Source organism: Cannabis sativa, chromosome 1 (assembly GCF_029168945.1).
Source record: "Cannabis sativa cultivar Pink pepper isolate KNU-18-1 chromosome 1, ASM2916894v1, whole genome shotgun sequence".
Classification (NCBI taxonomy): domain Eukaryota; kingdom Viridiplantae; phylum Streptophyta; class Magnoliopsida; order Rosales; family Cannabaceae; genus Cannabis; species Cannabis sativa.
In genome coordinates, this window is record NC_083601.1 from 41,398,522 (window position 1) to 41,656,511 (window position 257,990).

General features: G+C 33.2%; 29 protein-coding genes and 2 long non-coding RNA genes across 51 annotated transcripts in view; 15 read left to right on the forward strand and 16 right to left on the reverse strand.

Moving 5' to 3' along the window:
- The window catches only part of LOC115706924 (inactive protein kinase SELMODRAFT_444075), a 5,412-nt gene extending 3,241 nt beyond the window's left edge, over positions 1-2,171 (forward strand). For all 6 annotated transcript variants that reach the window (XM_030634696.2, XM_030634699.2, XM_061115616.1 and 3 more), the window contains 6 exons: positions 1-533; positions 694-854; positions 1,018-1,094; positions 1,174-1,321; positions 1,477-1,626; positions 1,745-2,171. The exon at positions 1-533 is cut by the window's left edge and continues 504 nt beyond it. In XM_030634696.2, coding sequence (XP_030490556.1) covers positions 1-533; positions 694-854; positions 1,018-1,094; positions 1,174-1,321; positions 1,477-1,626; positions 1,745-1,987 — 1,312 coding nt within the window. In that variant the 3' untranslated portion in view covers positions 1,988-2,171. The remainder of the gene's footprint in view (positions 534-693; positions 855-1,017; positions 1,095-1,173; positions 1,322-1,476; positions 1,627-1,744) is intronic.
- A 199-nt stretch (positions 2,172-2,370) lies between these two features.
- On the reverse strand, positions 2,371-4,960 carry LOC115706925 (protein WHI4). 2 transcript variants are annotated; one of them, XM_030634701.2, is made up of 10 exons: positions 4,608-4,960; positions 4,404-4,466; positions 3,994-4,075; positions 3,807-3,887; positions 3,464-3,542; positions 3,275-3,320; positions 3,058-3,158; positions 2,828-2,897; positions 2,660-2,742; positions 2,371-2,551 (listed from the first exon to the last, which is right to left on the reverse strand). In XM_030634701.2, the coding sequence occupies exons 1-10, from the start codon at positions 4,803-4,805 to the stop codon at positions 2,521-2,523; spliced, it is 834 nt and encodes a 277-aa protein (XP_030490561.2). In that variant the 5' UTR covers positions 4,806-4,960; the 3' UTR covers positions 2,371-2,520. The 2 variants fall into 2 exon arrangements, with proteins under 2 accessions (XP_030490561.2, XP_030490560.2); XM_030634700.2 differs by having other exon boundaries at positions 3,058-3,161; positions 4,608-4,929.
- Positions 4,961-8,726: 3,766 nt separating this feature from the next.
- LOC115706926 (PRA1 family protein F2-like) lies at positions 8,727-10,071 on the reverse strand. The gene has a single exon (XM_030634702.2). It carries the CDS (start codon positions 9,505-9,507, stop codon positions 8,941-8,943), a length of 567 nt encoding a protein of 188 aa, XP_030490562.2. The 5' UTR covers positions 9,508-10,071; the 3' UTR covers positions 8,727-8,940.
- A 5,172-nt stretch (positions 10,072-15,243) lies between these two features.
- LOC115704685 (phospholipase D alpha 4) lies at positions 15,244-19,881 on the forward strand. Its single transcript, XM_030631884.2, has 4 exons — positions 15,244-16,369; positions 16,460-17,032; positions 17,467-18,721; positions 19,303-19,881. The coding sequence occupies exons 1-4, from the start codon at positions 16,283-16,285 to the stop codon at positions 19,743-19,745; spliced, it is 2,358 nt and encodes a 785-aa protein (XP_030487744.2). The 5' UTR covers positions 15,244-16,282; the 3' UTR covers positions 19,746-19,881.
- Positions 19,882-22,893: 3,012 nt separating this feature from the next.
- LOC115707573 (calcineurin B-like protein 10) lies at positions 22,894-24,808 on the forward strand. Of its 3 annotated transcripts, XM_061115641.1 has the most exons (10): positions 22,894-23,038; positions 23,231-23,265; positions 23,299-23,411; positions 23,508-23,590; positions 23,678-23,737; positions 23,870-23,978; positions 24,073-24,125; positions 24,253-24,333; positions 24,433-24,545; positions 24,650-24,808. In XM_061115641.1, the coding sequence occupies exons 1-10, from the start codon at positions 22,970-22,972 to the stop codon at positions 24,705-24,707; spliced, it is 774 nt and encodes a 257-aa protein (XP_060971624.1). In that variant the 5' UTR covers positions 22,894-22,969; the 3' UTR covers positions 24,708-24,808. The 3 variants fall into 3 exon arrangements, with proteins under 3 accessions (XP_060971624.1, XP_030491447.2, XP_060971631.1); XM_030635587.2 differs by having other exon boundaries at positions 22,896-23,038; positions 23,231-23,411; XM_061115648.1 differs by having other exon boundaries at positions 22,924-23,038; positions 23,224-23,411.
- A 277-nt stretch (positions 24,809-25,085) lies between these two features.
- On the reverse strand, positions 25,086-30,617 carry LOC115707571 (3-epi-6-deoxocathasterone 23-monooxygenase CYP90D1). Its single transcript, XM_030635586.2, has 8 exons — positions 29,562-30,617; positions 28,981-29,305; positions 28,322-28,471; positions 27,966-28,226; positions 27,341-27,430; positions 27,037-27,222; positions 26,815-26,936; positions 25,086-25,579 (listed from the first exon to the last, which is right to left on the reverse strand). The coding sequence occupies exons 1-8, from the start codon at positions 29,798-29,800 to the stop codon at positions 25,483-25,485; spliced, it is 1,470 nt and encodes a 489-aa protein (XP_030491446.2). The 5' UTR covers positions 29,801-30,617; the 3' UTR covers positions 25,086-25,482.
- Positions 30,618-31,622: 1,005 nt separating this feature from the next.
- LOC115707017 (uncharacterized) lies at positions 31,623-34,359 on the reverse strand. The gene is made up of 3 exons (XM_030634811.2): positions 34,086-34,359; positions 33,764-33,934; positions 31,623-32,202 (listed from the first exon to the last, which is right to left on the reverse strand). Exons 1-3 carry the CDS (start codon positions 34,126-34,128, stop codon positions 31,892-31,894), a joined length of 525 nt encoding a protein of 174 aa, XP_030490671.2. The 5' UTR covers positions 34,129-34,359; the 3' UTR covers positions 31,623-31,891.
- A 2,529-nt stretch (positions 34,360-36,888) lies between these two features.
- Positions 36,889-40,884, reverse strand: LOC115706932 (DEAD-box ATP-dependent RNA helicase 20). The gene is made up of 10 exons (XM_030634711.2): positions 40,666-40,884; positions 40,244-40,491; positions 39,820-39,999; positions 39,537-39,698; positions 39,275-39,429; positions 38,489-38,581; positions 38,307-38,392; positions 37,992-38,218; positions 37,493-37,726; positions 36,889-37,214 (listed from the first exon to the last, which is right to left on the reverse strand). Exons 1-10 carry the CDS (start codon positions 40,719-40,721, stop codon positions 37,156-37,158), a joined length of 1,500 nt encoding a protein of 499 aa, XP_030490571.1. The 5' UTR covers positions 40,722-40,884; the 3' UTR covers positions 36,889-37,155.
- Positions 40,885-41,970: 1,086 nt separating this feature from the next.
- On the reverse strand, positions 41,971-44,599 carry LOC115707441 (BTB/POZ domain-containing protein At4g08455). 4 transcript variants are annotated; one of them, XM_030635406.2, is made up of 4 exons: positions 44,372-44,599; positions 43,840-44,174; positions 42,431-42,619; positions 41,971-42,340 (listed from the first exon to the last, which is right to left on the reverse strand). In XM_030635406.2, exons 1-4 carry the CDS (start codon positions 44,415-44,417, stop codon positions 42,152-42,154), a joined length of 759 nt encoding a protein of 252 aa, XP_030491266.1. In that variant the 5' UTR covers positions 44,418-44,599; the 3' UTR covers positions 41,971-42,151. The 4 variants fall into 4 exon arrangements, with proteins under 4 accessions (XP_030491266.1, XP_030491264.1, XP_030491263.1 ...); XM_030635404.2 differs by having other exon boundaries at positions 41,971-42,619; positions 43,840-44,171; positions 44,372-44,596; XM_030635403.2 differs by having other exon boundaries at positions 41,971-42,619; positions 44,372-44,595.
- Positions 44,600-47,466: 2,867 nt separating this feature from the next.
- Positions 47,467-50,290, forward strand: LOC115708328 (uncharacterized). The gene is made up of 7 exons (XM_030636568.2): positions 47,467-47,806; positions 48,134-48,261; positions 48,442-48,531; positions 48,636-48,688; positions 49,214-49,319; positions 49,742-49,847; positions 50,088-50,290. The coding sequence occupies exons 1-7, from the start codon at positions 47,563-47,565 to the stop codon at positions 50,123-50,125; spliced, it is 765 nt and encodes a 254-aa protein (XP_030492428.1). The 5' UTR covers positions 47,467-47,562; the 3' UTR covers positions 50,126-50,290.
- Positions 50,291-51,092: 802 nt separating this feature from the next.
- On the reverse strand, positions 51,093-53,118 carry LOC133033541 (uncharacterized). The gene is made up of 2 exons (XR_009685659.1): positions 52,131-53,118; positions 51,093-51,936 (listed from the first exon to the last, which is right to left on the reverse strand). It is a non-coding gene; the product is annotated as an uncharacterized LOC133033541 (long non-coding RNA).
- Positions 53,119-55,262: 2,144 nt separating this feature from the next.
- Positions 55,263-56,347, forward strand: LOC133033542 (uncharacterized). Its single transcript, XR_009685660.1, has 2 exons — positions 55,263-55,662; positions 55,892-56,347. It is a non-coding gene; the product is annotated as an uncharacterized LOC133033542 (long non-coding RNA).
- A 24,406-nt stretch (positions 56,348-80,753) lies between these two features.
- Positions 80,754-86,971, forward strand: LOC115706940 (beta-galactosidase 1). Its single transcript, XM_030634722.2, has 19 exons — positions 80,754-81,270; positions 81,495-81,590; positions 81,701-81,813; positions 81,909-81,975; positions 82,088-82,180; positions 82,291-82,434; positions 82,944-83,032; positions 83,117-83,222; positions 83,311-83,398; positions 83,935-84,053; positions 84,150-84,314; positions 84,454-84,632; positions 84,738-84,847; positions 84,988-85,097; positions 85,207-85,317; positions 85,389-85,499; positions 85,625-85,830; positions 85,915-86,251; positions 86,340-86,971. The coding sequence occupies exons 1-19, from the start codon at positions 81,100-81,102 to the stop codon at positions 86,448-86,450; spliced, it is 2,526 nt and encodes an 841-aa protein (XP_030490582.2). The 5' UTR covers positions 80,754-81,099; the 3' UTR covers positions 86,451-86,971.
- Positions 86,972-89,105: 2,134 nt separating this feature from the next.
- LOC115707617 (uncharacterized) lies at positions 89,106-92,411 on the forward strand. The gene is made up of 6 exons (XM_030635630.2): positions 89,106-89,929; positions 90,872-90,924; positions 91,230-91,317; positions 91,409-91,507; positions 91,608-91,735; positions 91,831-92,411. The coding sequence occupies exons 1-6, from the start codon at positions 89,237-89,239 to the stop codon at positions 91,865-91,867; spliced, it is 1,098 nt and encodes a 365-aa protein (XP_030491490.2). The 5' UTR covers positions 89,106-89,236; the 3' UTR covers positions 91,868-92,411.
- Positions 92,412-93,481: 1,070 nt separating this feature from the next.
- LOC115706943 (transmembrane 9 superfamily member 7) lies at positions 93,482-97,453 on the reverse strand. The gene is made up of 7 exons (XM_030634723.2): positions 97,180-97,453; positions 96,083-96,247; positions 95,872-95,981; positions 95,591-95,699; positions 95,404-95,516; positions 95,151-95,301; positions 93,482-95,020 (listed from the first exon to the last, which is right to left on the reverse strand). The coding sequence occupies exons 1-7, from the start codon at positions 97,309-97,311 to the stop codon at positions 93,863-93,865; spliced, it is 1,938 nt and encodes a 645-aa protein (XP_030490583.1). The 5' UTR covers positions 97,312-97,453; the 3' UTR covers positions 93,482-93,862.
- Positions 97,454-102,172: 4,719 nt separating this feature from the next.
- On the reverse strand, positions 102,173-108,365 carry LOC115706945 (WD-40 repeat-containing protein MSI4). Of its 2 annotated transcripts, XM_030634725.2 has the most exons (16): positions 107,957-108,355; positions 107,545-107,608; positions 107,065-107,151; positions 106,875-106,937; positions 106,348-106,413; positions 106,066-106,140; positions 105,810-105,885; positions 105,179-105,407; positions 104,850-104,931; positions 103,913-103,986; positions 103,613-103,724; positions 103,419-103,493; positions 103,044-103,123; positions 102,833-102,932; positions 102,570-102,685; positions 102,173-102,477 (listed from the first exon to the last, which is right to left on the reverse strand). In XM_030634725.2, exons 1-15 carry the CDS (start codon positions 108,082-108,084, stop codon positions 102,590-102,592), a joined length of 1,407 nt encoding a protein of 468 aa, XP_030490585.2. In that variant the 5' UTR covers positions 108,085-108,355; the 3' UTR covers positions 102,173-102,477; positions 102,570-102,589. The 2 variants fall into 2 exon arrangements, with proteins under 2 accessions (XP_030490585.2, XP_030490584.2); XM_030634724.2 differs by having other exon boundaries at positions 102,173-102,685; positions 107,957-108,365.
- A 3,766-nt stretch (positions 108,366-112,131) lies between these two features.
- Positions 112,132-113,100, forward strand: LOC133034656 (uncharacterized). Its single transcript, XM_061109914.1, has one exon. The coding sequence runs from the start codon at positions 112,132-112,134 to the stop codon at positions 113,098-113,100; it is 969 nt and encodes a 322-aa protein (XP_060965897.1).
- A 4,846-nt stretch (positions 113,101-117,946) lies between these two features.
- LOC115706947 (protein ROOT HAIR DEFECTIVE 3) lies at positions 117,947-127,710 on the forward strand. 2 transcript variants are annotated; one of them, XM_030634727.2, is made up of 23 exons: positions 117,947-118,214; positions 119,219-119,365; positions 119,607-119,673; positions 119,831-119,933; positions 120,152-120,222; positions 120,353-120,416; positions 120,515-120,580; positions 120,689-120,736; positions 120,841-120,903; positions 121,003-121,059; positions 121,516-121,674; positions 121,794-121,862; positions 121,961-122,052; positions 123,013-123,091; positions 123,607-123,772; positions 124,127-124,251; positions 124,471-124,733; positions 124,815-124,911; positions 124,992-125,156; positions 125,479-125,583; positions 126,069-126,163; positions 126,243-126,339; positions 127,007-127,710. In XM_030634727.2, exons 1-23 carry the CDS (start codon positions 118,211-118,213, stop codon positions 127,232-127,234), a joined length of 2,430 nt encoding a protein of 809 aa, XP_030490587.2. In that variant the 5' UTR covers positions 117,947-118,210; the 3' UTR covers positions 127,235-127,710. The 2 variants fall into 2 exon arrangements, with proteins under 2 accessions (XP_030490587.2, XP_030490590.2); XM_030634730.2 differs by having other exon boundaries at positions 119,222-119,365.
- A 5,306-nt stretch (positions 127,711-133,016) lies between these two features.
- On the forward strand, positions 133,017-137,998 carry LOC115706950 (protein HOTHEAD). The gene is made up of 6 exons (XM_030634733.2): positions 133,017-133,381; positions 133,843-134,224; positions 135,899-136,212; positions 136,310-136,695; positions 136,809-137,377; positions 137,467-137,998. The coding sequence occupies exons 1-6, from the start codon at positions 133,303-133,305 to the stop codon at positions 137,519-137,521; spliced, it is 1,785 nt and encodes a 594-aa protein (XP_030490593.2). The 5' UTR covers positions 133,017-133,302; the 3' UTR covers positions 137,522-137,998.
- Positions 137,999-138,878: 880 nt separating this feature from the next.
- LOC115706952 (receptor-like serine/threonine-protein kinase ALE2) lies at positions 138,879-143,816 on the reverse strand. 4 transcript variants are annotated; one of them, XM_030634735.2, is made up of 12 exons: positions 143,388-143,816; positions 143,170-143,310; positions 142,753-142,836; positions 142,399-142,509; positions 142,111-142,308; positions 141,892-141,987; positions 141,687-141,797; positions 141,215-141,586; positions 140,766-141,062; positions 140,256-140,651; positions 139,912-140,152; positions 138,879-139,826 (listed from the first exon to the last, which is right to left on the reverse strand). In XM_030634735.2, the coding sequence occupies exons 2-12, from the start codon at positions 143,243-143,245 to the stop codon at positions 139,115-139,117; spliced, it is 2,694 nt and encodes an 897-aa protein (XP_030490595.2). In that variant the 5' UTR covers positions 143,246-143,310; positions 143,388-143,816; the 3' UTR covers positions 138,879-139,114. The 4 variants fall into 4 exon arrangements, with proteins under 4 accessions (XP_030490595.2, XP_030490596.2, XP_060971682.1 ...); XM_030634736.2 differs by having other exon boundaries at positions 142,111-142,296; positions 143,388-143,701; XM_061115699.1 differs by lacking the exon at positions 142,753-142,836 and having other exon boundaries at positions 142,111-142,296; positions 143,388-143,704.
- An 11,021-nt stretch (positions 143,817-154,837) lies between these two features.
- LOC115706955 (NDR1/HIN1-like protein 10) lies at positions 154,838-156,426 on the forward strand. The gene has a single exon (XM_030634738.2). The coding sequence runs from the start codon at positions 155,167-155,169 to the stop codon at positions 156,178-156,180; it is 1,014 nt and encodes a 337-aa protein (XP_030490598.2). The 5' UTR covers positions 154,838-155,166; the 3' UTR covers positions 156,181-156,426.
- Positions 156,427-174,680: 18,254 nt separating this feature from the next.
- On the forward strand, positions 174,681-177,470 carry LOC115708283 (putative pentatricopeptide repeat-containing protein At1g17630). The gene has a single exon (XM_030636512.2). It carries the CDS (start codon positions 175,019-175,021, stop codon positions 177,161-177,163), a length of 2,145 nt encoding a protein of 714 aa, XP_030492372.2. The 5' UTR covers positions 174,681-175,018; the 3' UTR covers positions 177,164-177,470.
- A 1,068-nt stretch (positions 177,471-178,538) lies between these two features.
- LOC115706958 (chaperonin CPN60-like 2, mitochondrial) lies at positions 178,539-183,675 on the forward strand. The gene is made up of 17 exons (XM_030634743.2): positions 178,539-178,725; positions 179,027-179,158; positions 179,314-179,473; positions 179,757-179,932; positions 180,235-180,330; positions 180,419-180,523; positions 180,905-180,991; positions 181,086-181,175; positions 181,772-181,852; positions 181,923-181,991; positions 182,063-182,140; positions 182,239-182,334; positions 182,408-182,507; positions 182,595-182,698; positions 182,791-182,896; positions 183,010-183,088; positions 183,199-183,675. Exons 1-17 carry the CDS (start codon positions 178,666-178,668, stop codon positions 183,299-183,301), a joined length of 1,722 nt encoding a protein of 573 aa, XP_030490603.2. The 5' UTR covers positions 178,539-178,665; the 3' UTR covers positions 183,302-183,675.
- Positions 183,676-184,781: 1,106 nt separating this feature from the next.
- Positions 184,782-186,326, reverse strand: LOC115706959 (LOB domain-containing protein 22). Its single transcript, XM_030634744.2, has 2 exons — positions 185,299-186,326; positions 184,782-185,184 (listed from the first exon to the last, which is right to left on the reverse strand). The coding sequence occupies exons 1-2, from the start codon at positions 186,099-186,101 to the stop codon at positions 185,013-185,015; spliced, it is 975 nt and encodes a 324-aa protein (XP_030490604.1). The 5' UTR covers positions 186,102-186,326; the 3' UTR covers positions 184,782-185,012.
- Positions 186,327-190,020: 3,694 nt separating this feature from the next.
- Positions 190,021-194,957, forward strand: LOC115706960 (LRR receptor-like serine/threonine-protein kinase IOS1). Its single transcript, XM_061109918.1, has 10 exons — positions 190,021-190,636; positions 191,248-191,756; positions 192,339-192,477; positions 192,576-192,647; positions 192,751-192,822; positions 192,943-193,100; positions 193,393-193,640; positions 193,754-193,880; positions 193,999-194,070; positions 194,168-194,957. The coding sequence occupies exons 1-10, from the start codon at positions 190,083-190,085 to the stop codon at positions 194,359-194,361; spliced, it is 2,145 nt and encodes a 714-aa protein (XP_060965901.1). The 5' UTR covers positions 190,021-190,082; the 3' UTR covers positions 194,362-194,957.
- An 823-nt stretch (positions 194,958-195,780) lies between these two features.
- On the reverse strand, positions 195,781-197,107 carry LOC115706962 (small ribosomal subunit protein eS28). Its single transcript, XM_030634748.2, has 2 exons — positions 196,948-197,107; positions 195,781-196,261 (listed from the first exon to the last, which is right to left on the reverse strand). Exon 2 carries the CDS (start codon positions 196,258-196,260, stop codon positions 196,063-196,065), a length of 198 nt encoding a protein of 65 aa, XP_030490608.1. The 5' UTR covers position 196,261; positions 196,948-197,107; the 3' UTR covers positions 195,781-196,062.
- Positions 197,108-199,646: 2,539 nt separating this feature from the next.
- Positions 199,647-201,898, reverse strand: LOC115706961 (mediator of RNA polymerase II transcription subunit 9). 3 transcript variants are annotated; one of them, XR_009687915.1, is made up of 7 exons: positions 201,518-201,897; positions 201,373-201,435; positions 201,193-201,273; positions 200,784-200,842; positions 200,605-200,690; positions 200,390-200,481; positions 199,647-200,008 (listed from the first exon to the last, which is right to left on the reverse strand). XR_009687915.1 is itself a non-coding variant. In XM_030634747.2 (6 exons), exons 1-5 carry the CDS (start codon positions 201,854-201,856, stop codon positions 200,633-200,635), a joined length of 600 nt encoding a protein of 199 aa, XP_030490607.2. In that variant the 5' UTR covers positions 201,857-201,898; the 3' UTR covers positions 199,647-200,008; positions 200,605-200,632. The 3 variants fall into 3 exon arrangements, 1 of the variants encoding a protein (XP_030490607.2); XR_004009666.2 differs by having other exon boundaries at positions 200,390-200,473; positions 201,518-201,894; XM_030634747.2 differs by lacking the exon at positions 200,390-200,481 and having other exon boundaries at positions 201,518-201,898.
- Positions 201,899-220,518: 18,620 nt separating this feature from the next.
- Positions 220,519-224,717, reverse strand: LOC115706966 (uncharacterized). The gene is made up of 7 exons (XM_030634750.2): positions 223,022-224,717; positions 222,813-222,868; positions 222,190-222,459; positions 221,875-222,108; positions 221,578-221,697; positions 221,348-221,476; positions 220,519-220,883 (listed from the first exon to the last, which is right to left on the reverse strand). The coding sequence occupies exons 1-7, from the start codon at positions 224,658-224,660 to the stop codon at positions 220,863-220,865; spliced, it is 2,469 nt and encodes an 822-aa protein (XP_030490610.2). The 5' UTR covers positions 224,661-224,717; the 3' UTR covers positions 220,519-220,862.
- A 728-nt stretch (positions 224,718-225,445) lies between these two features.
- Positions 225,446-226,843, forward strand: LOC115706968 (uncharacterized). Its single transcript, XM_030634753.2, has 2 exons — positions 225,446-225,601; positions 226,403-226,843. Exon 2 carries the CDS (start codon positions 226,432-226,434, stop codon positions 226,627-226,629), a length of 198 nt encoding a protein of 65 aa, XP_030490613.2. The 5' UTR covers positions 225,446-225,601; positions 226,403-226,431; the 3' UTR covers positions 226,630-226,843.
- Positions 226,817-232,524, reverse strand: LOC115706967 (beta-galactosidase 17). The gene is made up of 19 exons (XM_030634752.2): positions 231,818-232,524; positions 231,275-231,379; positions 230,817-231,012; positions 230,555-230,643; positions 230,367-230,447; positions 230,119-230,213; positions 229,916-229,986; positions 229,580-229,670; positions 229,389-229,506; positions 229,188-229,283; positions 229,032-229,080; positions 228,691-228,869; positions 228,517-228,594; positions 228,140-228,289; positions 227,993-228,043; positions 227,731-227,899; positions 227,509-227,654; positions 227,359-227,424; positions 226,817-227,218 (listed from the first exon to the last, which is right to left on the reverse strand). The coding sequence occupies exons 1-19, from the start codon at positions 232,022-232,024 to the stop codon at positions 227,111-227,113; spliced, it is 2,145 nt and encodes a 714-aa protein (XP_030490612.2). The 5' UTR covers positions 232,025-232,524; the 3' UTR covers positions 226,817-227,110.
- Positions 232,525-241,252: 8,728 nt separating this feature from the next.
- LOC115706973 (protein indeterminate-domain 7) lies at positions 241,253-244,834 on the reverse strand. Of its 3 annotated transcripts, none has more exons than XM_030634760.2 (4): positions 244,510-244,834; positions 243,562-243,920; positions 243,071-243,467; positions 241,253-242,640 (listed from the first exon to the last, which is right to left on the reverse strand). In XM_030634760.2, exons 2-4 carry the CDS (start codon positions 243,788-243,790, stop codon positions 241,425-241,427), a joined length of 1,842 nt encoding a protein of 613 aa, XP_030490620.2. In that variant the 5' UTR covers positions 243,791-243,920; positions 244,510-244,834; the 3' UTR covers positions 241,253-241,424. The 3 variants fall into 3 exon arrangements, with proteins under 3 accessions (XP_030490620.2, XP_030490619.2, XP_060971734.1); XM_030634759.2 differs by having other exon boundaries at positions 244,175-244,528; XM_061115751.1 differs by having other exon boundaries at positions 243,562-244,518.
- Between the last annotated feature and the right edge of the window lie 13,156 nt (positions 244,835-257,990).

A 257,990-nucleotide genomic window follows, 5' to 3' on the forward strand; every position in this document is an offset into this window, starting at 1 on the left:
TTCTCACAAATCAAGCGATAGGCCTCAAGCATCATCAACCAAAGCTTTGCTAGGCAAGTTCAAGAAACCTGATAGAGACGCTGGAGTTGGAATGCCAAGCTACAGAGGAAGTGGAGACTTCAGTGGAAATGTAAGAGAAGCAGTTTCACTTTCCAGAAATGCACCACCTGGTCCTCCCCCCTTATGTTCCATATGTCAACATAAGGCACCTGTGTTTGGAAAACCACCAAGATTCTTTAGCTATGCTGAGCTGGAGCTTGCTACTGGTGGGTTTTCACAAGCCAATTTCTTGGCAGAAGGAGGTTATGGCTCTGTTCACCGAGGGGTGCTTCCTGATGGCCAGGCTGTTGCTGTCAAGCAGCACAAGTTAGCTAGTTCTCAGGGTGATCATGAATTTTGCTCAGAAGTCGAAGTCCTCAGTTGTGCCCAGCATCGCAATGTTGTCATGCTGATTGGCTTCTGTATCGAGGACAAAAGAAGATTGTTGGTTTATGAATATATATGCAACGGATCATTGGACTCCCATCTATACGGTAATGTTATTTCCTATGACAATAGAAGAGTTGGATTTTGTTCTTTCCTATCACTATTACTGTTTCAAAGATCATGTATTTGCTTGTATTTTTGTAGTGATCAACACATGAATTGTATGCTAAAATCTTTCTTGGATTCACAAATAACTTTGTGTTTCAGGACAACATCGGCAGCCATTACAATGGTCTGCGCGACAGAAAGTTGCTGTAGGAGCTGCTCGAGGGCTGCGATATCTCCATGAAGAATGCAGAGTAGGTTGCATTGTCCACCGCGACATGAGACCAAACAACATCCTGATCACCCATGATTTTGAACCACTGGTATACTGATGTCTTCGCCTTCTTTATATAATTGGAATCAGAAGTGTTGCACTCTTCAATTTATTTCCTCTTATAGATTGTGCGACGTGTTTTGAGTTTCACGATAAATGTTAGTTTGTTACCCACCCTACTCTCAGCATGTTTGTTTTGCTTCTCTTGTAAGGTTGGGGATTTTGGCCTGGCAAGGTGGCAGCCTGATGGAGATACTGGTGTGGAAACTAGAGTAATTGGGACATTTGGGTAATTTTCTTGAATAAGGCTTTACAGCTAAGTTTCTTAACCTTTGCAATTATTTTTAACATCTGTTCCTGTGATGTAGATATTTGGCTCCAGAATATGCTCAAAGTGGTCAAATCACAGAAAAAGCTGATGTTTATTCTTTTGGGGTGGTATTGGTGGAGCTTGTTACAGGCCGGAAAGCTGTGGACCTCAATCGACCCAAGGGTCAGCAATGTCTCACTGAATGGGTAAAGTGATGGAGGGAAATTTATTGATATCCTTCTCTCTATTATTCTTTGCATTCAAATTATGTGGATTGACATAATAACTGGCATGCCACTGTAAACAATAAATTTATAACAAGTACACAATAAATTTATAACAAGTACAATTTCTGTAACAGGCACGGCCATTATTAGAGGACTATGCCATTGATGAACTGATTGATCCAAGGCTTGGAAATCAGTTTTCTGAACAGGAAGTTTATTGCATGTTGCATGCTGCTTCTTTATGCATACGCCGGGATCCTCAATCAAGGCCTCGCATGTCACAGGTGAAAAGAACCTCTATACTTCGTTCATCAGGGCATTTAACATCATTTTACCTTTCAAATTTCTGAGTCTAAATTGGTTTGGAACTTTGTATATTTTTGTTTGAACTGTTTCTTGTAGGTATTACGTGTACTTGAGGGTGACATGGTCATGGATTCAAGCTCAAATTTAATATCAACTCAAGGGTACGACGTTGGAAACCAGAGTGGTCGCATGTGTTGGTCAGATCAGCAGCACCAACAATATAGCGGCCCCCTAGCAGCCGAGCCATTGGAAGAGTTTAGTGGGAAGCTATCTCTCGAGAATTTAAGGCCAGCGTTTTGGGAGAGGGTCAAGGCAAGGGCTTCCTGTGAAGATTTGTAAAGTTCCATCCTATTCATGATTCTCTGCTTAAATATGTATTTACCACATGTAGTTTTTCTTTTTCTCCCTTTTCATATTTTTGTCAACTGCTTGCTATCTAGATTTTTGCTTCTGTATAGTAGAAGTAGAAAATGTGAAGTTTTTGTAATTCTTTGAAAAATGAAGGAAAATTTACTTTTTTACAGTGGACATCTTGAATATATCTCGCTAAGAGAAGTGTTTTCCTGTGTATTGTGTAATGCAATGTCGTTTGAACTTGTTTCAATTAATCTTTACAATTACAGTAATCCAAAATGATCTGATCCTTTATAACCGAATAAACTCCAGTAATTTTTTACTTGCAGAAAGGCATTCTTCTCTTTTAATTCCCCGAACAGAAAAAGGAAAAAGAAATAAAAATATTTATGTGCATAAATAAATCTGAATGACCATTGTTAACTTAAGAGAGAGCTTTCCAGATAAACAAGTGTCTTTAGCAATTCGGCTCTAATTATAAGTAGATTTACAGAACAGGTTAATCAGTCGGCTTTCTTCTACTTCTTTCTCATTTTAGACCTTGCATATCTGGACAGCCAACGAGAAAAGGTGAATAGATAATTATTAAAATGACGGCCATTTCAAATAGACAAAACAAATAAAAATAAACAGCAGATGTGAGAAGAGGAAGTTTACTCTATGTGCATGCCGCCACGGTCTGATGACGGTAATGAGCTGCCATGAAGTTCCTCCATAGCCTTGTTAGCTTGTTCAATTCCCTGCCAGAAAAAGAGGTTAAAAATTGCATATAACAATATAGAAAACTACGATTCCCCTCTTTCTACAGTGTCGATCATCAAGTACCCCAAAATCAGCAAATGCTACTGGCATTCCACCTCTGGCACGCAATTTGAGCATATTGAACCCAGGATACCTGCGCAACAAGTAGAGCAAAAAAAAAAGTGAAAAAAAAAGACTTCCAATTAAAATATTCACAAGTGACAAAGACTAAGGAGAAGAAATTGTGGAAATAAGCTGTAGCATCAAGCCAGCCTTGAGAAAATAACAGAAGAAAAAAAGATATGAGAACCCACTTAGACAAAACACTCTTCAGTTCATCTTCAGTACAATTTGGACCAAGATTTGCAATGAACAGAGTGGAACATTGACCCCCTTCAACAGTATTTTCTGATTGCTGCTTTACAATCGATGTGGAACATAATCAGAATCATAATATAAGTCTCATGGAGATACCAAATATGAGAAGGAAAACTGGCAAGAGATCACAAGTTCAAGGAGTATGTAGCTTACATTTGAAGCAGCTACTGCATTATCAGAAGCATTTACTGTCTCACCACTGCACATATGATTAATATAAGACACGGCAACATATTTAGTGAACCACAAGATTTACTTACGGAATGTCCTATGTTCCTTTTTCTTTCTTTGAAATATTAGGAAGTCTAGTGAGTATTGGATATTTCAATATGATTTCTCAACCTTTTTGAGGTCACTGAATCACCCTTATTGCCTGAATCTTGATTTTCAGCATCAGATGGTTCCTCAGAATCACTGCCTCCTGAATGCAAAAACAAGGTTCCATTATGTAAAGTGAGTAGCACAGGTAAAAGTGGGCATGCTTCCCAAGTAGAGAACCATTTTAAAGAAAGCAAAACGTTTATGGAAGAAGAGAACAAATAACAAAGGAAATTAAAAGGCTTTTTACTGAAGGTAGAAGATTACATCCTTAGAATTTGCTAAGTTGGGAAAATGAAAAAGAAACAAAGCAGAATTGAGAAATTAGTCAATTTTTCATTGAAATATGACATAAGCAGCACATTACCATCATTACTAGATGTTTCTCTTTCTCGGTTATTATCTCCCTTTTTACTTCTATTGTCTATGACAACATACACTCCGCTACCTGTCCAAAATATCAAAACCACCTTTGATTTAGCATCCAGATTTGAATTTAGAAATAAATTTTTTTGTTACAATGTCAGACATTTACCACTGGCCACAGTCTATACCTGGTTTGCGTTTCCTCCTTGAGTTTGTTTTAGCCAATTCAATATGCAGAATATACCCAGTTTGAGGATCAAATTTGACACCCTGATTTCACATTAGAAGACAAGCCACAATACACATTTTATAACAAATACATACCCTGGTAAAACAGCTACACTGGATGAGTTTCTTAGAGTTCAAGTAATCAATTTCCTAACACCGAATCAAAACCTAAATTTTTGTCATCTTAACTATAAATTGTTTTTGCTCAAATTTCTGACCAACACCAACAGATGACACCTAAACATGAGTAATGTTACAATGTTGAACACAAATTATTAGGAAAACAAATAAGGTCATTTCCAAAGATGAAGGGATTTTTTCATTCAAAAAGATACAGACTTATATAAGCAAATAAAGCTTGTGTTCTCACATTCAACGAAATAAGTGCTTCCATTGCTGATTGATGATTGACAAAGGTAGCAAACGCGACGACCTGCCACAATATAAAACGTGAGTTATCATACTTTCTTCCTTTCTCACCTATCAAAAGGAGCACTTTCTTTTCCAGGAAACCAATAAGTAAAATCCCTTGAAAAGAAAAAAAAAAAACAATAAAAAGAAAAAAGGGGAGGACCTGGTTGCCTCTGCCGGTGTACTTGAGTTGGCAAGATTCGAAACCAGGTCTTCTACGGAAAAGATTGTGAATCTCGCGGGCCTTGACATCGTCGGGGAGGCCAGAAACGAAGAGCGTTTTGATGCCGCTGTTATCGTGTAGTTGTGGCTGTGGTGGTTGGTAGTGGATGTAATAGGGGTCGTACGGCGGATGAGCCATGAATTAGGGTTTAACTACACCGGCGGTGGATCTTTTTACTTTGACTGAGAGATTTGCCGGAGGGGTTTCTCAGTTTAGCGTCGGAAGAGACGGCAGCCTAATGGAGCATTTAACAACCCGTCCCAAAGCCAAAAGGTTATCGACAAAACGACAATAGTTTCATGTCGTTATAGATTAAAACGACATTTTAAAGCTCACATGTTTTTTTTTGATAGTATTTTTAAAAGTAAGAATAGAAAACGGTTTTTTGTCATTTTAAAAATTTAATAGTGTTAGACACAAATTTTTTAAAACTATTTTTAAATTTTTTCTTTCTAAAAAAAAAAATTAATATTTTACACCATACCATGACATGAACCCATCCTACCCTAGATCTAACTCGAACTTGGACCTCGACCCGAACCCAAAGTTGGCCCTAGACTCGGACCCAAATCTGGACCACAAACCCGAACTCAGACTCGGACTCCAAACACCGACTCGAACCCGGATCCCAAACCGGGGGCTAGGTCTAAGGTCCTTGGCTGGGTCAGGGTTCGGGGTCCGCGTCTGGGGTCCGGTTCCGGGGTCCAGGTCTAGGTAGGGTTTAGGTCTGCGGTCCGGGTCTGGGGTACGGGTTCGGTGTTCGGGTCTGGTGTCCGGGTCAGGGTCCGAGTCTGAGCCCTGTCTGGTTCGGGGTCCAAGAACTGGGTCCAAGTTCGGGGGTCGAGGTCAAGGTTTTTTACACTGTAAAACAATTTTTACGGAATTCTACATAGAAACTTCTATTGCAACTAACAAAGCAACCTAAATCGCAATCAAAATCCAATTAAAAACCCACATAGAAACTACCAGAGAAACCACCTTAGAAACTTAAATCGTAAATTTTAAAAAAAAAATAGTATATAGGATAATTTTTTATTTTTAAAACAACATAAGTATGATATTCACACTCACCTTTCCCATACGCCTATAGACAAGTAATTAGGCTATTCTTCTTTTATGTTACACTTAATTAGGGAAGGGTTTAGACTAAATTGTTTGTAATTTCTCCATTTTTTATGGCTGCTTATAAATAAGACCATACACTACTGTAATAAAAGAATATGATTTTATGCTTTTAAGCAGCAACATCGCAAAATTTCGAAAAATATCCAATTCTCCGTTATTTGGTCACTAACTTTCTTGATCTTCAAGCACTCACGGCCAAGCCTCAGCCCCTATACATGGTCTTTTAATTTTGCAGAGACTTGTAATTTTAGTAAGCAGTTAGTCGGGCTTAGTCACTAAGACCTGTTTGCAAATGAGGCACCCCTTTTTTCGAAGATACGAGACTATTTTGCCAAATTATTTTATTATATTGACGAGTTACCTAAAATTGTGTGTGTGTGTTTTTCTTTATTAAAAAAAGGTGTTACATTCTTTATTTCCTTCAATCTGTTTCATTTTTTTTTTGAGAGAATCTCTTTCGTTTTTTTTTAATATACTTGATTGACGAAAATCTTTATAGCCTCCTTATAAATAATTTATTTATTTATGTATTTATATATGGAAGAGGTTTCAATGGTTACATTTTTATTGTAACCATCATGGTTACATTTTTTTAAGTTACTATTAAATGGTTGTGATTAATTTGGAAATTAAATAAAAATAAATAATAAATAACTTGTAACCTGAAAGTAACCTAATCATTTATTTCCTTATAAAACTTTAATTAAGATTAATTATATTTTAAAATTAAATTAATTATAATTATTAATTAATTTTTTACAATTTATTACTATATAAGGATCTTTTAGCAATTTATTTTTTTAATACTTAAATTATTTAAAATTTTATAGCAAAACTTTTTATAATTTAAAATTATACACATATAATTTCATAATTTAAATTTTATTATACTTGTAATCTTAATTTTAAATTATTACACTTAATTATTTAATTTTTTATTTAAATATTTAAAAAGTAAAAAATGAAATAAGTTGAAGGATTTTTTAGAAAAATAATCGCTGCACTTGTTATCGATTGATTAGCTTGAGGCCTCATACTTAGTTCATATAATTGTAACAAAATAATTAAATATCATTTAAAAATAATTAATTATTTGAAAATTTATTATAAGAAGAGAATTTTAATTTGTGTCAAAAGAAGTTTAATTTTTTGTAAAAAAAATAAATTTTATTGTAAATATTATAATTAAATGGCTTAATTATTATAATTCAAGTAAGGATTTAAATATAAATATTAATTGCTAAAAGAGGTCTTGTTAAATATTTAATTAACTATTTTAAAAAAAATAATTAATTATAATTAAATAATTCTAAAAAAAGAATGTCTATTTAATTAATTATTTTAAGAAAATAGTTAATTATAATTAATTAAATCTAAAAAAGAAAAGTTTACCAGTTAGTAACCTGCTATTACAGTTTAAAAAAAAATGTAATTATGATTACAATAAAAATATAACTATTAAATAATCACCTTTTTATATATATATATATATTTGGGTATGCTCTTAATGGGTATTACCCATGTATGGGTATTTTATTCTTGACCATTGGATCAAATATCTAATGGTTGATATTTATAATCATTAATTAAATATTAAAAAATTAATATTTCCTATTTTGTTATTCTCAATATTCCTAAAATAGATAAAACTATTAATAGAAATAAAAAATTTATAAATAGAATTGTTATTTAAAAAATAAAACACAACTAAAAAAATTAACAAACTATTTTTTTAATAAAAATCATTTTAAAGATTAAAAAGAAAAAAAAGTGTATATTTATCTTTTTATAAAATTTCTTCATACTAGAATTCTAAATTGCATTACTAAAAATAAAAAAATAATAATTTTAAGCTTAAACTGTAATACTCATAAAATGTATAAGATTTTTTTTTAAACCTATTATATTTTTTATTTTATAATAATTAACAATTATTTATATATTTTTATTTTTTAAAAAAAATACTTGAGCTTACCAAATCTATAAGAACAAAACCAATGAAGAAAATTTTAACAAAAAAAAAATGAAGGAAGAAAAAAGTATCATAAACATTATTGAATAATGACAATTGCCAACACAAGAATTTCAGCACAAAAAATTATATTTGACTCCTAGACAAGATTATCATCTTCCAATCCTAAAAATATAAATAATAAACAACACCTCATTAGTTATTCTAGGAGAATGATTCAGGGTAATATCAAAAAAAAAAAAAAATCATTGGATGGTAATAATATTTTTCTAACAATGATAGCCTAAGTAAGAACTAAGAAGTATTGTAGCGTTTTATTTTTAAGAATATGAATAATATTAAGACAATTGGATTCCACAATCAAGCTCATATTCTTCTAATAAAAAAACACATTAATATACATGTAAATGATTTTTAGTTTTACAATAATAAATTATTAATAAACTCATAATTTCATAAAATAATAAAGTAGTAATTTTAATTAATTTTTAAAAATAATTTATAATTTTTTTTCAAATTATTAGTTGTAATTATTATTTCTAATTTTATAAAAAATAAATATAATTTTTTTTTTAAACAAAAATAATTTTTAGAAACTTTCCATAAAAAGGTTATTGAATTATTACCTTATTAGTTTTTTTTAGTTCCCATCAATGGGTATTACCCATTAAGAAGTGTTCCATATATATTTATATGATATATAATAATTATCAGATTTTGTTGTGATTTGTGAAGGTGTGCAAACAACTACCATCTTCTTACATATAATATAATGCATAAAAATGGTACATTAATTTACACTTTCTATATTATTTTTTGAAAATATATTATTTTTCTCTTTATATTATATCCTTATCTATAGTTTTTTTTTCTGAGAGAATATCCTTATCTAAGTTGAAAATGCCAAACTTAAACCAACTTTCAACTGACGTTACCCACAAGAGATTGAAGAAAGGGTTAAGTAGAGTCTAGAGACCTCAATCTTTTAAAAATTATTATTTAAAAAAAATAGAGAAGAAAACGGTAAAACATAATAACAGCCAATCAAATTCCTGGAAATCGTACGTAATTAAAGGTAAAAAAAAAAGAAAAGAAAGAAAGAAAAATCAATAATACATAATAATAATTACTAGGATAAAAATTACAGATTAAGAAAATAAGAAAAAAGAGAATGAATTAAGAGGAAGAAGATCCAGCACCCACACCAGTAGTAGTCATCAATCCAGTGTTTTCCTCATCCAAGAACAAGTCATCTGTCTTCCTAAACGCCGCGTGGACCACAACCACGGCGGCGCCGACGAGGACCGAAACCAGGATGTTCGTCGTGGCGTTGGTAAATAGCAAGCTTCCGATCGTCAGCACGGCGAGCACAACCAGCACGATGCGGTCGTCGATGGTGTGTCCCAAGACCACCAACGGCTCGTCGCGGAGAAAGTAGAAGAAGAGCCAGACGACGGCCATGACGATGTAAACGATGAGCGAGATCGGGTGCCAGAGAAGGCTGAGGAACAGAATTACCAGGATCACAATCGCGTAGTTCATCCGGAAATAAGCGGCGTTGGTTCGGACTCGGCCGATCGCATCCTTGAAGCTCGCGGGGAGTCCGAACGACCGGAAGTTGTACAACATTTTCCATGGGCGGCGCGTGCTGAGTCCGGCTTTGATTCGGTCCTTGGCGCGTGAAATGTACTCGAGGTTTGCCGACGGCGACGATGAGGTCGGAATCGTGCCGTAGTTGGTCATGGTGTTGTGTTATGAGTTTTGGGTTTGGGGGTTTGACCCTTTTGTGAGGGAATAGAATAAAAGTGGGATCGATGAATCAATTTCTTTTTTTTGTGACAATCAATGCGGGGTTTATTTATAATAGATTGTTTTTATCAATGTATTGATTACTTTGGTTTGCAAATTAAAGTAATATTTAATAATTATTGGGTCAATTTAGTTTTGGAATTTCTTTTGGAAAAAGAAGGCAAAAATGTTAAAATGGTATATAATTATTTTAGACTCGTGAGTATAAATTGGTTGTGTATACTTGTCTTCTTTTCATTGTTTATGTTTAGTGAAAGTGAGTAACTTCTAACATGTTAGTAGTGATGATTTGAAACAAAGTGAGAGCTTTTGTTTGGTGATTTGTTATTGGGAGTATTTGATCTAATCAATCATAACATTTGAACACCCATACTATGTCCCTTTTGTCATGTTTTCTCTCTATCTTTATTCTCTTTATCCTAATAAAATCAATACATATTATACATTCTGGAAAAGTCTTCTTTCTTTCTCTATTTATGTAATGACTATTTACATATCCTAAAATCTATTTTAATGAGCAGAAATGTGCTATAATTACAATTTGCAACTTTTCTTGCTCCAAAACTATGGGTTAGCTAGGTTCGTATAAGAGAAAATAATCAAAAATAAAAGGTCGTTGCTAACTGTTTAAGACCTGGACAAATACAAGTACCCTCAAACAAAAGGATAAGGTAGATTCGTGTGTGGATTAGACCACACTAAGAATTGTGGGGAGGCTTTGATAAAGCGACGGCAGGAAACCAACGCGTCTGGCCAGCTTGGCACGTGTAATGCCGGTAGATACTAGAAAAAAGTTGTCATTCCCTTTTTAACCATTATTCTTCTATTATTTCACGCATAAACTTTAAAAATGGCTCTATGGCTCTACGTTGACACTTCACACGTGAGAGGTATTATATAAGGAGAGTATTTGAAAACGTGTAAGTTACATCCAAGCCACTGGATGGATGCCACGTAAGGATAAGACATTCTTTATGGTGGAGTAGCGCACTTAATTAAATTGCTCCAATAGAGAGCTCCAAGCATATGAAGTTCCATTGCATGTGGATATGATATATTCATAATGCAATGCAATTAGCTTAAAGCAAATAATGGAGCCCTCTCCAAAATTTGAAAAATGAAAATGAAACGATCTTTTTCTTTTTTCCCCTTTCCCCACATTTTCTTTTTCCTTTTTACAAAAGGGTAGCCTTTTCAAAAATAAATAAAGATAAAAAAAAATAAAGATGAATAATTAACTCGTAAAAGATTATGGACAAGTCTACAATACAAATCTTTAAAGAGGTGTTTTGGTAGACTTTTTATTTATTTCAACATACAAAAGAATTTTTTAGTTTATTTAATTTTCATAATTATATATGTTATAATTATTTAAGATCACTTGCAACTTATTAAAAAATTCAGCGTAGTTTATAATGGTAAAAGTAAAATTTATATATATTGTTGTATGCACAACTTTTTTATATTTGTGGTAAGTAATTATTTCAACTTTATTTTCGGTACTATAAACTATACAAAACTTTTTAAAAATTTACAAATTATCTCAAATAAATAAAAATTCTCTGAAATGCCAAAATAATCTATCAAAACAGTCTACTACAAAAATTTCCAAAGATTATTATGTGTCACTTAAAATGTAAAATTAGAACCACTACCCTCAAGAAGCCAAAGTAGCTAGTTATCAAAAAAAAAAACAGCCAATGTAGCTTAGGTGAGAAATTAATGGTGATGGTTTTAAAACCCAATAAATGTAATTAAAAAAAGAAAAGGGTAAAATTGGTCTTCCAACATTTTATGTTGTTTCGTTCTAATTCTCCTTACATTTTTGTCTTTTTTTTTATTAAGAGTTAGTCTCACATTGCTAATGTGTGGAAATAAATTGTGATATATAAGATGAAAGGGCTACCCCTCCCATTGGCAATTGGTTTTGGGATGGAACCTCATTCATCTTATTCCTCAAATTCTAACATGGTATCAGAGCCACTTGTGATCCGTTGTGAGCCCAAATTGCCACCGGTCCAAAAAGCCGTTTGTGATCCGTTGTGAGCCAGTGCTGCCGCCGGTCCAAACAGATACTTCCGCTGTCTCCCCTTTAACCTCCATTTGGGACCTTTCGGCCAATGTGTGCCAATTTCCAGTGTTGGGATCTTTGACCTGTTTCAAAATCCACAAATTTCCCGACGTGTACACCCACAAATTTCCTGATATTTGGCCTTGTGGGATTCTTTCAAATGTCACGTTCGGTCCATTTCCTGATATTTGGCCTTGTGGGATTCTTTCAAATGTCACGTTCGGTCCTGTGGTCTCTTAAAGGTCGTTCGTTATACCCACACTTTCCAGGCCCAAACGTGAGGAGGGTGTATTAAGAGTTAGTCCCACATTGCTAATGTGTGGAAATAAATTGTGATATATAAGATGAAAGGGCTACCCCTCCCATTGCCAATTGGTTTTGGGATGGAACCTCATTCATCTTATTCCTCAAATTCTAACATTTTTCCTCCATTTATGCCTAAAATAATTGGTGGATATTATTTTTTTCTTGTCTTTCAAGTCTGACATCGAATTTTAAGGTGTCAAAAATTTTTGATAGCAAATTGAAGAGCTTTCTCCATAAGTTTAATTAATAAGCATATGTGATTGTAAAATAACACGATGTGAATATATAATCAGATAAATAAATGTTGTGAAAATTCAACACCCAAGTAAGATCAATATCAAAGAGATAATTTAGCTAAATACTAATTACTTGAATTCTTAGTTCTATTTGGTAAACGATAATACATTGGTACTTGTAATTAAATACTAAAACAAAAACAAATAAACACCAAGAGGAAATTGACTATGATTAGAAATTTAGGACATTTAACTTTCAATTGCATCCACTTCTGGCAAAATACAATTTGGTTTTCCGTAATTTATGTGATAGCGTATTAAATTAAATCAATTTATATTTTTATTAGGACATACAGAATCTAAATTATATAGAAAAATCTTATATATACTTATATAGTAAATCACACATATGATTCGCATTAAGCAAATAAATCTTATTAAAAGCTACACAAACTAAATATAAATATTTTCATGTAATATCAAAATCTATGCATGTCCATTTCAGAAATTGGGGGGAAAACTAAGATTGCATTAAAGCTTAGATAAGTATCAAACAATATCCATTAATATATAATATAATTTGTTCCATAAAAAAATAAAATAAAATAATGTAATACAAATTTAATTTTTTAGAGGTGGAGGACAATGGAATTGGGGCTTCCCTTACAAAATTATATATATATTTTAAAAAAATTATATACATTTATGGTTATATGATATGAAAATACTGTTATTTTTATTTCAACAGCAGGTACCTATTTCACAAAAATTATTATTATTATTGTTTAACAAACAATAATTTTTTTAATAACATTTATTTTATAATGTTAAAAAAAATAATAAATAACATGTATAATTAACCACTCACAGTAATAAATCACTTGATGAATATAAAAAATAATTAAAGAAATTCTTAGAGCTGTGATGCATGCTCTTTAATTACAATTTATATATATAATTGTGTATATTGTATTGTGTATATTGTATTAAAAAATTTAGTCATTTTCTTTTAAGGTTCTTTCATTTATATTTTAAAATGGTTTTTTTTTTTTTGTTGTGTTTTTACGGAATTCCAAAAATTCCTATTACAACTAATAGAATAACTTAAATCAAAATTAAAATCAGCAATCCACACATAGAAACACAAAAACTGTTTCAAAAATTAAAACAGTAAATTTTTTTTTTAAAAAAATATATGGAGTAACAAAAATTTGAACAAATTTAATATTTCGATGTTCAATTGTAGAATTAGAGAACGTAAAGTCTCGCATTTATTAGCAAAAATAAAAATAAAAAAGGATTGAAATAACTACAACTATATTAATTCATCAAAGAATTTTCGTCCATCTGATTTCAGAAATTTAAAAATGCTTGATATGTCATCAATAGTACTATACGTGGCGACGTGTCACATAATAAACGTATTTGCGGGAGAGACATATTTAATTGAAATAAATAGTATGTAAAGTAAAATCAGAATATTAGAATAATTAATAATATTTATACATCACTTTGAAGCATATATATATGCTACAAAATTTTAAGAGTTATTTACATCACAATACGTAATTTTTAAAATATTTATTTAAATGCCGTCCAATAATTAAATGTTGTCATTACCGAAACCATTTTAACAAAATTGGTACTGTGTGTGTACCTAAATAAAAAGTCAGCCTTTTTTTTTTTTTTTTTTACTGACGAGAGTCGAGTCTCTAGAGACTCTTTTTTTATTTTTTTATTATTTTATTTTTGAACTTTTTTCTTTCAAACATCAAACATATGACAACTTTATTTATTTTTTTTTTGAAGACATGACATTTAAATATCTCACTTATTTTATTTTATTTATATTTTTTAAAAACTTTATAAATAAATTTCTAACTTTATATACTCATTTCTCACTTTTTGTCTTTTATGTTTTAAAAAATTTATCCATCTCAAAAAAAAAAAAAAAAAAACAGTTTTAAAAAATTTATTTTTTCTTCACAAATAACTCTTTTGGTTTTTTTTAAGAGTTTTAAGAGTTATATTATTATAATTAATTTTTTAAGATGATCATTTTCAATATGTAGGAAGTATATATTTTTTGAACGTCACATAAAAAGATAACTGAAATCAAATTTAATATTTTTGTTTTTATTATATTTTGTTAAGTAATTAATCTTTTAACTTAAACAAAATTAATGTACCAAACAACTTGATAAGTTACTAAAAAGTATTTTTTTTTTATTTTATATTTAGATGTCACAAGATTTAATTATAAATAATTTTTTTTTTATAAAATTATTTTGATAGGCTTATAAAATAACTTATAAATAAACTAAATAATATCTTAAATATCATATGAGTTACAATTTTAAAAAAAGTCACACATTAAGTTTAAACAAAATTAAATGTACTTACTATTAACCAGTAAACTTTTCAGGTAATCACATGGACATCAATATTTTTATATTTAGACATTACAAGATTAAATAAAAATAAACTTATTTTTATAAAACTATTTTAATTGGTTTATAAAATAATTTGTAAATAAATTGAATAATATCTGAAACATCATATGAGTTACATTAAAAAAAAAAAGTAATCTCAAGATATCTTAAACAATAAAATAACATAATATAACTTAAAAATATAAAATGAAACAAAAAAGTTTCTTTTAATATTAGTCGTCTTTTTTTGAAGACAGAAAAATATATATTTCTTACATATTAAAATAGTTATTTTATTATTTATATATATATGTGTAAAATACTGAAATAATTTTTTTAATAGAAAAGTAACCAATTGATATCTTATTTACATTAAAAGCAACTAAATGGTTGCCTTTTTCAGCTCTCTTAAAAAGCGAAAATTTCTTGAAACGAGATTTTCTAGTTTTTTCTATTTTCGGTAATTATTTAAAATTTCGGTATGTATGCTGACGTGGCATAACGGTATTTGTGCCAATAATTTTCTTAAAGGTATTTTTATAAATAAAATCAATTTTAGGTATAATATTGAAAAAACCCCAAATTTTAATCATATGCACAAACACTTGCTTCTGTTAGACGAAACGATCGATGAAAGTGATATTTGAGTATATAGATATATATGATAATACATCATATATGACCTTTAGTCGGCCTAATTAACTTCAAAATATTGAATGGACAAAGCCAAAAACATGAACATGTTAATAACAACAACAACAACAAAACATGATGTTATTTAGCCAATTCAGAACTCCAAACGACCTACATGTTATTGTTAATTATGACCAAAAAAGTGAAACATGATCTCTTATTAATGAAATTTCTAAAATTATACATACTATGTTGTTTGAATGCGAAGTGATAATATTTAATTGTGGAACTAAATATAGGTGATCTAAGAACCTTAAAATAAATACGCATTTTTTTTCATTAAAAAGGGTTTTTCTTATATATAAATATATTAATAATTAATTCCGTGGCTATATTTATGTATGTATATCCATTCCTCTCTATATATTGTAAAGCCTTTGACGTTTCTTAAATATTTTGCTTATCAAACATGCCAAAGTCAGCTGCTAATAATGATGATCTGCCACGAACGAGTAAAAGGGTTGGCCTTGGCCATTACTTATTAGCAGATGACCTCTGTTTGTTATTAATTATTAATTTAGTTTTTTATTTCAACAATTTGATTGGTTATATGTTATATATTCTAGTAGAAATATCCACATTTATGGGGCAAGCTATAGAGAAGTTGTGATGATAATAATAACAATAAAGACACAAAAAAACTTCAAGTCTTCAACTTGACGTTTAATCTAACAAAATATTATTTGGATCACTAAGGTTGCCTTTAAGACTAGTTATACATACTCTCACAAGTTTTTCCTAACCGGCCAAACAACATTCATTCAATATTTGCGCTCCAAGTTTTTATGTTACTTCTTCAGTTGTATCATCAAAGTCAGCTCATTATATAATATATAATGTTGGACCACTTATTCCTCATAATCTCAAACGCATATACCAACCAAAACCAAAATACATTCTCTTTGAATCGAAAAAAAGTAAAACAAAAACAAAAAGTCTCTATTGATTAATTCTTCTATAGCTAGCAACCAATGGAAGGAAAACATAAGTTTTTTCATGGAACACTTGAAGCTACGATCTTTCATGCCACACCTTACACTCCAATTTTCCCCTTCAATGTAAGTATATTATATTATATTATAGTGTACAAATTTGATATGCATAGGGAAATAATTACAAAATTTTTAATCTGGGATTTTGTTCTTTAGTGTGTATTTACAAATGGAAAGCCTGCATATGTGACCATAAAGATAAACGACAAAATAGTAGCTAAAACGACATCAGAAAGCGAGCGCGTTTGGAACCAAAGCTTTCAAATCTTATGTGCCCATTCTTCCAGCTCAACTATTACCTTGATTTTGGAAACTTCATGCTCATTCTTGGGAAAGTTCCAAGTCCAAGCTCATCAAATATTAGAGGAATCTAGTTTGATTAATGGGTTCTTCCCTCTTTCATTGGAGAATGGGAAGCAGCCTAAGGATCAAGAACTCAAGCTCAGGTTCTTGTTGTGGTTCAAACCAGCAGAAAACGAACCAACATGGGAAAGAACAATACATAGTAATGATGAATTTCAAGGGCTAAAGAATGCTTCTTTTCCACAACGGTCAAATACCCATGTCACACTTTACCAAGATGCTCACCATTGCTCAACTTTTCAGCCTCCACTTGATATTTGTGGGACTACGCATAGAAAGCTATGGGAAGATGTGTACAAAGCCATTGAGGGAGCTAAGTACTTGGTTTACATTGCAGGCTGGTCTTTCAATCCTAAAATGGTTCTGGTAATTCAACTAACTTAAGACAATTAATCTTACATTTGAGCATGTTCTATAAAAAATTATATGTATTTGTTGTCGTGTGCCTATATTATTGAATATTGCTAACTATACTAGTCTGCCAATATGCCAACATTACATGACATGTTACGATGAAATTTAATATTAGTTAGTGGGTTTGATGTATTTTAATTTAAAATGTATGAAACTCAATATTATGGTGTTGTGGATGCATTACATAGCAATATATCGATGAAATTTCTTTAAAACAAAAATTCTATAAAATAATTTATTTAATTTTTTTTTTTTTGAAAAAGAGCTATATTTTTTTTTTATAAATTTGTACTTTAAAACCACAAGAAATGAAAATATCCTTATATTATTTGATGTGTTTTATGTCAATATCATATCTAAAGTTGACATAATATAATAATGAGCAGGTTAGAGATTATCAAGTTGATATTCCACACGCGAAAGGGGTACAACTAGGAGATTTACTAAAGAGAAAAGCAGAAGAAGGCGTAGCAGTAAGAGTAATGCTTTGGGACGATGAAACCTCCTTACCACTAATCAAGAACAAAGGGGTAATGAGAACACACGACGAAGATGCATTGGCTTACTTCAGAAACTCCAAAGTTGTATGCAGATTATGTCCAAGACTACACAACAAGTTCCCCACATTCTTTTCCCACCACCAAAAAACCATCACAGTAGACAACAGGTCCAATTCCACAAGTACAGATAGAGAAATTATGAGCTTCATAGGCGGATTAGACCTCTGCGACGGCCGCTATGACACCGAGCAACACTCACTGTTTCGCACACTCAATTCCGAGTCACATTGCTTTGATTTCTACCAAACAAACATTGCTGGTGCCAACCTTCACAAAGGTGGCCCAAGAGAGCCTTGGCATGACTCTCACGCTTGCCTAACAGGGGAAGCCGCTTGGGATATCTTAACCAATTTTGAGCAAAGATGGACAAAACAGTTGGACCCTTCACTATTGGTCCCTACAAGTACATTATCTAAGCTCATTAACAATACTTATGATAACAACCACAATAATTATATCTCATCGCCAAATAGTACTAGTACTACCCCAGATCATGATCATATTCATCGACCTAGGAACTGGAAAGTTCAAGTGTTTCGATCAATTGACCACGTGTCAGCAACCCAATTGTTCAAAAAGTTGACCGTTGAGCAAAGCATTCACGAGGCTTACGTGGAAGCTATTAGGAGAGCTGACAAGTTTATATACATTGAGAATCAATATTTCATTGGAGGGTGTCATTTGTGGGAGAAAAACAGAGACAGTGGATGTACTAATCTAATTCCAGTTGAGATTGCGCTTAAAGTGGTGAATAAGATTAGAGCAAAGGAGAGATTTGCGGTTTATATTTTGATTCCTATGTGGCCAGAAGGAGTGCCGGAGAGTGAGTCTGTTCAGGATATTTTGTATTGGACTAGAGAAACTATGACTATGATGTATAAACTGATTGGAGAAGCTATTGAAGAAAGTGGTTGTTCGAGTCACCCTAGAGATTACTTGAATTTCTTTTGCCTTGCTAATCGGGAATCCAAAATAGCTGGAGAATATGTTCCACCCTATTCTCCTCACCGAGGCTCTCATTATTGGAATGCCCAGAACCATAGGAGGTTCATGGTGTATGTTCACTCCAAGCTCATGATAGGTATATATAAATACATTAACTTGTATATCTTGTTATCATATTACATAAATGTCTAATGATTAAAATTATGTGAATACACATTTTTGCACATTTTCATTTTTCTGATTTTTTTTTTTGGCAAAGTTTACAGAAATATATGGCTTGTTTTTAAAAAATATTTTATGAAAAAATTTCTTTAAAAGTTTTAAATGTTGGAAAAGAGTTTAGGGTTACTAGTTACTCCTACCTTTATTGTAACCAAAGTTAGTAACCAGTTAATTACTTTATACTGTTTTTCCTCTATTTTTTTTTTCATTTTTTTGAAATCAGATTTTCCTAAAAGTATTACACATTGTACCAAAGATAAATGCTTGCAAATAACAGTGTTAAATAAATATTAGCCACAGATATTGAAAATAATTTAATTTAATTAAATTATTAATTTTAGCTATCATATGATACCTTATATTAATTAATTAATGTTCAATTAAAAGCATTCTGAATAGGTGTGTACAAAATTTGCACATATCCTATGTACAAGTTTAGAATTGAAGTGAAAAGAACTTATTATTTAATTCAATAAACTCTGTTTTGATTTTCAGTGGATGACGAGTACATCCTCATAGGCTCTGCAAACATAAACCAGCGATCGATGGATGGGGAAAGAGACACGGAAATCGCCATAGGTTGCTACCAACAAGAGCCTCGATCGACAGACATTCGTGCCTTCCGTGCATCGTTATGGTACGAGCACGTGGGCTCGGGGCGCTCAAACGAAGACATCCTTAAATTAGAGCCGCACAGCTTGGAATGCGTTTTGAAAATGCGTAGGATTGGGGAGGAAATGTGGAACATTTACAGTGGCGATGAAGTAGTGGACATGGATGGAGTCCACCTCGTTTCCTATCCCATTTATGTAACTGAAATGGGTCAAATTGAGGATGTTGATCATGATCAGGATAGTTGTAAAGGTCTTTTTCCTGATACAAACACTCCTGTTAAGGGGAAAAGATCTAAAATTCTACCCCCAGTTTTTACCACTTGAAAATGTAAATATGTAATGATATTAATATGTTTGTCACTTCTTCACCACATTTCTTTCTTTGTAACACTAATTAATTATCCACTAATTCAAACGTGACAATTCAATTTTTACATGTGATAAATATACAAGAAGATAATAATAAGAGAAGATTTGGTATGTCTATTTCTTTTTTTATTTACATTCTAATCCATGCCATATATATACAAGCATTATAATTAGACATTATACAGTATTCAATACCGTACTAATGTAGAGTACCATTAATTATTAATAGTTTCTTATATTATTTATTAAATCAAACTATATAAAACTGAATATTAATTTACACTAATAATAATATATTATATCTCACCCTAATATTTTTCAAATATATAGCTAATTAGGGTTTTTTTTAATAAATTGATCATTAACCACGTGTTATGTATTTCCATTTACTTAATTATTATTTTTATATTAATGGAGATAATCATAAAATAATCAGTACTACATCATTTGTGTTCAATCAATTAAATCGGTAACATTATTTTTAAAGGTAAATTGAATATTTAGTAGAATTAGTTGGACAAATGATCTGATCATTTAGTGTTGTATTCGTGTACAATGGTCATTAATACTAATGTGGGACCTTATCATAAATTAATATGAATAACATAATAAATAATGCCATTAGTGCGGAATTATGATCATTACATGACATATTGAAATAAAATAAAATAACATTATGGTTTTGATATTGTTTGATTTTTTTAATGTAATAATGATCATTTTTTCTGAACAACAATAAAGATTATATATTAATTGATAGACAATGAATTGAGGAATAATTAGAGCCACAAAAGATTGTGAATGGGGCCTTGTATTCATATAATACCTAATAATTTTTGATTGATATAACATATTTAATAATTTGTACGCCGAGGTTAGAACATGAAACACGAGACAGAACATATTATATGTTTATACATTACGTATAAGCAAGTTCATTCAAATATTTTAACCAAAATTAAAAATTAAGTCATAATCAAATTTATATGCTACAAAAAAATGGACTCTTAAAGAGAATTTGATTTTATCTTGGACAATATAGGGAAAAAAATCTGAAGTGAAGACTTTCCATATATATTAAGCATTCATTATTTGGTAGATAATAAGTATGCCTTTATTGTTAATTAATTAGGTATTTTACAAATTAATTAGTAGTGTTCTTTATACAGTAAATCTTCAATGAAATGTTTGCAAATTACAAATGAGAAAGATTGTTGTCTATTTTAGTAGGAGGATTGTTATACATAAGATACTAATAGTACTTGGAGGTGGTGCACTGTAATTGGTTAATAATATTTTATAAAAAGTTATTATATTAAATTATATGAGACTCGATATTTAATTATATAAATAGCGATATAACATGTTAAAAAGTGATAACTATTATACTTTTTAACATTTTTCTTTATATAAGTATAAGATTCACTTACATTTTTTCCAAAGACTATGTTGAGAAGATATCTTAAAAATTATGTTGTTTAAATATTGAAAAAATATTTATAACTCTGAGATACATTCTAAAATGGATACGGAGACTATTTATCAAGATCTCATCACACATACAACTCTGTGAGTTTAAAAATATTAGCTTCAATCATATGAAAAGTAATTCTTATAATAGAGAATGGATATGATAGGTAGACAACATCAAATTTAATCCAATAAAACCGAAATGATTAAATCCAATCTAATTATAAAAAAATAAAAAATGTTAATTACAATCTTATATTACAACCTCTTAGTCAATCTCTACGTCCGAAATCAAATGCCGAAATATTTTTTTAAAATTTTTTTTCATAGCGGTATTCGTTATAGTTATAGTATCATCCCTGTAAATTTTTGAAAAATTTCGAATAGTTTACTGTACCGAAAACAAAGTTCCTGATATTTCAGTTTACCACGCGCGTTCAAAAAACTTCAAACGTATTTTCGATATTGTAAACTATTCGAAATTTTTCAAAAAGTTACATGAATGATGTTGTAAGCATAACGAACACCCCGTGAAAAAAAATTGAAAAAAAATATTCCGACATGTGTTTTCGGACGTGGACGTGGACGTTGACTAAGAGGTTGTAACAAGAGGTTGACGGTAGCACTCCTCTAAAAAAACTCCAATTACAATTAGATTGGATTGAATGTTAAATGTTAGATTCTGATTGGATTGGATTAATTATTAGATGTCAATCTTAAAATCTAATTAAAAACTGATTCAATCCAATTACATTTATATGTATTAAAAAATTATTATATTTATTTAGGAGAATTACTCCATATATTATTTTTTTTAATTTTTTTTTTCAAATTTACGGTTTGGGTTTCTAAAGTGGTTGCAGCACTAGTTACAATAGGGGATTCTATACGATTTTTTGTTGTAATTTAAGTTGCAGCGCTAGTTGCAATAAGGGTTTCTATGTAGAATTTCGTAAAAAAGCAAAAAAAAAATTATTTTGAAGTGTAAAAATAAAAAAGACCTATTTATTTATATATATATATAATAAAAATATTAAAAAATATATATATTTTAATTATATTTTTAGTGGTTGTTTTTTTTTTTTTTTAATTTGTAAGACTTGTTTGTTTTGTTTATTTTTTCATGATATTTTGTTCTACTTGAGAATGTTGTTATTTCAGTTATTTTAAATTTTTAGTTGCATTAAAATTGTAAATATGATATTTTTATAGAGTATTAAACTTAAATAAATAGTGATATTTAGTTTTAAGTATTTTTCTTCATTTTTTTTTAAATAATAATAAAAAAAATATTTTATATATCAATTAAAAAATAGTTTGAAGTCTAATTAAATTGGATGGGATGATAATTTTTTAAATTTAATTGCTACTTTTTTTTTTCTAAAGCTTTTTAATATTTATTTTAATAAAAAACATTATTATTTTTTTCCTTATTTATTAAATTAACTTATTTTTATAAAATTTAAATTATAAAATATTATCAAAATAATTAAATACTAAAGTAGAATATAATTGGAGTAAGATTAATAAAAATAACTATCCCATTTAACTTTTTTTTTAGTTATTTGACTAAAAATAAAAAGTACCTTGGACATGCTCCACCTGTATTTGTATTTGCTTAATGTGTCCATATAGCTCCAATGCACATTACTATTTTATAACTACTCTAATTTATCTTTTTAGATTGAGCTAAAAAACTTGAAAACGCCATGAATGAAAGACAGGTACCAAGTTTTCTATTTACAAGAACTGACACGAACTCCTTTTTCAGCTCTATGGTACTCTCACGCTCTCTCTCTCTCTTTTCTTATATATACATACATATATAACTATATAACCGAGAACAAATTATAAAATCACAGTTTTTTTTTTAAAAAAATGGTTAATTATTTTCTGAGCTCCCAAACAAAAGATTATAATTATATAAATAAACGTTTCTAAAACTGCTTTAATTTGATGTGAGATAAAAGAGCTCGAGCTCGAGCTCGGTGGGGATGGGCAATACTCTTTGTTCGATGGTGACAACATTAATTAGTGATCTTATTGATTTGATATTCACAATCTCTGGCTGTTGCTTTGGTCTCCACCGTCCACGAAAGTCTTTCTCTTACAAATTCAACGACGTCGTTCGACTTGCAAACAACTCTCTCTGTTCGTCCATTTTCTTTTATTTAAATTCCCCTGTTTATAGCGAAACTTGTTGTTGATTTCAATAAATATATGTACTTTAAATTTTGGATCATGTAGTTAGTGTTAACGAAATTGAGGCCTTGCGTGAACTGTTCAACAAATTAAGTAACTCGATCATTAACGATGGCCTAATTCATAAGGTAACTTTGATTCTTATGTAAAAGTAATTTGAAAATATATTTGTACTTATACTTACTTTTTTGTTTCTGGGTTTTAATAATGTGAAGGAAGAGCTTAGATTAGCAATATTCAAAACTGCTGCTGGTGAAAACCTTTTTGTGGATAGAGTGAGTAAACTAGATCAGCTAGCTAGCTACCGCTTTTTTTCTTTCTTAATTTCTTTGTGGAATGATATCTTTTTTTTTTTTTTTTTTTTGAATTCTTGTGGAATGATATCTGAGTTATATAATATGAAATAGGTCTTTGATGTTTTTGATGAGAAGAAGAATGGTGTCATTGAATTTGAGGAATTTGTCTATGCACTTAGCATATTTCATCCTAGTGCCCCTCTCGTGGACAAGATTGATTGTAAGTACACTACTTATTATAGTCATACTTATTATTGTAGAATATTATGTTAATATGGTTTACTATTTTCTCTTATAATTGTAATGAGTTGCAGTCGCATTTAGGTTGTATGATTTGAGGCAAACTGGATTTATCGAACGGGAAGAAGTAAGTGTCTAATACTATATTTATATCAGGTCGAAAGAAAAATGGTAAAAATGTATGTGATGATCATACTCATAACCAAGGTGAATGAAATATATATCTAGTTTCAAAAGTAACCATATTGTTTCAGGTGAGGCAAATGGTAGTGGCAACATTGTTCGAATCTCATATACAAGTATCAGATGAAACTGTTGAAGCTATCCTTGATAAGGCAATTATTTATAATGACCAACATAGTTTTTCTTTATTCTTTTTTCTTTCTATGAATGGTGTGGATTTATTTAAATTAGCTGTATTCTGTGCTGCACAGACATTTGCAGATGTTGATATTGATAATGATGGTAAAATAAACAAGGATGAATGGCAAGCATTTGTTATTAGTCAACCAAAACTCCTCAATAACATGACACTATATCAATTAAAGTAAGTATATTCTTATATACAAATACATAGCTATAATGATTATGAATGTAGTTTCATCACTGTTTTAGCACGACTTATTTTGATTCCAACTTCATGTGTTACAGAGATATTACCACTGTGTTTCCAAGCTTCGTTTTCAACACTCAAGTTGATGATGACTGAAAAAGTATAGTTCATACTTTTAAATTAATTTCTATATGATTGTAATAGTTTACAAATAATTTCCACCAGCAAAACTAGGAAAATCACCAATTATTCTTTAATCTTTTTAGTCTATAAACATAAATTTTATTTAACAAGTTAATTTTTTAATATTAAATTTATAAAATCATTACAAAAGAGAAACTTATTAAAAGGGTAATGTATGAATATTTTTACTCTCAAAAAGAATATGGGATCACGCAATTTTTTTCTTCCAGCAAGTTAAATTGATAAATCGAATGGGACTTTTTTAGTTTCTCATTAAGAAAGAATTCTTGAAAAATGTCATCATTAGATGGGGCTCAAATGAATGCAAATCATTGTAAATGTCCACTAAACTAATCAAAAGTTGTTACTTAAGAATATAAATTTAATAATATATAACAATAATAATTCAAAAAGTAGCTCCTTTGGTGCCTTTTATTACATTTGTACAAGCAAAGTAAATTAAAGGAAGGACAAAAAAGAATTAACTAAGGCCAGAGTGAACATAGGGATTTTAATTGAAAGGTCCCATAAGAGTTGTACAAAGTTGTCTAATATGACTATATGATGCAGTAATCATTATAAAAGTCCAATTGGATGACACTTGTGTTTAGCTTCTGTGGGTGCCACCCACACGTGTGCACCATGGGAATATTTTTTTTCCTTGTCTTTTCATGTGGGCAGCTCTGTTTTTTTTAGTATCATTGTATGAAGTTACTTAGAAGCTTTTTCTTTAATGGCCACAAAAGGCTTATAAACGACCCTCTTTTCTTTTAACCCAAATGGGCAACCTTCTCTTCATTCTTACAGTGGGGAAGTTTACTATTGTATCCTCCTCAGCAACCCATCTGCAATTTTTTAACAATTAAAACTTTTTATATAAAATATATCTTATATGTATAATTGTAAAACACAGTCACCTTATTATAAACAAAGTGTGGTCAGGCAAGATCTCTAAGAAATCTTATAAAGGTATAATGCACTTGCAGGCCTTGTTAGATCCTTATTAATTACAATAGATTTTCTTTTTAAATTAGTTAGGATATATCCTATGCCTAGTTTGACCATGTAACATGGCATTCATTCTTTGAAATTATATATTTAATGAACTCAACAATAATTGGTGGATTGCAGCATGTAAAACAAGAGACCAGTTAGTTTATTCTTAAATAAATCATTGTTTATAAACAGACAAATTGTCTTTAGGGAAAGTTTGTCAAAAGGAGCCAATGGTAGATACACACTAATTTCAGATTTGGTATTATTTGGATGGTAAAATGCTACTTATAGCCACTACCTATAGCACCCAACCTAATTGAAATTGTAGAAAATATTCATAGCCATTAAGTTAAGGGCATTAAGTTATATTAGAGACAGATTAGAATCATTAAAACTCATACATAATATACAACAAGTAAGAGACTAAATTCCAAAAGTTAGGTAAGATGTCTTAAAAAGAGATTCCTTATAAGGCTTTCTTTCTCATTTTTGTGTCGTATGTGGTGGTGACCATGCTCTACTCACATGGATACCCCATAAAAGGATCCAATTGGATAAATGTTTGGAATGTATGACACAAGTTATTAAAAATGACTAATAACAAAAAATAGTTACAAGAATCTAATCTACCAATATCAATTATATGATATGGTTTTTGATCTAATAAAAAGCACATATAGTTGGTACAAAAAGGTTGTATATTTTAATAGAAACTGGTACTAGTTGCAAAATCTCTTTTGTCTTTCTCCTGAGGAAATTATTATTATAGAAACTGAAAGGACTTGGTTCAAATTTATCCAAATATTGTGCAAATTTTAATGGGAAATGACACTCACTTGATGTTGAAATGGGAGCTGTTGAAGGCTTATGTTATGATGGGCAAGTTTTGTTCTATTGTTTTTATAAATATTTTACATATATATCTAGATTATCTTTTATTATTATTATTATTCTAGTAATTAGATATGGTTTACTGAAAGCAAGTATCTAACTACGTGTGAAGCAATGAAAAATCAGATTCAATAATTAATCATACTGTCATAATTGTAATTGAAACTTATTACTAATAAAAATTCATTATTACCTGAATTGAGTGACCAAGTGGTGTAGAAAGATAGAAGCTTCCAATCTAGCCAAGTCAATCCCAGGGCATAGCCTCTGGCCACCTCCAAATGGGGTGAAGTTACAATTGCTAGTGTCTTTTTCCTGTGAATTTCAGTAAAGGTTCAATGAATTATTGGACTATATACTGTTGATAATTTTGAAAAGAGCAAAGTTAATATTGAAATATTTGGTCCCCACTTACCTGCCACCTCCATGGATTAAACTTGTACGGCCAGTCATAATTACTTTCATCAAGATGAACTGATCTAAAATATGCAAAAGCACACCATCCCTTTGGTATTAGATACCCTTTTATCTCAACATCTTTCATGGCTTTTCTCATCACCCCAATGATAATGTTCCCCAACCTTAGTGTTTCTGTAATGACCTGTAATTTTATTTTATTTATCAAAAGTCAAGCATTTTAGAAAAGTTATAGCTAGCTTTCTTAGCTGTTATTTTCTTCTTCTGTGTCATTTTCATGCAGTGGTAAAAAAAATTATTACCGTTTGAGTAAATGGTAAAGATAAGTAGTCACTCCAACACAGTGGCTCCCCAAGCTCATCTTTAAGTCTTTTTAACTTCATATTCTCCTCCTGAGATAAGATAAATAAGTAAGTGCGTATAGTAGTTATTGGAACTAAGTCTTATATTTTTAATTCATTTTCTATATAAAAATCTTGTACTATAGCTGTCTTTTTCAAGAGAATAACTGCATTAGTCTAATTGGTATATATATTTATTTTGTGGATAAAACCTATGGCTACCTTATATTATATAGGATTTGCATTGTCACCTATTTCCAATGACAAGGCACAAATGAGAAGGAAACCACTTCAGAAACGACAAAACTAGGCAGTAAAATTGGTCAAAAAATGGACTCGAAAGTCACAAATTTCCAAAAAAGAGAAAAAATATTGGCTGGCTAAACAGGATTTATTTATGCAGCTTAATCCAATTAAGTCATTTTTAAATTAAAGAGCACTAAAGAAAAGGGTGTTAATGATGATGAAATGAAGTTGGCATCTTTTCATTATTATGATTATTATTATTAATAAGTGATATGATTATAATAATTTGATTTGTATAACAATCCAATAAAGAAAAAACAAAAAACTAAGTGGTTCATACCATCAGTTGTTGTAGGGCAGTAGGAGAATCTGAGAGATATTTCACTGCAAGAGTCAAAAGAACAGGAACTGAATCCTCTCCTGGGATCATCATATCTATAATGTTATCAGCTATAAGATCATCTGTTAATTGACCACTTGTGTCATTTAAAAGAACATCTATTACATCTCTTGGAGCCTCTTTGGGGACCTTGTTCATCCCACTACTACTTTTCCTAGCTTCTAAAATTTTCTTTACTTGCTTTACCATTTTCTTTTTTGCCTGAAATGAAAAGAGGGAAATTATTTTTTGTATCAACATGGAAATAAGGTAAGATGTTATGTAAGTAGTGGTAATAATAATAATAACTAACTTACCTGTAATGATCTGTGAAGCCTAGTTCCAGGAAAGTTTATTGGTAATGACATGAGGCCTGCAATGAATTCTTGAAATTGTTTTCTTAAGGACTCCATTTCCTCACCAGGATCCAAATTAATCAATGCCTTAACTAATACTTGAAATGCAATCTGAGAGAGAGAGAGAGAGACCAAAAGGGGTGTTTAGTCATATTCTTGTGTTATTAACTTTTAAAAAGTACCATCAAAAACATAATAATTGTTAATCTGTTTTCACAGACAAAATGATTCAAACAAATTTATTCTCAACCACATAACAACTGGTTCACCTTTTCCTTTTGGAAAATCATCCTCAAATCTAAGTAGAAGCTAGAGATGGAATATTTCAAACAATCAATAATTATTACTCTTTCACTGTTTCACAGACAGATTCCTTTATTTTATCCCCCCTAACACATAAAAGAATAAATAAAATTACCCCCCACCTAAAAAAAATATCTTCACCACACAAAAAAGGCTGAATTTTTAAACTTAAAAGATAGAAGGCATCTTTTGTTTTTTGTTGTGTCTACTTGAAACTCTTCCCAAAAAATAAACTAGCTAGGTAACTTGAGAGGAACCAAAGTAATATCCTAACAACTCATTTCCCAAGATGAATATGTGTGAAAAAGAGAGCTTACATTTTTGGTTTCATCCTGAATGTAGATGGGTCGGTCATGGGTCCAATTTGTCATTGATTCTTGGACATATTTGTACATGTCTCTGGTGATTTGAGCCTTGAGTTGTGGTGATTTAAAGAAGCCACCCACTAGTCCATGGATTCTCCTTTGCAAGCTTCCATTGATAAGCAAAATAGAAGACTTTCCCATCAACTCAGTCAGAGATTTTGGGTAAGAAGGCACAAAAACCTTTGCATCACTTTGCAGAATAAATTTACTCACTTCTGCATCTGTTGAAACTATAGCTGGACTTCCAAATATGTGGGACTTAAACACCTTACCATACCTAACCAAAAATAAAAAACACAAAAATACTTGTTAATTTCCCATTGAAAAATCTAGAAAAATTAAAGCTCAAACAAAGTTATCAAAGTAAAATAAATAAATGCATAATTATAGGCAACTAAGTAGCTGGTGAAAAGACTTGGTAACTAGAATTATCAATAGTAAAGAAAACATGTAATGTTAGAGATTAGTTTGAGAACATTAAGTTAAGTTTGGTTTTTTTCCTAAGAAAATAGATTTTTGAGACCATAACTTACATGCGACGACGTTTATCCATGAAGGTCTCAGGTCGGTCAGAGTAAGCACAAGTCACAAACTCGATTGTTTCTCCAAGAAAAGGCCACCCCATAGAGCCTAATGGAAGTAAGCTTCTTCTGGGTTTTGATCCAGTAAGTCTTCTAATAAACTTGTTCTTGTAGAAGATTATGAAGTACAACAAAACAGCTACTGTGATTACAAAAATCCATGAATTGACCATTTTTAGATTTATTTTCATGCAAAAGCACACGCTCTCTTTTCTCTCTCTGTAATAAGCTGTACTATCTTTTGAACAGACTCAATCATAGTAGCAATGAGGACATTTTTTCTCTCTCTTTTTTTTTGGTTATAGAAGGAATGAATTAAAGTTGCATGTGTACAAGCACACGAGTGGTAAAGTGAGAAAGAGAGAGAAATGTTGGACCAAAGTTTTAATACAGAGTATATGTAATGAGGAACAACTGACTAGTTGAGTATATTAAAGAAGACTTGCTTTTTAGTTTCTTATATAAGAAACTTAACCATGTTTGGATTCGGGTCGAACCCGGGTTTATATACTTGACTGAGTTGAAATGAATATACTATAATTTCTTACTGACCCCACTTCTCAGACTTTGGTAAACTTATTAGTAGTATGGATCAAATAAATACTTGAAATGACCACATAAACTTTATTTACATATATGTACATTGGAGAGAAAAGTTATTTCAAAATGTGGATGATTGATCTTAGTTGTGGGACAGTAGATTTGGGGTAGGCCCTGTTTTGGGTAGAAGCAGCTGGAGGAGTCCCCTCGTGCATTCATGTGATGATACTTTAATAACTCCAGCCACACTTCTTCATCATCATCATCATCATCATCACCATCATCATCATCATCATCTCTATATAGCCGAATGAACCTCTCATGTCATACTCAAGCCCCATCCTTTGTGATTTTATATATATGGTTGGTAGAGGTAGAGGCTGCATGTGCAGCCTTACCCTCTCTTTTTGCCAAAACTTCTCTTTTGCTTGTTATATAATATAAACCTCTCATTTCCATCAGCCATGGACACACCGCACCAATATGTAATAACAATAACTATAATAAAGAGACTACCCTTTTGTTTTAGCTTTCTAACAAGTCTTAAAACACTATTGCCTTTTCAAATTGCTAAACAACATCAACAATATTCATGTATCAAAGTCATACACGCTATCACTCACAAAAAAAATAAAAAAGTTAAGAGACTTTGCTTTTAGTTTAGTTTAGTTTTAGTTCTATATTTTTTGCCGCACATTACTCCTTAAATATTGTTTATATCTCTTTCTTCTAACTACCTAACTTATAATTAGGTACCATTCAAAGATATGTCCTTTCTTTATCATCAAAATCTTTACACTTTATTAATGCCACTATATCTAGAGAATCTTATGGAATATATTTGGATAGAGTGTTTTTTTTGGTATTGCCTTTGAAGAGTGAAGCGTAGAGACTAGAGACGATAGGCAATACAAGTGTAATTTGGGAAAAGGAGGTAGAATATAAAGAGGGTGAGAAATTAACGTATGTATGATGGTAATGGTTGTTTTTTAGTGTCAAGATGGCTGCATGAGGTGGGGACTTCTCAGAATTACACACAGGTGGGGTGTCCACATCATTTTTGGAAATTGTTAATACTGCTTTCAATTGGCCCATGTGAATCACCACAAGTTTTTAAGTAATAAAGTTTTTAAGAGAATATGGTTAACTTCGAAATTTCTGTGATTGGTTACCAAATGAAAATTATGTTCTCTCTTGCATAGAAAACGACAATATGATTACTAGGGACAAAGAAAATATGACAAGGAAAGCAAATTACTAGTCACTGTTCCTAAAGTTCAAAGGCATTGAGAATATATTAACATCAGCCAATCTAAAGGGTATATAGAGGGCCCTCCCTTGCTCTGTTCTCCTGGAACATAAATTTGTACAAAAGCTTCAGATCATGCTTACTTCATCTGAGCTCAAAATGATATGCATATTTGAATCAATAAACACAAACCCAGCAGCAGTCTGGGATTAAAGGAGACATAGTAATAGAAAAGTGTGGTTTTATACTGCTACTGTCTCATTGTAATCTGTAACCAAGCAACTACAAAATCCACAAATTTCTGCAGCAGACCAAACACAACATTTTGATTTACACATGGCAATTTTTTTTTAAGTACTTCCATTGTAAACTGGCAAAAGTCTAATCATAATGTAGTGACAAATAAGGAAGTGAGAAACTTGGAATACTAAACAATTGTGTTTCCTCTTTTTTTCAGATATTCCTTAATCATTTGATAGCAGTTGTTCGCCAGTTATATGCTCGGAACAGACTTTGTTCGAATAAACTGCTTAAGCAAAGCTTTTTCCTCATCGATACGCTTCCTTTCTTTGGGATCATTTGTTTTAATCTTCCTTTTTTCTTCCAATATCCACTTGAAAAGTTCAAGCTGTTGATTCTCTGAGATTGGTTGTCGCAATTTAGGGGGAGGCTCTTTGACAATCGGCGTAGGTAGAGATTTATCAAGGGGGACAGTGACAGTAGCTGTTGTTTCAACTGGGGTTGCAACTTCATCCACTAGCTCTACGTCTGTGTCTTTCTTTTTCGTTCTCATGAAAATATAAGCTACAAAGTTGACACAAAATTCAAACGTCAGTCTAGTCATAAATTTTGTGGATTCTAGAACCAATGTGTCAACGTCTCAAAGTTCTATTATGGATTGTAATTCATAATGCCTGGTAAGAAATTCCCTCCCTTTCATATGGAAAAGTTAATGCCTGTTTAAACCAAACATGTTCGACAGACAGACAGTCTTTATTTCTTTCCAAATAGCCCATAAATTTTCCAAAACAAACTTGGCAGGCTCAAGTAGGAAACTGAAGGTTCCACCAAACCCTGCAATCTTTGTTCCCCATCCCCAGTTATTAATTAGGCAGCAGACCTAATAAATTGAACCCCAGACAGCCCAATACTGCACAGCTACTCAATATCCATGACATGAAGATTCTATATCAAACTCTTTTAACTTGACCTTAACCAAAAACTTTCCATAAACTTAAGGTAGAAAAGCTCGTCAAAAGCAAAGAAAGGTCTTTTTTTAACCAAACGAAAGGCTACTCGAACTCACTCACAAATAAAATAATTGTTCTACAGCACCAACAGCCTAAACAACTGATGATAAATCAACCTCTGTACCGTTCTTCTAAATTGATGGAAATGGCATTTTCAGTTGCCAAGGTTTCTTGCAAGGACATATTATATTAAATGAGAAGGAATCTTTTCTTATCACATGAGCTCCAAGCTTCTATGAAACCTAAGACACTATCAACATGTCATATTCTCATCATAGCTAACAGCTATTTCCAATCAACGTTGCTGAACCCACCACTTTCTTATCTTTTTTAAATTGGAACAAGAACACTATCAACATGTCATATTCACATTATAACTAACTACTATTTCCAATCAATGTTGTTGGACCCATCACTTTATAATCTTTCCTAATTCCCAGCACAGAAACCATGACTTGTTGATACTTAAATCGGAAGCTTTTATCCCTTTTACTAGACACAGACTTGAAGATTCAAAATTAGATACCTAATCATATTACTGCACAAAGAAAAGTACATGCCAGTTTGAGATGCACAATTTATTCTGCAATCACCTACAAATTACGGTATGGTCCATCCCATTAATGAATACCTTATCTACAAGACTCCAACTGGTTACACAAAGCTCCCAGACACTATTTTAAGGGCCTAATAAGACCAGCAATAAAGCACAGCATCTAGGTCTAACAATTAAGAGGATATTAGATTATTAATCAATCTCCAGAAAGAAGTAAATATTATAACCAGTTCGCCAAGCCTTGCAGATACCATAAACAAATATAAAGATGGTTCCCTTGATTAGAAGTGAGTATCAAAGATTTCAAATTTAATTGAGAATTAATTTTATTTTGAACACACAAATAACTCGAAACAAAAGCCATAAATTTTTATACAAAGTACCTACAAAACTAAACTTAAATCTCACTTCAAGTTCAAACAACAAAAATACCAATAAGTTTCGCAGAACCCATGCTAGAAACATTATTACTCAAAAATTGTGAGAATTCCATTTCACATTATCTGTAATTAAGCAGTAAATACATGAGTTAAATTAAGTTAAAGGAAAACAAAAATACCTCCAACAGCAAGATTAACAGTGAGAAGCAACGGCCAGAGGAACTTGTAACGGCGAGCAAATGATTCCTTAGGGGGCTGAGGTGGAGGTGGAGGTGGAGGGTGAGTCCCCATTGACGACGAAGATGAAGATGGTGAAGAAAAGTCCTTCCCTTGAAATTGTTTCAGCTGCGCTGTTTATATAAAATAAAAATAATCATTAGAAAACAAAACCCCAACTATTGAATCACAAAAAGATTCCTTCTTGCTGGCTTAATTATAGAAAATAAATTTCGAATCAAAGGAAAAAAAAAAGATAGATGTAGAGGGAAAATAAGTATTTACCCTTTTTGGGTTTATTGGTATAGAGCTTTGGAGCTTCAGCCATGGCTTATTGTTATAAATTAGAGTGCAGAAATCTTCGTCTTTCTCTTTCAACTTGTCAGTTTCCTACCAACCACTGTACTATATTAGTCTAACACTGTCACAAGAACAAATTAACATAATAAATAAAAATCAGAGCCTTGTATTGGAGCCGAGCCCTACTAATTTGTTTTTCAATTTTGTGCCTTCAATTTAAACGAAAATAACGGGAGATTAGATTTCGTTTACATCTTAGTTTCAAATTTTTAAAACTAGGGTGCTTTTGTGATATTTTAGTTTTAAATTTTTTTAATCATAAATTAATTTTTTAAAAATAAAAATATATTTTTTAATTATTATTATTTTTTAATTTTAAAAACAAAAAATAAAAAATTTCTTCTTTACATTTCATTTTTATTTTTCTTTGTTGATTTTATTTATGTCGGGTCTGGGGTTTAGATTCAGGTTAGGATTTGAGTTGGGGTCGTTGAGTTTGGTCCGGATTCCAAAGTCTAATTTGGGTAGAAGTCTAAAATACTGATAAAAAAATAGTTTTAAAAGAAATTGGAAGTAATTTTGTTTGTTTTTAAAATTTATTAAATTTTAATTCTCAATTAAAAAATTAAAAAAATATATAATTTTTGAAAATATTTTTATTTTCTAATTTTAAAAATAAAAAATTGATTAAAAGTATTTTTTTTTTTCTTTTTTTAAAAAAAAAAAACGAACCTTAAAAGAAAAAAAATCATTCTATCTTTACTTTTTAGTAGTACAAATATAAATATTGTTCATAAATACCTTCCAAAATATAGTTATTATGTTTTAAATTTTGGGTGGACTTCCATTCATTTAGAAGGTATTTTATGTAAGTGTAAGGCTATATTTGTTAAGAAGGAGAAAGAGTCGGATGGAATGAGTATGGAGGGAGATTTTGAAAAGGATGGAGATGATAATAACTTTCTTTTTTGGTTTGGTATTATGTGTAAAGTTGAAAAGATAGAAACAAAGTTAATTAAAATTATCATTATATCATTTTTAGTAGAATAATATTAATATTTTGTATTTTTATTTCGCCTTTTTTCAAAATCATTCCAAAAATAGGAAGAATGGATTTTTGGGATTTAGAGGGGGAATGTTTTCCTCAAACATTCATCCCCTCCCTTTTCTTGTAGTTGTCCTACCAAATAATGAAACAAGGAGTAAGATATATATTAGGAGGAAAAGTTAAATATTATGTTACAATATCACATGTTCAAAATTGAACTTTAAAAAATATAAAATTTAACTTTTAAGAGAAATTAAAATTAACATCAATTTTTTTTTGCGGATTTTATGTAAAATTTACAAATATAAAATTAAAACTCTTGTAATGAATATTACTATGCACCAATAATATTTAACACTTTAAACAATAATATTTCACTACATGAATAACGATATAATACTTTAAGTATGTTAAGCATTATTGATACATTTTTCTTACGTCTTCCACAACAGTAAATATAAATTTGTAACTACAGACCTCTAATCACTATAAAATTTATATGTAACTATTTAATTTAATAAAATCAATATTTGCTTAAAGTATTGACCCTAAGTTAATTATAAATACATTCAAACTCCAACCCCAACTTTATTTCTAAAGGAGTAAATGCCATTTTGAACCCTATGTTTTACAAAAATTACTAATTGAATTTTCTATTTTGTTAAATAACAAAATGAACCTTGTATTTTTCAAAAATAGTACAAATAAGACCTAAATTGATTTTTTTGTCAAAAATTTAATAATAATTCAATCTAAGAATATTATGATAAAACTATTTATATTTTTTGTATCTATTCACATTGAGAATTGTCTTCAAGTTAGTTGTATTACAAAAAATTTGTCGAAAATTAAACTCAAGGTCTTATTTTTACCATTTTAAAAAATACCGGATCCATTTTATTATCTAACAAAACAGAAAATCCAATCAATAATTTTTACAATACACAAGGTCTAAAATACAGTAGAACCTCTATTCAAGAATACACTTGGGACCAAGTAAATTATATTCTAATTGGGAGGTTATAACTAAATAGAGGTACACTAGAAAAAAAATTAAAAAACCAAAAAATATCAATGTAACAATAATAACAATAAATAATCAGTAATACTATATCATAATAGAAATATTTTAGAGTAAATATAATTTCATACATGTATTATAATTTAAAATAAAATTATTAATTTTACATAAATAAATTTACAAAATACATGAACATATTTTATTAAGGTGTAATTATTCTTATATAGAGGTATACTTTGTTAATATGGGACTTAGAAAATGTATAACTAATTACAATTTAGAGGTTATTCTTATTTATAACTGGCCCAAATCGGGACTTAATTTTTTTTATAATAAATTAGAGGTTATTCTTGAATAGAGTATTCTTAAATAGAGGTTCTACTGTAGTATTTAAAAAAGATTAAATTGGTTGGAGTCAACGTGGACCCTCAAAGCATACAAAAATATTATATTAAAGAAAGCTTTTAGTAAAGTAACTAATTTGTAGGCTTTGGTTGGGTCATACAAAATATATATATACAATACAATACATAGCTGAGCTCTATAATCCCACATGATTTACATTATATTAAAAATAACTCCAGCTTCATATGCCCTGCAATGTAATCATCTCATATCACTATTGAAGTTTTTTTAGTCCAACTTTCAGTGTACCAATTTGGGGATTGGAAAGGGAAGAGTTCTTTTGAAAATAGAATGGAGTGCTATATACACAACCGTGAAGAAAATTTTTGTTTAGCAATTGTTGATGAAACTGTTATAGTATGAACAAATGTTTTTATCTTACACATTTTGGGTACTAACTACCCAACTTCTACAGTTTGTGAAGCTAAAAACAAAGCACATAAACACTATGTCCAATGGGGGAAAAACGTATCTGTAAACCTACCCTCTAGATTCATACATGTTTTCCGGCATTTACTCTAGTTAATCCCAAACCCTTACTTGGCTTGATTCTGAATTCCTCTTCACAGTAACCATAGCTCTTAGCTCCACGGGCGGCTTCCACCAAAACCTCTACCGCGATCTCGAAAGCCACCATGACCTGATGATCAATATAACGGAAGAAAATAAAGACAAGCATTAGCGAAATGAAGACAAATTAGCAAACTTAAAGTGCACTATTAGGTGTCTAGCCTTTGAACGCACAACCAATACGATACAGTGTTATGGAAAATAATTGGTTCCAAACTTGGACCAAAATTATAACCCACCATTTCACAGTGCACACCCAAAATGTTGTATCATTCCACACTTATTATACATGTAGCAGTATGTGTTTTTGTTAGCGCCAACCATACTAGTCAAATTCTAGCAACTGACCTGAAAGGGGAGGAGGTGCACCACGCCCCATCGATGCTAATTCTGGACTGATCTTCTGTCCAGCTTCCTCAAGTATGTTAATAAGATCCTTTGCAAATCTGGCATTAGCAGCTGTAAAGAAAGTGTATGCTGTTCCTTTAGCTCCTGCTCTTCCAGTTCGACCAATGCGGTGAACATAGTCCTCAAGGGATCCCGGAAAATCATAATTTATAACATATTTCACATCCTTCACATCTGCAACAAATCAAAAGTACCGAAGAATTAGAATTATACCTTCCAAACCAAACAAAAATACATATCACCATAACAGAAAGACCACTTGGAATGTGAAATAGGATGCAATGGATTTTAGGGGCCTAGGAGCGGAAAAGGTAGCTGGAATCAAAGACCACTTGAATACTGTGAGATTGTCTTTAATACAGAGTGTGTGGACTGACATGAAATACCAAAACAACATTGTTAAGTCATTGTGTAAGCACTTAATACATTAGCACAGTACCTAGACCACGAGCTGCAACATCAGTTGCAGTCATTATTGGGCTCTTGCCAGCTTTAAACTCGGAGAGAACCCAATCTCTTTCTGCTTGACTTTTATCTCCATGAATAGAAAGGGCAGGCCATCCATCCATTCTAAGTTGTCGGGTGATCTGATCACATCCTTTCTTGGTGTCCATGAAAATCAGTATTCTGCTCCCATCCATAATATCCTCCAACAACTTCACTAATCTTGAAAACAAAAAACAACCGATCAACAAGTATCCTTCAAATCACATTAGATTTATTGTGGAAAAGAACAAAATAAATGCAATCTTACTTGTTATATTTCTGATTTTCAGAAACAATATCAACATGTTGGCGAATCGCGTGATTTGCCTTCAAATCTTGTGATCCTATAATTACCTTCAGAGAGTCCAATTGAAGTGTCAATACAGAACATAGTTTTCATGTTATAATGGTAAGTAAACAAATTAAAATGATAAGATTCAAGTGTTTTACTTTGTAGGGATTATAAAGGAACTGCCTGGACAATTGTTCAACCTCTTTTGGCCAGGTAGCACTCCAGTACAATGTTTGACGGTCAGGGCGAATCTGCAAAAAGCCATTACCAAAAATAAGACCACCTTCTTATTTGTTATATTCTTTTTGCTTGAAACATCACTATTTTATCACCTTTTCATAGATAAATAAGAGGGATGAAGCTTACCGAATTCTAGCTAAATGTTTTTCACGTAAACCAATACTACTTTTCTTTAAGAATTGGGTACAGATGGGTAACCAAAGTGACCAAATACTTGCTCGAGGGGAAAAAAAAGGTTACGTAAAATTGGATATTTGTAACAGTTAAGTGACATATTTTTAAGTGATCAGCATCGACAATTAACTAATAGGATGACAATGAAAAAGTAGAAACTACAAAAATTGAAAAATGTAAAAAAAATGCAATAATGAAACTTTTTTTCTTCTTATTTTGATACCAAAAAATCCCTCATATTCACTCAGTAGGCCCAAGTTCAAACTGGGGCTCAATTCCTAACTCTAAAATACTTGGGGAGTTGGAAACTACAACAATTAGCAAATGCTACTTAAGTGCCTACGAGTGGCTCAAAACATTTGATGTATAAGGGTGATGAAGGAACATGTGACAAATGGCAATATGAAAAGTCTTTAAGTGCTCACAACTAAACAAGTAAACATTCTTAATACAAAGTCCAGACTACAGCAGTCATAATTTTGACATATTCTATATGAACGTGCAATAAATAAATAAATAGAAAACCATACCTGAGAAACAATTTTTCGTATCTGAGGGTCAAATCCCATGTCTAGCATCCGATCAGCCTCATCTAAGACAAGATATGTGACCCTTCGCAAATTTGTATGATGTGATTCCATCATATCAATTAACCTCCCAGGTGTGGCAATTACAATCTCAACCCCTGAGAGAGAAAACGTACAGTATAGTTTCATCAGCAACACGGGAAGCAAATACAAAAACTGAATGACATTGTGATACAAAGATCAGAAACTTTAAATTACCACTGACCTTTCTGGAGGTCACGAACTTGGGGTCCCTTTGGAACCCCACCATAAATGCAGGTGCTTTTAATCTTTGAAGATGCACCAAATTTGGTAGCCTCTTGTTGTATCTGAACAGCAAGTTCACGAGTTGGAGCCAAGACTAGCACAATAGGACCATCTCCAGGAGCTGAACAAAGGTACACATTCATGGGAGTTGATGTTGGTTCAATAAATATACACAAACCACTACAAAAATTTCACAGTAACAATAACCACATAATCATTGAAGTTAAACAATTAAAGCTTACATAGTATTGGCTGTGCATTGACATGGACAATTGCCGGCAATAGATAGGCAAGTGTCTTTCCTGATCCAGTTTCAGCAATTCCAATAAGATCCCGGCCCTTGAGAGCCATTGGCCATCCTTGAGCTTGAATGGGCGTAGGCTCAACAAAACCAGCTTTTGAAATTTCTTCCAAAACATAATCTACATTCAAATAGAAAGTTTACATAAAAATACTCGTACAAGAAAATAAAACCTCACAAAATTAGAAGTTACCTAACAAAAAAATTCTGAAAAATTGATTGAGATAGAAAATAATTAATATTTAGCACAGTGTACTGTTCTTAATCCATACCCAAAGTTGTGTTGTATTCTTATTACAAAAAACTCAAACAACAAACAGCAGCTGGGTTTAAAAAACAAACTCAAAGGAGAAGAAAATAGGTACCCGGGAACCCAATGTCACCAAAATCCTTAATGGGTTTTGGCACATCACGGCCTTCGACTGTAATTTCTCTCCTCAGACGATACTCCTCAACGTCTCTCTCAGACATTGCTGCCACAGTCGGCGACTCCACATAAAAGTTCTTCTCGAAATGAGACAGCCCTTCCAAGTCAAACTTTTTTGGTGACTCACCACCGTCATAATCTTTCTTACTGGACGAGGACCGGACCGAACCCCCGAAACCCGAATCGCTGAAAAAAAAACATAATTAAAAAATTCCCATCAAATTTGATATATAAGATCATAAAGACATATTGGTTTATAGCTAAAGAATTAACTGAATGGATTATTGAGAAAAGCAGGAACGCGGGTTAATTAGCTCTGAGATTACAAATTAGGACATTTATGGGGGAGATTGAAGTTACCTTCTCCGGTCACGGTAGGAAGTTGGGTCCCCGGACCGACTGTCATAGCGGCTCATGATGGGGAAGATTGGTGACCGGCGAGTGAGACTATGTTAGCGCGAGGCGAACGAGGGTTTTAGAGAAAAAGCTTCTGTTGGACGTTGAATAACAAGTCTAGCATTTCACTGCAACACCCCGAGAATTAGAGAAGAGAAGAGTGAAGAACCCTCTTCGCTCTATTGATACTGGCCCAATCATGAGAGGACATGTGTCCACCACGTGGCCGGACAAATGATGTCGTAAAACAAGAAACGACACCTGCTTGAGAAAGATGACAAGAAACGACATTGGAGGTTTTTGAAAACGATACTTCATTTACGGCAAATTTATAATGCGCGACTCATGTCTGTAGATGTCGTTTTTAAGTTCTGTAGAAAGAAACGACAGCAAAATTTAGATGAAAACGCATTATTATCCTGACTAATTTATGTCCCGTTTTTCTTTTCTTTTTGAAAAGATGTCCCGTTTTTTATTCTCATAAAACATTCATCAATTTAGGAAGAAACATCTGAATAAATTTATAAAAAGGAACACAAAATTTCCTTTATAAAATGGTTTATTTGTCTATATATATTACAATTTTTTTTTCTGAACAAATATATATCACAAATACAATCTTGAAGAAGATACAAACTGAAACTCCAGGAGAATATAAATGAACATCAATAATTTCCTTAAAGCGAAAATCAAGATGGGGCATAATTATTTTTTGACCAATAATATTTTTATACTAATTTTTGTAATATTGTGGCACATTGTTATCTTTTTTTCTTATCATTAGCAACACTCAATGCTTAAACAGATCCAATACTCAAGATTTGGTCTACTCCAGCTCGCAATTCTCAAACCCACTCACAAGACCAAAAACCTATCGCTTATATGTTTTTATTTTTTTCGACTTTAGTGTTGGTTTTAGTCATTTCTATATTGTTGTTGTTTCTCTAAACATAGGTCATTCTTTTAAATGATGCCAATTTTCCATAATTATGTCTTTTAAAAGATGTTGTTTGCCATTCTACAAGGCCCACTAAGGGGCACTAGTGCTACAACTCCCAATACAAAAGTACTAAAGTTGTTATATCGATTAAGTAATTAAATATCAAGTTCTATATAATTTAATTTAATAATTATTACTAAATATTGTTAACTATTTACAAAGTACCACATCGGTGTTAGTGTTCAAAATTGAATGAACAGAAAATGTTTTTTTATTTTCCTAATCACTACAATCAGATTAGATATATTTTGATAGAAATTAAATGCAAGTTGAGGAAAAGAAACAAAAATAAAAACACTTGAAGAGGATGAGTTGATGCACCCCCATGAATTTTTAAACTTCTCTATTCACAATTTGGAAACCCAATAAAACAGAAAGCTCTACAGAGAAACTAAGAAGTAAACTGGCCCCAAAATCAGCATAAAACCACAATTGCCTAAGTAAACATTGCTATGACTTTTGAGAAGAATCTTTACAGGCTGCTGTATTGACTTGTTTTGAGAGAGAAGCTTCATAGATTTCAACTATAAGGTGTGGATCTTTCTCCTTAAGCTCCAAAAACTCCTCCCTTTTTGTAAGCTTGTCCATGTTCTCCGTTATCATTGACAAGGATGCCTCGAGGACAAGCTTAGCATTGTGCTGGTGGGCAAAGGCATAGCTCCCAATTAAATTATCCCAGTTTAGAGTGGATATCAGAAACCTCTCACAACAGATCTTGAGATGATTTACCTGATATTTTTCAGCTAACACTAGCAGGGAATAGGCCATATGCTCATTAAAATCAGCGTCAGCTGTGTACAAATAGTTGACAAAAGCACGAAGGGCCTCGTATGATACATCGTTGATCTTTATGGTGCCGCTTCTACTTTCTTCCATTTCATTCTCGAGCATGGCTCTGAATACTGGGGAACGACTTGCCTGTTATGTGTCAAGTGCAACAAAAATGTCCAATCCATAAAGATATAAGTTCCAGGAGTTCACACAAGACTTAATCAGGATCAAAATTACCGTAATAAACCACACATAGGCTGGAACGTAGATTGAAGGGAAACATTGAAATATTTCCTATATTGAGATTGAATTAGCAATCCAATTAAAGAAACATGGCTTGGTACATAGTTCAGCATCTCAGGTTTTGAAAAATTACCATTGCAAGTCCTCAACTCCAACTATAATATTCATAACTACATAGTGCAAACAAAATCACCAAATTGAGGTTTGGGATATAATATAGGTAATTTATAAATGAATCAAGCAATGGAACCAGATAAGAATAGCTTCCTAGTTTCGAGACACATCTCCAAACTCTATACTCAAATGGTAAATTAGCAAAGTATGTAGACTAACACCTAACTACTTGAATTTCTTTTCTTCACCAAACAATAAAACTTCAACCCCATCATGATTCATGACTCACTCTCATGTTTAAGGATTCTTTATCACTATAATGCTGTGCAAACAATACAAGAATTCAAGAAAGTAGAATATGTAGTCTCACCCAAATGCATAGGTTTTCACAAATTCCAAACATAAGTACATTCAAATGGATGAACAAGATTTTTAAGATGCATATTTCTCCTCATTTAATAGCCATACTGTCACATAATAAAGAACAATCCATCGATATTGGCATACAGAAGACCAAAGAAACGAAAGAATCTTTAAAAATAAATAAATAACAGAACAGAGTTGAGTTGAGTTCCAACCAAAACAGCCTTATATGAGCCAAAAAAAAAAAAGTGGGGGAATTTTTTCAAAAATATTTTTTATGTTTTATTTACAAGGTTTAAAGTTTTTATTTGAAAAAAACATGATTTTAAACTTTCAAAATTATAAAAATACAATTTCCCAGCAAAAAGTGAGAAAACGAAACATCACAACAAGTGTAAATAAGCTATAAATAAGTATAGAGGTCACTTCAGTTCGAATCCCCCTCCTCCAAAATTAAAAAAAAAAAAAAAAAACCTATAAAACAACCAGAACAGCAAGAAAACAAACCTCATAACAACTATTAAACTGTAAAACTAAAAATTTCTCAGTTTTAACATATTTTTTTAAATTTTTTCAAATTTTTGGTCAAATTATGTAAAAAAATACTTCTTTGTTTTTACAAACATCACATTTCTATGGATACTGACCAGAACAGCCTTATGAGCCGGGACGGCCGGGGCAGGAGCACCGGAAGTACCTTCCAATGCAACCAAAATGACGTCGGAGAAGCGAGTAGAATAGGGCGTAGGGGCAGTGGAGTAATGGTTGGGATAATCCATCGAATCACAGAGCTTAAGAAAAGCGACCTTGGCTCTGAGGTCTTCGATCTCGCGCTTGAGATCCTCCTCCGTATCGTTGGCCTCGTCGTAGCACTCCTTGCAGGTGCCACCATCATGTGCGTCGTAGTCCTCCTGACACGATATGCACCTCATCGTCTCCGCATCTGAATCTGACTCTGACTCCATATCCATCTCGTAATCTCCTGACACGATATGCACCGAATCGCTGAAGAAATTAAATATTAAAAAAAAAAACCAAAAGAAAAATCATATTAAATTTTTTCCATCAAATTTGATATAGAAGACAATAAAACCATATTGGTTTATTGAGAAAAGCAGGGAAGTGAGTTAATTAGCTCTGAGATTATAAATTAGGATATTAGGGGAAGTTTGAATTTACCTTCTCCGGTAACGGTAGGAAGTTGGGTGGTCGGACCGAATGCCATAGCGTTCAGGATGGGGAAGATTGGTGACCGGCGGGTGAGACCATCTTAGCACCAGGCGAGTGAGGGTTTCAGAAAAACAGCTTCACAGAAATTCCAACTCTTATTTATTTATTATTGCTGAATAGCTTCTCTTCGACCTTGAATAACTAGCATCTACTGCAAGTGTGCAACCCCGAGAATTAGAGGAGCCCTCTCCCTCTTGTATCGACCTAATCATGAGATGACACGTGTCCACCAGGTGGCCGGACAAATGATGTCGTAAAACAAGAGACGACACCTGAAAAGAACATAACACAAGAAACGACAGTCGAGGTTGCACAATACAAAAAGACAATAAAAATAGTTTAAAAAAATAATAAACAACATTTTTTCCCTTCAACTATGAGGGTAGTAGATTTTTACCCAACCAATTAATTTTCTTTTTTGCAAAAATTCTTTCTCTCTAGTTATATTTGGTTCATTTTTTAAATTAATTTACTTATTATAACTATGAGTTACATGTACTATATAATATGAGAGTTATTTGAAATTCAATCTGTACCTTCTCCAAACAGCCTACATGAACCTACAATCTTGATCAAGAACTAGGAAGAAAAAAGTTAGCTCATATGATTATTCTACATGAGTACCCTTTATCGATGGTTGAACACGGTAGATTTATAGATTTTGCAAACACGATTTCTCCTATGTTTCAATTGATGTCAAGAAATACAATAAGGTCTAACATTATGAAGATACATAAGCTTGAGAAGGAAAAATGTGGAGAAATTTTGAAGAAAAATAAAAGTAGAATAGCTTTAACCAACGATATGTGGACTGCCAATCATCAAAAGAGAGGATATATGGCTGTTACAGCTCATTTTATAGACGATGCTTGGACCTTGCATAGTCGGATTATAAGCTTTAAGTATGTACCATGCCCACATGACGCTTCAGCACTTACAGAGGCACTAAGTTCTTCAATGTCTGAATGGAGCATTAAGATAAGGTTAGTACGGTGACACTTGATAATGCATCCACTAATAATGCAATGATTCCACTTTTGAAGCAAAAATTTGATCCTAGTTGCTTTATTTTGAATGGAGAGCTGCTTCACATGCGTTGTTGTGCGCATGTTTTGAATTTAATTGTTAGAAGTGGTTTGTCTGTTATCGGTGATAGCGTTGATAAGATTCGAGATAGTGTCGCTTATTGGTCAGGCACACCAAAACGGTATGAGAAATTTGAGGAGAATGCTCGTCACCTTGGAGTCACATGTACTAAAAAGTTGTCTCTTGATTGTGTTACAAGATAGAATTCAACATACTTAATGATAAAGACAGCTTTATTGTACAAAGCAGTATTTGAGCGAGCAAAGCTTTGTGATCCAAAGTATAAATGTTTGCCATCAGAAGATGATTGGATTAGAGCTCAAAAGTTATGTGAAAGGCTAGAAGTTTTTCATGAGGTGACAGAGTTATTTTCTGGTACCAAGTACCCTACTGCCAATCTATTCTTCCCGGAGATGTGTAAAATTAAGAGGAAAATTGAAGAAGGAATGTCATCAAATGAGTTATTTATTAAGGATATGTCAACTCAAATGATGTTTAAGTTTCAAAAGTATTGGGAACAGATTCATGGGATTATGACTATCATAGTGGTTTTGGATCCTAGATACAAGTTTTTGTTGCTCCAATTTTATTTCTCAACTCTATGGAGATGATAAATGGGAGGTTGAAATTAGAAAGGTGCGTAGGCTTTGTGTTGATCTATTCAATGAGTACAAATCTAAATGTCATACTTTAAGTGAAAACAATTCACTTGTGGAAGGGTCATCATCTTCTTCAACACAAGATCATTTATCTAACTATGACTTATATGTTAGAGCTTCATCTGGTGCAATGAATGAAAAGTCAGAGTTGGATCTCTATTTAGATGACCAAGTGTTACCCAGATCGATGAATTCTTTGATATATGCAACTATTGGAAGATAACAGGATCTAAATATCCCGTGTTGAACATGATTGCCAGAGACATATTTGTCGTGCTGCCAAGACTGCAGTCGAGTCCTCATTCAAGATCGGTGGTAGACACGTGAGTCCACATCGAGCAAGACTTCATCCTACTACTTTAGAGGCATTGGTCTGTACTCAAAGTTGGTTGGCAATTGACAAACAAGGTATAATTATTTATTTCTTATTATATAAGTTTATACATTAATTAAGAGTTGTTTTATTATATTATTTTAATAATTTTTTTTACAGGCACAAAAACTAAACTAATTACCGTAAATGATCAAGATAATGATGTAGATCCGAATATGGTAATTGTTTTCATTTTTAAAATTTATAAATTAAATTATACTTTTATTTTTAACATATTTATTTTTTTGCAGGAGTCGTACACAGTAAATCTTGAAGACTAGAAGAACAACATATAAAAAGTTTATAGTTAATTTCATGTATTTTTTAGAGGAGATTTATTTCATGTAATCATCATACTACATTATTATTGATGATTATATTAGTGGAATTTCTAAAATTTGGTAAATTTTTTAATTTTTCAATAGTAAAATTATATTTTTATGAATTTGATATATTTTTTTTATTGATTTTGACAAATAAAATAAAAATATATAAGAAAAAAAATGATGTATTATTAGTTCTTAAACAAATAAATTTTGGAAAAAAAAATTATAAATTTAGATAGAAAATAATTTTTTTTTTTTAAAAAAAAAAAAAAAAAAATTGGGCTCGGACGATCCGATCCGTATAAGACGGCTCGATCGTATCCGATCCGAGTATCCGATCCGCCGGGCGGGGCAAGGTATGCATCCGTACATAACTGGATCGTGTCTGACGTAGCCTGATCGTATCCGACCCGCCCCATTAACATTCCTATAGCTCATAGTTATTATAAGTAAATTAATTTTAAAAATCAAATGTACCTACCTACTAACTAGAGGGTGTGGACTGTAGAATATTTGTAACCATCGTTATAGTTATGCAGAAAAAATTAAAAAGGGCAAAATTGGTTATTTAACAGTGAAACGACATGTCGTGCATTGTTCAGGATATTTTGGCAAAGAGAGAAAGAACAAACACCCTGACTGAAGAGTCTGAGACTTGAAGCAAAGCAGTCTTAACTTAGAGACGCTACTAGAGACATGCAAACCTTATCAGTGGCTTCTTCTTCTTCCTCGTCTTCCTTAACTTTCGGACTGAGACTTAGGGCTTCATGGGACACTCAACAAATGGTTTCTTACAACCCCAATGCCCCCAAAAACCCCAAGAAAACCCCTCCCGTCTCCAAAAACCCTCCCCCGACTGTCACCTTAACTGCTTCAACCGCCCGAATGGTCGATTCCATTTCCGAAATTCTCAAGCGCCCACCGGTTCCACCGCCTCAAGGTACTTCCTTAACCATATAAACCCACTTCGCTTTAGCAAAGGTTTATGCTTTTTCTGAACTTTCATGTTTGTAATTCTGTTTGGTCACTTCAAAAATTGCCGAGGAATTATTTTCTTAGCCTTCGGAGGATGTTGAATTTTTACAGCTAGTTTCGTTTTTACTTGCGTCAAGTGGGGTTTTAGGGGTTCTCTTTGGGTTTTAAGAATATCGTTGTATTATTATTTTCCCCTCTAAGCTATAATGAGATTTTGATTTTGATTATGGATATGGTAATTGGGTTTTCAATAAATTGTTCCTTGTTTATGAATAGGGTTTTCATTTTGCAGAAATGACCAAAACGGATGATTTATACTTGGGATATGAAAGGTGGTTGCCTAGTCCTCCAAAAGTGAAGAAGCCTCGTTCCATTTACAATGCAGCAGCATTAGCATATCTTGGCGATTGCATTTACGAGGTCTGTTTATATTCAACTTAAAGTCTTAATTAATGTACTGACTCTCCTTTGAAATCATCATAATAAGTGACTGAAGTGCACAGTATCAGATTTGTTTTTTCTGATACAATATAACGTTTTTGTTTAACTAGTATTTCTTGTGAATTAACTTACTAATATCAAGATTTGCTAAATATGCAGCTATATGCCCGCAGGCATTTCTTGTTTCCTCCCCTGAGTATTGAAGAATTCAATGATCGTGTGATGGCAGTTGTACGGTGTGAAGCCCAAGTATGAAAAACTATTAAAACCATTCGATTATGGCCTTGCATTTATTTTTTTGGCTATTTATCTTTTTATTGGAAGTAATTGAATTAACTTTTTTATCATATCAGGATGCATTGCTTCAGAAACTTCTCAGTGATAATTACCTAACACAACAAGAAAGGTTAGTAGAAGATTTAAGACTCTCTTTTTGTTAAAAATTGAAAAAAGGCTCTTAATATGATCTTTGTCTTCTAAGATATCAAGTAGAGATAGATGTATGGCTTCCTTATGCTATGCTTGCCTTTGTTTTTCCTTTTAAAGTGACCTAAGTAAATTGGGCTTAAATCTAAAAGCATTCACTATTTTCTTTTCTATATACTAAAATATCTAATCTAAACCGTCTCATTTAAAAGTTCCCTTACCTTATTACGCTACATTGAAGAGTTTTTGATTTGTATGTCTCCGGTTCTGCAGTTTAGAAATATTGTCCTGTTGATGTTGGAAGTACCTGTTGAGTTGTTTCTATGCACCATTTTAAAATCTTCGCCTTTTTCCATGTTTCACCAATTGGAGAGACAATATTATACTATGCTGCCATGATGGGTTACCGAAGAAGAATTATATGGGTTACGTATTGTATTGAAATAATTCCTATACCATAATTTATTGGAGATATTCTACTTAGACTTGTAAATACTTGCTGCAGGGATGTTCTTCGGTGGGGAAAGAATATTGGGAATTCAGTAAAAACACGGACAAAAAAGCGTGCAGGTGTAGCAGTTTACAATAGAGCATCTTCACTAGAAACATTAGTAAGTTCCCACTTTCGCAAGGCTTCTTATGGCCTATTTTATATTAAATAGCGATGGTGTTGTTTGTTGTTAGCTGTAAATTTGACTGATATATTGTTATCCTTTTAAAAATTGTATACTATGTGGATTGCGGTTCTTATTGAACACTATTTGCTATCTAGTAGATAATTTGATTGTGCTATATTCCCAGAAGAAAATGAGAATAGGGAAAAAAAATTGTACTGTTAATGGGCCTATGAAAGTATTATGGGGAACTATTTTATCTAATTAATGTCATTGGGCTTAATACATAGTAATATGTACGGAGAACAGCTAGTGGTAAGTAATTAAGGATTTGTTCAGAGAAATCACAAGTCTGTACTCCCTAGGAAGTAGAGACTTTTTTAACTTTTCACCGATCTAATTGCTCCTCGTATTTGTAGATTGGGTATCTCTACCTGACGAATGCAAAACGGTTGGACGAAATTATGGTTAAGATTGGATTCTCAACTGACTCCTCGACGCAGTTGATTTTGGAGGAATCAGTCGGTAAGTTGCTAATCATTTTCTCCACTATTTTTGCCTGTGGTTGCTATATTTCCATGACCTTATTATTTCCCATGTTGCACCTCTGCATTGTAGTTTGATTCTGAGCACATGAGCTATAACTCTCCCTGTGTTATCTTAAAATTACCCCATTTGTAGTTGAGTGAAGTATCCTTCTTTTCTGGCCTAGATAAACATTGTTACACTGTGACCAAACAATCTGCTTTTATTTGTTATTGGCAGGCAAAAGCGCGGACAGTATTGCACCAAGGCTTTCATGAAATGCAGTTTTGCCTTAATACTTTTGGTGTACATGTTATAAATAGTTGTTGTACCTCATACAGTATGCTAAATCTGTACTTTGAACAAAAAGATATGTAAAATTTTGAGTTTAGCTAATCTCTGATCTTAATTTAGCAATAATTTGTTTCACTTGCAAAATAAAATTGTTTTTAGGATTGTGTATAAATCGATCAAATCCAATTACAATCGACTGTCAAACATTGCATATTAATTGTGATCGGATTGGATTGCATGTTATTTTTGAATATCTAATTGGATTAGATCGGATGTTGGATGGGGTCTCCAAAAATCTAATACATTTAGGGCTTGTTTGGAACGCCGTATTAGGTCGTATTGTATTGTGTTGTATTATATTGAATTGTATTATATGTAATATTTTTATGTAAAACTATATGTGGTATTAACTTTTATAGACACTTAAATATATAATATTTTAGTATAAATTAAAGTTTAACATAGTATTATATAAAAATATGATATATAATTTAATTCAATATAATACAATACAATACGACGTTCCAAACGAGCTCATAGTATTTAGTTGAACTCATTAGTATTTTTATTTAGTTTGGATGAATAGTTTTTTTTTTTTTTTTTTTTTTTTTTGATAAGTTAGAAGGTGTGATTGAACAAAACCAAACAAAGTCTAGAAAGTAGCCACAAAGGGGGCTACCTCTCTCAAAACACTCCTCGCACAAATGCTCTTAATTCTAGCGAGATAGGCTAACTTACTTATCCGCAATAGAATTTTTTATTTATATAAGTAGTTAGATTTTATATTGTTATACTTAAAATATATATATATGTTTATGATTAATTTTTTTTTTATTAGAATGGATTGGATTGAATCTAAAAAAATTGGATGGCAGCGATTCAATCTACAATATATTAGGTATAAAATATTGGTTAATTTTGAATTAATGTAATAAATATATATGAAATACATTTAACGGATAGAACTGATCGACCATTAAATATATAAATGAATCGAATTTGGATAGAACTACAAAATATTAGATGTACTCATAAAACTAGGTACATTGTCATGAATGTATGATAGGTGTAGCATCTTGTGTATGAAAATTGCATAATGCATATCAACCTTAAAAAGCCCATTACAAAACCCAGACAGACCCTATCAGCAAGAAACAATTGGACTATGAACAGGTTTAGTGAGCCCAAAGACTATAGACACTCTATCAAGGCCCAATCTAGCCTGCTCAGCTATTACTTTCTGTAGCCAGTAATATGGTCCAAGTTTAAAATATACCGGAAAAGTGTCTTAATGTAATGTATAGCTCTATATATCTATACATATTTGTTTGTTGTAACTGTTTCTCAAAAGTAAGGATTTGAACTCACACCAGCCTTGAGCAACAACAACTGATGACACTCTTTTGAAAATCACACCCTGCTACCAATTAAGAAAAGTGCTGGTCTGTTTGATAAACAGGCTTTGGTTCAGCTCAATTTAAGCTTCATCATTACACAACAATAGAGTTGAGATGTAAGGTTGAAGGAATAAAGATATTTTTTTTCTTCATGCAAATAGCAATTCCCTTCAAACTTTAACATGTACTAAATCATGCCCCTAAATTCTTTTGGCCGTTAAAAATTCTCCCTGAACTATTAAGATTGTTAGATTTAAGGATTTTTCTCTAATTTTAGTAAAAAAATTCTAACATGGATAAAAGTTCAGGAGGCATGATTTGGTACATATCAAAGTTTGAGGGGCATGATTTGGTAGATATCAAAGTCTGGGGAGCATGATTTAGTATATGAACAATCACTGAAACAGTAAAATTGAATGAAATTAGACAAAAGTCCTTAAATCTAACAATCTCAATAGTTCATGGACAATTTTTAACGGCCAAAAAAATTCAGAGGGCATGATTTGGTATATGTGAAAATTTCGGGGGAAAAATTATTAGCCAATATATTTAATGAAAAAGAGCATGATGCTTTATACCTGGAAAAACTTACCTAAAAGGTAGGGATTGATGGGATTGGGCCACAACTAGTAAGATAATAGTGTAAACACTTTTAGATGAAATGAAATGGTTGGAGCTTCAATGAACCACAGGTCAAGAGTTTGTTGTGGAATCTTGGGTGGTTTGGTACAGTTTAGTCCACATACAACATACCATATCCCCCTATGGTCCCTAGGATTAATGGTTGTGAATGTGATGTTGATACCTAACTACACATTGTCTTTGGATTGGTCCCATGCCATCTCTTCCCAAACCAACCCAGCAGCCACCAGAGAAGTACTAAGATAATGATCAGACTATTTATAGGGGTTAGTTAGTTGGATCTGCAATGCATGATTGATTGCAGTAAGTAAATTTGGTGGCCTAAATTTTACTCTACAACATCAAATTTTAGCACTTATTCTTTATTCATCTTCTATAAAGGTGTCCCAAATCAGTTGGGTTTCTACAAAATATTAAGAAATTAAATATGCTTTATATATCATCTATCTAAAAAAAAAATAGTGTTTTATCAATTTTTGTAAAATGCAAAATGTTCACATTTTTGCTACAATTATTCTACAAAATATAGAATATCTTTTCTTTAAAATATTTTAACTTAATTCATCTTTCGTTTCCTCATTCTTTTGTATAATATTTAAGAAGCTAATGTGAGTGGTATAAATTAGGCAAAAAGAGCAATTATATATGAGTGTTACTAAGTTGAATTTTATACGATTGAAAATGTTATGATTAATAATCAATTTATAATGTAGTCACACTTTACTTGCACGATAATATAATTGCTGAATAAAAAATGACGGGAAATTGTAATATTGTTGGGCATATATTCCCACAAACAACGAAATGATTACCAATCAAAACTTTGGAGTCTGTATTCAAAGAACAAATATCTTCTGCATTAAGGAAGAATTTATATAAATTAAACTAAAGAAATAAATTAAGGCCATTATTTCAAATATATATACTATTTTTCTCTTTTCAGATATTATTAAACAACTAAATTAATAAAGGCTGCTGAAGGATCGGACCGATACCCTTCCTACATTTGCCATCTTAAAGCTAATTTGTAGAATTTTTATTATAATTCTCTAATTCAAATATATTAGAAAAGTGAAAACATTTTTTAAGCAGTTTTTTGTTTTTAAAATTAAAAAAGTGAAAATATTTTTTAAAAACATGTTCTATAAAGCTGTTTTTGCTTTTTAATTTTTTAATTGAGAATCAAAATTTTAAAAACAAAAAAACAATCACTTTCAATATTTTTTTAAATTTTTTTTTTCAATTAATATTTTGGACTCCGATAAGACCCGGACCCAAATCCTCTCTCACGGCTCTTGTGGTGAACCCGACCTCTGACCCGGATCCGAATTCGACCCCGAACCTAGACCCGACATAAATAAAATAAAAAAAATGAAAATAAAAATGAACTTTACGGAACACACTTTTGTTTTCTGTTTTTAAAATTGAAAAACAAAAATTTTATTTTCATTTTATGATTAAAAAATTAGAAAAGAAAAGTGTTACCAAACGGCACCTAGATTAATAAAGGCTGCTGAAGGATGGACTGATACCCTTCCTACATTTGCCATTTTAAAGCTAATTTCGTAGAATTTTTATTATAATTCTTTAATTCAAATAAATGTTTTTTAATGAGGAAAAGAAAAACCATACTAATTGATTGATTGAAACACTCATTCATTCAATATGTAATTATTAAGAAAAAGTTTAAACAAATTAATGAATGATTTGAAATTAGCTTTTAATTATTTTTTATATGGATTATTCTGATGAAGCCTTAACATATGAAAAGCAATGAGAATGAACAAAAACTTGTTTACAACATTTACTTTTTCAAGATTAGAAAAAAAAAAAATTGCTAAGCATTTAGAGATAAACCCGAAAATCGGACAACACACCTGGGAGAAAATCATATTTAAATGAGAATTTATTCAGAAAGAAGAAGAAAAAATATACATGAACATATACAAGTGAGTTGTGTGCTATATATTAGAATTGAGAATAAAGACAAACAAATAATGTACACTGTACAGTTGCACTTAATTAAACCTATAAGGAAAAAAGGGCATATTAATGTCCGATTCGAATTTATTACCTCATAATAATAACAGAATTTGTAGTATTAATTATAATTTTATATCATGCTTGATGATGATTATTGTTAATTTAGTTGTGTTATTTACTTTTCTTTGACCGCAGTATATTTGATGATGAGAGTAATTCTCCAACATACGTACAAAAAAATAAATAAATAAATAAATAAATAAATAAAAAAAAAACACTCAACCCCACACATCCACTTTCAAATGATTTGAGTGAGTATTCATATTAAATTATAAATAAATATTCTTTTGTTGTTGTAAATAAATGTATTTTTATGGAAAAGAAAATACAAAAAGTCAATTGAACAATATATATGACATTGTTTTTTGAAAGGAAATACACTTATTGTTGATGTTAACATGTTTGACAACTGGCAAACTCATCCATAAAATAGATAATACAGAAAATAAGATAACCTCAAATTATATAAATCAATCCACTTATATCCCAGTTAAAAACCATACTATATAGCTATACAATTCTTTTGCTGCTGAGTCACAATCTCATTATAGGTCCATGGTCCCACTTTTGCATGCTGATGTGTCATCTTCATCTCTTGGTTTGTTCATTGTTGTGTAGCATGTATATGTTTGTAGTCATATGTAGACTGTAGTGTAGGTTGCTGTAAATTACTTTTTCTATTAATACACATGAATTAATCTTAAGATAATCAAACACATCAATTATCACTAAAGTTGAAGTAATAGGCCTAAACCTGGGCATGTACCATAATATATAGGTCAACAAATAGGAACATACAATCAATGGTTTTTTTTAGAAAAGGCAATGAAAAAGTTAGTTTATAACTTTCAATGTTCAAAAGAATCTAGTCTCTAGTACTCCTATCTTTTGGTATTATTAGCAATTAATTGTTGAGCAACAATTAATACATATAGCAAATATCTTTACAAACACAATGGATAAGGCAAAATTTGAGGACTCATACCATCACACACACATATATATATATATATAAACATGTATTGGATTGTGTAGGGACGTCACCACAGATGGCCTATAGTTTTGTGATATTGGTGTCTTCTCTTCTCTAAGAATATATGTGTGGCAATTCAATCCTCAAAAAGAAGATAACGTGACCCTTTTTCCCCCCACTCAAATACTCAATTTCCCTTTAAATAAAATAAATATTTTTAAAAAAATCCCATATTGTTAGTTAATTAGTTTCCTTGCACTTCAATGCGAAGCTATCCAATTCTGCAAAGGTTTATTGTTATTGGGAAACTTAATAAAGAAAAATAAGATAATTGGGCCTATCCCTTTATCCTCTACAGTTGGGCAACATTTAGTTTGAAAACACATGGCTTTGAGAAAATGGATAACTCATAACCGATTCATATACACAAACACATGCAACTATAAGCTCCTTACAAGAGAAAGAGGTCGTTTTCTTTCTCTTATTCTTTTAATTGTGGTTATGGATAAGCTTTCAAAGTCTCATATAACTCATATATATGTGCCCCCAAAATAAGATTTGTCCTTGCTGATAAGAAATTATTACAAGAATAATGTGATTAGCCCCTCAACTAGTTTAATAATTTGCGAGATAGTATTAACAAATGGGTTTCTTTCTTTTTTTTTTTCTAATAAAAACTTTATTTATAATGATAGTGAAAGGCATGCATGCATATATGCCCTTTTGGAGAATTTGAAAGGTTAGAGAAGCCACTCGTATATATCATCTTTGAGACGTGGAGGTGGACCCCATTTCCGATTGATGATCCCAAATGACAATGACTCATATATGGTTGGACCCCTTAGCACCAATTCCATAGAAGAAGTGGAAATTTCAAGATGTCAATTTCATAGCTGAACATTTCTTTTTTGGGGTAATATAATAACATGGGTTTGGCCCCATATATATTGGTAAGGATTTTACTTTAATTAGTGCATAATGTAAATAAATAATAATAATGGGATTGAATTCTAAGTTAGCAAACTTCATTATTCAAAGCATTCAAATTTTAAAAAATATATCTTCGACTTGAAGAGAAACTCAAAACAAAAATGTGTTGGTTACGAACTAATAAAAAAGTAAAAATGGTGAAATATAATTTCAGCATTATGTTATCCAAACTGTGTTTTTTATTCTTGGTAATTGTGTTACACGTTTAGATGATGTCAACACAAGAACATGATTAACTTCAATATTTAAACACTTAAGTGACTTAGTAGGATTGAAAATATAAGAATGAAAATGACCATAAGAATAAGAATAGTAAGGGAATGGAATAAAATTTAAAATATACATAAAAAAATTGATAAACAAAATTATTAAATTTTTTCTTCCCGTGCATTGAAGAATAATATTCTAATGCTTTAATATGCAACCAAACAAAAGAATAGAATAAAAATTGTTTCATTTTTTTTTATTCCATTTTATTACCTCCAACCAAACGTGAGTAAAACAAAAACAAGATACTTAAGTGCCTAGTTATTAATACTTTACTGTAATGAGTAAGATGTCAGCAGGGAAAATCTAAATTTTCCTACCTTTAATCAAGTTAGAAGAAAAATACCTACCTAACTTTTTTTTTTTTTGATAACTAATAACTAAATACCTACCTAACTTTGATTCTTCATCTTCTTCTCTTTTTTCAACATTAGTTTTTAGAGGATCATGTTTTTGAATGTTTAAATTAAAAAGAAAGGATATTTGCGGTGAAAAAAGTATTTAATTATAACCTTGTAATACAAATTAATTTTTTAGAGGAGAAATTAATCAAATTATTATATTTTGGCACTAGTACAAAGTTATTTTTCTTGTTGTGAAAGTACTCAACGCATAAACACAGTATTAAAAATAATTTGAGTACTTAACTATTACAAATATAATAATATTTGTATCGGCAAAAGAATGATCTGAATAGTTAATAATTAGGGATGATTTTATAAATATACAAAAATATAATTATATGGAATTTTAAATATTTTTATAGTTTTTAAGATTTTTTTTTATAGAAAATATAGTTTTTTGATGTATGTTTATATTGTATTTTTATTATTTTGTTATTTGTATATTTATTTTTATGTTGTTTAGATATTTATGTGATTTTATTTCTTTAATAAAATTTTACTAAAAAATAGTAATTTATGTCATTTTTCTTAATATTTATAAACGAAGTAATTTTACTTCACCACTAAAAAGACAACGTAAATACTTAAATTCAACAAAGGTAATAAATAACTAATGTAACTTTGCCGTAAATACGTGGAATTTTGTAAAGTTATTTGCTGATAAATTTGAAAAAAGTAAAATGAAAACACAACAAAGTAGCCAAGCAGGCCTTGAAGGCCCAAATGTAGGACCAGACCACACTGTAGAGCGATATATGGCAGCAGTACTTGGACTACGTCAGGGATAAGGCCCACAAAATCCACTTATTCGACTATTCGAGACGTGGACAGCTGGGGCTTATTTTTTGTTAAGCTTTTTCCTTTTCTTCACAAAATTATGTTATTTTAACGAAAATAAAGTGTGTGATAGAGAGTATATGGACACATGATTATTAGAATTTTTGATAAATTTTTATTTAAGGACAATAATAAAGAGTAACCCAACTTTACTCTCTTTTTTCAAATATATATTAATCAAATAATCATTAAAAAAAAAAACTGTAGGTTTCTTTATTTTTTGAAATATGAATGCTATGTGTTTGTTCAATGGTCCTATCCTATCCTACTATTAGAGCTCATCAGGTGACGTGTCATGTTCATCTCTTCTCTATTTATAATTGTGTACTACTCAACTCTGGTCTCATCTTCATCTACTTTCTCCACAACCAAATATAGAAATACATAAAACAATTTTCTTTGATTTTTATAGTATATTAAATATCTATGGATACGTACCTATATATTCTTTTGAAGTCGTTTTCTTGTTTATTTTTTTTGGTTAATTTAATTTGTCTGGCTGTTTGAATTTTTGTACATTTTATTAGTGAGTCTCTGCTCAGTCTAATAATTATCACAAAATGCAGACCGACCTCTTAATTTAAGGATGCTGGGCCTGTTAGTCCAGCTTATACCGTGGCCCTTAAGTCTATAAGTTTAACCTTTAAGGGCCCACCACCATAACCAGCCCAGGCCACCGGACTAGACAAATATTCACCTTTTTAATTTTATACCTTTTCTTTTTTACATTTTAAATAATATCAATATATATATATGTGTAATATATCCCACGTGCCAATTTATATAGAAAATTACAAATTCTCACGTATTTACATTTTTTTTATAACATAATGGGACAATTTAGTCCAAAACTTTAAAATTTTACGGTTTTATTACTTTCATTTTTACCGTATTATATTAGTTTTATTTGTATCTCTATAATCTATTGCAAGACAAGTATATTCTATTTTTGAAAAGAGAATGGAATTTTATTTCTCATTCTACTTTAAATAATATTTCTTTATAGTGAACTTTATCAAATGCCAAGAAATGAGATATCAAACATGTTTAGATTGTTAGACATTTATATGTATAAACTGAAATATATGTATGTGTATATAACATGCGGAATAAATAAACATATACACTATATGAATATAAGGATCGAAATACCTCCAGCCATTGAATCTTGAGCTTCAAACCCACATAAGCTTTGATCTACAAAGGAAATTGACTACCATGGGTAATCGGGCTTCCTCGCTCTCTCAACTCTCTTTAGATGGAATTTATTATGCAGAACGTAATGAGTGAGGAGCCTCGGGGACCGAGACCCTATATTTATAGGTGAGATACTCCATCAAGATTCGCGCCACATTAATTGTCGAATATTTCGACAATTAATTCAGAAATCAAATCAGGTAATGAATATAGAAATCTGACCATATATAGAATATTACATAATTGATTTTGTCAAGATTCAATGAATATAAAATATTCATTTAACAGAAAATCAATTATTTATTTATTTCCTTAAATAGAAAATCATTTCCTTAATTAGAAAATAATTTCCATAAATAAAATATTCTAATATTCTCCCACTTGGTCAGCATTTAAACTAAAATATTCAAACCCAACGTTCCTCATTATATAATAAACATACGAATCATAGCGACATGTCCTCATTATGAATCGAGTATTATCTTCCATGTATTACAATACATTTACTATATAACAATGTACTTTATGTGGCAATGTACTTAAGCGAATAAACCCCAACCCTTATGTTTATTCAGGTCCTCTTACGATAATTTTCTCAGATGAAATTAAGGTGCACATAAATATGAGAAAATATCGAAATTAGAGTTTCATAAAATAATTTTTGGTTGTACAAATAAAAAAAAAACTGCATATGGGTTAACTGAATCCCATATTTACTTTATGATCCTTGAATTTGTGTTGCGGCATGCCTTTAGTCAAGGATCTATGCGATCACCCAACTGGGCCATGCGTGATTAATGACCACTTATCACGCCTTTTTATGGCTAAATACTTAATGTCGATATGCTAGCTTCGACCAAGACTCTTAGAGTTATTAGCCATAAATATCGTAGCCGAATTTATCGCAAAATTTTCTTAATGGCCTAATGAAACCGTAATTCCGAACTCTGTGCCTACTATGAAACTCTATAATACATCATACGAGATGTATCCTCAAAACAATAAATGAATGTGACTTCTAAGGGAAATAACAATCAAGATTCTCTACAATATAACTTACTGGTAATCTTAAGGACGTAATAAAATATTGATTTACGTGAATCAATACAACCAATGAAGTACATTAGAATCTAATCGTTAACTATATTTCCGTATGGTCAATTCATCTTAACAAAATATGTATGAATATAATTTTTAGTATTTTAAAGATACCTCATCACTTTGTATGAAAAATAAAGTGGTCTTAACTTTAGTTATTCTGATACTACTTAACGATCCTGAAACAAATGTAATGCAAAGTCTTATTCAGACTCTTAGGCATACATTAGGCTTCTAAAATAGAAGCAAATGAATGTTCTTAATTTATTCTCACTCCACATCATTTTTCAGATGCTAGTTCGAGTTGAATTTATCACACTTAAAGATAAAAGTTATATCAGATGAATAATACATAATTTTATTTAATCAGAGATGCTGTGGCTACTCTCTAATTAATTAAAATTATATATATTATTTATATTCCTTATCTCAAAATAATAATTTGAGATATGAATTATTTCAACTTATATAGAAAACTTTTATCATCATTTGCAAGTAACATATTGTCTACGTATAAAACAAACATTACTCCCACTAACCTTCTGGTATATAATTATTTCCATAATTCTCTTTTCAAATCTAAAGGAAAAGATAATGAAAATACCAATTTGTGAGATGTTTGTTTTAATCTATAGGTAGACATCTTAAGCTTGCATATGTTCACCACTATTATAGGAAAAATTTTATGGTACCGTATACCTTCTCCTCTAGCTTCACTGCTTTGGAATTGATTCAAACGAGCAACAAATGCCAACGTCTATAATAGAATCATTTATAAAAACAAGTGAGAATGTAAATCTCTTTTGTTATTGATTCTTAGTTCAAAATGAACTTCTTAGCAATGAATATTCTTTTATATCTTTATGTTTCTCAATGTTGCCTAATGAAGATTATTGGTGAAAAAACCTATGCTTAATTAATTTTCTCCACCCCATTAGGCAACTTTACTAAAGATAAACTTTATTGCTCTTTAAGATATTCATTTCTTCATTCGTGGCATATTGTACTAAAACTTCAATTCTTTATCATTCTATAATTTAATTTGTGTCTCAAATTAATATTGTAGTTGAACTCTTATTGTACAAAATGTAATCACTAGAAAATATTGATCTTATTGTTCTAATAAGTCATCTTAAGGATGGACCAACAAACTCTTAAAAGAGCAAATGGTTCAATATGCATGTTATTTTAGCAATTACTAAATAACATAACTTATTAGAATTTTATCAATGGCCTGTAGATTATTAATGATTAGTTATGAATTCTCAATAACCATTAACCTTATGGGTTGTTGTGAATCATAATTAATCCAACACTTGAGGTGGAAGTTTGAGAAAATATGAATGATCTTTCTCTAAAACTAGGTTCCTAGATTGATCACTCCCACTGATCAAGTCAATTCTTAATTCCACAGTTCTAGTATTGTGAGATGGATAATAAAATATGTAACCCTTAAACCTTATAGCTTTTCAGATGAAATATGCTCATTTATGGTTTAGGGCCCAGATCTTTTCTTTGACAATTGTACTCTAACTATATATGGGTATTTATAAAATGTGTACATGTCATCAAGCTCTGCTTTTCAACCTTATCACAACTCAAAATATGTTCGAGAAACAACTTTGTTAGAACACGATTCGATATGTACACCCCATTGTCGAGTATCAATAGACAAAGATTTAGGAAAGATTGGAGTTTGCTATGTAGGCTCCACCCCATGTCCAAAAAATGCTTAGTTTCTTAAATCTGTTACACACTATAATTTGGGTGTACCAAGCATATGTATCGGGCAATGAACCCATGCTTTTAAAGAAACTTTACAAATACACTGGGAGTTTATCCATACTCACGAATTTTAATGTAGTATTCTCCATTTTATATTTGATCTCACTATCTTAATATGCAAAATGCACCATTTCTCTACTTAAGATTTAAATGTCTTTGAAACATATAAATCTATACTTTTGTAGAAAAATTATTTATGTGAGTAATCGTTAAAAAGGAGATGCAAAATTTGAGTCCATGTCTTCAAAATTAATTGACTTGTATGATTTCTAATATGATAGAATTCTAGTATGCACCGATTTTGACTTGTTGGAATACATATTCTTAATGAAATTCACACAAGTTCTAAATAAAGTTAGTAAAATCAAGTGTAATGAAGATCCCCACCATTTACTAACATTTATTCTATTTATGGAGATATGTTCCATAATTTTTGGTGCTATAATGTAGAAGAATTCTTATTAATAACACATTTCTTATTGTCAGATTGAACTTGCATATCTTTATGAGTGACATCATTTGTAGTAAAGACCTTTTAATGTGTCTAAATCAAGTTTCAATAGAATCTGGAACATAAAGGTCTTTGCCAATTTTAAAACGAAGCCCACTACTATATTGCTTGCTTCCTTAAACTTCTAAATGTGAGAACTTATCTTGTCTGTGGATAAGATTTGCTCAATAGCTATCGACTTTCTTAAGTTTATTTGTAAACCTTGCAAGAAATTTATGAATGTGGAATAACAATCTAAAATAATCCACTATGTGTTAATAATCACATTAACTATATTAGAATGAATTCATACACAATAACTTAAAATTTATTGGTGATAATAAAGTGTGATTTATTTTTCTTAATTATACAAAGTAAAAACCGTACATTTTAGATTAAGTTATCGAATAAATTTTTTGGGAATTTCTACCGGTATGGAAGAAATTTATGAATAAGTGATGTAATTAAATTACATATAAAGTTTCGAGGTTTAAATGAATCATGTTTTTACCAATGAATAAACATGCTTACATATGAAATCTTATTAAACAAAAATTGCTCCTGGGCTAAATTTTTAATTTAATAAGATTAGATTTAGATGTAGATTATGATAGATTTACACAATTTATGAAAAACTTAAAGTTTAATATTTCTATCTCAATGAAATGTATGAAACACTTAATTATTTATAAATGTTTCAAAATTTTATACTTTATTATAAAATTATTAAATTAAATCTACATAATTCCCTGTGGGATAAATTAAGAGAATTTAATTTAATATATTAATTATGTAAATATAATAAAATCCATGTAGGGTAAGATTATTATGTTCACATAATTCATGTCCATTATGTGATCTTAATCCACTTAATGTATATAATTTTATATAATTAAGGATGCTGTGGCTACTCCCTAATTATTTAAAATTACGTGGTTCACTCGACACCAAAGTATAACCGAAGATTAAAATTTTATTAAATCCAAAATTGCTCGTGGGCTAAATTTTAAATTTAATAAAATTAGATGAACTTTATGATAGATTTAATTAAACAATTAGTTTTGGAAAATGAAGGTTTATTATCTATCTTAATTAAATTTGTAATAACACTATAAAATTGAATCCTCATAACTCCCTGTAGGGTAAATTAAGAGAATTTAACTTCACATATTATCCTAATTAATAAATAACATAAAATTCTTAGGGGTAAAATTATTACACCTATATAATTAATTACATGTTATGTCCATTAGAGTGAATTTTAATTAATATAAAATTTTAAATAATTAAAGGTATTATGGCTACTCCCTAATTATATAAAATTATATTTTTACTTTCGACATTAGGTATCGGGCTCTACCTAAAAGTAATTTCGTTATTAACATATTAGACAATCACCGAGATTAATGCTCCTAAAGGTGGTCGTCCGAAGATCATTAAAAACCGTTCTAGATATGAGCATTTGTCCCAAATTCATGTTTTCTTATGTCAAACCACAAAATTACTTACATTTTATTCATATTTTATTCATTTTAGGAAGTTTTATGAATATTTTATAAATAATTTTATGAAGTTTTATGAAACTTAATGTGCTATATAAAATATTCAACCTATCTTAATGTTTGAATATTTCTAAATATATCTAGCACTATAAAAGGAATTTATGTATAGCATTTAAATCATACAAATCTAAATTAATTGCATTAAACATAAATTTGCCAAATAAATACAAATTAATACAATTATTGTATGATAATAAATTAAATGCTTAATTCCATAATATATAATTAATTATGCATTTATGACCATATAATATCTTAAATATTTATACTAATAATTAATTTGTATAAATAAGGTAATTATACAAATTAGTACAATTAATTATATGGAATGAATTAAATGCAAAATTAAAGACTATACTTAATGGCAAACATTTTTCAAATTTTATTAATTTAAACAATAAATTACATAAATTTGGTAATAAATAATTAAATGCACAATTATACAAATTGCACAATTATTACATGCCTAAATAAATCATGTAATTAATTACCATATTAAAACAAATTTCCATTTTCAGTTTATACTAAATAACATATTAATTCTAAATATATGTATTAAATTAAAAATGGAAATTAATGAATGTAATTTATTGACTAAATTAACAATAGGAGAATAATTTATATTTCCAAATAAATAAAAAATATATATATAAAAAAAAAATCGAAATTTTTTCCCTTTTTTTTTTTTTTTTTGAAAAATACACTGCCATAAACGACATGATAAAATTTCCTTAAACTTCCAAAAAACATGAAATCAATTCCAAATGAATCTAAATGCAAAATTAAGACATTCATATAGATTTTATGCATCGAAAATACATAAAACAAAGACTTTAAAAATCACCAAAATTTTCTGAAAAATAATTTTGAGATTTCTTTGTTTTTTCAAAGTGGATTTTCATGCTTAGAACAATCTATATTAATATATGAATGTATTAATACATATACAATATATATAATAAATATATATACATATATATACAGAAAAATAAAAATACTGTATGTATATATATAAACATGAAATGTATATATGTATATATTTGTATATAGCATTTAGATATATAAATAATATATATATATACAACATATATACGTAATGAAATGAAGAAAAAAAATATATATATATATATATGAATATATATATACGAACCGAACGAATAAACAAGATATATTTACGAAAATATATATGTATATATATAATTGGGATTGAATGAATATGAATATATAAATATATACACAAACGAAAATAAATATATATATCAACACTGAATTAAATATATATATATATATATAAACACTGTATATACGAGTATATATATATATATGAAACTCAAACTAAAATCAAGGCAGAGATAAAAACCGCTCTGATACCAACTGTTATACATTTATATGTATAAACTGAAATATATGTATGTGTATATAACATGCGGAATAAATAAACATATACACTATATGAATATAAGGATCGAAATACCTCCAGCCATTGAATCTTGAGCTTCAAACCCACATAAGCTTTGATCTACAAAGGAAATTGACTACCATGGGTAATCTTAGCTTTCCTCGCTCTCTCAACTCTCTTTAGATGGAATTTGTCGTTATGAACGTAATGAGCGAGGAGCTCTGACCGAGACCCTATATTTACAGTGAGATACTCCATCCGCATTCGCGCCACATTAATTGTCGAATATTTTGACAATTAATTCAGAAATCAAATCGTGTAATGAATATAAATTCGACCATATATGTAATATTACATAATCGATTATTCCGTATTCAATGAATATAAAATATTCATTTAACAGAAAATCAATTATTTATTTATTTCCTTAAATAGAAAATCATTTCCTTAATTAGAAAATAATTTCCATAAATAAAATATTCTAATATAGATAACCAGAAGAAAAACATGTAAAATAACTAGTAAAAAAGAGGTGATTTTTGAATACTCAAATAACAAATATTACTAATTGGGACCACAATAGAACACAATTAAAAATTTAATGGTAGTAGAAAGTGACTATTTAGTAATGATGAAGAAATTTCCACCGTACAAAAAAACATGTGTAAAAAGCAACGAAAAATTGATTTATATATCTCTTTAGGGTATTATTTTCAAGTTTTGTCGTATCCTATTATTAAATTCTAAAGGAGGGAAGGAAAGTAGATTAATTATATACACTAGATCACTCATGTTATAATAAGGGTTAATAATAGGCACTGTACTATATTGGTAGCCAAGAGATGAAGCGGCACGTGCGAGGCACGTGAGCGTGAAATAATAATTAGGGAGGTTTGGATTGAATGTGAACGTAGAATTGTATTGTATTTTGTATTATTTATGGTCCAGTCTACATTCAAAACATGGCAAAGGCAATTACAGTAAATATTATAGTAATAATTTATTATATGAGCTGGGTTGTTCTGGCTAGTGGCTGCTGCTGCCTTTGAATTTGGATTTGAAGAAAATAGTCAAGTTGTTATATCATAAGTGGGCCAATTGGTCATAACCGTAGTCTAATTATTATTGTTGGGAGTTTATAGTTGAGTTAATATTACTCTTTTTCAATCTTGTAAAATATTCTGCAAATAAAAAATAGTATTATTTGTGTCATAAAATATTAAAAAATTTAAGTTTGTAACTAGTATAAATTTAATGATTATTTTTACTTATTTAAAACTTTAAATATTTATACTACGAAAATTCTCTTTTTGTATTTTTTTTTTAATAAGAAAAACCTTTCATACAACTTTTACGAAATGAATTCTACAATTTTATATTAATTATGGTAAAGATCATTCATATAGGGAGTATGGAGTGTAAAATTTTGATTTATATTGGTAAAAAAAGAAGTGATGTAATTTTATTAAAGGGCAAGCAAAACCAAATTTGTTTGGGTTTGGCATTAGGTAACTAACAGGTACAACAAACAAGAGAGGAAACCAAATAAATTAGTGGAAGACAGAATAGAGGATTAGATGCTTTCGATCTTCCCAAAATCAATAGCATTGACTTTTTGCATCCAAATTAGGACCCATCAATGAGCTCGTTTTATGTTTTGTCAGAAACTGCAATAATCAATTATTAGTTAATCAATATTAATTTAATTTAAACTCTAATTCCTCATTTGTTTTGTCAGATTTCCCTGGTAAAAAATAAAAAAAAAAAAACCCATAACCTAACCAAAGAAAAATAATTGGAGCTTGTTCGGAGTGTTCTATTTTATCTTTATTAATTAATTGCTGATAAGATTGGTAGTGTAAGTTTCAATATTGATTCGACACGAACCAATAATAAGCTTTAAATTATAGTAATGATAATGATGTAATTAAAATGCCAGATATCATTGATTGGAAAATAATGAAAATGACGTAAAAATCATGAAAAAGAACATTTGGATCTGATTTATTATGTATGAAATGAAGAAATTAAAGAAAAAAAAAAAAAAAAAAAAGATTCTACCTCATACCAATATGGAGCTGGTGCAGATTTACTTGACTATACTTAATTTACATTTATTGAAATATCACTCTCTTTTTTTTAGTAGTAATAATAGTAATACTATTGGTAATTAATTAAGTTTGAAAAGTAGTAAAAAAAGAGGATGAAATAAATTTAAAAAGGAAAGAAAGAAAGGAAGGGCATATCACATGGGTTATGAGACTGTATTGCACTAAGAGGAAGGGAGAAGACAAAGACAGGACCAGCAAAGCACCGAAAGGCATTGTGTCCACACGCTTATGAGTTATAACATTTACTATTATTAGCCTTCAATATATGTTCTCTAGTCTCTACTCTACACATATATATGTAATGTAGATATTATCATTACTAATATTGTTTTTTCTGCTATATATATATACATTAATTTTAATTTCCCAAATAAATGAATCGTTTTAATAATCTATAATATATACTATCGTACAAATAAATGAAAGATATAGTGACTCTGATATCAAACACCAACTATATATATTTATCATGAACTATTCAGCAAAAAGAAAAAAAAAACTCTTTAATAACATCTCTCCCAGTTAAAAAAAAAATTAAAAATCAAAATAACAGCTCTCTTTCACAATTATATTAATTTTTTTTGACTAAAAATTAATATTTATTAGTGGCAAAATATGTATATCACTGATATAATATACTTTTAGTTCATAATCTAATATATATAACAATCAAATTTGTTAGGACTAAACATATTTATTATAAACAAATATTATTTTGAGCAGATAAGTTATTTTCTTTCCTTGATGGGGTATCTTTATTCTTATTAATATTATTTTGAGCAAATAAGTGATTATTCCTTGATGATAATGTTTTTATTCTTATTATTTTGAGCAGACAATTAAGTTATGTTCTTGATGGTGTTTTTATTTTTATTATATAAATAGATTCTTGTTTTTCTTTTTATATATATTTCCTTACAAATGTATATTTTTTATTTATTTGCTATCAAAATACTTTTGCCTTATAGAGCTTTTAAAGGAATTAATTAGTACAAACAAATTTTCAAGCACATTGTTTTACTATAATAATCATAATTTTATCACTAGACTAAATTAATTTGTTTAGCAGATTGCGTTTACCATGAGAGATACTTATTCTAAGATCATTGTTAGAGGTTATAATAAGTTTGTTTTCAATTTTTTAAGAGTTTTTCTAATCTGCATTATTCATAGATATTGATTGTGCATGCATGCTTTTAGTGTGAATAGACTTTGTTTAATTAGTTAGAAGATATTCTTTTTATTTCTGGAATATTTTTTATGACATTGTGATTATTTTATTGTCATTAATTGCTTTCAAAAAAAAATGTTAGGACTAAAATACATTTTTTTGTACTAATTTCAATCACAAGAAAATACAATTTTTGTGACTAATTTTAGAACTTTCAGTGATTAACATAAATATAATGATTTTGTTTTAGTCCTAAATGGAGATCTTCTTTTTATTATTATTTAATATAAGATAGTCCTTATGATATAATTTAGAAAATTGTTATAAGATCTTTTCATATAGTTTTTTTTGGTCACTTGGTATAGTTAATATACAGTGGTCTCCTGGGTTGAGTAAAAGTTAATAAACGTAATTAATAAATCCTTTGTTTTTGAACTTTGAGCTGACATAGATTTTTTTTTCACTGGTTTTAATTATTAATATTTATTTGCAGCATTAACAATAAAACAAATCATATTTATTTGTTAATTAATATTATATAAAGCAAACATACCATTGCCAATGCCATAACATTCCCTCTAATCTATATCACTTATTGGAGCCTTAATTTTAGTTTTATTTTCTTGGGGCTTCTCTCATAATATTTATTCTCTATTTTTGGCTACTTAGCTTCAAATTCAATCAAACTAGCTTAATTAATTAATTAATGCACGTGAAATTATATGGTACTCTGCCTCATTATTGTACTTTACTACTTCCTATAATATATGTCAATAATATATATAAATCCTTAATCACATTCTACTTTAGAAATAATTGTTTATGTTTGTGCAAATATGTACTGCAAATCATTCAACCCTTAATTGATGACCACCTACAACTACTGTAACAGACTTTTTATTTATGATAATTTTGGATAAGAAATTCAACTTCGTGTTTGGGTATTTTGGCTCAAGTACTTTTACATAGGGAAATTTCATTAATTGACCCTAATAAAATACCCCATTTCAAAATTTATACCCTCCACTAATTTATACAAATTAATTCCATTATTTTCCAAAACTACCCAAAATACCCTTTTATTTTAATTTTCCCTCCCTAACTCTTACTCTTCTCACTCTCTCTCTTCGTCCTTCTCTCTTCTTCCTCTCTGTCAACCGACCCACCCCCCACACCACACCAATATCTCAACCGACCCACCCCCACGACTAAACCCAGACGCCGACGACGACGACCCACCCACAGATGCGACCCCACGACGACGACTAAACCCACCCCACGGCTAAACCCACAGACGCAACCGAGGACGACGACTCACCCCCACGACGCGACCGAACCACCCACGACGACCCACACAGTTCCACATTGATCCACGACGATCCACGGCCACCCACGACCACGAACCACCGAGGGAACCCAAATTATAACCGTAAGTTCTTTTCTCATTAAAAATTTGAATTTTCATAGATTTGGATGCGAATTTGTGTATGTTCTTCAGATAAGATTGTTTTAAATTGTGTATTCGAATTTGGATGGTTTTCTGCATGTTCATCAGTTGTGTCTATTTGTTAAAACAATGTTATCAATGAGATATCGATAGGATATCGACAAAATGACCTTTAGAAATTTTTGTGTGTTAAAGTGTATCGATAGGATGTCGATAGTGTGTCGATAGAATGTCGACAGATGTTGAGTGAAATTTTTTTGAACTGGATTTAGTGTTTAAATTCATTTTGTCGACCATATGTCGATTGTATGTCAATACGTTGTCGACACAATTTAAATTCATTGTTTTAATTTGTTGTCGACAGCATGTCGATTGTATGTCGATATATTATCGACACTTTATGCTGTTAATTTCTATGTGATATATCGACTCCATGTCGACACAATGTCGACACAATGTCGATAATATTGTGTGATGTTGTGTTGGGTTGATTTTATTGGAATGTCGACAGCATATCGATGGTATGTCGATATGATGTCGAACAAATTATGTTCTTACTTACTGTTTGATAATGTCGACAGAATATCGACAGGATGTCGATATTTTGTCGACCATTTTTTTAAATTTTTTTATTAACATTTTTTTAGTTTTTAGTTTTTCAGATGACTCCCAGAGCATAATTCCAGCATCGGAACATTTTACTGGCCGTGTGACATACAGAGGCACCAGAACTTTTGCGAAAATTAAGTCTTGGTTTGAGGAGTACAACTTGAATAACACGACGAAGGAAAGCCGTTTTGGCAACTTTTATAGATTTGGATGCGAATTTGTGTATGTTCTTCAGATAAGATTGTTTTAAATTGTGTATTCGAATTTGGATGGTTTTCTGCATGTTCATCAGTTGTGTCTATTTGTTAAAACAATGTTATCAATGAGATATCGATAGGATATCGACAAAATGACCTTTAGAAATTTTTGTGTGTTAAAGTGTATCGATAGGATGTCGATAGTGTGTCGATAGAATGTCGACAGATGTTGAGTGAATTTTTTTTGAACTGGATTTAGTGTTTAAATTCATTTTGTCGACCATATGTCGATTGTATGTCAATACGTTGTCGACACAATTTAAATTCATTGTTTTAATTTGTTGTCGACAGCATGTCGATTGTATGTCGATATATTATCGACACTTTATGCTGTTAATTTCTATGTGATATATCGACTCCATGTCGACACAATGTCGACACAATGTCGATAATATTGTGTGATGTTGTGTTGGGTTGATTTTATTGGAATGTCGACAGCATATCGATGGTATGTCGATATGATGTCGAACAAATTATGTTCTTACTTACTGTTTGATAATGTCGACAGAATATCGACAGGATGTCGATATTTTGTCGACCATTTTTTTAAATTTTTTTATTAACATTTTTTTAGTTTTTAGTTTTTCAGATGACTCCCAGAGCATAATTCCAGCATCGGAACATTTTACTGGCCGTGTGACATACAGAGGCACCAGAACTTTTGCGAAAATTAAGTCTTGGTTTGAGGAGTACAACTTGAATAACACGACGAAGGAAAGCCGTTTTGGCAACTTTTAGAATTATGAGTCTAGGAGCCATCTAAAAAAATAAATAACAAATCAATATTACTTCCAAAAAATTAACAAATCGTCGACATAATATCGACATCATGTCGATATTATGTCGACATCATCAAACAACCAATATAAATTAAAACATGTCGACAACATATCGACAATTTCAAGAGGACAACAATTTCACAACATGTCGACATAATATCGACATCCTGACGATATGCACTCGATAATACACTTAAAAGCAACATCCTAATCTTGTCGACAACACATCGACATACTGTCGACAATTAAGGGCAAAAAATAAGCTAAACCCTCAATCGACATCCTATCGACATACACACGATATTCTATCGACATACAATAACAACAATACAATGCAAACAGACATAAATTCTATCGACATCCTATCGATATTCTATCGACATCCTAACGACATACAATAATTGCAATGCAATGTAAACAAACACCAATTCTATCGACATCCTATCGATATTCTATCGACATGTCATCGATAACCCTGTAACAATCACAGATACCATTGAAACACCAACATCTACAACCTAAAGGGCACAAAATCTATAAAAAATCCACTAATCTCAACAACATGCAATAATTGGCATCCAAAACTATGAAAAATATATTTTTTTCAAAAAAAACCTTACCTTTGAATGAAATTGGTGGTGGTGGCGACGGGTCCTGCTCGTGGTGGTGGTGATGGCCTCTGTTCTGTGTCGACGAGCACGGGTAGTGGTGGTTCGTGGTGGATTTGACGAGCACGGGTCAAATTTGCAACCGACCGAGAGAGAGAGAGAGTGAAAGAGAAAAAAACGGAGAGGGAGGTCGTTGTCGTCGTCGTGGTTGTTGGGTTCGGCGTGGTCGTGGTCGTGGTCGGGTTGGGTTGGGTTGTTGGGTTGGGTTCGGCGTGGTTGTTTTGTTTCGTGGGCAGGGACGAAGAGGAGAGGGAAAGACGGAGAGAGAAACGGAAAAACAGAGAGAGAAAGAAAGAGAGAGTGGGAAAATTAAATGTAAGGGGTATTTTGGGTAGAATTTAAAAATAGTGGAATTGTTTTGTACAAATTAGTAAGGGGTATAAAATTTGATATGTGTTGTATTATTAAGGCTAAAAAATGAAATTTCCCTTTACATATATGGCCTCATAGAGTATATGGAAAATTAATTATATGAGTAATGATTCACACATATTTATATTGTACGTAATTAATAATAATTTGAATAATTAACTCAACAACACAATCTAAGATAATGTAGTCTCTACCTAAAATATATAAAATTAATTCAATACAATTTTTTAAAAAAAATTAGAAAATTATTTCACATTTGTATATATATCAAACAAACGATAATTGCATAGAAATTAATGTTTTATATTTATAAAGTATGTACATGTATATATATGTGCATAAAACATCATGATCTAAGCATAACTTGCTTCAAGAAATTGAAAAGGGTTTTTAGATAATGTAATGGATTGGTTAGTTGGGTCTTTAATGCCATAATGGGGAGTTTCGAGTAGTTATGTCTTGCAAGATACATTCTCTTATTATTTCAGTTTTAATTTTCATAAACACCATATTTTAGCATTACTTTCTCTACTTTGTTGATGCTTCAAAACACAGTTTCTATACTTTAATTAGCTTTTTCTTTTTCGCTTATATATTTTATTTCAAAAACCAAAATTCTTTTCTCTCTCTTCCTTTAGTTAACCATCTCACATAGTGCCCCATTTTATTTAATGGAGGTTAGAAACAAGGAAAATCCCTGCATTAATATATTAAAGTATATATAATAAAAACCTGTTATGGAAATTTCCATATATTCTGTGTGAGTTGTGACTTATAAAATCAGCAATAATTTAATTACTTTCTAGAATTATTTATCAATCTATGATTTTTATTATTATTTTAATATATATACACCGCTATATTAATAAAAACTACAGTATAACCTCTATTTAAGAATATTCTATTCAAGAATAATCTCTAATATTTGTTATAAAAAAATCAAGTCCCAATTTGGGCCAGTTATATATAAGAATAACTTATAAATTGTAATTAGTTATATATTTTTTAAGTCCCTTATTACCAAAGTATACCTCTATATAAGAATAATTACATCTTAATAAAAATATATACATGTATTTTGTAAATTTATTTATGTAAAATTAATAATTTTATTTTAAATTATAATACATGTATGAATATTATATTTACTCTAAAATATATCTATTATGATATAGTATTAATGATTATTTATTGTTATTATTGTTACGTTGATATTTTTTAGTTTTTTAATTTTTTTTTCTAGTGTAACTCTATTTAGTTATAACCTCTCAATTAGAATATAATTTACTTGGTCCCAAATGTATTCTTGGATAGAGGTTCTACTATAATATAAAACCGCGTTCATTTATGGATTGTATTTTATACAATACATACATTATACACAAATAAATTATTTTATAGATATATATGATTCTCTTCCAAAACTAGCTAGCTAACATGTTTGACGATAATAAGAGTCCTCGTTTGCCACGACAGTGAGGAACATATAACACAACATCTTTTTTTCTGATTCTATATAATATAATAATATGCACGATTCAATACTTTTTTTAAAAAAAAAATAAAAATAATTAACAAATCGGGAACGTAAGGCTCCATCCACATTCATAAGACGAAAATAGCCTCGACTACATTAACATATCTATTCTATATAAAGTGTGCCTATATAACTGAAATTCTCAGTTTATGAAAAATTTATGGGTCACTTTTAATTTTTATTTAATATAATAATAAAATAATAATAAAACAAATCCTATTAATATTTGAACAGATATTAAATATTGGAGAATCACAACCCACAACAATAATCGCAACCCTCGTGGTGGTTCACTCCATACTAATAGTAGTAAAGCCAACAATCGGGTTCGTCTAAGCAGTGGCTTTGATCACCATAAGGCTCAATTCGTTCGTGATTTGGAATTGGAGGGCTTTTCTGCATTGCAAGACTTTCGTACCACTGATGCTCGTACCGTGGCCCCAAATGGAAGTGACACAGCTTCATACGGGCGTAGCAAGCTTCTTGGATTTCCTAACCATTCTTTGCCCCGTGAAAAAATTGTTGTTGCAGTTGATGTAGACAAGGGTATTTTTCTGTCTCAAGCTTTTTTTTTAATGCTTTTCTTTAATGTTTGAAACTCTCATTTTTTTACTTTTGTATGCCATTATAATTATACCAGTTTTTTTTCTTTTGGGTAGAATTGTCAAAAAAGCTCAATTTTGACGATAAAAGTCTTTACTTTTTTAATGTCTATCATCACCTCATTTGACAAATTTATTGAAGTGGGAAAAAGTGTAGCGATCTTTCCTTTCTTTCTTTACAAATTACAAGTTTATAGTAGCTGTGTATTAAGGCATGGGGTTCTAACTTATGTAGGTTTTTCTATCTGTGAGTGGGGTTTATTAGGGTCTGACACATGGTTTGTGCTCTTTCGTTTTTAGTTCTGGGAAACTTTGTGTCGGCTTTGAACAGGTTTATTGCGGACCGTTATTCTTTAAACCATTCAGTTTTGGAATACCATGTGTATGAGTTCTTCAAGGTATATCTCGTTACCACCTCATTAGTATTTCATGGTCCATTATATTATTTGACACATTTTTAGTCTTTCTGTCTTGTGTGGTCTTTTGAAATTTTAATTCTTTAAGATCCTTCCTGAAGAGACTAGAACAACATATGTTTTCTGCAGTTCGACTTGAGATAATGTAGTATCAGTTGGTGTCAACTTCTTAATAACTTTATCACATATTTTCCTTGTCCCTATACATATTTTCCGAAGATGGTAGAGACATTAAAATCAACAATATCAGAAGTAGCATCATTATAAATGTCGATGAGATGAGTTTTGCCATAGTTATACATCCAATAGAAGGCTCCCCATTTGGAGGCAATGGCTGCGTTGTACTAGGCTTCATTTTTTGGTGCACCTGTCCCCAATGAAACCACTAACATGTATTTTCCATCCATCATTCCTAAACCCTCATCATCTGATTTCCTTATTGCTATATCTCTTAAAATGTGGCTTATGCTCAACATCGTCTTTTAATAATGAAATTATTAAAACAAAACATTTATTAGTACTCACGATAAAAAAGAAAGTACTATACTTTGAATTAATAAATGCTATAATGATTTAATTTAAATATATAATAATAATTAATTATAGAAGGAGTTTTTTATTCATTCATATATATATATATATATGATAGTTTATTACTAACTCTAATACACCTTTTTATGTAAGGAAATTTGTAGATTTTAGACCGACAAGATTCTAAACTGAATAAAGTTATATTTTAATACCAATTGATAATAAAAGATAACACGTCCATCTTATTTAGTTCGCCATAAAGAATTTAAAAATTAAATATTTATGTATTCCTTTTCCTATTATAATTTGGACATTCTCATTCTAATTTATATCAGAGCTAGCTGAGAATAATAATATATGTCATCAACCTAAAACCCAGTTATATCTCATCTCTTCTCTCTCTTTTTTTTTTCAATTCTAATATATATAACAGAATCATATACCCTCTAATTTTATTTAAAAACGAAAATTCAAAAATTCAATTAACACATACATTTTGATTTAGGGTTGTCTCTATCGTCACGCGACACGAGTACCTTCAAAATTAATCCTCAACTCCCCGAGGCAGAAGCACTGAAGGAATGGAAATACTCGTAAAATCAAATACACATACTATTATAGCTACACATTTTACAAAAAAAATTAAATTTTTGTATACTATATTTATAATAATACTTACTCTATTTTAAGGGCGGAGAGTAACGAAACAGAAATTAAAAACGCAATAGCAAACTGCTTGACATATGAATCTTCTCCAAAATCTTTTGTTAGATTACACGAAATAGTGACTAACATCCAAATTTTAGAGTTGACGAAAAATCTGCAACTGAATGAGGTAAAAACTACTATAATATTTACTTTATAAAACTTTCGTTTTAATATCTTACTATTATTAACACCATTTGATTTGGATGTAGAAAAAATACTTTTGGATTGAGGCGGCAATAAAAATAACTGATACTCTCCAAAATTTTTATTACATGTCATGTGACGCATGTCATAAAAAATAGATTTATACAATCGCGATGAGAAAACCATATGTGACAAGCCAACATGCGGCCAAGAAGGATTTCCTACAACATGGTATATTACAAAAAACATATGATGTTATTGAAATTAAGTTAAAATAAAAAAAAATATACTAACAATCTTATTATGCATTTTACCGTGCTAAAGCATATGTTGAACTTGATGACAATACAACAAAGAGCCTATTTGCTGTCATGTTCGCAGATATTGTGGAAAAAATATTTTCGTGTAATGCTGCCCAACTAATGAAATATACTGCAGAGGTGTAGTTTTTAAAAAATAAAATAGTTTTACTTGCCTTTCATAAGTTGATTTTTTAATTAAATAAATTATGCACATGTCTAATCATCTTAAATGAAAATACATCACTGTTTGCAGTATCACCGCCGCTTTGTTGACACTACCATATTCAATTTATCAAAGAAAAAATGGATAATCCAGATATATGCGGACCCGGCTAGAATGAAAAGTGCAAAATAAAAAAATTACACTATTGTCTCTATCAAAGAAAATGAAGATTGAAATCCACCAATGACTATCATTAGTTTTCTTATCTACAATTTTTAGACTAATGCTATCTTCAATTATCAACAATTTAGAGATTAATTTTTAATTTTCATTTTATCTTACCTCATTTAAGTAATGTTTCTTTAAATATTGGAACATCAATTTTTAGTTTATTTTTGGATTAACTTAAGAATATATTTAAATCATTATTAAGCTTTCTTATGTATTCCATTCAGTATTCAATAATAATCTCACTTTCAAATAACATAGAAAAAACCTAGCATAAAATTTAATATACGTGCCTCGCACGTAGTTTTTTGCTAGTATATATATATATCTATATAGAAAGAAAAAATACTTGAAAAAAAATTGAATTGGCTTTAATTAGGTTTATTAATGTTGGTATATATGTGGAGCAGTAGGTGTTCGTGATAATAATTAATGCCTTGGATTAGCTGATGAGTGGCAAGTGCGTGCAAGTTTTTATTATAATGTTTTTCTTTTATATATATGCAACATTAAATAATTGTAATTTATTATTTTTTTTTTTTGAATGTTTTTCTCTTTTATAATTAACCTGTGTTATTCATTAAAGGGAAAAGGGAAAAGGGAAAATTGAAAAGTGAAAGTTTATTACTATTAGTAATATTACAAAATTTATATATACAAACAATTAGGCTACAAATCACGCTTTATCTTATTGTTATTAATTATTATGTGTGGTGTAAGGAGAGAACCTAATTAATTAAGTTTGGTCCATTTGGGTCGAACATGTCTCACATATAATTAATATTTAATTGTTATATATTATAATTAATTAATAATACAAAGAGATTAGTTAGCTAGTGCAAAGAGTTTGTCGTACTTACAAGTACACTACACTACTACACACATCACCCAATACAATTTTAAATTTTATGTTAAACAAGTTTAAAAATTCAACAGTTTTTATACCAATTTTAAGATTTTCTTATTGTGAAATATGTTGTAATTATTTTTCTATTTCTTTTTAGATTTAAAAAAAGTAAAATATATATATTTGTAATTTGCAATTTTTTTAATTTGTTTATAAATGCTATTCATTTTTGAACTGATATGATCATGTATAAGTATTGAATTATAAGTTGGTTATAATAAGTTAAAGTTCCTGGACAAATAATCATAAATAGGCCCTTAAATTGTTATATATTGATCACTATACGTCTTTTAATCTCAAATTTATTACAATGATTATTAGAGTTATTAACTGCAACATTATTCGTGGCATAAAAATATTTTACCCCTGGAAATAAATTACTAATTGTATTGCTTAACATATAGATCACAGACTACACATTAATATACAAATAAAAAACTATAACAATTAGTTTAAAGTTCTTTATTTTCTTTTCAATTCTTTGAATAAAGGAAAATATAACCCCATAAATTCATGTTCACCCTTGAGTATGGAGACACAATATATAACTGATGTGTTGTGTGTTAAAACAAGAATCACATTAACATGAAAATTAACTGATCAGATGTCAAAATATAAATATTAAAAATTATTAATTAGTCATAATTAAATAGCGATAAATAAGCTAGTTGACGTTGACGTACATATATACATAGCTGTGTGGAGTTAACCATGTATTAATTAAAATCATCCAACACAGCTCTCTCTCACAAAAAAAAAATTCATCCAACATACAGCATATAATTATACGGTAGCTAGGTAGTTATATATGTTTAAACCAATACGGTGGAAGTTGAGAATAAATTGTATTTATAGTAATAAAAATTTGGTTTTAATTCAATCGATTCCACATCTCAACCTAACTTGATCAATTATCTCATTTATTTTTGGACAATCTTATACATATAGATATGTACACTGACATACACAAACAATGCTGATAATTTATATGTATAGGATACAGTTATAAAATATAAAATATATATATATATATATGCAAATTTACTACAACTAATAATTCCGCTTAAATCCAAATGTGTACGTATTTTTCAGTCAATTTTTTTCTAACAAAATAATAATAATTAAAAAAAGAAAACCGAAACACTATTTTTTTTTTTTTGTGTCGACTTTTGTTTAGTATATTGAGTTAATTTCCTTAATAATATAAGCACAAAATTATCAATTTAGTTAACCCTATCGATATTTGCTAAACTAATTGATCACAGTGTTGCTTCATAACTGCAATTGTCTATATTAAACTAAAAGTAAGTATTTAAAGTATATAAGCACATTATTTATTTATTTTTTTAAAAAAAAAATTGTGTTTGTACAATATTATAGGAAATTTAATTTGAATTTTGTCGGTATCAATCATGAAGATTCAATCATAATTATATTTATCAATTGTGCGGATATTATATTTATGACTCTTAATTAGTACTTGGTATATCATCATTATCATCAATTAAGGGCTGCATCAATACGTAGCTGAGCCATTTGATTTTTTCCCCCTTAAAGAATGAACACATAGTCAAATAGCTATAAAGTAACTTACCATAATGAAGAAAGGTATATTAATAAAAATGAAGCAAAATGACTTCTAATAAATTTACCCTTTTTTTTTTTCCAGTTCTACAAACAGGGTCTTTACATTTTATATTAGTGTACCCATTTTCCTTTTAACATCATTTTCTTATTCTTTTGAATTTTATATGAAATATTAGTAATGCCCAGTTCCATCACTTTGTGTCTTTTATGTATATTATATTTATTAAATTAAAATAAATATTTGTGTCTTTTAACCACACTTTGTAGTAATATTTATCTAACTACTAATCATGTAAATGTAATCGTAATACTAGTACTAGTAGAAGTAGCGTGTTCCCCCTAATCTATTACTAGAGATGCAACACCCTCTAATTGACCAAACATGTTCTAACCATTAAATTAAATATAATAAATAAAATATAATTACAATTTTTTTCTTAAAAATTAAAAAAAAAAAACCAATTATACTTATGATTATGAGTTAAAAGAAAAAAGAAAAGCACAATTAAAACAACTTTTTACGCGCCATAGATACACGTGAACTGTACTGCCATAATAAAATCGAGAACAACTAAATTAATCGGTCAAAGATAAGAAACTGTGTAAAGCTTCGGCGCGTGGGGTGTGAAAATCCATAAGACAACATAAATATTAGGGCCGACTAAGTAGGAAGGAGCCGACCATATGGGGATTGAGTTAAGAATCTCTGTGTCTGAAAATTAAAAAAAATAAAAATAAAAAACGCTTTAATTTTAGCGAACACCCAAACAGAGCTTTATAGCAAATTTACTTTCGATAAAAATAATAAATTAATTTTATAATTTATTCCTCGTAAAATAAGGTAAAAGAAGAAGAGAGATTATTAATGAATAATAATTTATACAATTATATTGTTCTACTGGATTAGCTGAGTGACAGTTCAAGTGAGGCCAAAAAGTGGGGCCAGCTTTCACTTCAAAAACCTCCATTTTCCAGTGTTTAAAAGCAGCTGCAAAGCATATGCATTTTGGCAAAACACACATACATTAATTAAAGCTTCAAGCTTTCATACTTTGTTTGAATTAAAACACGCCATTTTTTCTTATCTCTCCACTCGAAACAAACAAAACAAAAGGGAGAAGAGTGAGGAAAAAAGTAAACTTCATTCTGGCAAGCAAAGACATGCCCAGCTGGGTTTTCTTGTCTCTCTCTCTGTTTGTACAACTAAAGAGGGCATAGAATAAAGTCACTCAAGAGAAATAAAAGAAAAAGAAAGAATATTTATCCAAAAAGGTCATTCATTTACTTTGGTGGAGCTCAAGTTAGAGGAGAGGGCAGGGGCTTTTGGTTCATGTCATGATGGGGTTGAAGCTAGCAATGTGGAATACTTTGCTTCTTGTGGTATTGTCCCTTTGGGCTTCTTCTGTTCAAGCCTCTGTTTCTTATGATTCTAAAGCTATTGTCGTTAATGGCCAGAGAAGGATCCTTATTTCTGGATCCATTCACTACCCCAGAAGTACTCCTGAGGTAATCCTCCAAATGTGCTTTATGGGTCTCTTTACTTTCCTTGTTTTTTTCTTTCTTTTCCTTACTTTGGTCATTTTTTTTCATCTGGGCACTTGTTTTCTCCTCCCCAAACTATTATTTGTGTCTGTGTATACATGTATTGTATTTATATAATTATTTACTTTTCTTTTCCTTTCCCTGAAAAGTCATAGTTTCTTGATATTGGTTCTTCTGGTTTGCTGCAGATGTGGCCAGATCTTATTCAAAAGGCCAAAGAAGGAGGTCTAGATGTGATTCAAACTTATGTTTTCTGGAATGGGCATGAACCTTCACAAGGCAAAGTAATGGATAAATGGCCACCTTTTGTGTTTTTGTGTGCTTAGATGATTCTGACCATGCATTCAGATTGTAATTTTTTTCCTTTTTTTTTTTGTGTTAATCTTTTTTGCAGTACTATTTTGAGGGAAATTATGATCTGGTTAAATTTGTCAAGCTGGTTCATCAAGCGGGCCTATATGTAAATCTTAGAATTGGTCCATATGTTTGTGCTGAATGGAATTTTGGGTAATGATGAAGTCATAACATTTCTATAAAAAGAAAGATTTTTTTGGAAGTTGCTGAAATGTGAAGCTAACCTTATAAAATTTTTATTCTCACAGAGGTTTTCCTGTCTGGTTGAAATACATTCCGGGTATTCGATTTAGAACAGATAATGGACCTTTCAAGGTATGGAATCTTTACTAGTTCTCCTTGATTTTTCACTTACTTTTTTTTTTTAATTATTATTATATATATTAATAATGTGCTGAATTTTAATTTTTGAATTTCAACAATGAAGTATCAAATGGAAAAATTCACAAGAAAGATTGTCAATATGATGAAAGCTGAAAGGCTGTATGCAACTCAAGGTGGTCCTATAATATTATCACAGGTAGTCTAAGTGTACTATTTTCTGGTCCTAGACTTCTCAAATAGTTAAGTTGTAAATTTGATGGATTAAATAGTAGACTTATGGAAAGATCTTTTTGATATATGTGACAGATTGAAAACGAATATGGTCCCATGGAATATGAACTTGGGGCTCCTGGTAAGGCATACTCTAACTGGGCTGCTCATATGGCTGTGGGACTAGGCACCGGTGTACCTTGGATCATGTGTAAGCAAGATGATGCCCCTGATCCTGTTGTAAGTATCTTCAACCTTTTATTAATCTTTTTACCTGCTGTTTTTTTCATGATATTATGTAACACAAAGTTGATGTTTCTTCTTTTGTTATGGTCCCTCACTCTTAGTGGGGTTGTTATTTAGTGATGTTTTGTTCCCATGTTGCTTAGGAAAGGAAATGAATGATTAGTCCTCATTGCACATGGCAGTATTTTCTCATCTCTCTCTCTCTCCACTGTTTGCTGCACTTTGTTATTTTTTTAATTCCTTTTGGCATCTGTGAGCTTTTGCACTAATAACATATTGACCATTTTTTATTTGATTTATTTGACTTTCCTTTTCAACTTAAATTTGATGGCATGCATTAATAAATTCAAAAGCTAAAAAATAACCTTTAGACACAAATTTAATAGTGTGTCTTATTTAGTTTAGTTTCACTATCATTACAATCATATTTTTCCATTCCCTTCTTGTTTGTATTTTCACAAATTTTGGATTGAAAACTTAATAGTGTTCTTGTCACTTGACAGATCAATGCCTGCAATGGATTCTACTGTGACTACTTTTCTCCAAACAAGGCTTATAAACCTAAAATGTGGACTGAAGCCTGGACTGGCTGGTAATTTCCAGGCTTGTTGCTTTCTTTGGGAATTATATTCTTAGTTTGGCTATATCAGTTATAACATTCCTTGTCTACCTGCAGGTATACAGAATTTGGTGGCGCAGTTCCATACCGACCAGCTGAAGACTTGGCCTTTGCAGTTGCTAGATTTATTCAAAAGGGGGGAGCATTCATCAATTATTACATGGTAGTCATCTTGTGTTTTGAATTGCCATCTAAAAGTAACACCTAATTGAAGTTAATTGCTAATTATTTGCTTGTTTTCATGGTTACAGTATCATGGAGGAACAAATTTTGGCCGAACCGCCGGTGGTCCTTTTATTGCTACTAGCTATGATTATGATGCACCTCTTGATGAATATGGTATGTGACTATATGTGCAAAAAATGTTTGATGTTAAAAAAATTTCCCCAACTACTTTTTCTTAGAGATAGTTAAGGTAGATGGATTATGAATAAGGTAGGTGACTACAGTTTAAAATTCTAGATTCTGTTGAGGTTGGTGAAGTAATAATTTTTTGATGTGGCACAAGTTGTCAACCATATTACAAAGTGGTGATGTGCTTTGTTTGACATATAGACGCTGAACTGGTACGACTTTGTGGTTTCTTATGACTTTCTCGTGGAGCCTTTTGATTTCTTATGTGAAAAGCACTTGAAATGGTATCATTTGAAAATGTTGAGGATGACTCTTTATCCCATCTTATGTGGGTCCATGCCCTTTGAATGATTGATCCCTGGTCATAACATAGTCTACACTTGTACTTGTACTTACATACATTACTTGTTACTTGGCTTTGCCTCCTCAGTGGTCTAGAAGATAAAATGTGTGCTTGGTTTATGAAAATATACACAATTAGTGTTTATATCTGATGTGTCTATACTGTTTTCTGTGTTCAGGACTATTGAGGGAACCTAAATGGGGTCATTTGAAAGATTTGCACAGAGCAATAAAACTGTGCGAACCAGCTTTAGTTTCTGCAGATCCTACTGTAACACCACTTGGAAATTATGCACAGGTTGGACTTAAGTTTTCTGACAAAATGATGTTCTATATACTATAAATATAGGTATGGAAGTAAAGCTTAAATCTTTAACTTGTTATAATATTACAGGCTCATGTATTTAAATCAAAATCCGGAGGATGTGCTGCATTCCTTGCAAACTACAACCCAAAATCATTTGTAAAAGTGTCCTTTGGGAATATGCATTACAATCTACCTCCATGGTCTATTAGCATTCTTCCCGATTGCAAAAACACAGTATATAACACCGCAAGGGTAAGAGAAAATTATTTTGTTCATTGAGTTAGATCATATTAATTGTGTTTCAGCACAATTCTATCCCCAGTCATTGTCATTAGTTGCATACATATTTGGCTACAGAAAAGGAAATTGACATTATTCTTTTCCAATTCAGGTTGGAGCTCAAAGTGCAACAATGAAGATGACCCGTGTTCCTATGCATGGAGGATTTTCTTGGCAAGCATACAATGAAGAGACCACCTCTTATAGTGATACATCGTTCACGGTTGTTGGCTTATTGGAGCAGATAAATACCACCAGAGATGCCTCTGATTATCTGTGGTACATGACAGAGTGAGTAACATAACTGATCTTTTTTCATTTCCTTTGACATATAGCCATAAATGTTTCTCTCAATTTGTGGCATTTTTCTCTTAATAATACCATTTGAATTTCCAGTATAAAGATTGATTCCAACGAAGGATTTTTGAGGAGTGGAAAATCCCCTGTACTAACAGTCTTGTCAGCTGGGCATGCATTGCATGTTTTTGTCAATGGTCAACTAGCAGGTAGGCTGCTTATTGTTGATTCTTTTGTGTTTATGAGCACACCAGGAAAACTTATTAGGCAGAATCGTTCTGGCGAGCACTTAGCCTAATCATTTTAGGATTTCTCTCCATGACATGCCAATTCTTATTACCTTTTTCAGGTACTTCGTATGGAAGCTTAGAATTCCCAAAACTTACATTCAGTAAAGGTGTGAACTTGAGAGCTGGAATCAACACAATTGCACTTTTAAGTATCGCCGTTGGTCTTCCGGTTTGTCCCTTTCTCCTTCTCTATCTCTCTCATATTCCCTTTACTGAGCACGCATTAATATGCACATGGATATTTGAATATGACATGTTTACCTATGATTTGGCTTCAGAATGTGGGTCCACACTTTGAGACATGGAATGCTGGCGTTCTTGGCCCTGTTACACTTAATGGTCTCAATGAGGGTAGGAGAGACTTGTCATGGCAGAAATGGTCTTACAAGGTTGGTTTCCCTTGACTTTCTCATAAATCCCCATAATGGTAGTGATTAATAAGTCTATGCTCTCTCTTCAGGTTGGTCTTAAAGGAGAAGCCTTGAGTCTTCATTCACTCACTGGGAGTTCCTCAGTTGATTGGATTCAAGGTTCTCTAGTAGCCCGAAAGCAGCCTTTGACATGGTTCAAAGTGAGTATCTGAATGTTCAACTTCAGTTCATTAGTTACTTATCCAAGGTTGTGTAAAGAAACTAATAGGCTCTTTTTGAGCCATAATCCAAATGGTGATTTCTGACATTCTCTTTTTTCTTTCAGACTAGTTTTGATGCTCCAAAAGGCTATGCACCATTAGCTTTGGATATGGGCAGCATGGGCAAAGGTCAAATATGGATTAATGGCCAAAGTCTTGGCCGCTACTGGCCTTCTTATACAGCATTAGGTAGCTGTGGTGGCTGCAACTATGCTGGAACATATCATGAGAAGAAATGCCTAAGTAACTGTGGGGAAGCTTCACAAAGATGGTAAGTGGATAACTAAAACTTTATTTGGGCTCTAATGCTTTGGTGGGAAGGTCACAAACTGACAAATATTGTTAATACTTTCAGGTATCATGTTCCTCATTCATGGCTTAAACCAACAGGCAATTTGTTGGTGGTATTCGAAGAGTGGGGTGGAGATCCCAATGGTATCTTTTTGGATAGAAGGGATGTAGACACTGTATGTGCTGATATCTATGAATGGCAGCCAACACTAATGAATTGGCATATGCAAGCCTCTGGTAATGTCAATAAACCTTTGAGGCCTAAAGCCCACTTGTCTTGTGGCGCCGGACAGAAGATTACAAAGATAAAGTTTGCTAGCTTTGGAACACCAGAAGGTGCTTGTGGAAGCTTTCATGAGGGAGCCTGTCATGCTCACAATTCATATGACGCCTTTGAAAGGGTATGTTATACTAGTGTAATTGATTTTTCTTTTATTGGTTTTTCTTGTTTTCCCATCAGCCGGCTTACATTGTTTGTTTTACCTGCAGCTTTGTGTTGGTCAGAACTCGTGCTCGGTTACTGTAGCACCAGAAATGTTTGGAGGTGATCCATGTCCTAGTGTAATGAAGAAACTCTCCGTGGAGGCCGTTTGCAGTTGATTCTAAACATCCGAAAGCAAAAGGTCTCTCTCACATTGTTTTTCGTTCACGTTCATGCTCGCATATAGCAATCTCAGTTAATTTTTGGGTACGTTTAATATTCTATACAAGTAAGTCAGCTGCAACCATTCATTGGCTTTCTCCTTGGTGAAGTTGTACAAAACAAAAATACAACACACCACATGGTTGAATGCCTAAAGAGCTCTTCAAGATGATTGTGATTAAGCAATATGTACATAACTAGCTCTCGTTTCAATTGGTTCCCTGCATGTTATACAATGATGGGGAAGAGAATTGTGGGGTCAGTTTGCACATTGAGATGACACTTATGGGAGTCCATGTGCACATTTTTTTTTTCTAGTTTAATTTGATGATATGGAAGCTTCTGGCTTCCAGTAGTAAGTTTAAGGTTAAGGTTTCTCTTCTTTATTTTGTGTAACTTGTTGGGAGCAATTGTTTCATTGCTTGTTCTTGTAGAAATGTTTCAAATTTTAATGAGAAAATTTCAAGTTTATTATCAATTCTTATTATGGTGCTATTGGTTTTGCAAGGGTTGACTAGATAATTTTGGGAAAAGTCTCATTTATCAGTAACAAAAGGAAAAAAAAAAGTTAAGATCTTTTGAAGACTTTTCCAGTTCTTAAAAATAAAGTAATTGAAGTCTAATATTCCAACTGCTGAAATGACTGTACAATGTTTTTTACTGGTTTAGACCTCCTGAAAACTGGGGTAAGCTTTGTTCTTGTTAAAGGTGTAATGATTTAAAGGCATTGTTTCCCTGCAATTTCCTCACAGTACAGCTTAAATCAATGTGTAAAACTAGAAATAATAAATACACTTTTGTAACCTAATTGAAAATAGGGGCCATGGTTTCTGGATTAAAAGAAAAAATGTTTTTGCTTATTTTAGTTAGAATCTGAATCAAGTGGGTGGAAAATAAGAGTCATAATTTATCATTAATTATCATGAACAACTGAATCCTTGGAGCTTTATTAAAGAAAGAAAAAAAGTGTTAATTTAATCTGAACTTTGGTTTTCCCATTAAGAACCATGCTCTGTTCTGACCATGTGCACAAAAATCACTGCTCTAAATCTATCATTGGATTCGTTAGGATTTATTTATATATATTTTGTAGACTTCTAGCATTTAAAGCTTAACAAGAGTAGAGTTGCTAATTTAAAGTTCAATATTTTATTATTACATTCTTTAATTTAGATGTCATGAATTTCTGAATTTTATTTTAGTATCTAATATTTATTTAATTTTCTGTCGTTTATTAGTAGCCTATGATGTATTATTGGATGGATAAGTTATATTTTATGCGTTTTTTAGTTTTCTCACCCCAAAATGTGGTTTGAAAGCTTTTGTCAGTGACCAACTACATTAGATACTATGTCTATTACTATATTTGAAATGTACTTTTAGAAAATTTGGTATCCACAAAATAAATAAGTAAATGAATAAGTTTGTGTGGATGATGACATTTTGTTTGACTGGAGTATGGATTCTTAAAGCGGTTTGATTCAGCAACACTCGTTTTGATATTCTTCTTGAGAATCAGTAAGTTGTCAAATGGACCAAACCACCTTTTGAGGTGGTGAAAATCAATCGTGATGCTGGTTTGAGTTTTGAGTTGGGTAAATCCAAGATTGAGGCAGTATTTCGTGATGATTTTGGTCTCGTAATAGCTTCTAGTACTTGCGCTTGGAATGGTTGTTTCTCTCCTTATGTTGCCGAGGCGTTAGGTATCTACTCTGTGTCCTACTTGGCTATCAAATGGTGATTTTAGAGTCTGATTGTCTTACTGTTATTAATGTTATTTATCACAGTAAAATTGATCAGTCTTATCTAAGTTGTATTATTAGAGATATCATTCTTTATTGTCAATATTTTAATCATATCTCTTTTTTGTACTATCCTAGAATTGTTAACAGTGTGGCTCACACTTTGAAAAGTTAGTTTTGTTTCTGATTGATAATTATATTTGGTGGCTCGATCGCTCTAATTGTATTGTTTTTGCTTTATAGATAGACTTAATGATTCATGTTATTGTTTGACACTTTTTTTCTCTTGAGGTTTCTCCTACTGAATTTACTTTTGAAGTTTTAATGAAGCTGTTTTTTTTTAAAACTACATTATGATAATAAGAACTAAAAGAAAACCTACGAATTATAATGTTTTTTTTTTTTTTTGAAATGTACAAATTATAATGTTTGAAGAATTCTTACTCTGTGGCACATTCAAATTCAAGAGTACCTCATTATACGGCACGGCATTAAAGTAGGGGACAAATCACAATAACACAAATATGGTAGCCGTACACATCTGAGTTTGGAACAAATTTTACACCATTTAATTTTCTCTTTCTCAACAATTGAAAACTATATGTCAGTTATAAAAAGAAAATGAAAACAATGTCAAATATCAGTAGAGAAGAATAATAATTAAACTAGTAAGTTGACCTGTTTCATTTTTTGCCCACGTAATCTATACTTAAATAAAATATTCAATAAATAAAAGTATAAAGTTAGTAAAGTGTCACACTTATACATAATCTTTCATTTAAATCCAATTATAAAGACACACGTATTAATATTATATGAAATTAGAAGCTTTTAAAATTTGAAAGCAAAGTAGTGTAGTGAGTACAAAGAAGGGAACATAATTTCTCACATAGCTTCAAACTCACTATCAAACCCAAAGCCCTTTGTATTTCTAAATACTAAATAGTAATATAAATCAAAAGATATTAAACAAAGAAAGAAAGAAAATTTCTGTAAACTAAATGACGCGTTTCAATGGCGGCTACATGTTCATATATATATCCAATCTTTTCTCTAGTTTTCCAATAACGAAACTCCATCAACCCCAGAAAATATCTCATACACTCATGTTCGCGTTTTGCTTCTTCGTCTTCTTATCATCTTTCTCTGTCTTCCTTTTCTCTTTCTCTGTCTACAAATGGTTAAGGAAAACAGAGCAAGCCCAGAAGAAACCGAACCAGACTGACCCTTTACGATATGAAGCTTCCTTGTCTGAGACTAATGGTGAAACTCATCAAACTCCTGAAGATAAGTCGGCCCATTTGACCCATTCGACTCGTTCACTTCTTCTTGAGATTTTACCCTCCGATTCCCCGAAATGGGAGAGCTTGTTTGAGAATGAAAAGCGTTGTGACCCGGCTACTGACGGGTCGGGTTTTGATGGGGAGAAGGGTAGATTGGTTGGAGATCAGAGAGGGAAGAAGAAGAAAAAGAGGAGCAAGAAGAAAAGTTCGAATTCGAAAGGCGAAGATAATGGTGAAGAAGATGGTTCTCATTTAGAGAAAAGCGATTTGGGTTCGGGTTATCGGGAGAAACCTGATTTGGTTTGTTTGTACCCGTTTACATCGTCGAGTAGTGTTACACAGAGGAAGATCAAACAACAATATGATGAACTTATGAAGTGTCACCAATCCAAGGGATTGACACTGGCTCAGGTGCTTGCTTCTTCTTTTTCTTCTTCTTCCAAAATGTCATGCTTTTCTTTTACATTCATATCCCTTGATGTGCAAAATGTTGGTATATTTTTTGTTTTATTTAGTCTTAAATCTTCGTTTAGACAAAAGATTTTGTATTCTACGTTTTCTTTGATAATGGTTGTGGGTTTTACACATTTGATATACATCCTAACGTGTCTTGAAAATATTCATCTTTAACTATGACCATTTATGTTAAAACACCTGAGAAAGAAGAAGTAAATATATGAGATTGATCATTATTATATTTTAGCCATTTGCTAATGTTATGATGATAGCATTTTACTATTTGGAAAAAATTTGAGGTGGGCATAATCAAGAGTCTTCATTGGTTTCAGTATTATTCTTGCTACTGTGGGAACTTCTAGAGTCTCTTACCTCCTAGAGATTATAAGATTTAAGTAAGGAACTGATGTAGAACCTATGATTAGCAAGCTTAATTATAGAAATGTACTTGAAATGTTAGGCTAAACTTGAGAAAAGTAATATGAAAGTCTTTAAGGCATTTTGCTTCTTGGGCAACATTGGACTGGATAAAATTTAAGGTGTTCTTGTCATTCTTGGATAACAGATGAGATTTTTGATTTTCTAACTCTTCATGCTTAATTTTATCACCAGTAAACCATGCAATGAAGAGCCATCTATTTGTTATAGGACTTTGGAAATAAGTTTTTTTTTTACAAAATTTTAAGTTATGTTGTTTCAAAAAATAAGTCTGGTATATTATCTATAGTAACATGGAATGAAAGATATAATCTTTGGAGGATAGTAATCATTTCACTATCCTATTATGAATTTATGGTTATGTTTAGACAGTACATATGGTCATTTTCTACGGTGACTTAGTTCTTGGGGGTTCGCATATAATGTTTTTTTAATCCTCAGTGTTTCAACATAATGCAGATAGGAGATTTTGCTAATTGTTTGGTGGAAGCTAAAAATGAGATGCAGCACAAGTATGTCGTGATGCTACTTTTAAAGAAGCTTTGTGGTTTTTTTTGTTTAACCTGATTTATCAATTTTTATGTAAACTACACATACCATTATTCTATTCATTGCCAAATTCATCCACATATTTTATATCACCAATACAAATTCATTATTTTCTACTGAGTCGTGTTAATTTCGCTCATTTGCAACTCTTAAAACTTATTTCTTTTGAAACTCATTATTCTGGAACTTCATACAAATCAAACCTTTTCCCCTTTAATTTCCTAATGTGACTTCTAAAGTTCTAACTTAATGTCATTTTCTATGGAAGGGCTGATCTCATCCAGCGTAAATTCACTATTACAAAGGCTTTACTATGCAAAGCAGACCGATCATCCTTTGATCGTCTTCGTCAGCAGGTACATGTAACAACTGTTTTGAATTTGGTCCTTAAGAAATGTTCTTGTATATCTTGTTTCACAATAAGAAGTTTATGCTATTACATTTCAGATATATAAATTAGAATTAGAGCAAAAGAGACTGGAAGAGGATGCATTCGTTTACAATTGGCTCCAACAACAGCTCAAACTTTCACCGGCATACAAGAAGGTATTATTTTCATTCTTGTTGATAGAGTATCATAACATGTGGTTTTCTGTATAGCATGTTATATATGCATTTAACCTTCTCTTTTGTATTCGCATTACAGATGCTGGAAATCGGTGCTCGCATGGAGCTAAAAGCAAAATCCGAAGAGTTGATAGAAACAGCAGATGCGGAATACTCTGACATTTCTTTTGAAGAGTTACTAGCACAAGAAAAGAAAGATTCATTTTGGTTAGTTATTGATTGTTTGTAACTTATTTATTTCTCATCCCTTATCTTTTCTATGAGCATGGATTACTAATTGCTGCACATTACTTGCATTGCAGGCAGAGGAATGGGAAATTGAGAGCTTGCTCAAACTAATGAGTGTGACTAGCTAACTGTAGTTATGGGGTCTTTCAGTTCAGCTCAGTTCAGCAGCATGTATATCCTACACCCGAAGACATAGTTCTTTGAACTGCCTGTTGTTCCTTGAACCGCGGGGCAATGAAAACGAATTCCAATTTTTTATTTTCTTGGTAGGTTTTTCTCCCAATGAAGCCGGTTTAAGCCAAAAGCAGCGTACCCAGTTTTCTGAATTTAGGCATTTTCTACTAATGGGCAACATTTTCTGAGTTTATTGAAGTCTAAAATGTGCTCTCCATACCTGATCCTGAGCTGGGTTCTCTTTTTGAGGTTTTGAGCCTTTGAGGGGTACCTATTTGCATAAACCAAAGCTTTATTGAATTAAAGTTTCAAATGCATGGTGCAATGTCTGTGCAATAGATTTTCTTCTTCTTATTCTTCTTCCATATAATATACATTCTCTATACATGTATGATTGAGTGATATGGATTACAATTACATTTACGGACTTCAAGTGATAATGCATCGAAGGCACTGAGGAATGTGCTTTTGAGTTTTGGGATAGCAAATAGTTTAAAAAGTACGTTGCTTTGCTGTTATTGTATGCTATTTGTTTTGGTAGCTTTATTTTAGAGAAATGCTTAGGGAACCATGGTGATTTGTGTTTAGTACCTTTTTGAGGTATAATATTGTTTAGTGCAACTCAATATCGAGTTCTACTTATTTTACTTAATTAAATATTATAAAAAATCACTATACTATAGGTGCTAGAGGCACCAGATAGCAATGTTCTTTGTTTCATTATTATTATATAAGTTTTAAATGAAGACATCGATTACTTGAAAGAAAAGGAGATTTAATTGAGAAATATGACTCCAATTCAATTCATCCTATCCTGTTTGTTCTCATTTTGCAAGGAAAAAACAACAATAACCATAGACAGAGACCCAGCGAGTTAGACGATGACGATGAGCAACTTGCATGTTTTTGGAAAGCTATAATTGAATGTAATTCTAAGTTGTTGTGTAATTGGTTGCTTTATATTATATGCAATATGAACTAAATTAAAATAGTGTATTACCCTTTGTGTACTTGAATTATATGCCGATACATTACAAAAAATATATTATATACACACCGATCAATCTATTTATTAGGCCATCTACATAGACTACATTAAAAGCCAATATAATATTTATTTATTTTTTGTGCAAAGGGTTTCACTTACTGACGAGCAACAACAATGGCAATAGCATTATTGATACCCTTATTATAGAAAATAAAAATAAACAAGATTTGGAAAATGGACAACTTCTTGGTTACCAATTTTTCCTAGTCTTATATTAATGAGAATATGAGATAACCAAGCAAAAATTAATTGTAGTATTTTTGTTAAAAAAAAAAAACAAAAGAACTCTGATTTATTTTTGTTTCAACTAGTTTAAAACATGCTTACAAAAGTAAAGTGTTATCTAGTATCTACAGTTGGGCAGAGGAATGGGTATTAGCTACTCCTTTTGATGCTGGCGTTGTTTGAATTTTGTTCTCATTTACTCTTAAGTAGCGTTTGGTTAAACAATTGGTAGTTGATTTCATTCAAGTAAAAAAAAACGTAAACTAAGCACCCGTTCATTTTCAAATAAAACTGCTTCCAATTAAATAAAGAAATGATCAAAATAGCTACTAAAAAAGTTCAGAGACTCGGATACAAAGATTATGTTGAAAAAACAAGACATCTAAGATCATTGTTTTTGAGCATCTTCTTACTTGTTGTACAAATACTACCTTACCTTTACTAAGTACAGTTCAAAACCATCTAATAATTGTAGACAACAAAACAAGCAAAAGCCCTATGCTACCATCACAATAGAAACGTTTCAGAGACTTGGAAAATTTTCCTATCATCTTCTTTATGAGGAGAAAGCTAATTAACAAACTTCTCACTTCAAATCTTTCCTTCTTTCAGCTTTCTCATGTATGTCTAGAGAACTCGGTCTTCACGTAATGCATTTTTCAATCAATCTTCACAGAGGAGTAGATCTTCCGAACAAACCAGAAGCAAGCGTAGAAGCCGATAGTTCCGGTGAGGACAAAGAAGGCGTACGAAACAATGATCATGTACCCAAAGTACAAAACACCTGAAACAAACTTTGTTATTTCCAACTTGGTAAAGAAGTAGAATACCGAGTAGAGGAAAAGGTACAGAGCAGAGGAACCAGCAGTTAAGTATGCTCTCCACCACCAATGGTAATCTTCACTGCACAACTGGAAGTAGCAGAGAACGATTGTTATCTCTGCACAAGTGATCAAGAGGATAACAAACACGATAAACAGGAAACCGAAGATGTAATAGAACTGATTCAACCATATTGATGTCAAGATAAAGAACAGCTCAATAAAAACAGCTCCAAATGGAAGAATGCCTCCAATAAGTATAGAGAAAACTGGCTGCATGTACCATGCCTGCTCTGGTATCTGTCTAGGAATTTTGTTCGTCTTCACGGGGTCTTCAATAGCTGGCTTCTTGAAACCCAGATAACTACCCACAAATACCAGGGGAACTGATATTCCAAACCATAAGCAGACAAGTGCAAACATTGTGCCGAAGGGCACTGCACCAGATGATTGTTCCCCCCAAATCAGTGCGTTAAGCACAAAGAATACGGCAAAAAGTATACCAGGAAACATAAATGCAGTTTTTAAAGTATTCCTCTTCCATTCTGTGCCTTTGAACATCTTGTACAATCTTGCAGAAGAATAACCAGCAAATAAGCCCATGAAAACCCACAAGAGAACCATGGCGGTCATCAGACCACCTCGGTTGGAAGGAGACAAGAAGCCCAGCAAAGCAAATATATTTGTTACAAGTGTCATCGCAAAGATCTGAACCCCTGTGCCAACATAAACACAGAGTAAGCTAGAATTGACTGGTGCCCTAAAAGCGTCTCCATGAACAAGTTTCCATCCAGTTTCTTCCTGAGCCTCATCTTGGGTTTCTAACTGATTGTAGTTGGAAATATCTTTGTACAAAGTTCTCATCATGATCATAGCCACCATACCAGAAAGGAAGAGGACAATCATTAGGGAGTTTATAATAGAAAACCAGTGGATCTGATCATCATTCATGAGGAGGTATGTGTCCCAACGAGATGCCCACTTGATATCACTTTCCTTTCAGAGAGGGAAAGAGAATATGAGTATATAGAAGCATATAGCTTGGACATAAACAGGTAAACTAATAGCCAAAAATCTATTCGGCAGAAAAGAAAGAAACTAATAAAAACACTTAATTAGGACGTACCATAAAGGAAACATCATATGTGAATATAACTTCCTTATCAGCGTCAACCTCTTGTGGAACAGTGCTACCAGGCAGTAAATTTTTCGTGTCTTTATTGCACGTAACCAACTGAGGATTCTTTTCATTCCACTCCTTATATTCATGATTAATACTGTATACAGAAGTTGGATGAGACTACCCTCCCAAAAAAAACAGTACGTATAACAAAGTAGTCATTCAACGACAAAAAGAAATCAGGCTAGCTCTACAATACCTGTTTGGAGTAACCTCGAACCCAACAATTCTGGCATTGTCTGTCTCGGGATCTTTGTGATACATGACTCGGAAGCTCAAGTGGTTATTAATGAAATATTTCTCTTCTTTACTCTGTAAAACAAATAAAATGTCATCCTATTGACCACTCAACACTCCTAGAGTACAAATTATAATGTGAAGCATACCCCAGCATAATTTCCTTTGAACCCCACACGGAAACCGTGTTCATAAGTTTTTGACTGACTTCCATCCATCCTTTTCCTAAGAACAGCAACCGGGAGATTATCCAAAATCCTGTAAGTTGAAACCAGTGCAGTCAGTTTAATTGGATAAAGATTATACAAGAAAAGACTTTTTTTCTTCCTTTTTATTAAAAAAAAGGAGGGAAGGACATTTTTTTCAGTAGAATCTCAGGACTACAAATCAATAACTTTTTGCTTAATATAGAATTGCAATAATTACTTACATGTTTGCTCGATATTCATCATCAATTTTTTCCTTGAAATTTTTGGCAGCTTCGGCATCAAGCTTTGTTTTACAAGCCACTGTACATGATTTTTCCTCCCTCATTTTAAACTGGCAGAGCATTGATCAAAGTAAATTAACAAAAATAAAAGCATACAAGAATTGAAAATCTGTGAGACAAGGAAAAAAATGACGGATACTATGAAACTCACAATGTAAACAGAATTCTCAATGCGGTCACCTCGAAGCACCTCCCCAAGATTTTCTGCACTGTTCAAAATCTTCTTGGGCTTACAATATTTTAAGTAGTAGAAGTCATAAGGGAGTTGTGTCTTTGTAGACGACAATTTGTTCACTTTGACAGGTAACTCGTCACCCTATCCAGGAAGAAAACAATAACAGCCAAAGATAAGTAAATCATCAAAAAGACTATGAAGTTGGTATTACTTAATTTGAACAGCAAAATAAGAACACAAAGAAACATCTCCAATATATTAGACATAAAAATGACAAATTTTATTGTAGAAATTGCTTCATTTTAAACACCATGTCCAGTAATCTAAACTTACACAATGTGAACACCATTGTGAACCTTTATAAATTGCGAGAAATCGAACAAAAAACATAATGACTGACAAAATAAACTCTACAAGAAGATCTTCAAAAAAAAAAAAGAAACCTTTCTTTGCTCAACCTTATCTTTCAAAATTCTTATGCACATTGTCAAATACATAGCATTATCTGCAATTTTAACATAATTTCTAAACTTCAATAACAGTGACACATCTATAAACTTTTCCTTGTATCTCAAATAATGAATTCTCTCTTGATTTCAAAACTCACTCGTGTTGCCTCGTACTCACATTTCTAAACAGATTATCGTCTCTATCCATTATATTACAGAAATTAAAAAGAAAATGTTAGACTAGCACAAAAGAAGTAAATTAGGCCATAGAAACAATAAGCCACCTAAGGATCCACAAATCACAAACATAGAACGAAGAAAAATGATTAGTAACTCAAATTCTTCACAATCTTAAAAATCATGAAAAAATAATCTTTAAAAACTCGATGACGCCCCCTAACTGCAGAGAAAAACCCGCATCCCTTTAAACCCTAAAACCTCAACATAGATCGGAATTGAACCAGAACAGATCAAAGAAAAAAAAAAGGATAGATCCAACCTAGGTTTACTGGAAATAAATAAACAGATAAATTTCGATAAAGAATATTAAATCTAAAGAGAACTAGAGAGAGATAGAGTTAGGAAATGGAATAAGAATTAATAGTATAGAGAGAAGAAGAGTACGGATTGGAAATCGCGAGGAGCAACACCAGGAAGGTAAAAGGAATGAACAGAGGAAATGCTGAAGAGAGCAAAGAGCAACAGCATGGCCATGGCTGTACGAGTGGAGATCCTACCCATCATCTTCTTCTTCATCGAAGCAAGAGTGTGTGAAGAGAGCCCTGCTGTTATAGAGAAAGATATAGCCTAAATTTTGCTGTCGCCCCAAGCAACTTTTTCCCCTTTTTTCAGTAGATTTTTTGAAGGTCTTTTTTTAAGGAATTTAATAATATTTCCCAATATAAATTTAAGGGAAATTTTATTTACACCCCCAAAAATTTCTAAGTACACCCCATTTTAATAATTTTTATTTAATATAAAATTTATATTTTTAATTTTACTAAGTATTTTTAACTTTTTTCTTTCAATTTATATTCTTAAAATATATACCTATCAAACAAAATTAAATTACATTTTAAAAATTATGACAAAAAAATTAAAAATAAAAAATTATATGAAATTTTCTTAGAAAAAATAAAAAAAAATATACATGAGTTAGAAAAAATTATAAAATTAAAATCAAAATAAGTATTGAAATTAACATAAAATAATGTGAGAAAAAAATTTAAAAAAAATATTAAGAGTAATTTTTAAAAATTATTTAAGTTTATTTTTTTTTTAATAATGGGGTGTATTTATAATTTTATGGGGTGCAAATATAACTCCCCTAAATTTAATTTATTTGATTTATATTTTTTTTTTTTATCTGAATGTTGAAGGTTTTTTTTTTACGATCCTGTATTTTTTTTTTAACCCTTAGATCCTGTATTTATGTACAGAATATTATCAAAATTCTGCAATTAATCGATTCTCTATTTTGTGATATTCCACTTGCATTTAATTTTTTTCAATTCTAACCCGGCTTCTAAAAAATTGTCTCGTTTTTGTATTAACGCACTTTAACTTGTTCTTGTTATTATTAATGGCATATTTATTAATAAGTAATGAAAATTAATAGTTAGTTAATTATTTTTTTACATTTGTTTACTTACATTATTAAAATTAAGAAAGAAATAACTTAATTAACCTAATGAATTTTAATTATTTTTATTTTATTTTGGGGAGTTATATTTGCACCCCATAAAATTATAAATACACCCCATTACTCTTAATATTTTTTTAAAAAAAATTCCTCACATTATTTTTTGTTAATTTTAATACTTATTTTGATTTCATTTTCATAATTTTTTCTATCTCATGTATATATTTTTCTATTTTTTTCTAAGAAAATTTCATATAATTTTTTATTTTAATTTTTTTGTCATTTGTTTGATAGGTATATTTTTTAAGAATATAAATTGAAAGAAAAAAGTTAAAAATACTTAGTACAATTAAAGATATAAAATTTATATAAAATAAAAATTATTAAAATGGGGTGTACATAGAAATTTTTGGGGTGTAAATAAAATTTTCCTTTTATTTTTTAATATTAAATATATAATGACAATTTTGTCCTTTAAAATATGTCTTACAAAATAACTACCATATAATATAGTTTCACTCAAAATGGCAATTTAGTCAATTTAAGCATTATAATTATATTTCCTAATAAAGTAAACAAGATAAATCACTACTATTCTATTTCTAAAAAAAATTAGTAAACAACATATTACAAATATTGATTCCGATTATTTTTTATTTATTCCGTTACATTTCTCTATTGATTTATTTCGATTTTGAATGTTGTATACTAAACGTGCCATAAAGTTAAACTTGTAGACAAAAAGATTAATTTAGAATTCTATTAGAAAATTTATGCACATCAATGTATATAAAGTTCCTTTCATATTTATAATAAAAATTAAAATTTTTAATTTCTCTTTTTTATTATTTTTGAAAGAAAGTTAGTTAATATTATAAGGCAAATTGTCAAACAATTATTTAAACAAAAGACGCACATCACTCTAAATAGCTAAACAAACACAGCTACCAAACACGTAGCGAGTCAAGTGAGAAAGCTAGTTGTGCAAGTAAACGAGCATTAGCATTATTAATTCACTAAACTCAAAAAAGAATACTAAACTCAAAAAGAATCTCACACTTTGCACAAGACTAAACACAAAAAATGTCATGAAACACAATATTAAACTAAAAAAAAACATGTTCTTTTACTACCCGCACTTTGCACAAAATGAAGACAATTCGAGATTATCTTTACATGACGATAACCCATTTGAAGACAAAGTCAGAAATCATAGAGTAAAGCAGTCGCTTCAGCAACAAGAGAAGTTCAAAATGGCAAATTAATGCAACAGCTGCCGAGAACAAAACGGAGTCAGCGACATCAAATAGTATAGCCCCGAGTCCCACTGTTCCTGCTTCCGTTCGAGCACCAGTATCCATGAACAGATTGAATTGCCCCAATTGGATTTCTACAAGCAACACCATCCCTGAAGACACATGCCAGAGCACTATTAAGGCCATGGGATTGGGCCTCTTGGTGCAACATAAGATAATTTAAAGTCTATTAGAGAACATTATCACACGTGAATTAAATGTAAAAGTATTGAGTCATATATAAGAACATGGGCTACTCCACTCATCACCAATTAGTTTTGAGATGAAACTTTATGATTCTTGTCATGGTATCAGAGCCATATTCATAACAGGCTTTCGATCCACACGTATCCAGGTTGTTAGCCAGCCGTACAAGATCCAGATAGTGTAAAGACGCTTGAGATTCGAACAAAAATAAACGAGCAAATGACATGGCTTGTGATAAGGTGATTCAAGATTAGTGAGCAAAATTAGCCACCATCTTGAAGGCAGATATTGGAGAATATTGTCCTACATAGATTAAATATAAAAGTATTGAATTATACTCATCACCAATTTGTTTGACCTATTTTTATTTTGTGTCATATTATGGTGAGTCATTTTCAACTTGCGCCTATTTTTTTAACCGTACCTAATTTTTCTAATCCTAACCTGTAAAATTCATATTCTGTTTGTGTTCGTGTACCTTATCAAAATCTGTTTTCCATCTTTATACTAAATTGAGGACAAATTTATTTTTTGACGAAATGTTAATAAAAATATCTTAACAATCACAATAATTATAATGAATTTTATCAATGAAAAAAAAAATTGTAGTTTATGTTACTACCACCACCACACAATGTATCCTTTTTCTTGTACAATGTTTCCATTTATGTTAATGTTATTATATTAAAAAAAAAATTATAATAATAAGCCTCTTGGGTAGTTTATGTATGAATTGCTAATTAAAAATTTATTTTTAAACAAAAGAACAATTTTAAAAACCACGTCTATATTACAAAATATAAATAAATATGCTTATTCTCTATCTCCGAGTTGTCCAAAAAGTGCCGAGTAGTAGTAATAGTAAGGACAATAGATATTTCTAATATTTGACTTTCTTTCTAAGAGAAAAAATAATGCCATTGCTTATTCCTTGGCTCGCTACATAATTCTCAAGTTTGGTGGTCTGAACTTCCTTCCTGCTTATGGGCATGATGATATTGTATTGTTCTCTTTGTTATCTTTTTCAACCTTTTGCCTATTTAATGAATGATTATTCACCTTGAAAAAAAATTAAATATGCCCATTAGTTTAATAAAAAGAAAGAAATATTTTTTAAGCAACAAACAAATTCTTACAATCTTGAATGATTAAATCAAATAAAAAAATCATAATTATAGAACTCCGTAAAGCTTGCACTGAACAAAGACAAATTATCCGGTGTCATTTCATTTCTTTTGTCTAACTGAAATTTTCTCAAATTATTATAGCTTCAGCTAGAACCGGTTCAACCGAACCATGAGAAAAGATATCATGTCATTCAATAAGCATGTCGTTTGTGTCTCGTGCCACAAAGCCTAGGTCCCAACTTTGACTTCCATCAACTAAAGTTGTATCTACATTGATCTTGATATTATTAACTTGTGGTAGTGTCCAATGCTCACTTTCATCACCCATCTGAAAAACAGATCATGATGATTCATGTTGAATTTTTTAGCATTCCTCCAATGATCAAGGTAGTTTTTTACAAATAAAATCCTGTCGACAAGCTTTACATTTTTTTCTAAACTAGATCGTTCTGTGCCCCTAAATGGCGCAACAAACTACTGTCATTGTACACTTCAGATCTGTGTTCACTCTTTGAAAGGCAACAGTACATCAATTCAAAAATGAATCCCCAAACAATGTAGTTGTGCCTATACCGACCTATTCCAACGAGCTTGGATCACACCACAAGTAACTAAACAATGGAGGATTGTTTCCTCATGTTCTTCCCTAAAGACAAAACATACATTATTCACCTCTAGTCACTTTGTACGCAGTTGTACTAGGAAGCAGCTAAAATACGTACACCATATCAAATTGGTAATTTTTATAAAATACAATATTGCATTTTTATAAAATTTTAATATTTTTTATGTTTAAAGTTATTTTTTTTTTTTTACATTTTTATGGTATTTTATAATAACACAAAAAACTACGTAAAAATAACAAAAAAAAATATATATATAAAAAAAATAATATACAAATAACAAAATAATAAAAATACAATATAAATATATAAAAAAAAAACTATATTTTATATAAATAAAATTTAAAAATCTTTAAAAATATTAAAAATTCCATACAAACCGAATTTTTATAATTTGTTTTTTTTGTTATTTTTTGTGTGTGTTTATTTTTTTAAATTATCCCTTTAAATAAGATGTCACGTGAATATTTACCTTAATTCATCCTTAAAGAATTCAACTTTTCGTAATATGCATTAAGCATCATTTACAATCTTTTTATTAAATATTTTGGAAAGTTTGAATCCGTATTACTTAAATTATATTTTCACATATACGTGAAAAGATATATGCCCATTACCCACTCACCTTCTTTGATATCAATACTTCTTCTAAAGCCCCCAAACATAATTAAGTTTGTTTTTTGAAATAAAAAATAAAACTTTACTTTTAAATGGTAAACCAAATTTGTTAAGCAATTTCACCCTTTCATTTTGTTTTAACACAAAGTCAATCTTTCATTCTTTCTTGCAATTCCTTCTATCTATATGTCTTTTTCTGGATAGACTCCAAACTTGAACCTCACAATTACTGAATCACATCAGGAGGTACACTCCAACCATTTTCACACCTATAAATATGAACCTAGCTTTAACTTAAAGGGTCAGAAACCAACTTTGCCAAAAACAGCTACTGAATCAGATGTTGCAAGTATTAACTGGTTCTCTTCATCATTTCCTTGGCCGCCAATTCCTCTTCTTTTTTTTTTTTCCTTTAACATAAAATGGGAAGTTTTGCAATTGGCAAATAAGTACTGATAATGGAAAGAAATAAAAATTAGAATTTAAAAACTCCTCATCCAACCTATCATGCTCAGAGATGCATCAAGAAGCACATGTCAATATGTGGGACTTGAACTGGTCCAGCTCTGCCAGGACCTCTTCCTCCGGTCGGTATATCAAATCAATCATCCGCCATATCTGTGCAGAAACAGAACAATGGACATTTTCTAGAATTAGAAGATACTAACCACAAACAAACATTCCTTAAGCTTCCGTAGTTAAAAAGAAGACAAGTGTGTTCAATTGTGCTTGTTCATCACTAGAAAAGAACAGCTTATACTGTACCTGTAGTGTACCACCTCCTCCAGTACTTTCACAATCATCAGACACACTAACGATCGTCCATGGATCAGATACATTCCAGTGAAAATCAACAACCTTGTCCCTACAACATATTAGAAGTAATCATGACAAATGAAAAATAATATGAACCTTCAAAACTTATGCATGGTCATGAACAAACCACAACTTATCACTCGTGTAACAGCACACATACCTATGTCCAGCGTGCCTGAAGAACAAGCCTGCAGGAGCATTTGGCAACTTTGATCCAGCAGAATCTTGCTTTTTGCCAATCTAGAACAAAAAAAAATAATTTGAGTCTTTCATATTCGAATCGGGCCCATTCCAGAGTTGACAAACACGTGATCTCCTTAAAAATGAAGGCTAGTACATACAATGGGCAACACCAATCAAATAGTATTAGATGATACAGCAATGTTTAGACAGACATTCAGGTGATGGGTTGGGATATATCAGAACGATGATATTGCAGTTAAGCTGAACATTATCAATGGTTGCCTACAATTAAGGAAAGAGGCATCTCTAAAGACTACCAGAAACAAATACAGTAAAAACCATAGCATCAAACCTTCTCAAGATCCCAGATATTTAAAACCCCATCTTCCGCAGAACTTCCAAAAACAGATGACTTGTCTGGTGACCACTGGAAACACATACACATGGGCGTTATAGTGAAACAACAAACAACAAACAACTAACTTATTTCTATAAGGTGTAAAAGAAAAATCAGATAACATATAAATACAAAAGCAATTACGGTACCTGTACACAGAGGACGGCTGCATTATGACCCTCAAATTTATGGACTGGTGTTCCAACACCACCAGAAGTGAGATTACGTCGGTCAAACATTCGGATAGAGTTATCAGCAGATCTGAGTTTAAAGAACAATGAAACATTCAAAATAACATCAAGATCTGAAGCTTGCATGAGATAAAACTTCACCACACAAAAAAAAATGTAGAAGAAGATGTTCAAATTGAACTTGAAATTTAAAATACAATATGACATCATCAACATGTAGCAGCTTATATAATCCATAAAATGGAAAAATATAAATACCCTGTTAGAATGAGATTGACATCATGACGGTTCCAATCAACACAATGAAGATCAGCATCATGAGCTTTTTCAACCTGCCCAAATTTTTTTTGGAAGAGAAAAAAACATACAAGCAACATGATTAACAGCAATGCCAAGAAGCACCAGGAAGGAGAAGTGTGTGCTAAATATCATCCATTCATACAAAACACTAAAGTACTGAAAAACAAGACAAACATAAAAGGCTATTTGAGAAAAAGGGATAAACATAAATATCTATTTCAGCAATGCTTCATGTCATATAGAACAGTTTTTTTCAAAATAGTTATGTGATTTTAAATATATATATCAAAAATCCAAAATATAAAGTCACTGTTCGTAAAGAAAAAAAAAACATGCCTGGAATAAGTTATGAACTGACTGGACTTGTATAAAATTGCAATGGAAATGACTAGTAAAATTACATGAGTTTCACGTTTAGCTATGGTGTCATGCACATTCAATGTGAAAATACAACACTAACATTTTGCATTCTACTGTTTCAAATAAAACTTTTGCAATTCACCCAAGAGGATAGCTCAAATGCTCAGACAAGTAATTTGCCCCCACAAGATCTGAAGTTCGAGTCCCTCTGGGTACCTACATAACAATTGTTATAGTTTCTTGGTCCCCAAATATTATAGGGTTAGTGGGGATCCTAATTTTTTTTAAAAAAAAAAGTGCAATTGCAACTGCAATTCAGAATCTAAAATCTTGAATAATTTTGTTCTAAAATTAGAAGTCGCCTAAGTATGCTACCCTTCCATTTTCATTTTCATTTTCATTTATTCTATTACTTTGAAGAAAAACAAAAAACAAAAGCAAAGTAGTGCAGACTAAATGCTATTTATTGTCATCAGACAAATAGATTTATAAATAGCCAGTAAAAAGCCAACTAATCAAAGAAAAGAATCCATACCTTCACAGCGGGACTAGAGCCAGATCTAGAATCCCATAGTATGAGGCAGGAATCATCACCCACGCTACAGAACTCCTGAGCACTTCAATGCAATAAACAAACAAATATATCACATTTAATAATTTTGAAGGCGTTAATGTTTATTAATGCATCCTGTTTAGGTGAAAATCTAAAATGAGGATACTTCTTGTAAAAAGTGGAGAATGAGAGGGAGAAGAAAAAGCATCATCATTATTGAAATATTAATCACTGGGAGGACTTCGAATTTCAGCTTATTCTATGTGCAGAAACAGTTGAAGTTGTGTGTACTACCAAGGGGAAATAGCTACCTTGATGGGCAAAACTGCACATCCTCTACAGTATCATCATGCCCTAGATAGACACCTCGTGGCCCAATAGAAGGGCTGTCTGTAGGTTTAGAATTACTCCCGCCAGATTTAGACCCATGTTTAGAATTGGTTCCACCAGATGATGGAGATTTAGTGGCTGCTAAGTCTGACGACCCTAAAGTTGAAATATGATCATGAATGCTCCATAAAACTACCGACTTGTCCTTGCCTGTCAAAAAATTACTTCCAATAAGAATCGCATTTGAGAAGAAGGAAATAGATATGTAGTTTTTTTTGAAATAGATATGTAGTTTAAAGTTTTAGTAGTCAGGCACAATCAACTAGCATTTCCAGTCATTTGTAGAATTCAATTTTTGTTTAAATATAACAGTATTTATCAAAAAGCCGTAACACTTAATACTTACTCAAGACTTCATATCCTAACAAAAGAAGGGAGAATACACCAGCAACATGACTAAGTAGAACCCTATTTAACAGTCCCATAATGAAGAATCGACAAAGACAGACAGCATATCAAATATACTTCACTTACAACTTCACCAAACATTATGTTGTGTGTGACCATATCAGGGATTAAATTACGAAGTACATTACACCAAGAAACTCTAACCTCCAGAGAGTACAAAAGGTTCAGTTGGGCACATGGCAAGTGCAAATTCAGCATTATCTTGATGCCCAGTTAGTAGCTGCAAAATAGCAAAACTTAAATCAATAAACACCTACCTGAGAAAAGGGTAGCATATATGTGAATGAATAATATAGCTACTTATATGAAAGGACACTGACTAATATAATATAGCTATCTGAATCAGTAGATAAATTAATATATGTACACATAAGAAAATAGAATTGGAAAAGATAGTCACCAAATCAGGACGGGAATTTGTAGCTCCCAGTACTGCATGGCGATTAGGCTGCGCCTCCACGTCCCAAATGAAGACCTGTTTTACAAATTAAAAATAAAACCCACATTGAGTTTCTATAAATAATAAAGTTCAAACTGTATAAGACAGCCAATTCCTATACTTGAATGGAACTCATAACATTAAAAATAAAACCCACATTGAGTTTCTATAAATAATAAAGTTCAAATTATATAAGACAGCCAATTCCTATACTTGAATGGAACTCATAACATTAGTTCTTACATCAGGACTGTCAGTATGCGTAGCCACTATTTTACTGTTCTGCGGGAGCTCCCTGATTCTGTTCACCTACAAATCATAATTACATATTATCTTTTGTCAAAATAGGTAGTATCATTATTATGATTGATAACATGACAACAAAAGTCATTGTCTAGACAAACGACATGCTAAACTAATCCATAAAACGCAATATAAATAATGTGACCGACACGAGTAACAGCTCAAATCCCTTATGAACAATTTAAAATTATTCACAAAATTAAAACTAATGCGTTAAGTTTCCAATCAGAAAAAATAAATAAATTAGTACTTCCAAAATTGTTATATTTCCTTTATTGTTACGAGGCAATTTACGTTACCCACTTCGCAAATGATGATTGTGAAAATTTAAAGATCTAAAAGGATATAAATGTAATCAACTACAGGAAAACAGCCTTTATTAAAAATCCCTAAATAATCCATAAAAAATAACTTGATATGAATGAAAGATTAAAGAAAAGATGGAAAGGTATTAAAAGATACCATACCTCGCCTGGATGAATAATGGTTTTATACTTCTTCACAAAGGGCGAACGTGCTTCTTCATTGAACTGTAACAAAACAATTAACAAAACCATAAACAAAGCAGTTAATAAACTGGTTAGAACTTCAAACTACAGTGATACAAAGATGGCAAAAAAAAAAAAGAGGCATACTATTTTTTCATCATGGCATCACCTGAGATATGTGTTCTGCAGCAGCAACCCTAGGTTTGACAACTTCACAGTTCGCTATAACCAGTGTATTTGGAACACTGCCATCAGTCTGTGTGAAGAAACAATCATATAAATAACAAAAAGAGACCAAAATAAAGCAAAGTGACAATAAAATTCACTCTTGAAAAATTGCAAGCAGCCATTCCTATTAGTCTTATGTACTATTTAAGCTTTAAAAATTTAACCCCACGAATGGTACATGAAACTCTCAGCTCCAAATACCTATAAGCAACAATCTTTCCTTAAATCGCAAAAAGAACAATTCATTTCCCATCCACGAAACTAACAATACAACCCTAAGAGATTGATAAAACCAAATTAACCAATAAAAGTTACTTATCACTAAAGAGTCAATAAAAGTGTATCCAAATCAGTCCAAAAATAACATATCAAAATAAATAAATAAATAAAACTGGGTAAGGGTGGAAGGTCATCTTTTTACCTGTTCAGAAAGATAGAGACGCTGGCGGTTCTTGTAAGTAGCTTGCTCTAGTTGCGGACCCCATCTATCAACATCAAAAACCAAAAGACAATTTTCAAGTTTGAATCAATGTCTACAAGATAATCTAAACTAAATGCAAAAGAAAAAAGAAAAAAACAATAAACAACTTTTTGAATTGACAGTAAACCAAACAGCTTGAACCTTAACAAGAGCAACGAGTAAAAACCCTAAAACACAAAGAATACCATAACGGCATCAACAACAACAAGGCTTATAATCCACATTCCATCGTTTATTTCTCAACAACATCTTCCATTATCCACATGTTCCTGACTTCCAAACAGACTACATTGCAATCTCGAGTTAAAGAAAAATAAAAATAAATATATATATATGGATGGAGAGGACGAACCGGCAAGAGAGAGAAGGCCAAACGAGATTGTGATTGGCGAGCCAGTCGTAGAGAACTGGGACCAAAGATTTCCACTGGGTGTACCTCTCCTCGACGGAAGCCTCAGTTCCTTTCCCTTTCTCTCTCATCTCCGTGGAGTTACAAAATGAGTGAGTCGGATCAAGCGAGTTGGCTTGGTATTGGTTGGCGTGTGGGCTGTGCTGTGCTGTGCCTGTGGGGTTTCTCTTCTTCGAGTTTTCCCGCCACTTTAGAGTGAAGAAGACCTCGTGGGTTTTCGTGTGTCCCGGGTCCTCACACTGAAGCCCTGACTCTGTCTGTACTATTTATTTACTCTCACTCCTCTGATTCTGACTACCTTGTCAAACTGTAATAATTGAAAAAGGAAAGGTTAACTTACTAGATCAATCATTTCCTTCAAAAATTGGTATTTTTACGAATATAAACAAATATTGACCTTGTTAATCCCTATTTATGAACATTTTGAGAATTGAACCCCAGCCCATCCCATACAATTATGGGTTGTGCCGAAGGTCAGGCCCAGTCCAACCCATAAACCCATTGAGCACGAGGCCATGCCATATTTTAAGGACCGGTTTTTTTTTAAAAAAAAAAATATATATATTTTCCTAAAATGTAACATACGAAAATAAAAGTAAAAATTACACAATATATAAAAAAATTATAAAAATTTATTTTTTTATGGTATAAATAAATGATATCATGGGATTATAAGTTTTTCTATTTCTTTACATATAAATGAGCTTTTTTATATTATATTTTTTTATGAAAAAAGGTAAAAATCTCATATAAAATATTAAATAAATTTGATAAAAGTTGTAATAATAAGTTTCGTGGGAAAGTCAGTGTTGGAAAATTCAACAGAAAAGTTATTATTGTTGGAAAAGTTACCAAAAAAATTATTATCACCGAAAAAATCATTGTCGCTGAAAAAGTCACCAGAATTAGATATTTCAGTTATAAATAAAAAAAGAATCTGTTCTATAACATAACGAATAAAAACAAATAACACAAAATAACTCAAACTGATTATAATTAAAATATAACCGGTTTTAAGAGTTTACTTTTTTATGGCATAAATAAATAATACCATGGAATTATGGATTTTTTATTTTATTTTTACATTTATATAGACTTTTTTATGCCATATTTTTGTAAAAAAAAAATATGAAAATTTCATATTTTAAGTTTTCCCAAAATACATGTTGTATTGTGTCGTGTCTAATTTTTATTTTTCATAATATACTTTCAATGTTTTTGTGTTATATCTTCATAATAAATAATTAATCGTAATAATTTATTATAATATAGTCTTGATAGTTATCACAACTTTAATATTGTTTAATTTATTAAAAATAAAATATTTAACATAAACCTTTTCTTTAATAAAATTAGTATCTTTATTAACTAATCAAATCGTTAATAATAATAGAACGTGTTTCAGAAGAACAATCTTCCAACTGAAGCACACGACCTGGAGAGAAGCAAAAGTCTCTGGCTAAGCAGTGAGCGAGCTTGTTTGCAGATCGTTTGACAGAACACGATTTAACATTGTCTAAAGATAAAAGCAACGCACGAACATCATGGACTAAAAGACCAAAAGAAGATGATATAGAGATTTTACTTTGAATAACTTGCATGCATACCAAGCTGTCTGATTCCAAAATCACTTGTCCCCAATTGTGCCGATCAATCCAACTTAAAGTTTCTTCGATGCCAACCATCTCAGCAACTTCAGCTTTAACCCTCCCCAAATGACTCCGATTGTAAGCCTCCACAACATTGCAATGGAGTCGCGAGCCACACAACCCCACCCAAACTTGCCTTCATGCTCAAATAAGGCGCCATCAACATTAACCTTGATCTTTCTTGAAGAAGGTGCACTCTAATGCTCAACCAAACGACCTCCATCGAACAACGAAGACAAAGAAAGACCCTTTATTTTTTGAGCATCTTTGAATTGATCAAGTAACATCCTTGCTGATGTAACCACATTTGCAGCAGTCCAACTTTTTTGCTACCAAACAAAGTTATTTATGGCACGCCAAATGGCCCAGCTGACCATAACCGTCTCCTCCAACTCGCCTTCTTTTCCTCAGCATTGCAGCTCCAACAGCCAATTGCTGAAATCATCCTCCATATTACTGCCAACATCCACACTTGATTTGTTACAGCAAGCACGAGCATGAACACACTCAACTAACGCATGAAAAGTAGTTTCAGCTGCAGTGAGACACAAGGGGCATTTAACATAAACCACTAAATCATCACCCTATGTGTATATAGATTTTATTAATTTTTAAATAAAGTTATTTTAGATATTTTAATATAAAAATTCTTTTGCAAAAATAAATGATTTTTTTTTATTTTTAAGCAGTTTTTTTCTTCTTGTATTTTTACATAAATCTACATAGGAATTTATATAATAACTAACAGAGCAACCTAAATTACAACTCAAATTCATATAACAATCTATATAAAAATTACCAGAACAACCCAAAATGTAAAAATAAAAAAATATTATATAGAGTAATTGGAATTAGTAATTTGTCAACCATGTTGTTTTTCTAAAAAATGTTCTTACATTTGTTTTTTCAAATAAATGTTTACAGAGTAAGTGTTGAAATTATTAGGGTCCTATGTACTAGTATGTTGTCTTATTTGGGGTTGAACTATGCTTGTAGCAATTCAAATATAGAGGATCTGCACCCATTCATGGTATGGTAATGGTAGTAGTAGTGGTTGCGGTGGTGAAGTTTATTTGACGAGCTCGGGTTTTATAGATCTCGCCAATAATTCCTTAAGCAAATATGCCAACCTTTGATATCTCCCATGAAGCCTTTATTTGTTGGACTAGAGAATATCAATGGATGAGCTCGCTGCATGTTGTTGTCAATTGTTTGTGTTATTGATAGTCAGGATTACTTTTTCTCAATGGAAGGAAATTTAACAGTTTGACCCCGGAGTGTGGCATTAGACAAGGAGACCCCCTATCTCCGTACATCTTTATCTGGGCTGTTGAAATCCTCTCGCGTATCCTTGAGCACGCCCTTGATAACGGTACCATAAGTGGTATAAAGCTAAGCAGAGAGGGCCCCAAACTCTCCCATCTGTTCTTTGCCGATGATCTGATCCTTGTTGGCAGGGCAAACCTTGATGAAGCAAGGGGTATGTGGCATTGCCTGGAAAAGTTTTGTGATTGGTCTGGTCAAAGAATTAATAAGCTCAAAACCTCCATTTTCTTTAGCGGTAACACAAGTGATGGTATGAAACGAGGCATCAGGCAAGCTTTGGGATTGAACTGTGAATTGGGTAACATAAACTATTTGGGACTCCCGCTTTTTAGATCCCGCCAAAAGGATGCAGATTTTAACTTCATTCTTGATAATCTGGTGTCAAAACTCCATGGGTGGAAGTTAAAATCGTTATCAAAGGCTGGTCGTGCTACATTGATCAAATCGGTGGGACTTGCTTTGCCTATTTACACGATGCAGACGACAAAGCTTTCTAAAAAGCTTGCATCTAGGATTGATGGTATGGTGAGGGACTTCTGGTGGGGCTGTGAACAAGGTAATAGAGGCATCTATCTTAAAGCCTGGGACCAGTTGTGCCTTCCTAAGTCCCGTGGGGGGCTTGGATTTAGAAAGACTGTGGAGATGAACCAGGCATTGCTCGCCAAGTGGGGTTGGGCTCTGCTGACTGAGGAAGAGTCGCTGTGCTGTAATGTTCTCAGATCTAAGTACCTTAAGGGTAAACCGTTTTTTGACTGTGAGGTTAAGAGCTCCGATTCTTGGTTTTGGAAAAATGTGGTGCGATCAAAAGAGATTTTAAGAAAAGGGGCGTGCAAGCTAATATCCGATGGGCGAGAGACAAGTATTTGGGATGACCCTTGGGTTATCCACGGTACGGATTTTTACCCTAAGTCTAATTATCGTCAACAACGGGGCTTGGAGAAAGTGTCGGATTTACTGCTACCTGACGGGAATTGGGACACACCCAAGCTCCACAACCTTTTTGACCAGGAAACTGTTAGTAACATCTTAAGAGGCGGTATTCCGAGTGGTCAGGGAAGGGATAGATGGGTCTGGACAAAAGAATCAAATGGTCTGTTTTCAACCAAGTCTGCATATCTTATTTAAGCCCTTGATCGGGCTCCTATGTGCAACATTGCTTCGGCACTATGGAACAAACTTTGGAACTCAAAGATTTTGGAGCGGCATAAGGTCCATTGGTGGAGTATCCTTTCCAATGCGCTACCCTTACGAGCCCCTCTTGCTAAGAGAATGGGTTTTGAGGAGGTTTCCTGCCCTATTTGTGGAGAGGCTGAGGAGACCACAGAGCACTTGTTCCTGTATTGCAACTTTGCCTTCCACCTTTGGCGATCCTCTCCTTGGGGGGTTATGCCTGTGCTCGATTCAGGAGCCCGAATGTGGGACTGGGTTACTTTTCTATGGAATCTTAAATCAAGAGGAGTTGATACTGATAAGCTGTTCCTCTACGCCTCAATTGTGGTAGATACGATTTGGAGGGCCCGCAACGACAAGGTACATAATAAATCAATGGGTAACATTAAACACTATATTGACTCTATTTTGTCTTGTTACACAGACTATGGCTCCTGCCTTCTTTCCCCTCCACAGTCTGTTGAGACTCAGGCTTGGTCTCCGCCTCCGGAAGATTGGATTAAAATCAACTGCGATGTCAAAGTCGGAGGTGAGACTATGTGTGCAGTGGCGATTGCGAGAGACCATAATGAATCAGTTTTGTGGGTGGCGGCAAAAAGGTTACAATTCACTGACCCACTCACTGGAGAAGCTGCGGCCTGTCTTTTAGCCATGGAGACGGCGGTCTCATTACATCATCCTTTTGTTTTAGTGGAGAGTGATTCTGATGTTGTTATCGAGAACCTAAAAGGGGATGACTCTATTTGGGGGATTGAGAACTATGTGCGTCATTGCAAACTCCTCTCTACTTTTATGACTAATTGTAATTTTTCTTATATAACTAGAAACTGTAACTACGCGGCCCATAATGTGGCTAAATGGGCATTTGCCCACAATGTTACGGGCATGGTAGAAATATCTACTATACCTGTTAATATCTTTTGTAATGACCATGAGGTCTAACTCTAATTTTATTTTATTTATAAACGCATTTTTCAAAAAAAAAAGATAGTCAGGATTAGCTCTCTTTTTGGCTTTTCTTTTCTGTTAGTTAGTTACAATTTTGTTACAATGTTAGTTGCTTGCTTTTGCCTTCTGTATATTTCTAGGTTTTTTTTTTTTTTTTTTTTTTTTTTGTAGGTAACTAACTGATATTATATAAAGCCTCAAGCCTTCCCTTCAATGATTGAGCTTCTTTTTCATTTTCTCACTCTTCATTACATTCTTACATGTATCATAACAGCCAAAAACTTTTAGCATGTTGTAATCAGGTAGCTGTTTATATAATTTTTCAAAGAGAGACATATTGTTGAGTATGAGGTGGGAAGCTTGTTAATCAAGTATACAATGATGCAGAAGCTTCCCATCAGAAACTAAGTGGAATATTACTTTGAGCTAAAAGAGTGACTCCCATATCAACGACATGTCTATGTTTTCTCACAACACAACCTTGTTGTTGATGAGTGTGAGCACAAGATTATCGAAAGGTGATTCCAAGTTGATGATACAGGTTATACAGATGTAAAAACTCTTTAAAGATCTGTTTGAACATTTTTTTTAGTTTGGTTTCAAACATTAGTTCAACAAATTTGGTAAATTGAGTGAAAAGACATGTGACTTAAGACTTGGATTGCATTGGATATATCCACAAATCTTGTGAAGTCATCAACACAACTAAGATAATACATCAACTCTAGGCCTCTGTTTTACTGCTTCCTCTGATCTTAACCTTCATAATTACTAGGATGCAGATTGGGCAGGGTGCAATGATTACAGGAAATCAACCTCTTAATACTGCATGTTCTTGGGAAGTAACCTCATTAGTCGGTGTTTCAAAAAGCAAAGTGTGGTTGCTCGATCCAGTATTGAGTCCAAATATCGAGCCCTTGCTTTAGCTACCTCCGAACTAATATGTATGGAATCCATTCTCACTGGGTTATCTATTCATGTGTCAACTATTCCTGTGCTATGGTGTGACAACTTAGGTGTCAGTTTCTCTAGTTTCAAATCTAGTTTATCACGCTTGAACCGAGCATATAGAAATCGATGTTTACTTTGTTCAAAACAGAGTTCTTAATAACAAGCTGGATGTTCGATAGGTGGATTCCTCATACCAAATTGCAGATATCCTTACTAAATCTCTTTACATTTCTCAGTTCAACTACCTCAGAGACAAATTAACACTTAAATCAAATGAGTGTAATTTAATGGGTATGTTAAAGATAGTTAGGACTCTCTTTTTGGCTTTTCTTTTCTCATAGTTAATTACAATTCTGTTACAATGTTAGTTGCTTGCTTTTGTCTTTTTTTTAGTTCCCTCACTCTCTAGTATGTAACTAAGGGGCTGTTTGGAATAAGTTAATGCTAGTAAGGGAATTGTAATGTGAAACATTACATTGTTTGTTTGGAGGATTTAGCCTTAGAATGTTATTCCCCTAGTAATATAACTACCATTGGGGAGGGTAATATTCATACCTTAAAAAAGGGTAGGATTGAATTATTACTTTCCATTATATTAATTTGAATAACATTTTTGAATTAATAAATAAATTTAAATACCAATAATATTATCATTTATTATAAATAAAATATTACGATATATATATTTAGTCTGTGAGATCAGTTTTTTTTAATTGAGTTATTTTATATTATTAGCAATAATATATATATTTATTATACATAAATTTTACGCGGATAGTGTACATAAATGACATAGCGAGCAAAAATAAATAACATAGAGATAAAATATATATAAATGTTCATTTTAATTAATAAAAAATACAATAAAAATTAATATTTACTAATTAATAAATATATTTCTTTAATAAATAATTATTTTATTTTTATATGTAATTAATATTAAATAAATATAAGATTCCTGTACTCAACCAAACAATATAATTTAATTAACAGAATATAATTACATATTACTCTACACAGCGAAACACACTTTACACATTTCCCTATAATTATATTATTCTTCATAATATTTCCTATAATTAAATTATTTTGAATATCTCGTACCAAACGGCAGCCTCAAGCCTTTCCTTCAGTGGTTGAGCTTCTTTTTCATTCCGTTCTTTCTTTCTTCATTACATTATCAGAGTTTGGGAGTATATTTATTTGGATTTCATTTTTCCTTTGATGCTTCTTCCTTTTTATTCTAACTTAAAAGGCTTTCATTTTTATTTTTATTTTATTTTTGCATAGAAAGAAAACAAAAGGATTAAATTTTATATATATATTTTTATTTTTAAAATAAATTATTATTTTTTAATTTTAAATTGTTTAGACTAACATAAACATGTCACTTGTGCATAAGATAAATTTTACCAAAAGTAGTTTTGGCAAATTTAACCAACAAAAATTTAAAATTGTGTTAATTTGTTTGTTTTTTTTAAATTAAGTGTTCTGTTAATTGTTACATTGAGAAAGAGCATGAGTTTAGCCGTCGGCGCTGAGTTGGGTACCAAAAGGCCAAAGTAAACTATTGACGGCGGCTACGTGGAAGCGACCCCACAAACCTCCAAAGTTCGTAATGATCGGACCGTCCAACCCTTTTTCTAACCAAATGGGCGGCTGATGGGTCCCACTACTCATCTCGGTCGGTGAAATCAGGTGGGTCCCATTACTTAACAGTTCCCCTGCCTAACTGTACAATCTCATTTTACTTAATTAAAATCTCATTTCAGTTGTTTATAAAATAAAAACATATTCAGTGCGATGCAACTCATCCAATCATATACTGCCAACTCAACAATAAAATGAGAAAGATCTAGTACACTTGCCTCCATATCTGTTATGGTGTATCACCAAGTGCATATCCATTTGTCTTCATCCATTATTTATGACTAAAAGTCTAAAACTATTTTTTTTCTTCTTATAAATATTTATCTTTCATAATTTATCAACTAATAAGCTAATAACATTTTATTATTGATTTTTTTTTAAAATAATAATAATAACATTCTATTGTTTAAACTTTTTTTTTTTTATAAATAGATATAAAGTACAAAAAAATCTACTTACAATTTTTTTTTTATAAATATAACTTACAATTTAAGGTTTTTATTAAACAAAAGGAATATGGGGCCAATAGTGGAACATTTGTTATAGTAATTATAACCAGGAACATTTCAAGATCCACAATAATTAAACCCAGCTTTACTTATGATGCATTCTTTATTTTTAATTTTCTCATCAGGTGTTTTTTTTTTAAACAAACCCACCAGGTGTTAAGGAATATAAATGTAAATAAATATAAATTATTGGTATTTTTGTGAAAGTGATGTACTCAATTATATTTGTTACAAACACATACCTTTTCAAATTTACCCTCTAATTTCTTAATTATTTTTTTTTTTCGAAAAAAACTATCATAACTTTACCCTCTAAGTATTCTTGTAGCCAAGGTGTCTGTGGGCACACATGCTTTTCGTTATTGTTTTTGTCTTTTTTTTCCTTTGTCACCACCATCACATCACTTAAAATTTCAATAAATTTTATTAAAAATATATTAGTTTGTGCACATGAAATATAATTTTAAAGAAAACATCAAATGATTCTTTACTAATAAAATTCTTATTACATGTTTGCACAAAAAACACCAGAATTTTAATTATTATTATTGTTGAGAAGGATTTTTTTTTTTTTGAAGTGCTTGATAAAAATACATGATTATTTTTCTGGGTGAAAAAGGTAAAAAACTGAAAGTCATGATTGATGGTGGAATTCACCAATTTTGATCATCTAATCTGACCCTTTGATCAGCTTAAGAAAAAGGTGACCCTTTGATCTTTTCTTTTCCACAAAAAAAGAAAAAAAAAAGGACTTTAAGGGCTCACTTGACAATATAAATGCAAAAGAGAAAGTTAGATGGAGAGTTTTTTTAAGTTATTAAATATATTTTGAACACTGCGAAAAAATCAGGTCAGATGGTAATGAATTATATTATTTATTTTTCCATTTAAATGATAATTACATTAGTATTGTAATAATAATATGATCAGTGGCGGACCCAGAATTTAAAGTGAGAGGGGGCGTAAATAAATTTAAAAAGATAATATAAAGTGTAGTTAGTGGGATTTGAACCTTTACCCTCTAACCTATTTACCAACTACCTTAACCATTACACCAAGGTTACTATTATGTCTATAAATATCATCTTTTAATACAAATATATGTTGTAACTAATTAAAATACATATACATTTTTTTCTCGATTTTTTTTTCAGGGGGGGCGACTGCCCCCCCTCGCTACAATGTGGGTCCGCCCCTGAATATGATGCCAAAATATAATCCTTATTCCAATTACAATTACAATCTATTATAAAAGTAAAATAACACTTTAATAAAAAATATGTAGTAAAAATAAATTAAAGGTCTACATTATTTTTTTTAATATTTTATGATTATAAAATAAAAATAATAAAATTATTTTAGTTTATACACATTTTATTCTATTACATTCTCATATCATTACTTTGGTTATTGTAATTACGCGTTGTAATTAAATACTATCTTATAAGAAAAACATATTTACGTGTACAACAAAATATATAAATTATATTTTTGATTTAGTACTGTTCAGAATATTTTAAAAATTTATAAATGATCATAAATAATTATAACATATCATTAAAAAAAAAAATAAGACTAAAAAACTCTTTTATATACCTAAATAAATAGCATGTTTAGACTTATTTAAAAATATTACTATAAAAAATGGTATGGTAAAAAGAGTGAGAATTTTTTTAAGGAGAAAAAGAGATTTATATAAAAAGAAAAAAATGTGACAAAATATTTAAGGCAAAAGGAAAAATATTTATATTTATTTTATTTAAAAAGAGAGGCGCTTTGATCAAAGGACAAAGATAGTCAAGCACACTTTTTTTTTTCTTCTTTCATATATTAATAAAAAATAAATTAAAAGAATAAAAGATCGATTCCATAATTTCATTCAATCTGAGATCTTCACTTTTTGTTTCTCTCCTTTCTCACGATCGATCTGCGTTTCCCGCATTTCAAACCTCATCTCATTTTCTCTGATTCCCAATCTTAATCTCTCGTTCAAAATGGGTACTTTCTCTTCTTCTCTATCTGATCTAATCTGATTTGTGTTTTTTTCCCCCTTCATTTATAGATAATTTGCTGGTATATTTGACCACTGACGTTAATTTTTCATGTATTTATTACCCGGATTGGTATCAATTTCATTTCTTCGTTTCTTAATAATTTCATTATGCGTTTCGCCTGTTGGGGTAACTGTTTTTGTTTTGAATTATTTTAGAGTTTATTTAAAATTTGATCATTTATTCAAATAAACCTTAAGTGATGGGGTTTTAGTTTAACTTATTGACTTGTATTGGATTGATATTTTTCAATGTAATGCAGATTTTAGGCTTCTGAAGTATTCTTTCTAATAATTCTGAAAGTTTTGGTTTGTTTCTGTTTTGATTTCGGTAATTATAATTAGAAATTTTGGGATGTTTATTTATATTTAGAGTTGGGGTTTGGCTACCGAGAAAATTTTGAATAGAAAAGAAACGAGCTGTAGAATTTGAAATTTATTCGAGTAGTTGAGGAACACTGGAAAAGCAAATATAGGGTGTTTTGGGGCTTATGAAATTAGTTGGTATTTTAAACAGATTGAGTTTGTTAGATGTGAGCTGATGAATAGTTTTACAAATCTTTATGACTCCACTTGCAGCTAACGAATTACAGATTTGTAATATCTTATTGTAAAAAAACAATGAGACCGAGCATGAATCTTGTGACTTTTATTTTTTCAACCTCAATTATCGAAACCAAAAGATATTCTTACACAAAATGTACTACATTGCTGGTGTTTCTGGTGACACTTTTTAAATTGGTGATAGATGATATCCTCTTGTGTGAAAATTAATGAGAAAATCTTACAGGATGTCAGTCTTTGTAAAGTAATTGTTTCAGATCAATCATCAGAATCTCATGAACTGATAGCTTAATCTCAAGCTATTTGTGCTCGAAGAATTTGATATGTTAGTGCATGACATTTTATTGTGGTGTTTGCTTGTCTAACGTGAACATATATTGCTGTGCAGCAGATGATGGTTGCTGTTCTACTCAGCTTATAGATGGAGATGGTGTATTCAATGTCACTGGAATTGACAGTTTCATCAAGGAGGTAAAGTTGGCTGAATGCGGTCTGTCGTACGCGGTTGTCTCCATTATGGGTCCACAAAGTAGTGGTATGCAATCTTATTTCCTTAATATAATAGGAATTTTAGTGGTATTATTCTTTGACAGTTTGACTAAATTCGACTTTTTGAGCAAAATCTTTTTCAAGCTTTGGGGAATTTGAAGGCTTTGCTACGATATCTGAGACTGTTTTCTTTATGAAGATTAATGATCTGTTTGTGAATGTACTTTGGTACTTTGATCTCTTTGTTTATTATATTCATGTCACATTGCTATTGATGACTGCAACAGGAAAGAGTACTTTATTGAATAATTTATTCAACACCAACTTCAGAGAGATGGATGCTTTTAGGGGAAGGTATGTTTCTCAACTTCCTTTTACAACTTCACTTTGATATATGTTAGAGCTTAGCAAATTGACATTATATGGTAATTTTGGTTAGAAATGAGCAAATTGACACTTTTTGATAATATTTGTTAGATATTAGCAATTGATACTATCTGATACTTTGCAGGTCTCAAACTACTAAAGGTATTTGGTTAGCGAAATGTGCCGGTATCGAGCCCTGTACACTTGTTATGGATTTAGAGGGAACCGATGGAAGAGAAAGAGGAGAGGTGCTCTTTCAAGGCTTACTAATGTCTTTATTTGCGTTATTATTGTTTCGCAACATATAAAATTTAATCAACAATAATATATTAAATTGTTGCACATGTTGGGTGTAAAGTTTTTGCCCCTTTTATGTTTAGAAATTTAATTGTCTTAGGGCATATGCCATATGTTCTGATGAAAGAGGTGGGTTTATATTTATTTGTATGATTTGGTTTATCTTCAGGATGATACAGCATTTGAGAAGCAGAGTGCTCTTTTTGCTCTTGCTGTTTCAGATATTGTTCTTATAAACATGTAAGAAAATTCTTGGGTTTTCTACTGACTTCTATTGCTTATTTTCTGGTACCTAGTAGGCCGGCCATTTTTTTGTATGTGCTAAATTTTTATAGTTTGGGAGATAATCATCTTCAACTACTATATGTAGGTGGTGTCATGATATTGGCCGTGAGCAAGCTGCAAATAAGCCTCTTCTAAAAACTGTCTTCCAGGTCTTTCCCCTGTTCTCTCTTCTGTCCATTGTTTAGAAGCTAGCTCAAATACCAGAACTAATAATGTATTTAGCTTTTATCATTTAATTTTCTTGCAGGTGATGATGCGGTTGTTTAGTCCACGTAAAACAACTTTGATGTTTGTCATACGTGATAAGACAAGGGTGTGTTCCTCTTTTTCGTTGATCTGTATTGTAGTCATGGTTTGAGATAATTCCTGTTGAGAGTTGGGTTTTATAGTGAGATTTATTAATTCTTTGTTTGTTTAATAGACACCATTGGAGAATTTAGAACCTGTTCTTAGAGAAGATATTCAGAAGGTTAGTGCTTTTTTCCCTTTTTTTTTTTCTTTTTTTTTCTTTTTTTGGGTTTTCTATATGTTACTTTTCAACGTTTCTTTCCTTTCCTTTTTTTTCTTCGTCAGATATGGGACTCAGTGCCAAAGCCTCAAGCTCATTTGGAAACTCCTCTGAGTGAATTTTTTAATGTGAGATGCCCTACTCTTTATAAAGACTACTATTCCCTTTCACTTATGAGACACTTTTTATTTGACATTGTTTTTTTTTGTTGACCAAATTCTCTATAGGTTGAGGTTGTAGCTCTTTCAAGTTATGAAGAAAAAGAAGAGCTATTTAGGGAGCAGGTATGGAATTTGCTTCTAATGTGTACGAGATGTCCATACATTGTGTGAAATGTTCTAATTTCTTCTTGCTTCTCTAAATCATTGTTTGTAAATATCAAAAAGAAGATTGTATTGAAAGAAAAGTAAACTAAAGGAAAAGTTGCTGAACTCTTGAATTGTTTTACAAGAAATAGTTTTGTATTGTTGAGAAATGCCAGTGAATGTTTACCTTATCTCTTCTTAGTTAATTTTTACTGTTGCATGCATTGGAAAAAATAAAAAAATAAAAAATACTGTTGCATGAAATTTTTGAAATATTTAAACTAAATTAGTTTATTTTATGAATTTTATAAAATGATAAAGTAGAGATGTCTATTGTAATTCTTGTTGTTTACATGTTGAAGACCTTGGATTGGTTGACGGTATAATTTGTTACACCTGGCTTTCTTTCGCTTGTTGCTCGTTTCTATGAATCAGGTTGCTAACTTGAGGCAGAGATTCTTTCACTCGATTGCACCTGGTGGACTTGCTGGAGATCGAAGGGGAGTTGTTCCTGCTTCAGGGTTTTCTTTTAGTGCACATGAAATATGGAAAGTCATCAAGGAAAACAAAGACCTTGATCTTCCTGCCCATAAGGTAAATTATCGTATCAAATTCCAGCTCATTGCAGTAGCCAGGGTATACTGTGGCTTGTACTGCTACATACAGAAATATTGACATTTGGAAGAGAAATTTTAATAATTCATTCTTCACAGGTTATGGTGGCTACTGTGCGCTGTGAAGAAATTGCCAATGAGAAGTTCTCTGGTTTTTCAGGAAATGAGGTGCCATATTTTCATACATTTACATCTTTTCCATGACTTAAGTTAATTTGGTATTTAAACTTTTGGGAGGGTAATTAATTGCTTAAACAATGATACAGTACTGGCTGGCACTCGAGGAGGCTGTGCAACTTGGTCCTGTTACTGGATTTGGGAAGAAGCTCACTTCAATTCTTGATACCTGTCTGTCAGAGTAAGATTTGTTTGGTTTTTTATGTAAACAAAAATTAATTGCAAGTGTGATTGGAGGATGATTTTTATGCATTTTAGAAATTGACCTCCTTTCCTTTGTGGTTATCCTCAGTTAGTATGCATTCTGCAGATACGTGCTTTATCATTAACAACCATGTTCTGTATATTGACAATTTCAGCTATGGCTTTGACTGTTCCAATCTTTGTCTTGGTTAATAATTAAATTAACTGTAAAAATTTCATTGCTGCTACTTGTTCTCTACTTACACTGTAGTTTAGGGGATAATGTTTGCAACAATATTTTACTTCTGATTAAGAATCACACAACATAATAAATTAGCCAGTGTCCAACGTTTAGGATAATTTCCTTCCAAGCAATAGACCCGGGTTCAACTCCCGGCAGATGCACTTTATTGGTAGTGCTTTTCTTGGCAATGGATTTGAGATGGCTTAAAAGTTCATGCTGCTCTGTGAGGGTAGTTGATTCCTTACTTTCTTTTGGATCACAGATGTATAAAGTCTAAAGCAAGTCAACCATTTCAGACTATTTAAAGTCTTAACGTTATCCTTATCAACTGTTTGAAGAAACCTAAGAAATAAGTCCATTGTTTCTAAGAAGTATTTTGAATGGTTTTTGTACATCAACAAAATCTCCAGTGCAATGAGGTTGAGAGAGAAAGCGATCGATTCTTTCATAGAGTGATGAATGATCGTCAAGTGGAGATCATTAGAATTTGGAAAAAATTGGAAAATTGTTTCTTGTTACCAAGTACTTTAATTAAACAAGATAATTGTGTCTGCATGCCAAAAATCTTTAATTTATTGATATTACCTTCTCAAATACATGAAATGACAGGACTGCTTTGTGATCCTTTTGATTAAGAAACTCATGATGCTCAAGATCTTATTTGCATTTCTTTAATTACTTATTGATTATCTGTTTATTGAAATTAATGTTTAGGTATGATGCAGAAGCTACATATTTTGATGAAGGTGTCCGATCTTCAAAGCGGAAGCAGCTTGAAGAAAAACTGCTACAAGTATTCACTTTTCTGATCTCCAACTTAATCTTTAGTCAATATTTTATAAACTTTCTGTTTGAAAACCACTTTGGCTCCCACCCTTTCATGAAATTTCTCCAGGAATTGAGATTAAAAAACACACACAATCATGAGTGTGCATTATTTTCTTGATGATTTGAGGGTGTAAAATTTTAGGTTTTCACTTTATATTGATCAAAATTCAAAGGGGTGAGCTAATTTGCATGGAATTGCTTTTGATTTGGCTTATTAAAAATACATAACAATAGCATAAAGTACCCCGAGTCATTTCGCAACAAGATTCTATCATAAAAGATACTGGAATTGGGTTTGCTTGTTAATAACACATTACAGAGCACTCTGTGGGAGGCTATTGAGCCTATAGTGTGGGTTTAAGTTAGATAAATTAATTTCACATTGTGAATGTTTCTCGCAATGATTTTTAATTCTCATTTGCAGTCTTTTTCATTGATTGTTATTTTCTTGTCTTTGTTTTTTGTTTTGCTGTCTTGAAGCTTGTACAACCGGCTTTTCAAACTTTGCTGGGACATATAAGATCTGGAACTTTGGATAAATTTAAGGAAGCATTTGAGAAGGCTTTGGATAGTGGCGAGGGATTTTCTGCCGCTGCTGCTGAGTGCTCTCATTCTTATATGTCTCTTTTTGATGAAAGATGTGCAGGTTTGTTAACATTAACTTAAGTTATGGTCAATTACCATAGCAGAATGAAATTAAGTACTTAAAATGAAAAGCAAAAAAAAAAAAAAAACAGAGACTTTAAAATGGTAGGATCAGAGCATAAATATGGGTGGGAACCTAAATTTGAAATGCATTGATGTATGTATTTCAATTTCACTTTTAAGTATTCATAAGGTGTAGTATTAAATTTAATTCATTTTTATGATTCAATATGCTTTACTAGTGGTTTTAAAATTTCATGTTTGATTTGCTAAATGAGCTTGAGAGCAAACCTTACTTTATGTATGTAAATCTTGCTTTCCATTCCCACTACAACATTGACACAAATTATTGCAGATGCTGTTATTGAAGTAGCAAACTGGGACACGTCTAAAGTAAGGGACAAAGTTCGACGTGATATAGATGCCCACATTTCTTTAGTTCGTGATGCCAAGATATCTGAAATTACTGCATTTTATGAGGTAATTCGGTTTATGGCTCGTCTTTAATGTTAGTAACCAACCATAGTCTCTATGTGGTGCGTATCACGAAAATTTAACCTGGTAGTTCATTTTAGATATTTTATACGACAAAAAAAATTTTATTCGTAAGAAAAACGGTGACTAAAATCTCTTTTATGTTTGTAATAAGTTTGGTAAAGTTTTCCTTGGGACTATCACTGATATTAATAACACATGCAGGGCAAACTGAAGGAAGCACTATCAGGACCAGTAGAAGCACTGCTAGATGGAGCAAATAGTGAGACTTGGCCAGCGATAAGAAAACTCCTTCGACGAGAGACTGAATCAGCTGTGTCTGGGCTTTCCAATGCCCTTTCTGGTTTTGACATGTATGAAGAAACAAGAAGTAAAATGCTTACAAATCTAGAGGATTATGCAAGAGGAGTTGTTGAGGCAAAAGCAAAGGAGGAGGCTGGAAGAGTTTTGATCCGTATGAAGGACAGGTGCCTGCCTATTTTGTATTCAAATTTTCTTGTTTACTTTCAGCTTCTATTTTCATGCATTGACATTTGAACTGCTATTAGGTTCACAACAATGTTTAGCCACGATTCTGATTCAATGCCTCGTGTTTGGACTGGGAAAGAAGATATTCGAGCTATTACAAAAACTGCACGCTCTTCAGTATGGCAATATAAATATTGTTAATATTTTATTTTTTATATTAACTTTATATGATCCTGAATGTTTTAACTTTTTAACAGTCCTTAAAATTGCTCTCTGTTATGGCTGCTATACGTTTGGACGATTCTGATGCTGATACCATTGAGACCACTTTAACCGTAGCTTTGGTAGATTCCACTAGTGGTGCCAATAGAGATAGGAGCATTACAACGGCTGACCCACTGGCTACGAGCTCATGGGAAGAGGTATCTCTTATAATTTCATTTGTGTAATGTTTTTGAAGAAGTTCCCAAACCTACTAAGCTATTCCTCTGTGGTTCTCTTATAACAAGACCTCCATATGTATAAGTTTCAAGTTGAGATGTTCTTGTAATTTGTTTTGCATTCAGTTGACATTAGTCACCAGTTTAACCTTGTTTTGGATTAACGGAATCGTTATTTAAGACATATTTACAGTGGACTCAATATCTATCAATTATTGGAATCTCATTCTGTTAGATGTGCTCATTATGTGTAGGAGCTTCTTATGTCTGTGTAACATTGATATATTTACATTGATTTATACAGGTCCCACCAACAAAAACATTGATCACGCCCGTCCAGTGCAAATCTTTATGGAGGCAATTCAAGACTGAGACAGAGTACACTGTATCACAGGCAATTGCAGCACAGGCATGATTCAAAACCAATTAACAATTTAAATCATTTTCTGTTTGCAATGTACTTCATGTTGTTGATTCATAAGACCAGCTGGAATTGTGCGTAGTATATAGATATATAGATACAGTGAAAACATTGACATTTATACAGGAAAAGGAAAAATCTAAAACAGCGATTGTAACTTAGATGCATATATCAACCACATATATGGATGCAGTGAAAACATTGACACTTATACAGGAAAAAAAAATCTAAAACAGTGATTGTAACTTAGATGCATATATCAAACACATGTTTGCTCCTTCATTTCTCCAGTAATGGGTCTCTACTATCTCCAGATAGATTATTACAGTCCTGCACTTTTTTTTTTTTGGCTATATCATTTATATGTAATTTCTACAATTATTGGACTCAAAATTTGTGTGACATCGATGAGACTTTGGATACTGCATGGAATTTATATATATTAATAAATATTTATTTTAACTGCTATTCAGGAAGCCAACAAGAGAAACAACAATTGGTTACCACCTCCATGGGCCATTGTTGCCTTGGTTGTTTTAGGATTCAATGAATTTATGACGCTTTTAAGGTATGCTGTTTCCATCTTTATTGTTTTGCTGGTGTTATGTTTTTGTGCTTGTATTTATTTTCTTGTATTTTGGTTGCAGAAATCCTCTGTATCTGGGAGTAATCTTTGTGGCTTTCTTACTTGTCAAAGCCCTGTGGGTGCAGCTAGATATCTCGGGTGAATTCCGCAATGGTGCTGTAAGTATCTAAATTGCGTTCTTCTATACGTATAGCCTCCTTGTCAAAAGCTAGTTTAGTGAAAGATGCAATTTCATGGACTTACTAAAGTGAAATATTGAAAAAGGCACTACTATTATTGTAGGTTGCATTTACTTATTGAATTATTGATGGTTACTTTAAAAAAAAATAACTAGAAATATGATACCAATTTTAGAAATATTAAACTATTAGATTTTGATCAAATGGTCAATAATAAAAGGGAAAAAACTTTCTTTGTACATTATATCAAAAGTATGTTTATATTAAAAATATCTAACTCTAATTCAATTTTCTTTATCTCTATCAATGATGGAGCAACTTCAGCCATATAATAACCCATTTACTGTAAAAATGAGAGAGAGTTTTTTTTAATTAGATAGCAAAATTAAGTATGGAAAATATATTTTTTCTAATAATATTTATTTATTGGTAATACCCATTAATATTTTATATTTCAACTTAGGAAATTGGTACTGCCTATACCTGTACTAAGATAAATACGGAAACTTCTGCTCATCAGATAAATTTTATTTTGCACAAACTCTACTTTGTATAATAACTTAGTACTACTACTATCTCAATTTTTTTTTGAACAACACTAAATCGCTGTATGTGATTTTGTCATCTTTTTCAATGTTCCTTGCAGCTTCCTGGACTTATTTCCTTGTCAACCAAGTTCCTCCCCACTGTTATGAACATAATAAAAAAATTAGCAGAAGAAGGGCAAGTGCCTGCAGCAAACAATCCTCAAAGGAACCCTGCCCTGGCATCGAAAAACTACCAGAATGGAGTTAATGCTAGTAGTGAGATGTCATCTACCGGTTCGTCCGAAATTACAGAGAATGACAACTCTAGCTCCTCAAAACAAGACTAAGTGAAACGAAGCATCTAATTATATAGAGCAGTTTCCATTTGGTTAAAAGATGCTAGAAAGTCTCTCAAATCGAGGGTTGCTAGTGTTTGGTCCACGTATACTGTATTATTAAGAGTCAGCACTATTGCTGCCATGCAAGGGTAACAGTTCTTGAAGGCATTGATTTTTTTTGGGTAAGTGCCGCATATAGGGGAGGGGGGCTTATGGTTTGTTGTGAGGAAGCCCCCATTAAATAGTTTTCACTTTTTACCAGATAGGTTTTTGTTTCATGCTTTTGTTTTCTTTCTCTTCTTTTTGGGTTGGTTTGTTGGAAAAAGCTACACACAAGGATCTTGTTTAAATCCTCTGCGCGTTTATGTTTGTCATAATGGTGGTTGCATTAAATTTTGTCACTTGACAGTTGTAATGCTGTGGTTTGCTTGTATTTCATTGTAGGAGGAAAAGGAAAATGAAAATTTTCTTATTTATTTCTCTTACTCACACGTACAATTATTTGGTGAAAAGTGGTCATTGAAAAGTGATTGCTGATTTCTTTTTTAAGGCGAAAAAAAATTACAAGTGATGGCTTTAGTTTCGAAAGAATAGGTGATTAAAACATATGAAGACGTAAAGAAAAGATAGTGTTTTAATCTACAATACTTAAATAAAAAGTAGTTTTATTTAGTGATCAAATGAGACCTGTGTCAAAAGGATAAATGTGAATTTTTTTTTTTTTTGAGAACAGGATAAATGTGAATTGAAGTAATATGAACGGCTCACTCACTCTTTGTTACCTTAAATTAAACTATATGTAACATAGTACATTCAAGTATTAAGAATGGATCATTTATAATGTGATGGTATTTATGACTCCACTTCTATAATACGTGGGACATTAGACCTAGTAAGTGCGCACGTTTCTCCGTTCTAGATTATTTATGTAATTTCATTGCTAGTAAAAAAAAATCAGCTGAGAGTCTTCACTCTTCAATTCATTCAAACGAAAATAGGAAATGAAAACCCTTTGGTGGTAGAGTCAAAAAGTCAAAAACTGGCTTGTGGGTCTGAGTCTCAGCAACTTTTTATTTATTATACATAGCTAGTACTAGTATTACTGGCTGCCCTGTTCTTCATTACAACTTACAAGTCACACTCACACACTATTTTGACCCTCAATAACATTGCTTATTGATATTGAGGGATAAGAGCCACACAGGATTAAAAGAAAAATTGAAGAGAAGAGGCAGTGAGGGTCCAAGCCTCCTGGGGTGGGGACCAGAACCAGAACCAGAATTAGGCACTAGGCTTCTTCTTCATTATTTAATTTCAACCCAATTAGGCTCAGTTAATTAGTGCTCATTCAATGCCAATGATACGGGCTTCTTTAACCACTCTCAAATTTTGATTTTAAGGAACATGGGCCCTCCTTCCCCCTTCTAAGCCTGCCTCACCATGCCATCATTACTTGTATTGACGTAATTACTTTGTATATTTTTTAGAAGAGAATTGCTAAAGGGCTATGTTGTAATTCTATATCGGGTTTCACTTAGATTATAAAAAACCGCTAATCAACTATCGAGCTTTATTTCCTAGTAGTGCTAGGCAATGTGGTACTCATAATGCTCTTGTGAGAAAGGAAAAACTTTTGGTAGCTATGACAATCAATTCAATGAAGTGTCAATGGTGTTGTTTTTAAATATTTGGTCAATACAAAAAGTATCGCTATTGGATTTATTCTCATATGTTCTTATCTATATATGTCAATTCTAAAATTTCTAGCCACTCTAACTTGTTTATCTTAACCTAGAAATAGTAGTGCATTATGGAAAATGTGTGATTCTTACTATTCACCAATTTGCGATTTCCCTCTCTATTGTTTTTATTATTATTATTAATAATGCTGGGAATAGCTAGACATATAATTTATGCTACCTCTAGTTTTAGATGGGGTCTTCTCCGTATACAATATTTTCTACCAATAAAACAATATCTTATATATGAATACGAAGAAGATAATAAACTTATCAATTTTATGGATTCTGACAACTGAGCATCAAGGTCATTAAATTTAATTCAGAAAAATGTACTGATAGGGTCTAAACCAGTGATCCATTATCCATCTCAGTTAAAAAAAATATATAAATAAAAAATACACATTCTAGTCCCTTCAATTAAATGTCCTTTTAAAATTGTAATCAAGTCTCTTCAATTTTAAAACAACCAATAACGTGAATATTTCTAACATTCCAACTTCTTCCACTAGTATCCTCACAGCAAGCATTTCTCTTGATGAATTAAATCAGCTTACCTACCAAACTCCAAGTAATTAATAAAGATAAAATCTCTTATTATATGATTATTATGTACCAAATTTAATTAAAGATGAAATAATTAAACTAAGGCAACTTTAAATAATACACGTAGCACCTATTATACAGTAAAAAACATATCAATTAGTAAATAATGTGCTCAGTCTTATCTCTCATGTGTGTGTGTTTCAGTAGAGTTTAAATTGGTCTAAAACGTGGTTTACAAGTAATCTCCACTCTATGAAATGAAACTTACATATAATTCCATTCATATTTTTTTGTGTATATATATTTTATATATGAAAGCAACATAACTTAAAGGGGGTGATGTGTTTCAATTTTTCACCATATAATCTCCAAAATACTTGCTACTCAATGAAAAATCAATATGTGTCAGCCAAAATTATTAATATTACTATTTACTGTACGAGTATAAAACAGATATGTTTTACAGTAAAACTAGTGTTGAAATGCTACCAAATTGCATAAGTAGAACCTGGATGAGTTTGAATTACCAGGAGGAGGGGTAATAGGTAAGTGTAACTATAGAATACAGTTGTGTGTTTTGATTGTGATATAATTACCAGCAGTCCTTTTGTACAACTGGATAATTACTGTTTTCATGTGCATATGCAGCATTGTCTCCACGTGTCAAGCATCCATAGGTTGGAGCTGATCATGAAATAAATACAATCTGACCACCTCTTCAATTCTTTCATCTGCTTCTCTCCTCTACACGACCCTTTGTTTTATTTTGATTTGCTTTACAAATTTTGGTACAGTCTTCTCTCTACTTAAGGAGAGGTTCTAAACTAAATTACTAAAGAGTTCCAACCCCACATTAGATTCTCTTTCTTAGCCCCCCAAAACAATCATAATAATAGCAACAAAAAAACCATTCAAATCAATACTTGCACTCAATCTAGAAATATTGACTCTGAAAGGGCTATGTATAATTGTATATATATGCTTCTTTGATTGAAATATAATTGGCCCCAATAGTGTCAATTCTGGACTAAAAAGCAAAAGGGTATCCTAAATGGAAGAAAGTGACATTAGATTTAATAATCTGAGATTATTTTGAGACATAAACATAAACTGAGATGATGATGAAGACAACAACAAGGATACACTTCTTAAAAGTCTTCTTGCTTTGGAGTTATTTGAGGAGCAAGACCAAATTACTTTCTGAGTACTAAGAAATGTTTTCTCAATGGAAACAAACTTGGAGACTATAGCACTTTTCACAGAAAACTTTTATTACCTCGAAAAGAAAATTTCCAAGAAATAATGTGTTGTTAGGCTTGGCTATAGCCTCTGCCTTTTTAACAAAGTCAAACAATTATATTTCTACCTGAAAATTTTATATTATATAGTTCCATATCTCTCACTAGTGCATATCTGACATGATCCTTATGATGATAAGAATATATATACCACCATATCTGTTTGGTAATGTATATAAAACAATATTTTATGAAGAATATACATATGCATATAACATAATATCACTTGTAAAGCCTAAAATAATATAGCATTGTACAAGTTGGAATGTGGTGGTTCTACCAAAACCCCATGAGTGTATTAATGTTTGACAGCTTGTACATATAAATATATATATTTTAATATTTAAGATGTAGTTATTATTTTCCTTCATGTCATTTAAATGGAGTTAATTTGGATTAACTTTTCTGTAAGAAATTAAGATCATAATAACAAGTGATCAGAGTATAATCCACCACATTCATATTACATGTTGTACAAAGTCAGAAATTGAAAGATTACATTGATCATGTGGTGCTGGTTTGGAGCCATAACAGAGATAAATAATTGGGTGGGAATCATTAATTTCTTTGTTGTAAGCAAATTTCACTACTTAAAAAAGGGTTATTGGGGTTGGTAGTTTGGAGCCTGAAGGTGCATGGGGTGGGTTGTGATTTTATTTATTTTTTTCTTCTAATTTGATTATAAAAATGGATCATTAAAGTTTATAACTTGCTTTGTCTTTTTTAGAATCTAACGAGATCACATGTACAAGAAGATAATAACTCAACTCAAAAATATTTTTTTTATTATTATTATTTAAATTTAACTGAATATAAATATATATAAAAAAATACACTTTCCCATCTTACAATTCAATTTACTCTCCTCCAACACACACATGCACATATATTATTCCTAAGTAGGGGCGGACCCACATTGTAGCGAGGGGGGCAGTCGCCCCCCCTGAAAAAAAAAACCAAGAAAAAAATGTATATGTATTTTAATTAGTTACAATATATATTTGTATTAAAAGATGATATATATAGACATAAGATTAACCTTGGTGTAATGGTTAAGGTAGTTGGTAAATAGGTTAGAGGGTAAAAGTTCAAATCCCACTAACTACACTTTATATTTTCCTTTTAAATTTATTTACGCCCCCCCTCACTTTAAATTCTCATTGCCTAATCGTTCCTAAGTGATTTGTTATTGCTACTTTTACATTTGAATCTCCTATTATGGGATTTGAACCGTGTTGCCAATATATCAGGAAGAAACATTTCTTATTAAGCATCAATAACATTTAGCACCATGGTGATGTGGTGTCTTGCAAATGAAGGGAAATTTTTTTGGCTCCTGAGCTAAATGGTCCTAGACACAAACTTAACTCGCCTATGTTCAGGATTGACCTGCTAATAATATTTTATAAAAGAGTTCTTAAATTAAATCATGTACTAATAATAGTAATATAACATATAAAATGGTGCTAGACTCCTTTTAGCATTTCTCTGCAACTTAGAGCAGAAATCCTAATATAAATGCTCTAAATTTGGTATTTTTTTATAAGAGTAAAAAAAAAATACAAATTTATAAAAAATATGGCATATTGTTTATAGTTTATGTATGTATATATTAATATTATATATTTATTAAAAGACAAAATATAAAGAAAGTAATAGAAATAGTGATGATGTAATGTAAAAAATTTTAGTAAAATAAATAAAGTAGAATTTTGATAATGTATTTTAAAAAGTAAAGAAAAAAAATTGTTGGGAGTGTTCTTTATGTTATGTGATCTGGGGTTGTCTTGTTTCCTTTCTAGTTCCTAATCATTATTTTTTTGGACAACATTAATGGACAAAAAAAATAAGTTTGGTTTATTCTGAAAATAAGAGACTAAGACAGTTTAATTAGCTTTCTCTTTCTTACTTACCCTTTAAAGAATAGCTTAATTAACACTTTGTTACGCTTAAAAGGGTGATTGAAATTAATGCGAACTAAGTCTCTTTATATATGTCTAGAAAGAAACCAAAGAAAGGCATTGACATAATTATAATAATTGCCTCTTCACTAGGTCTGGTCAAGGTTTAGGTTGTGAGTGAGCTGAGGTGTTTGATCAGACGATCAGATCAAGAGATGAGTTAATCCAACGGTCACGCATTCCTAACTCCAGCCATGGCATTCATTTCACCATTTAATGTCATTTCCTGTTGTAGTTCCAGTTAGATGTATACAGTTGTGTACATCATTCTTTCTACACTTTCTTTTCTTTAATTATTATTAAAATAATACTAGGCCGATAATAATAATAATAATAATAAACAGATTTTATTATCTAAATCTATTTAATTTATTAGTACAATAATTTCTAAAATATGTTGAATTTTATAAGTATATAAGAAAGTGTACACACACAAAACAAGACCAACCAGAGGCAGCCACATATAGCTTGAAGACAGTAATAGCAGCAGCCTTCTTCTGTGACTTATTTTCTGAGGCCTTTGTCTGCCTTCAATGGCTTCTTTTGTTGGTAAAACAAAGCTCTTCACCATTTTGGTGTTATGGTTATCCATCTTAGTCTCCTTGGCTCAAGGTTCTTTCTTTTTCTACTCTTGTTTCATCTATCAATACTTGTAATTTATATACATGTGTGAGTTTTATTTTGTTTTGCTTTGCTTTGTGTACAATTTTTTTTTTCATGACTTTAGATTTTTCTTGTTCACAATAGAAAAAAAGTTCAAGGCTGAAATCTCAAAAGGGGATTTTTGTTTTTTTAGTGTTGATATCAAACCCCTTCTCTTTTTCTTCACCATACATTATTATTTTTTTTAAAAAAGAGAATATTTGTATATATTCACTATCCTTTTTGTGGTTTTAGTACTACAGTGGAGAGATCCCACCCACAAGTAGCACGATCAGTTAATAGTTATTTTATTTATTTATTTTTTTAAAGACTTGGCCAAAGTTTTTCACTGGGCATTCCCTGAATTTTTCTTTCAAAAAAGAAAAGACATTAGTAAAGTGAAACAAAGTGAGCCTTTTATTAATTTGCAGGAAAAGAAAGGTGGTACTATGAATTCAAATACCCATTTATCAAAAGAGCAAGCAGTTTCTCATCCCAATCATCGTCGTTTGCATCGAAAGGAAACGACAATCGTTTTGATTACATAATAGTGGGAGGTGGGACAACAGGGTGTCCGTTGGCTGCAACTCTATCACAAAACTTCAGTGTGTTGGTACTTGAAAGAGGAGGAGTTCCTTTCTCCAATGCAAATGTGTCATTTTTACGAAACTTCCACATTGCCTTGGCTGACACCTCTCCTTCCTCTGCTTCCCAAGCCTTTGTTTCCACTGATGGAGTCATTAATGCCAGAGCCAGAGTATTGGGCGGTGGTACTAGCATCAATGCTGGCTTCTACACTAGAGCAAGTTCAAGGTACCTAACTAATTAAATAATCTCCCCTTTTCCTTCACATAATCATAGTTAGTGGGTTGTTAAAATTATTCATCAATATATATTATGTGTAAAATGAACTCAATCAAGATTGGAATCTCCTTTATCAAGATTACTACTTCTTTGGAGAAATAGGAAATATTGAATTTTGGGGAAAACTATTTTATGTGAATACTATTTTATAGGAAATATATTTATAGAATTTGTATAGATGTGTACTTTTCAGAAAGTATGTTTGGATTTGGATAGTGTGGTAATTGAGTAATAAATTGCATTATTAATGTCCCACAGTGAAGGGTAAGGTTACATAGTGTTAGACTTTGATTTAAGTTTTAAGATACGTACGTCCACCAAAAAAAAAATATATGTATTTAACTGCTTAATAAAGAATCTATTTAATAAAGTGATCAGTTTCTTTCTATTAATTAACCAACACTGGCATCATCATCTTCCCACCAAGAAAAATCATTAATAAAAGTTAGTGTTATTCTATTACGTGGCTAGCTAGAAAATACTTGTAGGATGGCTTTTCAATTTGTCTTCATCAAAATATAAATGTTGCTGTTATCTTCCATTTTCTCTATGCTGCTTTCAATTATGTGATAAAATTAACAATGTGTAAACTTATTATTTTGATTATTGAATTCAATCAAAACGGGGTACGTGAGGCACACATACATAATACCCACCGCCAATTAGTATCAAAACCCGTTACGAGTCTTTATATCAAAATTACTTATATAATAATAATAATGATATGACATGAGATGAGAGTGTTAAGGTAGTGATATAAAAATAAAATTATAAAAATAAAGAAAAAGACATTTATGTAAGGGAAGTTGACCTGTGGTTGCCGAACAAGCAGTGGTCCCACATGTAATTAAGGTCTCAATACTCACTACCTCATTCATTTATTGACTCCTAACTGACCTAACCTTTCAACATGGCAATTGATAAATCATGACCATCCATCACATGGCCCCACCTCTACCCCTAACATTCTTTTCGGTATCATATTGCTACTAATATAATTAAATATTAGGTCTCATATAATTTAAGTTAATAACTTTTAAAAAATATTACTAACTAACTAATCGTAAGATACTACCTTTGGTAGTGTTACGCACCACTAATGCCCAGTAATAATACAAAACACAATATCATCACTTATAATTTTGTACACTAAAAGAATATTAAATTAAATTTATTTTGTTATGAAACTAGAGAAAAATACTAAAATAAATTCAACAATCTTAATAATCTCCTAATATAAAATAACTTCATTTTTTTGAGCAATGAACACACTACATTTGATGTGAGTCATAATAAGCTTATGTGGTTGTTAATTATGTGTAAAGACCAGGGCCGGCCCTGGGCATAGGCGGGCTAGGCCTGTGCCTAGGGCCCACCTAGTCCAGGGGCCCAAAAAAAAAATTTTGACCTTTTAAAATTACACAATTTTTTTGCTGATTTTGAAAAATACCATTTTTTTTCTAAATAAGGGCCCAAAAAATAATTTTTACCCTATAGCCCACTACATTTCAGGGCCGGCCCTGGTAAAGACATTATGTTTATTATGCACTCTTTAATCCTTTTCCCACATTAATCTTCAGTTTAAAATAATAACTAATTAAGCTTCAATACTGGTTGTTTCAGGTTCATAAAGAAAATGGGTTGGGATGAGAAGCTAGTAAACGAATCATTCCCATGGATTGAGAAGCAAATAGTTCACAAGCCTGTTGTTGCACCCTGGCAAAAAGCATTCAGGGACAGTCTTCTATCAGTGGGTGTTTCACCTTTCAATGGTTTCACCTATGATCACATCTATGGAACCAAAGTTGGTGGAACCATTTATGACAGGTTCGGTCGCCGCCACACTGCTGCTGAGCTCCTAGCTACTGGGAACCCTCAGAAGCTCACTGTCTTGATTCATGCCACTGTCCAAAAAGTTGTTTTTGACACCACTCAAGGTATATATAATATAATAACATTAACATTTAGTTTAAATATAGTTTGAGTGAGATTTTTAACTCATATTGAATGAACTAAATATTATTACCCTCTTAGGTAAGAGACCAAAAGTAGTGGGAGTGATCTTCAAAGATGAAAATGGGAACCAACATGAAGCAGTTCTTTCGGAAAACCCGGATAGTGAAGTGATATTGTCAAGTGGAGCCATTGGGACACCTCAAATGCTATTGTTGAGTGGTATTGGTCCAAGAGATGAGCTCAAGAAGATGGATATTCCAGTGGTTCTTGATAATGGGTTTGTTGGAAAAGGCATGGCTGATAACCCCATGAACTCAATCTTTATTCCTAGTAAAAGACCTGTTCGTCAGTCATTGATACAAACCGTTGGCATAACTAAGTTCGGTGTCTACATCGAAGCTAGCAGTGGATTTGGTCAATCACAGGACAGTATTCATTGCCATCATGGAATCATGTCAGCTGAGGTAAAAATAAATAAATATATAATTTAAAGCCCATTTAAATTGATTAACTTACATAAAGAACCACACAAACCTCCTCATCATGAACCTGTTTGATCATATATATACTTGTACAGATTGGACAACTATCAACCATTCCTCCAAAGCAGAGAACACCAGAAGCCATTCAAGCTTACATCAAGAACAAAAAAGACTTGCCCCTAGAGGCATTCAGAGGAGGATTCATCTTAGAAAAGATTGCTGATCCTATGTCAACTGGACAAATCACTCTAAAGAGCACCAACGTCGATGAGAACCCTTCTATCACCTTCAACTACTTCAGCCATCCACGCGACCTTCAACGCTGTGTCCAAGGCATAAGAATGGCTGTAAAAGTTGCTCAGTCAGAACACTTTGCTAACTACACTCAATATGACAAGCCAACAATTGAGAAGGTGCTTAACATGAGTGCCAAGGCCAATGTCAACTTCGTACCTCGACATACAAACGACGCCAAATCCTTGGAGCAGTTCTGCAAAGACACTGTGATCACCATTTGGCATTACCATGGTGGTGCTCATGTGGACAAGGTTGTTGATGCCAAATACAAAGTCCTTGGTGTTGACAGGCTTCGTGTCATTGATGGCTCCATCTTTACTGAATCTCCAGGGACTAATCCTCAAGCTACTGTTATGATGATGGGCAGGTAATATATAAGAATCACTACATTTATGTAACTATTTTGGTTTTTTGATGATGGGGTTTTGACTCTTTGTGTAATGTGTGTATTTTCAGGTACATGGGAGTGAAGATTTTGAGAGAGAGGCTGGGAAGAAGAGCTGGTATATAATAATAATGAGGTTAATCAAAAAGACTTATTAGTTAGGAAAGGAGGATGTTGTGAGTTTGTGTGAGGAGTGTTAGATGATTTTGTTGGAAAAAAAAGAAGTCTGTGTTTAATTGATGGTATTCATTTTGTTTGTTGATGTATTTTCTTAGCAAGCAAAAATATGTAAAAATGGAGTGAAAACTTGCTTCGAACTGGTAATTAGTCCCTGAGTCTGACTGAGTCCATATAGTCAGTGCCAGCCTTGTGGCCCTGGGCTATGTGTTGTTTGGTAGATACTATTACTTTTTTTTTCTTTCTTTCTTTCTTTCTTTTTCAAGGTTCTTGAATATGAGAACTGATATTTGAGAGATTAATGTTCTTAATTTCTAGTTAGGAAGTGAAGTTCTACATGGGATTCTATAAGTTTCGATGATCTTGTTTGTAATCTTTGATCTATTATTTATATCTACTACTTTTTATGCTGCCTAATTACAAAAATATGAAGTTTTGATTTCATTTGAAGAATTAACATAGTACTATGAGTGTTTAATTAGAGTTGAATTTTAGTACAAGGGTACAACGTACTAAATACTAATGCTTGTTGGTCTTGATCTTGATTATTATTTTGAACTTGAAATTATTATTTTAAACTTCAGTACAGAAATTAGAGTCATATTTTCTTTTGTGTTGCATAAATAAAAACAAAAGTACTTAGGCAGTGAAAAAGGGATAATAAGAAAAAAAAAAAATAGAACAACAATGCAATTGCAATCTCAGAAAAGAAAGACGAGAACGCGAAGTAAGATGACGTCAACGCTAAGTTTGTCAAACCCTTATAAACTACAAAACCCAGAAAATGACAAATAGGACAAGAAAACGACAACATTAAGAGATATGATAACAATATTGTATTAGAATAAAAAAAATATTGTATTAGAAGAAAACGACAAAATAAAATAAATTAGAATTTAGTTGCAAATAACCACAGAATATTAAACCATCAACAAAATTTGGATAATGGACAGCAAATAAAGACAACCGCAAAGAACCTATATGATACAGCCTACAGAACAACTTTTCTTTTTATTATTCATGTCAAATTTAGTTTTTGTATATATATATTTGGATTAGATAATAAATTTTAAAATAAAAAAGAATCGAAAAAGTATAATTCAAGTGTAGTATTATTTTATAAAAACTTACCATAGTTATAATCTGTAACAAATAAAATTAAGAAAAGACTTTGGAAATTTGGTTTCATTTCTTCTCTCTCTTTTCCTTCATAATTTTTTTTCTTATTATTTTGTAAAAATCCAATGTCCAAACCAAGCTTTATCTTCCAAACACACAGAAATAGAGAAAAAGAATACAAAGAAAATTTTGCCCATCTAAAATCTAAAAAGGCATTATTATTGGGAAGGAAAAAAGAAACAAATATGGATCTTACAAGGGGGAAAAGAAGCCTAATCCTTAAGACAAACACTACTCCAAGTACATAGTTTTATTTAAAACAAGAGAATCCTATTCATACTCAATTTAGAAGACATTCAAGTTTTCTTTGTTCATACTGTATAATATAAATCTCAAGTAAAAAAAAAAGAGAGAGCTGGTCTATCAACTAGAACCTGGCCAAAGTTTTAATGAGAAACCATGCTCACTAGCACTTCCTCTAGACAAACTTTTCAACCTTTGCCAGAACTGCTTTCTTCTCCCTATTCTCAAAGGCCCTGAATTACTTGAATACTTCCTTAAAGACCCGAATTCCTCCCCTTGTTCTACTCCCACTGAGGCACCACTAAACAACTCTGAAGTTGACAATGGCACTTTGTTATCAATGTCACGACTCGAAACAGAAATAAAAAACGAACGGTGTGATTGTGACACTCCAGCAATCTCATGAGAAACTCTTCTGGCCCTGCTATCTGCATGATCAGCCAAAAAATCATTTTGGCTATGGCACCTTGAGCTCAACCCTTTTGCTTCCTCACACTCATTACAAACTAGCTTCAATGCCTGGACAACTTCACCCATGAAAGGGCGGTGACTCACTTCTGGCTGTACACACATTGAAGCTATTGCAGCTACCTTAGACACACTATCAAGTGATATCATTTCACTCTGTATACCCGGGTCTATTATTGTTTCTAAACCTTCTTTGCTGGTTAGAAGTGGACGAGCCCAAGCTACCAGGTTTTCCTGGCCTGGAGGTTGAGACAAGTCCACCGGCTTTCTTCCAGTTAGGAGCTCAAGAAGGACTACACCGTAGCTGTACACATCGCTTTTCACCAGAAGATGGCCAGTCATTGCATATTCCGGAGCTAAGTAACTGAAACAAGAAGATATTAATAGAGAAACTTAGTTGAGAATATGCTGGCGATCAAAGTTATAGAAGAGATCGTACATATCCTTACCCAAAAGTGCCCATAACATGTGTTGAGATATGTCTGTTACCCTCTAATGCTGCTCTGGCCAATCCAAAATCTGAGACCTTAGGTGTAAAGTCATGCTCTAACAAGATGTTGCTGGACTTGAAATCTCGATGAATCACACGTGGATTGGAGTCTTCATGTAGATAAGCTAAGCCCCGGGCTGCTCCTAGTGCAATCTTCATTCGGGCATCCCAATCAAGTGGATCACTTTCCTTATCCACCCCTGAAACCACAGCAAAAACAAAAAAGGTCATAGAAATTTTTTTTCTTTCTCTTCCAACCACCTAAACCCTTTACAAAATAAAACTTGTTGAGTATGTCTATACCGTGTAAATGAGATTCAACACTTCCATTTGGCACAAGTTCATAAACCAAGCAGCGAGTTTGGTCCTCTGTGCATATACCGATAAGTTTGACCAAGTTTCTGTGGTGCAGGCGGCTAAGCATCTCTACTTCTGCTAGAAACTCTTGACCGCCGTGATGATTATCTCTTTTGAGTACCTTCACAGCCACCTTCCTTCCATCATCTAAAGTGCCGTTGTAAACAAGTCCAAACCCACCTTCTCCAAGTATTCTTGAAGCATCAAAGCTATTAGTGGCTCTTTCCATCTCATTCAAACTGAAAATCTTAGCTGTCCCGGCATAAGTCATTGTGCCAGAACTAATAGATAATGACTCAGAACCTCTCATGCTTCCTAACCGTGTAGACCCTACAGCAGCTCCTGTTGAGTTCCCATAGATACATACATATTTAATGTTACTTTTGACTTCATTATGAAAGAAATGCAATAATGTTAAGTGTCTTAACATTTAGATTGCCTAATAAAGCTCTGTACCTGTTTGCTTTTCAAGAGATGAAATCAAAGCTGGCTGAGCATCTTGCTGTTTATGAGTGTGAGAACCAAATTTCAACAGCAAAAACCAAACAACTGCTAAACACACAACAAAGGCTGTGAAAGATGAAACAATGATTACTGCAATCATGCTTTTGCTTAGACCATTATGTTTTCTCCTTGACACATCAACTCCTAAAGGTTTTAATATTTGCTTTCCGTGGTTGTCATGGCCAGTGTATGGCCCATCATCTATGGCAGAAATGCTCAAAGGTGCTGAAGGAGGAGAAGGTGGAAGATCTGTTCAGAGATAAGACCATTATAAGAAGAAATCCATAAAGGTCAGGTCTAATTTATATGGTTGGTTCAATCATCCTCAAACAAAAGCATATTATTCTTAAGCTCACTTAAATCTCAGTTGAAAACTTGATAATGAAGTAAAATTTCTAAACCTGTGTAGTGAACATATAATACTTCATAGGAACCAAAACGTGATTCATTAATCAAAACTTGTCTGCGCCAGAATTTCTCATAGATAGAAAATGCAGTAGTGTAACCAAATTTGACTCCTTTGGGTACCAAGTTAACAAGGACTACAGTTTTCACAAGCTGCTGACTAGCTGCATCAGCTCCCATTATGCGAACTTGGCTATGGTTAAGGTTGACACTGGCTGCAATTTCCTCTGCCAGCTCTGAAACTGAAGAGAAGAATGTGTATATAGCAATTCCTAGGCGGAGTTTAACTTGAATAGGCAAAACACACCCACAAGGTGATCCAGTTGGCATATATGTCAATGGCTCTGTGCATGTAACAGAAGAACAATCTACAAATAAAAGTAAACACATGTGAAAGTATTTATAGAAAATCTTAAAATGTTCATTTATATATATGAATGAAGTAGAACTGGATAATGTGTGGGATACCTGTATTAGGAGGTGGAGGAGGTAATGCTAGAAGAGGTGGTGATGGTGGGGGAGCTTTAATCTTCTTAAGGGATGAACCCAATGGAGATATTGTAGGAGGAAAAATGGGCACTTGCAGAAACAACATAATCATTATCCATATCATTAGTTACAATAAATGAAGTAATCCAAAAATTTAAAGCAAATCAAGGTGAGGTTCCCATACTATTATAGTGGCTAGAGGAGCTTCTTGGTGACTCTGAAGGTGCTGGTGCAGTTGAAGGCCAGATTCTTGATGAAGGAAAGTGAGATACTGATGGACCTATTATTATTCATTTCATAATAGTATTTTCCTTTCCATAAGAAAGTAACATAAAGATGTTTCTTGAAGTTGAAGAATAAAGACTAATATATGGTTGAGGCCTTGTGGTCAGGAGATTCTGACCTTGTTTGGTGTAAGTGGGATGAGTTGGTTTTGTAACTGAATTGTTGAATTTTCTTCTTTTGTGATGGTGATTATTGTATATAACTGAAGGGGAAGATACTGGACCATGAGCCCATTTCTTTGCAGGGGCTCTAGAAGATGACATAGAAGGTGGAATCGCAATACTTGGAGACCTCGTAGCATCATCTGGATCGGCAGCTACAACAATAAAATTAGAAATATGAACACTGGTAGTTGATTATTCTCAGCAACAATATTCAAACTTTGACATTTTAACTGATTCATTACCTTTAGCTGGTAACCATTTGTGGTGAAATGCTTTCTTTGAAGGCAGTGCTACCATCTTTGCATGTGGCTTCTGGCCAAAGCTCAGTGAAGATGTAGGAGAAGAAGCATGATCTGTTGCAACATTAAGCAAATATTTAAGTCTTACTACTCAGTTCAACAACCAACTTTAAGAATAAATAAACATTGTTGCATAACTTTTTTGGTTTTTCTTCATTATAGATTCTGAAAACTTCCCTCATTCTGAAAGGATTTACTTGTACATTTTAAATTTTCATAACGTGATTATTGTATTATCTTAGCATAAACTCAGCTTGATTACAAAATTTCAGTAAGCTAAAGAGTTTACTAACTAACCTGGCACCTTGGAAGATTGCGGACTTGGACTGATATGGTGGATCAGTGATGGTTCTAACACCCATCTTCTCAACGATGGTGAGTCTATTGCCATATAAAAAAAGAAAATCACAAATGACTATCATGCAATCAAATAAACTGCCCTGAATTTGGACTGAAATCATGAACTGCCAAGTCCAGTCTGTGTTATAGAATAGTTATCAAACACAAAATCTACACTATTTTAAAGAAGAAAATAAAAAGCAACAATCTTTCCATGTATATAGATCATAAAAGCATTAACCCAGATCCTTAAATTTAATCTGAATTTAAAGCTCATAATTAACATGTGATCATCAGTTAAGTCATAAAATATCATAAACCCGATATAAATTACACTATTTACTCATTTAAAACACAGTAAAGAAAACAGATTACCTTCAGATCCACGAAAATGCAAGGCATTGGCTGCTAAGCATATTTCCATCAGTAGAAGAATTATCTTCACCCCCATTTTCAAACAAAAGGAAAGCTAGAGAACAGTTCTCAAAATCTTTGACACAGTTCACACTCCATCATCTGAAAGAGAATTAGAACAGTGAAGATGAAGTAAAAACTGGAACCATAACAAGACCCAGAAGCTGAAAATGGCTCACCTTTAAGAACCAAACCGTTCAGTGAAACCACCAAAATTGATTAGGTGAAAATATAAATATTATCAATGTTTTTGTTGTCCTATTGAAACTAAGCACATAAATCTTGAAATGGAATAGTTTGTTTGTTGTCAAGGCAAAGGATGATTAAAGTTTCCTAGCAACTGATCAAGCCAAAAAAAAAAAAGCTGTACAGAACACTAAAAAGACAAAGTTATGTGAGAAACTTTTCTGTAAGAGAGTTGGTGGGGTTGGAGGAAAAAGAGAAGAACAAGAAAGAAAACTGATTTTTTTTTTTTTTGAATATTATTATATAATAATAACTATCAATAAGTGTTAATAATATCTTGTTTGAAAGTGTGAAACACTTTAGATTGAATTAAGATGAGAATGCTTGACTAGTGTTGTGTTAATTGTGGTAGTGGATGATGATATATACTTTCAAAGTATCATATCATGAATCTATTATGTTATTTGGTTTTAATTAATTATTTTTTATTTTCATTGCTCCTTTTCGGTTATGTCCAACTTCCAACTATGACCACGGGTGAGGTAGGTAAAGATGACCCATAGTGGTCCAATCCAATAATCTCAACTGAAAATTAAACAATTTCATATAACAAAGGTTTCAAGTTCTAATCTCCTTTGATTTTTGATTGATTAAATTCTGGTCTTCTCTTGTCTATTATAGTCTAGGTAGGCGTATAAGACCCAACATTTTTGGGTTTTTTTCATAGAAGTGTAAAGCTTGAGTTGATGAGCTTATTATAAGTGAACATTAAATGAAATCTTATTGATTAGTGAATTATATATGGATCATATATGTCCAACTCCCCAAAGTTTTGAAGTCTAAGTTTGGTATCCATTAATCAATTTTGAAACCCCACGTGGCCGGCTGCCTCTACGGTCCAAGACACATCACAAAATAATTGTACCACTTTTTTTGACTCTTCTACTCTTTTTTCCTTTGTTATTCATTTAACATTTTGAATAAATTTTAGTATTTTCTTGTAAAATGTTGTGTTAGGAAGGAAAAAAAAAACATATATAGTTACTACATGAATATTAGTTAATAATTCGTAATTATAATTTCTTTTGCTTTATACAAACAACATCAAATTTAAAATTGACTCATAAATAAAAATTCAATATTTATAAAACTGTCATTTTTTTTCTTATTTTATCAATACATACTCTATTTCAAACTTAAAACATTAAATACTTATACTATTATTTATTAATTTATTGATTAGGTAGAAAACTAAAGTTCAAACACAACATATTTATAAATATTTGACGTACACGAATTTATAAATGATTACGTTAAGAGTTGCATCGATTGTTTTGATTTTTTTTTTTTCATAATAAAAATATAAGTAAAGCTATTTTTTATTTGAATAAATGCATAAAATGAAAATAATGTTGAAAATAATGCCCCCACACCCGAAATGGGAGGATGCCGAAAGATTTGGTAGGTGTTTGTTTGTTTTGTGTTTTGGAGGGTAGTGTTATTGGCCACTGCAGCCTTGTTCCTTTGACTCACTCACCTTACTTCACTAAGCATGGGCTTGGGCTCATCATTTTCTCAATACAACTCCTAAGTTAGTGTCGGTGAATATGAATCTTTTCTATTTATAAATCTTTATAATTTTATATTTTCTGAAAATGGGAAATGAATTCACAATCTTGAGGTAGATCTTGTCTGGAAAATGGAAATTTTGGTAGCTCTTTTATTGTGAGTTGGTCAAATTTAATGGCGCTTCTATCCATGACAAAATTAATGCTCATTATTAGTTAAAATGAAAATGGAGCAAATTCAGTTGAGCCCAAAAATTGTGCTTAATGCTCATTAATCCATGTTGTAATTTAGTATAACCCACTAATTATCAAATAAAAACTTTTGAGTAACTTTTGTTAAACTCCAAAGTGGCTAATCACATCGTGCTTCTCATTAACTAGTGGATGCCAATTGTCAAGTTCAATGGAAGATAAAGATTATTAGTTTAATTTTTTTAGGTGTTAGTTATAATTTTGGTCGTTTAGTAGCCAATCATACATTTACAACTTAATTGTAAAAATCATAAACATTTATACACGTTATCTCATACCAATGATTGATTAAAACTTCAATACTAAAAATATTTAGTTAGTAAAGATAAACGGGACATTTTGTTCATAGATTAGTAGTGTGCATGCTTTTTTTTTTCTTTTCTTTGAAAGGGTGTTTATGCTTTTTTAATAGATAAAAATCTTGTTTAGATAGATGATATCTTCTTTTTTTGAAATGTTTTTTCTCTTGCTAAATTTATGCGACATTATTAATTTCAATGAAATTATTTATTCATTGCTGAAAAAAAAAAAACAATAACAACTCAACATATATTGTAAAGAAAAAGATATATACCACTAAATAAGAAGAACAAGTCATATTGAAAAAGAACTAGAAGTTCAAATTCTAATTCTAGTAATGCCTTAAAAAGTGGCAAGGGTCTCATTTTATCAATTCGATTGGGCTAATTGTTTGGTTGATCAGTGATCTGAGTGTGAAATCTGAATGTGTTCTCTTAAATCTTTCATATGATTTTTCTTCACAAATATTTTTATTTTATTGTTTTTTAACTACAACTTATTTATTTTTGTATTTATAATTATAATATTCTATATTTTCTGGAGCAAATAAATATATACAAAGTACAAAACTATATAAGGTTGTTTCATACCTTGGTGGCACCTGAAATTGATGAGAAAATCGGGATTCGCGAAACTTTGAGTTGGATCAAAGATAATCCTTGGCTACACGTGATCTTGGAAAATGATTGTCTTTCTGTGGTGCAACTGCAAGCCACATAGTTTTATTGTTATGATCTTCATGTTTAGCCAAGTGATTAATGATTGTAAGACTTTGTTAAGTTCTTTGAAGGATGTTTATTTATTTTGTAAATCGATTAGTTAATATGGTGATTCACTCATTTACAAGAGTTTTTATATTATACTTGATTGTCATTTCAGTTTAGGGAATTTTCCTATTGATTTGTATTGATTTATTACCCGTTCTAGTAATTGAGTTTAATGGTTAATAAAATGCTGATTTTCTATTAAAAAAATAATATTTCAAAAAAATGAAATAAAACTATAATATCATATGTTAAATTAGGATTTTTTTTTTTATTAATTTAGAAAAAAAAAATATATTTTGGTTTTTTTTTCTTCCCTTTTTCTGAAAATGACAAAGAATGATATCAATATAAATGGCATAACAACACACTACCGAATCCGGGCGTGATTTATATGGAATGATATCAATATATTGACTTCATTTTTGCTTCATTATTGATCGGGCTATTTTCAAAAATATGGGAAAAATTATTAAGGTTATGATAAATATGGCATAAAAAGTAAATACCACTAAATATGGCATTATCTAACCAATCAAACTAAAAATATGGTTTTTTTCTAAAAAAAACCATACAAAACATTAAAAAGAAATCTGAATTTAAAATTCATAAAAAATAAAAACTTAATTAAATTACTATAAAAAATATTAAAATTCCCTTCATATTTATTTTTTTTAAAAAAATAAAACAAATAAAACTATAGTGATTGCCGAAGTTGTCACTCGTCTTTGGAAAAGTCACGGAGTTCTTGTCGACATGGGAAAAGTCGTCTGAGTAGCCGCCGGTGCCGAAAAAGTCGCCGGAGTTGCCGGCCAGAAAAAAGTCGTCGAATTAGCATTGTCGTGGAAAAATCACCAAGAAACCGGTTTCTTGATGTTAGAAACCGGTTCTTGGTGATTTTTCGGTAATTTTACTGGTGACAATGCCAACTCCGACGACTATTCCGGAGTTTGATGTCGGTGCTGAAAAAGTTGCGGAGTAGTTCCCTGGTGTTGGAAAAATCGCCAGCAGTTATTGCCGCGTAAAAAAGTCGTCGAACCGGCATTGTCGCCAGCAAAATCATTAGAAAAATCACCAAGAAAGTGGTTTTTTCGTCAAGAAACTGGTTTCTTCACCAAGAAAGTGGTTTCTTCATCAAGGAACTAATTTTGTTACACAACAATAATAAAGATTATGAAAACAAAACAAAAATGATATACATCGAAAATAATTGAAACCAGCTTTCATCAATCAACCAAATAGAGAAAAAAATATAAAAAAATTACCAAGAAATTGGTTTCTTCATCAAGAAACCGAAAAACCAGCTTTCTTGGTGATTAGCCCGATAATTTTTCCGTGACAATGACAATTTTGACGAATTTCCTAGAGTTTCTTGTTGGTACCGAAAAAGTCAATGAGTAGTTGTCGGTGTATTAGTCGTCGAGTTGCTACCAACGCTAGAAAATTCGTCGAGCCATTGTCGTCGAAAAATTAGGAAAAATTACCAAAAAACCGGTTTCTTCATCAAGAAACCGAAACCGATTTCTTGGTAATTTTTCCGCGACTATGCCAATTCTAATGACTTTTCGAAGTTTATCGTTTGTCGGAAAAGTCGCCGAGTAGCTGCTAGCGTCAGAAAAGTCGTCAAAATTGGCATTGTCAACGGAAAAATCACCAAGAAACCGGTTTCTTAGACTTCAAGAAACCGGTTTCTTAGACTTTAAGAAACCGGTTTCTTGGTGATTTTTCAGTGATTTTTCCGGCGAAAATGCCAATTCCGACGAATTTTCCGGCGCCGGCAGCAACTCCGACGACTTTTCCGGCACCGACCGCTACTCCGGTGACTTTTCCGGCACCGGCAGCAAACTCCGGTGACTTTTCCGGCATCAATGACAAATAAAACTTCCTAAACAAATAAAAACAGTAAATATGGGATTTAGAAACCTAATTACATATATATGGCATATCAAATACCATACAAAAACCTAAAAATAAAAAAATACCATATAAATTGGCCAAACTTAAATGTGCCATATTTATCATAAGAACTTTTAAAATCCCATACTAAGTGTAATTTCCTCTTATTGATCTTTACAGTACAGTCCAGCAAAGCCCATTTCCCTTAATAGGACCTGTTTCCTGCGGCCCAAACAATCCGAATCACCGAACTGAATATATTAACAAAGCCCATTTTCCTTTGAGCACATCAAAGTGCTATAATAACTAAATTGTAAAAATAATTAAAAAAAAATAGTTAAGTGGTTCAAATTAATTAATAGCTCATTGAATAGTGGTGAGCCAAATATATTGGGAAATTTAGATAGTATACAATTTTTATCATTTTTTTATAAAAATACTGTCAAGTAAAATTTTTTACTTTTTTACTGTGTTTTTTTATAAGTTTCATAGTGCAGTATACTGTGTTAAGTTTTCACTGTTGTTCTACTATTGTCTTTTAGTTATTCCACTGTTATTTTTAGTTGTTCTATTTTGTATTTTACTGTTATTTTATAAAAACACAGTATTTTTGAAAAAATTTCCATGTGACAGTATTTTTATAAGTCCTAATATATTTTATATTTTTTCTCTCTCTTGTTCTTTAATTAATTATTTTTAGGGAATATTAGAGGCAAAACTATTTAAATTTTATGATTAGTGACACTTAAACACATAAATCATTTTTTTGTGATAAAATTCTCCAAACCTCACTTATGTTAGCTATTTACTCATTTCTTCAAAATGCTCTGTTAAGTACCACAGTAGACATGCCACAGTGTACACGTGACAAATTTTTAGTGGGAAATATTGACGGCAAAACTACTTGAACTCTATGATTAGTGACACTTAACCACATAAATTGATTTGTTTGTGTCAAAACCTTCTAAGCCTAACTTTTATTAGCTATTTATGTCATAGTATACACAAGTATACTTGTGACAAATTTTTAGTGCTCCACATAATTTTAATTGATTAAATATTTTAAAAATAACTTAAAAATGATAAAAAAAAAATATTGGCGACTAAACGCTCACAACTATTGTTTCACTTGCACTTAATCCTCCAAGATTAAATTTTGGTAGTAAAATCTTCTAAACTACTAAACTATTAGCAAATTTAAGGTGTTGTCTACTACTATAGACTGCTTATGTGCACACTCATGTACACAGAGCTCGTTTATATTGGTACACCTAATATTATTATTTCAAAATTCATTTTAAAATTAAATAAATTGTAAAAATAAAAAATAAAATATATCATAAATTTTGAAATAATTTTTTATTTAAATAATAATATTAAGTGTATCAATATAAACGTGTCACAAGAGTGTACACATAAGCAATCTATATTGGTAGTTAACTGTGAAAAATATATAGCACCTTAAATTTGTATTAGTTCAGTAGTTTGAAAGATTTTACCATCAAAATTTAAGATTGAGGGGTTAATACAAGTGGAATGATAATTGAGTGGGTTTAACCACAAAAAAACTCTTATAAAAATAATTGAAAATACTATTTTTTTTTTTTCTTTTTCCCTCTTCTTCTCTTTCTTTTATATTTTTCTCCCTATTATCCAAATTTCTAGCTGCACTCCCTCTCTCTTTTGTTCTCCTTCTCGCATAGCTCCGGCAAGTTACCTTTAGTCACCTTCAACCCAAACGAACCTCAAAACTGACTTCCCGACCTTACAAACCCAACCTTTCAACCTCCCTTTAAGCCCTGATTAGTCGAACATTGGAAAATTTCATACTTCCTTGTTCTCTTTCTAGCCTCGCTGGATCTAATTCTCCCTATCTCGAAACTCTTCGCCGATACTACCGTAGTTGGAGGGATTTGCTGGTTTGTCCCTGGATTCGTCGTGGTTTGGTGGGTACGTCACAGAAGAAGAAGGAACTGGGGAAGAGGAGATCTGATTGTTTCAGTCGCAGAGTACTTAACAAAGCCTTTTGAACAGAAAGGGTGAATAGCTAGCAAAAGTTAGATTTGGAGGGTTTTACCACTAAAAAATTAGTTTAAGTGGTTAAGTGACACTAATCATAGAGTTCAAGTAGTTTTACCGCTAATATCTCCCATTAAAAATTTGTCACGTGTACACTTATGTACACTGTAGCATGTCCACAGTGGTACTTAACAGAGCCTTTTGAACGAAAGGAGTAGAAGTGAGGTTTGAAGAATTTTACTACCAAAAAGCGATTTATATGGTTAAGTGTCACTAATCATATAATTTTGGTAGTTTTTCCACCAATATACCTTTTTTTTTAGAACTTTGTTTGGCCATTTTTGTAATTTTAATTATATTAAAATATATATTAAGATATAATTTTTAAATGATATAGAGAAATATATGGAGAAGGTGGTGTATGGTGTAATGTAAGTGTGAATAATTAGGGGTGTTCATTGGACTATATCTAATACTGTTAGGCCTATCCATATGTGATCCAATTATGTATAATTTGTTAAATTTTACCATCCGATCTGATCGGATCAAATTAATTTAAATCATCCAATTGATCCAATTAGATTGATTTTATTCATTTGATGTATATCTAATTCGCGCTTATTAAATATTTTAGATCTAGTATTTTTTGGATCGCATCAAATTTATTTAATATTTTAGATCGAGTATTTTATTAGATTTGATTTGATTGGACCCATTCAATTTAAATAAAAAAATTAATTTTTAATGTTAATTTTATATATATTTATCTATAATAATAAAAAATTTAATTATACTAAAACTAAATGAAAATACTATAATCTCTATTCAATATTTATCCAATTACATATTAAAAAATGATATTCAATCTAATCACAAGTAAATATCTAATATGTATGGTCCGTTGTCATGAAATAATTAAAAAAAAAAATAGAACAATAATATTCTTATTTGTATTTATTTGGAGTTCGGACATAGAAAATAAGATCACTCAAAGTTCTAGAAAGTAGTTGAGAAAGGTGAGTTTCGAATTTATTATAATTTTTTTTAAAATCAATGTTTGTTTTAAAATCAATTTTTATTATTATTTTTTGAAAAGGAATCACGGTAATAAATTTTAGTTAAAAAATATATATTTAGAGAGAAAGAAACTAATTGGACTGGCGCACTAGTTGTTAATAATTTTTGCTAACTACTCGGATGCTGAAATAATAATAATAATAATAATAATAATAATAATAATAATAATAATAATAATAATAATAATAATAATAGGTTGTTTTTTTTTTTTTTTTTCCCTTCAAAATATTTGCATTCTCTTCCTAAAATTACACCCGTCATAAAAAAATAAGAAAAAAATGTATTCATTTATGTACAAAATAGTTAAATGAAGGTTTGATTTCTAAAGAAATTGAATATATACAAGTTAGACTTAGCGCTCATTGGAATATGCGGTGCCATGTGATAATAAAACTGAAAATACATACATAATAATGCAAATTTATAGTGAAAGTATGTTATAATAATGTTATAAAGCTTTCCTAAATAATAAATATATTAGTTGTGTAAGGACTAACCTAACTTGTCAAAAAAGTCAAAACTGTATGCAGTTCAAGACTTGAAAAAAAAAAAAAATCATACTTAAAATTATGCTTATTGAAAAAATAAATAATAATAAATTGATGAGAAATATTTATATATTTATATATATATATTTAAGAATGAACTGAAAAACTAAAAGAGATGAGCATATCATAAAAAAATAAAGAATTATAAATTAGGATGCCTCAAGAAAATTGGTAAGTAATTTACTAAAAAGTTCTAAATTAATTTGTTAAGATTTACTAAAAAAATATTAAGCTTTTTTTATTTTTTTATTTTGAGAGGGTACGATTTGATAATTGTTAAAATTTAAAAGATAAAATTACTAATTTACAAAAACACACTAGTATTTTAAAAGAATAATGAGATAGAACCTAACTTAAAGACTAAATTTCTATAATTATAAAAGTCAGGTAGAATTTTTAACAAACTGTATATTTTAAAAGACAGAATCAATATTATCGAAAACAAAAATTGAGAGAATAAATTTACTAATTATTTTTTATTTTATTTATAAGTTGTTGTAACATACGTTAACTATTCTTGTTCCTCATTGAACAAAATTAAGATCATACCCATAGAAAAAAAAAAATCAGAACCGAAAATATTATTATTAAGATTATAGAGAACGGACTTGTAATAAATAGGCATCCAAAAAAAGGAAGAAAATATAGGAAAAGTGGATAAAATTGATAAGTAATGTTTGAACAAACAGATGCTATTGCAATAAGTTTTGGCCAAATACTAATTAATATTAAAGTTTTTTGTGAGAAATTCTGTCGGTGGAGTGTCCAAATAAAAATCACATTGAAAAAGGATCAAAATTTTGCAGGTCAAAATATATTTTGAGATTAATGAGACACAGCAATTCTCGGTTCACTAGTCAAAAAAGTATTAATACAATAATAAAAAGGCAACGAAAATAAAATACACAATTGGTTCTCTAACTATTTATATATTAAATTAATTCATTATTTTGTGAGTAATTAATTAAGGTACTAATTGGTAGACAGCTTGATAATAATAATAAGTTTTAATTAAAAATAAAATAAAAAACAATGGAAGGTAAGGGGAGCTAATTAGCCAATTAGGTGCTTCATTGACTTTTTATTGATGTTTTAATCATTGTAGAAAAGGAAACACCAAAATAAACACAAAATTACAAACTATGCTAGCTTGCATACGAAATTTTGAGCAACATTAAATTTAATTTTTGGGGTTCTAAAATTCTAATTCTTTATATATAGAAATACTTGTTATGAAACCCATAATTTTTGTTAATCATGAAAGATTGTTGGATTGGTGTGCTGACCACGTGGAACCCAGGTATGGAATTGGAGAGGGTTACAGATCACAATCACACGTGGACATCATATATGGGCCCAACGAGGAGAGAGAGTCGGCCCAATAGAGGTGAGGTGGAGACATCTGTGTTTGGTTAAGAAAGCACTGTTCCAACCTCATTTGCCGCGTTTCTCTCACTCTAATCTAAATTTAATCTCATCTATTACTTTTCATATCTTTAACCTGCTACTTCTCTTCCATATATATGTATCTAATATAATAATAATAATAATAATACGCATTAAACTCTTTTATTAAAATATTCACGTTAACAATTTGCAATATTTATTTCTTACGAAACACTTAACAACCTACAATCAATTTTGTCGTATTTTCCAGTGTACATGTAAATATATATATGCACTATTAATTTACTAGTTTCTTAAGATTCTTCATATTAAAACAATATGCATAATAAAGACGCATTATTATTATTATTATCTCAAAAATAGCTAGGCTCCCATTTGCAAAATCAATTTAATCAAAATATTAATTTGGATTGATATTGAAAATTTGAGGATAAATTTTAGAATAATTATTATTGAAATACAATTAAATTAAACATATTTTTTTACATATAATATAATGATGTATAATTAATCTTAAATATAGCATAATGTTTAGAGCGAGGCTGTTATCAAAGAATTGTTTAAGGCTGTTATAAAAGGGAAATTTGATTTTCTATGCTTAGAAAATCAAAAAATTTGATTTTTAAACCAATAATTAAAACCCTAAAAAAACTATACCTTTTTTTTCAAAACCCCAAAAATACCCCCAAACTAAAACTATCTCTCTTTCTCTCTCTATCTAGCCGGTCCCAATAATCCCACACCCCAGGTCCGATGGTCGGACCATGGGGTCCGATGGGGTCCGACCAATCGGACCCATCGGACCCCAAGGTCCGACCATCGGACCTCTCTCTTCCCCTCTCTCTCAAATCGCGGGAAAAAAAAAAAAAAAAAAAATTAAAGCCGGTCGGACCTGCAGGTCCGATGGGTCCGACCATCGGACCCATCGGACCGAAGGTCCGACCATCGGACCCTTTCTTCCTCCCTCTCCAAAATTGCGAAAAAAAAAAAAAAAAAAAAAAAAATTCAAAGGTCCGATGGTCGGACCTTGGGGGTCCGATGGGTCCGACCATCGGACCCCCAAGGTCCGACCATCGGACCTTGTCTTCTTCCCTCTCTCAAATCGCGGGAAAAAAAAAAAAAAGTTTCGGAGCGGGGTTGCTCTTTCGGGTTGGGGTTGGGGTCGGAGGGGTTGGGGTCGTGGTCGACGGGGGTGAGGGTGGTGATCGGCGTTGGGGTTGACGTGGGTGGGTGAGGGTGGTTCGGGTGAGGGTGGGCGGTTGGGGTGAGATAGAGGGAGAGAGAGATGATGCAGAGAGAGAGAATATTGTGAGGGGGGTATTTTTGGGGTTTTGAAAAAAAAGAATAGTTTTTTTAGGTTTTAAATTTTTGGTTTAAAAATCAAATTTTTTGATTTTCTAAGCATAGAAAATCAAATTTCCCAGTAGCACAAAATCATATAATGTGTCAATAATCTTCAATTTTTACAATGACACCGTTACCGCCTATATAGTTGACTAGCACGTAGAGTTATTTTCAATTTATTAAATTTAATTTTAGTCACTTAAATCCAACTAAAAAAAATTATTTATTTAAAAAATTTAATAACAAAGAATTTAGAAACCAAAAAACGAAACAAAACAAATATTGTCCAATTTAGGGCTACTTGACTAAAATTATAATATAAGAAGTGGCTGTAGGAACACTATCAAGGAACAAACCTTTTTTTTTTTTGGTTTAGAACAATTGAACATGCACTTGCGTAAAAAAAGTTGCTGACATCACTTTAAAAAAAGAAAAAGATGTAAAAATGTGCAAAACACGCGCCATAAGCAGAGGTGGTCATAACACATATAAATTATTATAAGAAACAATAATTATTTGTTTTAGTTTTTATTTTTAATTTTTTTAAATAATAATAATTCGGTTATAGTGTTGCTGTCGCTCTCTTCCTATATTGCGATGCCACCCCACCTTCTTCTTTGGCTTCCCCCCTTTCAAAGTTACACCCTTCTTTACTCTCCAATTTTTTCTCCCTCATTTTCATTTCCATCACTTTCTCACTTCCCAAACACCCCCACTTTCCTATTATTCTCTATTTTAGTTTCCCTTTTTCTTTTTTCTTTTTTTTTTATAAGCTCTCCAAAACTACTACTACTCCCCATACCAACAACTTTCCAATTCTTATTCCTTTCTCTCTCTCTCTCTCTGTTTCTCACTATGACAGACCGAGTTTATCCCTCGGCTAAACCAGCCGCCGGAAACGGCGTCGCTAACCCTGCGTTTCCGGCGACCAAGGCCCAACTATACAGCAATGCCCGCCCGGCTTACCGCCCCCAACCTCACCCGTACCGTCGCCGTAGCCGTTGCTGCTCTTGCTGCTTATGGTCCACAGTTGCTATACTCGTCCTTCTCTTTATCGCTGGAGTCGCCGGAGTAGTCTTCTACGTTATGTACCGTCCTCAACGCCCTTCCTTCTCCGTCACCTCACTTAAACTCTCGTACCTCAATCTCACCTCTGCTAATTCTCAACTCAACTCCAAATTCGACCTCAGTGTGACTGCTCGCAACCCTAACAAGCATCTCGTCTACACCTACGATCCTATTTCCATCTCGATTTACTCCGGAGACGTCGATATCGGCGACGCCGTAATTCCGTCCTTCGTCCACGGTAAGAAGAATACCACAACGCTGAAGACTTCGATTGTGAGCAACCGCAGAGCGATCGATACCTCGGCGGCGAGCTATTTGAGGACGAACATGAAGAGCAAGAGTGGTATGCCAGTGAGGGTAACGATGGACACTAAAGTGAAAGGCAGAGTCGCAGCGTTGAAGTCGCCGAAAATTGGGGTTAGGGTTTCTTGCGACGGAATTAGGGTTACTCTACCGACGGGGAAAAAGGCGGCGACGGCATCAACTGCCAAGGCTAAGTGCAAGGTTGATGTTAGAATTAAGATCTGGAAATGGACCTTTTAAGCTTTGAACAAGAATTTTATGAGATTTATTTCCCAAAACAAAAGGTGTGTTTTATTTTTTCGTAATTTCATTTTCAAGATTTGTATTTTTTTTTCTAGTTTAATGTGATTAATTTTGTTATACTTTTTTGTTTTGTGATTTAAATTGTTTTTTTTTTTGTATAGTAATGAAGAGAAAATATGGTGATCGATTGTATTAAATATAGGAAATAATATATTGGTTTATGAATAGTTTTCATTTGTTAAATATATAATTTTGTGATTATTGTTATGAATTCTTGAGTTTAATTTTCCAATTCTTGTTTGATAGTGATTGTCCTCATGTTCCTTTGTATAATTTATTATATATTATGTAAGAACATTATACTTCTTTACAGTTCTTTGTGAAAAAGAATTACTCACATAAAATGAGCAAGGGAAGTATCTTGACTCGTTAACCTTTTTTTTTTTGAGTCAATATAAAAGTAAATGGCCTCTGAGATATATGTATAAAATAAGTCCAAAGAAAATGGTTCTTCAGAGTTGTAGACGGTCATATTAGAGAAAAGATAAATTAAATATAGATTGAATGGTTCTCGTGTCTTTTAAATGACAAATAATCGTGCCAAGAAGGTGGAGCCCTATTATATTGACACTTATTTATACATAATAATAATAAATAAAAAAGCCTTATTAGGATGGTCCTTTAGTGGTTGTCACAAACATGGGAGTTTTTCTTATAATAAAATAAAATTATGGCTCATATATACGTAATATATTTATGTATGACTGTTGAATTTTATGTTTAGAATTTATCCAAGTGTCGGTGGGGGTTTGTTTGTGGTGGGCTTCAAATTCAATTATTGTGGAACTTATATTGTGTGATGATGTGTTTGAACTTTCATGTTTCAAGTAATAGTAATAGTAATAGTGACCCAATTTATCAATTTTCCCTTTTAGAGGAAATTTTCTTTTCTTTTTCAAAATATATAGTATTCGATAAGTAGTGAAGATGCTTTACGAAACATGGGGGGATCACTTATTTTCACTTGGCCAATCAGAATATTACAGAGAGAGAGAGCCATATTATATGTGACCAAAATGTATGTAGAATAATTAACAAAGTATATGATTATTATGATTATGATTTGATTAGCAGGTGAGGAGTCAGTACTGTATATTTATTTATTTATGTGCACTGCATGTGAACAAATTCTATTCTATTATCAAAGTTACATCATATTAGTTCTTTTTTTATTCTTTTGTTTCCACCACATTTTCTCTAAATTAAACTACAATTTTAGTTCATTTATCACCATCAAATATTATTGATTGATGTCACACCATGTTTAAAATTTTAAAACCCTACATTCAAAAAAAAATAAAAATAATAATAATAAATTAGAACCCACTTGATGATTAATTAGTCTTTAAGTTTTGTTTAGTTTGATTAGGATATCAAAATCTGGCAATAAATAATATGAAAACATCAGCACAGTACTGTCTATTCTCAAAAAATAAAATAAAAGATAAACTACTACAGCATACCATTTCATTTTTTTTTTACTATTTTGATTTAATGCCAACGTCCAAAATTAAGATATATCTAATTGTGCTCTAATCAATACTAGTTTAGTATGTAACGCACTATAACCCAAACTTTGGCGCTAGACAATTTTCAATTTATTAATTCGATTAGTTAACTTTTAACTTAATAAATATCGTGTACTTAAAATTTATTAAAAGAGAGATAAATATCTTGTTTATTATTATTATTATTATTTATTTTATATCAAGTTTTAACTATGTAAATCGAATAGTGAAAAAAAAACACACTTTGTAAATCAAATTGGTTGACGGAGATAGAAATTCATGTATTGCATTATAAATAGAAGAGAAATTTGCATTGTAAATACTTAAAATTAAATTTCTATTTACATATAAATATTTAAGTTTAATTTTTAAGGATAATAACAAAGTTATATTTCTGAAACTTATTGGTAAGTGTTAAGAAAATGACCACATGTATTAGGCTATTGTTAACCTAAGTTTTTTGGTCACTTTTTATAGTTATTTTTTTTTTGTTATTATTTTTAAAATAGAATTACGCTTGTTTTCTTTAGTTTCAGGTTTCGACACTTAGAATATATAAACTAGTCAAATTTAAGAAAACGATGATCTATAAAATAGAGAAAATTTTACAAGAAAATAAAGCTGAAATTTCAAGCCTAACTTTGACTATGTTATGTTCAGATTTTGAGAAAAGTTAAAACATAGAAGTTTTAGATATATTTTTCATCTCTCCAACGCATCCAGAATTAGCTTATTTAGACTTCGTATGTGAAAGTTATGTGCATTTTACTGAGAGAGATTGAAGCAGAAAAAATATGTTGTTGTCGCGGCGAGACTTTTGGTGTTCTCACCCACCCATTAAATGAATGAGTGTCGTAGTTTTTATTCTGAGGGAGGTTTCTCTCCTAATTTGGAGGTTTCTATGGATTAATCTTTCAATAGGTTTGTCCTTGGCTTGCTTGGTTATGTTATTCTCTTTTATTCTAATTTGAATAATTGAGGTGTTTCAACCCAATTTTTATTAAAAGATCTTTGATTGATTGCCATTAATAGGTGTGATTTGTCACATATTTATTCGGTACAAAAATCTAACATTCTTTGCATTCTTTTGATGCTTCACAACTGACGACTTATGAGTCATTTAGTTGAAAATGTTGTTAGGTTTTTTTTTTCTTTTCTAATTGTTGTAAACGACTTAGTTAGTCTATTATTGTTGAGCTAAGCAATATCTGCATGTTATTAACTATGTCTGATTTAGCTATTAATGGAAATTTACATTTACCTTCAAAAAAAAAAATAAATAAATAAATAGTGTGGCAAAAGGTTATGTGAATTTGGCATCCCTACTTAGGTATAAATATTTTTAGGAAAATTTTATTTGCACTCTATAAAATGAAAAATACATTCCAATATTAAAAAAATAAAGTAACTTATTTTACTAGTTCATTTCACCAACATAAAGTAAATAAGTTCCAACATAAAGTAAGGGTGTGATTTCTAGTTCATTGAATAGAAGTTGTGGATTAAATGATAGGTTTTTAGTAGTAGATTAAGGTTTTTGCATATTTAATTTTTGTATAAAACTCATTTGAGTATTGTGGAATAAAGTTTATATCTGTTTGTGGAATCTAATTTTAGGGTATTTTTTTAACTGAGTTGTGTGATATTTGATTTAGAGAAAATGACAGTGGTGGTAATGATAGATGTAGCTCTAAATAATTTTTCTAATTTTATTTGATTTAGGAAAAATAGTGATAGCGGTAGTGGTAAAAGTGGTATGGTGATGGTGATAATATAATAGTGGTGTGGTTGTAACACTGTGAGGATTGTGGTCGTGATAACATTGAACATGAAAAAAAAAAAATAATAGAAAAGAAAAGAAAAAAGAAATAGGAAAAAAAATAAAAATTTAATAATGAACTAATAAAAATCTGTCACGTATACATTTGTGTTGGTAGTCACATTGTTGTTAAATTGACCAAAATGTATGAAATACTAAAAGTAAAAATGGAACTAAAGTTTGAAAAATTTTACTCTCAAAATTTCAATGAAGGGGATAGTTGTACCAAACTCAAAAATATAGATATAACTTTATAACTTTTTGTGGTGAAAAAAAATAATTTTTTTTATGGAAAATTGGTTGAGTGTTTTGTAAAAATAAAGTTTATGAAAATTTTTATTTGTAAAATAACTTTATAAAAAAATTTATTAGCGAAATAATTATTTATGGTCACAGAATTGACCATGAATTAAGTGATCATCATGGTCGCAAAGTGTAAAATAAGTGAGATTATTTTACAAGTATTTAAAATGGTTAGTTTTAAATTTTTTTCAATTTGGTTATTTTTTAAAACATAAGAAATAGTATGAAAATTCAAAGCCCAAATATGATTGCTTAAGTGGCCCAAAATAGTAGCTTGCAGCCTTATTTCACAAATACACAAAAACAATAAAAAAATTATAAAAATACGGTTTTATAAAATTTTAAAAATTTTTACGATTTTTTTGATTTTATTTACAGAAAATACGGTCTTTTTATGTTGTATTCTCGTTAATTTGTTGTTGTTGACCGAGGTTTTCGGCAACTAATAAAATATGAATATAATAATGAGCTGTAAGAAAGCGAGATGAAGACTTTTTACGTGGTTGGGGCGTTAATGAGCCTTAGTCCACGAGCCACTGATATTTATGGATGTCTTTAATACAGATTCTACACTTGGGAGAATGTTTCTCTCTTTAATACAAAGAATGTTCTTGGTGAGTTTTTTCTCTGTTTGCTCTTAAGCAGCCAAGATTCTCCGACCCCATTGAATGAGCTTTGAGGGGGTATTTATAGTGTTTTAGTGGGGCAATCCCTAGAATTGTTCTTACACATGTGTCTGTAAGTCTCCATAAAGTTGGGCATTTCCGATGAATATACCATGGGTGATGCATGGTCAAATCCCTAGATGCTGTAGGGTTTTTATGGAGAATGTCCTTTTTGTCTTATGATTGACGTGACTCTTCGCAGAGTAGCCGTCGCTAGACTTAAATGATCATTACTGTAGCGCTGCTGTTTGGGGGTTGTGCCGTCAGACTTTATTGCGTGTTACAGTCCCAACACGCTTCCTCCCATGCGGCATTAAATGCGACTCGACTTCTCGAGAGAGACCTGACACATCCCGGAGTGCCTTTAAGCTATGCTCGTTTCCGGGAGTACCTTGTACTCCGGGTGCATCTTCCGGGACCCATGCGAATAACGCTTCCTGGTGTCATACAAAGACTTAGCAGTTCTTCTCAAGTAATTTGATCCACGTGTCCCTTCCTGACTGGTCCACGTATATTGGGCGATTTTAGGAGCAACATTTACCCCCCAAGCCTTGTTTACTTAGTAAAAATAAACCAAGGCTTGTTCGAGTGTCTCCAGTTGACTCCTTGTTTCCCCAGCTCGTGTCTCGAGCGCGTGGGGGCACATTAAATGATGTTATTTAATGCGACAATACGCTTGTTCGTAGGAATGTTTCCAGCCGCCTCCTCGGTCTTATGATACGACTTGGGGCGCGTGAAGGTGTGTCTAATAATGGCATTAAATGCAGTGATTCACTTTTGCAGAGGTCGATTCGTTTCACGCCCCATGATTGATGCGGCGCATTGATGGTGTCAGGCGGATACTCAAACGTTTGCACCGCCTTAATGGTAGATTGATCTAGCCCGTTGATCTTTTGGGAATTCGAATCGTGCGTTTCCCCTGCCGTACGATTGGTAGGTGAAGACGCCTGTTCCTCATGCATTTTTGCCTATAAAAGCCACCACCTTTCCTTCATTTCGGTTACTTTCCATTCCTTACCATCTTTGCTCGAATTTCTCAGAGAGAAAAATTCCTCAAAGTAGCACAAACCGTCTTAACACTTAAACACTTTCTGTAATCTTCCCGTGTTCGATTTCGCCAGTGCTTCTCAACTCTCGCTCAACCATACCCAGTACCCCCAGTTCAACAATCAACTGTAAGTTTTTTCGCACCTTTAGATACTAACATGCTTACATTTATGTCGTTTGTTTTCTGGGTTCGTACTTAGAGATTCCTGGAGTGTGAGTGTCTGAGTTCTTTGAGTTCTGCTTTTACGTTTTACTGTATTAGTTGTAGGCGTACAGTTTTGTTTAAAGAAGGCCGTGTATCCTTCGTTTAGCAATTGCTTAGGGCATAGGAAGACTTTTCTTTTCCTTTTTGCAAAACCACTTTTACTGCGATTTTACTGCACCCGACACTTGTTCAGGGATTCTCTTTCGAGTTTCCCAGGTGACACGTGTCCGGAGGGGGCCTCTTTCCAGCGGTTAGGGGACCCCCACTCCCTTTTTTCTGGTTTAGGGTTTGATATGGGGCCTAACTGCTGGGTTTTTTCTTTTCGTTTTTCTCAGAGCATAACATGTCTGCTTCTGGCTCGAAGTCTTCGAAGAAGAAGGGGAAGAATATTGCCACCCTGGAGGAGGTTTCTCTGGGACCTGTTGCCCAGGAAGGGTACAAGTCCCGTGCCACTGGCTGGGAGGCGGCCGAGCTTCGATCGACCCTGACCTGCCCTCACCAGCTGGAGAACATCATTAACGTAGCTGGAATCAAACCCTCTACTTCAGGGACCTTCCACCGGCCTCCCCGTGACTCGGAGACGCCCAACTTCAACTATGATGGCTTCGGGGCCTGGAGTCAGACCCATCTGATGGCCGGTGCAATGCTCCCGCTCCAGGATTATTTTGTTAATTTCCTTGTATTTGTCGGCCTTGCGCCATACCAACTTATTCCTCAAGCTTACCGCCTGCTTTCAGGCTTATTTATTTTTTACGCCGCACGCGGCTGGGGGTCTCCCAGCCCGGCGGAGATTTTGTATTTTTACGAACTTGTATCCGTCCCCAAGAAAGGGGACAAATTTAAGGACGGTTTTTATGGGTTCCGGATCCACCCTGCTAACGAAGGGAAGGTTCCGTATAACAGGCAGACTCATGTTAAGGAGTACCGCCACCGATTTTTCTTCTCCTCCGGTTTTAGGGCCGTGGACCATCCGGAGCTTCTCACGGAGTGGGTGCGGATCCCACCTTACCAGCGGACGCTTACCACTCAGGCTTTCCTTCGAAGGGCCCAAGCCTTCGCCTCCTATGACAATGCCGATCTTGACGTCGGGGGCCTGGTCACCACGGAGAATTGTAGAAAGGCCAAACTTATCCTTTCTCACCAATCCGTGGATGACTCCAACCTTTCCAAGGTTATCTGCCCTAACGTGAGGGCGCCAGTCGCGGAGAAGGCCTTCCGGGATGAGCTTATTGCTACGGCAGAGAAGAAGTACCAAGATTATCTCTACCGGAAGGCCCAGGAGAAGGCGTATTCTAGTGCCCAGGCTGCCTCTGGGAGAGGGCTTCGCGTGGGGAGCCCGGTGGTGCGGAGGAGCCAAGCCATTGGCGGGAAGTCCGAAGCTAAATTTTTTGACAAGATACTTCAAGAAGAGATTGGAGGTCCTTCCGTCGGGGGACCCCTTCGTCTTGAAGGTTCTTCTGAGAACCAGACTTCCCGGCCTCAGCCTTCAGTCCCCGAACCAAATTCGGGCGCTCCCGGTGCTAGCACTTCTGGTGCTGGTGGTAAGTCTCCTTTGATAATTCAATATGTCCCTTCCGTTGATGAATATACAAGTCGTAGGCCCATAGGGTTCGACGAGCGTCTCCGTAGGTTTAAGATGCCGTCGACCCGGTGGGGGGATCATTTGAAGGAATTTTATTTTACAAACTTAGGAGATTACCTAGGTCGGTCCCGGATGGGCCCCGGCCCTCCGGAACCTATTCCCTTAGGTCCGTCGGCTTACATAGCGTCCGGTGGTTTCGGCCCTCGGACAGTTATCTTGGAGATGATGCTGCCAGCATTAAAGTTCGGGACTTTGCTAGGGCCGAACTAGGGAGTCCGGGTAGGAGTAGTTTATTTGCTGCACCTTTTTGTAAGTAGTTTCTCACGGACTTTTAACACTTGTTTGTTTTATTGGAACAGGTACCTCCATGGATGCCATCCTGGAACAGCTGGCTGGGGTCCATACTCCGGTGGCTCCTCCGGCTTTCACCCCCTCTCCCCCGGCCCCTTCCTTGAAGGTTTCCTCCGGCGCTCCTCCCGAAACCATCGACTTGGTGGATGACGAGGAGGTGCTTCCGGGAGAAGGCCAGGGGAAAGGGTGGGACTTCTCGGAGGAAGCCGCCGAGGGTGCTGGAGAGCCTCAAGCTCTTCCAGTGGTAGCAGAGGAGGACGAGGAGGAGTCTGAAGTGGCTCTGATTCGCAAGCGTAAGGGCAAGATGATCGCCCAGGACGAGCCGAAGAGGCCTCGGAGGGCCGACACTCCCGCTCATGGCCTAGACGGCGGGGTTTCTCCGATGGAGGAAAATCCTGCTCCTCCTCGCATTGAGCTTACCCCGATTCCGGGGGATGAGGCAAGGCAGGAGCTTCGCATAGCCAAACACAACTACGCTATGGACGAGTACTCCCGGGGATATGCCGATGTGGAGGCCCTTAGGAGGATTTTGCGAGCGGAGGTTGAGGCGAGTATTAACCATCCGGACTATCATGATCCGTGGAACCTCAACCTGGATCCTTTGGCAGACTGGTTCCGTCCCCTCCTAGGGCCCACTCTGGCTCCCTTCGCCGCGGAAATGACCGGTGAGTTCGCTTCTCAGCTTACACGCTGTGCGCCCAAGCGGTTTGCCACTTGCGCTTCCCTGAACTCCATCTTCCAAGTCCAGGACCTCAGCCATTCCCTCACAGTGGTAAGTACTTTGCAACTTCTTGCGTTTCCTTTTTGGCGTTTGTATTTTGTTTTCTTCCTTTGAGAAGTTTTTCCTTACATCCCGTTATGGTTCAGCTTGCAGCTGAGGCTGGTCGCCTCTCCAAGAACATCATAAGCCATGGCTTCGCTCTGTCCGATTTTGGGGACATGAACGACGTCAAGAAGGTCCTCCAAGACCTTACAGCGGAGAGGCAGATCTACCAGGAGGCTGCCGAGCGCCAGGAAGCAGCGGCCAAGGCTAAGGAAGAGAGGGCCAAGGCCAGGGAGGAGGAGGCCATCCGGAGGGAGGCTCAGGCGGAGGACATGATCCAGGCCGAGGCCCAGCGGAGAGGCAGGATGGAGGCCCACCATCAGGAGGAGCTAAGGGCTCAGACTGAGGCTGCCGAGAAGGCTAGGCGAGACCTTCGGGAGGCCAGGGAGGCTTTGGACGAAATGGCCGCCAAGGTGAGGTCTCTAGAGGAGACTCACCAGTCGGATATCGAATCCAAGGCCGCTCTGGCTGCGGAGTTGAAGGAGCTTCGGGACTACAAAGATCCGCCCATCGGGAAGGCCAAGAGGGCCGAGCTCCTTTCTCCCGTCTCCTGTGCCCGGTGCCCGAAGCGCTTTGATGATGGTGTCTACATGGCTTGGGCCACCAACGATCAGAGTATCAAGCTTTCTTTCTATCCCAAACCCGAGGACATGATTGCCAAATTTCGGGAGAAGAAGAAGAGACTTGATGCTGAGCTTGAGGCACGGATCGGACCTCGTCTTCCGCCGCGGCCGACCGAGCCGCCATATTACCGACCTGCATTGTACCCGTTCTTTTCATAACTCTTTTTTTTTTTCTTTGTACATACTTGCTGCTGCCTTAGAACAATTTACTTATAGGCGGCAGCTTTTATTTGAAGGGGAGACAATTTAAGGCCTGTCCCCGGGCCATTTATATGTGTATGACCTAACCTTCGGGCTAGGATATTTTATTTTTTTTTATTTATATATATGTGCGATCTTTTTTCCACACTTTATATATTTCAACCTGTCCTTTGGCTCAGGATTTCATACTTACGCTCTTTATTTTTGCGCATGTTTTTGACCTGCCCTTTGGGTCAGGATATTTTACTTAGCTTGACCTGCCCTTTGGGTCAGGATATTTTACTTAGCTTGACCTGCCCTTTGGGTCAGGATATTTTACTTAGCTTGTTTTTGTTTGTCCGTGCGGTATACCCTAGTAGTACCCCCCTGAGTGGCATAGAAACTTTGTTTTTAAGGCACTCAGCTTTATTTAATATAGAGGAGGCATACATTTGGACGGTACAAACCCTTTGAACAAAAGCTAAGTTTAATTCGCTACTGGTAGTATTTTCTGAGGTGATCGGCATTCCAGGCTCTTGGGACAGTAGTTCCGTCCATTCTTTTCAATTTATAAGTGCCAGAGCCGATTTCGTCCTCGATTTCATATGGTCCTTCCCAATTTGGTCCAAGTACCCTACTCCGGGTTCTTGGGTGGTGGGAAGACCCTTCTTAGGACCATGTCACCGATAGCGAATTTTCTGTTTTTAACCTTGGAGTTAAAATACTTGGTCACCTTCTTTTGATAAGCGGCCATCCGTATTTGGGACTCATCCCGGAGTTCTTCGACTTGATCCAGAGCTTCTTGGAGCAGCGCCTGATTGGTGGCCGGATCGTAGGTCGTTCTCCTGTGGGATGGGAATAATGTTTCCACCGGGACCATTGCTTCACAACCGTATGCCATTGAGAACGGCGAGTGACCGGTTGTGGTTCTGGGGGTCGTCCGGTAGGCCCACAATACCCTTGGCAATTCTTCGTGCAGTTATTTTTACAAGCCAGCAGCTTCTTTTTCAAGGTGACCTTTAGGATTTTATTGACTGCCTCCGCCTGGCCGTTTGTTTGAGGCCGGGCTACCGCGGAGAAGCTTTTCACTACTCCGTGTCGGTTGCAGAAGTCAGTAAATTCCTCGCAATCAAATTGCTTTCCATTGTCTGAGACTATTTTGTGAGGTAAGCCGTATCGACACACTATGTTTTTGACAACAAAGTCCAACGCCTTCTTAGCGGTTATTGTCTTCATAGGCTCGGCCTACGTCCATTTGGTGAAGTAGTCTCTGCTACTATTGCATACTTTACTCCTCCTTTTCCCGTAGGTAGAGACCCGATGAGATCTATGCCCCAGACCGCGAAGGGCCAGGGGCTTGTCATCAGCGTGATCTCATTTGGAGGAGCTCTCGGTATGTTCGCGTACCTTTGGCACGAGTCACACTTTTGGACATAGTCTATACAATCTTTTTTCATTGTTGGCCAGAAGTATCCCTGCCTCAATATTTTCTTTGAGAGGCTGGGTCCTCCCGTATGATCTCCACAGAACCCTTCGTGGACCTCCAGCATGATTTGTCTAGCTTCAGGGTCCGATACACACCTTAAATAAGGCATGCTGAGTCCTCTCCGGTAGAGAATTTGATCCATCATTACATAACGATGAGCCTGATACTGAATCTTTCGAGACAGTGCCCTCTCTTGGGGCAACTCACCTGTGGTTATGTATTTTATGATGGGGACCATCCAGCTGGGTTCTTGCCCAACCGTTTGTGTGGTCTCTTTTATTTTGATGCTTGGCTCTGCCAAGCGTTCCACGGGTACTACCCCCAGCTCTTCGATCTCACTATCCGAGGCTAACTTAGCCAGACAGTCCGCATGAGCGTTCTTTTCTTGGGGGATTCTTTCTATTTTATAGTCCGTGAACTCGTGGGGCAGTTCTCGGACTATTGTTACGTATGCGGCCATTCTTTCGCCGCGGGTTTGGTATTCTCCGGATACTTGGTTTACGACCAGCTGGGAATCACTGTAGATTTCCACCCTCTTGGCTCCTACAGCTTTAGCCAATTTTAGTCCTGCTATCAGGGCCTCATACTCGGCTTCATTATTCGAAGCTGTGAAGTTGAATCGGAGTGCTGCCTGGAGCCGCAACCCAGTGGGTGATATCATAGCCACTCCGGCTCCCGAACCGTTTTCGTTTGAAGCTCCATCCACGAATACTCTCCAAGTGGGGATGGGTGGCTCCGGAGTATTGGCTGTTGCCTCGGCTTCATTACATTCGGTGATGAAGTCTGCCAAGGCTTGGCCTTTTACAGAAATCCGGGGCACGTAATGCAAGTCAACCGACTCGGTTCCATTGCCCATTTGAGGAGTCTTCGGAGGCTTCGGGTTTACGGAGGACTTGCGGAGTGGATGATTGGTCAAAACTCGATTGGATGGGCTTGGAAGTATGGTCTCAACTTCCGCGATGCCATCAGGAGGCAGAACACTAGCTTTTCAATGACCGGGTACCTTGTCTCGGCCCCTATCATGCGTTTACTAACATAGTACACGGGATGCTGGATCTTTTCTTCCTCCCGGACCAATGCAGCACTGACCGCATGTTCGGAGACCGCCAAGTAAAGGAACAGGTCTTCTCCAAGGACGGGCTTTGATAGGATAGGAGGTTTGGCCATATGGTCTTTTAACCTTTTGAATGCCTCCTCGCATTCGTCCGTCCATTCGAACTTTTGGCATTTCTTCAGTATGTTGAAGAAGGGTATGCACTTGTCCGTGGATCGTGAGATAAAACGGCTCAATGCGGCCACCTTTCCGGTCAAACTTTGCACGTCCTTATGTTTCTTGGGGGATGGCATGTCCAAGAGAGCTTGGATTTTCTCCGGGTTCGCCTCAATCCCCCTTTGGCTGACTATGAAGCCCAGGAATTTTCCCGACTTGACTCCGAAGGTACACTTCTTCGGATTGAGCTTCATGCCGTATCTTCGGACGACTTCGAAACATTCTTCTAAGTCGTTTGCATGGCTATTGCATGCTTTGGATTTGACGAGCATGTCGTCTACATATACTTCCATGTTTCGTCCCAGGAGGCTTTTAAACATCCGGTTAACCATTCTTTGATAGGTTGCTCCGGCGTTTTTCAGTCCGAAAGGCATGACTAGGTAACAGTATACCCCCTTATCGGTCCTGAAGATAGTGCACTCCTGGTCTGCCGTATGCATCTTTATTTGATTGTACCCAGCATAGGCATCCATGAAAGATAGCAGTTTGAATCCGGAGGTGGCGTCCACCATCTGGTCAATCCTGGGCAGCGGAAAGCAGTCCTTTGGGCAGGCTTTGTTTAGATCTGTGAAATCTATGCAAACCCTCCAAGTCCCGTTTGGCTTGGGCACCAGGACCGGATTGGCTAGCCATTCCGGATAGTATACGTCGCGGATCATGCTATTGGACAAAAGTTTATCCACCTCTTTCTCTAAGGCCTCGGCTTTCGCCGAGTCGAGCGGGCGTCTCTTTTGTTGTATAGGAGGCATGTCCGGGTTGACGTTGAGGACATGGGTGATGACATGAGGGCTGATGCCGGTCATGTCCTCTTGGCGCCATGCAAAAACATCAATGGCGCCCTTCAGTGTTTTTATTATTTTATCCTTTTCCTCCGGATCTAGGCCTCTCCCTATCCGGAGTACTTTGGTGGAGTCGTCGTCGCACACTGGTATCTCTTCGACGTCCTCCATTGGTTCTACGACCCTTTCGGATCCTATACGAGGATCCAACTCGTCTTCTTCAGCCTTCTCTACTTCAGGGGGCCCCCGGACCATGAGCACTGGCAAGTGGGTGGCAACGTTGTAACATTGCCTGGCCTCTCCTTGGTTTCCCCTCACCGTTCCGACTCCGGCTTCCTGGGTAGGAAATTTTAGGCATAGGTGTCGGATAGAAGTTATTGCACCAAAGTCGACGAGGGCCGGTCGGCCTAAGATTGCGTTGTAGGCTGTTGGACAGTCTACCACCACGAAGGTGCAATACTTAAACGTGCTCTGTGGAGTGTCCGGGCACAGGGTAACTGGGAGCCTGACTTTTCCCATCGGGATTAGAGTTGTCCCGTTAAACCCTGTGAGCTGCGATCCGCTAGGAGAGAGGTCCCGGTCGGTCAACCCTATCGCAGTGAAGGCCTCTTTGAAGAGCAAGTTCACGGAACTTCCATTATCAATCAGGACCCTGGCCACCACTTTATTTGCAATGGGGGTCTCTATGACCAGCGGGTCGTGATGAGGAAAACGCACCGTCTTGGCGTCTTCTTCCGTGAACGTTATGGGTTGGTCCATTAGCCGAGGCCTTTGAGCTGGGAGTTGAGTGACCTCCCACACCTCACTGTGCCTTGCGGCCTCGGCATATCTCTTTCGCTCCTTTCGAGTGTTTCCTCCGATATGGGGACCTCCGGAGATCATGGCTACCCGTCCATTAGGCCGAGGCGGTAGTCCGGGTATATGCTGGGTGTCACCTGCGGGAGCAGCTGGAGGCAATACTCCTGCTGTACCCCCGGTGTTCCCGAAGGCATACCCCGCCACCGCCCCGGGTTAAGGTGGGGTAACCTATTCTTGATCCACTCGTAGAGGTGGCCCAACCGGATCAGATTCTCAATCTCATCTTTGAGATTTTTACACTCGTTGGTGCTGTGGCCGATGTCGTTGTGATATTCGCACCTTTTGCTCGGATCTCTCCGGGAGCTGTCCCTGTACAATGGCTGGGGTCTCCGTAATGCGTATTCTGCCTTGTGGCAAAATAGACACGTTTACGAGAGTCCGTGAGCTACGTGTACCGGGTGTATTGGGGTGTGTACCCCTTCTGACGCTTCTCCCGTTCGGGTGCTGCCCTTGGAAGACCTCTTGCTTCTAGACCCTTGAGTAGGGCCTGTTAAGCTAGCGGTTGGGGCAGCCTGTGAAGGAGCCCGTCCATTCACCCCGGACGGATTGCCGTAATGGGAAGATGCCGGGGGCAGAGCTTGGCCTTGGTTGTACCCGGGAGTGGCAGAAAACTGTATGCCACTAACCGGAGGGGTCGCGGTCGGGACAGTACCCGAGGGCGATACTCCTGGCATGTACCCTGCTATCCCGGTGGGATAATAGCCTCCGTAAGCCACGATCTGGGCTTCTTCGAGGTTAATATATTTTTGGACTCGCTTCTGGAAGTCCTGAAGGCTAGCAGCGCCTTCTTGCTGTAATTCGTTCCAGAAGGGAGTCCCAGTACGGATTCCTGCTTGGAGAAGCGCAAGCTGTTGTCCGTCGTCAACCTTCTTGGTCTTCGAGGCCTCCTCTCGGAACCTCTTGATGTAATTCTTCAAGGTCTCGGTGGGTAGTTGCTTGATGTTAGTCAAGGCACTAACCTCCAAATTGACCTTCCTGGCGGCGACAAATTGTCTCCGGAAGTTGGTTTGGAGTTTGTTCCAACATCCCACCGATCCTGGTTCTAGTTTCTTGAACCACTCCTCCGCCGAACCGCTCAGAGTGAGGGGGAAGCATAGGCATTTGGCGTCATTGCTGACCCGCATGACTGTCATGACTCGGTTGAATCGTGACAGGTGATCACTGGGGTCGGAGTTCCCAGTATATGCCGCCATTTCGGGCATTTTGAAGTTTTTAGGGAGCTCCGCCTCCAGGATATGCTTGGCACAGGGCTCCCGGTCCTCACTGTCCGAGTCGGAGTCATCTCCCTTCTGCCTCCGGGAGACTCGGGCAATATCTTTTCGAAGGATGGCAAGCTCTGCCATAATCCCTTCGTTTACAGTACCCGAGGAGACTTCGGGTCTGTATCTTTTTTGATCAAGGTGATCCCGGAGGTCTCCTTGATTCCCATTGATTTGATTTCTCAAATCGACGGGTGGACATCTCTGTCCTCCTCTGCCTCTACCCCCCGGTTCCTGGTGCACGGAAACGCTTTTTCGGTCCCCTCGATCCTGAGGGCCAAGACTCCCTCTTTGGGGCTTGCCCCTCTGCGGACCTTTCCCTTTAGGGAAATCTGAGCGGACCTTACGCGGATCCTGCGCCTTTTTCTTTCGACCAGGGGCAGAAGTAGGGTGTTTTGTTGGGTTTTCCTCAGCAGGGTGCCTTATAGGGCTAGGTTCCCTAGGCCTTTGCTGCTGGGAATTGGGCGAAGACGTAGCTGGCTCCCCATCGGGTCCAGCGGCCATTGCCTTGGGATGCACGTGAATGCCAGCTGCCTCCATGGCTTTTTGCATGGCTAGCATCACCTCATGCATCTTTTGATTTTGCACTTTCTGAGCTTCGATCTCAGCTTCGTGATCGATGGCTTTTTGTCTGAGGAGCACCAGCTCTTGGTAGCTTCCATCATCGTAAGCGTATTCGTCGAGGTGTTCCTCGCGGTTTTCATCTGGAACTTCTTCCTCGGACTCCTCTGCTGCCCTTGAGGCTACATCCTCTTCATTGGGATCTTGAGCGTCTTCTAGAGGGCGAGGGTGACGTGTAGCTCTTGTCTCCACCATTGTTGTGAAGTTAAATGCTTGTTGTGAAGCAGCTTTCCTCAGCTCTCAATGAAAGCACCAAAATGTTGACCGAGGTTTTCGGCAACTAATAAAATATGAATATAATAATGAGCTGTAAGAAAGCGAGATGAAGACTTTTTACGTGGTTGGGGCGTTAATGAGCCTTAGTCCACGAGCCACTGATATTTATGGATGTCTTTAATACAGATTCTACACTTGGGAGAATGTTTCTCTCTTTAATACAAAGAATGTTCTTGGTGAGTTTTTTCTCTGTTTGCTCTTAAGCAGCCAAGATTCTCCGACCCCATTAAATGAGCTTTGAGGGGGTATTTATAGTGTTTTAGTGGGGCAATCCCTAGAATTGTTCTTACACATGTGTCTGTAAGTCTCCATAAAGTTGGGCATTTCCGATGAATATACCATGGGTGATGCATGGTCAAATCCCTAGATGCTGTAGGGTTTTTATGGAGAATGTCCTTTTTGTCTTATGATTGACGTGACTCTTCGCAGAGTAGCCGTCGCTAGACTTAAATGATCATTACTGTAGCGCTGCTGTTTGGGGGTTGTGCCGTCAGACTTTATTGCGTGTTACAGTCCCAACACGCTTCCTCCCATGCGGCATTAAATGCGACTCGACTTCTCGAGAGAGACCTGACACATCCCGGAGTGCCTTTAAGCTATGCTCGCTTCCGGGAGTACCTTGTACTCCGGGTGCATCTTCCGGGACCCATGCGAATAACGCTTCCTGGTGTCATACAAGGACTTAGCAGTTCTTCTCAAGTAATTTGATCCACGTGTCCCTTCCTGACTGGTCCACGTATATTGGGCGATTTTAGGAGCAACAGTTGTTGTTGTTGTTGTTTTGATGTTATTATTCGTATATTATTTTACAGAAAATTTTATTCGTATATTATTTTTTGTTGTTGTTTTGATGTTATTTGATATTATTTTAATGTAATTTTTATGTAGCTTTTTGTAATTTTCGTGTTATTTTTTTTTTATGAAAAATAGTAAAAATGTAAGAAAAATTTAAATAAACCCAGAAACATGTTTCAAAAAATAAATAAATAAACCCAGAAAATGAAACTTCTTCTATTCAAAAAAAAAAAAAAAGCTTCTTCTTGTTCTCTCTCTACGGTCTCGATTGTTCACACCGTCTTCGACCTCGATTAATGGGCTCATGTATCGAATAGCTTCAAAATTGGCCTCATCCATTAACTATAAGAACCTGGTAAACACTTGCTCCAATTTTGTTTTTTTTTTTGACGCGGTGATCAAAATCACACATGATTAACAAAGCGGCTATCCATAATCGGCGGCGGCACCTCCTCGGACCAGGATAGCTCATCGTCTAACCGAAGGGCATGCTTTGCCAAACCATGAGCTGCAGAATTTCTTATCGCAAGCCACATGGGACAAAACTGCCCCCGGAAATTTAGACAATAAAGCTATAAGATCCTCAAACAGCACCCACAACTCATTTAAACACCCTTCCTTTGTTGATAGCTGAAAAACAAACAACACCAAGCAACAACAGGTATTAGAAGAGACAATCTTTGAATTAAACTTACCCGACAAAGTCTCTATAGTGGTAGGCCCTCCACAAAATTGACCTACAAAAACAATAAATAAGACTTTATTACTACATAATTTAATAAAAAATAGTTAAAATAAAAAAGATAATAAATAATCCATATTATAATATAAAACAAAAATGACTTAAAAACTTATCTGTCAAAACTGAAAGTTCGTTGATGTAGAAGCCAAGAGCACAAAATGGATCACTTCTCTTGTCCATTGACTGTACCACAAAACTACCCTAAACAATTAAGGGCAAGCCACAAAAAATGGCACGAAAGCCGTAAAAGGCACAAAAATACCCGTAAAAGGCATAAAAACTATAAATCTTTATAAAATTATTGAGTGAGAAACCATAAATAAAATAAATATAATAAATATACTTTAATATATAATTTTGAAATAAGGTAAAATAAATAATTAATCCATATACTTTAAATATTTTTATTTGACTTTATTTATAATTACAGAAAAACAAAAGTAAAAATACTATAAATATACATAAATAGGCTTAAAAACAGTATAAACTATTTTTAAAATTATAGTATAAAACAAAAGATTATATAACTTACTAAAAATTAATAATAATACAACTACATAATAAATTAGACTTTAAAAATAAAACTAATTAAAAATAAATAATACTAATGAACATTCAAATAAGCAATAAAATATGGAAAAATATTATAAAAGTTGAAATAATATATGAACCATTAATGTCTATGCTAAAAAACCTTAATAAAGAATCTTAATTTCAGAAAACTTAATATACAAAATATAAATAACAAAAGTTCAAAAAATTAAATATTCAAACAATAGTAAAAATGCTAATTAATATAAGAAAGGAAATTCTAATTAATCAATTTAATAAATTATTAATACTAAAAATCTCACATTTTAGACTAAAATATTTAATGGTAAAAATCATCAAAGTTATACAACTAATGGATAGATTTAGTACACCAAAATAAGTTTGAAGACGAAAAAACTTTCTATAATACTGAGAATTAAAATAAGTTTGATTCTTGAAAAAAGCTAAACACAAAACATAGATACCAAACATTAAAATAGAAAGAAGATTTTCTAAATGTAGATTGCTAAAAAGTAAAATTATAATAAATATAATTGATCTGGTGACAAATAGAAGAGCAATAAGTCTTTAAAAATATATAATAACTATTTATTAATAACAAAATAAGGAATTTAAAAGAAAATTCAATCCAAGTTAATGAGACATTATTCACTTATATAAATAAAGAGTTAACAAAATTAATTAACCAACACTTGCTCTAATTTTGTTTTTCCTTATTGTCAAGTTACACCGTCGAGTTTTCGGGTTTATACACTTGCTATATATTTTTTTATCAGAATGAATTAAATAAAAAAAAGCTTCACTAAGGTCCTAAACCTCTATTATGAGGAAAATTTTGGCTTTTTCTAGTTCTTACATTCGTTTTACTTACCGAGCCATTTCGGCATTTTACAAAGATTGCTAAATTCGGCACCTTGATGGGACTTTAGGAGCCATTTGATTTTGGGCATATATATATATTTATATAATTGATATGGGCAAATCAGAACTCAGAAAGTGGCAACGGCTAGATTTTCAAATTCATCACCTTCATGCTAAAATCCTCAGCTCAACGTTTCTTGTCGACCTCTTTATCTTTTACTCAGTCCCATTTCCGTTTCCTATCAATTTTTACTCGTTCGTTCTCTGTTGCCCACCATAATATTCAAAGCTCACTCCAACTACAACCATCTTATAATGGCACTCATAATGAACTTATTGACTTCTTTGATTACCTTCTCGGACAATGCGTTACAACCCAACAATGCAAACAAGTTCATGGTCAAGTGTTTCTCACTGGTGGGAACTCGTCTGGGTTCTTGGCTGCTCGACTTGTCTCGGTCTATTCCCGTTTTGGACTCGTTGAGGATTCCCAGAAGGTTTTTGACAACTTCCCGGTTGAGACCAGTAGCAAGAACATGCTTTTGTGGAATTCAATTGTGAGAGCTAATGTTAGTAATGGGTTTTATATCGAAGCAGTTGAACTGTATGACAAAATGCTCAAGTTTGGAGTTTGGGCTGATGGTTTTACTTTTCCATTGGTAATTAGGGCTTGCACGTTTATTGGTGATTTGTTTTTGTGCAAGAGAATTCATTGTCGTGTGTTGCAAATGGGTTTTAAAAATAATCTCCATGTGGTGAATGAAATGTTAGGAATGTACGGAAAGCTTGGCCAAATGAAAGATGCGTCTCATGTGTTTGATGGCATGTCTATTAGAAGCTATGTTTCTTGGAACACTATGATTTCAGGTTATGCCTTTAACCATGACTATGGTGGTGCTACTAAGATGTTTCACAGGATGGAGTTGGAAGGTTTCCAGCCAAATTCTGTTACGTGGACGTCATTGTTGTCGAGTCATGCTCGATGTGGGAAACATGAAGAAACCATGGAGTTGTTTGGTCTGATGAGGTTGAGAGGACTTGGGGCAACTGCTGAAGCTCTTGCTGTAGTGTTATCTGTATGTGCTGACTTGGCTGAGGTTAACAAGGGGAAGATGATCCATGCTTATGTCATAAAAGGTGGTTTTGAACATTACTTGTTTGCCAAAAATGCTTTAATTTGTATGTATGGAAAATGCAGAGATGTTGAACATGCACAGAAGTCATTTTTGGAGATGAAAACCAAGAATATAGTGAGTTGGAATGCTTTGATATCGTCTTATGCTGAATCTGGTTTATGTGATGAGGCTTATGAAATTTTTATTCAGTTGGAGAAATCAAATGGTTATCCACAAGTGAGGCCTAATATCATAAGTTGGAGTGCTGTAATTGGTGGTTTTGCTTCCAAGGGGCGAGGAGAGGAGTCTCTTGAACTCTTTAGGAGAATGCAGCTAACGACAGTAAGGGCCAATAGTGTGACAATCTGTAGCATTTTATCTGTCTGTGCCGAGTTAGCTGCTCTAAATCTTGGAAGGGAAATTCATGGCAATGTTATTAGGGCTATGATGGATGATAACATTCTGGTTGGAAACGGATTGATCAACATGTACACGAAATGTGGAAGTTTTAAAGACGGGCAGCTAATATTTGAGAATTTAGATACTAAGGACTTGATTTCATGGAATTCCATGATCACCGGTTATGGGATTCAAGGAATCGGTCAGAATGCTCTGAGAGTTTTTGATCAGATGATTAACTCTGGATTCAAGCCAGATAATGTCACCTTTGTGGCTATCCTTTCTGCATGTAGTCATGCAGGGCTTATCGATGAGGGTCGTTCTCTTTTCAATCAGATGAGTAAAGTTTATGGAATAGAACCCCAGATGGAGCACTATTCTTGCATGGTGGATCTTCTTGGTCGTGCTGGGCTACTTCAAGAAGCAAACAACATCATTAAAAACATGCCAATGAAACCAAATGCTTGCGTTTGGAGTGCTCTTTTGAACTCGTGTAGAATGTACAAGAACACATGTGTCACAGAGGAAACTACAGAGCACATTTTTCACCAGATCAACTTGGAATCGACCGGGAGCTACATGCTGCTGTCAAATATTTATGCTGCAAGTGGGAAGTGGGAGGAATCTGCTAAAGTGAGGATCTCAGCGAAGACAAAGGGTTTGAAGAAAATTCCTGGGCAAAGCTGGATTGAGGTGAATAAGAAGGTTTATATGTTCTCAGCAGGGAATGCAGGGCAAGCAAATTTGGAGTTGGTATATGGAGTTCTTCATGTCTTGGCGCTTCATATGGAATGTGACTGATATATATACCCCAATGGAAGCATTTATATCCAAAATCTTGGTGGGGGAGAAATGAATGTGATTGTTGAGGTGCAATGAGAGCCTGATGAATCGAAGTGTTGGAATACTAATTTTTGTCATCTGTACAAAGTACAAACTAACATGTTATTGTACCATTGTTCTTAAAAATGGAGTGGTCCATTCGAACTGTTTACAAAGAGATCATTCACCCTTTGAGGATTACGATGAATGATAGAATTATATATATGTATGTATAATTTACTATACATCTCATACAGAAAAGATTGATGGGTTTTTCATTTTGCAAGGAGAACTCCATTACCACCATATATAATAAAAACGGAGACAATTGGAGACACTCAAAAATGACAGAAAGTAATGGTTAAAAATGTTGTGAAGAGAAAGAAACTTGGTTAATAGAATTTTTGCTGTAAATAAGCCTTTAATTAGTAATAGTGTTGTCCACTTTCTGTAAGGACTTCCAAATGGGAAATTGAAATTCATTTATCAGATATACTTCCTAAATTCATAACGACGTTAAGAAGTTGACTTGTGGCTGAGAGGATGTAGCTAAGATGTTGGTCTAGTGATGAAGATAGGGGTTGGGAAATGGGGGTGAAATCCAAATTCGAGAAACACAGAGAGAGAAAAAAAAGGATATTTTTGTTAGGATGAGTCCTTCGGGGGACTAGTATAGTAACAAATTCAAATATGATTTTGTAAATTATTTAGGAAGCTGTATATATTTCTTAATAAAAATACTATTGGGCACTAGTAGTATATTACATATTTTTGTATGCATGTTATATTGATACATCACTCGTCCAAATTTAAAAAGATTAAAACCTTTAAAGAATATAATAATCTCATAATATGATTTATATTTTCAGAGATTTCAGTTGTATATATTGGATATATAAAAAAGATTATTTAAAATAAAAGTAACATTTTTGAATGGAAATCGTGAAGGTGATATAAAATAGAACAATTGATTTTTTATGAAAGGAAAACTTACAAAAATTCTATAAATTTGGGTTGACTTTTATAAAAATAATGTGACATGGAAATTTTTTAAAATTATTGTATTTTTATAAAACAATAGTAGAACATAAAATAGAACAATTAAAAACAACAGTGAAATAACTAAAAAATAACCGTAAAATAATAGTGAAAACTTAATACAGTACACAATATAAAACTTACATAGTATTTTTTTTATAAAATTCCACAATATAAAAATAAAAAAGTTGAAAACTTTGTGATGTAATTATCCCTTTATGAACTTAAGAAAAATGAAAATCCAAAGCCCAATATGGTTGGTTAGTGGCCCAAATCAGTAGAAGAATCTGATCTTGGAGCCTTAAACCCTACTAAAGTCCTACTTTTGTTATGTGAAAGGAAAATCACTAAACCCAGAAAACAAAAAGCTTTTCTTCTTCTTCTTCTCTCTCTACTGTCTCGATCGCTCACACCATTTCCGACCTCGACTAATCAGTGGGCTCATGTATCGAATAGCTTCAAAATTGGCCTCATCCATAAATTCATCTAACTATAAGAAGCTGGTAAAACACTTGCTCCACTTTTCAGCATCGAATTTCTGGGTTTATACACTTGCTATGTATATATATTTATCAAAGTAGAATGAAAATTAGCTTCACTAAGGTCTTAGAGCTCTATTATGAGGAAAATTTTGGATTTTTCTATTTATTCTATTCGTTTAACTTACCGGGGCATTTGGGCATTTCACAAAGATTGTTAAATTCGATACCTTGGTGGAACTTAGGAGCCAATTATGTTACTTTCTGAGACATTAATATCCCATATGGTCGAATCACTAATTTTTACTTTCATTTGTTTGTAAAGCTATATAGCAGGGTTACTTGCAACAGAAATTATGTGGCCAAAGATATCAATTTTGGGGTTGGGGCTCGTGCAGCAATGCTGGGAGGTGTCTCTGAGGTCGCTGAGGCCGTGAAAGTTACAATGGGGCCTAAGGTATTACAAATATATGCTTGAAAATTTTGTTTTCTTTTCAACCAAATAATTGATATCCTTAATTTACCTGAATATTACTTAATTCTATTTATAATAAGAAATTCCAGTCCATCTTTTAGTCTCTTTACTATGTTTGATTGCTTGATGTGTTTCAGGGTCGTCATGTGATTATTGAGAAAAGTCATGGGGCACCTAAGATTACAAAGGATGGTGTAACCGTTGCCAAAAGCATCAATTTTAAGGATAAGTATAAGAATGTAGGCGCTGATCTTGTAAAACAGGTTGCCAGAGCTACCAATAATGTTGCAGGCGATGGTAATCATCCTTTCTTAAATTTGGTTTTTTAGTCGTACATAGTGAAATGAAATGAAATTTCTTTTAGTCTACTATTTTCTGTAGTTATATGAAATGTAGCATACATATTAGATTTGGACATTTATTTATTTTAAATGGGCTACACCTACATTATTGATAAACCCAATATGTGCCTCTAGTTCTGTCCACGAAGTTCAAGGCACGAACTTGGTTTTTTCCCTCTACTTTTAAGACGATATTCATATGGCAAGATTCAGGAAAAGGTGTTTATATTTCTTTGCAGGTACCACTTGTGCTACTGTTCTTACCCAAGCAATACTGACAGAAGGTTGCAAGTCGATAGCTGCAGGGACAAATGTGATGGATTTGCGCAGTGGTATCAATATGGCTGTTAATGCTGTTATTGCAGATCTGAAAAGCAGGGCACTGATGATAAGTACACCAGAAGAAATTACTCAGGTGAATCATTGGATTTGATTTTACATAATTTCATGGAATTTACTTTTGTATATAAATGAAAATTAGGCGGAGCATTTTTGCACTAATTTGATAGGAGCAATTAATTTTTGCATACCTGCAGAGAGTTTATTTATTATGTATTCAAATATTAGCAAATAATTTTCAGATTGAAGTGTTGTCAAGATTGTAATGCTGGGTTACATGTCTATGGATATGATGGAATCATTGTCAATTTAAATTCTCTTTAATCATGTGTGTGTTTTAGTAATGATGATAATTAAATTAATACTGATACAATATAGGTTGCCACTATTTCTGCAAATGGTGAACGTGAGATTGGAGAATTGATAGCCAAAGCAATGGAAAAAGTTGGAAAGGAAGGAGTCATCACTGTCGCTGTGAGCATCTTTCCTTCTCTCTCTTCCCAGGTTATATATTTGGCCAACTCAGCAAGTGTTTAATCTTGTGTGATTGGGATATTGATAGGATGGTAATACCTTAGACAATGAGTTAGAAGTGGTGGAAGGAATGAAGCTTGCCAGAGGTTATATTTCTCCTTACTTTGTCACTGATCAGAAGACTCAGAAATGTGTAAGTTTAGATATTTTATTGTTTGTAAATAGTTTCTGTTTGACACAAGTGAATAGTCATTTTGATGTATACCCTGTGACTGAGTCTATAACAAGGCCAGCTCTAAGAATTCGCTATGTAAATTTAAAATATTGTGAAATTGTTCCCGTGCCTACCCTTTACTATAGTTCATTTTACTTTTTCTTTTTCCTCTTCTTATAACTTAAGATTAAGTGCAATCGTCCCAACTTATTTACTTATGCAAGTTGTGTAGTTCTGTTGAGTTTGGTCTTGTATTGTTGAATATATTTTTGTTTGGGACATTAAATCTCTTATTATTTTATACTAGTATATTTTTGTTGATCTAATCCACTGTAATTTGCAATACTATCATATTGGCAGGAACTTGATAATCCATATATCCTCATTCACGAGAAGAAAATTTCAGACATGAATTTGCTCGTGAGAATTCTGGAGCATACAGTAAAGGTAATTGATCTTTTTCTGCTCTAGATAGGTAATTGTTTATGTGATTTGGTGGTTGGACTTATTCCTTGTTCGTTTTTCATTTCATTTTGAATAGAAAAACAGACCACTTCTTGTTGTGGCCGAGGACATTGAAAGCGATGCACTGTCTATGCTTATACTCAACAAGCATCATGCTGGGCTTAAGGTGAGTATTTTGCTATGCTTCAAAATTTTGTTAAAATCGTTGTTTCCTTGAATGATATATGTTTGTTGATTAAAATAATTTGTGTGGACTTTTTTTTTTATTATTATTTTTAAATTTTAAATCTATTGAGAATAAATTCCACCAGGTCTTCAACAGTACCAGTAATAGTTGAAACCATTTCAGGGAAATTTCAGAGTTTATTTGTCCCTAACAATACTTTGTTTTATAAACGTCCGGGTATTTATTTGTACATATTTCTGTGATATCCACCTCCCCGCCCCTTTTAATGTGCCACTCCTAAACGTTCTGTATATTTCAAGTGTTTTTCTTGTGTAGAGAAGGTATTTAAATGATAGATATAAACAGATTAGTTTCTTGTTGGAATTTGTGCTCTTATGAAGATATTATGTGCAACGAATATATGTATATGCTCACATGCAATATATGCATTATTGCGTTTGATGCATGTAAATATGCACATGCACATCTCTGTGTGTAATTTATTTTTTACAGTAAATAGGTCTCTTTTCTGTCTCTAATTGGTGTATGTGGCGTGAGAATTTTGTACTTTAACTAGGGGTACCTTTATATTTTAGGTTTGTGCTATCAAAGCTCCTGGTTTTGGGGATAACAGAAAAGCGAATTTAGACGATCTTGCCATCCTCACTGGCGGAGAGGTAAAAAAGCTATTTTCGAATTGCATGTAACATGCATTTGTTCTCGTCGACTTATGCTTTTTATATACAGGTTATCAGTGAAGATCGTGGTCTAACTCTTGATAAAGTCCAACTTGAAATGCTTGGTACTGCAAAGAAGGTTTGTATTTTAGTCAATACTCTGCCTAGATGTGTATTATTCTGGCTAATGGTGATATAAAATTACAACAGGTGACTGTTTCTCTTGATGACACAATCATTCTACATGGAGGTGGGCATAAGAAGCTGATAGAAGAAAGATGTGAGGAGGTGTGTGGATAGTGGAGTTCACATGTAATTATTTATTGATATATTTTCATTTTTTTTGGTTTTAAAAATTATTTTCTAACTTTGTCCTGATTATCCAGTTAAGAGCTGCGATGGAGAAGAGTACTGCCTTGTTTGACAAGGAGAAATCGCAGGAACGTCTTGCAAAGCTATCTGGGGGTGTAGCAGTTTTTAAGGTATTTCGACTTGGTAAATTCTATCTCATGTTTTGTATTTCTTAAGCTCTTTTTGACAGCATAATCCTTAAAGGTTGGAGGGGCAAGTGAGGCAGAGGTTGGGGAAAGGAAAGACAGGGTAACAGATGCCTTAAATGCTACAAGGGCAGCTGTGGAAGAGGGTATCGTCCCAGGTTAGTTGTTTATTTCATTCTTTCCATCTATCAGTTTTAAGTATATCTATATCCTTCAACTAATCATATTTTCATTGATTGTATTAGGTGGTGGTGTTGCTCTTTTATACGCATCCAAAGCTTTAGAAAACCTCCAGACTCAAAATGAAGACCAGAAAAGAGGCGTACAAATAATCCAGAGTGCTCTCAAGGTTTTGTTTGAGTAGATTTGTTAACATTTCATGTGGGGTTTTAGCCGTGGCTCGGTATTTCCTGATGGTAGGTTTTGGTTTACTTCCTGCAGGCACCCACATTCACAATAGTCCAAAACGCAGGTTTTGACGGTGCGTTGATTCTTGGCAAACTGTTGGAACAAAATGATCCAAATCTTGGTTATGATGCTGCGAAAGGTTTGTTCTTTCAATCATTCAAAAACCAAAAATACATTTTTTCAGGAGTTCTCCCTTAACATATTTAAAGTTAGTTTTCAATAACATTAACAAGTATGGTTTTGACTAAGTAGGTGACTATGTCGACATGGTAAAGGCTGGCATAATTGATCCTCTCAAAGTTGTGCGAACAGCATTGTCAGATGCTGCCAGGTGAAATTCTCTTCTTTCTTTTTTGGTTTCGTTGGAACGTAACTTGTGATGTGCATAGTTGGAAATGTCCTGTTATTTCTGACCAAAATGTGTTCTCTTGAATTTGACAGCGTCTCATTGCTTTTGACAACAACTGAGGCAGCTGTAGTGGAAAATACAGACCAGAAGAAACCTCCAAGCCGTATGCCGGACATGGGTGATATGGACTACTAAAATGACTGAAATTGGAAGTCTCATCATGTATTGCTCTGTTGCAAAGCCAGAGCTTGCGGATTTTCTTTTTTAAGGCTTTGAAAGCTGAGATTAGTTTCAACAGGACATGGAAGTTCCATATAAGTGTAACACATGTAATTCTTTTTAGTGTTCGATTAAGGAATCATATGACATGTAATAGATCCATTGAAAGCTTCTGTTGTCACTTTGGTCATTACACATTGACCACCAGAGAGCCTTAAAGGATCTGATCACAAATGGGATTGAGCAATCTAATTTGTTCTGCTGATAAAACAACACTTTGAATGGACAAAGCAACTTTTTGAAGCTACAATTTATTGTTCAATATAAATAAAAATGACTCAATTTTTCCATTTATCAATTGCCGGTTTGTGTGTCAATTTGAATTTGTAATTGTAATCGGATTGATCGACATGCACAATGGAAGATTTTTAAAGAAGGGCAGCTAATATTTGAGAATTTAGATACTCAAGACTTGATTTCATGGAATTCTATGATCACCGGTTATGGAATTTAAGGAATCTGTCAGAATGCTCTGACAGTTTTTGATCAGATAAATAACTCTGTATTCAAGCCAGATAATGTCACCTTTGTGGCTATCCTTTCTGCATGTAGTCATGCAGGGCTCATCAATGAGGGCCGTTCTCTCTTCAGTCGGATGAGTAAAGTTTATGGAATAGAACCCCAGATGGAGCACTATTCTTGCATGGTGGATCTTCTTGGCCGTGCCGGGCTACTTCAAGAAGCAAGAAACATCATTAAAAACATTCAATTGATACCAAATGCTTGCGTTTGGAATGGTCTTTTGAACTCGTGTAGAATGTACAAGAACACACATCCTGTCACAGAGGAAATTGCAGACCACATTTTCCATCAGATCAACTTGGAGTCGATGCTGCTGTCAAATATTTATGCTGCAATTGGGAAGTGGGAGGAATTTGCTAAAGTGATGATCTCAGAGAAAAGAAAGGGTTTGAAGTAAATTCCTGGGCAAAGTTGGATTGTGGTGAATAAGAATGTTTATATGTTCTCAGCAGGGCAAGCAAATTTGGAGTTAGTATATGAGTCCTTCATGTCTTGGCGCTTCATTTGGAATGTGAGGGATATATATACTATATACCCAAATGGAAGCATTAATCTCCAAAATCTTGTTGGTAGAGAATTGAATGTAAATGATGAGGTACAATGAGAGACTAGGAAGTATCAATTCCTGACAACTCTTAGTTTGGGAATACTAATTTTTGTCATCTGTACAGACTAACATGTTATTCATTTGTACATTATTGCTCTTAGAAAATGAAATGGACCCATTCGAACTGTTTACAAAGAGATCATTTACTTTGAAGATATTAAATTTATAGAGAAAAGATTGATGGGTTTGTGATCTTAATTGTGAGGAGAACTCCAATACCACCACCATGTATAATGTAAAACGAACACAATTGGAGACACTCCAAAATGACAGAAAATAAAGGTTCAAAATTTTGTCAAGAAAAAAAAAACTTGCTACATTATATTGCTAATATATATGCATAAATATGTAAAATTCTTATGTTCTTCCTAAGCCTAAATAATTGAAAAAAAAACAAAAAAGGAGAAAGAAGAAACAAACAAAAACAAAGAAAATAAGAAAGTAATATAGAAGGGGAGGAATATAATAACATAGTGTTATTATTATTCCTACCCCTTTTTAAGTGGTAGAATTTTTAAGGGTAAACAAAGTAGCTGCATCTCTTAGATCTTCACCATCGCCATTATTAACATTTTGTTGAATAGTGTAATGATCATTCTCATTCTCTTCCTTCAATGTCACATTATCATCATCCACATTTGTCCTTATTAGCATGGTTTCATCATCAACTCTGCAATTTTCAAAAATAAAAATTACTCATTTCAATTTTCATTCATATATATATATAAATATATATATATATATATATAAAACAAATAACATGTAATGTGAAGAAAAAACCAACCGTGGGTCATGATGATGATGGTGTTCAGCAAGTACTACCCTATTATCAATATTAATCTTCTCATCAGATGGAATTTGAAGAAGAGGTTTGACATGATGATGAAGATCTTGATCATCAACAAGACCTACTTCTTCAGTAGAAGGCTTCATATCAATGCCGGAATCTTGTACGACCCACGAACTAACATCATCCTGAACAAGATCATACTGTGAAGCCTGCAATTGATCTGACCCATCCATACCCATAACGTGCGAATGAAGAAATTGATGATGATTATGAAGTTGCAAATTAGACATGGAATTATCATCGTTATACAAAACTAAATTCTGATCAACCACGTGCTGAACCTGCGGCGGTGGTGGCACGCCGGCGGCTGCGGCGGCGGCGCGGTAGACGGCGAGATCTTGATTAACGAGGTCGAGTTCAGCTTTCGTGGCTTCAATCTTTCTCAAGAGTTCTTGAATGATATGGAAGCAACCGCCGACAGGGTGGGCGGCGCGTGCATCGGACTGGAATATGATTGTTCGCATGGCTTGTTCTCTGGCGGCAGGGGAATCGAGTTTCTTGATGATTTTGGTAATGTTACTGACACCGAAGAGCTTGTGTGCGTTGAGGAATTGTCTATGGCTGTCGTGAGGGAAATAAGGAGCCAATATACAATCAGGGGCACACTTTCTACGCTGGTATTTACAGGCGGCGCAAGCTTGGCCGTTACCGTTTCCTTTGGACGAAGAAGACGAGGTTGAAGACGATGAGTTTGATGAAGTGGGTAATGTGGTTGTTGTTTGAGGGTTCAGGCTCATTGTTCTCTGAATATGTATATATATATATAATATAATATAATCGATTATAATTGAAATGAAATTATGAGCAAAGATTTCATAGCGTTTCCGGTGCCGTGGCCGTGGCTATTGGGGGTGTTATTATTATTATTATTATTATTATTTAATTTCTGTTTGAATATTAAAATAATAAATAGTAATATTATGAATGAAGAAGCTGTTTTTTCTGAATAGGTTTGTTAATTTCTTTGTAGGGATATTGAAGGAAGGAAAGGAGGAGTAATGAATTGAGAGGTAAAGATCTTAACAGATTCTGTTTTGAAATCCTATTTTGGGTACTCACTCACTTTGAATAATGATTAAGAATAAGATTATATGCAATGCATGGCGTGACATGGAAATTAAAAAAAAATATTATTATTATTATTTTGTTTAAAAGTTTTTTTTCTTATTTGGAAACGGAAAAATTTGCACATGCAAAAAATTAATAAGGGTTAATAAATCAACAAAATTAATGGATCTTGATCATATTCATACCTACGGATTACTAAATTGATAAATAAAGAAAATTAATTATTTTTTTTGTTCTTCATTGAATCACTATAAATTCCAAGATTATATCCTTTAACTTTGTAACTGAACAACATATTGAAAGCTTCATAAATATTAAAGCCCAACACAATTTTGTTATGGATTTTTTTTTTCTAACACTTTAAAACAATTTTTTTGTATTTAAAAATCACTTGAAGTAACACAAATTGTAAATTTAAAAAAAAAATTTAAAAAAATAGTATATAGGATAATTCTCTTTTTGTTTTTACTATAGTCAAATTGAAAAAAATAAATAATCAACTCTTTTTTATTTTTTTTATATATACTTTTGATTTAGTATTTTACTATAGGCAAGCACATATGTACATGAATAATTACATATAAAACAGAAAAATCAATTTAAAAGGAAAAAAAATCACAAGTATTTCTTTCCTATTTCAATATATTACGAAAAAGTATTATAGTGCATGTTTATTTAAAAGGAATCTTGTTTAGTAAACTTTGTAACAAGAAGAATTAGCGGGCCAACATAAAATAAGAAAAAAAAAATCTACATTTTTATAAAGAATGAGATTTTCTTTCCTAATTTTTTTTAATGATTAAAAATGAAAAGTTTTCTAAGATAAGTTTTTTGCTTACCAAAAATTATAATGTGCAATATTTTTTTAGCACTAGAATTTATATTCTTATTTTAACAAATATTATTACTTTATAGTGTGATATTAACTAAATATTATATATTTTAAGGAGTTTTAACTCAGTCACATAATACTTTTAGTTTTATTATTCGATACTATATATTTTTTGAATGAAAAATATTAACTTTATTAACCAACAAAATCAATCACCAAACATGCTAACATCTCAGTAGGAATAGACTCCAAACAGAATATATATAAATTAGAGATTCTAGCAAAGCAACGAGCCACTATATTAGCAGATCGTTAATAAAAATAATCGCAACGTCACATAATTCAGCAAGCAAATTTTTACAACTTTTTGAATTACTTGATCAAACAAAGATATCATGCACATAGAGCTACGTAATGCTTGCACAACCCCAAGACAGTCACTCTCCACAGTTATATGTTGCCATATTGGTTGCTCTTTGTCCAAGTTATAGCTTCCTTAACACTTATCGCTTTAGCCAAAATAGGTTCAATCGTGCCTATATGGTTCGACCTTCAATGAGCATACCCTTCTTATCCCGTACCAAATGAACGACCCTTATCGAACAAAGCCGTGTCTACATTAACCTTAATACTGTTAGCGAGTGGTGGAGACCAATGCTCTGCACCATTATTTGTCTGAATATCAGATCATAATGAGCCTATGACAGAATTTTGAGCATTATTCCATTGATTAAGGTAATTTTTAGCAAACACAATAATGTCATCCGCTCGGACTGTCTTTCCTTTCCAAAACATTATTTCTGGCGCTCCAAATGGCCCAACACACAGGTGCAACAAGGTACTTTTTTTTTTTGTGTTAACCTACTTGAAGACTGAAGTACACCAGTCCACAAAGGAAGAAACAGGTGCACAAACAGTGCCAATCCCCACTCTATTTCAGCAAGTTGTGATTGCCTTGAAGGTGACTAAACAATGAATGATTGTCTCGCCATTGGAATGACAAAAGGGACGGAGAAAGCTTACATTGACATGCTTGGTTCGAAGCTAAACTAATGTTGGGAGGCAACCCACACCAGCACGCCACATGAAGTTTTTGATTTTTGGAGGCAACTTTAATTTCCATAATATATTTTCTCTTTATTTGAAGTTTTCTAATAATAATTAAATTTTATTGTCTAGCTTTCTAGGGTCATCTTTCTCTCATGTTTATCGTAACGTTAATTTTGCGATTCATAAATTGGTTTAAGATAGATAGTAAGGTTTTTTAAATGGAAGAAATCTATTCGTTTCTCTAAAAATGGTTACCCTTTTAAAAAAAAAATATATAAAACGACAAATATCTCATTTAAAAATTCACAAATAAAAAGTTATTACATTTTGTTGGCAAGGATTATTTAGGAAAATTTCAATATAATTTTTAATGTAGTCATAAGATTAAGTATAGTCTGTTCCTCTGGTAGGTTTCTAAGTTTAAATTCCTCCATCAATATAAAGAAAAAAACTTATTTTTAATTATTATATATTTTATTTTTAAGTCATTGTGGGGTAGGTGTTGTGTTTTTTGTTTTTGAGAGGAACACAGGTCTTTTCCAGTTAAGTAGTTATGTACGTACGTATTTGTACTTTTCAATTCCAATTTATGTACGTGATTGCCATTTCGATCGAGCTTGCATAATTTTCTAATTCGAATCCTTTTAAAATAAATAATAATCCCGAATTAGGCAGTCGTATACAACAAGGGTACTAAATAAAACCAAACAAGCAAGTAGCTATATATCTCAATATCTTCCAATTAATTTGTATTTATATTATAAAAAGCTAGAAAGAAAGAGGTTTTGTTATGTCTTAACAATATATATAGCACCTAAACCCTTGCATGTATGTCAACTTCCTAAACAACAAAGAAGTTAATTCACCCACGATATAGCTAGCATCATTGAGTTCAATATATAAACGCTTAATTAATTAGCTATTTCATACAAATATATATAGACCACTTGGACATAGTTATTAGTTAATTAATACTTGATATATATACATATATACGATCATATATAAATGTATACAACAATTCAAGTTTGTTTGCAGTTAATGTAGTTGCATATGATCTCTGGATAGCAATATGGGGGAATGTAAGATGTTGAAGCTTCATTTCATCATTCTATCGCTTGTTGTTACACATCTCATTCATGCACAAGATGATCAAAAAGGTAATTATTATAAAGTTCACTATTATATTGAATTAATAAGATTTTTTTTTTTCTTTTTGAACTAAGATATATACTCGTAGAGTTTTGAGTTTTGTCACTAAATTTTATACAAATCAAATATTTCCCTTCAATTATATTATTTTTATTTTTTTAAAATAATTTACTTATGTAACCATGAGTTCTAAGTGCAAATACAGTATAAAAATTTGTTTAACAATTTTAAACTATCAAAAATTCAATTTATTAACATTAAACATATAAACACTAACTCTTAAAAATCATGTTGATGTTATCATAATTTATGGTTACATTGCTATTTTGACTCTTGAGCTAGATAAAATTAACATTAATATTACATCAACAATACAAAAATTCTACAAATCCTATTTACCCTATTATATATTGAGCATCATCTTTTATAGGTGACATAATATGATTGATTAACAATATTTTTTAAAAACTATTTTCTTAAATTATATGAAACTCGATACTTAATTACACCAATAGTAGTATAACATCGAAAATGATGTTTAGTAAGCATTTTAGAAATTTTCTATATATTATGCAATTTGTTCATCATATAAAAGTAGCCAATTAAAATTTCTTACATGATTCCAGGTTTCATCAGCTTGGATTGTGGGCGGGCCGAAGGTTCAAGTTACATAGAGAAAACAACGACAATAAATTACATTTCAGATGCTGCTTTTATTAAAAGCGGTGTAATACAAAGCATAATGCCCAAATACAGAGCCGGTTTCCAACAACAAGCAACATTCCTCAGAAGCTTTCCTGAGGGAATTCGAAACTGTTACACACTAACCATAAAAAAGGGTACAAAGTATTTCTTTAGGACATCTTTTTTGTACGGAAACTACGATGGTCTAAACAAGAACACAATCAAATTTGATCTCCACATTGGACCTAATTATTGGGACACTGTGACCATCACGTCAGATTCAGTATTTGTGTTTAAGGAGATGATATATACTCCTCCACAAGACTATGTTCATGTATGTCTTGTCAACACAGGATCTGGTACACCCTTCATTCAAGCCATAGAGCTGAGACCTTTAAAAAACAACACTTATATGATTTATGATTCTGGAGCTTTGTCACACTATGCCGCCGTGGATACGGGTTCAACCACCAACAGTACATACAGGTGATCATATAATTTCATATCTAGGATAATAAATTTCATAATAGTTAGCAACTCCTAATATTTTTAGACGTGTTGATTTATGTACAAGACTATTGATCCCTTTTAATTTGGTATTTCTCAAAGCGACAGGGCCGGTCCTAAGCTATATAGGACCTAAGGCGAAATTAAATTTCGGAGCTCTATATATAGTTTAACTATTATGAAAATTGTAGTTCTAGTACTTAGTTTAATGCTAAAGGGTTGGAAATTGATCCCGTGACCTTATAAATTGAAGTTAAACCTTTTATCATTACACCAAACAATTTTTATTATATTTTTTTCTTATTTAATATTTTATCTATATATTAATATTTTTTTTTTTTACAATTTCGAGGGCTGAACTTTCGGAGGCCTGAGGCGCACGCCTAGTCTGCCTACCTTGGTCGGTCCTGGTCCATGAATTATTAGCAATTTTACATCATATTTTGCTTTCCCAAATTTTTTGCTCCTGAAATTGTGCTCTCTTTTATTAAAAGAATGACGATAATAAAAATTTGGGGAGCAGATCAAATACGATAGTGATCTTCAATTTCATATTACCACAAACAAATAACTATTTATTCTAAATAAAAATGTTTATGGTTGTGCGTCTTAATCAGGTATCCATATGATGCCCTTGATAGATTCTGGTCTCCACAAAACGACGAAGCGTTGACACAATTAACAACATCGCTCACAGTAGACTCAGACGGTCATAAAAATGACTATTGGCTACCGCCCATCGTAATGAACAACGCTGCCGTACCTATAGACAAGGATGGTTCGCTCAGGTTCAATGTGTCATCTTCAGATAAAAACATCGGATATTATGTCTACTTACACTTCGCCGAACTCCAACTGATCAAGCCCAATGAGAGTAGAGCATTTAACTTCTATGTCAATGGTAAGTTAATGTACGGACCAATTGTCCCTAAATACTTGACCACACTTACCATCCATGCCCTCACACCCTTAACAGGACAAAGCCAATATAATTTTTCATTAACCAAACTTCAAAACTCAACTTTGCCACCCATTCTCAATGCCATTGAGATCTACTCCTCGCTTGATTTTTCACAGTCAGAGACACACCAAGATGATGGTAAGTAATTAATAATTATAACACTTCTTATATATCAAAGTATCTAGCCATCTTATATTTTTTAGATAGATTTTGAATATTGAAATTAATTGTTTAAACCTGAAAATGAAAAAAAAAAAAAAAGGCACCAACTATTTACCAGTGTTTTATCTTTCTTGAGTACATGGTAACCAGTTGTTAATGTCTTTAGTGAATAAGTAATAGAAAAAAATTAGCAAACTAAATTAACCAAAAGCTACAAGTACATATAAAAAAAACATAATAATAATAATAATAATAATATATGTAATAACTTTTAGGGAATATTGTTAGCTAATTGGAAGACGATGTGTTTAAAAGTGTTAGGCACACTGGTGCCAATAGCAATGCTCATTTATAATTATTATATTTTTTTTATAATAATAGTACTATGTGTATTTTTGTTTTTTTTGTTTTTTTTTTGACTTATGGAGAAGGAGATTCCTGTGAATTTCTTTTTGTGATGAGAAGTATGGAACCACTAAATTAGGTCTTATATTTGTTTTTAACAGCTACTATGTTATTTATTAATATTAATAGTGTATAATCCTTATTTTTTACTAGTGGAGGCAATCATGGGCATAAAATCAACATATGATGTGAAGAAAAACTGGGATGGAGATCCTTGTGTTCCCCTAAAATACTTATGGGCAGGTCTAAATTGTAGCAATGATATCCTTAAACCTCCTAGAATTAGATCCTTGTAAGTTAATTTTGATTCATTTACTTTAAAATTTTGAATTATTATTTTTTTAATTGTACATTATATTGTGACTAATTAATCAATTACCATATTATCAGGGACTTATCTTCGAGTGGATTAAGTGGCAGTATAAGTGAACATATATCGAAATTGACTATGTTAGAATCTTTGTAAGTACTGTCAAATACATAATTAGTTTGTAAAGTTCTTCTCAAGAAAAATCTAAAAATGTTGTTACATTAACATTAAATACCATATTACTTTCTATTTCAGAGACTTATCAGACAATAACTTAACTGGATTCGTGCCTGATTTTTTATCTTCTTTACCAAATTTGAGAGTGTTGTAAGTCTTTCACTATCAATTACCATGTATCATAAAACTTATTTATTAATAATATAGTACATTAATTCAACTTTAATCTTCTTCTGACAAAGAAGAGCTTTAATCTTGTTTTTCTTATAGGAACTTGAAAAGAAACATGCTCACAGGCTCGGTTCCAGCTTCACTTCTTGAAAAATCGAAGAATGGTTTGCTATTAGTAAAGTATGCAATTTTTCTCTGTTTGAATATGTTATCTTTTTTAGAGGAACAATTTTTCAGACCAATCACTAACTTTATAAGTTTTTTAATGTGGATATATAATATATAGTTTCGGAGAAAATCAAGATTTATTATGTGGTTTGTCCACTCCTTGTGTAAACAAGAAGAAGAAAAATATACTAATTCCAATAGCAACATCATTTGGTGGACTGATAATCTTATTGATTATAGTCGCAACTATTGTGCTCACACTTAAAAACAGAAAGAGAAAATTGGTAACTTCTTTAATAATCAATGTCTTCTTTTATTTATGTATAACTCCATCGATTAATATATATTTATATAGTCTTACTGTGGAATTTTTTTAATTAGGTCTTGTATTGTCTGAGAATTTAGCCTCGTCAAATTTTCAAACTGATTCATTAATTGATCATGAGTCCAAGAAAAGACAATTTACATATTCTGAAGTGACAAAAATGACAAACAACTTTGAAAAAGTACTTGGTAAAGGTGGATTTGGATATGTGTTTCATGGTATCATAAATGATGATGGTACTCAAGTAGCTGTTAAGATGCTTTCTCAGTTATCAAATCACGGTTATCAACAATTTCTAGCTGAGGTATTCATTAATTTTGTATTTATAACTATAAAATTTGTCTTTAAACCATATGTTCGCATATACAAAATTAAGTAATGTTTATGTTTTATTATTTAAATGTTTTTGAAATACAGGTTAAAGTTCTTATGAGGGTTCATCATAGAAATCTTACCAGTCTTGTTGGTTATTGTAACGAAGAGTCTAACAAAGCTCTTATTTATGAGTACATTGCCAATGGGAGTTTAGATTCTCATCTTTCACGTTAAGTTGCTAATTTTTATTTCTACATCAAAATATAATTTTATAAAGAATACAATTGTTAATTTTCATTATTAGTGTTACTAGAAGATAACATTATTTGTACACATCATATATACAGAAGGCGTTGGCAATAATAAAGATATTTTGAGTTGGGAAGAAAGGCTTCAAATAGCAATTGATGCTGCCCAAGGTTACAAAGCTTTCAAATTAACAATATCTCATCTATATATATGTATAGATATTTATTAATTCAATTTTAAAGAAAGTGTATGAATAATGAAATGCAGGATTGGAGTATTTACACAATGGCTGCAAACCACCTATAGTGCATAGAGATGTAAAGACTTCAAATATATTAATAACAGATAATTTTCATGCTAAAATAGCTGATTTTGGTTTGTCGAGAATTTTTCCGGCAGACAATGGTACTCATATATCAACCGTTGTTGCTGGCACAGTAGGTTATTTCGATCCAGAGTAAGTATAATAAATATTAAGGAAATTTATTTAATTGAAACAAATTTATATATATTTATAAAAATAATTTTTATATTTGATGAAAATTGAAGGGAAAGAAATACATAGCTACTACTAATATATCATTATAAGTCTCTCAAATATAATTTCTTGACTTACATTCAGGTACTACTACAAATAGATTAAACGAGAAAAGTGATGTTTATAGTTTTGGAGTTGTTCTACTTGAGATTATTACAAGTAGACCGGTTATAAGTGTAGCCCAGGATAAGAGGACTCACCTCAAAGATTGGGTTAGTGTAATGATAGCAAATGGAGAGATTAATGATATTGTTGATCCAAGATTAAGGGGACATTTTAAAATAAACTCTGTGTGGAAAGCAGTTGAGATATCAATGGCTTGTTTAGCACATTCATCCATTACAAGGCCAAACATGAATCAGGTTGTGTGTGAGCTAAAGGAGTGTTTGGTAGCTCAATTATCTGGAAGGAATTGAATCATGGCCAAATGATTCCACAAATGTACTCTATAAATGTGACTAATCCCTTGGCACGATAGCAGTACAATATTATTATGCAATTGATTTCATTTATGCAGCATTTTTCTCTTTTCTGAACTTCCACTTTTAATTCTGCCAGTTTTTGTGTGGATATAAAATATTAACTTTTGTATTTGATAACAATATATCTTGGCCACCATTATTTTGTGACCCTGATTGAATAATGATATTCTACAGTAAGTAAAATTAGTGTATATATATGATATTAAGCATAGGTTGTTGCCTTCCATGATTAATATAGTCAGAGAGCTATACTAGGATTAAGGACACTTGCATATTTTTTTTTCCTTCCTTTTGTTCATATCCAGAAGAAGTTAACATGCATCTAATGCTCAGACTTGACCAACTCTTGAACATAGTGTATGTACTCGTTCATTAGATATTTAGATCCCTTAAAACATAAAACAAAAGGCTTAATTGATCGGAATTGGAAAGAGAACACACAATACTTAACTCAATAAACAGCTATATACCTCTGTTATTCCAGTTTTTCCTTTTGCCCATCAACTGTCTACAAAGCCAAACACAACATCCACAATTCTATCAGGATAGAGTTGCTCATAGTTTTTGCTAGGGCCTATTGTCCTTTTTCTGATTGAGTTTCAGAATGGTGTAATGTGATATAACCCTTCTGAGTTAAGGTCTATTTTGGCATGAAGATTTGTTGGAAATGAGTTCATTGTTTTGCTTTGCTAACTGTAATTTCTAATGAAATTTTGTAAGTTTCACTGGGAAAAAATTATAAAAAAAAACAATCAAAGACTTATATTTCTTTAAAATTAAACTGCATATCTCTAAATTCTAATCTCAAATAGCCTATCATTTTAACTAGTATTTTAAAAGAATTATCATGTAAACTAAAATTTGCCATCCAACTTTAAAATTTGTTTACTAAAATGCAATGCCAAGTGAACAATCAGCCTTTCGATTCATATATAGGAATTCAATTTCAAAAGTGCACACTCTAAATTTATCAAAACCCAATGTACTACCCAACACAGAAAAATAAAACTAAATTAAACATAGTTCTGATCAATTCAAGTAAGCATTACGAAAACGAAAGGTTGAAAAAATACAGGTAAAAGGAGAGAATCATTCATGATCATTAAGAAACATGATGACGATGTCGATGATGAAGAAGATGATCAACGCAACCTTCTAGCCTCCCTCTCGGACTCGAGAAGGGTGAGAATATCGCCTTCCCTAACAGGTCCCTTCACATTCCTCATGATGAAACGATTTTGATCATCCAGAAACTTGACTCTCACCTGAGTCACTTGACCCCTTGATCCTGTCCTCCCCATTATTTTCACCACCACAGCATGTTTTATCTGCGAATCCATTCTACACACAAACACACACACTTGCTTAATACAACATCTTAAATCTTTCCATCTAATTCACATCCATCATATCCTTCAATATAACAAAACAACATGATAATCATATTTATAAAAGTATTTTAGGGTACAAACATGCCTTAAATACTAGAGATTAACACTACGCATTGAAAAAAGAAAAAGTAAAGCATTCACTGAATCATTCTCAGCCCAATGAACAAGAAAATTGCTATGATGATACAACAAATTATTTCAGCATATAAATTTACACTTATTAACTAATGATATCAGGAAAATATCAAATAAGAAAAAGAATAAACACTGAAATTGAGATGTGCTTTTTTATACAAAGGTTTCACATTAACAGTATGCAAATTTTGTTCTTCATAATTTTAAATGACACCTAATGCGATTAGTTCTACTAAGTCTCCACTGTTGAAATAAAGCAATAGAGATTCATTTTTGCAAACAAGATAATTAATAGTCATAAGTTCATGAAAAACGTCCTAATCCAGCGTGAAAATCTTGGAAAACCTGATAATCCCATCTGAGAATAAATTTCATACAACTACCGTAATTCTAATTCGGAAAAGAGAACCAGAAAAACAGCTAAGAAATCCCAAAACACAAGTGTAAGAAATCTGATAGGTAAAGCTATTTCAAAAATTGAAATGGTGAAATAAGATTTACCTCGTCCGACTATAGTTGTCTTCGCCGTCGACTTAGAGAAAGAGAGTGGCAGCCACCACTAATTTAGTTTGGTAAGAGAAAACCGAGAGAGTTAGGAGATCGGCTTCTTCTTCTAGGGTTTTGTTTCCCTTGCTTTATAACTTTATATAGTCCGGTCAGTCCTTTTTTATTTTATAATTTAAAAAAGATTATTTAAAATTCCTTTATTTTTTCATTTTTTTACATTAAATTCCTTTATTTTTTTTATTTGGTGGCAAAAATTTCTTTTGTTTATTTTTGGGTCAATAGTGGTATAATTACTCAAAGTTTTAAGTTTGTAAGCGGCATAAACTCAATGATTTTTTTTAGTGGCATAAGTACCAATATTTATAAAACCGTAATTTTCTTCCAGTTTCATCAGTACATATAAGACCCAAATTTTAGATTATTTGGTATGGACGAAAAATATGTAGTATCAGTTACTTCCAATTTTTTTTTTAATAAATTTAAAACGGAGCCTGTACTGACGAAAATAGAGAAAAATTACAATTTTACAAACATTAGGTACTTATGCCACTAAATAAAATCATTGGGTTTATACCGCTTACAAACTCAAAACTTTAAGTACTTATGCCGCTATTTACCTTTATTTTTTATACAAATTTGATGTGTCAATATCACCGTTAAATACTAAATGAATTATTATTTTATTGACTTTGAAGAATTTCTTTCACATTCAGTAGTCATCCCGTTGGTATTTAACGGTAATATTTAACTCACGTCTCAATTTTTAAAGAAAATTAAACTTAAGAAAATTTTATCACAAAAAAAAAAAAATAAGTGTATAAAAAATTGAAAGATAAAAAGTTGAAAGATAAAAAATTTCATCGCCAATTACTCTAAAGAATCATTTAAAAATACTTAAAAATTAAAAAATTAATAAAGAAAATTTTTCTCTCCCCATATAGACGTCATCACGAGATTCCTTGCTTGAAGATAGGGTCAGTCTTGAAATTTTGTAGGTTATAGAAAAAAAAAAAATTTGAGCCCTCACTTTAAAAAATATGATATTTTTCAAAATTAATAAAAGAAAAAAAAATATTTTTGAAAGGGGATAATTTTTTTGGACCTCTAAGTTAGTTGGGCCCTAAACACATCCTAACCCGTTTATACTTAGGGTCCGGCCTACTTGAAAACCTTCACATCCGAAGATTTCCTATAATTGTTTACATATAAAATAGAAAAAATCTAAATTAACTAAAAACTGCCAATAAGCACTTACTTGACACTTACAAAAAGACTGCAACAAATGTGTAATAAAATGTATTTTTACGGTTAAAAACTTAGCATTATCAACTCAAATTACTCTATGATTATTTATTTATTTATTTTTTTGTCTCTATACCAATATAACATAATTATTAGATCTTAATTAACTTAAATTTTGGTAAATGCTTTGTTGTGTTCATTTACCATTGGAGACCTGAGAGAGGAGGAGACGAGTGTTGTGGACATTGTCCCACATAGAATAAATGGTAGAGAATTGAGTCATATATAAGAACATGGGCTACTCCACTCATTGCCAATTGGTTTTGAGATGGAACCCCATGATTCTCAACATGGTATCAAAGCCATATCCCTTGCGGGCAAGTGATCATATCTGATCCGCACCTATACAGATAGTGACCATGTCCACTCTGATACGGTACATTGTCCCACATAGAATAAATGGTAGAGAATTGAGTCATATATAAGAACATGGGCTACTAAGAAAAAGAAATTAAAAACTCACCCTATAACGACAACACATAGTAAATTTTCTTCTTGGTTCGCATTTGTTCACAAAATTTTAATCACTGTAGAGCATTGACAAGAGGAGATGGAGCAGATGACTCGAGCAATAGGGTGAGTTTTTACAGTAAATAGCAAAACAAAATAGGAGTTCAATAAATTTTACTATCAAAAATTGTGTTTATGTGTTAAAAAATATAAAATTCATGTAGTTTTGTTGCCCATGTCCCGTAACGGAACCACACTAATTTAGGATAGTTTTTGGGTAAAATACTTTCAACTAAGACAATAATAATTGTTAAGCAAAAAATAAATAAAACTAAAACAATAATAATGCATATGAAAAAACTATACTATATCTTCTTAATTTTTCTTTAAGAAACACAGTTTTTAAAAAAATATTTGCAGCAGAAATATTGAATGTTTAAATAATGTGACACTTCAATATCAAAAAAATAAAAAAAAAAATTATAAGAAAAAATACTTCAAACATAACATTCAAATATCCAAAAAGAAAAAGAAAATTGCAACAAAAATATCCAAGGTGCTAAAACATTACATAGGGGCGTGCATAAATCGATCCAATCCAATGAGAACCGACCGATCCAATTACAACCGACCTCCAAACATTGAATATCCAATTGTGATTGGATTGGATGTTATTTTTAAATATCCAATTGGATCGGATCGGATGGTGGATGGGTTGTTTAAAAATCCAATACATCCAACATCCAATCGAACTAATTAGTATTTTCATTTAGTTTAAATGAGTAATTAGATTTTATATTGTTATACGTCAAATTTATATGTATAAATGAAAATTAACATTAAAGTTTTACTTTTTTTTTTCTTAGTCCAATCCAATACATACTGGATCTAAAATATTAGATGGATCCAATCCGATTCAAAAAAATACTAGGTCTAAAATATTAGATAAATCCAAATTAAACAAATAAATATATATGAAATACATCCAATGGATAGAACCGATCCAATCCAACATCCAATGATGTTGGATCGATTGGATGACGAAATTAATTGGATCGGATCGGATGGTAAAATCTAACATCCAATATATGATTGGATCGGATTTGGATAGGCCTAAAAACATTGGATGTGATCCAATGAACACCCGTCATTACACATTGGCTACCCAAGGTGGGCTTTCAATGTACAATAACAATGATACTAATAAGAATATTTTACAACCAAAAAAGAATAAGGAATGAAGGTTTTTTCTTTTGGCAGGACTCGGGAGGCTTTTACATTCATAGCTTTACTGCAATAAAACCTGAAAAATAAAGCAAAATCATTCAATGAGCAAGTTGCCACGACCAATTCAACCTAAGAAATAGATTAATGCTACAAGACATTACATATAGTGCTCATCGCCAAGAGAAGTTAAATGTAAGTTAGCAATTAGAATAGATAGGAGTAAAAGTAAAAACAGAAATAAAACCAGACACAATATGCCAAATACTCTAGAGGACCTGATATTAAGGGGGGCAAAAAAACCATGTTATGTTGGTGCAAGGCGGGCCGATTGTGTGTTCTGGAATGAAATTCTTTTTTGCTGGTATATATTTGTGTTCTGGAAAGAAAGTGAAGGGGAGGGTCTCTTCCAGATCGAGCCCGCCCCACCCCATTAACATTCTTAAGAATTAAGACTTACAATTAAGTAGCAGGTTCTACGTGAACTCAATGGCATCTAGAGTGCTCTTTAGCATTTCTCTGAAACAAATCTACTTCACCTTGCCTGATTTACTAACACGTTATTGATTATCAAACCCACTCATAACCATTAAACAGCAAGCGAGAAACAAACCAATTAGGCACAAAAGATTTCTCCTACAACAGAGTAATAATTTGAGGATTAGACTTTCTTACTTCATATCCAGAAGTTCTTAACAAGCATCTAAGGCTCAGACTTGACCAGCTCTTGAACAGAGTGTATGTACTTGTTCATCAGGTCCCTAACAATAATCAAAAGAAATAAAAAAAAAAGCTTAATTCATCAGGATTGGAAGAAGAACACACAAAACTTAACCCAATAAACAGCTACATACCTCCTTTGGTTTAACATTTGTTGGCTCTCTTCCAGTTTTTTCTTTTGCCCATCAACTGTCTACAAAGCCAAACACAACATCCACGATTCTCATCAAGATAGACGTAATATAACTCATACAAAAATAATGATTAAAACCTAATCGTACATCATCAGCTATGATTTTAGAAACAAAATCAACCCTAGTTCTGTAATCCATGAGTTAAGTCAATGGTGGTCATCATCATCATCATAATGCTACAAAATAAATAGATAAATATAAAGTAATACATTTTGAGAAAACTGAACTAGTACTTAGAGACATTGTTAGGGGTTTAAACTGATTAATAAATCAAGATAAATTCCTTTCATAAAATGTACTCCAAAATCAATAAGCAAAAGAGTCCGAATTTGGTTATGAAATCAATTACCATGGCTTTAGTGCTAATAGAACCGGATATGGAGTTCAACAGCTGCTGACACTTCTCGAAGTGGGTATTCAAATCGCTTATCTTCCAAAACCAATACACCCAATATAAGACAGTTAAAAAACGAATAAATAAGAAAGAAACAAAAATTTAAGAAAAGAAGGGGAAGAAACATAAAGATACCAAAGCATCAGATTGCTGATCCCTAGTTCCATTGTCAACCGTCTCCGCTAATTTCGACACCAACTGTATCCAATTCAAGCACTCACAAGCTCAAATATTCATTCATAATACATACACAAATAGAGTTAGGGTTTGGAGAATTTACATGGAAGAGATGGAAGTGGGAAGCTAGTGACTGGTGGTGCTGTTGTGGTGGTGGTTGTGGTTGTGGTTGTTGTTGTGCCGGTGGCGGTGGCGGTGGTGTTTGTTGCGGTTGCAGTTGCTGTTGCTGCTGTTGAAGGAGAAGAGGTTGTTGTTGTTGTTGTTGTTGTTGATAAAGCGGAGATTGGTGTGGTTGAAATTGTTGCTGATGGTGATGGCCATACAGATTTTCCTGATTCGAAGGCGTAGAGACATTACTATGGCTCTGTATGTTGGTAGGGATCATCGTCCAACTACCTCCTCCACCTCCTCCTCCTCCTCCTCCGTACGGACTATGCTCCATTTCTCTAACTATACCAAACAAAAGGGAAATTTGATTTTCTATACTTAGAAAATTTTAAAATTTTTTCCCTAAATATATACTTAATAATATTGGTAATATATGACCACATTTCCCATATCCCACAAATACCCCTCCCATTTGAAAAAAATCAAAAAATAAATCAGCCATGGATGCCTCATCCCGAACCTCTCTCTCCCATGGCTGCCTCATTCCGACCACCACGCCCGGCCAACGACGACTACCCACCACCCCGACTACGCACCACCGTCCGAACCACGCACGACCCAGCCCCTTCTCTCGAACCCAGCCCCTCTCTCTCTCTCTCTTCCTCTCTCTCAAACTGGGAAAAAAAAAAAAAAAAAAAAAAAAAAGACCAGAGGTCCGATGGTCGGACCACATGGTCCGATGGGTCCGACCCATCGGACCATGTGGTCCGACCATCGGACCATTGTCTCTTTGTTTTCCTCAAACCGAAAAAAAAAAAAAAAAAAAAAAATCGGACCATCGGACCATTGTCTCTCCGTGGCCCAATACTTGATGTACCGTCGCCCACTCATTTCCCCATAACCTTCGGCCAAGTTCTCCCCGTAAGGTCCACCCGAGTGCTCATCTTATTAGAGAGTATTGATGAATAGTTTAGAGGCGTTTTCTTTTCTTGGTAAAAAATATAAAAATATATATATACATATATAATGTTACACGGGTAGCAGATTGTTTTTTTTTTTTTTTTTTTTTTTTTCGGTTGAGGAAAACAAAGAGACAATGGTCCGATGGTCGGACCACATGGTCCGATGGGTCGGACCCCATCGGACCATGTGGTCCGACCATCGGACCTCCGGTCTTTTTTTTTTTTTTTTTTTCCCGAGAGAGAGAAGAGAGAGAGAGAGGGGCTGGGTTCGAGAGAAGGGGCTGGGTCGTGCGTGGTTCGGACGGTGGTGCGTAGTCGGGGTGGTGGGTAGTCGTCGGTGGCCGGGCGTGGTGGTCGGAATGAGGCAGCCATGGGAGAGAGAGGTTCGGGATGAGGCATCCATGGCTGATTTATTTTTTGATTTTTTTCAAATGGGAGGGGTATTTGTGGGATATGGGAAATGTGGTCATATATTACCAATATTATTAAGTATGTATTTAAGGAAAAAATTTTAAGATTTTCTAAGTATAGAAAATCAAATTTCCCAAACAAAATAGCATACTTTGAAAATTAACTAGTGTGATTTTACTAATAATATAGATTAATTTACTTACAATCCCAAATAGAGGACAGCTGCTACAATGCAACAAATTACCCTATATATAATTTTTAAATTGATGTGTCTAATTTTTACAATCTCTTTCAAAATTTATTATATTTTTTTTTTCAATTATTCTACTAATTTTATTTTGAAATTTTTACATGAAAAATCACTTTTACACAATTTATTACCAAAATACTCCTACACGCCTATATCAACTTTTTTACTTACAATGTTGGTTTTATTACACAAATACCACTTAGTCATCATTCCATCCATCATCAATCAAATCCTACTCTCTTCCCTCTCTTTTTTCATTTTCTATCAATCAATCCATCATTTCACTCTCTTTTTTTCTTCTTTTCTTTTTATTTTTAATTTTATTTCAGTTTTTAATTTTTTATTTTTAATTTTATTTTCAGTTTTTATTTTTTAATTTTTTTTCCATAACAATTCTTCTTTTCTTTTTATTTTAAATTTTTAATTGTAAAGCTAGTTTCTTATATATTCTTACGAAGAAACGGACCTTGATAACATATGGAGCGACTGTGTAGAGAATAAAGCCAGAAAGAGTATAGACAACAAAAGCTAACACCTGAAAACAAAATCAAATAATAAAGAATAGTCGAAGTCAAGGAAAGTGTTTTGAGGAATGAAAAATATTTTCACTGGTTTTAGGCACAATCTTAGGAAATCATTGTGCTTCTTATGTATGTTTGCTCAACAAATAATGCATAGATTTCATTGTCAACGTTTCTGGGAAAAAAGCTAATGTAGGTGCTGATGTTCGAACCGAGGTTTGTTTTCGGTTTCTTTTTGGTTTTCTCCCATATTTGAAATTTTACACCTTCTGTATGTATTTTTTTAATATGTTTTTTATCTAGTTGTTTCCTGTCCATTTTTATATCATCAATGGGTAACAATGAGATTTATCATGGATGTTGATGTTCAAAGAGTTTTTCCTGTATTTTAGTTTGTATACAGTTGTTTTGTAGTTTTATTATAGTTTTGCTACTTGCATATGTTATTTCACTATAAAATTAATATGCAACTGTTGACCGAGATTTTCGGCAACTATTAAAATATATTTTAATAATAAGCTGTAAGAAAGCGAGATGAAGACTTTTTACGTGGTTGGGGCGTTAATGAGCCTTAGTCCACGAGCCACTGCTATTAATGGATGTATTTAATACAGATTTTACACTTGAGAGAATGATTTTTCCTTAAACACAGAGAATGTTCTTGGTGAGTTTTTCTCTTCTTGCTTTTTTGCAACCAAGATTCTCCCACCCCATTAAATGAGCTTTGAGGGGGTATTTATGATGTTTTGGTGGGGTAATCCCTAGAATTGTTCTTACACATGTGTCTGTAAGTATCCATAAAGTTGGGCATTTCCGATGAATATACCATGGGTGATGCATGGTCAAATCCCTAGGTGCTGTAGGGCTTTTATGGAGAATGTCCTTTTTGTCTTATGATTGACGTGACTCTTCGCAGAGTAGCCGTCGCTAGACTTAAATGATCATTACTGTAGCGCTGCTGTTTGGGGGTTGTGCCGTCAGACTTTATTGCGTGTTACAGTCCCAACACGCTTCCTCCCATGCAACATTAAATGTGACTTGATTTCTCGGGAGAGACCTGACACATCCCGGAGAGCCTTCACGCTATACTAGCTTCCGGGAGTAGCTTGTACTCCGGGTGTCTCCTCCGGGACCCATGTTAATAGCGCTTCCTGGTGGCATCAAAGGACTTAGCAAATCTTTCCAAGTTATCTGATCCACGTGTTCCCTCTTGACTGGTCCACGTATATTGGGCGAATTTAGGAGCAACATTTACCCCCCAAGCCTTGTTTACTTAGTAAAAATAAACCAAGGCTTGTTCAAGTGTCTCCAGTTGGCCCCTCGTTTCCCTAGCTCGAGCCTCGAGCGCGTGGGGGCACATTAAATGATGTTATTTAATGCGACAATATGCTTGTTCGCAGGAATGTTTCCAGCCGCCTCCTCGGTCTTATGATACGACTTGGGGGCGCGTGAAGGTGTGCCTAATAATGGCATTAAATGCGGTGATTCACTTTTGCAGAGGTCGATTCGTTTCACGCCCCATGATTGATGCGGCGCATTGATGGTGTCAGACGGATACTCAAACGTTTCCACCGCCTTAATGGTAGATTGATCTAGCCCGTTGATCTTTTGGGAATTCGAATCGTGCGTTTCCCCCGCCGTACGATTGGTAGGTGAAGACGCCTGTTCCTCATGCACTTTTGCCTATAAAGCCACCACCTTTCCTTCATTTCGGTTACTTTCCATTCCTTGCCATTTCTGCTCGAATTTCTCAGAGAGAAAATTTCTCGAAGTAGCACAGACTGCTTTAACACTTAAACACTTCTTTTAATTTTCCAGTGTTCGGCTTTGCCAGTGCCTCTCAACTCTCACTCAACCACTCCCAGTACCCCCAGTTCAACAACCAACTGTAAGTTTCTTGCATCTTTAGATAATAGCATGCTTACATTTACTTTGTTTGTTTTCTGGGTTCGCACTTAGAGACTTCTGGGTGTGCGAGTGTTTGAGTTCTTCGAGTTCTGCTTTATGTTTACTGTGTTAGTTGTAGAGTCGCCGTTGTAATGCCTCTGTTGTAGGCGTACAACTTTGCTTGAAGAAGGCCATGTGTTCTTCGATTAGCACTTGCTTAGGGCATAGGAAGACTTTTCTCTTTTCTTTTCCTTTTTGCAAAACCACTTTTCTGCGATTTTACTGCACCCGACACTTGTTCAGGGATTCTCTCTTGAGTTTCCCAGGCGACACGTGTCCGGAGGGGGCCTCTTTCCAGCGGTTAGGGGACCCCCACTCCCTTTTTTTTGATTTAGGGTTTGGTATGGGGCCTAACTGCTGGGTTTTTTCTTTTTGTTTTTCTCAGAACATAAAATGTCTGCTTCTGGCTCGAAATCTTCGAAGAAGAAAGGGAAAAACATAGCCACCCTGGAGGAGGTTTCTCTGGGACCTGTTGCCCAGGAAGGGTACAAGTCCCGTGCCACTGGTTGGGAAGCGGCCGAGCTTCGATCGACCCTAACTTGCCCTCACCAGCTGGAGAACATCATTAATGTGGCTGGGATCAAACCCTCTACCTCAGGGACCTTCCACCGGCCTCCTCGCGACTCGGAGACGCCTAATCACAACTATGACGGCTTCGGGGCTTGGAGTCAGACCCATTTGATGGCCGGTGCCATGCTCCCGCTCCAGGATTATTTTGTTAATTTTCTTGTATTTGTCGGCCTTGCGCCATACCAACTTATTCCTCAAGCTTACCGCCTGCTTTCAGGCTTATTTATTTTTTACACCGCCCGCGGCTGGGGGGCTCCCAGCCCGGCGGAAATTTTATATTTTTATGAACTTGTATCCGTCCCCAAGAAAGGGGACAAACTTAAGGATGGTTTTTATGGGTTCCGGATCCACCCTGCCAACGAGGGGATGGTTCCATATAATAGGCAGACTCATGTTAAGGAGTACCGCCACCGATTTTTCTTCTCGTCCGGGTTCAGGGCCGTGGACCACCCGGAGCTTCTCACTGAGTGGGTGCGGATCCCACCTTACCAGCGGACGCTCACTACTCAGGCTTTCCTTCGAAGGGCCCAAGCCTTCGCCTCCTATGACCACGCCGATCTTGATGTCGGGGGCCTGGTCACCACGGAGAATTGTAGAAAGGCTAAACTTATCCTTTCTCATCAATCCGTGGATGACTCCAACCTCTCCAAGGTCATCTGCCCTAATGTGAGGGCGCCGGTTGCGGAGAAGGCCTTCCGGGATGAGCTCATTGCTACGGCAGAGAAGAAGTACCAAGACTATCTCTACCGGAAGGCCCAGGAGAAGGCGTATTCTAAGACCTGTGCCGCTCCTCTGGGAGAGGGCTTCGCGTGGGGAGTCCGGTGGTGCGAAGGAGCCAAGCCATCGGCGGGAAGTCCGAGGCAAAATTTTTTGACAAGATTCTTCAAGAAGAGATTGGGGGTCCTTCCGCCGGGGGGCCCCTTCGTCTTGAAGGTTCTTCTGGGAACCAGACTTCCCGGCCTCAGCCTTCAGCCCCCGAACCAAACTCGGGTGCTCCCGGTGCTAGCACTTCCGGTGCTGGTGGTAAGTCTCCCTTGATAATTCACTATGTCCCTTCCGTTGATGAATATACCAGTCGTAGGCCCATAGGGTTCGACGAGCGTCTCCGTAGGTTTAAGATGCCGTCGACCCGGTGGGGGGATCATTTGAAGGAATTTTATTTTACAAACTTAGGAGATTACCTAGGTCGGTCCCGGATGGGCCCCGGCCCTCCGGAACCTATTCCCTTAGGTCCGTCGGCTTACATAGCGTCCAGCTGGTTTCGGCCCTCGAACAGTTATCTTGGAGATGATGCTGCCAGCATTAAAGTTCGGGACTTTGCTAGGGCCGAATTAGGAAGTCCGGGTAGGAGTAGTTTATTTGCTGCACCTTTCGTAAGCAGTTTCTCACGAACTTCTAACACTTGCTTATTTTATTGGAACAGGTACCTCCATGGATGCCATCCTGGAACAGCTTGCCGGGGTCCATACTCCGGTGGCTCCTCCGGCTTTCACCCCCTCTCCCCCGGCCCCTTCCTTGAAGGTTTCTTCCGGCGCCCCTCCCGAAACCATTGACTTAGTGGATGACGAGGAGGTGCTTCCGGGAGAAGGCCAGGGGAAAGGGTGGGACTTCTCGGAGGAAGCCGCCGAGGGTGCTGGAGAGCCTCAAGCCCTTCCAGTGGTAGCAGAGGAGGACGAGGAGGAGCCTGAAGTGGCTCTGCTTCGCAAGCGTAAGGGCAAGATGATTGCCCAGGATGAGCCGAAGAGGCCTCGGAGGGCCGACACTCCCGCTCATGGCCTAGACGGCGGGGTTTCTCCGATGGAGGGAAATCCTGCTCCTCCTCACATTGAGCTTACCCCGATTCCGGGGGATGAGGCAAGGCAGGAGCTTCGCATAGCCAAACACAACTATGCTATGGACGAGTACTCCCGGGGATATGCCGAGGTGGAGGCCCTTAGGAGGATTCTGCGAGCAGAGGTTGAGGCGAGCATCAGCCATCCGGACTATCATGATCCGTGGAACCTCAACCTGGATCCTTTAGCAGACTGGTTCCGTCCCCTCCTAGGGCCCACTTTGGCTCCCTTTGCCGCGGAAATGACCGGTGAGTTCGCTTCTCAGCTTACACGCTGTGCGCCCAAGCGGTTTGCCACTTGCGCTTCCCTGAACTCCATCTTCCAGGTCCAGGACCTCAGCCATTCCCTCACAGTGGTAAGTACTTTGCAATTTCTTGCGTTTCCTTTTTGGTGTTTGTATTTTGTTTTCTTCCTTTGAGAAATTTTTCCTTATACCCCGTTATGGTTCAGCTTGCAGCTGAGGCTGGTCGCCTCTCCAGGAACATTATAAACCATGGCTTCGCTCTGTCCGATTTTGGGGACATGAACGACGTCAAGAAGGTCCTCCAAGACCTTACAGCGGAGAGGCAGATCTACCAGGAGGCTGCCGAGCGCCAGGAAGCAGCGGCCAAGGCCAAGGAAGAGAAGGCCAAGGCTAAGGAGGAGGAGGCCATCCGGAGGGAGGCTCAGGCGGAGGACATGATCCAGGCCGAGGCCCAGCGGAGAGGCAGGATGGAGGCCCATCATCAGGAGGAGCTGAGGGCTCAAACCGAGGCTGCCGAGAAGGCTAGGTGAGATCTTCGGGAGGCCAGGGGGGCTTTGGATGAAATGGCCGCCAAGGTGAGGTCTCTAGAGGGGACTCACCAGTCGGATATCGAATCCAAGGCCGCTCTAGCTGCGGAGTTGAAGGAGCTTCGGGACTACAAAGATCAGTCTATCAAGAAGGCCAAGAGGGCCGAGCTCCTTTCTCCTGTCTCCTGCGCCCGGTGCCCGAAGCGCTTTGATGATGGTGTCTACATGGCTTGGGCCACCAATGATCAGAGTATCAAGCTTACTTTTTATCCCAAACCCGAGGACATGATTGCCAAATTTCGGGAAAAGAAGAAAAGGCTTGATGCTGAGCTTGAGGCACGGATCGGACCTCGTCTTCCTCCGCGGGCTGACTGAGCTGCCACATTATTGACCCAGATTTTACCCGTTCTTTTTATAACTCTTTTTTTTTTGTTTGTACATACTTGCTGCTGCCTTAGAACAATTTACATACAGGCGGCAGCTTTTATTTGAAGGGGAGACAATTTAAGGCCTGTCCCCGGGCCATGTGTATGACCTACCCTTCGGGCTAGGATATATATATATATTTTTTTATTTATATATATATGCGATCTTTTTTCACACTTATATATTTCAACCTGTCCTTTGGCTCAGGGTTTTCATACTTACGCTCTTTATTTTTGCGCATGTTTTTTGACCTGCCCTTTGGGTCAGGATATTTTACTTAGCTTGACCTGCCCTTTGGGTCAGGATATTTTACTTAGCTTGACCTGCCCTTTGGGTCAGGATATTTTACTTAGCTTGACCTGCCCTTTGGGTCAGGATATTTTACTTAGCTTGACCTGCCCTTTGGGTCAGGATATTTTACTTAGCTTAACCTGCCCTTTGGGTCAGGATATTTTACTTAGCTTGACCTGCCCTTCGGGTCAGGATATTTTACTTAGCTTGTTTTTGTTTGTCCGTGCGGTATACCCTAGTACCCCCCTGAGTGGCATAGAAACTTTGTTTTTAAGGCACTCAGTTTTTATTTAATATAGAGGAGGCATACATTTGGACGGTACAAACCCTTTGAACAAAATCTAAGTTTAATTCGCTACTGGTAATATTTTCTGAGGTGATCGGCATTCCAGGCTCTTGGGACAGTAGTTTCGTCCATTCTTTTCAATTTGTAAGTGCCAGAACCGATTTCGTCCTCGATTTCATATGGTCCTTCCCAATTTGGTCCAAGTACCCCCACTCCGGGTTCTTGGGTGGCTGGGAAGACCCTTCTTAGGACCATATCCCCAATAGCGAATTTTCTGTTTTTAACCTTGGAGTTAAAATACTTGGTCGCCTTCTTTGATAAGCGGCCATACGTATTTGGGACTCATCCCGGAGTTCTTCGACTTGATCCGCAGCTTCTTGGAGCAGTGGCCTCGATTGGTGGCCGGATCGTAAGTCGTCCTCCTGTGGGATGGGAATAATGTTTCCACCGGGACCATTGCTTCACAACCGTACGCCATTGAGAATGGCGAGTGACCGGTTGTGGTTCTGGGGGTCGTCCGGTAGGCCCACAATACCCTTGGCAATTCTTCAGGCCAGTTATTTTTACAGGCCAGCAGCTTCTTTTTCAAGGTGACCTTTAGGATTTTATTGACTGCTTCCGCCTGGCCGTTTGTCTGAGGCCGGGCTACCGCGGAGAAGCTTTTCACTACTCCGTGTTGGTTGCAGAAGTCAGTAAATTCCTCGCAATCAAATTGCTTTCCATTGTCTGAGACTATCTTGTGAGGCAAGCCGTATCGACACACTATGTTTTTGATAACAAAGTCCAACGCCTTCTTAGCGGTTATTGTCTTCATAGGCTCAGCCTCTGTCCACTTGGTGAAGTAGTCCACTGCTACTATTGCATACTTTACTCCTCCTTTTCCCGTAGGTAGAGACCCGATGAGATCTATGCCCCGTACCGCGAAGGGCCGTGGGCCGGTCATCGAGTGATCTCATTTGGAGGAGCTCTCGGTATGCTCGCGTACCTTTGGCACGAGTCACACTTTTGGACATAGTCTATACAATCTTTTTCATTGTTGGCCGAAGTATCCCCGCCTCAATATTTTCTTTGAGAGGCTGGGTCCTCCCGTATGATCTCCACAGAACCCTTCATGGACCTCCAGCATGATTTGTCTAGCTTCAGGGTCCGATACACACCTTAAATAAGGCATGCTGAGTCCTCTTCGGTAGAGAATTTGATCCATCATTACATAACGATGAGCCCGATATCGAATCTTTCGAGACGATTGCCCTCTCTTGGGGCAACTCGCCCGTAGTTATGTATTTTATGATGGGGACCATCCATGGGTTCTTGCCCAACCGTTTGTGTGGTCTCTTTTATTTTGATGCTTGGCTCTGCCAAACGTTCCACTGGTACTACCCCCAGTTCTTCGATTTCGCTGTCCGAGGCTAACTTAGCCAGACAGTCCGCGTGAGCGTTCTTTTCTCGGGGGATCCTTTCTATTTTATAGTCCGTGAACTCGTGGAGCAGTTCTCGGACTATTGTTACGTACGCGGCCATCCTCTCGCCGCGAGTTTGGTATTCTCCGAAAACTTGGTTTACGACCAGCTGAGAATCGCTGTAGACTTCCACCCTCTTGGCTCCTACAGCTTTAGCCAATTTTAGCCCTGCTATCAGGGCCTCATATTCGGCTTCATTATTCGAAGCTGTGAAGTTGAATCGGAGTGCCGCCCGGAGCCGCAACCCGCAGGTGATATCATAGCCACTCCGGCCTCCTGAACCATTTTCATTAGAAGCTCCATCCACAAATACTCTCCAAGTGGGGATGGGTGGCTCTGGTGTATTGGATGTTGCCTCGGCTTCATTACATTCGGTGATGAAGTCCGCCAGGGCTTGGCCTTTTATGGAAATGCGGGGCACGTAATGTAAGTCGAACCGACTCGGCTCCATTGCCCACTCGAGGAGTCTTCGGATGCTTCGGGTTTTTGGAGAACTTGCCGGAGTGGATGATTGGTCAAAATTCTGATCGGATGGGCTTGGAAGTATGGTCTCAACTTCCGCGATGCCATCAGGAGGCAGAATACTAACTTTTCAATAACCGGATACCTTGTCTCGGCCCCTACCATGCGTTTGCTAACATAGTACACGGGGTGCTGAATTTTTTCTTCCTCCCGGACCAATGCGGCACTGACCGCATGCTCGGAGACGGCCAGGTAGAGGAACAAGTCTTCTCCAAGGACGGGTTTTGACAGGATAGGAGGCTTAGCCATATGGTCTTTTAACCTTTTGAATGCCTCCTCGCATTCATCTGTCCATTCGAACTTTTGGCATTTCTTCAGTATGTTGAAGAAGGGTATGCACTTGTCCGTGGACCGTGAGATAAAGCGGCTCAGTGCGGCTACCTTTCCGGTCAAACTTTGCACGTCCTTATGTTTCTTGGGGGATGGCATGTCCAGGAGAGCTTGGATTTTCTCCGGGTTTGCCTCGATCCCCCTTTGGCTGACTATGAAGCCCAGGAATTTTCCCGATTTGACCCCGAAGGTGCATTTTTTCGGGTTGAGTTTCATGCCGTATCTCCGAACGACATCGAAACATTCCTCTAAGTCGCTTGCATGGCTGTTGCATGCTTTGGATTTGACGAGCATGTCGTCTACATATACTTCCATGTTTCGTCCCAGGAGGCTTTTAAACATCCGGTTAACCATTCTTTGGTAGGTTGCTCCGGCGTTTTTCAGTCCGAAAGGCATGACTAGGTAACAGTATACCCCCTTATCGGTCCTGAAGCTAGTGCACTCCTGGTCTGCCGTATGCATTTTTATTTGGTTGTACCCAGCATAGGCATCCATGAAAGATAGCAGCTTAAACCCGGACGTGGCGTCCACCATCTGGTCGATCCTGGGCAGCGGAAAGCAGTCCTTTGGGCAGGCTTTGTTTAGATCTGTGAAATCTATACAAAGCCGCCAAGTCCCGTTTGGCTTAGGCACCAGGACCGGATTGGCTAGCCATTCCGGATAGTATACGTTGCGGATCATGCTATTGGACAAAAGTTTATCCACCTCTTTCTCTAAGGCCTCGGCTTTCACCGAGTCGAGCGAGCATCTCTTTTGCTGTACAGGGGGCATGTCCGGGTTGACATTGAGTACATGGGTGATGACGTGAGGGCTGATGCCGGTCATGTCTTCTTGGCGCCATGCGAAAATTTCGATGGCGCCCTTCAGTGTTTTTATTATTTTATCTTTTTCCTCCGGATCTAGGCTTCTCCCTATCCGGAGTACTTTGGTGGAGTCGTCGTCGCACACTGGTATCTCTTCGACGTCCTCCATTAGTTCTACGACCCTTTCGGATCCTATGCGAGGATCCAGCTCGTCTTCTTCAGCCTTCTCTATTTCAGGGGGCCCCCGGACCATGAGTACTGGCAAGTGGGTGGCAACATTGTAACATTGCCTGGCCTCTCCTTGATTTCCCCTCATCGTTCCGACTCCGGCTTCCTGGGTAGGGAATTTTAGGCATAGGTGTCGGATTGAAGTTATTGCACCAAAGTCGACGAGGGCCGGTCGGCCCAAGATTGCGTTGTAGCCGTTGGACGCCTACCACCACGAAGGTGCAATACTTGAACGTGCTTTGGGGGGTATCCGGGCACAGGGTAACTGGGAGCCTGACTTTTCCCATCGGGATTAGCGTTGTCCCGTTAAACCCTGTGAGCTGCGATCCGCTAGGAGAGAGGTCCCGGTCGGTCAACCCTATCGCTGAGAAGGCTTCTTTGAAGAGAAAGTTCACGGAACTTCCATTGTCAATCAGGACCCTAGCCACCACTTTATTTGCGATGGGGGTCTCTATGACCAGCGGGTCGTGATGAGGAAAGCGCACCGTCTTGGCGTCTTCTTCCGTGAACGTTATAGGTTGGTCCATTAGCCGAGGCCTTTGAGCCGGGAGTTGAGCGACCTCCCACACCTCACTGTGTCTTGCGGCCTCGGCATATCTCTTTCGCTCCTTTCGAGTGTTTCCTCCGATATGGGGACCTCCGGAGATCATGGCTACCCGTCCATTAGGCCGGGGCGGTAGTCCGGGTATATGCTGGGTGTCACCTGCGGGAGCAGCTGGAGGCAATACTCCCCGCCGTACCCCCGGTGTTCCCGAAGGCATACCCCCGCCACCTCGCCCCGGTTAAGGTGGGGCAACCTATTTTTGATCCACTCATAGAGGTGGCCCAAACGGATCAGATTCTCAATCTCATCTTTGAGATTTTTACACTCGTTGGTGCTGTGGCCAATGTCGTTGTGGTACTCGCACCTTTTACTCGGATCTCTCCGGGAGCTGTCTCTGTACAATGGCTGGGGTCTCCGGTAGTGCGTATTCTGCCTTGTGGCAAAATATACACGTTCCTGAGAGTCCGTGAGCTCTGTGTATTGGGTGTATTGGGCTGTGTACCCCTTCTTTTGGCGCTTCTCTCCCGTTCGGGTGCTGCCCTTGGAAGACCTTTTGCTTCTCGACCCTTGGGTAGGGCCTGTTAAGCTGGCGGTTGGGGCAGCCTGTGAAGGAGTCCGTCCATTCACCCCGGACGGGTTGCCGTAATGGGAAGATGCCGGGGGCAAAGCTTGGCCCTGGCTGTATCCGGGAGTAGCAGAAAACTGTATGCCACTTATCGGAGGGGTCGCGGTCGGGACAGTACCCGAGGGCGAAACTCCTGGCATGTATCCTGCTATTCCGGTGGGATAATAGCCTCCGTAAGCCACGATCTGGGCTTCTTCGAGGTTAATATATTTTTGGACTCGCTTCTGGAAGTCTTGAAGGCTAGCAGCGCCTTCTTGCTGTAATTCGTTCCAGAAGGGAGTCCCGGTGCGGATTCCAGCTTGGAGAAGCGCAAGCTGTTGTCCGTCGTCGACCTTCTTGGTCTTCGAGGCTTCCTCTCGGAACCTCTTGATGTAATTCTTCAAGGTTTCGGTGGGTAGTTGCTTGATGTTGGTCAAGGCACTAACCTCCAAGTTGACCTTCCTGGCGGCGACAAATTGTCTCCGGAAGTTGGTTTGGAGTTTGTTCCAACATCCCACCGATCCTGGTTCCAATTTCTTGAACCATTCCTCCGCCGATCCGCTCGAGTGAGGGGGAAGCATAGGCATTTGGCGTCATTGTCGACCCGCATGACTGTCATGACTCGGTTGAATCGTGACAAGTGATCACTGGGGTCGGAGTTCCCAGTATATGCCGCCATCTCGGGCATCTTGAAATTTTTAGGGAGCTCCGCCTCCAGGATATGCTTGGCACAAGGCTCCCGGTCCTCACTGTCCGAGTCGGAGTCATCTCCCTTCTGCCTCCGGGAGACTCGGGCAATATCTTTTCGAAGGATGGCAAGCTCTGCCATAATCCCTTCGTTTACAGTACCCGAGGAAACTTCGGGTCTGTATCTTTTTTGATCAAGGTGATCCCGGAGGTCACCTTGATTCCCATTGATTTGATTTCTCAGATCAATGGGTGGACATCTCTGTCCTCCTCTTCCTCTACCCCCTGGTTCCTGGTGAACGGAAACGCTTTTCCGGTCCCCTCGATCCTGAGGGCCAAGACTCCCTCTTTGGGGCTTGCCCCTCTGCGGACCTTTCCCTTTAGGGAAATCCGAGCGGACCTTACGCGGATCCTGCGCCTTTTTCTTTCGACCAGGGGCAGAAGTAGGGTTTTTTGTTTGGTTTTCCTCAGCAGGGTGCCTTATAGGGCTAGGTTCCCTAGGCCTTTGCTGCTGGGAATTAGGCGAAGACGTCGCTGGCTCCCCGTCGAGTCCAGCGGCCATCGCCTTGGGATGCACGTGAATACCAGCTGCCTCCATGGCTCTCTGCATGGCTAGCATCACCTCATGCATCTTTTGATTTTGCACTTTCTGAGCTTCGATCTCAGCTTCGTGATCGATAGCTTTTTGTCTGAGGAGCACCAGCTCTTGGTAGCTCCCATCATCGTAAGCGTACTCGTCGAGGTGTTCCTCGTGGTTTTCATCTGGAACTTCTTCCTCGGACTCCTCTGCTGCCCTTGAGGCTACATCTTCCTCATTGGGGTCTTGAGCGTCTTCTAGAGGGCGAGGATGACGTGTAGCTCTTGTCTCCACCATTATCGTGAAGTTAAATGCTTGTTGCGAAGCAGCTTTCCTCAGCTCTCAATGAAAGCACCAAAATGTTGACCGAGATTTTCGGCAACTATTAAAATATATTTTAATAATAAGCTGTAAGAAAGCGAGATGAAGACTTTTTACGTGGTTGGGGCGTTAATGAGCCTTAGTCCACGAGCCACTGCTATTAATGGATGTATTTAATACAGATTTTACACTTGAGAGAATGATTTTTCCTTAAACACAGAGAATGTTCTTGGTGAGTTTTTCTCTTCTTGCTTTTTTGCAACCAAGATTCTCCCACCCCATTAAATGAGCTTTGAGGGGGTATTTATAGTGTTTTGGTGGGGTAATCCCTAGAACTGTTCTTACACATGTGTCTGTAAGTATCCATAAAGTTGGGCATTTCCGATGAATATACCATGGGTGATGCATGGTCAAATCCCTAGGTGCTGTAGGGCTTTTATGGAGAATGTCCTTTTTGTCTTATGATTGACGTGACTCTTCGCAGAGTAGCCGTCGCTAGACTTAAATGATCATTACTGTAGCGCTGCTGTTTGGGGGTTGTGCCGTCAGACTTTATTGCGTGTTACAGTCCCAACACGCTTCCTCCCATGCAGCATTAAATGTGACTTGATTTCTCGGGAGAGACCTGACACATCCCGGAGAGCCTTCACGCTATACTAGCTTCCGGGAGTAGCTTGTACTCCGGGTGTCTCCTCCGGGACCCATGTTAATAGCGCTTCCTGGTGGCATCAAAGGACTTAGCAAATCTTTCCAAGTTATCTGATCCACGTGTTCCCTCTTGACTGGTCCACGTATATTGGGCGAATTTAGGAGCAACAACAACTATTTGCACAAAACTTACTATGTATAACTACTATTTCTTAGTCCCCATCAAATTAAATTCTTGCATAATATATAAACTATCATAAAACGATAATGCAACTATAAGGCAACTATTTGCACTTGCATACAGTTGTTTTGTAGTTTTATTATAGTTTTGCTACTTGCATATGTTATTTCACTATAAAATTAATATGCAACTATTTGCACAAAACTTACTATGTATAACTACTATTTCTTAGTCCCCATCAAATTAAATTCTTGCATAATATATAAACTATCATAAAACGATAATGCAACTATAAGGCAACCAAAACAAAAAATAAATCAAAATGTAACTGTATATAACGTAGATGTATTATTATTCATGAGGTTTTTTAAAAATTTTCACATCATACATTGTTTTGAATTTGGTGGGAGGTCCAGATCTGTTTGTTACAGATCTACATTTCATGAATCTGGATTTCGATATTAGGGGGAGTTGTTTTGATCGAATAAAACAGAAAATAAATGTGTAATTTCAGTTTCTTCACAGTTTTTCTGATTTTTTTTTTCGTCATTTTCAGTTTAGATCATTGCAGGTATTCTTTTCCAGTTGATTTTGCCAGAATTAATAGTTGTATTTTTCTCGTTTTGGTTTCATTTTGGTTGCTTTGCGGTTTTGAAACGAGCGCGTATTTTCATCTTCATGGTTCGCTCTGTACTGCTGAAGGCTTAGTGCATGTGGTATTTTTGTAAATATTTGTATGTGGACTGTATAAATATTTAATGGGCCGGCCCAAAGTATTTTTGTAATTTTTTTTCCTTTTTTGTATTTTTTTGTTTTTTTCCCTTTTATTTTTATTATTTCACGATAATCTTCATTTTTCTCTAACTAAAATTTTACAATCAACTTTTCTACAAACCTACACATTCATCTCCAAAGTACGAAATTTATTATATTTAAAATTATGTCTTAATTATGTGAGAATATGAAAATAATTTTAGTACAATACCCATAAAATAAAATATATTTAACTTAAAATTTATTTAGATGTAAATTTGGTTAATGTATAAGAAATTTTGAAGGTTAATAGCTATCGAAACGAAAGTTTTAGAAATTTTGTTGTAATTTACTCTTAAAAAAATTGTGGTCTATTTTAATTTTTAGAGGTCTTACTTGACCTACAAAATTTTAACGTTAATTATTTTTTTAATTTTGAAATTGATTTAAAATATTTTTTAATAATTAATATTACGCGGACCACTAAAAATGTGCTATGAGTACAATTGTACGTACACAGCATCGATCGGTTTGTTTATAAAAAACTCCTTCAAACCGGCCAATATAAATCGCAATTTGGTAGGTTCAAACTGCCGAAACCGATTTATTTTATTTTATTAATATTATTTTTTGTCTCGGTAAAATATTATCAAATTTAAAGGATAGTTAGAATCTATTTTTTGGCTGTTTTTTATTGTCGATTTTCTCTACTCTAGTAGTTTAACATCTGCAAAATAAAAATAAAGAGACTGAATGAAAAAAGTGTTTGATTTAGTATGAATGTGAAAGTTAAAGGAAAATGATGAATATTGAAAAAAAGCACTAACTGAGATTCATTCATGGAGTGGAGGCTTGATATTTTTAAAGATGTGATCTATTATTATGAATATGAGATTGAGATGCAATAGAGCAATAATGGAGGATAGAATTAGTTTCCTTGCAGCTTTGGCTTCTAGAATGGAAATTGACAGAGGCAGAGAGAGAGCCAATGAGTCAAGAAAGACGGAGAGCAATTAAAGAGAGTATATAAAGATTTAACGTATTTTTTTTTTCATTTATTAACATTAATAATATTAATATAATAATTAGATAATTTACACATATACATAAACTTTAAGTTAAATACTATACATATATAAATTTATTTATGTTTTTATGTAAATTTGGCATTTTTTCAATTAATTTGTTATTGAAATAAAAATCCATCGTTTAAGGATAATTTTAACCGTTAACAGTTTTTTTAGTTTTTCAGTTTGAACAATTTCAGTTTTAGTAGTGTTTAGTAGGTCGGTTTGAACAGTTTGAACAATTTTCTGAATTTTATACTTATATTTAAGTCGGGTTTGGGTCCGAGTTTGAGTCTAAGGTCGAGTCCAGTAGGGTTGAGGCCGGGGTTTAGGTTAGGGGTTGGGGTCAGGGGTCGGGGCTGGGTCCAAGGTCCAGATCCGGGGCCAAGGCAAGAGTTAGGGTCCGAGGTACGGGTCCAGGTCCAGGGCTAAGGCTGGGATCCGCGTCCGGGTCTAGGTCTAGGGTCTAGGGTTGAGTCCGAGGTTTGGAGTCCGAGTCCGGGTCGGGGGCTGGGGTCCAGGTTCGAGTTTGGGGTCGAAGGTCTGGGTACGGGTCTAGGTCCAAGGCTGAGGCCAGGGTCCGCGTTCAGGTCTAGGTCTAGGGTCGTCTTAGGTTTAGAGTCCGAGGTTGGGGTTCGGGTCCGAGTCCGGGTCGGGGGCTGGGGTCCAAGTCAGAGGCCGGGGTCTGGGTTCGAGTCTAGGTTTGGGTTTGGGGTCCAAGGTCTAGGTATGGGTCCGAGGTTTAGGTACTGGTCCAGGGCTGGTGCCGGGGTCCATGTCCAGGGCATGGGCCAAGGTCCGAGATCAAGGTTGGGATTCGAGTCACTCACTCACTCACTCATTCACTCCCTCCCTCCTCTCTCAACAACCATGACTTTTGGTCTAACTTTGCTGTGATTGTGGGAGATACTATTGTCATCCCTAAAAATTGTAATAATCTCTTATGCATTAACTGTAATAAGCTTTTAATCTACCCCATTTACAACCTTGTTTTCTTTAATCCCAATTTCTAATCTATTCCCAAACTTCGCCTTTGTGTCATTCTAGTTTGCGACCTCTTTATTAATCTTGAAGAACTATTTTTTAGATCAACTGACTAAGTTTGCAAGGCTAGTTTTAGCAATAAAAATGGTGTTAGTTATACACGAGAGTAGAGTAATAGAAACCAATCAGAACCAGAGCTATTTTTGGTGAGTTGTTTGGTTAACACACTATTGAAATTATTTGGGATTGCCCAATTCTTTCTCAATCAAGATTCAATGGCAAATTACATTAAAAAAAAAAAATATTCACTGGCAAAGATGGGTTATAAAAATTATGCACATCCAACCCGATTCATAAAAAAAAAAAAAAAAAAAAAAAAAAAAAAATAGAAGTTCTGAAAAATCATGTGCATTCAATATTGCGTCATTGCTTTTAAGTACCCATTATTGGGTCTGAACAAAAATTTGCAAGTATGGAATTTCATCAAAGATCAAACTACAATATATACATAATGTGAATATTAGAACTACAATTTCATCAAAAAATTGCAAGGGATTTCTTCAATACATATTTAATCTAGTTCTAATATTAATAATGTGATTTCACATTTGCTCTTCACTCTTAAACTGAATGACTTTTGGAATATTGAAAATGCTAAAGGCACCTGGTGCCTAATACCCTTATAAAGTTATAATATTACAATTAGTATAATTTAATAATAAATTCCACTTATTTTACATTAATAAAAATTATAAAAAACCACTAATTAATTATAGAGTGATACCCCATAGCAATGCTCTTTCAAATTTTGAGATTGTTAAAACAAAACCCATGTGTACAAACTAATTAATAAATAAACTACATATTATATACACATTTTAATTACAAAATAATTAATACGATCAGACTTTTATATGAAGGGACTGATCTTATATACAAAAAATAAGTAAATAAATGTTAAAAATTATTTATTTGTGGCTTGTTCTATAACGAAAAATAAATACAATTTCAAGTAGAGTAGTGAAAAATTATCTTGTGCTTGTTTAAATGTCCAATCTATAACTATAATATCTTCTATATTGTTAGGCTGAATGTCATAAACCATTCATTTATGTATTATCACAAATTAGAGTAATATATCTTAGTTTGTTATATTTACAATGTCACACTTTTGACTTTTGTATATTTTTTTGATGAGAGTTTGTTTGTTTTATGAACAAATTTTTTTACTTACAACTATGAAAAGCTCTGATTTAGCCGAATCCAATGCAGACCATTCTTCAATATTGAATTTTTAATACTTGGAGTTGGCCAGACACTTGATGCAGATAAGGAAGTAACCCTATTCGTTTGCTAGAATTGACTCATTTTCCATAGTAGTAAACCTACACGATTCACATGAATATATATACAATATTTAGAATCTATAGCAGACAAAACAAAAAGAATACACAATATCCAAGCAAAGTAGAAACCATATTCCTCTGATGTAGACTCACTTTCTTCCTCTCCCCTTCATTCATTTCAGTAAGAAACTATTAGTGGGTACCAATTTGTTAAATTAACGCAGATAAGAGTTTGAATCTCAGTCTTACACACACAATTAATTGAGCTAGACTCATGTAGGGTAAACTTAGTTTTTTATGTGTTCCAAAGAAAAGCCTTTACAGCAAAATGTTTCTGTTAAAATGCTATTATATAACACTCATATAGTAGTATGAACAAATAAGTCCAACATTAGACCTTTATTCATTTTCATACTAATATCAAAGCAGACATATCAAGCATTGAGAAATAGACGAGTGGTGCCATTAGTGGACATATTGGAAGAATATAACTTAAAGCATACCTTAACAAGCCTGTCAGCATATCCAACAAAAAGTTTTCCTTGCCAAAATAATACGGCAGTTATGACAGAACTGCACGGAATGGATCCAATTTGTCTGGGATCGACATGAAATTCATCCCCAGAGAATTCCTGCACATCATTAACTACTATCAAAACTTTTGATTCTGAAATGGGATACGTAAACAAATCAATCTCATTGTTCCGAAAGAATATATATTTCACAGGTGTACCTGTATATTAATTGTTTTGTCCCATCCACCACTAAACAGCCATTTCCCTTCCATTCCAGTAGCAAAAATGGCACCTTCATGCAGTTGCATTGATTTCATAAGCACCTCGTTCCTCCAAACCTAAAAGAGGAAACCAAAGACGTTTCAGTGATGAACTGCTTGGTACATTGTACTGAATTGTCTTACATTATAATTTATATAACAATGTACTAAAGATTAAAAGAAGAATGGTGGACCCCAACCCCAGAAGAAACAAATTATAAGCCCAAATAAAGTGAGGTTCAAGGAAATTTAAACCTTTATGCTTCCATTTTCATAAGCTGCAATGAGGTTGTGCCTGTCAACAGCTAGAGACAAGATGGAGATCAGTGCAGATGAGTCTTCCCCCACTACAGTCAACGCAGTGTGATCACTAAGACTCCATAATCTGATGGTACCATCCCAACTACCACTGTAGAGAACCTCATCACATACTGCGAGTGTGGAAACTACTGATGCATGACCGTTCATAGTGCATTGCAGGGAGCCATCCTAAATTAACATTAGAAGAAAGATGACTATACAATTGGGAATAAGCAAAGGCAACTAAAGGAGACTATGTTAAGCCATTACCTGTAATAACCATGCTTTAATTGACTTGTCTCCGCTTCCAGTATAAACATATCCATTTGAAAAGCACAAGGCATGTATACCACTATAGCGCCAATCCTTCTGCTCATACCATTTTTTCAATGGTTCACGCCTAAGGGTGGTATTGATACTCCATACAAATACTCCACCACCACTATCGCCACTTATGCACAAGGGTTGTTCTTGATCCACATAAACTATAGCCATAACTTTATGTTCATGGCCCTCAAATGTATGCACGTAAGAAAAGTCCTGCATAAATTTGCACCAAAGAAACCTAGATTAACGAAAATAACTGAGAAAAACAATAGCAGTTTATTTTTCCATGTTGAACATATAGAACACTAAAATGAATTAGAGGCAACAAACGACATTTAAGCTTATATTGGCATCCTAAAGAATTGAAAACAAACCACCAATTTCTACGATCTGGTTTATGCCATAATCATGGGAGTTAGTGATTCACTACAAAGTAAGAATGGTTAATAATTGGAAAGCAGGTCCAAAATTTTAGAAACATACGCTCATTAAAAATTATACTGCACCAATAGGAACATATCCTCTTTTAACAGTAAACAAGTAATCAGGACAAGTAGGCTGCATACCTGCAAAGACCATACACGGATAGTTTTATCAAACGAGGAGGTAAAAACAAAACCGCCTACAGAATGAAAAAAAAAATCAAAAAAGAAGATATGATCAACTAGAGATACATGCAACGAATCGGCCCAATCATCAAAACACCATAAAAAAAAAATAATACATAAATAAATAAATTTTTGATTTATAAGTTCACTGACACCATAAATTATACCTCCCACAGTTATTCCTGTGATACAGTCACGATGTCCCTGCAGATCTTTAGACTTGACCAATCCCTCAGAAAGGCCATCAAGAAAATTCTTATCAGCTCTATCCTGCTTCACTGAACCAAAATCTCCCTCACCGACCTCTTTTCTTCCCTGCAAGTTGTCTTCTTTTGGCATTGCCTTGGTAAGTTGACACATTTCCCCTATAAGTAAACAACGGCTTCTTCCAACATAAACTTCCTCATCCAAATGCAAATTAGCCATATCAAATTGAGGTTTAGCTATCAGTTCCCTAATGCATTTCCTCACTTCAGTCAAGTGTGGGCGACATGCTGGATCATAAGCCAAGCATTTCAAGAGTATATCCTTCACTCCTGCATATTCTGAAACCAATTGAGAATCCAACAAGGAACTAACTCTTTCAGTCCAGATTGAATAGAATCTCAAATAATCAGAACCATCTTTTTCAATCATCATAGGGAACTCCTCAGTGAATGCTTTTCCAATAAGAAGTCTCAGCAATAGACAAGCTAATGACCATGTATCTGAACTACATCTAATTGAATGTCTAGACATCTCATCCTCAAGTACAATACCCTCACTGTGCAACAATTCAACCAGTAGCTCTGGACTCACGAATGTATTATCTTCCAACAGATTGCTTATAGCCACATCCAATTCTTCTTCAGCAATGGTATTGCAAATCTTCCTCCCCATCACCAAAACCCCATTCAAGTCTACATATGCATGACCAAAACCATCAAAACTAAAGCACGAAAGACCAACACAACCTGCAATTAAACCTTCTGAATGCAAACTAACTAGTGACTCAATAACTTCAGTGCCAATAAATGCAAAAGCATACAACCCATCTTTACTCAGACCATTCCCCTCATCAGAGTCAAGTTCATTTTTCAAGAACCCAAAACTCCCATTCATTCTCTCACTGACAATATACAAAAACCCATCTTCCAAGTTCCCCCACAAGCCATAAACTTTACTCACCCTTCTACATTGCCTCAATGAAGCTCTGAGAATCACACCCAATTCGTCTCTCTCCTCCTCACTCAATCCACTCAAGCATTTCATAACTCGCACAACATAACTAAGTTTCAAGTTCGAATCATCCAAACCAGGCAAAGAAACAACCCGAACAAGACTCACTCTCTGATCCTTCCCAAAACAAAACCGACCATTACACAGTGAAGAATCAATATTACCAATTCTCCCACCAATCACAGAAACAGCACCTCCTATTTCTCCTTCATCCACCAAAACGGCTTCTTCGGGGAGGATCCAGTCCTTCCACGCAGAGTAAAACTCATCAGACCAAAACTTACGCAAAAAGTCAAAGAAGTGTTCGGAGGGAGACTTTCGGGGATCGTCGAAGGTAATAGAATTAGGGATAGGGTTTTGGGAGGTACAAAGAGAGAGGAGATCAATGTTCTTGGGGAGAACAGAAGGGCCTTGAGGAGGGAACTTGACGAGTTGTGTACAAGCAGGGCATCGAATGGTTTGAGGGAAGCGTTGGGGAAGTTTAAGGAGACAAACCTCGCAGACCGAGTGACCGCAACCGAGTACCCGAGGAATCGTAGCGTGGCCATCGTAGTTTTGTAAGCAGACAGGGCATTCCGGCAACTCCATTATCACCGACCACGACACCACTCTCTTCCGTCGTTCAATTGTATGTAATGTCTACCTAGTCAGTCTTAAATTTTGAACGATAAATTCCGTCGTTTTTCCATGACAATAGTCGTTTGTCGTTTTCAAGATAATTGTCCTTTTCTCAGATATTTTGTCGTTTATAGAAGGTAGTTGTCGTTTTCCAAGAATTTGTCGTTCTAATAAAATTGCCGTACTGGTCGTTTACCACTTACCAAATAAGGAGGAGAGCAGACTAAAAGAAAAGAAAATGATATTTATTTGATTTCTTTTCACATTTGTATTAATTTAATTTTTTTTTTTTTGAGAAAATGTATTAATTTAATTTTATTTTCATATTTTTTTTTTATTGATGTATAATTTTTATTTTAATTTTTTTATCTTAATGTTTAAAATATATCACTTGACACAATGACTCTTATGGATGAAAAAAAAGTAAAAATTAAAAATGATTGGGGTCGTTTGTTTATTGTTGGGTTTTTGTTTCTTTTACAGATTGTGATTTTAAAGTTGTGATTTCTGTCTATTATTGTGCTGTGAGTGTTTCCAAGTAAAACTATTGTTAGATCTTTTAGGTTTTTATTATTTATTTTTTCATTTCTTCAATAACCAATGTATTATTTCACTCTCCACAATAAAATTAATTATTATATTAAAAAAATTATTGGGATCGTTTTCTGTATTTGTTGTCGTTTCCTGGGTGTAAAGGCTTGATAGTATATGGGCCTATGAGGCCCATTATATGAGTGTTTAGGCCCATATATAATTTCTGGAGACGACAATGTGTCCATGCCGTATATTCTTAAGGAATTTGCTTTCGAAATTGAACAGGTGCAGTGCAGGCTCCGTTCTCCCAGGAGACAAAACTCAAACATCAGAACTACGCTTACGGCGACGTGAGAAGCAACTCTTTTGGATTTAAGGTATGTTTTATTCAATATTTCTTACTCTTTAATCTCAACCTCTGTTATTAATTTCCTTAACTTTTCCTCACGTTTGAATTTGATTATTGATGATCGAGTCACACTCTACGAGCGTAATTATCATCTGGGTATTTGTTGTTTTAGTTTGTTTGTATGTAAATTATCGAGTTTAAGGCCAATAAATAGCTGAATAAGATGTTAGATAGGGCCTTTGAGACTGGGGTGAAGAACAATTTGATGTACCAAATATTTTCTTTGGCCTGAACTAAACACTTTCGAGATTATATTGCAATATACTTAAACGGATGTACATGTTGCTTGAACCAAGTCATGCAGAGGAATTTTATGCTTTTTAATGGTATGAAAATGTGTTCATTCTTGTGGAATGACCGTCTATTTTTAACATTATTATTTGTTAGAATCCAAAAAGGGAAAAAAAAAAGTTGGAAACTTGCTGGCCTTACGAAAAAAAAAAAACCCTTGCATCTTAGTCCTTTAACAATCGGCCAACCAAGTTCGAGAGTCTCTTTATGGCTGAGTTCGATAAATCCGGTTAAGTTGGTTGAAGTTGGAACATGATATGAGAATTCTAGTTCAAATTTTCACCTGTGTGTGCATACCTAAGTAGTACTAGGAATATAAATATTTTTGATCTTATGCTTTGCTGTTTTCTGTTTAGACTTTGATTCTTTTTTCTAAGTACTTTTAAATTTTTTGAGTGAAAATCTTGGGATGAGGTGTTTTCACCTTATCTATTCTTGTATTTTGACATTGTTATTTCCATATTGTTTGTTGTGGAAGGTTTTCTCTTCAAGTCCAGGGCATAAGATATGGAAGTAAAACCAACAGTTGCCTTGAGGGCTATGCTTGTAGGAGGAATTGCAGTGTTTGCGAAGGTAGGTGCTGCAATGAAAGCTGCTGGCAGTGCAAAGGTTGGTGCTGCAGCTGTTGCAATGACGGCGGCCGCAACCGCAGCTGTGTCAGGATCTAAACAAGAACAGGATGCTTCTAAGCAGAAACCAAGTTAATTTTTATGTACTTGGGAATTGTAGTGTATAATTGGCAGCTCCATGTTGTCTTGGAGCTCATGAGTTATAATGTTTTTCTCCTTTTTTTTTTAAGAAACCAGTTAAAATAAGAGAAATTACATTGTTCTTTTGTATTGAAGCTTCGTTTCTTGGTAAGCTACATAAGCAATTGATCTTCTCAGGAAAATAAGATTTAATGTTCAGCAAGACTTCATTTTCCTGCGTTTTATTTCAACCATTGTCCAACCTTTACATGGTGATAGAGCATAATGAGCTCACGTGGAAATATCAGGTATTATTTAATAGGAGTGCATACATTTTTTTTTTCCCTTCACCATGTCTATTATTCCACCTTTCTTTCTTTCCTTTGAGTACTTCTCCAGGGTATTATAAATAGAAATTGCAAATGCAAATCGCTTTCTGAACTGCAGCCTGCCTTGTATTTAGCAGTGTATAGAACATCTCATAGAAAGTGTTGGTACTAAAGCTGATGACGGAAATGTTGTTTGCTTGAACCGCATGTGAAGTCTGGTTGATCAACAAAGCTTACCACGAGTTCTGGGTTTGGATCTTCCAACTCAAATATCATCTGCAGAATAACGAACACTTAAAAATTCAAGCAAAAGCAAGCACTTTTAGATTAGAAACGATGTATAAAATTGGACATGCAGTCCTCTATTAGCCACTCTCTATCTACATATTTCTATAATTGGAACTTGGCATGCATACCACAACATTTTCCCCAGGCTTAAGGAGTGGAGCAGGCACATAGAGGTTGCACTGGGGTCCCATTGACTGTAAAAACAAAAGATAAGAGAAGAAATAGCAATATAGTATGGTACCGTTCGATCAATGAAGTAAAGAGATGCACAATTTTACCGGCCAAAACCTTCCAACATTGAAATCGTTAACTATTGCAATTCCTTTACCCCAACCGTTGAATGATATGAATGTATCTTTTATTTTGTCTTCATTGTCAATATGGAACTGACCAGCATAAAATGCTGGTTCTTTTGAAACAATCACTGCAAAAGACAAGCCAGTTAGTTCATTATTGATCTTAACCCTGAGTTTTATCACAGCATGAACTCTGGATCGTACCTTGCTTTTCTTTTAACTTTTTGCGAGCTGAAATATCAAAAACTCTAGAATAAGAAGCCTGCTTGATGGGATTATTTTCTGGAATCTCATTAAGGTTGGGAATAGGAATTTTGTACATTTTCCATTTGCTGAGAATACTCCCATCTAGGTAAACAGAGGATAAGATTCCCTGCAATAGAAAACAACTTTGATCGTAGGCAAATAAATGACACTAGTTAACAACCTTACGTCTGAAACAACATTATGATTTCTCCTCTCTTACCTTTCTATCAAATATATATTGCCCATAATTTAGACGACCCATATTTTCTACCTGTGAGAGATTGAAAGTAAATAAATAATCAGTTTTTTGAAATCATGCAGTATTATTATTGTTATGGAAATTGAAGCAAACAAAAATATTAAGTACCAATATAAATAAGTTGATGCTGGACACACAATTAGTACTAGGAAGGTTTAGTCTTCCAGTTGACCATCTTTCAATTGTACCAACAAATGTTGGTCTTCCAGCTTTAAGTCCAGAAGAGCAAGATATAAGCACCTGAGCTCTGTCATGCACCTGCAACATTTCATAGTGAAATTCGTAGTTTGAACTCTCTAAGCTTGTTGCATTTTTCGATATATCGTACAGCTCATAGACAAGTTACAAGTACAGGTGATGGACTTCATCACCAAGAATGTATTTTTCTTTGTTGGTAAAAAGAGAAATGTGAGCAGAGAAACTAGAATGCAATTTTACACAGCTACTTAACATCAGCTTAAATTAAAGATAACAGAAAAGTCCACCTTTGGTATCGACAGAATTCTGTCATTGATGTTGTCCTTTGCAGCATATTCAGTTACATATAGCAAGAAGCCAAACATCTGCTCATAAAAAGCATTCGACTTAAAATATTTCTACAAATCATTGGATCATTTAATAAAAAAAAATCCAAGCCAAAACTGCAGAATCCTAGGTACCTGGCCGACAGAATCCATTGGCATTGGATTTTCAGATTCAACAACATCAAAATGAGGAAGCATATCAAGCAAATTGCCTGTCTTTGTTAAGTGAATGGATCCATATCCTATCTTTTCATTATCAGGTGGAACTGGCGGAAGAGATTGTCCAGCATATTTCTCTATAACTCTTCGCAAAGCTGAAAAAGTACATAAATGGGGAACTATGCTGTTTAAGAAACATAACTTGATTAAATTCAGTAGATATTTTGTTCATATCACACATATAAGTAGTGAGTTACTAGTATCTTAGGAAGAACTAGAAAGTGCATGAGGAAGTGAGAAAAAGGTCCTGTAAATACCTTTGAATTTTGCATTGTTTATGTCCCCTGTCTCCCTAATGGGTGCATCCTGAAGAAAGGGAAATTTCATTAGTTTCCAAATTATTATCAAATATATACAGGTTGAGATAAATGCTGAGTTAACAAGTTACAAAAGATAAACCAAAAAGTTCATACATAGTCATAGGAAGTAAGATCAGCCTTGTAATCAGACTCATCTGATCCAGTGTTTGCTCCATTATAAAATCCAAAGTTTGTTCCACCGTGTGCCATCTAAGAGTCAAGAAACCATATCAAAGGAAAACAAATAGTCTAGAGTTTTTACTTTTTTTTTAAAAAAAAAGGAAAAAAAGGAAAATATAGTAGGATATGACGTACATAAAGAACTGCAGAACCATTCCTCCCCAAAATCGTTTCCAAGGCAGATGCTGTAAAATCAGCATCAGTCTGTGCAATCTTCTCACCCCAGTGTGTAAGCCAACCTGTGTAGAACTCCCTGAAACAAGCATTGATGAGCACATCTACCATTTCCCACTAAAGACTGATACACCAATTAACAAGACTCTTACGCAGAAAGTGGTGGTGATTTCCCAGGTGCATTGAACTTCTTTTGTAAGTCAAATATGGGCCAAGGGTTATCACCAGTGGTGAAGTCAACAGCTACAAATTTTACAGAACATATTAGACCAAAAAAAAATTAAAATAATATGGTAACATATGCAAGACTTTGTGTTTCTTTTAAAGAAGTGTAGATAGGAAAAACATGAAAGCTTCTCATGAGTCACGAACCAAGCTTGATTACCAACAAATTTTATTCTTAGTTAGATTTCTGGTTCAGTTATTGCCATTCTAAATAAAACACTAAAGACATCAGAAATAAGTAATGGATCAATCATAAACTTTACCTGAAAAGACAGCATCTCCACGAATTGTTCCCTTCTCAAGTGTTTCTCTAGTTCCTCCATCTGTAGTATACCTGACAACACCCCAATTAGGAAAAAGTTTTAATAATCAAGGTGTTAATCTCAAGCCAAAACTTTGTTGGATCAAGTATGATTAACATAATATTTATCAAATAGTGGAGAATGTAAGTGGAGAATTCTCTTACAAAATTACATCCTCTCCAAGGTGATATTTTGCCAATCTGATTAGGTGATGAAGATAAGCCTTGTCATTTCCATATGAACCATATTCATTTTCAATCTGTCAACATAAATTACTTTTGGTAAAATTTACCACCCTTGGGCTCAATTCAGTTTATTGAAAATCTAAAAGCTCTTCACTATTATTTGCTTACTTTCTTTATATGTCAAAGACACAGAAGATAGAACAAATAAGATTTGCAAATCCACTTACCTGGACCATTATAACAGGACCTCCATTCTTGTAAAGATATGGAGCTATCTTTGGAAGTAGTGCTCCCCACCATCTTTCAACCTTAAATGATACAAAGTAAAACATGCATAAGCATCTTGAACATTGAAAATAAACACAATAAAGAGCAAAACATGAATTAAATAGACAGCATAAAAGAAAAAACAAACCAGTTTCAGGTAAGCGGGATCTGATGATCTTAGTGTGAGAGCTGGCTTTATATCTAGTAACCAAGGAGGAAATCCCCCTAAATCCCACTCTGCAATAAAAGGCAGCTCTGAACAACAATTTCCAGCATTGTAATTCAACTTTTAAACTAGCTAACATTTATAAGAGCATGTTCCTTATGATAAATTTAGCAATGATTTATTCAGCTTCAGGATAGAAGCCATGGTCACAAGTATTTTAGCAAATAAAGTTATGATCACTAACCTCCACATATGTATGGTCCGGGCCGTAGCATAACAAGGAAACCTTGATTCTGGCAGTGTTTAAGAAATGATACTAAATTTGCAATACCACCAAAATTAAAAGCTCCAGGCTTTGGTTCGTGGAGATTCCAAGGAACATAAGTTTGAATAGTATTCAGACCCAAAGCCTTTGCTCTCAACAACCTATCATCCCAATACTGCAATCACACAAAGATAGAAGTAATCTTTCTGTTAAACCAAGACACTTGAATCTTGGTGAGGCAAGAGCAAACGCCAAATCTGTTCCTCCAAGAAAAATAGAGTACAGAATCATTTTGGCAAATCAGGAACTTTTACATTTTTCTTTTACAAGGTAAACTTATTCATTGAAAACATTACAGAAGCCTATACTAAGAACAATCCCCATTACATGGCAAAACAGGAGCTCTTCAATGAAAATCACAGTAAGAAGAAGAATACCTCAGGAAGAACTCGAAAATAGTGCAGGTCTCCCCCAATGATTTGGAATGCCCGACCATCTTTCCAGAATTTGTCAGCAGAAATTTCAAATTTCTTAGCACTAACCTGGTAAAATTTCATGAAAGCTCTTAGGCTAACAGCAAGTAATAAGAAAATAAACGAATTGGCCAAATTTTAGTATGGTCATGAATCTAACGAAAAGAGTTTACACCTATGTATCTTTTTCATTTCTCATCGGAGGGAGCTTGCCCCCTAGAAATGAGAGACTATAATCAAAATTGCACATAAAAGAGCAACAAAGTAGACCTCTCAATCACTAGTTTTATTCACATTTGGCTTCCTCAACACCATCGAGCAGGAAAACTTATGATCAGCTAACGTAGACAAAAGATTATAAAATACAAGTAAAGAAATATTTTTTCAGTGAGGCATATGAAATGTTCCAAACCCAAGTGACCCAGAAAGAAAAACCGAAGAATTACACGGCCGAAAGAACAGTTTCAGTTCATAATTGGAAGAAGAAGAAAGAAAAAGACGACTGACCTTTTTAATTGGGGTAGGATGATGAGTGGAGTGAGAAGAAAGAGGAGGAAGGAGAGCAAAGACAGGGACAAAGATACCGAAGGCTACAAGAGAAAGAAAGGTGATGACGAATAAGGTGAGCCTCGTGGTTCGCCTCTTCGCCATTGCTGAAACTTTGGAGCTCCAAATCCACTCCAACTTTTTATGATTGCCACTACTAATTTTCATTCAGTCAACCCCACCCTTTCCTTTCCACCTCACCTCACCTCACCTCACCTCATCTCGCCAAACCAATAGCCGTTTGGCTTAGAATAATCTGTGTGATTTTCCCTTTCACTATTTACTTTTCACATATTTTCCTTTTGCTAACCTTAATTTGTACATTTTGACATTTTGAAAACAAGATTTTTTTCACTTTTTTTTATTAATATTATGTTTTCATTTTAATTTTTGGGGAAGTTTTTTGTTGGATTTCTCCGACCATGGCGACCGACAACAAAACCGATAAGGAGACCAACAACAGCTATGGTGATGAGGAATCGAGTTCTTTCTCACTAAGCAAGTAAAATTTCTAATAAATCTTTGAAGGATTTTTCGCCGGATAAGTCTTGGCACCTTAATATCAATTATAGAGTGCATAATATGGCCGGGCCGCCATTGGATTGCCTTTCACGGCACGGCAGCGACATTGATGAGCCAATTTGCCGGAATGAATCCTCTGTAAATTTGATTCATGAAAATAAAAACTTACGTAAACTACTACTTTTAGTAAAAGTTTTACTAAATTTCTTTCTACAATTTTAAGGTTTTATTAAAAACAACACAAAATTATATTAAATTAATCAAAAAAATATTTAAATAATATTAAAATAACATCAAAAATAATCATATACAAATGTCAAAAAGTTAGCATAAAAATATCTTATAACATTAACATCCTATTTTATATAAATAAAATTTTAAAAACAGTACAAATTTTTAAAATTCCATAAATTTTTTGTTATTTTTTAATATTTTAAAATAATCCAATAAATAATTAATTATAATAAATAGGCGTTCCTAATTTTGAAGCCGACGATTATATAACAAAAACTTGGCCTATACTAAATCGGCTCTGCATAATTTTGAAGCATAACTTTTTCATTTTTTTTAATTGTGGGGTAGAATTTTTTTTCAAAAATACCGTGTAATTTTTATACTGTGTACTATGTTAAATTTTCATTGTTGTTTTTTAATTGTTCTACTGTTATTTTAATAGTTTTGTTTTGTTATTTTACGGTTATTTTATAAGACACAGTATTTTTGTAAAAAATTCTGCCTTACAGTAAAATTGTAAATTTTTACCCAAAACAGTATTTTTGTAAAAACCCTCAAGAATATAAACTGCAGATTGGGCCTCGCTACAAATTGGGCCTGCGTAATTTTGAAGCCGACGATTACTTAGTTTTTCTTGAAATGGAATTCATTAATCGAGGGCTTTACACATTTATATCTATTAAATTATTTAATTATGGTTAGAAATGACCAATAATGTTTTTTTTTTGTTTGAAAAAGACCAATTTTGGTCTTTGATTAAGTAAAATAATACACTTAAAAAAAAAAAAAATTACACTCTATACTTATTTTTTACACTTTATTTTAATTTTTACCTTCATTTTATTATTTTTTAATTTATACCCAGTTTTATAAGTTGTATCCGCATTATGTGCATTAAACTCTAATTTTAATAAGTTATGCAAAGTTATATTTGATACTTTGAATATAAAAGAGAGTATTTATCAATTAAAATTATTTTAAAGTTATGTTTAGTTAATGTGTTATAAAAAGGGGTAATTTTCAAGTTATGCCCTTTCAAATTAACCAACACCACTATAACTTTCCTCATAAATCTAGTATATAGCAATAAGAATTCATGATCTAACTCACATGCACAGATTGAACACAAAAGTATGTATGGTAACAAAATAAAAAATAAAATAACAAATACAGTATCCAAATAAATAATTTGAATATTGAAATAAACATAGACCCATGCCAAGTTTTAAATAAAAATAAACTACTTCTATTCAAACTAAGTGAATATGTGAGTAAAAAAAAGTACCAAATAATATTCAACAAATATTTTTTTTGGATTTTCACAAGTAGTTGGCCATAACAGAAGCCCAGCCTTAAGCGCATAGGCATGTGTTTAGAATCCACCTAAATTAAGGGACTCAAAAAAATTTTCCTTTATTTTTTTTTATTAATTTTAAAAATATCACATTTCATTCTAAGGTCTAAATTATTTTTTTTATGGTCGGCTAAAATTCAGAGTCTCTCCTAACTATTATGAGTATATTGGTGGAAAAAATTTAGACGTATATTCGTTGATAATTGACCCGCACAGTTATTTAGATACTAATATGTAGTTGAGGGTGTTTACGAAATTTTTTTATACCAATTAGTACAATAATATGAACTCATCTTAATAAATATTAAAAAGTATAAAATAAAGAATAGGTAGAAATCAATGATACTAATCAGTATATATAGAACGAAAAAAATAATAAACTTAAATACCAAAACATATCTAAAATTCGACAAATACAAAAGGAATCGTAAAATGGGCTAAAACTTAATACTATTTAAATTCTAATGACTAGAAAAAGAATCATATATAAATTAAATAATAAAAAGAAATAAAGAGAAATGAGGTTATAAATTTTGTACATGTATAAACTGAACTATGTGCTGTGTAAGATATCACATAGGTTCTTCCTAAGATATATGGCACTTGCGCCTGGTTTTCCTATCTTACTCTGAAGCTTCAGGAAAGTTAATGCTGATGATGAAATCCTCTGATCGAGAAGAGCACAATCTTTCCAGACTCAAAGATTGGTTTTGAAGCTCTAGCTTGTCGCAAGTGTTTGGGTTTCTCGGCCCAAATCTCGCTAGTCACTGCCACACAAACTCCTATCATACTTCAAACCCAAACTTTAAGATAGTGTTATTTCAAAATAAAAATTGAATGAAAATACAGGAACATGAATAAGAAATGTGAATAATAATAGAAATTGAATATAAAATAAATAAAAAAAAAATTGTAAAATTTAAATTAAAATCATTCTATTAAAATGACATTATTATACTTTAATATGCAAATACAACCACCACAAAAAGAAAAAATGAAATGAAAATTATTTTATTCAATTTTATTATCTCCGACGAATTCCACCTAATTGGTAAACTCCCATACACTCATATTAATTTGATATTTTTAGAAAAGCTGCATATACGTAAGTTTGCTGGATTGGACTCTTGGTTTGAATCTATTTTTGAGTTTTGATATTGATTATTGGTAATAATAAGATTTTTTTTTTTTATCTAATGATTTTTCACTCTTTTATTTGTACCCATGGCCATTACATTAATTATTGAGAATGTTTTGAAAAATTTCAACTGTAAGAATTGATCATGACTAGAAGGACATGAAAAAGACACATCAATTTTATTTTTAGTGCTATATAATATGATCATATTTCACTGTATGTCATCCTCATTTTGTTTTATTAATTTGAAGGCATTAATGTTTCAGGTTAAGCATATGCATCATGGATATCATCTAAAGCTACGGAGCTCATTTAGTAAGATTTAAGAGCTCTGCAGTACAAGCAGTTGGATTATATGTATTGCAAAACAAAATTAAGTGATTGAAATGCTTCTTTTAAGAAATAAAAGAAATGATAAAAATTAAGGTGGTCTCTGATTGGAAGGAATGAAAACATAAAAATAAATATAAAAATGAGAATGGAAATAGAATAAAATTTAAAATATATAAAAAAATTGATAAAAAATCACTAATTTTTTTTTTCTCATCATGCATTGGAATAGTTTTTCTTTTCATTTCAAAATGGAATATTCATTTTACTAAAATGGCGGAAAAACCATAATACTTTAATATGCAATTAAATAAAAGAATAGAATAAAAATTATTTTCTTTACATTCCATTTTATTTCATTATTTCTAACCAAACGCCACATAATTATATGGACATGTATTTGCAAATTTAGTAGACATATATAAATTTTATTGTCATGTTAAGTTATTAAATTAATGAAAAATTTTATATAAAATTTTATTTTAACATAGTGTACATTACAAAATTCCATTTTCTAGGAATATTTTTTTCTCGTTAAAGAATTATATAATTAAAAGAAAATATTAAACAAGTAATATATATAAATTATTATTAATTAAAAATAGTATTTAATTATCTTTAGTGAATTTTTTTAAAAGGACACAAAAAAGAATTTAGTTACATTTTCACTTTTACCTTATATGGGTATATCTTACATTTTTTTTTAGGAATGTTACTAAACAATAAATGGTCTAAAATTACTTAAAAGTGGAATGCTAGTAAATCCATATTTTGCTGTAATAAGTAGCTCATCACAGTTTTCAATAGAAATGTAATAGCGAATGCGATATTCGTATATAATTTGAAAATATAAATCGATTGATTGAAACTTATAGTTCATCGATTGATTGAAAAGTAAAAATGTTTTGTTTTTTTTTAATATTTTTAATCTTTCCCGTAATATAAAAGAAAAAGCACATTTTATATTAATTAATATGAATTAATTTCCCCAAAATACGTAACGTTGATTCCCGTAAACACATCAGAAAGTAAAATGAAATGGCATTGTCAAGACAACTCATCACAAGTGTCGCACCAATCCCGAATCAACACCACAAAAAGAAAATGAAATTTTCACGAGAAACAAACACCTTTTTCTTTTGAACGGCTCCTATCCTATATATCTGATATAATAATTATTAGGACCTAAAAAAAGTTTCAGTATATAAGTAGGCTATATGAGTCTGGGACTATATATGTAGTGTGTACATGTATGTTTTTGAGAGAGAAAGAACTTTTTTGTTTAGTTTTCTTTTCTTTATTGAAAATAACAAAGTAAAAATGTAGCAGCAGGGTATATATATATATAGCTATGTATATCTATATCTGCTAGCGCCTAGCACAGCTTTGATAAATTTATATATGTGTGTATGCATGTATGTATACAAGTCAAAGAAAAAAGGTGACATTATTATTTAACACAAAGCGAACAAAACATCTTTTACAATGACAAGTCAACTGGTGTTTTGGGGCAAAACAGCATCAAAATGCACAAAACAACAAGAAGCAAAACAAAACCCAATTTCCTTCAAATCATCATCATGATCATCAATATATTCTTTTTCATTTTCTTGATCTGGGCACTTCAGCTTTGTTCTTGAAATTCAGCTTTTAGAGAGAGACAGACACCCACCACCACCACCACAAATAAAATTCTTTTAATTTTCCTTTATTTTTTTTGGTTTGGTAATTGGTATGGCTATTTAGTTAGCATATATATTGTTATTAGCTGTGTCAATGTGATAATATTTGATATTAAATTACATGACCAACAACAATAAGTTTGAGTTTGGAGATAGTGTTTAATATTTCTCAACTTAGAAATGCTAAGAAGTACTATTCGTGTCTAACACTTATATCACTATATGTATATATTAAATAGGATAATTATCTTATATACTGTTTTTTAACTTTTTTTTTAAAAAAATATTTACAGTTTGAGTTTCTAAATTGGTTTCTTCAGTAGTTTCTATGTGGGTTGCTATACGATTTTTTGTTGCAATTTAGGAATGGCTAACTGGAATAAAATTTCTATATAAATTTCGTAAAAATACAAAAAAAAAAAAAATTAAACTGTTTTGAAGTGTAAAAATAAAAAAATTCCTTTTAAATATTAGATCTCATATAATATAGTACTAACGTACGTTACCTCTAAAAAAATGTTAGATACTAATCGCTAAGAGCAATATTCTTTCTCCAGTTATTTAAATCTCCTTCCTAGACAGAAAAAGCTACCATATATAGCAAAGCATATATGTCTATCTCTTTTTTCTGGGTTAGGACATTTGTCTTTGTCTCTACACACTTTAACCTATGTACAAAACATGTACTCGTGTGTGTTCAATATTTAATAGTTATATATGTATTTCTTAGCGTAATGTATACATATTTCTATTTCAGATAGCAGAAAGATATATATACTTATAATTAGTAGTACATATATTTTAATATTTTCCACCATGGAAATTTCATTTTTAGCATAAACATGTGTACGTTTATGAAAGCATTTATAGGTAAATTTGACTGAAAATTTAACTGTTTCTTGACTTATATATTATCATTCTATCTAATATATATGAAAGAATCCTATGTGCAATTATATTTGGCGAGTAATTAAAAAAGAGATAATATATATACATAATAATGATAATTGAAATTAAGGGCAAACATACCCCCACTCTTACAGCCTGATTAATACAATTATTATAAGTATACTATATAGAAAGCAAAATAATAAAGAGTTTTTAATGAAGTGACAAACATGCTCACTCCCTCCTGTCTCTCATGCCCATTGCCCAATAGATCCATACATATATATAATAGAAAATAATAAGGGTATTGGCATGTGTGTCTTCTCAAAGAGCTATCTTCTCTTTCTCTCTTAACAAGTTATAATTATATATACAATACATGTGTATATATGTGATGAGAGAAGTGGGAATCCAGGAATCTTTATATATATATAAAATATATATATTTGTATGCCACTTTCTGAAACCAATGGAAGGACAGTTGCCATGACCACACATATTTCAAACTAAATATTTTAAGCTATAAGCTTATGCTATCCTAGTTTACATATAGATAAACCTAAACTGATCTGGAATATTATAGGGATATTAATCGCATCTCTCTATATATTATACAACTCTGATATTATAATTTCGAAAACATGTAAAGTTGTCCTTATATCTCTGTACTACTTTTTGTGTATTTGAATGATAGGCTAATCATACCTTATTTTGATTGTATCATTATGTCGATTTGATTGATTACTCAGATGCTGTTTGCCTACAATTATTAGATCTATCTAATAATTATTAATTATAATATGCATCACACCCTCATGTTACTAATAAAAACGTTCCCCATATATATACATTTTTTCATCAATATATACATGATCAGAGCGTATAAATATATATTAATCACAGAAGAAGATTAAGTAAAAATATGAACAATGTATATACAGCTATATATATAATTAGGAATATTCAAAAATATAGTATTTTTTTTTCTTGGTGCAAAGATTTAAAATGATCCATCCTCGAGATTGAATCCCCCACTTGCACCCATGATAGGTGTCAAAAGGTATCCCTTTATTTATTGTTTTCCAATAAAAACCAATATATATTTCTTAAAAATAAAACTAAATTACTTGCTCACATTTTACGAATCTTTCAATAATTAAGAGAATCCAATGCTTTTGTATTCCAATCAAACGTACTTTTCTATAATATTCATCTACCTCTATCGATCTAGTATATCTACTAATACTTTTTCAATATATATATATACAGCATGAAATATCAATTCTTTACTTATGCCATCGTATATTCAAAGCTAGTTACTTTAGGATTTTCACATTTCCAATAAATTTGATTGAAAAAATAGGGCCTAATAATATTAAATGTTAATTTTCAGTGTTACCATCATCTTTTAAAATTATTTCGTTGCTTTTTTCACATTTTTCAAAGTGTTCCAATTGGACCACAGCTATATTTTTATTGGGATAACAAGCTCATGATCTTTTAATTTTTCTCTTTAATGAAAAGAAAATCCTACTTTATGTAGCAAATTAAAAGGGCAGAAATGAAGTCAACCTATTAAGGAAATTTTTGTTTTACAGTAACGAAAATGCCTTAAGAAAAATTTAAAAAAAGAAGAAGAAGAAATTGGGGTCAATTCATGTATAGTTGTCATGACTTTTCTTTTGGGCTGTATGATTTGATTTCTATATATAGCGAAAAAGTAGTGAGTCAAGTGTATGTAGTTCACTTTTTTTGCTCGAAATATGTTGTTATTATTTCAATAGTGTAAAATATCTGTATATATAAAAATCTATATGCTTACGCATGCATGGGAGTACCAGATTGGCATTATATGTATGTATATATCAGAAAATCGGCCTGGTTATAATTTATTTATTTATTTTAATTTCTATCATCATTTTCTATAAAATATATATAATATTATATGTTACAATAATACTTACAAGCTATTTTTATAAGAATAAAAAGGATTTTTGTCCTTGAAATATGAGTTTTATTTTTTGAACTTTTTTCTTAAAACTATCTAAATTGTTGTAAACATTTCCTTAAATTATGTAAAATATTGTTGCAATATGCCCCACTAGTTACATTGCTCATAATTTTGAAACAATTTATTTATGTGTATATAAGTTATAGGTATAATAGTAGTCTAATAACCTATTTAATAACTTTAAGTTATTCGAAATTTAATTTATTAAGATTCATAGTTAAACTGTTATTTATACATTTATTTTTTTGTTTATACTCTTAAAATGTGCTAAATTAGTGTTACATTAGTGCTATATAATTTTTATAATTTATGGAGAATTTTTGCAATAGAAATTCAGGAACAAAATTCAACAATGATGATAATTTGGGGAGGAATAAATCATAAATCATATTTATTCTTTTTATAATTCACTTAGCAGTAAACTATGTTATAATATTAGTATACTGCCTAATAAACTAATAACTTAGGAAAATAAAAAAAATAAAAAAACTAAAATTAGTGCGCCGTACGCACATGTAAGTTTTACTGCTCTCTGTCTCTGACATGAATATATTAATTAATTAAGTTCAAATCGATAAAAAAAAAGGGATATGTATGCAAATTAATTGAATTTTTTTTGTTAGGGTCACGGAAGAATTAGCTAGTATACATATATTAACCTACATCTATTAACAAGTTTTTATTATTAATTAGAAAATAAAAGCAATTTAATTATTGACCAAAAGAGACGAGTACGTAGACTAGTATAGTCAGAAATAGAGTTAACCTTAATAAAAACCAAAGTATTTGTATATTTTGAAAGGCTTGCTGATATATATATATATATGAGCATATATATATATATACGTTAAATATAGTTTTCCCTTGATTATTTTCAATAATTAGTATGTATGTATATATATGTATGTGTACAGATATATACATGTACACACATCATGTATATAATATATATTCTGTTTTCTTAATCACAGCGCGTCCACTAATTATTAAATCATATATAAATATTTATAAATATATTCATGCATGTAATGTAATTCTAACAAGAAAGCTAATTAAATGACCTAATCTTGTAAGATGTTTAATAAACATTGCATATACATCTATACTTTAATGAAATTAAAAATTAGAGAAAAGGAGTTCGCTAATTATAAAAGCAGAAACGTTAACAAATTTAAAAAAACTACAGGTACGTAATTATTCCTTTCCCTTCGGGAATATATATCTAATATAAAATATATTGACGACAAAAATTATAGATAAATATACCAAAATTATGAAAATCAAAGTTATTATGTTCCTTTAGAAAATAAACAAAAAGGAGAGAGAGAGAGATATATATATAGAAAGAGATGAGCTCAGGTTCCACATTGAGGAACAAACCTGAAACCTTACTATATATAATATATATATTACCATGGTTTCTGGGGTTGATTATTTTGTTGTTGTTGTTGGTGGTGGTGGTGAGGATTATGGGACATGTTGATGGTGTTTCCAAGAGCAGCCATGTTCAACATCTCAGTATGAGAAAGTGGTCTTAAACCCAAGAAATCTCGTGTCAAACCTTCCCCATTATGATTCCCATTACCACCAACACCACCCCCGCTTTCCGCGGCCGCGGTGGAGTTGGTTTTTCCGAGATGAGAAGGATCTTGGCCATCTTTTTTTGGATCACTATTGAGAATGACTCCATTGAAAGGGTCGTGATTATGATGATGATGATCACGAAACCCAGGTGTGGTACTACTAGTGCTAGAGGTACTGATACCACCAGTAGTAGTAGTTCCAGTAGTAGTAGAAGACAATGAACTCATCATATACTCCTGAAGTAGACTAGTGGTAGTAATAGTACTGTTACTACCACTACTTTTATCATTATTATTATTCCCAAACCCATGACCTGTTGTTAGAACCGTCTGATCTTGATGATCACGTGATGACAGGTTGAGCCCAAAGTTATTGGCTCCAGAATCTTGGTGGGTCCTCATCATCATTACCGGCGAGGTAGCTGAGCCAGCAGCCACCGTATCATTATTATTCTTATTATTAGTACTGTTGTTGTTGTTGTTGTTGTTGCTCATGGTTGCGCCAATTTGAGCTGCTTTCTGAAGCAATGCCGTGGCAGACATGTGAGCCGAGGGCTGCGGTTGGTAGTGATGAGGTGGAAGATTTGGGACGAGGCTGCTAGGGTTAGGGTTTGGGGAATTGAGGAGGTTTAAATTTTCTTGGTCTAATGATCTTGGTGAGAAGATTGAAGATGAGGAATTTGTGAGATCTATTTGGGTTGGGCTACAAGCTAGCCATGGTGGAAGGTTGTGATCTTGCCTTATGAGATTGTTATTATTACCACTGGGAGTAGCAGCTGTGGTTGCAGTAGTAGTGAAATTTTGTTGCTCTTTTTTGAGGGAGAAGGAATGGACTAAGTCTTGGTGATGAAGATTATGATGATGATTATGGTTATTTAACAATTGGGTTTGGAGATTTAGATGAGATAAGATTGCTGAAGAAGAAGAGCCAAGTGGGTTTGTTCCGACTGATCCTGGTAGTACTGGTCCTCCATTTATAGCTCTTGCACTCTCCTCTGCTAAAGCGTCACAAAAGGCTCTATGGGTGATGAAACTGTCTCTCCTGAAAAAAAATTAATGAGACAAAAATTTAAAATAAAATAAAACAAAAAAGAAAAAAGTCACAAAGGTCTAGGACAATTCAGCAGTAGGTTGACTCTCTCTCTCTTCTTTTGCAGTATTGCTACTCTTTCTGGATATATTCATTTTTTTTTTCTTTTGTCCAGAAAGCAACAAAGGACAGATTATATCTATATAGGGGTTGTATTGATGACCAGGTGGGCTGTAACATTTTCCTTACTAAGCTTTCTTTGCATACTCTTCTCTCTCTAGGTTGCTGCCTATTATTGTGTGTAAAGAAAAATAATAATAGATTAAATTTAATTGTCGTCTTAATATATAAAACCAAGCAACTTCTAGTCTATCTTTTAAATTAATTAACTCTGTATAAATGATAATGATAATTAGTGTGGTTAATTAATTTAATTAATTACCTTGAGAAAAGGGTTCCACAGTCACATCTGTACTCCCTGGTGCCACAGGTCTTTGAATGAGCTTTCCAATCGGATTGAACAGCATAACGCTTTGAGCACTTGTCACATTTCCACTTCTTCTCACCATGTTTTCTACAAAAATGCTTCTTAATACCAGTCAAGTCGCCAAGAGCCCTCGACGGCTCATGGTGGACACAACTCGCTTCTGGGCACACATAAACCTTCTTCTTCACCTCTTTGCTTGTCCTTTGCTTAAGCTTCCATGGCAAATTGTGTCCTCTTCTGTGAAGTTGAAGATTTTGGTCTCTTTGAAACCCTTTGTTGCAGATCTCACATATGAATCTATTTGTTGCCATAAGAGTCTTGGGAGACAAGGCAATCACTTCTGCATCAGGGTCTATAAATACACACACATATATATATAATCAAAATTTATATAAAATTAAAATAAAAAAAAATAGTAATAATGTAATCTTATGATTTTCTCTGACCTGGGTTTCCTGGAAGGTTTCTCTTCTTTTTGGGCGGTGGTTGAGATTGATGAGGTGGTGGTGAGGCAAAATATTGGTGTGAAAAGCCATTATTGGTACCAATTTCAGCTCTGTTACCTGAAGAACTAACACTTGTTTGATCACCAGATGCTGCTGAGGTCAAATTAGACATATTGTTCTCATCCATTACTGCTACTACTCTTTCTTCTTGTTGTTGGAATAGCATCATCTTATATGATCTATATTCTTTGTTTTTGTTTTTGACACATGCAATAAATTAATTTTGAACTTATATTATATTACATGGAAAGGAGGAGCATATACATACACATAGCTAGATCTTGGTTTTTTGGTTTTCCCTGATGAGAATGAAAATTTAAAGGTTAGTACTGTTAGGATCTAATTGTTAAAGACAAAAACCAAACAAAAAAGATAAATTAAAAGCTAAAAAACAAAGGTATAACCGGAGAGAGAAAACAAATGAAAACCCAAAAGAAGGCAACAATTTTTTTTTAGTTGTCTGAAAAGAGTAGTAGTTGTAGTAGTAGTAGTCTCAAGCTAAAGAAGTTAAACTGGCTTATATATATAAATATATATCTCACTACAATCACACCTTGATAGTTTCTTCTTTGTTTGGCTGCAGCCCAAGAGACAAGTTTTGATTTTTCAAAGCTCAAAAGAAACAAAGAGAAGGAGAGAGAGAGAAATAGAGAGAGAGAGAGAGGTATATAGCAAGCAGTTGGGAGCAGAACCAGACCCTCTAGTGATTTATTTTATCGCTCATGGTTCAAAAACCATGCTTGATAAGACCAAGAAAATCTAATAAAGCTCAAAATATGACCAAAGAAAATAAAAATAAAGGCTTTAGCTCTTACAATTTTGTGTGAGAGAGAGAGAGAGAGAGAGAGAGAGAGAGAGAGAAATATGTGGGTGAGGAAAGAGATATACCTCTCTGTAATCCTCAACCCGTCCAAAAACAATACCCACAAAACCACAACTCAAAGGAACCCTACGGCTCACTCTGACGTAGCACTTTCTGTCTTTTCCTCTGTGCCCTTTCTGAATCCCTCTCCCACAAAAAAAAAAGAAAAAAAAAATCTCAAGTTCTCATCTTTACGGTATGAATTTTTATTACTTTTAACAAAGTATATATTTTTCTTTCTGCTAAAACCTTTTGTTTAATAACCCTTTTTTTTCTCTCATAAAAAAAGGGGCAATAATGTGAAAAGAGAGTATCATTTTGTAAGAATTATGAGAGAGAAACAGATCGAATCTGTGGTTATTTATATATAAATAATGTATATATATTACAGGCATCATGGGGTGTACCTTTCTACAATATTTTTTACTTTGACATGATTGATCCATTGATTAATTTCTAACAAGCACGGTTAAAACCTTTTTAATAATTTCAATAATTTCCTTTTCTTCTCATTTTTCTAATATGCTTTTTTTTGCTTCTTTATCTTTCATTTCATTGTCACGATTAATATATTAATTAATTATATGAATATGGTTGAAAAATATGACAATTTTGCATGAGATTAACTAATAATAAAATATAACACATTTCGATTTCACAGGATTATCTTGTCCGCCGGCCTGTCTAATACCCAAATTTCTTTGGCCACATCTTCCTTCAGTTTTCATTATCATAATATCTTGATTATATACTACTCTTAATATGACACTACTATCAGCCGTCATTGTCAACCCAAATATTTTTGTTTTGTAAATTCACAAATCAAAAAAGTAAAAACCTCATATAATTAAGAATTAAAAATTGGTTAAAAAAATTAAGAATTAAAAATTGGTGAACCAAAAAAAAAAAAAAAAGGAGATAAAGGGTATATACACACCTCGTTGACTTCACCGTCAAGAAAGCTAGAAAAAAAAAGGCCCTCACAATAATGACTCTTTAACAGAATTTGATGATCCTAGGCCTCTTATTAATATGCAATGATTTCTATTGACCTGTGTTTTTGATATTGACTTAGATAAGGTAATAATAATGTTTATTTACTCAAAATTAAAAGTACCAAACTGAACAATGGATTATTATTAATTGCACGCTACAAATAAAATTTTATTGTAACTGCACTAGTGCTGAAATAAATAACATATATTTATAAATAATAAAGCAGAAAAAAAAAAGTAGTGTAGTGTAGAGTACAATGTATATATAGATAAATAGATAGATAAATATTGTTATAGTATAATATGATGATGAGTGTGGCAGGGTAGTTAGATAGATAATATTGGGCATATAGGCCAAATGCATGGGTTATAAAAAATGTGATGGAGCTACATTGTCTTTCTGTTTGGTCATGTTTCCAATGAGCTTATGTTCCCTTGCACAGTAAAGCCTCTCAAAAAAGAAGTCTTTTTGTTTTGTCATTTTCTTGTTTTATTCTTCAATGATTTGGGTTTTCAAATGGGATCTTGCTACACCAAAGTCTCATATATGCTCTCCCAGCTCATTTCTCATATTAAAATAATCTTAATGCTTTTTTTTATTTATTTATGTATGTGTGTGTGACAGACATCTTATAATTTAATTACCATGAGAAATTAAAGAAGAAAAATTAATTAGTTTTTTATATATAGAATTTTACTTTATTTCTCATTAGTGCACTATATATATGTATATATAAGTACTGATCGGTCCATTGTACATATATGGAGTGTGACACTATAATATGAATTAAATATTTTATCAAATAGCAGGTACATACAAGATCGATATAATATTAATTAATATATTTTATTAAAAAAATAAAACTGCATGCTTCAAAAAATTAAATAATATATATTTTTATAGTGTAAGGAATTAAAAAGAGTAACGTAACATGCAACGATACCTAACTAATAATTTTACAGTAATTTGCTACTAATTTTTTTTACATATTTATATATCTACATATATCTTAATTAATATATTTTTATATTTATATGTAAATATATTAATCAATATTTGATATATGCACATCAATAGGAAGAGAAAGAAAAATATAGGAAAATCATTTTTTTTTTAAAAAAAAAAACATAGAGGCTGTCATCAAAGCTATTAATGACCTATAGACAATGATTAACAATGTTCTATTATAATAATCGTGCAAAATAGTAACGTTTGTACTTAGTATCATCACATAAAAAAACAATTCTACTTAAACTGGATATATATATACATATTAATATTATGTATGCTTCTGATGGAATTATAATTCAACATTGCATACAATTAATGTATAGTATATATATAGTATATATATATATATATATATTACTTAAATTTGAAGAAAATTGGACACGGAAAAATTTAGAGAGCTAGGATCGGAGTTTTTTTGTACTGATATTAATGTACGTATATATAGCTTAATTTGATTATTGTATGGAAAAAGAGTAATTTATATAAGAATTTCTTGAAGATATATGCATTAATATTTATTAATAATGTATAATATGTGAATTATAAGACTCTTTCTTTTGTTGAAGCTAAATTAATTATCTTCATCATTTTCTTGGATTTTTATATTTAAAGATTACAATGAAGTTCCACTCAAAAAAAAAAAAAAGATTACAATAAGTTTACTATGAATATAACTTATATATTAACTAATTATCAGTTATATATAAATATGTATATTGAAGCAACATTTATCAGTTATATGTATATTGATTACTGATTCTCTCATGCTTATGCATAGTTTTTCTTTTCTTTTCCATGTAGCTAATGCTATATATATATAGGTGACTCATCACCTCTTTGAGGCTTTGGTCCCATTGAATTATTAATTTTATTGATAATCATTGCACCTTTCTATGTTTTCATCATGGCATATCTAGCTATAAATATATGATCTCTTTTTAATCTAATTTTGAGCGGAGATTTACGTAATTATAATTCTTTTTATCCTGAAAAGAAAATATATATAATTATTACATAAAATACTCACTCTGCATAATTGAAAGACACTTATTGAACAAACAAATGATTGTGCCAATATTTTCTCCCATTTACATTTGATAGATGTACACTTAACATTTTCTGATCACTCATATGTAATTTGGCAAAATCATGATCTGCGCCCCACTAATATTATTACACTTGAAAAAAAATATATATTTAATAATTAATTATACTTAAATATTTTAATTCATACTGTTGACTCTAGCCAACCACTAATTAAACCAAAAAAAAATATGGAAATACATGCACATCATGTATAAGTAAATTATATTATTTATAAGTATTACCTAAGTACACCCAGCTCATAGCACCCCCAAGCTTCCAACCCTTTCTTTACACTATCTTTTAAAATACATTATCTTTTAAAATAGAGATATTGACAGCTAAACTACTTGAATTTTAAATTTTTTAAGCACAAAAATTAAGTTTTTGGAGGCAAAATTACCTAAACTCTCATTCTTCTTTGCTCTGTACCCGATTCATCTAAAAATCACAGTTAACTGTCACAGTGGACTATCCACGTGTACACACTTGTACACGTAACAAATTTTTAGTGGTCTACGTAATATTAATTTTAAAAAATAATTATAAATATTTTAAAAAAAAAATTAAATAATCATAAAAAAAAATAATTTTAAAAATAGTTTCTTTTGGGGATATTGACGGCTAAACCATCCGAACTTTAAATTTTTTAACACTTAACCACAAAAATCAATTTTTTGGGGGCAAAACTACCTAAACCCCTATTTCGTTTTTAACACTTTTCCTTTTTCTTTTCTTCTTCTTCTTAACTAAAAAAATCCTAGCACCCAGTCGCCTACACCCAACTTTCTCCGACTCCCCTCTCACACACTCTCTCTCACGGTGCACAATGCCAGCCTTCTCCGACCACCCCATGTCAGACGGGCCACAAAACTAAACTCCACGACCTAACAAATACTAACCCCGATCTGCCATCTTCTCTCTCTCCTTTGATCTTTCTCCGACCCCCCTCTGTTTTTTTTCGTTCCCACCTCTGGCGACCACCATGAAGAGAGAGAGAGAGAGAGAGAGAGAGAGAGAGAGAGAGAGAGAGAGAGAGAGAGAGAGAGAGAGAGAGAGAGAGAGAGAGAGAGAGAGAGAGGGCAAATGGCTCCGGCGAGAACCTAGGTGCTTCGGCTCCGACGAGGTCTTTGGTGGTGAGACGAGACAGAGAAAGAGAGGGCCTAAGAGGGAGGGCTGAGAGATTAGGGTTTCAGAAAGTTTAAGAAAGAAAGAAGAAAGAGAGAAAAAAAAAAGTAAGACAAAATATTTTTAATATTATTTTTCGATTTTTGTGGTTAAGTGTTTAAAAATTTAAAGTTCGGGTGGTTTAGCCGCCAATATCCCAAAAAGAAAATAGTTTTAAAATTATTTTTGATGATTTTTTAAATATTTATAATTATTTTTTAAAATTAATATTACGTGGACCACTAAAAATTTGCCACGTGTACAAGTGTGTACATGTGGACAGTCCACTGTGGCACTTAACTGTGATTTTTGGGAGGAGGGGTACAGGGCAAAAAAAAAATGGGAGTTTAGGTAGTTTTGCCTTCAAAAAATTGATTTTTGTGGTTAAGTGTTAAAGAATTTAAAATTCAGTTGGTTTAGCCGCCAATATCCCTTTAAAATATTTTACTAATAATCAATCCAATTTAATTACAATTAATCAATCTAATCACAATCGATCGCCAAAATATTAGATATCAAATTAATTGTGTTCAGATCAGATTTTATGTTTCTTTTAAATATCCAATCTGATCAATCCAATTCAATTACAATTGATCGATGGATATAATCACAATAGACCGCCAAAATATTAGATATCAAATTAATTGTGATCAAATTAGATTTAATATTAGTTTTATAAATATCCAATTAGAGCAGATCGAATGTTTGATGAAGTGTCTAAAAAAGCCAATACATCTAATATCAAATTCCAACTAATTAGTATTTTTATTCAGTTTTGAATGAATAATTAAATTTTATATTATTATACTCGTATAAATAAAAATTAAGATTAAAATTTCACTTTTTTTTTTACTAATTAGAATTTTTGTCTCTTAAATTTTGACATGTACCAAATCATACTTCTTGAACTTTTTTTATCGTTAAAAATTTCCCTGAACTATTGAGATTGTTGAATTTAAGGACTTTTGTCCAATTTCATTAAATTTTACTAATTCAGTAAATATTTATGTATTAAATCATACTTTGATATTAACCAAATTATGTCACTCAAACTTTAACATGTACTAAATCATGCCCCCTGAAAACTTTCATCCATATTAGATTTACCTTACTAAAATTGGACAGAATACCTTAAATCTAACAATCTCAATAATTTGGTACATGTCAAAGTTTGAGGGGCAAAAATCTTAATCAACCTTCTTTTTTTGGATTAAATCATGGATCTAAAATATTAGAAGGATTCGATCTAATCCAAAAAATAATAGATCTAAAATATTAGATAAATTTGAACCAAAGCAATCTATATATATATATATATAAATTTATTATATATGAAATATGTACAATAAATAAAACTAATCCAACCCTCAATCGAATTGATGATTAAAATTAATTGGATCGGATCGGATAATATAATCTAATATCTAATATATAATTGGATCATATCTGATTAAGCTTAAAAATATTAGATGTTGTATAATAATAAACACACCTAATTTTACCTCATATACATTTATATTACATTATATATCAGCTACTATTTTTATATTTTCCTCTATATTATTTAAATAATATATTTATAATAATAATAATAAATAAAAAAAGGAATTATCCCTGTCTTTTTAACTTTTTTTTTTTAGTTTACGGTTTGGGTTTCTAAAGTGGTTGCAGCTCTAGTTACAATGTGAGTTTCTATACGATTTTTTGTTGCGATTTAGGTTGCAGCGCGAGTAACCAATAAGGATTTCTATGTAGAATTCTGTAAAAATGCAAAAAAAAAAAAAAAAAAAAAACTATTTTGATGTGTAAAAATGAAAAAACCCCTAAAAAATTATTAGATATATATATATTTGCCTAAAATAATAGTAATAAGTCTTTGTAAATTATATCATTAGGTTACCACATGCCAGTAAGAAAATAATCGATATTTTTAAACACCAATTAGATTAAAAAAAAAATTAAATTAATTTTACACAATCTATCTCAAGATCATGGAGGAACATATATAATTAATCACCCAGTTTTTTTCTTTTTTTAAAACAACAATTATTATAAATATAATATAAATAATAACAAAATTATTTTCGTTAGCTTCAAAAGCATAAAGGACAACTGCTCTCGTCTTTTAATATTTTGCTAAGTATGTACTCCCATTTATATTAGGACAAAAAGTTTTTTTACCCTGCAAATTATTGTATTTGTAGATTTTTATTCTCTAAATTATTTTCTTTAGTAAAAATATCCTCCAAATTATAATGCTTGTAGACTTTTGTGCTTTTCATCTAAAAAATCAACGGTTTGATGATGTGACAATAAAAAATATATATATATTTTATGATTTTTTTTATTAATTAATTTTGTTTATATTTTTGAAAAAATTAGTAAGATTATTTGTTTTAAATTTAAAAATTAATATAAACTTAGTTTTAAATTTCTTAAAAATAAAAAGAATACCCTAAAACTAAATAAACACAAACACAAACAATCATATCTAACATTCATTCAAGAATTTTTTTTTTTGAAAAATTAATTTTTTTTAAAAAAGTGAAAGACTTTAATAATCAACATTAAAATTGAAATATAAATCTATAAACAAGTAATTTTTTTTTAACAAACAAATAATATTAATTATACATAAAATAAAAACTCAAAACTCAAATCAATCTCAATAAAAAGTATATATAGTTTGTTTGATGCAAATTTCGACAAAAAGTTAGAGAAAAAATGGATGAGTGTGACTATAGCTGAAGAAGAAGAAAAAAATTAGTTGATTTGGTTTTATAAAATTGAATTTTTTATTTTAAATTATTTTTTTGCTAAAATGGGTAATACAAACAATTTAATTAGTTAATTTTAATTTATTTTTTATTTTTTAAATAATTTTTACTTATTTTTTTAAATTTAAAAATAATTAATTTACAAAAATATCATAAAATATATTTTTCTTAAGCAAATTAATTTTTTGGACGGAATGAACAAAAGTTTACAAGTGCTATAGTTCAAGAGTATTTTTGCCAAACAAAATAATTTAAAGGAGCAAGAGTTTACAAGTGCAATAATTCGAGGGTTTTTTGTCTTTTATATTATAAATTGCTAAAAGATATTATCGGTGCTAGTACCCTATCCTCCTTGGTGGTATACTCATATTGGTGTAATTAAGTATCGAGCCCTATATAACTTAAAAAAAATAATTTTTAGAGAATATCGTTAACCAATCATGGAGTATCATCTTTTAAAAATGTTAGGTACTACTGGTACCCAATAACAATATATTTTATATTATAATCATCAATTGCTTATATTTTATCGCCAATAATAATCAATAAAATTGTTAAAAAATATCACTGGTACTTAACACTTTATTCGAGTGTGATTGGAACCATTATAATTTTTTTAAAAAAATAACATTTAAAAAATATCACTAATTACTAATTAATTATGGAAAATGTGCAATAATAATCCTCTTATATATGTTATTAATTGACTATATATATGTCGACCAAGTGGCGGCCAATGCCAGCTGGTCAAATCTAGGCCTAACTTGATTTTTCCAGCAAACTCTTGTAATTGGGTCTTTGATCTAACCATATATATGTAATTGGGTCTATGATATAATCATAGTGGATAATTATAAATTTCAATTATATTATTGTTCTTCGCGTGGACATATAATATTGTATTAAAAATATTACATATGTACATATATAAATAAAATTTGAAAAATATTGCATATATATACGGCCACTGAATCGATATGTCGTAAAGCTAGTAATCAACCCACTTTTACTAATTGAAATTAATGCTTAATTAATTATATATGAATTAATTAATTATATTTATGTAATTTCATAAATAAATTATTGTAATAACATCAACTACACATAATTAATTATTCTTTGTCAAACATGCTACTCCACTAGTTCACTATTAGATTTGTTGATTGGAAAACGACTACATATATTATATACAAATATGAATTTTTTAGTTATTGATTAAGATACAACCAATAACCAAGTTGACCTCAATCCCACATGTGTAATATAGTTTAAAGATTTTTTTATTTTTACACTTTAAAATAAATTTTTCTTTTTAATTTTACAAAAATTCATGTAAAAACTCACATAGCAACAACTCACATAAAATTACTAGACCAACTATAGAACAACTCAAACTGTAAATTAAAAAAAAATTAAAAAAATAGTATATAGAATAATTTCCCTATAACTTAAATATTACATCAAAAGTACTAATATTATTTTTATAAATATAATCTTTTATTATAAATATATATCGTAACTAATTAAAATATATATACATTTTTTTCTTAATTTTTATTTTAAGAACAACTACATTGTCTTACTTCTTGGATCCGCCCTGCTCACAAATGTGAAATTAAATAAGACATTAATAATTTAATAGTCATGTAAATATATTAATAATGTGAAACATTGTAATAAGCTAGAATTCTAATCCAAACATAAACAAATTTTGATTAATTCCAAACTTTGGAACCATTACATTTGGATGATCCTATAAGAACTTTTATATTCATGTAGTACCTTATTAATTATTGGGTTTTTTTTTTTTTTCTATTTTTAAAGTGAATGTTCAAAACATATATACACATATATATAATCTCTTAAAAACAAGTACTGATGAATAGTACAAAGCCGTTCTCGATCGATTGTGGACTGACTAATTTTCTTTTGTACCTTTTCTCTAACCTGTTTATGTTGCTAGCTAGCTACATATACTTCATAAATAAGTAAAGCAAAGGTGGGAAATGGGGATGGACTTTTGTCTTGTTTGCAAAATTAATTTGTCCTCTAAATTTTTCATTTTTTTTTTTTACTTTCTTGAAAGGAATTTGGGCCTCTAAGTTTATATATCCACACATTTCCATACTTTTATTTTTTCCTTTCAAAAATTCAAAATAAATAAATAAAGTGAGCTATATTATATGTATAGCAGCTAGATGCTATCACAATAATTTTGTTATATATAGTAAGGATCACTCCATCGATCTTTCAAATGATTTGTCTGTATATACAATCATAGATGTCTTCCATTGGTGTTTCTTCTCCTTTTCTATGATTTATGTCATTTCATATATTTATATACATCGACAAAATATTAATAAATATAAATTATTTAAAATTAATATATGTTAGAGATTTTGTAGTTTAGTTCCTCTAAATAAAAAAGTATCTTTGGTGTTCGCCGCAGTACGGGTGCTGCGAGTTATAGGCCTTTTTTTTTTTTTTAACCAAATCACATATGTGGTTTTTGTAAATTGTACCCACACCAGATCATTTTAAAACCGCAAAAATCACACCGTGAAAATATGGTGTGGTGTTACGGAGTTTGAACAATTTGCACTATCATCATTATCAAAAATTATAATAAAAATTTAAAAATTAATCTAATAAAATTATAAAATTATAAAAAATTAAAAATCTAATTAAATTTTTAACATGATAATAACACATGTATTAGATTATCTAAAAAATATATATTAGGTTATCTTTAATAGCATATATATTAATCATCAAATTATTGTATTAAATCATTTATAAAAAATAAGGTAAATACTATTTTGGACCTTGTGTTTTGCAAAAATTACTAATTGGACCCTCTATTTTATTAAATGACAAAATCAACATTGTACTTTCCAAAATTCTACAAATAGGACCCAGAACTAATTTTTTACCAAAATAAAATTGAATTATAATCCGATCTAGAAATATTATGACAAAACTAGTTATATTTTCTGTATCTATTTGTATTAGAAATGGTCTTAAAGTTGATTACATTAAAAAGTAAAATTATTGAAAGTTGAGCTCAGAGTCCTATTTTTACCATTTAACAAAACAGATGGTTCATTTTGTCATTTAACAAAATAAAAGGTTCAATTGGTAACATTTACAAAACACAAGGTCTAAAATTGTATTTATCCTAAAAAAATAATATAATATGTCGATATAATTATTTTTATATGAAAAAGAAGAATATAAATCATATTAAAAAAAATTATATAGTAACTTTGTAATATATAGTGCGGTGCAGTTTGAACCACAATTATTAAATTTAAAATCGCAAACCGCACCGCACTGCGCGTGGTTTAGCAAAAATACAATTCACAACTGTACTACAAAAAATTTCAAACCGTATTTTTTATGCGGTATGGGCAGTTTGTGCAGTGTGAATGATTTGATGAACACCCCTACCTGTCAATCTAGAAGAAGTCTGGTAGAATGATAGTTGCTATCCGAAAGTGAGTTCTCAAATGACTATCATGTCTACTTGAGGTGTTAACCTCAAGAAAAATAGTCATCCAATTAGGAAGTGAGTTTTGGATGGCTAGTTGTTCATCCTAGAAGAGCACTAAGAGAATTCTTTAAGAAATAAATTTGAGAATAATCAAGCCTTGCATTTTTTTAGCAAGTACTTAAATTGGTAGAAAACTAAGTTACACACATAAGACATCTTTATATAGTGCTTAGAATTCACATTCGATATTACACGGCTGTTACCAGTCGTAATAGGGCAATAAATTAGAACGTTAGCTTTGACACTAGACATGTCCCTCATCAAATCCTCAACATTTTGTAGCATTTTCTTAAAAATGGCTCCAAGAAGACATGGACCCTTAAACTATATATAAATAAAATATCACTAAACTACTGAAAATCGTTTAACACAATTTTAGACGATCGACATGCCGCCCAAGACAATTTCAGCACACTATTTTTTAGTTTTAATTCTCATTTTCTAGACAACTCTTTCCTAAAACATCCCAATACTCATTTCAACACTATAAATAAATATTATAACAATTTTTAATTAACAACTAAAAATATCTATCTATTTAATTTTATAACTCCCACATGTATTTTATTCACTTTAATTACATAATTTCAAATATAATATATATGTTACAAATCTTATATTCACATATGTAACTCTTCACGGTTTGTTACATTATATATAACATATATATACATATAACCTCCAAATACTTTAATATATATTTTACTTATAATATATATTTATCACAATTAATTAATCTTATCTATTATATTATCAAATAATAATATATGTAACTAATGAAAATATAGGTTATGTAGTAATATATACATGTTTAATAAACATTTAAAATACTCCAACAATATATAATGATAGTATTCCTGGGTAAACTATGTGATATTATATATATAATGTATTTATTAATTGTTGTATACATGTTAACTGTACTACGTAATATTCATTTAATTATCTTATATAAACATTATAAAGTCGAAGACATAAATTTATAGTTTATACATGATCATGTGCATATCCTCTGAATTTTTCTCTTGGATCCAAATTTTCAACGGCCATCTCAATTATATATATCTATATCTGATATATATGAATTATCAATAAAACAAATATTTAAAATATATACATAATTTACGATCAATTTAGGTGGGCTGCGGTCTCGTCTCATCATCATTTACATTCCCATTGATATTTGACTTGAGTTTCTAGCCTTGTCTAATATTTGAACCCACATTTACATATATTAATTGATGATAATAATTATAATATATATATATATATATTTAATTATATGAAAACAATTATATGGGACAGAGAGAGAATCACCGAAATCTAACATATATTTCTACTCTACTCATCATAATACCATATGGTTTGTGTGCTTGTGCTCGTGAGCTTGCACCTAGCTACCCAACAAAAACAATATTAAATGTATTAAAATCCTCATCCACTATAATTAATATTTATTCAAAAGGAATATAAATAAATATATCTATCTATGTTATTTTAGTAGATATATATATATATATCTTTGTGAATTTGGGGAAATGAAAGAGAATATATAATAGAATTACTATTACTATTATATCCATCTATGTTATAATTTTAGAAGATATATATCATCGTAAATTTGGGGAAATGAAAGAGAATATATTATTATTATTATTATTATTATTATTATTATTATTATTATTGTGTGTGCACTCCATACACTGTGTTACTGGGAGGTCACGAGAAGGTATGTGAAAAAGCATTCGGTCCCACATTAAATAATTGAGAAATCACATGTCTCCCTTTCTTTCTCTTTTTTTGTTCATAAAATACAACACGAATAATATGTATTAAACCAAAAACAGAAATTACTTTATCAATACTCAATATTTCAAATAATTATTACACCATTTTATTTTGAAATATATTAGTAAATCTTTTTAATCTTAGTACTTATTTTTATCATTGAAATAACTATTCTAATTCGTTAATAGTTAATACTTAGTAGCTTTTAAAAATGTGTATCTGTACAAGCTATATTACGAAACTATTATTCATTCTCACAAATTAGATTTGGCCAATTAATTGTTGATAGTTTAGTTACCATGGTCTGGTAAGGTTTCACCAACCCGTGAAAGAGACGAGTCGGGCCCGTCCTTGACCCGACAATGAATACGTGTCAGATGGTGATAGGATAGAGACATGCAAAGTGGCGTGGGCAGCTGAGAGAGCCAAAATTGATAGTGACAAGGGTCAAAACTCAAAAGCCAAGGAAATAGTAGAGTGAGTAGAGAGGTTGAATAGTAAGGAAGGAAAGAAAGAAGATAAATTTGTTGTATTTGTAATAGTCAGAATTTTGGGCAGCAAAATTATTCTCTTTTGACACAGACACAACACTATTCAGTTTCAATTTTTGGTTTGCATGCCCCCAAACCCAATTCCTACTTCTTCTTGCCTTGCTCGCCCTCATAATCCTAACTCTGTGGCCCCATCTACACAATTAGACAATGACTCTTCGCTTCCACATTACCATATAATAAACTCAATCTAAAATATCAAGTTTAGTTTTGTTGGTCCAATCAACTAAGATATTATTATTACTACTTCCACCTATGATGGAATGATAATTAAGTCAATTGTTAATGTGTAATTTGTTGATGAATTTTTATAATAACATAAACCCATATTGTGGATTTTTTTTTTGTTCCCAAGTGCAAGCAGAAGCAGAAGCACGAGCTCACACTCTTATTATTTTCTTTCTTTCATGCCCATGCTATGCTGCTACCAAATCCCACTCTTGAGACAATGCTGACCTCTTGAAAACCCAAAAGTTGATGAGTTTTTATTTTCCTTTTGGTTTAAAGGAATCTTCTCAAATTTCAAAAGAACAGTCCTTTGATGATTTCACATTCAGTTTCAACTCAAAAATCATTGATGG

What these genes read in the sequence shown, in the direction of transcription:
- LOC115708283 (XM_030636512.2), top strand. Translation starts at nt 175,019, where the DNA reads ATGCTAAAATCCTCAGCTCAACGTTTCTTGTCGACCTCTTTATCTTTT.
- LOC115706955 (XM_030634738.2), top strand. Translation starts at nt 155,167, where the DNA reads ATGCCACCCCACCTTCTTCTTTGGCTTCCCCCCTTTCAAAGTTACACC.
- LOC115706940 (XM_030634722.2), top strand. Translation starts at nt 81,100, where the DNA reads ATGATGGGGTTGAAGCTAGCAATGTGGAATACTTTGCTTCTTGTGGTA. An exon ending in CAGATAATGGACCTTTCAAG is followed by an intron (nt 81,976 to 82,087) that starts GTATGGAATCTT and finishes TCAACAATGAAG; the next exon opens with TATCAAATGGAAAAATTCAC. An exon ending in CATATGACGCCTTTGAAAGG is followed by an intron (nt 86,252 to 86,339) that starts GTATGTTATACT and finishes TTTTACCTGCAG; the next exon opens with CTTTGTGTTGGTCAGAACTC.
- LOC115706961 (XM_030634747.2), bottom strand. Translation starts at nt 201,856, where the DNA reads ATGGAGCATAGTCCGTACGGAGGAGGAGGAGGAGGAGGTGGAGGAGGT. An exon ending in CCCACTTCCATCTCTTCCAT is followed by an intron (nt 201,436 to 201,517) that starts GTAAATTCTCCA and finishes AATTGGATACAG; the next exon opens with TTGGTGTCGAAATTAGCGGA. An exon ending in ATCAGCAATCTGATGCTTTG is followed by an intron (nt 201,274 to 201,372) that starts GTATCTTTATGT and finishes TGGTTTTGGAAG; the next exon opens with ATAAGCGATTTGAATACCCA.
- LOC115706973 (XM_030634760.2), bottom strand. Translation starts at nt 243,790, where the DNA reads ATGATGCTATTCCAACAACAAGAAGAAAGAGTAGTAGCAGTAATGGAT. An exon ending in AAACCTTCCAGGAAACCCAG is followed by an intron (nt 243,468 to 243,561) that starts GTCAGAGAAAAT and finishes GTGTATTTATAG; the next exon opens with ACCCTGATGCAGAAGTGATT. An exon ending in TGTGGAACCCTTTTCTCAAG is followed by an intron (nt 242,641 to 243,070) that starts GTAATTAATTAA and finishes ATTTTTTTTCAG; the next exon opens with GAGAGACAGTTTCATCACCC.
- LOC115706947 (XM_030634727.2), top strand. An exon ending in CTCTGAGTGAATTTTTTAAT is followed by an intron (nt 120,904 to 121,002) that starts GTGAGATGCCCT and finishes AATTCTCTATAG; the next exon opens with GTTGAGGTTGTAGCTCTTTC. An exon ending in GAATTTATGACGCTTTTAAG is followed by an intron (nt 126,164 to 126,242) that starts GTATGCTGTTTC and finishes TTTTGGTTGCAG; the next exon opens with AAATCCTCTGTATCTGGGAG.
- LOC115706968 (XM_030634753.2), top strand. Translation starts at nt 226,432, where the DNA reads ATGGAAGTAAAACCAACAGTTGCCTTGAGGGCTATGCTTGTAGGAGGA.
- LOC115706945 (XM_030634724.2), bottom strand. Translation starts at nt 108,084, where the DNA reads ATGAGAGAGAAAGGGAAAGGAACTGAGGCTTCCGTCGAGGAGAGGTAC. An exon ending in ACCTTTTGTACTCTCTGGAG is followed by an intron (nt 105,408 to 105,809) that starts GTTAGAGTTTCT and finishes ATTTTTTGACAG; the next exon opens with GCAAGGACAAGTCGGTAGTT. An exon ending in GAGGAGGTGGTACACTACAG is followed by an intron (nt 102,686 to 102,832) that starts GTACAGTATAAG and finishes GTTTCTGCACAG; the next exon opens with ATATGGCGGATGATTGATTT.
- LOC115706960 (XM_061109918.1), top strand. Translation starts at nt 190,083, where the DNA reads ATGATTCCAGGTTTCATCAGCTTGGATTGTGGGCGGGCCGAAGGTTCA. An exon ending in AGAGACACACCAAGATGATG is followed by an intron (nt 191,757 to 192,338) that starts GTAAGTAATTAA and finishes ATTTTTTACTAG; the next exon opens with TGGAGGCAATCATGGGCATA. An exon ending in CCTCCTAGAATTAGATCCTT is followed by an intron (nt 192,478 to 192,575) that starts GTAAGTTAATTT and finishes CCATATTATCAG; the next exon opens with GGACTTATCTTCGAGTGGAT.
- LOC115706966 (XM_030634750.2), bottom strand. Translation starts at nt 224,660, where the DNA reads ATGGAGTTGCCGGAATGCCCTGTCTGCTTACAAAACTACGATGGCCAC. An exon ending in ACAAAACAATTAATATACAG is followed by an intron (nt 221,477 to 221,577) that starts GTACACCTGTGA and finishes AATGATGTGCAG; the next exon opens with GAATTCTCTGGGGATGAATT. An exon ending in ATGCTGACAGGCTTGTTAAG is followed by an intron (nt 220,884 to 221,347) that starts GTATGCTTTAAG and finishes TGAATCGTGTAG; the next exon opens with GTTTACTACTATGGAAAATG.
- LOC115706952 (XM_030634735.2), bottom strand. Translation starts at nt 143,245, where the DNA reads ATGGGGGTGAAGATAATTCTTCTACTGATGGAAATATGCTTAGCAGCC. An exon ending in CAAATGGTTACCAGCTAAAG is followed by an intron (nt 142,309 to 142,398) that starts GTAATGAATCAG and finishes TTATTGTTGTAG; the next exon opens with CTGCCGATCCAGATGATGCT. An exon ending in ATTATATGTTCACTACACAG is followed by an intron (nt 141,063 to 141,214) that starts GTTTAGAAATTT and finishes ATCTCTGAACAG; the next exon opens with ATCTTCCACCTTCTCCTCCT.
- LOC115707617 (XM_030635630.2), top strand. Translation starts at nt 89,237, where the DNA reads ATGACGCGTTTCAATGGCGGCTACATGTTCATATATATATCCAATCTT. An exon ending in AGGGATTGACACTGGCTCAG is followed by an intron (nt 89,930 to 90,871) that starts GTGCTTGCTTCT and finishes AACATAATGCAG; the next exon opens with ATAGGAGATTTTGCTAATTG. An exon ending in GAAAAGAAAGATTCATTTTG is followed by an intron (nt 91,736 to 91,830) that starts GTTAGTTATTGA and finishes CTTGCATTGCAG; the next exon opens with GCAGAGGAATGGGAAATTGA.
- LOC115707441 (XM_030635403.2), bottom strand. Translation starts at nt 44,417, where the DNA reads ATGGCATTCGGTCCGACCACCCAACTTCCTACCGTTACCGGAGAAG. An exon ending in TCCTACCGTTACCGGAGAAG is followed by an intron (nt 44,175 to 44,371) that starts GTAAATTCAAAC and finishes ATATCGTGTCAG; the next exon opens with GAGATTACGAGATGGATATG. An exon ending in CGGCTCATAAGGCTGTTCTG is followed by an intron (nt 42,620 to 43,839) that starts GTCAGTATCCAT and finishes GACACATAACAG; the next exon opens with GCAAGTCGTTCCCCAGTATT.
- LOC115706967 (XM_030634752.2), bottom strand. Translation starts at nt 232,024, where the DNA reads ATGAAAATTAGTAGTGGCAATCATAAAAAGTTGGAGTGGATTTGGAGC. An exon ending in TGGAGATGCTGTCTTTTCAG is followed by an intron (nt 229,671 to 229,915) that starts GTAAAGTTTATG and finishes TAAAATTTGTAG; the next exon opens with CTGTTGACTTCACCACTGGT. An exon ending in CAATGGATTCTGTCGGCCAG is followed by an intron (nt 228,595 to 228,690) that starts GTACCTAGGATT and finishes TTTTATGAGCAG; the next exon opens with ATGTTTGGCTTCTTGCTATA.
- LOC115706943 (XM_030634723.2), bottom strand. Translation starts at nt 97,311, where the DNA reads ATGAAGAAGAAGATGATGGGTAGGATCTCCACTCGTACAGCCATGGCC. An exon ending in CTCCTCGCGATTTCCAATCC is followed by an intron (nt 96,248 to 97,179) that starts GTACTCTTCTTC and finishes CTTCCTGGATAG; the next exon opens with GGTGACGAGTTACCTGTCAA. An exon ending in TTCGAGGTTACTCCAAACAG is followed by an intron (nt 95,302 to 95,403) that starts GTATTGTAGAGC and finishes TTCTGTATACAG; the next exon opens with TATTAATCATGAATATAAGG.
- LOC115707571 (XM_030635586.2), bottom strand. Translation starts at nt 29,800, where the DNA reads ATGAAAATAAATCTAAAAATGGTCAATTCATGGATTTTTGTAATCACA. An exon ending in TTCAGGATGAAACCAAAAAT is followed by an intron (nt 28,472 to 28,980) that starts GTAAGCTCTCTT and finishes TCTCTCTCTCAG; the next exon opens with ATTGCATTTCAAGTATTAGT. An exon ending in GGCTTCACAGATCATTACAG is followed by an intron (nt 28,227 to 28,321) that starts GTAAGTTAGTTA and finishes TTTTCATTTCAG; the next exon opens with GCAAAAAAGAAAATGGTAAA.
- LOC115707017 (XM_030634811.2), bottom strand. Translation starts at nt 34,128, where the DNA reads ATGGCTGAAGCTCCAAAGCTCTATACCAATAAACCCAAAAAGG. An exon ending in TACCAATAAACCCAAAAAGG is followed by an intron (nt 33,935 to 34,085) that starts GTAAATACTTAT and finishes TTATATAAACAG; the next exon opens with CGCAGCTGAAACAATTTCAA. An exon ending in TGTTAATCTTGCTGTTGGAG is followed by an intron (nt 32,203 to 33,763) that starts GTATTTTTGTTT and finishes TCAACTTTGTAG; the next exon opens with CTTATATTTTCATGAGAACG.
- LOC115706950 (XM_030634733.2), top strand. Translation starts at nt 133,303, where the DNA reads ATGGCTTCTTTTGTTGGTAAAACAAAGCTCTTCACCATTTTGGTGTTA. An exon ending in CTTAGTCTCCTTGGCTCAAG is followed by an intron (nt 133,382 to 133,842) that starts GTTCTTTCTTTT and finishes ATTAATTTGCAG; the next exon opens with GAAAAGAAAGGTGGTACTAT. An exon ending in TGTTTTTGACACCACTCAAG is followed by an intron (nt 136,213 to 136,309) that starts GTATATATAATA and finishes TTACCCTCTTAG; the next exon opens with GTAAGAGACCAAAAGTAGTG.
- LOC115707573 (XM_030635587.2), top strand. Translation starts at nt 22,970, where the DNA reads ATGAATGAAAGACAGGTACCAAGTTTTCTATTTACAAGAACTGACACG. An exon ending in ACTTGCAAACAACTCTCTCT is followed by an intron (nt 23,412 to 23,507) that starts GTTCGTCCATTT and finishes TGGATCATGTAG; the next exon opens with TTAGTGTTAACGAAATTGAG. An exon ending in TTGAAGCTATCCTTGATAAG is followed by an intron (nt 24,334 to 24,432) that starts GCAATTATTTAT and finishes TGTGCTGCACAG; the next exon opens with ACATTTGCAGATGTTGATAT.
- LOC115706959 (XM_030634744.2), bottom strand. Translation starts at nt 186,101, where the DNA reads ATGAGCCTGAACCCTCAAACAACAACCACATTACCCACTTCATCAAAC. An exon ending in CATCATCATCATGACCCACG is followed by an intron (nt 185,185 to 185,298) that starts GTTGGTTTTTTC and finishes TGAAAATTGCAG; the next exon opens with AGTTGATGATGAAACCATGC.
- LOC133034656 (XM_061109914.1), top strand. Translation starts at nt 112,132, where the DNA reads ATGTGCAACATTGCTTCGGCACTATGGAACAAACTTTGGAACTCAAAG.
- LOC115706958 (XM_030634743.2), top strand. Translation starts at nt 178,666, where the DNA reads ATGTATCGAATAGCTTCAAAATTGGCCTCATCCATAAATTCATCTAAC. An exon ending in CATCTAACTATAAGAAGCTG is followed by an intron (nt 178,726 to 179,026) that starts GTAAAACACTTG and finishes TTGTTTGTAAAG; the next exon opens with CTATATAGCAGGGTTACTTG. An exon ending in AGCATCATGCTGGGCTTAAG is followed by an intron (nt 181,176 to 181,771) that starts GTGAGTATTTTG and finishes TTTATATTTTAG; the next exon opens with GTTTGTGCTATCAAAGCTCC.
- LOC115706925 (XM_030634700.2), bottom strand. Translation starts at nt 4,805, where the DNA reads ATGGCTCATCCGCCGTACGACCCCTATTACATCCACTACCAACCACCA. An exon ending in CTGAAGAGTGTTTTGTCTAA is followed by an intron (nt 2,898 to 3,057) that starts GTGGGTTCTCAT and finishes CTTGTTGCGCAG; the next exon opens with GTATCCTGGGTTCAATATGC. An exon ending in TAGCATTTGCTGATTTTGGG is followed by an intron (nt 2,743 to 2,827) that starts GTACTTGATGAT and finishes TTTTTCTGGCAG; the next exon opens with GGAATTGAACAAGCTAACAA.
- LOC115704685 (XM_030631884.2), top strand. Translation starts at nt 16,283, where the DNA reads ATGGAAGGAAAACATAAGTTTTTTCATGGAACACTTGAAGCTACGATC. An exon ending in CTCCAATTTTCCCCTTCAAT is followed by an intron (nt 16,370 to 16,459) that starts GTAAGTATATTA and finishes TTTGTTCTTTAG; the next exon opens with TGTGTATTTACAAATGGAAA. An exon ending in TCACTCCAAGCTCATGATAG is followed by an intron (nt 18,722 to 19,302) that starts GTATATATAAAT and finishes TTTGATTTTCAG; the next exon opens with TGGATGACGAGTACATCCTC.
- LOC115706962 (XM_030634748.2), bottom strand. Translation starts at nt 196,260, where the DNA reads ATGGATTCGCAGATAAAACATGCTGTGGTGGTGAAAATAATGGGGAGG.
- LOC115708328 (XM_030636568.2), top strand. Translation starts at nt 47,563, where the DNA reads ATGCAAACCTTATCAGTGGCTTCTTCTTCTTCCTCGTCTTCCTTAACT. An exon ending in CATCTTCACTAGAAACATTA is followed by an intron (nt 49,320 to 49,741) that starts GTAAGTTCCCAC and finishes TCGTATTTGTAG; the next exon opens with ATTGGGTATCTCTACCTGAC. An exon ending in GATTTTGGAGGAATCAGTCG is followed by an intron (nt 49,848 to 50,087) that starts GTAAGTTGCTAA and finishes TGTTATTGGCAG; the next exon opens with GCAAAAGCGCGGACAGTATT.
- LOC115706932 (XM_030634711.2), bottom strand. Translation starts at nt 40,721, where the DNA reads ATGAGCCGCTATGACAGTCGGTCCGGGGACCCAACTTCCTACCGTGAC. An exon ending in TGGTGACATTGGGTTCCCGG is followed by an intron (nt 40,000 to 40,243) that starts GTACCTATTTTC and finishes ATTTGAATGTAG; the next exon opens with ATTATGTTTTGGAAGAAATT. An exon ending in TACGAAAAATTGTTTCTCAG is followed by an intron (nt 38,582 to 39,274) that starts GTATGGTTTTCT and finishes GGCTTTTTGCAG; the next exon opens with ATTCGCCCTGACCGTCAAAC.
- LOC115706926 (XM_030634702.2), bottom strand. Translation starts at nt 9,507, where the DNA reads ATGACCAACTACGGCACGATTCCGACCTCATCGTCGCCGTCGGCAAAC.